This window comes from Homo sapiens, chromosome 5 (assembly GCF_000001405.40).
Source record: "Homo sapiens chromosome 5, GRCh38.p14 Primary Assembly".
NCBI classification, from domain to species: domain Eukaryota; kingdom Metazoa; phylum Chordata; class Mammalia; order Primates; family Hominidae; genus Homo; species Homo sapiens.
Genome location: NC_000005.10, coordinates 154,630,650 through 154,910,795, shown reverse-complemented (window position 1 = coordinate 154,910,795; position 280,146 = coordinate 154,630,650). Strand labels below are relative to the sequence as shown.

General features: G+C 45.9%; 4 protein-coding genes, 2 long non-coding RNA genes, 2 other non-coding genes and 2 pseudogenes across 57 annotated transcripts in view, besides 38 other annotated features; 4 read left to right on the top strand and 6 right to left on the bottom strand.

Moving 5' to 3' along the window:
* The window catches only part of GEMIN5 (gem nuclear organelle associated protein 5), a 50,801-nt gene extending 27,416 nt beyond the window's left edge, over nt 1–23,385 (top strand). For both annotated transcript variants that reach the window (NM_001252156.2, NM_015465.5), the window contains exons 16-28: nt 2,978–3,205; nt 5,320–5,433; nt 6,167–6,289; nt 7,621–7,716; nt 8,120–8,257; nt 9,310–9,457; nt 11,486–11,605; nt 12,146–12,356; nt 14,453–14,704; nt 18,247–18,409; nt 19,054–19,555; nt 21,379–21,475; nt 22,419–23,385. In NM_001252156.2, the coding sequence (NP_001239085.1) occupies nt 2,978–3,205; nt 5,320–5,433; nt 6,167–6,289; nt 7,621–7,716; nt 8,120–8,257; nt 9,310–9,457; nt 11,486–11,605; nt 12,146–12,356; nt 14,453–14,704; nt 18,247–18,409; nt 19,054–19,555; nt 21,379–21,475; nt 22,419–22,586 (2,360 nt within the window). In that variant the 3' untranslated portion in view covers nt 22,587–23,385. The remainder of the gene's footprint in view (nt 1–2,977; nt 3,206–5,319; nt 5,434–6,166; nt 6,290–7,620; nt 7,717–8,119; nt 8,258–9,309; nt 9,458–11,485; nt 11,606–12,145; nt 12,357–14,452; nt 14,705–18,246; nt 18,410–19,053; nt 19,556–21,378; nt 21,476–22,418) is intronic.
* Nucleotides 1,960–2,459: an enhancer, noted in NCBI's record as "NANOG-H3K4me1 hESC enhancer chr5:154287897-154288396 (GRCh37/hg19 assembly coordinates)". NCBI's record gives its function as "activates a minimal SCP1, AML or CMV promoter by ChIP-STARR-seq in naive and primed H9 embryonic stem cells {active_cell/tissue: H9 hESC(naive and primed)}" and the evidence as "EXISTENCE:reporter gene assay evidence [ECO:0000049][PMID:30033119]".
* LOC124901119 (uncharacterized) lies at nt 27,366–32,037 on the bottom strand. The gene is made up of 2 exons (XR_007059011.1): nt 31,704–32,037; nt 27,366–27,641 (listed from the first exon to the last, which is right to left on the bottom strand). It is a non-coding gene; the product is annotated as an uncharacterized LOC124901119 (long non-coding RNA).
* Nucleotides 32,038–34,003: 1,966 nt separating this feature from the next.
* CNOT8 (CCR4-NOT transcription complex subunit 8) lies at nt 34,004–52,547 on the bottom strand. 28 transcript variants are annotated; one of them, XM_047417891.1, is made up of 7 exons: nt 52,271–52,459; nt 52,028–52,157; nt 45,411–45,604; nt 39,974–40,135; nt 38,922–39,066; nt 38,145–38,255; nt 34,004–35,506 (listed from the first exon to the last, which is right to left on the bottom strand). In XM_047417891.1, the coding sequence occupies exons 4-7, from the start codon at nt 40,126–40,128 to the stop codon at nt 35,357–35,359; spliced, it is 561 nt and encodes a 186-aa protein (XP_047273847.1). In that variant the 5' UTR covers nt 40,129–40,135; nt 45,411–45,604; nt 52,028–52,157; nt 52,271–52,459; the 3' UTR covers nt 34,004–35,356. The 28 variants fall into 28 exon arrangements, with proteins under 28 accessions (XP_047273847.1, XP_047273846.1, XP_047273837.1 ...); XM_047417890.1 differs by having other exon boundaries at nt 52,253–52,279; XM_047417881.1 differs by lacking the exon at nt 52,271–52,459 and adding an exon at nt 47,401–47,589 and having other exon boundaries at nt 50,923–52,169.
* Nucleotides 50,861–51,363: an enhancer, noted in NCBI's record as "H3K27ac hESC enhancer chr5:154238993-154239495 (GRCh37/hg19 assembly coordinates)". NCBI's record gives its function as "activates a minimal SCP1, AML or CMV promoter by ChIP-STARR-seq in naive H9 embryonic stem cells {active_cell/tissue: H9 hESC(naive)}" and the evidence as "EXISTENCE:reporter gene assay evidence [ECO:0000049][PMID:30033119]".
* Nucleotides 51,867–52,369: an enhancer, noted in NCBI's record as "H3K27ac hESC enhancer chr5:154237987-154238489 (GRCh37/hg19 assembly coordinates)". NCBI's record gives its function as "activates a minimal SCP1, AML or CMV promoter by ChIP-STARR-seq in primed H9 embryonic stem cells {active_cell/tissue: H9 hESC(primed)}" and the evidence as "EXISTENCE:reporter gene assay evidence [ECO:0000049][PMID:30033119]".
* Nucleotides 51,905–51,964: a silencer, noted in NCBI's record as "silent region_16555". NCBI's record gives its function as "represses an Ori minimal core promoter by ATAC-STARR-seq in GM12878 lymphoblastoid cells {active_cell/tissue: GM12878}" and the evidence as "EXISTENCE:reporter gene assay evidence [ECO:0000049][PMID:35858748]".
* Nucleotides 52,025–52,124: a silencer, noted in NCBI's record as "silent region_16554". NCBI's record gives its function as "represses an Ori minimal core promoter by ATAC-STARR-seq in GM12878 lymphoblastoid cells {active_cell/tissue: GM12878}" and the evidence as "EXISTENCE:reporter gene assay evidence [ECO:0000049][PMID:35858748]".
* Nucleotides 52,325–52,494: an enhancer, noted in NCBI's record as "active region_23488". NCBI's record gives its function as "activates an Ori minimal core promoter by ATAC-STARR-seq in GM12878 lymphoblastoid cells {active_cell/tissue: GM12878}" and the evidence as "EXISTENCE:reporter gene assay evidence [ECO:0000049][PMID:35858748]".
* Nucleotides 52,325–52,873: a biological region, named in NCBI's record as "NANOG-H3K27ac-H3K4me1 hESC enhancer GRCh37_chr5:154237483-154237986".
* Nucleotides 52,370–52,873: an enhancer, noted in NCBI's record as "NANOG-H3K27ac-H3K4me1 hESC enhancer chr5:154237483-154237986 (GRCh37/hg19 assembly coordinates)". NCBI's record gives its function as "activates a minimal SCP1, AML or CMV promoter by ChIP-STARR-seq in naive and primed H9 embryonic stem cells {active_cell/tissue: H9 hESC(naive and primed)}" and the evidence as "EXISTENCE:reporter gene assay evidence [ECO:0000049][PMID:30033119]".
* Nucleotides 52,874–53,375: an enhancer, noted in NCBI's record as "NANOG-H3K27ac-H3K4me1 hESC enhancer chr5:154236981-154237482 (GRCh37/hg19 assembly coordinates)". NCBI's record gives its function as "activates a minimal SCP1, AML or CMV promoter by ChIP-STARR-seq in primed H9 embryonic stem cells {active_cell/tissue: H9 hESC(primed)}" and the evidence as "EXISTENCE:reporter gene assay evidence [ECO:0000049][PMID:30033119]".
* On the top strand, nt 60,193–92,304 carry FAXDC2 (fatty acid hydroxylase domain containing 2). Of its 4 annotated transcripts, XM_006714753.3 has the most exons (10): nt 60,193–60,313; nt 71,857–72,233; nt 72,618–72,665; nt 75,862–75,953; nt 76,068–76,171; nt 79,874–79,995; nt 87,204–87,409; nt 88,219–88,324; nt 89,370–89,536; nt 90,324–92,304. In XM_006714753.3, exons 3-10 carry the CDS (start codon nt 72,618–72,620, stop codon nt 90,478–90,480), a joined length of 1,002 nt encoding a protein of 333 aa, XP_006714816.1. In that variant the 5' UTR covers nt 60,193–60,313; nt 71,857–72,233; the 3' UTR covers nt 90,481–92,304. The 4 variants fall into 4 exon arrangements, with proteins under 4 accessions (XP_006714816.1, NP_115761.2, XP_047272608.1 ...); NM_032385.5 differs by lacking the exon at nt 71,857–72,233; XM_047416652.1 differs by lacking the exons at nt 60,193–60,313; nt 71,857–72,233; nt 72,618–72,665; nt 76,068–76,171 and having other exon boundaries at nt 75,738–75,953.
* Nucleotides 67,573–67,867: a silencer, noted in NCBI's record as "tiled region #2591; HepG2 Repressive DNase matched - State 5:Enh, and K562 Repressive non-DNase unmatched - State 6:EnhF". NCBI's record gives its function as "represses a minimal TATA promoter and a strong SV40 promoter by Sharpr-MPRA in HepG2 and K562 cells {active_cell/tissue: HepG2 | K562}" and the evidence as "EXISTENCE:reporter gene assay evidence [ECO:0000049][PMID:27701403]".
* MIR378H (microRNA 378h) lies at nt 81,256–81,338 on the bottom strand. Its single transcript, NR_039667.1, has one exon. It is a non-coding gene; the product is annotated as a microRNA 378h (primary transcript).
* Nucleotides 92,305–93,190: 886 nt separating the features above from the next.
* Nucleotides 93,191–227,817, bottom strand: LARP1 (La ribonucleoprotein 1, translational regulator). 19 transcript variants are annotated; one of them, XM_047417041.1, is made up of 21 exons: nt 227,759–227,817; nt 192,954–193,053; nt 169,427–170,281; nt 120,410–120,471; nt 120,086–120,151; nt 118,000–118,174; nt 117,073–117,201; nt 116,796–116,996; nt 116,534–116,696; nt 115,477–115,621; nt 111,037–111,205; nt 110,754–110,923; nt 108,397–108,789; nt 107,383–107,506; nt 107,051–107,256; nt 106,489–106,595; nt 104,764–104,915; nt 102,193–102,337; nt 99,440–99,549; nt 99,156–99,283; nt 93,191–96,909 (listed from the first exon to the last, which is right to left on the bottom strand). In XM_047417041.1, exons 3-21 carry the CDS (start codon nt 169,536–169,538, stop codon nt 96,700–96,702), a joined length of 2,967 nt encoding a protein of 988 aa, XP_047272997.1. In that variant the 5' UTR covers nt 169,539–170,281; nt 192,954–193,053; nt 227,759–227,817; the 3' UTR covers nt 93,191–96,699. The 19 variants fall into 19 exon arrangements, with proteins under 19 accessions (XP_047272997.1, XP_047272996.1, NP_001354643.1 ...); XM_047417040.1 differs by lacking the exon at nt 227,759–227,817 and adding an exon at nt 197,666–197,953; NM_001367714.1 differs by lacking the exons at nt 169,427–170,281; nt 192,954–193,053 and adding an exon at nt 156,038–156,154.
* Nucleotides 126,037–126,096: an enhancer, noted in NCBI's record as "active region_23487". NCBI's record gives its function as "activates an Ori minimal core promoter by ATAC-STARR-seq in GM12878 lymphoblastoid cells {active_cell/tissue: GM12878}" and the evidence as "EXISTENCE:reporter gene assay evidence [ECO:0000049][PMID:35858748]".
* Nucleotides 126,307–126,526: an enhancer, noted in NCBI's record as "active region_23486". NCBI's record gives its function as "activates an Ori minimal core promoter by ATAC-STARR-seq in GM12878 lymphoblastoid cells {active_cell/tissue: GM12878}" and the evidence as "EXISTENCE:reporter gene assay evidence [ECO:0000049][PMID:35858748]".
* Nucleotides 126,547–126,806: an enhancer, noted in NCBI's record as "active region_23485". NCBI's record gives its function as "activates an Ori minimal core promoter by ATAC-STARR-seq in GM12878 lymphoblastoid cells {active_cell/tissue: GM12878}" and the evidence as "EXISTENCE:reporter gene assay evidence [ECO:0000049][PMID:35858748]".
* Nucleotides 128,185–128,811: an enhancer, noted in NCBI's record as "H3K4me1 hESC enhancer chr5:154161545-154162171 (GRCh37/hg19 assembly coordinates)". NCBI's record gives its function as "activates a minimal SCP1, AML or CMV promoter by ChIP-STARR-seq in naive H9 embryonic stem cells {active_cell/tissue: H9 hESC(naive)}" and the evidence as "EXISTENCE:reporter gene assay evidence [ECO:0000049][PMID:30033119]".
* Nucleotides 128,408–128,507: an enhancer, noted in NCBI's record as "active region_23484". NCBI's record gives its function as "activates an Ori minimal core promoter by ATAC-STARR-seq in GM12878 lymphoblastoid cells {active_cell/tissue: GM12878}" and the evidence as "EXISTENCE:reporter gene assay evidence [ECO:0000049][PMID:35858748]".
* Nucleotides 134,603–135,181: an enhancer, noted in NCBI's record as "OCT4-NANOG-H3K27ac hESC enhancer chr5:154155175-154155753 (GRCh37/hg19 assembly coordinates)". NCBI's record gives its function as "activates a minimal SCP1, AML or CMV promoter by ChIP-STARR-seq in naive H9 embryonic stem cells {active_cell/tissue: H9 hESC(naive)}" and the evidence as "EXISTENCE:reporter gene assay evidence [ECO:0000049][PMID:30033119]".
* Nucleotides 140,449–140,508: a silencer, noted in NCBI's record as "silent region_16553". NCBI's record gives its function as "represses an Ori minimal core promoter by ATAC-STARR-seq in GM12878 lymphoblastoid cells {active_cell/tissue: GM12878}" and the evidence as "EXISTENCE:reporter gene assay evidence [ECO:0000049][PMID:35858748]".
* Nucleotides 149,594–149,703: an enhancer, noted in NCBI's record as "active region_23483". NCBI's record gives its function as "activates an Ori minimal core promoter by ATAC-STARR-seq in GM12878 lymphoblastoid cells {active_cell/tissue: GM12878}" and the evidence as "EXISTENCE:reporter gene assay evidence [ECO:0000049][PMID:35858748]".
* Nucleotides 152,540–152,729: a silencer, noted in NCBI's record as "silent region_16552". NCBI's record gives its function as "represses an Ori minimal core promoter by ATAC-STARR-seq in GM12878 lymphoblastoid cells {active_cell/tissue: GM12878}" and the evidence as "EXISTENCE:reporter gene assay evidence [ECO:0000049][PMID:35858748]".
* Nucleotides 153,362–153,421: an enhancer, noted in NCBI's record as "active region_23482". NCBI's record gives its function as "activates an Ori minimal core promoter by ATAC-STARR-seq in GM12878 lymphoblastoid cells {active_cell/tissue: GM12878}" and the evidence as "EXISTENCE:reporter gene assay evidence [ECO:0000049][PMID:35858748]".
* Nucleotides 154,342–154,451: a silencer, noted in NCBI's record as "silent region_16551". NCBI's record gives its function as "represses an Ori minimal core promoter by ATAC-STARR-seq in GM12878 lymphoblastoid cells {active_cell/tissue: GM12878}" and the evidence as "EXISTENCE:reporter gene assay evidence [ECO:0000049][PMID:35858748]".
* Nucleotides 154,732–154,811: a silencer, noted in NCBI's record as "silent region_16550". NCBI's record gives its function as "represses an Ori minimal core promoter by ATAC-STARR-seq in GM12878 lymphoblastoid cells {active_cell/tissue: GM12878}" and the evidence as "EXISTENCE:reporter gene assay evidence [ECO:0000049][PMID:35858748]".
* Nucleotides 154,852–155,261: a silencer, noted in NCBI's record as "silent region_16549". NCBI's record gives its function as "represses an Ori minimal core promoter by ATAC-STARR-seq in GM12878 lymphoblastoid cells {active_cell/tissue: GM12878}" and the evidence as "EXISTENCE:reporter gene assay evidence [ECO:0000049][PMID:35858748]".
* Nucleotides 155,302–155,641: a silencer, noted in NCBI's record as "silent region_16548". NCBI's record gives its function as "represses an Ori minimal core promoter by ATAC-STARR-seq in GM12878 lymphoblastoid cells {active_cell/tissue: GM12878}" and the evidence as "EXISTENCE:reporter gene assay evidence [ECO:0000049][PMID:35858748]".
* Nucleotides 155,776–159,122, top strand: LOC112267936 (uncharacterized). The gene is made up of 2 exons (XR_002956231.2): nt 155,776–157,017; nt 158,219–159,122. It is a non-coding gene; the product is annotated as an uncharacterized LOC112267936 (long non-coding RNA).
* Nucleotides 155,892–156,041: a silencer, noted in NCBI's record as "silent region_16547". NCBI's record gives its function as "represses an Ori minimal core promoter by ATAC-STARR-seq in GM12878 lymphoblastoid cells {active_cell/tissue: GM12878}" and the evidence as "EXISTENCE:reporter gene assay evidence [ECO:0000049][PMID:35858748]".
* Nucleotides 181,085–181,607, bottom strand: RPL21P57 (ribosomal protein L21 pseudogene 57; annotated as a pseudogene).
* RN7SL803P (RNA, 7SL, cytoplasmic 803, pseudogene) lies at nt 192,107–192,412 on the top strand (annotated as a pseudogene).
* Nucleotides 195,041–195,210: an enhancer, noted in NCBI's record as "experimental_83490 CRE fragment used in MPRA reporter constructs". NCBI's record gives its function as "activates a minimal promoter by MPRAs in K562 erythroleukemia cells, with activity observed for the introgressed 5:154095231 or rs17116390 variant allele {active_cell/tissue: K562}" and the evidence as "EXISTENCE:reporter gene assay evidence [ECO:0000049][PMID:34662402]".
* Nucleotide 195,125: a transcriptional cis regulatory region, noted in NCBI's record as "Neanderthal adaptively introgressed variant 5:154095231 (GRCh37/hg19 assembly coordinates) or rs17116390 in the experimental_83490 CRE". NCBI's record gives its function as "modulates activity of the experimental_83490 enhancer by MPRAs in K562 erythroleukemia cells {active_cell/tissue: K562}" and the evidence as "EXISTENCE:reporter gene assay evidence [ECO:0000049][PMID:34662402]".
* Nucleotides 197,862–198,408: an enhancer, noted in NCBI's record as "H3K27ac-H3K4me1 hESC enhancer chr5:154091948-154092494 (GRCh37/hg19 assembly coordinates)". NCBI's record gives its function as "activates a minimal SCP1, AML or CMV promoter by ChIP-STARR-seq in primed H9 embryonic stem cells {active_cell/tissue: H9 hESC(primed)}" and the evidence as "EXISTENCE:reporter gene assay evidence [ECO:0000049][PMID:30033119]".
* Nucleotides 213,498–214,009: an enhancer, noted in NCBI's record as "OCT4-NANOG hESC enhancer chr5:154076347-154076858 (GRCh37/hg19 assembly coordinates)". NCBI's record gives its function as "activates a minimal SCP1, AML or CMV promoter by ChIP-STARR-seq in naive H9 embryonic stem cells {active_cell/tissue: H9 hESC(naive)}" and the evidence as "EXISTENCE:reporter gene assay evidence [ECO:0000049][PMID:30033119]".
* Nucleotides 219,318–219,961: an enhancer, noted in NCBI's record as "H3K27ac-H3K4me1 hESC enhancer chr5:154070395-154071038 (GRCh37/hg19 assembly coordinates)". NCBI's record gives its function as "activates a minimal SCP1, AML or CMV promoter by ChIP-STARR-seq in primed H9 embryonic stem cells {active_cell/tissue: H9 hESC(primed)}" and the evidence as "EXISTENCE:reporter gene assay evidence [ECO:0000049][PMID:30033119]".
* MIR1303 (microRNA 1303) lies at nt 224,935–225,020 on the bottom strand. The gene has a single exon (NR_031638.1). It is a non-coding gene; the product is annotated as a microRNA 1303 (primary transcript).
* Nucleotides 227,528–228,007: a silencer, noted in NCBI's record as "silent region_16546". NCBI's record gives its function as "represses an Ori minimal core promoter by ATAC-STARR-seq in GM12878 lymphoblastoid cells {active_cell/tissue: GM12878}" and the evidence as "EXISTENCE:reporter gene assay evidence [ECO:0000049][PMID:35858748]".
* Nucleotides 228,048–228,247: a silencer, noted in NCBI's record as "silent region_16545". NCBI's record gives its function as "represses an Ori minimal core promoter by ATAC-STARR-seq in GM12878 lymphoblastoid cells {active_cell/tissue: GM12878}" and the evidence as "EXISTENCE:reporter gene assay evidence [ECO:0000049][PMID:35858748]".
* Nucleotides 256,375–257,171: a transcriptional cis regulatory region, noted in NCBI's record as "candidate enhancer chr5.4044 targeted for multiplex CRISPR interference". NCBI's record gives its function as "positively regulates LARP1 gene expression in K562 cells {active_cell/tissue: K562}" and the evidence as "EXISTENCE:mutant phenotype evidence [ECO:0000015][PMID:30612741]".
* Nucleotides 256,375–257,327: a biological region, named in NCBI's record as "CRISPRi-validated cis-regulatory element chr5.4044". NCBI's record gives its function as "regulatory_interactions: LARP1".
* Nucleotides 257,033–257,327: an enhancer, noted in NCBI's record as "tiled region #10572; HepG2 Activating DNase matched - State 5:Enh". NCBI's record gives its function as "activates a minimal TATA promoter and a strong SV40 promoter by Sharpr-MPRA in HepG2 cells {active_cell/tissue: HepG2}" and the evidence as "EXISTENCE:reporter gene assay evidence [ECO:0000049][PMID:27701403]".
* Nucleotides 257,033–257,327: a silencer, noted in NCBI's record as "tiled region #10572; K562 Repressive non-DNase unmatched - State 8:EnhW". NCBI's record gives its function as "represses a minimal TATA promoter and a strong SV40 promoter by Sharpr-MPRA in K562 cells {active_cell/tissue: K562}" and the evidence as "EXISTENCE:reporter gene assay evidence [ECO:0000049][PMID:27701403]".
* Nucleotides 262,929–263,591: an enhancer, noted in NCBI's record as "H3K4me1 hESC enhancer chr5:154026765-154027427 (GRCh37/hg19 assembly coordinates)". NCBI's record gives its function as "activates a minimal SCP1, AML or CMV promoter by ChIP-STARR-seq in primed H9 embryonic stem cells {active_cell/tissue: H9 hESC(primed)}" and the evidence as "EXISTENCE:reporter gene assay evidence [ECO:0000049][PMID:30033119]".
* Nucleotides 263,158–263,267: an enhancer, noted in NCBI's record as "active region_23481". NCBI's record gives its function as "activates an Ori minimal core promoter by ATAC-STARR-seq in GM12878 lymphoblastoid cells {active_cell/tissue: GM12878}" and the evidence as "EXISTENCE:reporter gene assay evidence [ECO:0000049][PMID:35858748]".

Here is a 280,146-nt window from a genome sequence, read left to right as displayed (position 1 = left end):
AGCCAGGAGGCGGAGCTTGCAGTGAGCCGAGATTGCGCCACTGTACTCCAGCCTGGGTGACACAGCGAGACTCCGTCTCAAAACAAAAAAAAGAGAAAGTAAGAGGAAAATTCCATTCCTGGCTAAGAAAGATTAATTGGTATCAGACTTGCCATAAGCAACTAGAAAGCTAGACAAAATATATTAAGCAACTGCTGGGCACAGTGGCTCATGTCTGTATTCCCAGCACTTTGGGAAGCCAAGGCTAGAGGATCACTTGAGGCCAGGAGTTTGAGACCAGCCTGGCAACAGAGCGAGATCCCATTTCTACCAAGAACTGCAAAATAAAAGCAAATAGGAAAAATTGGCCAAGCATGCTGGCTCACTCCTATAATCCCAACACTTTGGGATGCCGAGGCAGGAGGATGGCTTGAGCCCAGGAGTTCAGGACTAACCTGGACAACATAGGGGGACACTGTCTCTGTGAAATAAGTTTTTTTTTTATTTTAAATGAAAGAATATATTAAACAACTAGAAATTTACACCCAAAGAAATGAAATGATGTGTCCACATAAAGACTTGTAAAAGAATGCTCATAGTAGCTTTATCTGTGATCACCAAAAACTGGTAACAATCCAAATGTCCATCATCAGATAAATGAATTAATTGTGGTATATCCTTACAGTAGGCTTCTATTCCACAATAAAAAGAAGGTAACAACTGATAAAGAACAAAATGGATGAATCTAGAAAAACATTATGCCAAGCAGAAGCAGCCAGGCACAAAAGACTACATACTGTCTAATTCTGTTTATGTGAAATTCTTTTTTTTTTTTCTTGAAACGGAGTCTTACTCTGTCACCCAGGCCAGAGTGCAGTGGTGCACTCTCGGCTCACTACAACCTCTGCCCCACAGGTTCAAACAATTCTCCTGCCTCAGCCTTTTGAGTAGCTGTGACTATAGGTGCGTGCCTCACACCCAGCTAATTGTTTGTGTTTTTAGTAGAGACAGGGATTCACCATGTTGGCTAGGCTGGTATTGAACTCTTGACCTCAGATGATCTGCCCGCCTCAGCCTCCCAAAGTGCTGGGATTATAGGCATGAGCCACTGCGCCCGGTGTATGTGAAATTCTTCAACAGGCAAAACTAAACCACAGTGAGAGCAAATTAGTGATTGCCTAGGGCTCAAGCAGGGGGTATATCTTACTACAAAGAGGCTTGGTGGAAATATTAGATTAGTACAAAAGTAATTGTGGTGGTGGTAGGTACTTTGTACCAAAGTATTTAAAAATTGGTGTATTTTATTATATTACCCCTCAGTAAAGATGATTTTAAAGTAAGCAAAGGATAAAAACCTTAAAATGTAAATATAGAAACCTTAAAAATGTAAATGTAACAGTAATGGAAGAATTCATGAGTCCAGACCGATATAATAAATAAATGGGGAGAAGCACAAGCTCTTCCTTGTGGTAGGATGCCAACTAGATGCCAAGCTCTTCCTTGTGGTAGAATGTAGAGTGAAATCCTGGAATTAGAAGTTCACCTTGTGGGCCAGGCACAGTAGCTCACGCCTGTAATCCCAGTACTTTGGGAGGCGAGCTGATCACTTGAGCCCAGGTGTTTGATACCAGCCTGGCCAACATGACAAAACCCCATCTCTACAAAAAAAAAAAAAAAAAAAAATACAAAAATTACCCAGGCATGGTGTCGCACACCTGTAGTCCCAGCTATTCAAGAGGCTGAGGCAGGAGGATTGCTTGAGCCTGGAAGGTCAAGTAAGGCTGCCGTGAACGGAGATTCTGCCACCGCACTCCAGCCCAGACAACAGAGCAAGAACCTGTCTCAAAAAAGAGAAAAAAAGAAAAAACAAACTCACCATTTGGCAGTCATCATAGTAACAATTTTTAATCAAGAAACATCAGTGAATACAAAAACTAGTAGATGCAAATACTTAGTAGTTAAACAGGGGAAATACCCTTTTAGGGAGTAACTTGCAAGACACACCCTTAATCAGGTGATCAAAGTAAACCAAATGGGACGAATAAAAATTAGCTGCTACCTCATAGATTGCCCTGCATGAACACAGCAGCACTAATGTGCATTCCAGCTAAAGATGCATACCCTAAATCTAGTCATGAAAAACATCTGGCAGACCTAAATTGAGGGAAATTGGACAAAATAACTGTCTTGTAATCTTCAGAAGTTTCAGATTATGAAAGTCAAAGGAAAACCATGCAACTAACTGTTCCAGGCTGAAGGGAACCAGAAAGGCATGGCAACCAAATGTACCATGTGATCCTGGATTGATTCCTTTTGCTATAAAAGACATCTGGGTAGGCCGGGCGTGGTGGCTCATGCCTGTAATCCCAGCACTTTGGGAGGCCGAGGCAGGCAGATCACCTGAGGTCAGGAGTTTGAGACCAGCCTGACCAACATGGTGAAACCCCGTCTCTACTGAAAATACAAAAATTAGCTGGGCGTGGTTGTGCGTGCCTGTAATCCCAGCTACTCAGGAGGCTGAAGCAGGAGAATCGCTTGAACCTGGGAGGCAGAAGTTGCGGTGAGCTGAGATCTCGCCATTGCACTCCCGCCGGGGCAAGAAGAGCGAAACCATCTCCAAAAAAAAAAAAAAAAAAAAAAAAAAGGACATCTGGGTAAAATTGGCAGAACTTAAATAGAGAGTATGGAGTAGGTGGCAGTAGTGAATCGTGTTAATTTCCTGATTTCCATGGTTGTACTATGGTGACGTCGGAGCATGTCCTGTTCATAAGACACACACTAAAATATTTGGGTGTTATTGGGCATCATGTTTATGATTTAATGAAATTTCAAAAGGGTTTGGTTAATATTGTGATAATATAATTCTAAAAGTTCATTGAGAAGAAAGGGAATGGGTAAAAATGCTATTAAAGAGGAATGAGATATTGGAGTTTACCACCTAGAGTGCTTTTAACCAAGAATGTATACTTTAGTCAGTCCTTTATTGTGATTCTTGTAGGCAAAAAAAGTATTGAATTGGAGAAAAAACGGCTCTCTCAACCTAAGGCAAAGCCCAAAAAGAAGAAAAAGCCCACCTTGAGAACTCCTGTAAAGCTGGAATCGATTGATGGAAATGAAGAAGAAAGCATGAAGGAGAACTCAGGACCTGTTGAGAATGGTGTGTCAGACCAAGAAGGGGAGGAGCAAGCACGGGAGCCGGAATTACCCTGTGGCCTTGCTCCAGCGGGTATGTGGCAGAATCCTGTGTATCACTAGGATTTCATGGTCGTGTCTGGGAAACTAAGCTAGGTCCTTACTCAGTTTGAAACTTCGCTGTTCCCATTTTTCCAACTCTTGGAAACAGCATTAGTTTTTTTTGTTAAGCTTTATTCAAGTCTCTAAAATAAACATCTTTGAAGTTTTAAAGGGGTTCTAGTGGATGTTTGTGGTGGAAATAGTAAAGTTCTACAGAGAAAACTTCTTATTCAACTTGGGCAAGGTAAAACCGTGGGACGAAGCGAAGCTGGGTCAGTTGTGTACATAGGAACTTACATGGGAAAAGTTTTAACAGTATGACATCAGTAGCCACATTTGGTGAAAGAAACTACTGTCCCTTACAAATGTCTGACCTAGAAGCTACCACCACTGTGGGAACTTGCAAGCTCTCACCCCCTTACGTGGAGTTTGTACGCGGCTTTCTGTCTTCTCACAGAAAAAAAATGTGTGAATGGTTATTAGGTTTTTCTAGTGAGTTAAGCTGTAGTGATGGCTCTCAGATGTCTCACAAAACAGTGTTCTATCACTAACAAAAAAACTGTTAGGTAAAAATTTTAGCACTCTTTTTATTTTGTACATTTACTCGGGACCTGTTGAGAATGGTTTGTCAGACCAAGTGATAAATATCTGGTCCCTGGTAAAATAAACGATTAAATAGCAAACAGTGTAAGTAGAAGCAGTAACTCATACTTAATTCTAAAACAGAATCCATTGATGTGACAGTATTGAAATGGCTAGAATATAGGATACAAGGCATTCCTGATGCTCTCCATCCCAAGGGATAGCTGTTAGACACATAGTTGGGGTAAATAAAGAGCAAAAAGCCTAATGGATTTATTATTTTGGCTCATCAGAATGCTTTTCTAGTCGGGTACAGAGACACATACCTCTAGTCCCAGATCCTCAGGAGGCTGAGGCAGGAGAACCGCTTGAGGCCAGCCTGGGCAACACAGCAAGACCCCCCATCTCTTTATTTTTCTTTTTTTTAAAAAGTCTTTCTTTCACAAAATGGCTATACAAAACATGGATCAACAAGTTGTTTTTAAAAAGTTCCTGTGCTCAGGATTGTGACACCATATTGCATACACCTAGTATTCTCTATTATTAAAGTTACTCCTGTTAGTGTAATTAAATATGCAATTAGTACTTTATGACCTAGAAATGTAAAAAGTGCTTTGTCACCTGAGCAAAGTATAGGAACTCCTTGGCTTATGGTATAAAGTTGTGGAGGGCTGGAAGCTTTTTCCTTAGTCAAAGTTCAAAGTAAGGCGGGCATGGTGGTTCATGCCTGTAATCCCAGCACTATGGGAGGCCAAGGAAAGAGACTTGCTTCAACCCAGGAGCTTGAGACTAGCCTAAGCAACATAGGGAACCCCCATCTTTGCAAAAAATATAAAAATTACCAAGATAATGGCTTGTGCCTATAGTCCTAGCCACTCTGGGAGGCTGAGGAGGGGAGGATCACCTGAGCCCAGGAGGTTAAGGCCTCAGTGACTGTGATTGCACCCACTGCACTCCAGCCTGGGCAACAGTTATATCTTATCTCTAACCAAAAGAAAAAAAAAAAAGTAAGCCAGGAGCGGTGGCTCACGCCTGTAATCCCAGCAGTTTGGGAGGCTGAGGCAGGTGGATCACCTGAGGTCAGGAGTTTGAGATCACCCTGGCCAACATGGCGAAACCCTGTCTCTACTAAAAATACAAAAATTAGCCAGGCATGGTGGCTTGTGCCAGCTACTGGCGAGGCTCAGGCAGGAGAATTGCTTGGACCTAGGAGGCAGAGGTTGCAGTAAGCCAAGATTGCGCCACTGAATTTCCAGCCTGGGCGACAGAGTGAGACTTCGTCTCAAAAAAAAAAAAAAAACCAAAGTAATAGACTTACAGATTCCTGAAAACAGCTAGTTTGGGAGGTGGGAAAGGGGAAACTACTCCTACTTCTTTTCCAGTGCATTTTATCTCAAAAGTTTTGGTAATAGATGAATTGATTATATTGCTAAGCTTGGAATGGCTCTTAATTTTTACAAAGAACTGAAATTCTGTATTATTGTTATCCTTAACTTTTTTTTTCCTTTTTCCCCCATGATGTAGTTTCTAGAGAACCAGTTATCTGCACTCCAGTTTCCTCAGGCTTTGAAAAGTCAAAAGTCACCATTAATAACAAAGTCATTTTACTGAAAAAGGAGCCACCAAAAGAGAAGCCAGGTTGGTATCTAGTAATTAAAATACAGTATTTTGTTAAAGCAGCCTAAAATATTACATATATTACACGCAACTGTCAAAAAACAGTGTGGTTTCTTGTTTGTTTTTATAGGTTCAAAATATTTGTAGGTTTTCTGATTATGGGTTTTTTGTTTGTTTTTTGTTTGTTTTGAGACAGATTTTCACTCCAGTCACCCAGGCTGGAGTGCAGTGGCACACTCTTGGCTCACTACAAACTCCACTTCCCGGGCTCAAGCGATCCTCCTGCCTCAGCCTCCCGAGTAGCTGGGATTACAGGCGCCCGCCACCATGCCCAGCTAACTTTTGTTATTTTTAGTAGAGACGGGGATTCACCATGTTGGCCAGGCTGGTCTCGAACTGCTGGCCTCCAGTGATCCGCCCGCCTCAGCCTCCCAAAGTGCTGGGATTACAGGCGTGAGCCATTGTGCCCAGACTTCCACTTCCATTTTGGGTCATGCTTTTGAATTTTTTTTAGCACTTGATGAAATGTTTTGCAGTTGTTGACACTACATCATAAATGTTAGCAAGAGCGTTTTTGTGTGTATTGTGAACAATGCCCCCAGCAAATTTATTTTGAAAGCCTCTTTATTAGGAGGAGGAGCTTTCTCTGCCTGTGGTGTCGTCCTGCCAGTAGGTTACATTCACACAATAGGCATTCCGTTTTATGTTTCTGATCAGTTCTCCTTCAGATAGTATGTACTTTATTAAATTTCAGAAACCTTAATCAAGAAGAGAAAAGCTCGTTCCTTGCTTCCCCTGAGTACAAGCCTGGACCACAGATCCAAAGAGGAGCTTCATCAGGACTGTTTGGTACTAGCAACTGCAAAGCACTCCAGAGGTACAAAAATGTACTTCCTTGGCCCATCCATAGTCTTCCGGGACTGGTATATAAGGGATGTTTACTTATTTATTAAATGAATGCCCAAAGAAATGTCTAAATTGTTTTCTGTATTTTTATGTTCTCCAGCTCTCCCTTCCCTCCACATCCCTATACCCCTACACCTTGCTGCCAAACTCCCCATTGTGACCCACCGTCAGCACTGCCATGGCTTTGAAATGTAGCGCTCTGCTTTTATTCTAAATCTAATTCCTCCCAGCCATCTGTGTGCCAGAATTGGTATGTTGGCCTAAGTATCTCAGCATGAATAAACTCCTTCAACTCTTTTCCCCATTGAACAGTATCCTATGGAGAAAAAAATCTTTTTTTCTTATTGGAAATATGCTCATAATATGGCATTTTTTTAGAAAAAAATTTGATGGAAGCTTTTGCTTTGTAAGTTTTGTTTTGAAGGGTTGTTTTATTTTTGTTTTTCAAAGTCTTCATTTAATGTCCACTATTTTGATATTTTAATAACTTTATTTTTTAAATTTGAAGTTTACATGTGGAAAAGGGATGCACATAATAAATAAAATTGATGCTTAAGGGGCTGAAGCAGAAGGATCACTTGAGCTCACTTTAAGGCCAGCCTGGGCAACATAGTGAGACCCTCTCTCTATTTAAAAAAAAAAATTTTTTTTTAATTTTTTTTTCAAAGTAAATCTTCCTCCCAGTCCTCTGTTTCTCCTCCCCAGGAATGGAGGACCATCCTCCCTCCCGGTTACTGTCTCCCACTACCCTAACAAGGGTAGTCACTATCCTGGGCTTCCATTTGTTTCTTTCTTTTGAATTTTTGAACTGTTTTGTCTGTATTGCATAATCAAACTATTATCAGTTTCTTGTGTCTTGATGGAGATGTTTTATGCTTTTATTATATACATAGCCTTTTTGGAGCTTTGTGATGACTTCCTATAACTTACATAGTTAACCTAGTTTCACATTATTTTCCTTACTGGAAAATTACTCAGTTGACTTTTTTTTTGAAGCAAAGGATGAATATTGAATCCCCTTGTGGTAAGTCCCAGTGAATATTAAGGACTTTCTTTTGCTTATTAATATTGTTTTGCTTGTTTTTTACTGCACTTAAATATGTTCTGATTTGGGGTTCACTTTTAACATTTTAAGTGTTTTTGTGTTTTGCTCCCTTTGTAACTGCAGGAGTCTCTGTTAGAGCTCTGATTCTCTCAGTGTCTGAAGTGGGTGTTCCAAACATATATTCGGAAGTTATTGGAGAGAAAACTGTAATCAATGTAATGACTTCATCTGATTTTTTTGCCTTTTTAAATTAACAGAGCTGAATGAAGATGTGTCTGCTGATGTTGAGGAAAGATTTCATCTGGGGCTTTTCACAGACAGGGCTACCCTGTATAGAATGATTGATATTGAAGGTGAGACAAATCCAGTCAACATAATCTCATCCATCTTTATACTTTCCCAACATTTTGTGTGCACCTCTTTGATGGCTGTCATCCTGTGATATTATAATGGTTAGTTTTACGTGTCAGCTAACTAGGTTTTGAGCTCCCTGATTTACATATTGATACAACCCTTGCATCATCATAGGATCCTAAACATACAGCATTCACTCTGAGTACATGTGAAGGTGTGGGAGTGTACAGTGACCAAGTGGGCTTCAGATCTTACTGTAATCACTCTGGTAGGTGACACCCATCAGAGAATGACTGCATATTTTAGGAGCTCACTTTCTCTTCTATCTTGCCTTTCTTTTCCTACAAGTCAGTAACAGATGTTTCTGAAACACCTTCCAAACATTATCTCTCTTTCAAACAGGAAAAGGTCACTTAGAAAATGGCCACCCTGAGTTATTTCACCAGCTTATGCTTTGGAAAGGAGATCTCAAAGGTGTTCTCCAGACTGCAGCAGAAAGAGGGGAGCTGACAGACAACCTTGTGGCTATGGCACCAGCAGGTATGGTTTTTGTTTGTTTGTTCTTTTCAACAAAAGCTCTATCATCTCTAGGATACGTCCACTAAAGATGGCTCTTAGCACAGTCTTAAGCTTGAAATCACTTACAAATAGATACAAAGCAATAGACAGCAATAGACAAACTAATAAATCCAACCCAACCCCTTTGAAAAAAAGCAGGTCACTGACACTTTAATTGGCAAAAGCATAATTGGTGAGAACTTCTTGAAGGACAATTTGGCCATGTCTAGTAAATTTTAAAAGATATAATGGCACAAGTCTGTAGTCCCCAGCTGCTCAGGAGGCTGAGGCAGGAGGATTGCTTAAGGCTAGGCGTTCAGACCTATAGCGCTCTGTTAATTGTGCCTGTGAATAGCCAGTGTATTCTAGTCTGGGCAACATCATGAGACCTTGTCTCTTTAAAAAAAAAAAAGGCTGGGTGTGGTGATTCCTGATTCATGCCTGTAATACCAGCATTTCGGGAGGCCGAGGTGGGCAGGTCACTTGATCCCAGGAGTTTGAGACCAGCCTAGGCAACATGGCAAAAGCCCATCTCTACAAAAAAATTAAAAAATTATCTGGGCATGGTGACATGTACCTGTAGTCCCCGCTACTCGGGAGGCTGTGGTGGGAGGATCACCTGAGCCCGGGGAGGTTAAGGCTGCAGTGAGCCATTATTGTGCTACTGCGCTCCAGCCTGAGCCACAGAGTGAGACCCTGTCTCAAAAAACAATAAAAGGAAAGGGAAAAAAAAAAAGCACGTAGTCATGTTACCTTTGGCTCATCAGTTATGATTATAGGAATTTAACTGTGCTCACACATTCCTTTCTGTATCTTTTCAACTTTGTACTGTTTTGTTTGTGTTACATAATCAAACAATTGATGCTTCAGAATGTGTAGATGAAGCAGATGATCCATAATGGCAGCTGAATTGGTATCTAAATGTTCTGCTGAATGCATTGACGAAAACAAGGCTTTTTCAACCCAAATGTACTGGGTATTGTTTTTACTTTTTCTTCAACTGTTTTTTTAACCACCATCTTTTATTTTTTCAGCTGGCTACCATGTGTGGCTATGGGCTGTGGAAGCTTTTGCCAAACAGCTGTGTTTTCAGGATCAGTATGTCAAGGCTGCTTCTCACCTACTTTCCATCCACAAAGTGTATGAAGCGGTGGAGCTGCTCAAGTCAAACCATTTTTACAGGTCTGTGTGGTCCTAGAGTTGGGATAATACTTGGACATAATGTGAAAATAACCTAAACTTCTCTATTGTTAAAGTAACATAAATAGAAGAAACAGTCCTCCTGCTTCAGCCCCCTGAGTAACTGGGACTACTCAGGAGGTGCATGCCACCACATCCAACTAATTTTTTAGTTTTTTGTAGAGACGGAGTCTTGCTGTGTTGTCCAAGCTGATTGCCAACTCCTGGGCTCAAGCGATCCTCGTGCCTCAGCCTCCCAAAGTGCTGGGATTACAGGCATGAGCCACCATGCTTGGCCAAGATTTTCTTTTTGTTCTACCCTGCTTTGGTTTTGTTATCTTCCTTTAGAGAGTGTTAAACTTTGTTTTGGTAAGTAGTAAAGTTGTGTATCAGCTTGATCTTTTCATGGCTTGTTTTTAAACTTCGTTAGGGCAAGTTTATCATATTCTAGAATTACCTCCTACATTTTGATATCTTTCTTGAATGCCTTATGCATTCAACAAATCAAAACTCAGATGTCTCCAAGTCCTGAGTAAGCTCTGGGAATTGTTCAGCTTACAGTTACCTAGTCATTCTTTGTTTAGACTTAAGGAGTTTCCTTTACATACGTGGCTTTTAATTTAGCCAAAGACTCAATGGGATCTCCAGGCAGAGTTGTGGATGTCTTTCTCTGGACAGCTTCCTCCTTCCTAGTATCCTGCCCCTCAGATTTCCATTGTTTCCTCTTCTCAACTCAGAGACTGCTGAGGTTTTGCTCAGGTTTTCCTTAGGAAAATGGCTTTGGGCAGAAAGCCAGTGCCAAGATAGGGCTCCCATCATTTGTTTCTGTTCTCTTAGGGCTGACCATCCTATGCTGCCTGTTACCTGGTATCTAAAAACAGTTGTTTCAGCCATTTTGTCCAGTTTTTTAGTTTTATGGCAGAAAGGTAAGTCTGGTCCCAGTTACTCCATCATGGCTGGAAGTAGAAGTCCCAAAATACTTTCAAAATATTGCTCTCTCTAGATCACTTTAATCTAATAAAACACTTTTTTCCCAGCTACAACTTTATGTTGGCTACAACTCAGCAGTTGTATGTCATTTGAAAAATATTTGTTTACTGAGTTGTTCAGATCTTCCAAATGTTAACATATCTTATTATAAAATACCCAAAAATACCACATTCCTTACTATCACCATCAGTCTCATCAGAAAATTCTAACTTATGGGAAACTCAGGCACACAAGTGGTAGGTACAAGTTTTCTAAAATTCTAATTTTTGCTAGAAAACTCGCATTTTATCATTAGTAACAAATACTGTTGGTTGTTTTTAATGAAGTGATAGGCCTACTTTGTTCATTTTTGAGAAAAACATCTGCCAAATACCCAACACTGAATAACTGTTATTTATGTTAGTCATTTTTTTTTTTTTTAGAAGAAAGAAGGTTCTATGAAAAAGCAGCCAGTTTAGCTTGTAATTTGTTCATACAGGTGTTACCTAGAGACAACCATTCTACTTTGGAATGCAGCAGAGAACACAAAATGTTCTTCCCATTTGTCACACAGAATATTAAAGTGTTTTGGACTTGACGGATTTAGTAAAATTTGTAATTTTTACTGCTTCATTAAGGGCATTCTTCCTTTTTTTCCACTGTAAGAGCCACCGCCTTCCTTCTTAGATGCCAGGTTTCCCAATCACTGCTTTGGCACAATCAGTGCAAATGTCAACACATTTTTTTTTTTTTAATAAAAAAGCACATAACTGACTCTTAGCATTGTTACGAAAATAGTTTTAACCTCATGAACCCTCTGAAAGGTTCTTGAGGACCCCCTAGGAATCCACAGACCACAATTTAAGAACTGCTGATCTAAGTGAAGAAACGAATGCAGCATATGTTTCTAATTTGTCTATATAATGCAAGTGCAGTTTTTAAAGGAAGTTGGAACAATAAGACAACACAAAAGGGACAGTTTGTCCTGTCTTACAGCCCCTCCTAGGACCATACACAGAGGAGCCTTTTCAGATTGGCTAAAGGGTCTGTTCTTGCCTTTAGGGAAGCTATTGCGATTGCCAAGGCCCGGCTGCGCCCGGAGGACCCAGTCCTGAAGGACTTGTACCTCAGCTGGGGAACCGTCCTAGAAAGAGATGGCCACTATGCTGTAGCTGCCAAATGGTAAGCCTGAGGAGTGGAGGGATGCTTCCAACATAGGAGAGCTTCTGCCAGGAAGGGGAGGACAAGAATACAAGTAATAAGTTTAGAGGTGGAGGTAAAGCAGCAAGGAATTATTTAAAAGATATGTATATTCAACTTAGTTTCATAAGACTCATCAGGAACTACTTCCTGATTTATTTATATAAATCACTATAACTATTCAAGAAAAACCTCAGCAGCAGATTAAGAAATTATGCATTTTTCTAATGGTCTCTTATAACATCAAATAAAGGAACCTCAACCCATGCTGGATTGAACCCAACAGAGGAGTCATTCCCTCTCATTTTCCTTATGTCCTTAACCTATATGATATTGTTTCTCATACACTCTGCTGAGTTGTGTTGGCCTCAGCCTTCACAGGAACAACCGGGGCAGTGACATACCTGGGACCACAGGAAGGCACATGCAGCAAAGTAGATAGAAAGAAATGATTCCATCCTCTAGGAATGGGAATAAAAATCTGTTTGTGACATTTTCTTCACATTTTTATTCATATTATAGCTATTTAGGGGCCACTTGTGCTTATGATGCAGCCAAAGTTTTGGCCAAAAAGGGGGATGCGGCATCACTTAGAACGGCTGCAGAGTTGGCTGCCATCGTAGGAGAGGATGAGTTGTCTGCTTCCCTGGCTCTCAGATGTGCCCAAGAGCTGCTTCTGGCCAACAACTGGGTGGGAGCCCAGGAAGCCCTGCAGCTGCATGAAAGTCTACAGGTCAGTCTGTTATTTCATCTCCTAGTATACAAGAGGGAAGTGTCCCAAATCCTTTTCTAGTCAAATCCAAGTTAATAACCCAGTTGCACAAGCTGTGCCAATTTGGCAGGCCCAGCAAGCCCTGGCCATGCTATCCCACTGAAGTACTATGACTTGTTAGTTGCCGTATTCAGAGTAAGAGATAATATGGTCATTCACAGTAATTCCCATTGCTTATCTGTTTGTACAAAACACCTGTGAGCCGGGCACAGTGGCTCATGCCTGTAATCCCAGCACTTTGGGAGGCCGAGGCAGGCAGATCACTTGAGGTCAGGAGTTTGAGACAAGCCTGGACAACATGGTGAAACCCCGTTTCAACTAAAAATACAAAAATTAGCCGAGCGTGGTGGCACGCTTCTGTAATCCTAGCTTACTTGGGAGGCTGAGGCAGGAGAATCACTTGAACCCGGAAGGCGGAGGTTGCAGCGAGCCAAGATCCAGCCTGGGCAACATAGTGGGACTCTGTCTCAAAAAAAAAAAAAAAAACACAAAAAAAAACACCTTAGTCAGCCCAGGCCTTGGGTTGGCAGTCTAGGGTTTCTTCATTGATGTTATCAGCACTGTCTTCCTTGAAGAGAGAATGGTTGGCCTCTAACAGAAATCATGGAACTCTACCTGTAAATGCCCCTCTTAACTGTAAGCTATGGAAAAAAAACTGGGCCAGATGCAGCAGATCGCTTGAGATTAGGAGTTCAAGACCAGCCTGGCCAACATGGCGAAATCTTGTCTCTACTAAAAATAAAAAAATTAGCCAGGCATGGTGGCACACATCTGTAATTTGGCTACTTGAGAGGCTAAGGCAGGAGAATTGCTTGAACCCAGGAGGCAGAGGTTGCAATGAACCAAGATTGTGTCACTGCACTGCAGCCTACGTGACAGAGTGAGACTCTTCAGAAAAAAAAGAGAAAAGTGTGGGAAAATGGAAATCTCTTTATTTCTTAAATTTTTTTGTTCCCATCTGATTAAAAATCAGTAACATACCACTGCCTTTTTGACACATCAAAACAGATTAAAGCATTGGCACACTTACCTAGTTTCTGAAACATGTAAACATTTGATTCACTTTAGATAACTTTGTGAGATACTAACAAGAGGTTTTTTAAGTTCTTCATTCTCTAACAGAGTACAGGGCCTACAGATGGTTTTTAGCTGAATATTTAGAGCCCAAGGAACGTGGTACATGGGGAGGTAGCTTTCTAGGAACAGCAGAATAAAAATGGAGGTGAAAATAGGACACCCTAAAAGATAATGCCACTGGGCATTATTTATAAAATGACCAAGTCTAGAAAGATTTTAATTTATCCACCATCAAAAAAAGTTTCCAGAATGACTGTTTAGCATTTTATTTTTCTCTTAAACAGCATCCTTAACAAAGCAAAAAAACCTAATAAGCATATGCTAAATATTCTGATAAGGGCTATTTTGGTTTTGTGCAACAGAGACTCTTGCAAGCTTAACTGAGAAGATATTGTTATAGGAGTACACAAGGAATCTCATGGCAACTAAAAATCTAGTGAAAGTAGATTTTCTAGGCCTTCTCTGTGCTTCTGTTTTCTTCTCTCCCAGCCAGCTTCCTCTATTAAACCTATTTGGACATGGCTCCTAATGCCTGTCCCAGCTCTTGGATCTGCAAAGCTTGTCTATTCCAGCACCTTTGGCCCATTATGCTTTTATTCCTGAGTCCAAAGTTTGGTCAGGGAGAAAGAACCTGATGAGCCCAGCCCTTCTTTTCCTCAAACTAGGCTACAAGGCTTAAGTGGCTGGTCTGTGTGTGGCTTAAATCATTGTGGGTAGTGCTACAGTTGGGATTCTGTGTTATAAAAATGGTTTCTTGAGCTCTAAGGATAGATTTCCCCCAAAAGGGACCTGGGAAGTGTCTGTCAGATCGCCCCTTTTGTCTCTTTTCATGCATGACTCATATGGGGCAGGTAGCTCACTAATGTGCTTTGGTTGCTGCAGATACAAAGGGAAATACTTTGAAGGACACGGGAGAGCTCTCGAGATCATCCAGTGCTTTCCCTGTATAACAGTTCCTCTTCCTTGTTGTCGTGTTCCAGGGTCAGAGATTGGTGTTTTGCCTTCTGGAGCTACTGTCCAGGCATCTGGAGGAAAAGCAGCTTTCAGAGGGCAAAAGCTCCTCCTCTTACCACACTTGGAACACGGGCACCGAAGGGCCTTTCGTGGAGAGGGTGACTGCAGTGTGGAAGAGCATCTTCAGCCTTGACACCCCTGAGCAGTATCAGGAAGCCTTTCAGAAGCTGCAGAACATCAAGTACCCATCTGCTACAAATAACACACCTGCCAAACAGGTAAGCCATCTGTACCAGCATTTGACATTAATCACTCAGTGGTAAGACTTCCTTAATCCATGTCTATTGTAACGGGGAAACAAGCAGAATACTGGACTGTGTTTCAGAAAAGGCTAAGGCATGGCCACGCCACCTGGAAAGATCCCTTTAGACTAATCAAAGCCCTTTAACTTTAAAGTTAGTATTAGATCAGTATTCCCTTTTTTGTTTTGTTTTTTTTAGTTGTTTGAAGCTGGAGTGCAGTGGCATGATCTTGGCTCACTGCAGCCGCCACCTCCCAGATTCAAGTGATTCTCCCGCCTCAGACTCCTAAGAGCTGTGATTACAGGCGTGCGCCACCACGCCCAGCCACTATTTCCTTTTCTAAAAAAGTAAAATAAAAAGTCTAGAAAATATAGAAAAGCAGAATAATGTAATAACCCATCAACCAGAATTAACAGATGTTCACATTTTGTCATTTTTACTTTGTAGGGTTTTCTGGTTTCATTTTGTATTTTGATTTGAGGACTTTATAAAATAAAAACAGTAGGGCAAAGTTGAAGTCCTTCTTGTTCCTTTCCTCAGCCCTTCACTCCTTCCCTAGCTCGCCACAGGCACCTCCTGTGTCAGTGCCACATGTATTGTTTTGCTGTTTGCTTATTTCAGAGGCCATTGTTTGTAAAATCTATCCATGTTGATAAAAAGAGATCAGTTGATTTATTTTAACTGCTATGTCTGCCTTGTGAATATACCTACTTCTTTTTTTTTTTTTTTTTCCTTTCTGGAGACTGGGTCTCACTGTTACCCAGGCTGGTCTCGAATTCCTCAAGTGATCCTCCCGCCTCAGCCTCCCAAAGTACTGGGATTACAGGCATGAGCCACTGTGCCTGGCGTAGTTCTTTCCCTCATTTCAAAATGAGGGAACATTATGATATTTATGAGGAACAAGGCTTCTCAAATGGTATATACTTTGAAAAACAATTGGACAGTTTCTTTTTTTCTTTTCTTTTTTCCTTTTCTTTTCTTTCTTTTTGAGGCGGAATTTCACTCTTGTTGCTCAGGCTGGAGTACAGTGGCATGATATCTGCTCACTGCAACCTCCGCCTCCCAGGTTCAAGCAATTCTCCTGCCTCAGCCTTCCAAGTAGCTGGGATTACAGGCATGTGCCACCACGCCCAGCTAATATTTTTACTTTTTTTTTTTTTTTAGATGGAGTCTCACTCTGTCACCCGGGCTGGAGTACAGTGGCATGATCTTGGCTCACTGCAATCTCCGCCTCCCAGGTTCAAGCAATTCTCTTGCCTCAGCCTCCCGGGTAGCTGGGATTACAGGCACCTGCCACCATGCCCGGCTAATTTTTTGTATTTTTAGTAGAGACAGGGGTTTCACCATGTTGGCCAGGCTGGTCTCGAACTCCTGACCTCGTGATTTGCCCACTTCGGCCTCCCAAAGTGCTGGGATTATAGGCATGAGCCACTGCAGCCAGCCTATTTTTCAGATTTTTAGTAGAGACAGGGTTTCACCATGTTGGCCAGGCTGGTCTTGAACTTCTGACCTCATGTGATCCACCTGCCTCGGCCTCCCAAAGTGCTGTGATTACAAGTGTGAGCCATCACGCCTGGCCAGGCAGTTTCTTATAAAGTTAAACATGCACATGCCCCATGTCTCAGCAGTTCTGCTACCTAGATATTCCACTAAAACAATGAAATCAGATGGCCACACAAAGACTTGTACACAAATGTTTACAGCAGCTTAGTGCACAGTAGCCAAAAACTAGAAACAACCCAAATGTCCATCAACTGATGAATGGATATGCAAACTGTGTTGTGTCTATGCAGTGAAATACTATACTGTTTAACAATAAAAAGGGCCAGTCTTGGTGGCTCACACCTGTAATCCCAGCACTTTGGGAGGCCAACGCGGGTGGATCGCTTGAGCTCAGGAGTTTGAGACCAGCCTGGGCAACATGGCAAAAACCTGTCTCTAGTAAAAATACAAAAATTAGCCGGGTGTGGTAGCACAAGCCTGTAATCCCAGGTACTAGGGTGGCTAAGGCAGGAGAATCATTCAAATCTGGGAGACGGAGGCTGCAGTGAGCCAAGATGGAACCACTGCACTACAGCCTGGGTAAGAGAATGAGACCCTGTCTCAAAAAAAGAAAGTAAAAAGGAACAAATTACTGCCACACAAATAATATCGGTGTTAGCCGCGCGTGGTGGCGGGCTCCTGTAGTCCCAGCCACTCTGGAGGCTGAGGCAAGAGAATGGTGTGAACCCAGGAGGCCAAGCTTACAGTGAGCCGAGATCGTGCCACTGCACTCCAGCCTGGGCGACAGAGCAAGACTCCATCTCAAAAAAACAAAGAAGAAGAAGAAGAATATCGGTGAATCTCAAAAGCTTTAAAGACACAAAAGACTATATACTCTGTGGTTCCATTTATATGAATTCTAGAAAAGAAAAAATTAAAGTGACAACCAGTTCAGTGGTTGCCAGTGGGGTGGGGCCAGGAGATCGCCTGCAGAGGAGCCGGAGGGCATATCTTCAGTTGATGAAAATGTTCTGTCTTGATTTTGCTGGTAGTGTTGTAACTATATATGTTTCTCAAACTACATACTTAAAATTGAGCACATTTTTCTTAGTTGTACTCCAAGCTTTGTTTTGTTTTGTTTTTGGTGGGTTTTGATTTTTTTTTTTTGAGACAGCGTCTCACTCTGTCACCCAGGCTCGGGTGTAGTGGCTTACTGCAACCTCCGCCTCTCGGGTTCAAGCAATTCTTCCGCCTCAGCCTCCCAAGTAGCTGGGATTACAGGCGTGCACCACCAAGCCCGGCTAATTTTTTTTTTTTTTTTTTTTTTTTTAGAGACGGGCTTTCACCTCGGGTGATCCGCCCGCCTCAGCCTCCCAAAGTGATGGGGTTATAGGTGTGAGCAACTGCACCCAGCCTTTATTTTGTTTTTAATTACAGCTTTTAGTTCCAGAAACTCACTTTTTGTTTTTGTTGTTTGTTTGTTTGTTTTGAGAGGGAGTCTCACTCTCATGCTCAGACTGGAGTGCAGTGGCGCAATCTCAGCTCACCACAACCTCCACCTTCCGGGTTCAAGCAATTCTTCTGTCTCAGCCTCCCGAGTAGCTGGGACTACAGGCACGCGCCATCATGCCTGGCTAATTTTTGTGTTTTTAGTAGAGGCGGGGTTTCACCATGTTGGCCAGGCTGGTCTTGAACTCCTGACCTTGTGATCTGCCCACCTTGGCCTCCCAAAGTGCTGGGATTACAGGCATGAGCCACCGCGCCTGGCCCACTTTTTGTTTTAATTAAATGCAAATGTAAAGGTGTTTTCTCAGTGTGAACAGACTTTAACACCGGGACGTGTGTGTGCTGCTGTGCAACTAGACATGAGAGTTTCCGATGTGGGAAGCAAAAATGGGTGGCGGAGACAAGAGGAACTTTCAAAGTGTGAATTGTGTGTACTTGTTTCCAAATGCGGTTCACAGGAACAGTTTGGTGGCATCCTCTGCGCCTACCGTGGGAGGATGTTTAACTCAGACTCTGGCTTCTCTCTCCAGCTCCTGCTTCACATTTGCCATGACTTGACCCTGGCAGTGCTGAGCCAACAGATGGCCTCCTGGGACGAGGCTGTGCAGGCGCTCCTTCGGGCGGTGGTCCGGAGCTATGACTCAGGGAGCTTCACCATCATGCAGGAAGTGTACTCAGCCTTTCTCCCTGACGGTAAGTGACTTCCTGCTGCCTGAGGCACACCCTTTAATGGACAACATCACCACCATTAGTGGTGTGGCACTGGGAGTACCTAGATTCTTAAAAGATGGAGATTGGCCAGCTGTGTCATTTTAGTAGAAAGTTTGGATTCTCTTACCGAAGCTTTTAAGAACAACTATACTGTTTCCTTTACCTGGCCCTACCCTCTTACAGCCTCCTGTCCACTTTCCACAAAGTTTAAGGGAGAGAGAAATAGGAATGTAGTTACATGTTAGTAAGAACAGAAAAGAACAGCAAAAAAGATAGACATTCCTTGGGCTGCATAGTCAGTCACTGAACTAAATCATTGTGATTTTTCAGAGAGACAGTGTGATCTGTTGTCGTGGCCCCAGAGCCTTCAGTAGTACAAATGGAATACTCTATCATGCTTTGAATGACTCCTAGGATGTAGTAATGAGAACACTGTCGCAAGCCAGGAAATGTTTAGCCTCCAGTTGGCTCTTGGTGGAAAGGCATGTGGCCCGGTGGATCACACTGTTGTCCTTTTTCCTGGGGTCTGCTTCTTGGTTGATAAGAAATAGAACATAAGGGCAGGAAGCCACATTTCTGGCAACTAGAGAAATGCATGACCCAGTATCTTTTTCCTCTTTTCCTAGGCTGTGACCACCTAAGAGACAAGTTGGGGGACCATCAATCCCCTGCCACACCAGCTTTCAAAAGTTTGGAGGCCTTTTTTCTTTATGGGCGTCTGTATGAATTCTGGTGGTCTCTCTCCAGACCTTGCCCAAATTCCAGTGTCTGGGTAAGGGCTGGTCACAGAACACTCTCTGTTGAGCCAAGCCAGCAGTTAGACACTGCCAGCACTGAAGAAACGGACCCTGAAACTTCTCAGCCAGAGCCAAACAGGCCTTCAGAACTAGACTTGAGACTCACAGAAGAAGGTGAGCGAATGCTGAGTACTTTTAAGGAGCTCTTTTCAGAAAAGCATGCCAGTCTCCAAAACTCACAGAGAACTGTTGCTGAAGTCCAAGAGACCTTGGCAGAAATGATCCGACAACACCAAAAGAGTCAACTCTGTAAATCCACAGCAAATGGTCCTGATAAGAATGAACCGGAAGTAGAAGCAGAGCAGCCCCTCTGCAGTTCTCAGAGCCAGTGGTAAGTACTGAGGCAAGTACAAGACGGAATGAAAAATGACCCTGCTGGCTAGGAACAGTGGTTCATGCCTATAATCCCAGCACTTTGGGAGGCTGAAGCAGGAGGATCACTTGGCCCAGGAGTTCACCACCAGCCCGGGCAAAAAAGCGAGACCCTGTCTCTACAAAAAAAAAAAAAAAAAAAAAGCCCGGGCACAGTGGATCACGCTTGTAATCCCAGCACTTTGGGAGGCCGAGGTGGGCAGATCACTTGAAGTAAGGAGTTTGAGACCAGCCTGGCCAACATGGTGAAACCCCGTCTCTACTAAAAATTAGCTGGGTATGGTGGCACATGCCTGTAATTCCAGCTACTTGGGGGGCTGAGGCCAGAGAATCGTTTGAACCTGGGCAGCAGAGGTTGCAGTGAGTCAAAATCGCACCAGTGCACTCCAGCCTGGGCAACAGAGGGAGACTTCATCTCAAAAAATACAAATAAAGTAACCAGGTGTGGTGGCATGTACCCTGTAGCTACTTAGGAGGCTGAGGCAGGAGGATCACTTGAGGCCAGGAGCTCAAGTTCAGCCTGGGCTACATATTGAGACCCTGTCTCTAGAAAAATTAATTTTTTTAAATTAGCCAGTAGTGGTGGCATGCACTTGTAGTCCCAGCTACTCAGGAGGCTGAGGTGGGAGGATCACTTAAGCCCAGGAGTTCGAGGCTGTAGTGAGATACGATCATGCCACTCATACCAGCCTGGTTGACAGACCCTGTCTCTACAAAAAAAAAAAAAAAAAATTAAATTTTAAGAAGCCAGGTGACAAAGGAATTTTATTTATAAAATGAGATAAAAGTAACCCAGGCAGGGGCATATGCTCTCAGGGCCTCCTGAGGGCTGTGTCATAGGCAAAAGTTTAAATTTTTAAAAAATATTAAAAATAAAAGGTAAAAGCTACCCAGGCATAACAAAAGATAATCCAATTCAAGGATGGGCAAAGGACTTGAATAGACATTTCTCTAAAAAGCCAGTAAGCACAGGAAATGATGCTCAACATCTCATCATTGGGGAAATGCAAATCAAAACTACAGTGAAGCAGCACTTCATAGCCATTAGGCTACTATCAGAGAAACAGAACAAGTGTTGAGGAGGATGCAGAGACATTGGAACCCTTGTGCCTATTGGTGGGAATGTAAAATGATGCAGCCACTGTGGAAAACAGTACAGCAGCACTTCCTCCAGAAATGTAAAATAGAATGACCATAGGATCCAGCACTTCCACATCTGGGTATACACCCAAAAGAATTGAAAGCAGGGTCTGAAATATGTGCACACCTGTGTTCATGGCAGCATTATTCATAATACCCAAAACACGGGAGCAACCTAAGTATCCACTGACAGATGAATGGATAAGCAAAATGTGCCATATCCATACAATGGAATGTCATTCAGCCTTACGAAGGGAGGACATCATGCTGAGTGAAATAAGCCAGTCACAAAAAGACATATACTATATGACTCCACTTATATGAACTACTCAAAATAGTTAAATTTATAGAGACAGAAAGTAGAATAATGTTGACAGGGGCTAAGGGAAGCAGAATGAGAAGTTAATGTTTAATGGGTATAAGATTTCAGTTTTACAAAATGACAAGAGTTTTTGGAAATGGGTGGTGGGGATGTTTTTCACCACATTATGAATTTATTTAAAATCACTGAACTATGTATTTTTAAATGGCTAAGATGGTAAGCTTTATGTTATATACATTTTACCACAGTAAAATAACAATGGGAGAAAAATGTTACCCAGGGCAAGACATACAATTTACACCTTTTATTTTTTTCACTAGTAAAGAAGAAAAAAATGAGCCACTTTCTCTGCCTGAGTTAACCAAAAGGCTTACCGAGGCAAATCAGAGAATGGCGAAATTTCCTGAGAGCATTAAGGTAAGAGTTAAAGCAGTTCATTTGGTAAAGCATCACTTTTTGTGTTATCACTTGACTATACCACATTCTTATAAAGGTCAGCTACCTCTCTGTTCAGTTTCTAAAATCTCTACCCATTCATATGTGCTTAAGAATTTAGAATCCAGGCTGGGCGTGGTGGCTCACGCCTGTAATCCCAGCGCTTTGGGAGGCTGAGGCTGGCGGATCATGAGGTCAGGAGATCAAGACCATCCTGGCTAACATGGTGAAACCCCGTCTCTACTAAAAATACAAAATATTAGCCGGGCGTGGGGGCAGGTGCCTGTAGTCCCAGTTACTCGGGAGGCTGAGGCAGGAGAATAGCATGGAGGCAGGAGAATGGCGTGAACTCAGGAGGCGGAGCTTGCAGTGAGCCAAGATCACGCCACTGCACTCCAGCCTGGGCAACAGAGCGAGACTCTGTCTCAAAAAAAAAACAAAACAAAAAAAAAGAATTTAGAATCCAATTACTTTGGTTAGCTAGAATGTTTTGTGAGACTAGAATTATCGATCACACAAGTAATTTTATACCTCAATCTTCAGAGAAACCAAATAGATTTAATAGGTAAGAAGTAAAATTTAAATTGGTGCCATGTATTAGATAGCTTACAGATGGACAGGTCTTTTTGGCTGTGGGCCCAAATATTAATAGAAGCACCATTTTTAAGGGTGGATTTGCATAGGGCTGTAGAAAGAGATTGTGCCATTGAGAAGGACATCGCAGTAGCCATCCTAGTTTTGAGTGTCATTTCTCCTTGGAGTAACTGTTGAAGAGAAAGACAGGACATTGCCTTAGGAGACAGCTGGCTCAGCTGTGTCCAAGAAGTGTCTATAGATGAACCTGAGTGACTGGTGCCTTCTGTGCAGGTGTTTGTGGCTCTTCTGCAAATGCTTCCTTATTCATCCTCATGTCATCGTCTTTCAGGCCTGGCCCTTCCCAGATGTGCTGGAGTGCTGCCTCGTCCTGCTTCTCATCAGGTCCCACTTTCCTGGCTGTCTGGCCCAGGAAATGCAGCAGCAGGCCCAAGAGCTCCTTCAGAAATACGGCAACACGAAAACTTACAGAAGACACTGCCAGACCTTCTGTATGTGAATTTTCACACACCTTGAAGAAACTGCCAAATTGAAAATGTTTGACATCTTTCACCTCTGCAGTTATGCCTCACCAGACATTCACTCTGGTCCCTAGATGTTTTTGCAGTAATCCAAAAGAATACAAACAAGGATTAAGTTTGAATCAACCCTGCCTACCCATAGACAACGGTGGATCTGACTTTAGACTCAATTGTGGTCTCCTACTGGAGGGAAGATCATGAAAAGCCCACAGTAGTTATTCAGAACTAACACCTGCAGAGTGTTGGTCATCTCTACAGCCTTAGGCAGGTTTCACCCAAAGAGGAGAAACTTCTGTCGTCACCCAAAGTGTTACATGCTTAAAACACAAGCTACCTTTGTAAATACTTCATCTGATCAGAAGTGTGTCATGCTTGTTTGAGATGGAGTTGCTGCATTTTAGGACTATTGATACCTTTTTTTAATTGTTTTTATAATATTTAATTTGAAAGAGGAGACCCTTCTCTCTCTACTCTTTCATAGACTGAAGTTTGAATATGAAATAGGCCTTAACCATCATGTTGACTCTCCTGTCAGAATTTTAGGTTGGAAATTTGGTTTTATTCTTTCATGTAATTGCTTATTTGAACAGATCACTTACTAAAGCTTTAGAAGAAGTGATTCAAATGTGTGTTTTCCCTTCAGTTTTATAACAAATGGATTGATGGCAGTCAAATAGCTCAGGAATAAATTACTGTTTCAATGGTTCTTAAACTTTCTTGGATCATAGGATCCTTTTGAGAATCAGATTAAAGCCAAAGATACTCTTTGGAGAAAAATGCATATTCCTAATTTTGCATAGATGACCTTTGGATTATTGGACTCTGACTATTGGGACCCTAAATACTATTTAATTATAAATCTTTTTTTTCTCCTCCTTGGTTATTTAAACAGTTGAACAGTGTCAGGAACAGATGTTTCTGTAATGTCACAGTTGCTAGCATGGGAAAATCAGAGTCTGGCATGGGTGTAGGAAGGAACACTCCTTTCAGATAATTGAACTGTTTTCTCTAGGATTCATTGTGAAGGCTTTTCTGCTCACGTTTGTAGTTTATTTTTCAATTAATTCCTAGGATTGGAGCTGTTGGGACAGTGAGAATGAAATTCATTTACAGGAAGTCCCAGGAAGGAGAAAGTTTGAGGCAGTTTTCAAAGACGTGTATGTGCCTAGCATTAGAGTTTAATAAACTCACAAAGGGAAATACTGTAGAATTTAGATCCTCACAGTTCTTCATACAGTGAAGTGAACTTTAGGAAGACGATGCTTTGTTACCAGGGATGGAGAATCTTTCTTGATTGCAAAGACATAAATAGGCATGGCTAGGTAGAAAACCTAGCCTAGTTGGTAGGACACCAGTTCTACCAACTGCTAAAATGAACTTTACTTACAGAGGTGGAAAAAATATATACTCCCTTCCACTTGAGTAAAGAGTGATATTGTTAAACTAGAATTCTAAATTCCTTTGTGATCTGTCAGAAGCATCACCTGTGGGTGGAGGAGTCCTGCACACTCCTCAGTTACTGCTTTGGTAAGAACAAGATTATCTATTTGAGTCCAGGCATGGTAGCTCATGCTTGTAATCCCAACACTTTGGGAAACCAAGGCAAGTGAATCACTTGAGGACAGGAGTTTGAGACCAGCTGGGCAGTATATATGGAGGCAGTATATATTTGAGACCAACATTTGGCAGTATATATGGAGGGGCTGAATTGCACTCAGTTGCCTGGTGCTATGGTGCACGCCTGTACTCTGGATACTGTGGAGGTTGAGGTGGGAGGATTGCTTGAGGCCAGGAGTTCAGGGCCAGCCTGTGCAACATAGCAAGCTCCCATCTCTATAAGTAATGAATAAACTTTTTAAAATGAATTATGGCCAGGCACAGTGGCTCACACCTGTAATCCTAGCACTTTGGGAGGCCAAGGCAGGCGGATCACCTGAGGTCAGGAGTTCGAAACCAGCCTGGCCAATATGGAGAAAACCCATCTCTACTAAAAATACAAAAATTAGCTGGGCATGGTGGCACATGTCTGTAATCCCAGTGTTGGAAATAAGAGCTCAGAGTCACAAAGAAAATGAGCACTCAAACAAAAGACTTCTCAGCAAGGCAAATTTACGTCCGCAGAAGGGTGCTGCTGCCTGCACCAGTCACAATCACAAGAGCACACTGAACAAAGGAGAGAAAGGTTTTTATCCCTAATGCAGCTTCTGTTTCTGTATCCTTTTCCCATTGGCTGGAGTCGGACCACACAATTTAAGCTAACCTGATTGGCTAAAACTTGAAATTTTTCCAAATAGGGTAGACAGGGAAGAAGGGGTAGGAGTGGTAAAACTTTTCCAAATAGGGTAAACTGAAACCTTTAAACACGTAACTTGTAAAGAAAGGTTGGGAGGGAGGGATTGTCCATTAAGGCATATTTGGGCATGTTTAGGCACAGCAAAGATGGAAAGTCTTGTTTAGAGAACAAGAATTTATCCTTTCTAGCAATGTGAAAGGACATTAGTTGCTAAAAGGAACAAGGAAGTTTGAAGAGGAACTGATGGTTTGGCAAATTTCCCCCTCTTGACTTGGTAGTTCTTCCTCGTCAAGTCTCCTTAACATATCTTGACTTTATTGTTCCTCTTAGTCACTCAGGAATAGGAGCTTATCTGAGTAGGGTGGGGGAGAAGCAAGAGGGGTTTTGGTGAGAGCTTTTTCTATGAGTCTTTGCACTAATCCATGAATACAGGGTATAATGCAGCAACCTACAAGAATAAGTACACCTATAACAATTGCAAGGGGGGTAAAGATTGAGGTTATGAGTCCCTTCCATTTGCCAAACCATTTTTCCATGAGATTAGAGAAGGGGTCATTTACTCCAGAATTTTTGGCCAATTCATTTGCTAGGGCTTTTGTAATTGTTCCATCCGGGGCTGTGTTGTTGGGGATAAAAGTACACCATTAGACTCCAATCATGATATGGACCCCACCCTTCTCAGCTAATACCATGTCCAGGGCTATTCAATTTCCCAGGCCATTAGGCTGGTAGGGCCTAATTGTTCAGCTATTCCTTTAATGGAATCCCTAGTATAATTAGCAAACCATTGTTGATTATAGTTAATGTAATTTATCCAGTCTACATTTTTGTTTGCAGTTACCCATGAGAGCAATATAGATTCAAATCCTGCAGGTATTTGATTTTGGGTTTTAAACTCATTTGGCACCCCTCATGGAACTCCAATGGCATCTATATAAATGTGAGGGTCAAAGGACATGTAAGGGGGACTTCTCTTAACAATTGTTCTTTTTGTTTGGTTGGTGAAATGCCAGGGTGAAAGGGATGGCCAATTGGATTAGAGTGCAAGTGTCCCTCCAGTTACTTGGCAGAGTACCCAATAGTGGCCCACCACAATACCACCATAAATCCAGATGCTCAGGGATGAACAAGGGCAGACTTATTGGTTAGCTCCTGAAAAGGCTTGGACTCACTACATCCCATTAGGCTTCCAAGGAATGCCAAATTTTCCCCCTGTCGTGAGACACGTAAAATTTACATTGTTAATCGGAGGCCCTCGGGCTGACCTACAGGGCCTTTAACTTCCAGAAATAGCAGCGAGAGTTTAGCATGCCTTATTCCCCCGGGCTGTGGGGTTTTGGAAGAGAGCTACCATACAGCTCAAGCCCTGTTGGTTGGAGGTCCATCCGAGTGGAAAGGGAACAATTTGGGTTTCTGGCTTACCTGTTGCACAAGGGTAACAATCGCTTTTATTTAGGGTGTGAATGGAATATTTAATCCATTCCAGCCAGGCATTAACATCTTGATATCTGGTTTCTATGGCTAAGGTTTGCTTTAGGTCCATGACTTCTACTATGGCTATTTTTTTATTATTAGGTAAGAAACGAAAAATGGTTTGATTTGGTGGGCGTGGGGGAGGTGAGTTGGTAGGAGACGGAGAAGGGTTAACAAAACTTTTTTTGTTTTTATTTTTGTTTTGTTGTTGTTTGTTTGAGGCAGAGTCTCTGTCGCCATGCTGGAGTGCAGTGGCACGATCTCAGCTCACTGTAACCTCCGCCTCCCAAGTTCAAGTGATTCTCCTGCCTCAGCCTACCGAGTAGCTGGGACTACAGGCATGTGCCACCATGCCCAGCTAATTTTTGTATTTTTAGTAGAGATGGGGTTTCACCACGGTGGCCAGGTTGGTCTCAATCTCTTGACCTTGTGATCCGCCTGCCTCGGCCTCCCAAAGTGCTGGGATTACAGGTGTGAGCCGCCACGCCCAGCCAATGAAAGATATTTTAGAGGAGCCTATGGGGTCTTTTCCAGTGACATCCATTCCTAGGCCATAAAGACAAGTGGGGTTAGGGTCAGTGGAGGTGGGGATAAGAATAGAGAGAAGTACTGGGTTGCACTGGTGGATTTGGCAATTTGAGGGGGTGATTCCTATGGTGAAGTGGAGGTAGGATTTTAGGGTGGTGCAGCCTTCTGAGGAGGTCCAGCCCTGATATTTGGTAGTCCAGATAACAGCTCCCCAACTATATCATAACCCCTGGAAGGCTCATGGTTGTTGATTGCAAAGGTTATAGGTGGTGCTGGGTTTGGAAGGGGTGGATGGGCAGAGCTTTTCTAGGAGGCTAGCTGTCTCTGACTTTGGAGATTCCCTCGGGGCATGGCAAGACAAGCATTGAAAGTAATGCTTTGGATTTGGGGTGAGCTTGACCTAGTTAAGTTAATAATAAGACGAGAGGCAGCTAAGGGAAAGAGAAGAGGAAAAAAAGACAGATTAGGCTTTTCTCTTTAATGTTACTCTGGTGAGAGTTGGCCCTGGGACGACGGTCCATGGCTTTGGAGAGGGCAGTGCCTTTCTGACTTGGGTATAATGGATCCACCCCTTTTCAGCAGTTCGGACTGCTCAGTTGTTAGGAGCACTAGGTAAGGTTCTTCTCAGGTGGGCTCAAGCTTTCCCTCTTTCCAGATTTTGACAAGGATGTGATCTCTGGGTTGATGTTGGTGGACTGGGAATTTGAGAGGTGGTGTTTGCGCTAGGAGGCCTTGAATCCTGAGGGAGGAAAGGGTGGAAGACAGACCAAATACATAGATTTTGAGAAACTGATTTTTCATTTCAAATGTAGAAAGGTCAGTAGTGGAATTTAGGTAAGGCAACCCATAGAGCATTTCATAAGGGGACAGGCCAAGGTCCTTTCAAGGGGCAGTCCGGATTTTGAGTAAGGCAATGGGAAGACATTTTGTTCATGGTAACCGAGTTTCCAGGATTAACTTGGTTAGGTGATTTTTTAAAGTTTGATTCATTCTTTCTGCTTTCCCTGATGAGGACAGATGCCAGAGAATATGATATTCCCATTTTATTTCTAATGCCTAGGTTAGTCCTTTAATGATGTATGCAGTGAAGTGGGTCCCATTGTCTGAATCAATGTTTTCTATTAGTCCAAACCTGGGTATGATGTGTTCTAACAGGGCTTTGACCACATTACTGGCTGTTGTGCTTGGGAAGGGGATGGCATCTACCCAGTGGGTGAGGTATTTTACTATTACTAGCAAATACTTGAGGTGGTCTATTGGGGGCATTTCAGTATAGTCAGCCTGGACACTTCAGAATGGCCTTGACCGTGGGTTCCTTCCTCCAGGAGGTTGCCTCTTTAGGGTTTGCTTATTAGTCTTTCTGCACGCTATGCAACCATCCACTGCTTGCTTAGTGAGGGTGTATATTCCTGTGTATTCATAGACTCTAAGGACTGCATCACACGTAGCTTGAGGACCCCAATGAGATCCTTGATGAAGTTGTGACAGTATTTCCCTCATAAGAGGCTTGGATAACATTTCTCTTCCATCTGGTAATACCCATTTTCCTTCTGAGTTTTCCTCAGCTCCTAATTTCTTTAGTTTTTCCTGGTCTGCGTGGGGGAAGATGGGAAGTGCAGTGGAAGGGGGAAGATGAGGGGTTAAATGAAAAATGGGTGTAGCTTGGGAAGAGGCAGCCTGTTTGGCTATTTGGTTGGCTAGATTATTTCTCCGACTTTCAAAGGAGAGGGTTTTTTTTGGTGTCCTGGGACATGAACAATAGCTATTTCCTCAGGAAGCTGGAGATTATCTAATACTTGTATTATTAACTCTTTGTGAACTAGGTTTTTTTTTTTTTTTTTTTTAGAGACGGAGTCTCACTCTGTTGCCCAGGCTGGAGTACAGTGGTGTGATCTCGGCTAACTGCAAGCTCCACCTCCCGGGTTCACGCCATTCTCCTGCCTCAGCCTCCCGAGTAGCTGGGACTACAGGCACCCGCCACCACGCCTGGCTAATTTTTGTATTTTTAGTGGAGACGGGGTTTCACCGTGTTAGCCAGGATGGTCTTGATCTCCTGACCTTGTGATCCATCTGCCTCGGCCTCCCAAAGTGCTGGGATTACAGGCACAAGCCACCACACCCGGCCTTATGGACTAGGTTTTGACCTTTACTGTTAGTAAGGCCTCATTCAGTCCAGATTTTTCCAAAGGTATATACTACTCCAAAGGCATATTTGGAGTCAGTATAAATTGTTCCCTCCCGATTTTGTAAAAATTTTAAGGCTTGATTTAGAGCAATTAGCTCGCACGTCTGTGCGGACCAGTCATTGAGTAATCTTCCTGATTCTATTTCTGTGAGGGTATCTCTGTCAACTACAGAGTATCTGTAATCCCTTTTTCCTTCTATTACCTGGGAGGAACCATCTACAAAAAGATGTTTCCCTGTTTGAAAAGGAGTTTCACATAAGTCTAGTCTTAACTTTGGTTTGGTAACTAATTAGGTCTAAATATTTATGCTCAGGTTCCATTGGTTGTGGGTTCCCTGTTACCTTTTGGTTTGGATTCCTGGTTAGAAAAGCAGCTGGATTTAGAGAATTGTCAGTGGTTAGTGTCAGGTCATCTCTCTCTAGCAGGATAGCTTCATATTTTAAAATTCTTGAGTCAGCGAGCCACCTTTCTGCCTTTTGGTTGAGGATAGTTCTGACTTCGTGAGGTGTGCTAACAATGAGTTTTCCCCCAGAGGTTAATTTTCTGCTTTCCTCCCTGAGCAAGGCTGTTGCTGCCAGTGGCCCCCATGCTCTTGGGTGAGTACCCCTAAAGCCACTCCTTTGCTTAATACTGACAAAAAGATGGAATGGCTGTTCTAGGGAGGGTAAAGCTAGAACAGGGTCAGTCACTAGTAAATGTTTTAACTTTTCTACTTGTTTGATTTCTGCTAGAGTTCAGAGAAGGGGGTCTGGCTCTTCTTGGGTGAGTCTTTCATACAAAGGTTTTGTTTCTAAGGCATAAGAGTCAATTCATTGGCAACAGTATCCAACCAATCTCAAAAATTTTCTGAGCTCTTGTTTTGTTTCTGACACAGGTAGGGATATGATACCTTCAATCCATTCAAAGCCAATTCTCTGCCTTTTGCTTTTGCCTTTCCTCATCCCTCCGTACATATACATTTTCATTCTCTTTAAAAGCTCTTCTATGGGATGGTCTTTCCAATTTTCTATCTTTCGTAATTTCTTTGTAATATCTGGTGACAAAACGGAGCTCTAACATTCCTCATCCAAGGGGGTTTTCTAATTCTAGGCCAGCATATTTCCTCCTTTGCTCTTTAAGCCTCTCTAAGAATTCCGTAGGTCCTTTATCCTTTCCCTGTTGTATATTAAAAGCTTTGGTATATTTTGAGTTCGAGGAACTGATTCCCGAATCCCTTTAATTATCCTATCTCTAAGATCTCTCATATTCCCTCAATGGGCTACATTGTTATCTCATTGAGGATCTTGGGCTGGGAACTTTTGTTTAGCTGCAAGGACGTTATGACTGAGGGGGTGTTCACGTTCCCAAACCGTCATAGTGCAGATCATGCTTCTTTCCTCTCCCGAAAAGAGGATGCCTAGGATGGACATTAACTCAGTCCAAGTATACAACTGGGGTCCTAGAAATTGATCAATTTGATCTGCTACTCCATAGGGATTGTCTAAGAGTGGTTTGAGCCCTTTTTAGGCTTCGGACTTCTGAACTGGTTAACAGGGCGTTCACAAAACAAATGCCCCCTCCTCCTAGAAGCACTTCCCTTAAGGGAAAGATCGTTGGAGCAGATTCTCGAGGTAGTGGGGAAAGGAAAGTTTTGGATATCTTTTTTACACTGTTCTATCTCACGTTGAAGTCTTCCTGGGGAAGGGCATTCAGGCTAGGGAGACCCCAAGTCAGGATTATAAGGGGAAGAAACAAAGTGAGCTGGGGAAGGGTCTGGGGCAGTTGCAGCTACTGGAGGGGGAGGGAAGTTAGTGGTGTTTGGTGGGGGAAGGTGGTCTAAGGGGTCCCACGTGTTGGTTGACTTTTTGGGATGAGGGATATTAATTTCTTGAGAAGAAGTAGCTTCTGGCTTGTCCCCCGTATCCTTTAGGGAACAGAGGACAGGCCCCCACCACCAACACAGGGCATAGTCTATTTCCTCCTGGGAGACAGGACTTTTGTTATTGACATACCCTATTAAAAGCTGACAAATCCAATCCTCACTAGATCGAAACTTTTGGCCAAAAGACTGAAGGTTTGAGGATAGGTTTTTTGGTCCAAATAAAACAGCAATATTTTATCGTTTGTTGCTTTTTCTTGTGTTTGGTCCTTTCATTATCCTTCCAGTATGTTAACATGAGACCTAGAGGGCTATCAGAGGGAATTTTATTGTCTGTCTTATCCTTCTTATTTCCTGTCCTGCTTGAGGTATTTCCCATTCTGGAAGTTTTAGGTGTTTCCCTGAGTTTCCTGAGTCTGTGTGGCTCAACCTCTTTTATGAGAGATTTCTTGCCCCCTTTTCCCTGAAGGTTCAACCCCTCCCCTGCCACTGGAGGTTTCTTGCACTCCCCTACTTTTGTTTCATCCTTCTCCGGCCACTTCCCTTATGGGAATTTGGGTCCCTCTTAGCATTGGCGGGTCGGTATAAGCCTCATGACAGGAAAGCTGCCCTAAGCCATATGAGGTGACCGTGGAACCACAGATCCGGACTGCACACTTGCTTTGCACTCAACTGTGCATCTTATTCACACACTTTCAACCTCCAGGATGTCCTGACCACCAAAGAAGTACTTCACCGCCCCCGCAGCTTTTCTTACCTTGGTGTGTGCAGAGGAGTTACCTGGTCGCCACAGTATTTGTAGGACTTTTCTTCCTTCATTGCTGAGAGTCCAGGTTTATTCGTCACACCAGGTGGGTCTTGATTCCTTATTCCTGAGGCCATTGCAATGAGGCAGCAGGACGCATCTCCTCATGAGAGGTGATCAGAGACCCTTCCCTAGAGGAGAATGGGATGCCAGATGAGCCCCCAAATAGTTGGAAATAAGAGCTCGGAGTTGCAAAGAAAATGAGCTCTCAAAAGACTTCTCAGCAAGGCAAATTTACTTCTGAGAAGGGTGCTGCCTGCAACAGTCATGATCGCAAGAGCACACTGAACAAAGGAGAAAAGTTTTTATCCCTAATGCAGCTTCTGTTTCTGTGTCCTTTCCCCATTGGCTGTAGTCGGACCACACAATGTAAGCTAACCCGATTGGCTAAAACTTGAAATTTTTCCAAATAGGGTAGATGGGGAAGAAGGGGTAGGAGTGGTAAAACTTTTCCAAACAGAGTAAACTGAAACATTTAAATGCGTAACTTGTTGTTTTTTTTTTGTTTTGTTTTTTGTTTTTTTTGAGACTGTCTCTGTTGCCCAGGCTGGAGTGCAGTGGCGCGATCTTGGGTCACTGCAACCTCCACCTCCTGGGTTCACGCCATTCTCCTGCCTCAGCCTCCCAAGTAGCTGGGACTACAGGTGCCCACCACCATGCCCGGCTAATTTTTTGTGTTTTTAGTAGAGACAGGGTTTCACTGTGTTAGCCAGGATGGTCTCAATCTCCTGACCTCATGATCCACCCGCCTTGGCCTCCCAAAGTGCTGGGATTACAAGCGTGAGCCACTGTGCCCAGCCTAAATGCGTAACTTGTAAAGAAAAGAAAGGAGGGGAGGGAGGGATTGTCCGTTAAGGCATGTTTGGGCATGTTTAGGCATGGCAAAGATGGAAAGGCTTGTTTAGAGAACAAGAATGTATCTTCTAGCAATGTGAAATGACATTAGTCGCTAAAAGAAACAAAGAAGTTTGAAGAGGAACTGACTGTTTCTGGCACCAGCTATTTGGGAGGCTGAGGCAGGAGAATTGCTTGAACCTGGGAGGCGGAGGTTGCAGTGAGCCAAGATCATGCCACTGCACTCCAGCCTGGGCGACAGAACAAGACTCTGTCTCAAAAAAAAAAAAAAAAAAAAAAAAAAAAAGAATTACAAGCCAGCACGGTGGCTCATGACTGTAAGCACTTTGGGAGGCCAAGGCAGGCAAATCACTTGAGGTCAGGAGTTTGAGACCAGCTTGCCCAACATGGTGAAACCCCATCTCTACTAAAAAAATATAAACATTAGCTGGACATGGTAGCATGCACCTGTAGTCCCAGCTACTCAGGAGGGTGAGGGTGCAGTGAGCTAAGATCATGCCACTGCACTCCAGCCTGGATGACCGAGTGAGACCCTGTCTAAACCTCGAAAGAATTACACCTTAAGTGATTCTCTTGGTTACCCTACAGTGCCATCACTTTTTGAGGATGAGCATTCACATAGACCTATATGCACTCATACACACAAAGTTCTTGCCAGTTCCAAGACTTGTGCTCTTTCTTGCTAAAGCACTACTCTAAGCTCTTAACTCTCACATGCAATGATGACCAAACCCCACACTCAACACTGAGTTCCTCAACCCTTTGAGCATTTCTCCTGACATGTAAGTAAGTCCTTAATTGTAGAAAATATTAAATGTCCTGCTTTAATTCAAATTTGGAAGGGTATCTGCATAGCGCTCACAGTCACCAGCATGCCAGGGCACCCTGGTTGAGAACCACTGACTGCTGTTTCACCAGAAATTACAGTGATAAATCTCTTGTTTTGTCAACTTCCCAGTCACAATTCCATATCTGCCCCTGTACCAGACTTCTTAAAACCCCACATATTTTGTGTCAACAGAAATGGCTGGAAACAAAGTCTTGAGCCAACTCTAGGATATCTGAAGTTCAGGTTGTTTAAAAGAATCCCACTAATTAACAAGCTAATCCACCATATATAGTGGAGTGACCCCAGGAAATATTAGACTGGTTTAATTCTATAATATTAAGACCCAACAATCTTGAGTATGAAGAGACAATTCCATTTACACAGGTGCTCGTGAAAAGCTTCCTACCAAGTGATATGTATTTTTTTTATTCCCGAACCCACCCCCCAAGTGATATTTTGTATGTAAGCCAACTTGGGGACAATGGAGGCAAGATGCTCTTATTTCACTGATGGCAAATGACCATCTTCCAGAGCCAGCAATCCATAGCTATGAAAGACCAAACCTTAATGCCAGTGGTTAAAAAGAAATCTTTATTTTACAAAATTAAAAACATAAATAGTATTTACAAGCATCTTAAATACCAGCTTATAATACTTGACATTTTCTAATCATTTCAAATTGAGTTTCCCATAAGCTTTTAAAATGCAAGACCATTCATTCACTTGAGTGAGTTACCAGTTTTTACTTCCACCAATCCAAAGTGGGTTTTGGTTTTTGAAATTGTCCATACTGTAGTCATTCAAAAAAATACAATATGCTTTTGAAATGACTAGCTTTAAAGAAAAAAGTCCTGAGCTTCCTACCCCAGTTGTGGGATATTACTCCAAAACAACTCAAGAACCCAAATTATCTTACTGCCTGATTAAATGTAACCACTCTAGCTTTTTAAAGACACATTCCTGTTACTCACATTAATCCATCTCCCTCACGTTTCAGGTTTGCTGGAAGGAAAAGTAGAGAAATAATGGAGTAGAGAAGTGGGAGAATCCAGATGACCATCTGAAATCACATTACTGAAAATACAACAGACATGACCCAAAAATCTGATCTTACTAGTTTCCTTCAGGATCAAATCCAGGATATTTTATTGTACAAAAATTTCAAATGATTTCAGATGATGCATATGTGACAGCAAACCTGAATGGCACAATGGAACACAGACTTAAAAGATGCTTCAGTGGTCAACACTCATTCTGGAGTTCTCATGAATGAAGGGTAGACAGATTCAGTAAAATTGTTTGCTTTTCAGTTTCATTATCTGGTCTTCAAATTTCAGCACAGAGCAATTCATTTCCATATAGTAATATGTAAAGAGAGACTACAAAAGTGTGAGGAAAGCAAATGTCCTCGAGAAGGGTCAGAAAAGGAAAGGAAGACTCAGTATCTACAACCCATTACCTAAGAACACCATTTTGTTCCATTTTCCCTGGAAGCCCTCACAGCTCAGCTGAGAATCAGAGTAAGAATCTTCATTATCAGAGATTAGCAACAAATTTAAAAGAAAAAGAATGACAACAGGTAAGAGTTATATACATTTTACTACTTTGTTTCAGACTTGTCCTGATATTTAAAAAGGTGTCAAATGAGCCATGGATGCTGGTGGCAGGAGGCAACCAGAGAGGAGAGGCTCGAGTATGAGGAATGGGGAAGACTTATTTACAAATTCAGAGCAAACTCCTCTCTTCTGGGTCTAAAATAAAAACATCTTTTGTCTTCAGTAAAACAAAAGTCTTTCTGCTCAATGCAGATGGTAGGTACAGTGTGCTCAAAAGAAGCATTTTCTCTTGGGGAAGATAAGTACACAGTCAGCACAGTAAGCACCACTCTGGGATCAGGCCCACCCTGCAGAGCCTGGCGCCATCACTGCTGCATGTTGTTGATAATCGCCAGGATGCTCATCTTCTCCTGGGCAGAGTCCACATCCTCATTCTGCTTCTGGGCCACTCCTGTGCCTAAGCCATAGAGCCGCCCACAGTACTTGGCATCATCAATGCTGTCCTCAAAAAACAACTGCAGAATGGGACAGAGAACCATGGTGAGAGTTATGCTAGAAGTCATGACAAGTATAAATATTATCACATCTGGCCGGGTGCAATGGCTCACGTCTGGAATCCAAGCACTTTGTGAGGCTGAGGCGGGCAGATCACTTGGGGTCAGGAGGTCGAGACCAGCCTGGCCAACATGGCAAAACCCCATCTCTACTAAAAGTACAAAAATGAGCCGGGCATGGTGGCACATACCTGTAATCCCAGCTACTTGGGAGGCTGAGGCGGAAGAATCACTTGCGCCCAGGAGGCAGAGGGTGCAGTGGGCCAAGGCCGTACCACTGCACTCCAGCCTGGGCAACATAGCGAAGACTCCATCTCAAAAAAGAAAAAAACCACTACCACATCACCACCTCCCAGCCTTCCTAAAGCCCTGAAAATATACCAAACTAGAAAAAAAAACTAATAGTATAGAAAGGCTCGGCCAGGCACAGTGGCTCACGCCTGTAATCCCAGCACTTTGGGGCGCCAAGGCAGGTGGATTACGAGGTCAGGAGTTCAAGACCAGCCTGGCCAAGATGGTGAAACCCTGTCTCTACTAAAAATACAAAAAATTAGCCAGGCGTGGTGGCAGGCACCTGTAATCCCAGCTACTTGGGAGGCTGAGGCAGAGAATTGTTTGAACCCGAGAGGCAGAGGTTGCAGTGAACTGAGATCACACCACTGCACCCCAGCCTGGGTGACAATGCAAGACTCCGTCTCGAAAGAAAAAGAAAAAGAGACAGGGTTTCACTCACTGCAACCTCCGCCTCCCAGGCTCAAGTGATTCCCTTGCCTCAGCCTCCCGAGTAGCTGGGATTACAGGTGCATGTCATCACACCTGACTAATTTTTGTACTTTTAATAGAGGCAGGTTTCACCATGTTGGCCAGGCTGGTCTCGAACTCCTGACCTCAAGTGATCCACTTGCCTCGGCCTCCCAAAGTGCTGGGATTACAGGTGTGAGCCACCGCACCCGGCCTAAACCTTTCCTTTTAATGCAGTCTTTTCATGCTCCTTTCTCTATAGGAGAAAGGCTCTCCTATCTGAACATACTTTCCATGTATTCTTTTACTGCCAGTATCTCTGTGCTGCTGCTGTTTAACACAACTGCTCCCTTCTCTTTAACAGGCAGAGCAATGGGCTGGGCTTGGGCTGTGGATTCAGCCGGACTCACTTGACCTTGGCAAAGTCATTTAAACTCCTTTTAAGCCATAGTTCCCTATCTATAAAACAGGATAATAGGGTTATTATGAGGAATGAGATAACGAACAGTAAGCACTTAACGCAAGATCTCTCCACTGTGGCACTACTGGGGTAGGATAATTATTTGGGGGAACTTGTCCAGTGTATCACAGGATGTTTAGCAGCATCCTGACAGGTAGCACACCACTCTCCCCCACCAGATTGTGACAACCAAAATCATCTACAGATATTAACAAATGTACCCTCCAGGGCAAAATCATCCCCAGTTGAGAATCACTGACCTAGAACATTTACCAACACATGGTAACAGTTGTTTATAATTAAGAGTAACAAAGAGGAAATGTACTCTCCCTCTCTACAATCTTAGTTCTAAAAAGGAGATCCATGTCTACAGATCAATTAATCTGATCCGGTCCTCAAAAGTGTCAACAAAATCAATATTTCAATTTTTCAAAGCAGCGTCTTACTCCTTCTACATCTTTGAATATATTTTAAAACCTGAGTCAGTGAGTAAAGAAACTAAAAGAAGAAATTAAGAGTCTAATTTTTACTAAGGGGTTATAGTAAATTCAATATAGTATTTATTTAATAATAATTAACAGAACTTACCATAATGTCAGTAGGTGGCCTAACAAATATATTTCTATTACAGGAATCAGAAAAAAAGCAAATAACTGAAAGGATTAGAGCTGACAAGAACATGAAGTTCTGGACTTGGGTGTGCTCAAGAATACTTGGTTACTGGAAAGTGGCTTTCACGTCAGAATGCTGCTTTTGCCTCTCAAACATGTGACATGCAGAATACCATAACAAAAAACAACCACTTTCAAAGTGGACATCAACTTGCTAAAAAAACAGTCTATGTGGCTGGGCGTGGTGGCTCACGCCTGTAATCCCAGCACTTTGGGAGACCAAGCCAGGCGGATCACCTGAGGTCAGGAGTTCGAGACCAGCCTGGCCAGCATAGTGAAACCCCGTGTCTACTAAAAATACAAAAAATTCGGCCAGGCAGAGTGGCTCATGCCTGTAATCCCAGCACTTTGGGAGACCAAGGCAGGCAGATCACCTGAGGTCAAGAGTTTGAAACCAGCCTGGCCAACATGGCGAAACCCTGTCTCTACTAAAAATACAAAAATTAGTAGGGCATGGTGGCGGGCACCTATAATCCCAGCTACTCAGGAGGCTGAGGCAGAAGAAAAGCTTGAACCCGGGAGGCGGAGGTTGCAGTGAGCTGAGATCGCACCACTGCACTCCAGCCTGGGTGACAGAGCAAGGCTTCATCTCAAAAAAAATAAATAATAAATAAATAAAAAATAAATGTTCAACAAACCTCAGCCCACATAACAGACCATCCACTACCTCCTTAGCCTTCAGCAAGTTACTGCCGAGAGGCCTGTGATCACATTCAAGGAAGCTTACCTCTTTCATCCTAAAGAAAGCCATTCCTGTCAGCAGTGAGTCTGAGCCTGCCTGGTGCTGCCTTCCAATCCTCTGCAAATCCAACTGATCAGCAACTTCCTGAAGACCTCCCTGGAGATGTATGGAGAACAAAGATAATATTACAAACCCAACATGCCCCTACTGGAGCCAACTAAGTGCAGTTATGAGTTCACTGAATTCTAGCAAGAAGTGGGGACAGGCCATTTATTTAACAGGCCTTAGTAACCTCTTTTTAGCTCTTTTATTCCCTTTTTCCAGACGCTATATTGTGCTACATCCTACATTTTGCTCCTTTCCATGTTGTTAATTTTTCCAGAACTCTGCCATTAAAATCAGAATTGCAAGGCTGAGGAAATAGTAAATCCCACTCTAATTCTAGACAGCAAAGCTCTATGTCAACAATTTATTACGGTACCAAGTTCTAAAACTTTCTAGAGTTAAGAACTCCTCTAAGAATCTGTTATACCACAGACCCCATCCCTAACAAACAGCATTTATACCTTTTCATTAGGTTCATGGCCCTCGAGTGAAGAATGCCTGCCTTAAGATGACAGAAGCAGAGGGTTCCCTTCATGGCCAGGTTAAAGATCGTTACCACACAAATATCTGACCAAATCAGCTTTATATTATACCCTGTCTACCACCACACTAGCATCTAGTACTCAAAAATGCATGCTGAACACGTAACAATAAAGCAAAGTCAGCTTTTTTTCTGTCCTTCTTTTTGTTACTGGTATTAAGAAAAACATCATATACCTTAAGATTTTTGCAGCTCTTCATCAGGTATTTCACATCATAAATGGATGGGAAGAAAAGGTTCAGAATATGAAAGAATTCATGTTCCTCTTCTGGCAAACGAGAATCTGTAAGCAACTTTACCATATAGCCAAAATCATAGCCACTACAAGAGAATAAACCACAGAGGTTAAAAAAGCAGTGGTTATCAGGCCCCAGTGTTCAACCATTTTATTTCTCAAAGCTTGTAAATGCTACTTCATGTTAGGAACTTTCACTTTTTCTGAGTAGTTTATCGTACTATAATCTGAATCTTTTTTTTTTTTTTTTTTTTTTGAGACAGAGTCTTACTCTGTTGCCCAGGCTGGAGTGCAATGGCACGATCTCGGCTCACTGCAACCTTCACCTCCCAGGTTCAAGCAATTATCCCTGCCTCAGCCTCCCAAGTAGCTGGGATTACAGGCACCCGTCACCATGCCTGGCTAATTTTTGTATTTTTAGTAAAGACAGGGTTTTGCCATGGTGGCCAGGCTGGTCTCGAACTCCTGACCTCAGGTGATCCACCTTTCTCAGCCTCCCAAAGTGCTGGGATTATAGATGTGAGCCACTGCGCCCGGCCTATAATCTGAACTTTCTAATAACAACCTAACAGACTAATATGGGAGATATAAAAAAGTACCCAAGGGGTTTAATTGTAGATTCGATTCACCAAAAATCCAAAAGTACTGAGAAGTTAAAATAAGGAGAATCTGGCTTTCAAGTACCTAAGAAACTCCGAGACAGCCATTTAAAAGATAACCAAGTACTGTGACCCTCTACACCCACCATATTCCCACTTGGAATTAAACCCACTGATAGCCACATGATAGAGCCAAATACTGTGTGAAACAAACCAGTATATGAGCCCCAGTGTTTTGTGAAAAACTGAAACATGGGCAACAAGCACCAATTCAACTTCTGGCTGCTGCTGCTGAACAGAACAGTCACTAGGACTGCAAAAATGACTAAGAATTCAATTCCCTGCTTCAGTGTAGCCCAAAGTGAGAGAGAAATACACATTCCCTAGGACTGACCTATGAAATGAAAGCCATTTGACATTGTCACAGAGAACCACTCCTGATGTCATAAGCAGCTCTGCAAAGTGCAGTGTGTCAATCCCTTCCTCTTCATGCTTCTGAAACTGTAGTCCTGAGTTAGCAAGGAGATCTATGGAATCCTGGGAGTACATGTCCTCTCTAAAAAACAAGGTGTTTATTTATTAACTGGTGAATAATGAAACAGAAGTAGTGGCCACACTATTACCACCACCTTATAATTATAGTACAAGTATTTTTGAAATGCTTTTCCTAACTTAATAGATCAATTCACTCTTTCCAACATTCAAACAAGCATGCAAAGTAGATCATATTTCTGTGACAGATAGAAAAATGAGATTTTCCTCCATAAACTAAATTTCCTAATTATAATAGGTATACATTTGCTCATTATTTAAAAAAAAAAAAAAACCAATAACACCAGGCACAGTGGTGCACGCCTGTAATCCCAGCACTCTGGAAGGCCAAGGCAGGAAGATCACTTCAGACCAGGAGTTCCAGACCAGCCTGGGTGACAGAGTGAGACTCCGTCTCAAAAAAAACAAAACAAACAAAAAAAAAACAACACACACACACACACACAAACAAAGATTAGCCAGGCATGGTGGTATGCACCTGTAGTTCTAACTACTCCGGAGGCTGAGGTGAGAGGATTGTTTGAGGCCAAGAACTGGAGGGGACTCACACCACTGCACTCTAGTCTAGGTGACAGAGCAAGATCCTGTCTCAAAAATAAAATAAGTAGGCCGGGCATGGTGGCTCACACCTGTAATACCAGCACTTTGGGAGGCTGAGACAGGCAGATCACTTGAGGCCCAGAGTTCAAACCAGCCTGGCCAACATGGTGAAACCCTGTCTCTACCAAAAATACAAAAATTAGGCCAGGCGTGGTGGCTCATGCCTGTAATCCCAGAAATTTGGGAGGCCAAGGTGGGCGGATCACGAGGTCAAGAGATCAAGACCATCCTGGCCAACGTGGTGAAACCCTCTCTCTACTAAAAACACAAAAATTAGCTGGGCGTGGTGGCGCACGCCTGTAATCCCAGCTACTTGGGAGCCTGAGGCAGCAGACTCACTTGAATCTGGGAGGCAGAGGTTGTAGTGAGCCAAGCTCGCGCCACTGCGCTCCAGCCTGATGACAGAGCGAGACTCCCTCTCAAAAAAAAAAAAAAAAACACAAAAAAACAAAAATTAGCCGGACGTGGTGGCATGCCCCTGAATCCCAGCTACTCAGGAAGTTGAGGCATGAGAATCACTTGAACCCAGGAGGCAAAGGCTGCAGTGAGCCAAGATGGCGCCACTGTACTCCAGCCTAGGAGACAGAACAAGACTCTGTCTCAAAAAAATAAATAAACTTAAAAAAAAAAAAAAAAAAACCAACAAGGCCGGGTGGGGTGGCTCACGCCTGTAATCCCAGCACTTTGGGAGGCTGAGGTGGGTGGATCACCTGAGGTCGGGAGTTCGAGACCAGCCTGACCAACATGGAGAAACCCCATCTCTACTAAAAATACAAAATTAGCAGGGCGTGGTGGCACATGCCTGTAATCCCAGCTACTCAGGATGCTGAGGTTGGAGAATCGCTTGAACCTGGGAGGCAGAGGTTGCAGTGAGCTGAGAAAGCGCCATCACACTCCAGCCTGGGCAACAGGAGCGAAACTCTATCTCAAAAAAAAAAAATAAACCAACAAAAAAATATTGAGGCACAGATGGTGGGCAGCCAGCTAAGATGACCTGACGCGCCTTCCAGCTGATTCAGGCTGCTTGCCTCAGACTCAGACACCGCCACCATGGCCAGTGAGTCTCAGGGGATCCAGCAGCTGCTGCAGGCTGAGAAATGTGCCACTGAGAAGGTATCCAAGGCCCATGAGCAAAAGACCCAGAGGCTGAAGTAGATCAAAGGAGCAGCTAAGGATGAAACTTAACAGTACCACCTGCAGAGGGAGGAAGTGGTCCAGGCCAAGGAAGCCACAGCCCTGGAATCCCAGTAGCTGCAGCACTCAAGTGGCGTAGGAAGCCCAGAAGAGGACCAGCCTCCAGACCTACTTCTGGCAGAACAAGGCTTGGATAGCCTCTTGGCCACCGTCTGTGACACTGAGCAGAAATCCATGAAAACTACAGCATAAATGGAAAGGAGTGGGAGAAAGAAGTGCCTGTTCCATGAACTGGCGTTTTAGATGCCCTCAGGGAACATAAAGCTTTGGCAAAGCTCAAGTTATATTCTTATGAAGTAAATAGGTCGGGTGCGGTGGCTCACAACTGTATGTAATCCCAGCACTTTGGGAGACCAGAGTGGGTGGATCACGAGGGTCAGGAGTTAAAGACAAGCCTGGCCAAGATGGTGAAACCCCGTCTTTACTAAAAATACAAAAGTTAGCCAGGCATGGTGGGCACCTGTAATCCCAGCTACTTAGGAGGCTGAGGCAGAGAATTGCTTGAACCTGGGAGGTGGAGGTTGCAGTGAGCCGAGATTGCACCACTGCACTCCTGCCTGGGTGACAAAGCAAGACATTACCTCAAAAAAAAAAAAAAAAAAGAAAAGAAAAGAAAAAGAAAAGGCAGTAAATAGGTGGGGCATGGTGGCTCATGCCTGTAATCCCAGCACTCTGGGAGGCCAAGGCGGGCGGATCACAAGGTCAGGAGTTCGAGACCAGCCTGGCCAACATGGTGAAACCCCGTCTCTACTAGAAAAATACAAAAATTATCCAGGCATGGTGGTGGGCGCCTGTAATCCCAGCTACTCGGGAGGCTGAGGCAGGAGAACTGCTTAAACCCGGGAGGCAGACGTTGCAGTGAGCTGAGATTGTGCCACTGCACTCCAGCCTGGGTGACAGAGCAAGACTCTGTTTCAAAAAAAAAGAAAAGGAAAGGAAGTAAATGATTTCTGTATATTACATAGCAGGTCCCTTCACTTCTTGGAGAGTAGCAAATCTAGCTTCTTTGTACAGACTTACAACTTAACTAAAGCTTTTATATTTTAAAAAAGACATTAAAAATTTTTTTTCTCTTTACCTCGTATTTCCTAGAAATGTAATGGGTATGTGTTGTCTGTTCTCCTATGTCTTTTAGCTCAAGCAACACATGTATTATTGTTGACTTTTTCTTTCTTATATCTAGTGAAAGGAAAAAAGTTCTTTGAAGAAAGAAAGAAATTAAGTTTTCTTTTTCCCTAATGCTTCCATGAAGGTCAGGGGCTTTATCTATGAAAAAGTAGCAAATAGTTATTTGTAACCCACGTGAAGCAACAGCCAGCCTTAAAGTAGTCTATTCCTGCTAATGGTTCAAACAATGAATACTAGTGTAATTGTTTGAGCTACTTGTAGTTTCTCTTAATCAAAATTACTAGATGACAGAATTAAATAACTTGTAACATGTTATTACTTGGTATACAGATGATTATCTAAAAGACTCTGTCATGAAAAAAACTGAAAAAATTAATGGTCGTATAATGCTACCCCACAGATCCAATACCTTTGTTTACAGATCTTTCCAGACTATTTTCTCTATCTACACATACACACCTACATCCCTTACATCTCTACATCACAGACCATCTTTACAAATCAATACTCATCCATTGTAACACTGTCATAATATTCCACTCTAAAGATATATCCATTAATTCAACCACAGGAATTATTTATAATACCATGTAATACAAAAGTAAGGAAATAAGCTAAACGACTCCTGTTCCACTAGACTTTCACTTGCTTTTCATATAAACTTGGGTTAGACAATAAGAAAACCACTGCAATCTTGATTTTTTTCCACTAAATTAAAACCAATGATGAATCACAAGTTTCTTTTCCACTTAAATAAACATTTTTTTTTTGTTTTGCTTATTATAACTAGGCTTCAATCCCAAGTAAACATTATTTTTTTTCTTTTTCTTGAGGCAGAGTCTCATTCTGTCACCTAGGCTGGAGTGCAGTGGCACAATCTCGACTCACTGCAGCCTCCACCTCACAGGTTCAAGTGATCCTCCCACCTCAGCCTCCTGAGTAGCTGGGATTACAGGCACCTGCCAGCATACCCAGCTAATTTTTTTATTTTTAGTAGAGATGGGGTTTCACCACATTGGCCAGGCTGGTCTTGAACTCCTGGCCTCAAGTGATCCAGTGATCCACCCACCTCGGCCTCCCAGAGTGCTGGAGTTACAGGCGTGAGCCACCACGCCCGGCTGCAAGTAAACATTATTTTAAACCCAAACATACCCAAACCACTCAGTGAAATAACTCATTTTTCTTCCTTGTATTATATTATTTTTATGGTACAAACTACAGGCTTTGACAATAAACTAAAAAATGCAGTTAAAGGAAAGATCCAGATGATCTCCCAAAATTACTTGAACCTCAAGGAAATTTCCAAAACATACGAACAACAATAAAAAAAATTACTCCTTCCAGGAACAATGGCTCCACCTGTAATCCCAACACTCTGGGAGGCCAAAGCGGGCTGATCACTTTCTACAAAAAATCAGCTGGGCATGGTGGCGTGCACCTGTAGTCCCAGCTACTTAGGGGGCTGACGTGGGAGGATCAGATAAGCCTGGGAGATTGAGGCTGCAGTAAGCCATGTTAGCACCACTGCACTCTAGCCTGGGTGACAAAGCGAGACCCTGTATTGACAGGAAAAAAAGATTACTCCTAAATCATGAAACACTCCCGATGCCCAGTTAAACAAAGCAGGATACAATAGGAAGTACACTAACATCATTTTATGCAATCAGCAAAATGACAGTCTCCCCGAAATTTTCTTTGAAAATTCCTGGGCATACATCCAAAAGAACTGAAGGCAAGACCTTGAAGAAATATTTGCACACCCATGTTCATAGCAGCAATATTCACAACAGTCAAGAGGTAGAAAAAACCCACGTGTCTATCAACAGATGAATAAACAAAATGCGGTATATACATACCATGGAATTTTCCACTGCCTAGGAGTGGAATTGCTAGGTCATATGGCAACTCTATGTTTAACCTTTTCAGGAACTGCAAAACTATTTTCCAGAATTTCCCCCAAAATTCTATATTCCCAGCAGCAATGTATGAGGGTTCCAATTTTCTCCACACCCTCAACAACACTTATTATGTCTTTTTGACTATAGCCATTCTAGTGGGTGTGAAGTGGTATCCCAATGTGGGTTTAATTTGCATTTCCCTCATGACTAATGATGTTGAGCATCTTTTCATGTGCTTACTGGCCATCTGTACATTATCTTTCAAGAAAAGTCTATCTTTTGCACATTTTTAGTTGGGTTGTTTATCTTTTCATTGTTGAGCTGCTGCAGTTCTTTAAGCAGGACTTCACTTGCTGAGATTCCCTGTTCCGTCCTCTGCTTGACCGCTCTATCCAACACCCACCTGGATTCAGTGAAAACAAAACTTAAAATTAACGCATTTATTTAGAAATCACTTACGTAAGGTTAAATTTGAAATTGAACTGCCAAGTATTGATTCCAGAAGGATACTCTCCCTTCTCATTTGTGAATGTAAGGCCCAGCTGGATAATTTTTAAAAGGTCAACATTGCACCGCAGAAGCTGATATTGGTAATCTATGGAACTACGAAATTCACCAATTGGTCGCACCACAACACCTGGAAATTCTGTGTCCTGGAAAAGGAAAAAGTCTCTCATCACAAGGTTTCACAAAACAGTGGATGCTGAATTGGTAATTCATAAATAAAATTTTACCTCCATTTATAAAAGTTATGTGGCAAGCCCCAAACTTGGGCACAAAATTCTTTTTGTGTTTTTTTGAGATAGGGTTGGTCTGTCTCTGTCACCCAGGCTGGAGGGCAGTGGCACAATCACAGCTCACTACAGCCTCAACCTCACAGGTGCAATCAATCCTCCCACCTCAGCCTCCCTAAGTAGCTGGAACTACAGGTGCACACCACCACACCCAGTTAATTATTGTATTTTTTTGTAGAGATGGGGTTTCACCATGTTGCCCAGGCTGGTCTCAAGTGATCCACCTGCCTCGGCCTCCCAAAGTGCACAGATTACAGGCATCAGCCAACACACCCAGCCAAAATCCTATCTTAAAATACTGATCTTGTTGGTATCTACTGAAGAAGCACTAAAATCATGAAGCTTTGCACAACAACTTGATCCTAAATAAGCAGAATGTCAATAGAAAGAGTTGAGTAACTACAGGTAGATATGCAGTCAATTAAGAACATTCTAGGTAGAGAACAATATATGAATAAAAATACAAATACAGGGAAGTGAAACAGCCATTCAGAAAAAAATATAAAGAGACAGGCTTAGCTTGAGTGAAAAGACTGGAAGGAGCTCTGAATACCAAGCTAAAGACTTAACTCTGTAATTTCTTTTTTTTTTTTGGGACGGAGTCTCGCTCTGTCCCCCAAGCTGGAGTGCAGTGGCACGATCTCGGCTCACTGCAAGCTCTGCCTCCCGGGTTCACGCATTCTCTGCCTCAGCCTCCCGAGTAGCTGGGACTACAGGCGCCCACCACCATGCCCGGCTAATTTTTTGTATTTTTAGTAGAGGCAGGGTTTCACCGTGTTAGCCAGGATGGTCTCAATCTCCTGACCTCGTGATCCGCCCGTCTCGGCCTCCCAAAGTGCTGGGATTACAGGCGTGAGCCACCGCGCCCGGCCAACTCTATAATTTCTAAAGCAGGAGTCACAAACTCCAAGCAGCTAATGTAAAGGAGTAAAGTCAGCTAGGTATGAAAATAGTACAAGTAATCGGGACTGGAGTAAAACAGAGAGCACATGCCCGTCTACAGGAGGCCCTTAATATTACCACAATACTCATCTCTCTCTCCAGCCAGTGTCAGGCAGGAGTGGATAACAGATATTGCCAGATCTTCCTATTTTTTTTTTTCAGAGATGCCAGAAATCTGGAATTCAAGTGAGTTCTATTGACTTTTAAATGCTGGCAATAAATTTTTAAAATTCTTAACATCGTATAGTCAAATCCAACATATCTGTGGAACAGCTGGGCCCTAGGGGATGACGTAACTTCTGCTTTAAAGACTTTCAAACAGAATAATGTTATAAAAAATCTAAGATACTAGAGGTTACATCCTTCTCAGAGACACTGGCTACCTTGATATTTCATGAAGCAACACAACCTTCCATCCGGTTTAATTTACAATGGCTTTAGTGGAACATACCCATTCTTTTCAAAATCTCAAATTAAACATTCCCTAAACCCATCCATATAAGAAGGTGAGTCAAGCTGGGCATAGTGGTATGAGCCTGCAGTCCCAGCAACCTGGAAAGGTGAGGTGGGAGGACTGCTTGAGCCCAGGAGTTCAAGGCTGCAGTGAGCTATGATTGCATCTGTGAATAGCCACCGCACTCCAGCCTGGGCAACAGAGCAAGACCCCAACTTTAAAAGTGACAAAGAAGGTGAGTCAGAGTAGAGCTCCTTACCATGGCAATATAACTGTAACTGAGCACGATTTCTCGGATCTTCCTCATCTCTTCTTCTAGATTACTGGCCCACACTTCACAGATAACCTGGCTATTCTCCACAAGTGCTGCAGGCATCCTGAAGAAACCTGAGAAGTCGTCTTCAGCTAACTAGTTTTACAGTGCAAGCCAGACAATGTTTGGTCTGATCTAGATTGTAAAACATTTTAAAATCATGTAAGTTTACACACACATAAGATGTCAACACAACAAAGACATCAAAATAATATTTTACAATCACTTCATTAGTTTAAAACATTAAGATTATATTTATTCTCCATTTTATATGATGGAGAAACTTTGTCAACACACACACACACATGCACACACGCACACACACACAGTTCTTTCTTGAAGAAACTGAAGTTATTGAAACTTCTGCCCAGCAGTCCTCTGCCACAGAAGTGAAACCACTACCCTAGTTTTTCAGCTCTCTGTAGACTAGACCAAAATAATTCCGTTACCACAAATATGCCCTTATCCATGACTTTCACATCACTTTGCACAGAGACCAAATCATGGAAACAGTCCTACAGGAATCATCTTAGCCATTTTCAATGTACCTGAGATCTCTGAAAACCTGAAAGAATGTGGACCTAAACTCTCACACTCAAGCCTTTGTACCCATATGATGAATACTGGCATGGGATTCTTCCCCCATCCCACAAAAGGAAATTATTTTTCTCTACAATCCCAAAGTCAAATACAACTAGAGGTAATAAACAATACCAGTGCCTCTTTAGACATACCAGTGCCTCTTTAGATTTGTGCAAACAGAGCATGAAGTGAGGGATTTAAGTGCTAAAAAACAATCCCACTTGCTAATCTGAACCCTAAAAACCACAATGCAAATCAGAATTTTAGTTAGTATTTACTTTTTTTTTTTTGAGATGGAGTCTTGCTCTGTCGCCCAGGCTAGAGTGCAGTGGTGCACTCTTGGCTCACTGCAACCTTTGCCTCCTGGGTGCAAGCAATTCTCCTGCCTCAGCCACCCAAGTAGCTGGGACTATAGGTGCACGCCACCACGCCCAGCTATTTTTTGTATTTTAGTAGAGATGGGGTTTCACCATATTGGTCAGGCTAGTCTTGAACCCCTGACCTTGTGATCCACCGGCCAGTATTTACTTTTAAACACATAAATTAAAAAGAAACTATGCAGCAATTCAACAGTAGGACTAAAGATGGCTGGTGTAAATCATTCAACCAGAAACAGAATGATTCATGGTGTATTTTCCAGGAGAAAAATCAGGGAGGGGAAAGTATTCTGTGAGAAAAAAATTCAACATGATTGGGTCTCTGACGAATGCTGTTATTATTATGGCAAACAACGTACAAGGCCTGGTTATAAAAATACAAAAAAGCCGGGCATGGTGGCTCACGCCTATAATCTCAGCACTTTGGAAGGCCGAGGCGGGCGGATCACAAGGTCAGGAGATAGAGACCATCCTGGCTAACACGGTGAAACTCCGTCTCTACTAAAAATACAAAACGTTGGCTGGCTGTGGTGGCACGCGCCTGCAGTCCCAGCTACTCGGGAGGCTGAGGCAGCAGAATCGCTTGAACCCAGGAGGCAGAGGTTGCAGTGAGCCAAGATCGCGCCACCGCACTCCAGCCTGGGCGACAGAGCGAGACTCCGTCTCAAAAACAAACAAACAAACAAAAAAGAGCTTATCATAAAGGCACTTACTTCTAAGGCAAGCCCACTGCATGGATCCACAACACAATAGTGGGCTCTAATGTATATATTTAAAGAAAATTTCCTAGAAACAGTAAAACGAATGTAAGTGGTTCCCAAGGGACAGAGCAAGGAAAATCTTTGCTTCCTATTTTCAAGATTGGCAGATGCAACAATGAGAATCTGGAGCAAAACAAAACTGGCATCATTTCTCTAAGAAACTTCTGAGAAATCAAACTGTTGGTTTGCCAGCAAACCTTGAAGATTCCATTTATTCAAGGTATCCTATACTTCCACAGATTTTTCTCTGTAATTACAGTAATTAAACTTAAGTAGACTATGTGGCATCTCCCCCAAAAAACATAGTAGAAACTTCTTAAAGCCAGAATAAATTTCTTCTCTTGTTTTTGTTCTATTACAGGCTTGCAAAAGAACAATAAAGATCAGGAAAAGAGAGAAGTTCAGAATGAATGTGGAGTAAATTACACTATCTGACCATAATTCAGAAAATGTTTCGACTCAGAATTTTAGATTCCTAAACTTGCTTAAGATTTCTCCCCTGCAAAAGGCCTTAAAACCATTTTCTATACCCATATAATGTTAAATCGGTGGTACTTCCTTATTTCCCTAACTGAAATAATACCCTTCATTTTTGGTGTCATTTCAAACATAACCATAACTACTTTGGAGGAAGTGGGTGTATCACTCCTGAGTTTTTGAGAGATGTTTCCGTAAAAGCAAAAGCAACAACAACAAAAAACCCCACACAACCAAAAGACGCCTTTAACTTCCATTTAAAAGAGAATTGGTTTTTAAAAAGCTAACCACTGTTATACATATCTGGCATATATATGGGGACTGCCGAAGCCAGACAGTTGGCAAAAATATGTAAGCCATTTTTGCTCCAAAGTTAGCTAGGATCTGTGGGGAAGTAAACAATAGCTTGCAAGCCCCTGAATGTAGTGCCACTCAAAAATTAAAGAGGAATCGCACTATGCACATTTAATTTAGCAAGTCAAATTACTGCATATGCTGGCCAAAAAATAAAATAAAATAGCAACTTAAATACCAGCAGGATAAGGGCAGTGGCTCACACCTGTAATCCCAGCACTTTTGAGAGGCTGAGACTGCAGAATCACTTGAGCCAGGAGTTCGAGACCAGCCTGGGCAACAAAGTGAGACCCCGTCTCTACAAAAAGTACAAAAACTTAGCCAGGCATGGTAGTGTGTGCCTGCAGTCCCAGCTACTCAGGAGACTGAGCTGGGAGGATCACTTGAGCCCCAGGAAGTCAAGGCTGCAGCAGTGAGCTGTGATTACGCCACTGCATTCCAGCCTCAGCGACTGAGCAAGAGCACGTCTCAAAAAAATCATCATCATCATCATCATCATACCAGCAATTCTGCCTGCCACTTTCCACTTTGTAAGCACATGCTCCAAAATGAGCCTAAGATAGGGGTTTGTCTTCCTCCTTTTAAGCCTCCTCAGGGCAAGCATCTCACAGCGCATCACAACTCTATGGCTTTCAAATATGCTTATTTGCACAACACAGCCCCTAAAGGTAATCTAATTACTTATCTGGGTTACAACCAAAGCAACAGTAACAAGTTTCAAAACTGAAGGAAAAACCGTCCAGGATGTAGTCAGAAACAGGATGCTAATCTCAAGCGTTGCACCTTCCTAGGAATTTTTAAGGGTTAATTTTTATTACATACAATGTTTGCCTCACGGGCTGACTTAAAAACTTGACTCCCACATGAGCTACACAGAAAACTGTGCAAGAAGGAAAGGTTTTCACAAACACACTCACACCTATGAATTACTGAAGTCCCTGCTCTGTGTTGACCTGCAGTGCAGTATGTTCAGATCGCTCCCGTTCATCTACGGTGTAAACTTCTCCAAAACATAGCTTCTTATTTACACAGGAAAGCTCTGAAGGGCAACTAATGATAAAGCCACAGGAAAGTTTTCTCTGCAAGCAATCAAGGCCTTGCTCGGGAAAAGAAACGTTGAGTCTGATTTTGTTCGTTTAAGCCCAAGTGTACAAGGAAACAATAAACATCACTTCCTTATTCTAGAGGACTGAACAAAGGCTTTGCCGTGCATAGATATGATAGAAAAGGAAGTGGCACGTTTGAAGAAATAAATAGCAGCAGCGTTTAAGAGGATCCTCTGACCCTCCCTTACCTCCAAACAGTGTCTCAAGGCACTGCCCTGGATTGAACCGCAGTTCAAACTTCTTAAAACCACCCGAATGGCCCAGGTCTGTGAGTTGGCTCCTCCATTCATAAAGCCATAGAACACCAAGAAAAAGTTATGGGGCCGCAAGAACTAAGGAAGAGGCGGCGATTTAGAAGGGGGAGGCCCGCAAGATTCCAAATTCAGGTCCTCCTCCCCACTACTCCGTCTCCCATCATCATTCTCTTCTCGTTTATCATCATCCTTCCACTTCAAATCACACTCAGTCCTCCTCCTTCTGACACGCCATTCTTCTTCTGTTTTTGTTTGGTAAAGCAAAGTTAAAATTACGGGCCTTAGGACTAAGATAACTAAGTTCGAAGCCAGGCCAGGCCACGTAGTAGTCGTGTGTCCTTGCATAAGCCACTTAATCTATTTCGTGCCTCGGTTTTCCTATCTTGTAAAATGGGTTTGATAACAGTACGCACCTCGGAGGATTGGAGTAGAAGTTAAAATGAAGCATATGAGATGCTTTGTAAAGTCCCCGCACATATTACTCGAATATTATCGTGTGACGGTGGCCATTATTATTACTACTCTTTGCTGGGGTTCCTCTCCTCCTCACACACCCTGCCCCTTACACACGCCCCCACTCCCCTTCCCCCTACAGACCCCCAATGGTCTCTCACACTCTTTCATCTTACGCTCCTCTTTCCGGTAAGCGCAGGCCCGCTTACCGGGACCGACAGGGCCCGCGAAGCGCTGGCTGGCGGGCTGACGAGCTGGCGGGCTGGCGGGCTGACTCCCCGACGGCGGCGACGGCAGCCCCTGGCCCGGAGCTCTTTTCCCTCTACCCCGGATCTGCTCCTAGAACCGAACGAGCCAGTGAGGTGAGCGCCCCCGTGCCCAGAGCGGTCTTACGTGCCTCCCACCAAACAACCGGACGGCACCACTCTACCCACCCGATCCGCCCGACTCGCCTGCTCTCTAGAGTCACTCCAGACGCGCGCGCGCGCCTGGTCACGCCCGCTCCTCCCCCTTTGCGCGCCCCTGCGACTCCGTGCGTGTTCGCTCTGCCTGTGAGGTCGCGGGAAGCAGCGCGCAGGAGCAGAAGTAACAGGGTGCCGCCGAATAGGTGGGGAGTGGAGGCCTGGAAGCACGCTTGCGGAAGACGGCCCGCCTGCGGCCCTCTTCGCGTGATTAGTTGCGCTCGCTCAATTTAATCATGATTCTTACTCCTCCATTTTGGTCCTCTTTCCGAGCGAACAAGGAAGGGGCGTGGTCTAGAACTAGCGCCCCCCCCCACCCCCCCGCCGTGGGCGCGGCCTGGAAAAATCCAAAGGCCGAGGAAAGGGCGTGGCCCTTCGAACAAACCCCTCGAATTACCACGCCCCCTCCTCCTGGCTTTGAAGGACCGTTAAAATCGTTGGCACGAAGGGATTTGTGAAGAGGCTGACGGAGAAAGAGGCTGTCGCGACTTTCTGTTCTAACATGGCCCCGTAGATGTCTCACAAAGCATCTATCCTACGGTTCCTTTCTGGCAAACAATTAGTTGGGGGTGGGGCGGCTCCCCAAAGCCGAATGTGGGTGACGTCCGCCAAGGCCCGCCTACCTCCCGGCCTCACCGAGCAGAGCGAGGAACATTGCCATAGCAACTGGCCCGCCAGGGTCTGCTCGAGTTACAAAGAGGACGGCGCCTCCCGTGGGCACGGCGCCTGGCCAGCGCAGGCGTCGCCGGGCTCTTCAGAGCTCCAAAATCTTTGCGGACGCGCAGGGAGCTCGCCAGATTTTAGTGTCGAGACCCACGGGCTCAGGCCTCGCCCAGGAGCTTCTGAGGCCCCTCTGCCAGCCCCTTGGTTCCCTCTTAATCCTGCTTGAAGAGAGGGCTCTTGACCGACGCCGGCCCTGGGCAGCGTGTGGCCAGCTGGGGCGCGCCTCCGCCTCGTGTTCTCCGCGGTGGGAGAGCAGACAAAGCGCCCGCTTCCTGCACACAGTGTCGGCGGCGGGCCGCCCTCAGCCACTCCCGCCAGCGCTCCACCCCTGTTCCCGAGAGGACGTGGGGGCTGCCCCAAGCACGGTTCTAGTTCTTGTCCCAGATGCTTGTACTTGAGAGGCTGTTGATAAGAAAACGGCAAATGTACCCCTAGTGACGAGGAGAGGGGCTTCTACTATTCACTTTGCACTTTTAAACATTTCCCCCTAAGGGGATTCTCCAAAATCCTCCAATTCCTAGGCTGGATGCCGAGCTGGCCTTGAGCGGCAATTTCAAACGGGATTCCCAAAAGCTGTTCTCCAGGGAGGTGAACTAGCTCCAGCCTCCAGGATAAGAGCATCAAATGCACTTTCTGAACTCCAGTCCTCCTCTTCTCCCCCCCAAATGAGTGTCTAGCTCCTTATCTGCAAAATTAGGTTACGAATGGCTGTCGTGAGCTTGTGAAGATTAAATAGTTAATAATTGGAAAAACACCCCGCACCGAGGAAGATATAAAAGAGCGTTCAATAAATGGCATGTCTCAGTTTGCTCTCCCTAAAACAGTCGATTTGGGGCCGGGATTGGTGGCTCACTGAGCCTGTAATCCCAGCACTTGGGGAGGCCAAGGCAGGCGGATCACCTGAGGTCAGGAGTTCAACACCAGCCTGGCCAACATGGCAAAACCCTGTCTCTACTAAATAATACAAAAATTAGCTGGGCGTGGTGGAGGGCACCTGTAATCCCAGCTACTCCGGAGGCTGAGGCAGGGAGAATTGCTTGAATCCAGGAGGCGGAGGTTACAGTGAGCCTAGATCGTGCCACTGCACTCCAGCCTGGGCGACACAGCAAGACTCCCTCTCAAAAAATAAAAAAATAAACAGTGATTCCGTTGAGGGATACACTGATAAAGAAGGCAGGCAAGTGCCCCATCCCCCAGTCAGTTCTATGGGTTTCTTTTTTTTTTTTTTTTTTTTTTTTTTTTGAGACTGAGTCTCGCTCTGTCACCCAGCCTGGAGTGCAGTGGCGCGATCTCGGCTCACTGCAAGCTCCGCCTCCCGGGTTCACGCCATTCTCCTGCCTCAGCCTCCCGAGCAGCTGGGACTACAGGCGCCCGCCACCATGCCCGGCTAATTTTTTTCTCTTTTTTTAGTAGAGACGGGGTTTCACCCTGTTAGCCAGGATGGTCTCGATCTCCTGACCTCGTGGTCCGCCTGCCTCGGCCTCCCAAAGTGCTGGGATTACAGACCTGAACCACCGCGCCGGGCCAGTTCTGTGGGTTTCTAACGTGCTTTCTTCCACTTGTAATTTAGAGTCAGAAGAGGCTAGCGCTGACAGGCAGGCAGTAGTCACATGAAAAGCGGCCTCCCCAATCCTTTCTTGGAATTTTGTTTTTTCCTGTGGCACTGGGCCTGGTGTGTGCTAAAACAAACAGGAAACACCATGTCCAGCCTCACTACCACCCCTCACCCAGAATTGGGTGTTCGTTTCTCAAATTATTGAAAATAGATATAAAGCAAACAGATGGATTTTATTTTAGGAGAAGTTAGAGTGTTACTCTTTTTTTTTTTTTTTTTTTTGAGACAGAGTCTCGCTCTGTCGCCCAGGCTGGAGTGCAGTGGCGCAATCTTGGCTCACTGCAAGCTCCGGCTCCCGAGTTCACGCCTTTCTCCTGCCTCAGCCTCCCTAGTACCTGGGACTACAGGCGCCAGCCATCACGCCTGGCTAATTTTTTGTATTTTCTTTTAGTAGAGAAAGGGTTTCAATGTGTTGGCCAGGATGTTCTCGATCTCCTGACCTCGTCATCCTCCCGCCTTGGCATCCCAAAGTGCTGGGATTACAGGCCTGAGCCACCGCACCCGGCCTAGAGTGTTAACGTTTTGAACATTGGATATGATGCTGTACTCATGGATATCGCAAAATTAGAATAATTTTCCAGAAGTCACTGCTTCCCAGTCGGAAGGAAGCCCCTAATGAATGAGAGGGTAGTTGGAAAAGAATATATTCAGTTACATCATTTCATATTTGAGAAGAAAACTCTATTGCTTTTTGAGATGAGGGTCTTGCCACGTTATCCAGGCTGGTCTTGAATCCCTGGGCACCCAGCCTCAAGTAATCCTCCTCACTCAGCCTCCTGAGTGCCTGGGATTACAGGTGCATGCCGCTGCTCCTGGCCCCTATTGTTTTTGAGCTGCAAACTATAGAAAGTCAGGTTCGAACAAATCTCATTTGGGAGGGTATACGTTTTTGTTTTTTGTTGTTGTTGTTGTTGTTATTTTTCATTTTTTTTGAGACGGAGTATCGCTCTTGTTGCCCAGGCTGGAGTGCAATATCGCGATCTCGGCTCACCGCAACCTCTGCCTCCTGGGTTCAAGCGATTCTCCTGCCTCAGCCTCCGAGTAGCTGGGATTACGGGCATGCACCACCACACCCGACTGATTTTGTATTTTTAATAGAGACAGTTTCTCCATGTTGGTCAGGCTGGTCTCGAACTGCTGACCTCAGGTGATCTGCCCGCCTTGGCCTCCCAAAGTGCTGGGATTACAGGCCTGAGCCACCACGCCCAGCAGGAGAGTATAAGTTTAAGAAAATTGAGAAGGCCAGGCGCGGTGGCTCACGCCTGTAATCCCAGCACTTTGGGAGGCCAAGGCGGGCAGATCACGAGGTCAGAAGATCGAGACCATGCTGGCCAACATGGTGAAACCCCTGGATTAGCTGGGTGTGGTGGCACACGCCTGTAATCCCAGCTACTCGGGAGGCCGAGGCAGGAGAATTGCTTGAACCCGGGAGGTAGAGGTTGCAGTAAGCCAAGATCACGCCACCGCACTCCAACCTGGCGACAGAGAGAGACTCCATCTCAAAAAAATTAATAAATAAACAAAATTGAGAAACACTCGTTATAAAATGAATGGGACCCCTTAAGAACCACACAGCTGGCTGGGCGTGGTGGCTCACGCCTGTAATCCCAGCACTTTGGGAGGCCGAGGAAGGTGGATCACCTGAGGTCAGGAGTTCAAAACCACCCTGGCCAACAAGGTGAAACCCCGTCTTTACTAAAAATACAAAAATTAGCCGGGCATGATGGCAGGTGCCTGTAATCCTAGCTACTAAGGAGGCTGAGGCAAGACAGTCGCTTGAACCTGGGAGGTGGAGTTTGCAATGGACCAAGATCATGCCATTGCACTCCAGCCTGGGCAACAGAGCCAGACTCCATTTCAAACAAAAAAAAAGAAAAAAAGATAGGATGGAGAGAAAACCCAGGAAGGCTGGAGAGCTTCTCACTAGACAGATGCTCTTCTCTATAAGGCTTGCTCAGCAATCAACTATTTACTGAAGACCAGTGTTATTAGTGCCAGAGTTATTACTGCCATGGAAATACATAAAGACCCTATATGAAATGATTGTAGGAAAAAAAGTACCTGCTACTCCAGGGAGTGTTGACCACTTAAACTACAAAAGTTCAAGAAGAAAAGAATTAGGCCGGGCACAATGGCTCACACCTGTAATCTTAGCACTTTGGGAGGCTAAAGCACTTTGGGAGGCTGAGGCAGGAGGATCACTTGAGGCCAAGATTTTGGGACAAGGTTGGACAACATAGCAACACCCCATCTCTTAAAAAAAAAGAGAGAGAGAGAGAGAGAAAAGAACTGGAGGCACAATACTTGACAGGAACAGGAAGGAAATTCCAGGTGAGAGGATTAGCGTAAGCAAAGATATGGACATGGAGACAATAGGAAATAGGAAAAAAAGTTTCTGTACATCATAGTAAGTGAACAATAAATGTTTGCACATGACAGTGATGCTTGGCATTAGAAAGTAGGAAGGAGGCCAGGCACAGTGAATCATACCTGTAATCCAACAATTTGGGAGACTGAGGCAGGAGGATTGCTTGAGTCAGGAGTTCAAGACCAGCCTGGGCAACATAGCCAGACTCTGTCTCTCCAAAAATGTTTTTTTTTAATTAGTGGGGCATGGTGGTGTGTGCCTGTAGTCCAACTGCTTGGGAGGCTGAGGTGGGAGGATCACTTGAGGCCAGAAGGTTGAGACTGCAGTGAGCCATAGTTGAGCCACTGCACTCCAGCCTGGGTGACAGAGTGAAACCCTGTGTCTAAAGAAATTTTTTTTTTTTTTTTGAGGTGGAGTCTCGCCCTGTCGGTCGCCCAGGCTGGAGTGCAGTGGCGCAATCTCGGCTCACTGCAACCTCTGCCTCCTGGGTTCAAGCGATTCTCCTGCCTCAGCCTCCTGAGTAGCTGGGACTACAGGCGCCCGCCACCACGCCTGGCTAATTTTTGTACTTTTAGTAGAGACGGGTTTCACCGTGTTAGCCAGGATGGTCTCGATCTCCTGACCTCGTGATCCACCCGCCTCGGCCTCTCAAAGTGCTAGGATTACAGGCGTGAGCCACTGCGCCCGGCCAAGAAATTTTTAAAAATAGGCCAGGTGCAGTGGTTCATGCCTGTAACCTCAGAACTCTCACCTGAGGTCAGAGTTTGAGACCAGCCTGGCCAACATGGTGAAACCCTGAGTCTTCTAAAAATACAAAAAAAAAAAAAAAAAAAAAAAATTAGCCAGGCGTGGTAGCAGGCGCCTGTTGTAGTCCAAGCCACTCTGGAGGCTGAGGCAGGAGAATCGCTTAGAGGCAGGAGAATCGCTTAAACCCAGGAGGCGGAGGTTGCAGTGAGCCGAGATTGTGCTACTACACTCTAGCCTGGGCAACAGAATGAGACTCCATCTCAAAAATAAAAATAAAAAAATTAAAAAATAGAAAGTAGGAGGGAATAGGAAATAATATCATCTGAGAGGAGCCAAACTAAAGTGAGTCTTGGAAGTCTGGTAGCACAGGTTTGTTCAGTGCACAAGATAGACTTGGTCAGCTGGAAAATATAGACATTCTGCAATATCTGGAATATTGAAAAAAATTAGTATCTCTGAAAGGAGAGATGAGGAAAAACATGAACAAGTTGTACAAAATGTAATTAATTTGTGAGCAAGCATTGAATGTTTACTGAGCCCTTGCTTTGTGCAACGAATTAGGCAAGGAAAATGAGGAAGACATGGTCCTTTATTGGCCAAATAAAGTATGACACATCTATACAATGGGACGGGAGGCAGCCATTAAACAGAACATGGCAGCTCTTAAGGGTACTATATGGAGCAGTCTCCATGTTTTGTTGTTGACAGTTTTATTTATTTTAGAGACAGGGCCTCATTATGTTGCCCAGGCTGGTCTCTAACTCCTGGGCTTAAGAAATTCTCCTGCCAGGCCAGGCACGGTGGTGGCTCATGCCTGTAATCCCAGCACTTTGGGAGGCTGAGGTGGGCAGATTATGAGGTCAGGAGTTTAAGACCAGCCTGGCCAATATGGTGAAACCTCATCTCTACTAAAAAAAAAAAATACAAAAATTAGCCGGGCCTGGCAGCGCACACCTGTAGTCCCAGCTACTCGGGAGGCTGAGGCAGAAGAATCGCTTGAACCCAGGAGGCGGAGGTTGCAGTTAGCTGTGATCATGCCATTGCACTCCAGCCTGGGTGACAGAGCAAGACTCCATCTCAAAAAATAAAAAAAAGAAATCCTCCTGCCTCAGCCTTCCAAAGATTGCTGAGATTACAGGCATGAGCCACTGCACCCGGCATTTTTTATTTTGTTTTGTTTTTTAGAGACAGGGTCCCACTCTGTCACTCAGGTTGGAGTGCAGGGCACAATCATAGCTCACTGCAGCCTCCAACTCCTGGGCTCAAGCCATCCTCCCACCTCAGCCTCCCCAGTAGCTGGGATAACAGACATGTGCCAGTAAGCTCTACTAATTTTTTGTATATGTAGTAGAAATGGGGTTTTGCTACATTGCCCAGGCTGGTCTTGAACTCCTGGCCTCAAGTGATCCTCCCGTCTTGGTCTTCCAAAGTGCTGAGATTATACATGTGAGCCGCCGTGCCCAGCCAAGTTTCTGAGTTTTGTTTATTTTAGAAAGGAGTCTTCCTGTGCTGCCCAGGCTGGTCTCAAATACCTGGGCTCAAGTGATCCTCCAACCTCAGCCTCCCAAATAGTTGGGACTACAGGTGAGCACCACCATGCCTAGCCAATCTCCATGTTTGATTGTTAAGTGGAAAAAGCAAGGTGCACAACAAACATACTATGGTGCTGTTGCTAAAGGAGAAGCACAAGGCCTACACATGTTTCTATTTACAGAGGTAAGCTCTGGAAGGATATACAAAAATCTGGTCACAGAGGTTGTCTCTTGGGAGGAAAAAAAGGGGACTGAGGAGAAATTAAAAAAAGACTTTTCATTGTACATTCTTTTGACCCTATTGTATTTTATATCATTTGCACATTTGCTTATTTAAAAAGTTTTCAGAAATTTAAAAGCAGCTCTTTTTCCAAAGTGCTCCTCACTTCATGTCATGGGTCCTGTATCCTAAGTTCCCCTATTTCAATCACAGTGCAAATTTACCCTCCACAGGCATGCCTTTCCTGCATCTAGACTCACTAGAAATAGCTGATGCATCTCTCCTCCCTTGCCTGCCCTCCACAGGAAAAGAAGCAATGAAAAAAAAGAAAATGAGATCCTCTGGTCTCTGTCACCTTTTTATCAACTTGTACTACCTGCCATTATCTGACACCCACATCTTTTCTTGAATCTGCCTCCTCCTATGGGACAGCGACATTTTCTTAAGTTGCAGATGATGGAGAAAATTTTTTAAAAGAAAAAAAGGGGGCAGGGGGAGGGAAGCCCAGAGTTTGGCCAAATGCACGTTTTTCAAGTTCCTGCTTGAGCTTAGATTCCCTTTCCGCTTTAAGGACATGCCCTCTGGAAAGAAGGGTGTTTTGTTTCCAGCCCACACAGACCCAAACTTTTTTCATCACGTGCCTGGTCCGAGCCAGTACGCAGCTCTGTAATGAGATCACCATGGCCAGCCTCCCACCCGAGCAAAAACAAGGTTAGCCTGCAGCAGAGCCGCAGCAGCAACAGCCACCAAAGCGGGGGCTGAAAGGGAAGAGAACTTAGATTTGACCTGTGCAAGGACCTCAGCAGCTTGGACACAGCCCACTGCAGAGGTAAGTGGGAACTACGGGGGAGGGGTGGTGTTTGCAAAGGTCAGGACATGTCCAGGTTCACTTAAAGTAAGGGCAAAACAACACTCTTCCCACCTCTGCCACCACCCTGTCCTCTCTACTTATGGCAGGGTTAGATTTGCCTCTAAACAGGGTTAGATGGCAGGGTTAGAATTTGTCCTAGGACATTGCTGTAGTGCAGTCGCCTCCTTGTCTCTTACTAATGTCTGTATCCTCTGCCTGTGTTTGTACCATCTACCTCCTCAGTAGTCTAATTTTTCTAGCAATTGACAGGTGATTGTAATGGACAAGTAATTGTTTGACTTTAAAACCATTTGTAAAGGAGCAACTCCTAATTCAGAACTCAAATGAGAGGCAGAACAAACTGGAAGAGACTGTTGGGAAGCAACTGCTGCCTAATTGCTTCTCATCTCTACTCTGCCATCACCAGGAAGGTATGGGGCAAAATACAACAGTTTTAAAGTCTCTGGATAGATGTGTGGGCTATGAGCTAGACAAGTAGGTTGAAACTGTTTTGATGCAACATACTTGGATTTACCAACAGTGGCTCCAGTTGTGAAATCGTTAGTGGCTTGATAGTACCTATGGAAACACTCCACGAAGGTTATTGAGTAAAGGGCATACAGTAAAGTGTGTAGGTGGAGATGAACAATAGAACAGTGGCTTTCAGGACCTTCTGGGGCTTAAGGCAAGCAAGACAAGATGCTGATTTGTGGGTTGCTTCAGTTTCATGTGCAATTCCAATTAAATTTCTTTGAGTGGGATATACAGATTCAATTCAATTTGCTAAAACACAGATGCACTGAGCATCAGCTTCTAACTTTAGTTACGAAAGTAATTAGCACAAGGGAATGGTGCTAAAATGTTCCATAGCAAATGTTGAACACTTTTTGAGGGCAAAAAGCAATGCTTTTGATTCGTGTATCTCTTATTTATTCGGCAAATCTTTCTTGAGTATCTTCTACATGCCAGGCTTGGGCTTGATTCTGTGGATCTCGTGGTAAACAAGACAGGCAGATTCTCGGCCTCATGGACATGCAATCAAGCAGAACAGTAAGCTCAAAGGGTGCAAGTACCATGCAGCAAAAGGAGTGAAGAGAGTATTACTAAAACTGGCCCATGGGAATCATTTTTAACCTTTCCTTTCATGCATTTCATCTTCTGTTTTTGTTTTTTTTGTTTTTTGAGATGGAATCTCGTTCTGTCACCCAGGCTGGAGTACAGTGGCGCGATTTCAGCTCACTGCAACCTCCACCTCCTGGGTTCAAGAGATTCTCCTGCCTCAGCCCCCCAAGTAGCTGGGATTACAGGTGCCCGCCACCACACCCAGCTAATTTTCGTATTTTTAGTAGAGATGGGGTTTCACCATGTTGGCCAGGCTGGTCTCCAACTCCTGACCTCAGGTGATCTACCCACCTCGGCCTCCCAAAGTTATGAGATTACAGGCATAAGCCAACGTGCCCAGCCGCATTTCATCTTTGTTTTTTTTTGTTTTTTTGAGACAGACTCTTGCTCTGGCGCCCAGGCTGGAGTGCAGTGGCATGATCTTGGCTCACTGCAACCTCCGCCTCCCAGGTTCAAGCGATTCTCCTGTCTCAGCCTCCAGAGCAGCTGGGATTACAGGCGTGCACCACCACACCCGGCTAATTTTTATATTTTTAGTAGAGACGGAGTTTCGCCATGTTGGCCAGGCTGGTCTCAAACTCCTGACCTCAGGTGATCTGCCCACCTCGGCCTCCCAAAGTGCTGGGATTACAGATGCGAGCCACCGCTCCTGGCCGCATTTCATCTTCTTAAATGAATATCGGCCACTCTATCTTCTATATAAGCCTCAGATTAGTACAGATGTTGAGTCATAGCAGCTCCTCAAAACCCTCTTCACCAGAGGCTTTAAACTGTGTAATTACATTACAGGTCAGTCTCCTCAGCCCTGGAGGTCGACTGCTCAGCTTTTTCCTAGCATACAGTCTGAGAGCAGAGGCTGAAGTAAGGGGAGTTCTAATCTTTGGGTCAGTTGCCCTCTCCCTGTGTCATTTCTTATGAAATAGAAGTTATGCTATTCCCAAAATACATACAGCACTAGGCAAAGTGTTAAGAAGCCTAGATTTTGCCAGAAACCATGTGGAGTTTGGAGCAAGTCATTTCTACTAACTAGGGCTTCCTCCTTAGCTTATAAAATGGAAGGGGTAGACCAGATGAACATGAGGTCTTTTTTCTCCCCCCTCTAAGAGTAAATTGTCTCAACAATTTTACAAGTTGTTTACAAAACAATACACATTCACATAAAGGTGATGTATTTATATCTATAAAATAGGAACATTCAGTAGGCCGGGCATGGTGGCTCACGCCTGTAATCCCAGCACATTGGGAGGCCGAGGCGGGCGGATCACAAGGTCAGAAGATCAAGACCATCCTGGCTAACATGGTGAAACCCTGTCTCTACTAAAAATACAAAAAATTAGCCAGGCGTGGTGGCAGGCACCTGTGGTCCCAGCTACTCGGGAGGCTGAGGCAGGAGAATGGCATGAACCCGGGAGATGGAGCTTGCAGTGAGCCAAGATCGCGCCACTGCACTCCAGCCTGGGTGACAGAGCAAGACTCTGTCTCAAAAAAAAAAGGAACATTCATCAATCATGCAGAATATCCAGGAAACAAGAATATGAAAGAAAATCTGGGCCAGGCGCAGTGGCTCATGCCTGTAATTCCAGCACTTTGGGAGGCCAAGGTGGGTGTATCACCTGAGGTCAGGAGTTCAAGACCAGCCTGGCCAACATGGTGAAACCCCGTCTCTACTAAAAATAAAAAAATTAGCCAGGCATGGTGGGGGTGGGTGCCTGTAATCCCAGCTACTTAGGAGGCTGAGGCAGGAGAATCGCTTGAACCCGGGAGGCAGAGGCTGCAGTGAGCCAAGGTCATGCCATTGCACTCCAGCCTGCGCAACATGAGCGAGACTCCATCTCAAAAAAAAAAAAAAAAAGAAAGAAAGAAAGAAAAAAGAAAATCTGAAAGAGTTGGGCTGTAGACAAATAAAATTCAAGATTAAACCGTCTGTATTCCTTCCAGCCTCACCTTATTCCCATGTCCTTTACTCAGATTCTTGAAGTTGTAAACATTAGCTATAGCTTCACTGTGTCATTTATCTAGATTGGGGATTCTTTAATAAAAAGCCTGCATACTGAGAATCATCTGCTTTCAACAAAACCACATAGGCAGGGCAGAGTGGCTCATGCCTGGAATCCCAGCACTTTGGGAGACCAAGATCACTTAAGCCCAGGAGTCCAAGACCAGCTTGGGCAACATAGGGAGACCCCATGTTTACAAAAATTTTTTAAAAATTCGCCGGCATGGTGGCACAGACCTGTAGTCCCAGTTACTCAGGGGACTGAGGTGGGAGGATCACCTGAGCATAGAAGATTGAGGCTGCAGTGAGCTATGATTGAGCCATTGTACTTCAGTCTCGGCAACAGAGCAAGATGCTATCTCTAAAAAATAAAAATAAATAAAATCCTTGGTTCACACTAAAAAAAAAACAAACAAAAAACCAGAACCACACTAAAAAGTATCTAATTTGCTACTAGGGAGGCTGAGGCAGGAGGATCACCTGACCCCAGGAAGTCGAGGCTGCAGTGAATCATGATTGGGTCATTGCACTCCAGCCTGGACAGAGTGAAACTCTGTCTCAAAATAAATAAATAAATAAAATTTGGATAAACTCACAATAGAATATCAAATTCACTTTAAGGAAGTATCCATTCATTGTTGTAAAATATTAGAACCTTCGGCCAGGCATGGTGGCTCATGCCTGTAATCCTAACACTTTGGGAGGCTGAGGTGGGAACATCACTTGAGCCCAGGAGTTTGAGACCAGCCTGGGCAAAATAGTGAGACCCCATCTCTAAAAATTAAAAAAATAAATGTTTAAAAAATATTTACTTTTAGTACACTTCATTTCTTTCTGTCCTCTGAATGCATTCCATTCTAAAATAAGTATGCTATTATCCTCCTACTTTCTCTGGAAAATCAAAGTTATACGATGTTATAAAATAGGGCAAAAAGCATGTCTTATTCATCTTTCTATCCCATGTCTAGCATTGTCTCTGGCATCTGATAAATGTTTCTTGAAAGAATGATTAGTATTTTAGAGAAAACGTGTCCTTTGGTATTAACACACACACACACACACACACACACACACTATCTAGTTCACTATTCATGGCTAATATAGGCCAATCTCATGCTTTTGTGTCCCTTTCAATCCCTGACACTCACCCTGTGCTCTTCAACATCAATGTATTCTATACTTTTGTAGTCTCAGTTGGTATAATGAGCACTGAATTCAAGTTCTGCCACTAATATGTGTCCAGGCTGGGCGTGGTGGCTCACGCTTGTAATCCCAGCACTTTGGGAGGCCGAGGCAGGCAGATGATGAGGTCAGGAGATCGAGACCATCCTGGCCAACATGGTGAAACCCCGTCTCTACTAAAAAAAAATATATATATATATATACAAAAATTAGCTGGGTGTGGTGACGCATGCCTGTAATCCCAGCTACTCAGGAGGCTGAAGCAGGAGAATCGCTTGAACCCGGGAGGCAGAGGTTGCAGTGAGCCGAGATCACGCCACTGCACTCCAGCCTGGCAACAGAGTAAGATTCCATCTAAAAAAAAAAAAAAAATAGGTGTCCAACTTGAAGCCAAATACTAAATACCTCTGCACCTCTGTTTCTTCAGTTGGAAAATGGGGGCATCTGAATAGATGAGCTCTAATACAACTTCCAGTTTGTTTTTTTTTGTTTGCTTGTTTTTTGTTTTGTTTTTTGAGAGTCTTCCTCTGTGGCCCAGGCTGCAGCATGAGCCACCACACCTGGCTAATTTTTTTTATATTAATACTTTGTGGATATAGGGCCTGTGTTTCCCAGGCTGACTCAAGCAATCCTCCCGCTTCAGCCTCTCAAAGTGCTGGGATGATAGGCATGAGACACCATGCCCAGTCCAACTTCCAGTTCTTAAGACGGCACACTCCAAAAGGAAGAAAAAAAGAATTAGTCAAGTCACAGAAAGTAATGACTATGGTACTTCAGTGTATTAGTAAATGTTGTTGCTAGTTTTATTTGCCAAAATTTCTAACTTGAACACTATCATTAGCAAACAATGTTAAGGAGCTTCTTTGGGTGAAGACCCACTGCCTACCATGTTTGAGGTCTCCCCTAGAACCTTTCTGACTGACCATGTTCATGTAAAACTGAAAACATGTCTGCAGGCGGGCAGAGAGGCACAGAAAGCAAGCTGCTTTGGCATAACATATTCAGCAGAACAATACAATTGGAGGACTCAGTACCTAGATAAGTATCTCTGGAAATTGCATATGGCCATATTGGCGTAACTAAAGAATAAATGACATGTCAGGAAATGCTTTGTTTGTTCTAATGAAATGAGATGTCAACAGATAAATGCTGCTGCTCTTACAGCCGAGAAGCCTTCTCACCACCAGAAAGTAAGCAATCATTTTCCCTTTGGCCAGAAGGTGTACGTAGAGCAGAGGAGTCCAGTGTCAAACATACTTATCAGCCCCTAATCACTCAGTCTCAGCAATACGCAGTTTCCATAACATGGACACAGTGGGCATGATCAGCACTCTGCCCTGTAGAGTGAACCAGAGCTGTCTTCTTCCAGAGCCAAGATCTTATTGTACTGACAGTCATCCTAGTTCCTCTTGGTTTTTGTTTTTAATTTCAATATCTGATTCTGTTTATTTATACTTTATACCCAGCCTATATGTCAAAAGGGTTTGAGGTAGTTTCCAATAAAAGGATATATAGAACAGCTTCAAATAAATAAAAACTGATAAGAAACCATCAGACAATAACCTAAATCATTTTGGTGGGGAAGGTGTGATTTGTAGAGAAAATAAACAGGTGCTTTAAAAAGAGGGAAAAATGGATTGTCCAATTTTCTTTGCACACCATAAGAAAGCATACCACTTCTTCCAGAGAGGCAAAACTTCTGTGCACTTATTTCTGTTTTGGTCTTTATCTGACTCAGTCTCTATATGTACTTGTTTCTTTTTCTTTTTTTTTTTTTTTGGAGGCAGGGTCTTGCTCTGTCATCCAGGCAGGAGTGCAGTGGTGCAATCACAGCTCATTGCAACCTCCACCTCCCCAGCTCAAGTGATCGTCCCACCTAATCTTTTTAATTTTTTGTAGGGACAGGGTCTCACTATGTTTTCCAGGCTGGTCTTTTTTTTTTTTGAGACAGAGTCTCACTCTGTTGCCTAGGCTGGAGTGCAGTGGCGCAATCTCGACTCACTACAGACTCCACCTCCTGGGTTCAAGCAATTTTCCTGTCTCAGCCTCCTGGTAGCTGGGATTACAGGCACCCGCCACCATGCCCAGCTAATTTTTGTATTTTTAGTAGAGGTAGGGTTTTGCCATGTTGGCCAGGCTGGTCTTGAACTCCTGACCTCAAACGATCCACCCACCTCAGCCTCCCAAAGTGCTGGGATTACAGGCATGAGCCACTGCACCCGACCCAAGACTGGTCTTGAACTCCTGGGCTTAAGCAATCCTCCTGCCTCAGCCTCCCAAAGTGCTGGGATTATAGGCATGAGCCACTGTGCCTGGCCAAACTTATTTCTTTATTGGAATCATCATCTATATCCTCATAAAAAGTATACTGCTTCTTCTTAACTAAATAATGGAGTAAGGAATGTCTTCAATGGCTATTTTGGTATTCATGTGGCAGACTGTTAAATATTTTTTTCTCTTCTATCTATCTTGTTTAACTATGGTCTGACTAAAAACAGCATTCTTTGGATAAGCTAAAATGCAGTCTGGGAAGAAAGTTCAGTTTTGAAGTTGGAGACCATGTATCCAAGAGCATGAAGAAAGCCTGGACATTGTCTTCCTATAGAGATTTCTTGGTGTACCAGATCTCCTACCTGTCTAGTAGTTTCTTAGCTCTGGCATAGACCTCTAGCCCAGTACTTTGATATAAATTTCAGAATGATGAATATGTATCCAGACTGAGAGTTTCTCATTTTTGCATCTTCAGCACTTTCTACAGCTCCTTGCACATAGTAAGTTCGTAAATGTTTTTGGAAGGAATGGATGAGCTCCTAAAGATCAAAGGCCATGTCTCGTTTGCTTTGCAAGCTCTTAGCAAAGATAATGGAGTTGATAAGACAGGGAAAAGGCTAGGAGACTTGGACTTGTGAGTGAAGTTCCCTGTGGCATGGCATAGCAAAAAGAGCTCTGTAAGCTTGAAAAGCAAACAAACAAACCCCAAATCCTCTCTACTCCCTTCCCAAACAGGATGGTTATCTCAACAGGGTCAACAGAACCTTTTATCCTTCCTAACAAACACTGAAGAGGGAAATCCACACTAACGTGAAGGCTCTGCCTGTTTTCAAATGGTTTGCAGACATTTAGATCTCCCAAGTATTTCCCAAGTTGAGGTGTTTCTTTTGACAGTTGGTTCCTTGTCATTAAATATTTGAGCTGGGCCTGGTGGTTCATGCCTGTAATCCCAGTGCTTGGGAGGCTGAGGCAGGAGGATCTCTTAATAAGACCCAGGAGTTAGAGACCAGCCTCAGCAATATAGCAAGACCCTATATCTCTATTTTTTTTTAAAAAAAAAGGGCCGGGTGCAGTGGCTCACACCTGTAATTGCAGCACTTTGGGAAGCCGAGGCAGGCAGATCACGAGGTCAGGAGATTGAGACTATCCTGGCCAAAATGGTGAAACCCCATCTCTACTTAAAAAAAAAAAAATACAAAAATTAGCTGGGCATGGTGGTGCGTGCCTGTAATCCCAGCTACTCGGGAGGCTGAGGCAGGAGAATTGCCTGAACCTGGGAGGCAGAGGTTGCAGTGAGCCGAGATTGCACCATTGCACTCCAGCCTGGGTGACAGAGTGAGACTCTGTCTCAAAAAAAAAAAAAAAAAAAAAAAAAAAACACACAAAGGGCTGAGCGCAGTGGCTCACGCCTGTAATCCCAGCACTTTGGGAGGTCGAGGCGGGTGGATCACAAGGCCAGGAGTTAGAGACCAGCCTGGCCAATATGGTGAAACCCCATCTCTACTAAAAAAAAAAATACAAAAAAATTAGCCGGGCATGGTGGTGCATGCCTGTAATCTCAGCTACTAGGGAGGCTGAGGCAGGAGAATTGCTTGAACCCAGGAGGTGGAGGTTGCCGTGAGCTGAGATTGTGCCACTACGCTCCAGCCTAGGTGACAGAGTGAGACTCCATCTCAAAAAACAAAACAAAACAAAACAAAAAACACACAAACAAACAACAAGGGTGGGGGAAATGAAACATTTGATAGGTTTAGCCCTAAAAGTACCTAACACCACTACCTCCCTTGTGCTTAATGATCCATGCTTTTTGGGACTCCAGACAGCAAACAAAGTGCCAGGCTGAAAATGACACAAGCCAGGCACGGTGGCTCATGCCTGTAATCCCAGCACTTTGGAAGGCCGAGGCAGGTGGATCATCTGACATCAGGAGTTCGAGACTGGTCTGGCCAACATGGCAAAACCCCGACTCTACTAAAAATACAAAAAAATTAGCTGTGCATGGTGGCAGACCCCTGTAATCCCAGCTACTTGGGAGACCGAGGCAGGATAATCGCTTGAACCAGGGAGGCGGAGGTTGCAGTGAGCTGAGATCGTGCCACTGCACTCCAGCCTGGGCGACAGAGTGAGACTGCCTCAAAAAAAAAAAAAAAAGAATATGACTTTGCCTCATCCCAGAATCCTAGCACTGTGTGAAGGGCAGCTTCTCTGAAGGGACCCTTATCCACCTTGGAGATGTGAGCCAAACTCAGAATCAAGCCACAGGAACTGCTTAGGACAATGAGGGTGGAGAAAATCATTATTTAAAGAATAATTCTTTGGAATCTTCATAAGCCCAATTTATTAAATAATGTCTGTTGTCCTAGTTGTGGGGCAGGGGTGTTTACAATTGGTTTAGGCTGAGACTTACCATCCTGAAATGCTTGCTCAGCTGTCCTTCTGGAAGCTCAGGTGCTGCAGAATATGACTACAGAGCACCCTCTAACCCCCAAGTCCACAGAGGAATCCCAGCCACCCACTCAGTATCAGAACCTGGAGTGAAGGAATGCCTGCAGCTGCACTCTACTAACTTCTCTTTTTCTGGTTTTCCTAGAACTTGCATTGAGGCACAAACTGCACACTTACAAGCCTCAGTAGCTTCCCTTGCTGTCAGTCAAGCAATGTTTGGGAAGGGAGCAGGGGAAGGGAGCATGGGTAAAGCAGGCCTAGGAGTGTGGACAGGGCCCTGTTCTAGAGTGTCTGAAACCCATTCCCGTCTCTGGGTAGGGGTTAGGCCTACGCCACACCAAACATCCTGGTGCCTGCTCTCAAGTCAGACAGTGTCTCCCTGGCAGGATATCAGATGCCTCGGTATTTCTCCCTGAGAGGCTCTTCCTCTGAGCTAACTGTACCCCTCCTGCTGTAATGGGACTCACAGTGGTAATGATAAGCAGCTTGCTTATCACCTCCTTCTGGTGTCCTAACTCCTCAAACACTGAAAGACACTTTATAGGTCACCATTCTCTCTTCCTTTCTTCAGCCTAAGTAATCTGTAAAAAATGTGGGCTGGGCACAGTGGCTCATGCCTATAATCCTGGCACTTTGGGAGGCCGAGGCGGGAGGATCGCTTGAGCTCACAAGTTTGAGATCAGCCTGGGCAATGTAGTAAGACACTGTCTCTACAAAAAATACAAAAATTAGCTGGGTATGGTGGTATGTGCCTGTAGTCTGTATTCCCAGCTACTCAGAAAACTGAAGTGGGAGAATTGCATGAGTCTAGGAGGCTTGAGCCTGGGAGGCAGAGGTTGCAGTGAGCCATGATCATGCTGCTACACTCCAGCCTGGGCAACAGAGCAAGACCCTGTCTCAAAAAAAAAAGAAATGTGAATGAGGCTGGGCATGGTGGTGTACACCTGTAGTCCCAGCTACTCAGAAGGCTGAGGCAGGAGGATCCCTTGAGCCCAGGAGTTTGAGTCCAGCTTGGACACCATGGTGAGACCCCATCTCCTAAAAAAAATCAATTTAAAAAAAAGGGTTCATGGGTGTAATTTCAACACTTTGGAAGGCTGAGGCAAGAGGATTGCTTGAAGCCAGGCAAGAGGATTGCTTGAAGCCAGGAGTTCAAGACCCCCGTCTCCTCGTTATTAAAATAAAAATAATAATAAAAAAAATGGGTCAAAGGGGAGCAGTTATTTCCTAAAGTCATAGCTGGTAAACATGCATTTAGAATAATAAAACTAAGTACAATCATATACAAAAGAATAAAACATCCATAGAGATGGAAATAAGTGGCACGAAGTCCAGTCTGGAACCTGGGTCCTAAGCCTGGCTCTGCTACTTATCATCTATAGACTCTGGGAGGTCACCTGCCTCTTCTTGTCTAGGTTCTTTCATCCTTGTAACATGGTGGGACCAGATGATCTGTAGTGCTCCTCTCCAGCCAGGTTATGACACTATCTAATAGGGATGGCCAGTGGGATAACATGTGCTAGCTTCTCTGGACTGGTGTGCCTGCCTTGAGTGCTGTGGTTGGGTCTGTGAGTTTAGTTAGTCTCAGGTGAAAGATGTTGGGAATGACAGGTGCTGTCTACCAGGGATGACAGAGTGATGGAGGAGAATTTGTCATCTAAGTTTCAATTACTATTATTTAAATTTAAAATTTTTGAACAACTAGTACATTCATATGGTCCAAAATTTCAACCATATAAAAACATAAAATATTTATTGCCAGTATTGTTCTATTGTTCTTTTTTTTTTCTTTCTTTTTTTGAGACAAGGTCACACTCTGTCGTCCAGGCTGGATCAGTGGCATGATCATGGCTCATTGCAGCCTCCATCTCCCAAACTCAAGTTATCTTCCCAGTTCAGCCTCTCAGGTAGCTGGGACCACAGGCATGTGCTACCACACCTGGCTAATTTTTTTTTTTATTTTTTGTAGAGACAGGGTGTCTCTATGTTTGCCCAGGCTGGTCTCAAACTCCAGGACTCAAATGATCCTCCTGCCTTGGCCTCCCCAAGTGTTGGGACTACAGGTGTGGGCAACTGCACCCAGCCTCAGACGTATTTCTTTTCTTTTTTTTTTTTTTTTTGAGATGGAGTCTTGCTCTGTTGCCCAGGCTGGAGTGCAATGGTGCGATCTTGGCTCAGTGCAACCTCCGCCTCCCGGGTTCAAGCAATTCTCCTGCCGCAGCCTCCTGAGTAGCTGGGACAACAGGCATGCACCACCATGCCTGGCTAATTTTTGTGTTTTCAGTAGAGATGTGGTTTTGCGGTGTTGGCCAGGCTGGTCTTGAACTCCTGACCTTAGGTGATCCACCCACCTTGGCCTCCGAAAGTGCAGGGATTACAGATGTGAGCTGCCCGCACCCGGCCCTCAGACATATTTCTAATGATTGTCCTTCTAGCCAATTCTTGTTAGGCTGCATTTTTAAAGGAGGTTAATGCCTGATATTCATATCCTTTTTCTTTTCCATAGAACTGTTGATTGGTTTCAGAAAAATCTTGGTCCATGTTTTTAAACCAACCAACAAGTAATACTAAAGAACAAACCAGCACTTTGGGAGGCCGAGGCTGGCGGATCACAAGGCCAGGAGATCGAGACCATCCTGGCTAACACGGTGAAACCCTGTCTCTACTAAAAATACAAAAAATTAGCCGGGCGTGGTGGTGGAAGCCTGTAGTCCCAGCTACTCAGGAGGCTGAGCAGGAGAATGGCGTGAACCTGGGAGGCAGAGCTTGCAGTGAGCCAAGATTGTGCCACTGCACTCCAGCCTGGGCGACAGAGCGAGACTCTGTCTCAAAAAAAAAAGAACAAACCAAACCAACTTGCTAGAACTACTCTTTGAGTTCTGGGTAAGTTCATTTTTTTCTCTTACAGCAACAGCTCTCTAATAAAAGGGAGAAATGAAGACAGGAGTTTGAGACCAGCCTGGGCAACGTAGTGGGACCCTGTCTCTTAAAAAAGCATTATCATACATTTTTTGTAGTTGGTAGACCTAGTAGCCCCCTCCCTTCCACCACTCTTTTTCTTTTCTGGCATTTTTCTAGCTATTCTTGTACATTTATCTCTCCATTAAGTTTTCAAATCAATTTGTCTGGTTTCAGGAAGAACAACAAGCCAATTTTTTTTTTTTTCAAAAATCACTGCTAGCCATACACTTTGACTTTCTCCACTCCCTACTTCCTTAGATGTTTATGAAAATAACTCCCCGGCTCGCCTGTGCTTTCTCATTCCAGATGAAAGGAGAAGCTGGACATATGCTACACAATGAAAAGTCAAAGCAGGTAAATGCCAGCACCTTGCCCCCAAACTGGTGAGAATGTAGTCAGTGGCTCTTTGCCATAGCTGCACTTGCTATGCATCCAACATCTCCCCCAAGGTTTAGGGGTGGCTGACACATGGTAATGTCTTCATTTTCAGTAACTGAGCAGAGTTCACTTGACTGCCAACTGCCTTTTACCCACAACCCCTTTGCCTGAATGCAGACTGCGAATGTGCGTTATGGAATTGAAAAGCATTGTAACTGTCCTCCCTTCTCCTCTTGGCTCTCCTGCCTGTAGCCCTTGGCATGTCCTATGCCTCGGGCCTTTGGAAAACCCCTTTCTATAACTTTCCTGGGGACAACAGAGGCTTTCTGGAGGTAGCTGAGAACTGGCCCTTGACCCCAGCTAACTCCTGCACTGCGTTTTCCTGCACTTCACAGAGGACCTTTGTCCTGTTTATATTTCCTTCACCTGGGCTGCTAGAGAGATGAAAAAACCCAACATCCCCGAACAAATATCTAATCCTGTATGTGAAACTGAGGTTTTAATTTGACTTAATTTGGTTTGATCAAACTCAGAAGATTAAAACTTCCAATGAGTCTAGAAAAGTTCCTGAAAAGAGCCCTTAAATTCCAAACAAAGGAATAACTGGAAAAGCCCAAGGTCACCAGTCTAGCAAACACAGGGCGACCTTTGAATGGCCCATGTAAAAGAACAAGTTCTGGTGGGTTACAGTGGCTCACACCTGTAATCCCAGCACTTTGGGAGACTAAGGCTGGAAGATCACATGAGGCCAAGAGTTTTGGACCAACCTGGGTGACAGAGAATAACATTGGCTCAAAAACAAACAAACAAACAAACAAACAAAAAAACAAAAAAAAGAGCAAGTTCCTCCAATTGGTCTGGCCAATCCAGCCTGAGAGAGAGAGAGAGAGTGTGTGCACGTGAGAGAATGCGAGTCAGTGAGTGAGCATGCTCATTTCCAAAGCTCAGGACTAGCCCTTCAAAAAAACATCCCTGCCCATGAAAAATGACTTCTGCTTGGTCTTTTGATCAGAAGTGGGATAGGATAATGCTGAGAAGAAACAGTTCAGTGCAGATTCAGATTGCTTAGAAGGGGTGAATTAAAACAATGTTTCCTCAGATCTTGAAAGTCTGGATTAAAATGTAGTGTCCTGGCCAGGTGTAGTGGCACATGCTTGTAATCCCAGCATTTTGGGATGCTGAGACAGGCAGATCACCTGAGGTCAGGAGTTCAAGACCAGCCTTGCCAACATGGCGAAACCCCATCTCTACTAAAAATCCAAAATTTAGCCGGGCTTGGTGGCAGGCACCTGCAATCCCAGCTACTCCGGAGGCTAAGGCAGGAGAATTGCTTGAACTTGGGAGGCAAGAATCGCTTGAACTTGGAAGGTGGAGATTGCAGTGAGCCGAGACTGCACCACTGCACTCCAGCCTGGGCAACACAGTAAGACTGTCTCAATTAAAAAAAAAAGTAAAAAAGTAGTGTCCTATTAGATCAGCTCCTCCAACATCCCCTCTGACACCCTGTACATGGCCCCATTAGCTAATTGCAGATGAGCCCCAGGCACACACAGGGTAGGGACCACCACCTCCAGTTCTTTCCTATGAAAGAATATGAGCAGACCCCGTCTGAGTTTAGAAACGGGATATGAGTGGGTCATCTGTAATTCCTGTCTGTCGTACAACGGAAATTGGTGATACACCTGGCAGCTGGTGTTTTCCCTCTCTGAATCTGGGGCATTGTTTGGTCATCGAGCTCACAATGACTTCTGGTTTAGAGGAGAACCTTTTGGAGGAGAATATACAAGGACCTCTCAGTGATTTCCAGTGGTCTCTCCTTGACCCTCAGAATGGCTAGTCGTCTTGTCCAGCTGGGAGCCTGGGCTAATCTTGCTGGAAGGCAGAGAGGGGTTATTAAAAGTCAGAAAGTGGCCGGGCACAGTGGCTTGTGCCTGTAATCCCAGCACTTTGGGAGGATGGGGCAGGTGAATTGCTTGAGGTTTAGAGTTCTAGGCCAGCCTGGCCAACATGGCAAAACCCCAGCTAACTTCGCTACTAAAAATACAAACATTAGGTGGGCATGGTGGCAGGTGCCTGTAATCCCAGCTACTCAGGAAGCTGGGGCAGGAGAATCACTTGAACCCTGGAGGCGGAGGTTGCAGTGAGCCAAGATGGTGCTTCACTCCAGCCTGGGTGACAGAGCAACACTGCCTCAAAAAAAAAAAAAAAAAAAAAAAAAAAAAAGTCGGCCGGGCGCGGTGGCTCACTCCTGTAATCCCAGCACTTAGGGAGGCTGAGGCGGGCAGATCACAAGGTCAGGAGATGGAGACCATCCTGGCTAACACAGTGAAACCCCGTCTCTATTAAAAATACAAAAAAATTAGCCGGGTGTGGTGGCGGGCTCCTGTAGTCCCAGCTACTCCAGAGTCTGAGGCAGGAGAATGGCATGAACCCGGGAGGCGGAGCTGGCAGTGAGCCAAGATCGTGCCACTGCACTCCAGCCTGGGCGACAGAGCGAGACTCTGTCTCAAAAAACAAAAAAACAAAAAAAGTCAGAAAACGTGTACAATTCACTCTTTCCTTCTAAAATAAGAGGAGGGTAGGGATGGAAGAAATGGGCCTGGCCTATGCACACAGTGAAGCCTGTATGACTGGGAAAGGATTTCCTCATCATGGTTTTGGCAGATGCTGCTATGATGACTATCTCAACCTTGCCTGCCCATTGGAATTAACTGGGGAGCCCAGGTCCCACCCCCAGGGACTCTTTATGTAATTGGATTGGAGGGGACCCTGGGTATTGGGACTTTTTTTAAGCTCCCAGGTGATTTCAATGTGTAGATAATGGGTATCTCCATTTGCCAAGAGGACTGGTGATGAAATCCTATGGCTGATAGAGGCTCGCCTGTCCTCTGACTGACAGAATTGCCTGCTAGTTTCTCTGGAGTCAGGCTAATTCCCTTCCCTCCCCCAACTTGAGCTCTAATTTTCATAAACACACCCATGTACAGCCTGAGAGCTCCTGATAAGGAAGAGGCTCCCACAGAAGCTGGAAAAGGCCAGCTGGAAAACGCAGATGTGCCTTCCTGGTTGGTTGAGATGCTGATCCTACAGCACTCCCGCTGTGCCTCAGCAGTGAGCTGGGTGTAAAGGCAGGAGGCTTGCTGGGGTCTGACACTTCCCTGCCCTCCTCCAGGAGGGACACATCTGGGGCTCTATGAGGAGGACAGCTTTCATCCTGGGCTCTGGACTTCTCTCATTTGTGGCCTTCTGGAACTCAGTGACATGGTAAGTCGGCTCCACCCAGCTAGGGTGCAGTGTGGTGGTGGTCGGGGGCAGAGCATAGGGGAAGGAGCTGTCCACCCACTAGTCTTCACCCAGAAACCTGGTTTTTTTTCCAAGGCATCTTCAGAGATTTTGGGGTGCTTCTGGCTACTTTTGGCAAGCCCAGTGGGAGAGGCTGCTGACTACATTTGAAGGGAAGGAGTGGATCCTCTTCTTTATAGGTGAGGTTCCCAGACCACCAGCACCTAGCATGTGGGTGCATGATTATAACTTAATTCTTTTTGTTGTTTTGTTCTCTACTTTGGGACTTTTCAGTTTATTATTCCAAGGGATGAGGACTTGAACTTCAAAAAAGTGGTAGTCCCAAAGAATACTAAACTTGTGGGCAGTCTGAAAACAGGATGTCTAAAAAAAGAAGCTGAGAAGTTAAGACTCCTCCCAAAATATAGAAAAATAAGAAATATTTTATGTAAAAATGAATGCACATTTAGAGCAATAATCCTGTTTCTACACTTAATTCCACAAGCACAGAGAGCTGCCCTGTCTTGTCTGAGACTATGTACCCTGTACCTGGTACAGTCAGTGCTTGACAGCAAGTGGCCAGTCAATAAATATTTACTGACAGCTTCAATGGCTCCAAACAAGCCTAAGTAAATAGATGGAAGGAAAAGCCATGTAAACATAGATATTTATAACAGCATTATCTATAATAGTGAATGTCCTCGATCATACATTCACTCAAATAATAATTATATACAATTTATTTAATATATATTATATATAATATACATTTATTTATATTATTAATATGACATATAATATATAATGTTACTATGTGCTACACTTGTATCGAGGATATAGAAATATTTAAGATGGGAGGCCAGGCGTGGTGGCTGACGCCTGTAATCCTAGCACCTTGGGAGGCTGAGGCAGGTGGATCACGAGGTCAGGAGTTTGAGACCAACCTGGCCAACATAGTGAAGCCTCGTTTCTACTAAAAATACAAAAAAATTAGCTGGGCATGGTGGCAGGCTCCTGTAATCCCAGCTACTTGGGAGGCTGAGGCAGGGAGAATCACTTGAACCTGGGAGGCGGGTTGCAGTGAGCCAAGATCATGACACTGCACTCCAGCTGGGCGACAGTGTGAAACTTCGTCTCAAAAAAAAAAGAAAGAAAGAAATATTTAAGATGGGGCTGGGCACAGTGGCTCACGCCTGTAATCCCAACACTTTGGGAGGCCAAGGCAGGTGGATCACTTGAAGTCAGGGGTTCGAGACCAGCCTGGCCAATATGGCAAAATCCCTTTTTCACTAAAAACACACACACACACAAATTAGCTGGGTGTGGTGGTGCGTGCCTGTAATCTCAACTACTCAGGAGGCTGAGGCATGAGAATTGCTTGAACCTGGGAGGCAGAGGTTGCAGTGAGCCGAGATGGTGCCACTGCACTCCAGCCTGGGCAATAGGGCACGACTCTGTCTCAAAAAAAAAAAAACAAAAATTAAGATAGGCCAAGATTAGTGGCTCACACCTGTAATCCCAGCACTTTGGGAGGCTGAGGCAGGCAGATCACTTGAGGCCAGGAATTCAAGACCAGCCTGGCCAACATAGTGAAACCTGTCTCTACTAAAAGTACAAAAAATGAGCCAGGCGTGGTGGTGCGTGCCTGTAATCCCAGCTACTCAGGAGGCTGAGGCACAAGCATCGCTTGAACTCAGGAGGTGGAGGTTGCAGTGAGCTGAGATAGCACCACTGCACTCCAGCCTGGGTGACAGAGCAAGACCCTGTCTCAAAAAAAAAAAAAGAAGTATTTAAATGAAATGTTTCCCTCCCCCATTAAAAAATGATGTCATAGTCTAGAAGGGAAGATAAAAAGTGTCAGTTGCTATAAAGCAAAATGCACCTGAGGATTGTTTTCAACTAGAAGGAGGACTCTGACAATGGGCTGAACATTAAATATGACAGATTTAATGGGATCTTAAGCAGTCATTGAACAATGCAGATTACCTATGTATATGGAGAAGGTGGTAGAAAAACTTTATTAGCTTGAACCTGCAATCTAAAAAAACCTCAAATATTTTATATATGTTAGGTACAATCCTGTGAAAATTACCTATTACCTTGGTGATAAGCCAATATGAGAGAGAGAAAATATTTCCAATTTTAAGTGTTAGAGCTAGAAGAAGTTTAAGATCGTCTTACGGTGTGCTTTTCATCTGTATTCCTCAGGCAGCCTTTGAAGTTCCAAGTAGGTAGACACCTTGGATGGCCCACTGGGTAACCATCAGCCTTTTTTTTCCAAAGTAAAAAATAGTTTATTTTTTCTGGGTATAAAAGTAAATATGGGCCAGGCGCAGTGGCTCACGCCTGTAATCCCAGCACTTTGGGAGGCCGAGGCAGGCGGATCATGAGGTCAGGAGATCGAGACCATGGTGAAACCCCGTCTCTACTAAAAATACAAAAAATTAGTCGGGCGCGGTGGCGGGCGCCAGTAGTCCCAGCTACTCAGGAGGCTGAGGCAGGAGAATGGCGTGAACCCGGGAGGCAGATCTTGCAGCGAGCTGAGCTCACGCCACTGCACTCCAGCCTGGGTGACAGAGCAAGACTCTGTCTCAAAAAAAAAAAAAAACAAAAGTAAATATGTGCTCATTGTTAAAAATAAAAATCAGGCAATTCAAATAAGCATAGAAAGTGTGAAAATCACCCACTGTCTTACCTTCAAGAAATAACCACTGTTTATATATTAGTGTGCATCTTTTATATATTGGGTATATAGTTGTACTTATGAGATACCAACTATTTTTAAATCTTTTTTTCATTGAATAGATTGTAGGTATCTTTCCATGCCTATTAATGTAGCCTTACTTAATACTCTAAGCTTCCCATTCTATTCCATTATATGGAAATACTCTAATCTGTTTAGTCCCTTCCCTACTAATGGGTATTTAGGCTGCTTAAATTTTTTTTTTAATGCTGTGACGGACATTTATGCATACAAACAGACGTGTGTCCTTTTCTTCTTTCTCCCTTTCTGTCTTGGCTCTCTGACTCTCTCACTTTATTACTTCAGTTACTGCCAAATTGCCCTCTAGAAGGTTTGTACCAATCCTACTCCCCTACAGTGCTGGCAAGTATTTTCCAAGTCCCAGCCGCCACAGTTACTTCGGTTGATGGAGCATGAAGGGTGCTGGTGGAGGGGCACAGACATGGAATTAAGCAAAGCCGAGTCCTAGCTGGGCATGGTGGCAGGTGCCGGTAGCCCCAACTATTCAGGAGGCTGAAGCAAGAGGATCACTTCGGCTTGGCAGGTCGAGGCTACAGTGAGCCATGATCACACAACTGCACTTCCAGCCTGGATGACAGAGAGAGGCTTTGTCTCAAAAAAACAAACAAACAAACAACAAAAAAAAAACAACGATGAGTTTTCCACTTATACTGACTAGATGACACCTGAAGTTCTGCTGCTCAGTTAGTAGGATGACAGGGATTAAGTTTCCTGACTGACTCCTAGCCCAGGGCTCACTGTGACCCATACCATACAGAGTACTTCCTTTGCTTCTCCTTCCTTGGCAATTCATAAAGGGTTCAGTGGGCGCAGACTCCCAAATGTCAACCTGAATTCATTTCTATTTTAGAGGGTATTATATATCTTAACATACTTTCATATGTATTTATATGAAAACCACCAACCACCTTGAAGGTTGTCCCTATTTTATGGCTAAGAAAATGGAGACACTCCTTAAATGGCCTGTCCAAGTTCCTACCCAAGACTACAGGTAACCCCTTGGTCCCAAGCCCTAAGACCTCCCTGGCAAAGAAATGTCTAGGATGAAGCCTCAGTCACCACAAAAAAGTATGTTCTGTTAGTCTATGTGCTGTGAGAACCCAAAGTCGCCCTGACTGTTTCTGTTTCCCAATCTCAGGTGCCATCCAAGTGCCTTGTCTCTTCTTCTGGAGCTTCAATGGGCTTCTATTGGTGGTTGACACAACAGGAAAACCTAACTTCATCTCTCGCTACCGAATTCAGGTCGGCAAGAATGAACCTGTAAGTGTTGTTGCAACTTCTGGTCAAAGCACAGAAAGCAAGAGCCAAAGCCACACTCTCAGAATTCTCACCACTGGCCCAGGAGAGACCTGGCCAGTGTGAGCCAAGTTATTAGCAACAAGGCTCCCCCAGTTTAGAAGGTTAAAGAGAGGAAATAATTTGCCCACAACCTCAGAGTCACTCAGCTAGTGGCCAGTCAAGACCAGTGTTCTGGTCTCTTGATTCCTGGCCCAGGCTCTGGACCTGCCTGTGGTGCCCCATGGCACTGTGGTCAGCCTGGCACTGAGAAGGCAGGCAACTCCACTTTACCCATAGGAATGGAGACAGCAATGGGTGGATGCTAGAATATGGGTAACAGCTGTTGTTATGAGAGAGGGAGACAGCTGCGAAAACAATGGATAACTCCACTGTAATAGACGGATAGTATGGATTCTGAATGTGTGGGCGGTGGCTGTCTTTTAAACAAGTTCTCCTTCCGAAATACTCAATTCGACCAATAGTGAAAGGCACCAGGGCAAATCCATGATAAGTGAGGCCCAGACCCTGCTTACAAGGAACTCTGACTTGCACAGCGCCGGGAAGTGGGTCCCACTGTTCCCTGAGTCTGGCTCGCCTTTTCCTACACAACAAGGAAGAAGTTGATTCTGAAACCCAGGTTCTTTACCCAGCTCCACCCAAACCACATCCTGGCTTCTTTCCCAGACAAGACAATCATCTTTTAGTCATCTGCCCAGGTGTCTGGGTGAACCACCTCAGCTCTCAGGTCCTTTTGCCCCAGCCCAGCACTCCAGAAAGGCAAACAGTGCTCTTGACCCACTCCTTTGAAGTGGGCCCCTTCCTGAACTGGACTGCTGGCCTGGCTTACTGTCCCCCTCACTTGGGACAACAGCTGCCAGCCAGGCTTGGGGGCTTCCTCCAGGCCCAGCTTGGCAGGACATGAATCAGAGCCTAAAGTGTCAAACCCTGTGCTTGGTCCTTGAGAACACTTCATCTGTCAACCACGGCTGTTGTAGCACCACTGACTAAATGCTCACATCTTCAACTGAGGCCAAGAACCTTCACTGTTCAGATGAGGAAACAGAGGTGTTACACGGGTAAACTATGATTCAAATGCAGGCTTTGTGACTTCAGGGCTCACATTCTTAATTGGCTCTCCAGAATATTACCTGCCGTCTGTACAACCTTGTGGTCTACACAATGACTACAGAGCTACATTGGAAGATGTCATTGCATTCTGCAGAAGCTGAGGTTCAGAAATGTCCAGTGACTAGCTCAAGATCAGATTGCTGCTAGGAAACAGAGCCAGGGCTCATCCCATCTGACACCAAGTCCAGTGTTCCTGTACCACATGCACCCTCAAGTGGGCACACAAGCAGGAAAGAACCTCACGAGGCCATTTAATCTTTGGCTGTTTCAAGGAAGGACTGGCCCCTGAACTAACACATCAGAAACAGATCCTCAAGTGGGGAGCTGAATGCTACCTGGTGTTCCTATGATCCATTCCTGCTCTGTTTACTCTCCCACTGCCTGAATGGCTAGTTCACACCTCCTCCCCTAACTGCTGGCAGAGGGAGGGGCCTTGCTTCCCATTTCACTAAGAAAATTTAAGCCTGGGCGTGGTGGTTCATGCCTGTAATCCCAGCACTTTGGGAGGCCGAGATGGGCAAATCACTTGAGCTCCGGAGTTCAAGACCAGCCTGGGCAACATGGCAAAACCCTGCCTCTACTAAAAATACAAAAATTAGCTGGGCATGGTGGCGCATGCCTGGAGGAGAATTGCTTGAACCTGGGAGGCAGAGGTTACAGTGAGCCGAGATTGCACCACTGCACTCCAGCCTGGGCGACAGAGCAAGACTCTGCCTCAAAAAAAAAAAAAAAGAAAAAAAGAAAATTTACGCAGGCTGGGGCACAGTGGCTCAGGCTTGTAATCTCAGCACTTTGGGAGGCAGAGACAGGAGGATCGCTTGATGCTAGGAGTTCAAGACCAGCCTGGGCAACATAGTGAGATCCCTGTCTCTACAAAAAAAATTATTTTAATTAGCCGGGCACAGTGGCGTGTGTCTGTAGTCTCAGCTAGTCAGGAGGTCAAGGCAGGAGGATCACTTGAACCTAGGAGTTCAAGGCTGAAGCGAGCCATGGTTGTGCTATTGCACTCCAGCCTGGGAGACAGAGTGAGACACTGTCTCTAGGGGGAAAAAAAAAACAAAAAACTAAAGCAAGCAGAAGAGTTTTATAGATGCACACCACATTGGGCAGTGACCAGTACCTGCACCCACATGCTCTGCCTGCCCACCTGACACCACAGGTGAACTCTCCTTGCTCCTGTCTGTGGGTGATTCCTCCCCTATCCATGTACTACATCCAGGAAATGGCTGCTGCAATTCTCTCTTTGCTTTCTTGTATCTTCTTTTCCTTCTCTTTCTCTCATTATTCCTCTCTAGATTATTACAAACGTGGTAAATTTTTTCCATCTAAAAAACAAAACAAAACAAAACAAAACAAAAAAAACCCCACCAAGTGTGGTTGCTCACTACTGTAATCCCAAACTTTGGGAGGCTGAGCCAGAAGAATCGCTTGAGCCCAGGAGTTTGAGATCAGCCTGGGTGACAGAGTGAGATCCTGACTCAAAAAGAAAAATAAATAAATAAAACAGGCCAGGTGTGGTGGCTCACGCCTGTAATCCCAGACTTTGGCAGTCTGAGGCAGGAGGATCACTTGAGCCCAGGAGTTCGAGACCAGCCCAAGCGACAGAACGAGATCCCATCTCTACAAAAAATTTTTTAACTAGGCAAGTGAGGTGGCGTTTGCCTGTAGTCCCAGCTACTTGGGAAGCTGAGACGGGAGGATTGCTTGAGCCCAGGAGGTCGAGGTTACAGTGAGCTATGATCATACCACTACACTCTAGCCTGAGTGACAGAGTGAGACACTGACTCAAAAAGAAGGAAAAAAAACAGGCCAGGTGGAGTAGTTCACACCTGTAATCCTACCACTTTGTAAGGCCAAGGCAGGAGGAATGCCTAAGCTCAGGAGTTTGAGACCAGTCTGGGCAACATGACAAAACACCCCACCCAACACTGTCTCTACAAAAAATACAAAAATTAGCTGGGTGTGATGGTGCATGCCTGTAGTCCTAGCTACTTGGGAGGCTGAGGTGGGAGGACTGCTTGAGCCCAGGAGGTTGAGGCTGCAGTAAGCTACGGTTAGGTGTAATGGCCTCACCTAACATGTCCTCTCACAACAGGCTGGCGAAACCTGGCCTCGCGATGGGATGGAAGTAAACAAAGAGTGCACTCCAGCCTGGGTGACAGAGTGAGATCCTCTCTCACAAAAAAACAGACATACACACACACACACACACACACACACACACACACACACAAAATAACAGAAAAAACAACTCTTAACTAGCAAAGTTCTTTGAGAGAGTTATCTTTATAGTTTCCAATTCCTGTCTGTCCACTCTTATTTGGGTTTTGTTGGTTTTTTTTTTTTTTTGAGACAGTCTCCCTCTGTCACCCAGGCTGGAGTGCAGTGGCACTGCGATCTTGGCTCACCGTAACCTCCACTTCCTGGGTTCAAGCAATTCTCCTGCCTCAGCCTTCCAAGTAGCTGGGATTACAGGCGTGTGCCATCACGCCTGGGTAATTTTTGTATTTTCAGTAGAGATGGGGTTTCACCATGTTGGCCAGGCTGGTCTCGAACTCCTGGCCTCAGGTGATCCACTAGCCTCGGACTCCCCAAGTGCTGGGATAAAAGGCGTGAGACACCACGCCCGGCCATCTGTCTACTCTTTTCCCCAACATCCTGTAATTATGAAAAATGTTAAAAATACATACAGAAGGTTGAAAAATAATGTAAGAATTATGCATTTACATATCACTTAGATTCACCAATTTTAAATATTTTTGCTTTATATATAAAAATATAAATATATATGCATCTATACATTTTTCCTATTTGAAAGTGAGTTTGAAACATCATAAAACTTGACCCCTAAATCCTTTAGCCTGCATCTCTCCTAAAGTAATCACAAAAGCATTGTCTCATTTTCTCTATAAACCTCCTCCAAATTAGGTGTCACACCTAGAAAAAGGCTCTACCAACATTTCTTTTGGTAAGTTCACCAATGATATGGTTTCATTAGAGCACCAGAGACATTTCCACAGCTGCTGACTCCCTCAGCCTTGAAATATTTTTTTCACTTGGCTTCCAGGACACCCTGCTCTCTAGGTAGCCCCTCAATATTTTCTTTTCTTTTTTTTTTTTTTTTTTTAGAGACAGTCTTGCTCTGTTGCTCAGGCTGGAGTACAATGGCGCAATCTTGGCTCACTGCAACCTCTGTCTCCCGGGTTCAAGCGATTCTCCTGCCTCAGCCTCCCCAGTAGTTGGGATTACAGGCACCTGCCACCATGCCCAGCTAATTTTTTGTATTTTTAGTAGAGACGGGGTTTCACCAAGATGCCCAGGCTGGTCTTGAACTCCTGACCTCAGGTGATCCATCCACCTCGGCCTCACAAACTGCTGGGATTACAGGCATGAGCCACCGCGCCCGGCTCCCCATCACATCTGATTGTTCACTTTTTCACTGTCCCTTTCCTGATTCCTTCTCTTCTCCCCAACCTCTTCATGCTGAATGTCCCATGGGCTCTGGCCTTGGTCCTCTTCTCTATATTCATTCCCCCAGTTATCTCTTCAGTGCCATGACTTTAAATACCATCCATAGGCCGACAGCTCACACATTTATCTCTCTAGCCCAGAACTCTCTACTGAATTCCAAGCTGAAATATCCAACTCCCTCCTTGACATCTCCACGTGGATACTAATAGAAATTGCCAATTCATGATGTCCAAAAGAGCATTTCTGATCGTCCTGCCAAAGCCTTTACTTACTACCCACAACCTCCCCAATCTGAGTGGATGGCAATTCCAATCTTCCAGTTTCTCAGGCCAAAAACCTTGGAGTCATTCTTGACTACTCTCTTTCCTTCATACTCCACATCCAATCTATCCAGGAACCCTATTAACTCTATTTCTGAAATAAATTCAGAATCCAGTCACTTCTTACCACTTCTCACCACTTCCATCACTATTACCCTGGTCTAATTCACCATCTTCTCTTGTCTATATTACTGCTTTTTTTTTTTTTTTTTTGAGACGGAGTCTCACTCTGTCACCCAGGCTGGAGTGCAATGGAGCAATCTCGGCTCACTGCAACCTCCCGGGTTCAAGTGATTCTCCTGCCTCAGCCTCCTGAGTAGCTGGGATTACAGGCGCACACTACCATGCCTGGCTAATTTTTGTATTTTTAGTAGAGACAGGGTTTCACCGTATTGGTCAGGCTGGTCTCAAACTCCTGACCTCGTGATCTGCCTGCCTTGGCCTCCCAAAGTGCTGGGATTACAGGCATGAGCCACAGCACCGGCCTGCCTTTTTTTTTGATGGAGTCTTGCTCTGTCACCGAGGCTAGAGTGCAGTGGCATGATCTCGGTGGCTCACTACAACCTCCGCCTCCCGGATTCAAGTGATTCTCCTGCCTCAGCCTCCCGAGTAGCTGGGACTACAAGTGCATGCCACCACGCCTAGCTAAGTTTTTGTATTTTTCGTAGAGACGAGGTTTCACCATGTTAGCCAGGATGGTCTCAATCTCCTGACCTCATAACCTGCCCACCTTGGCTTCCCAAAGTGCTGGGATTACAGGCGTAAGCCACAGCGACTGGCCCTTTTTTTTTTTTTTTTTTTTTTTAACAAGATTGGGTCTCACTCTCTCACGCAGGCTGGTGTGCCTTAAACTCCTGGACTCACATGATCCTTCCACCCCAGGCTTCTGAATAGCTGGGACTACAGGTGCACACCACCACATCCAGCTTTTTAAAAAAAATTAGATGGGGTTTCGTGATGTTGCCAAGGCTGCTCTCAAATTCCTGGCCTCAAGTGATCCTCCCACCTCCACCTCCCAAAGTGCTGGGATTACAGGTGTGAGCCACCGTGCCCAGCCTGATATATATGTTTTTATATTTGTTGTGTCTAGTCTACCTTTCTCACTGGAACATAAATTCCATGGGGGCAGGAATCTTTGTTTTGCTCATGCTTTATTTTCAACACCCAGTACACTGAGTGCTACATAGTGGGTACTCAATAAATATCAGTTAAATAAATAAATGAATAGATAGATGTGATACCCCGCCTCTTGGTCAAGGTTTCCAGAAGGTGTAATGGCCTCACCTAACATGTCCTCTCACAACAGGCTGGCGAGACCTGGCCTCGCAATGGGATGGAAGTAAACAAAGAGTGAATTCTGAAATCAGTTAATGCATGCAGTGCCTGGAAAGGCTGGAGGAAGAGGCAGGCCTCAAGCTGGGGACCATTCTGAACCTGTCGCGCTTTGGGGCAGAAATCCCTCCAGCTCACAGAGGGAACTTGGAGAAATCCCTTCTAACCAAACAAGTTCATCAGGATCCAGGAAGTAATCTATGGTCACAGGACTGTTGCCTGGAGCCCCAGTGCTCTGACAAAGGGAAGGGTCAAAGGGTTGCTGATTCTGGGGGAAATATTGGCTGCAGTATTGAGGCCAAATGGACTTTGGACACTTGGGACCAGCTCTGTACAGTGGACCCTGGTGGAAATGCTTGGGCAGGCCCCCATCTTCACAGCATCACTGTGAAAACCAGCAAGTTGGTCAAGAAGCTGGATAAGCAGTTCCTTGGCTTACCTGCTTCTTTGCTCTGGGCCTACTGCAGGGAGGCTGGACCACTTGAGGAGGCAGATGATCTTGATCTCTGCATCCAATCATGAACAAGGTTCTCTGATGAAGAGGGGCTAAATGGCTGAAATGGGGTATCACTCAGAAAGTCACAGCCTTCTCCAAGCACCATGGAGGCTACCCAAGTTACCTGTAAATACATGGGGCCTGGCCAGAGAAATGGGGAGGGCAGTGGTGATAATGTGCAGAACCAGGAAGAAGGCAGGTTCCGACACAGACTGAAGGCTGCTGAAGTTTCCAAGGACAGGGGTATTACTCACCTGCCTAGCAGCCAGGGCCTTATTCTGCAACGTTTCCAGGCCCAGAGCTGGGTGGCAGTCAGGAGCTACTGGCTGTCCCCCGACATCTCTCCCAGAATCCAACCAGAGTGAGGGCCTCCTGTAAGCAGGTCACGGTGGAGCCTACTTCTCACACTCTTATCCATCTCCCTCCTCCCTTCCCTTGGGCAGGTGGATCCTGTGAAACTGCGCCAGTCTATCCGCACAGTTCTTTTCAACCAGTGCATGATATCTTTCCCCATGGTGGTCTTCCTCTATCCCTTCCTCAAATGGTGGAGAGACCCCTGCCGCCGTGAGCTACCCACCTTCCACTGGTTCCTCCTGGAGCTGGCCATCTTCACGCTGATCGAGGAAGTCTTGTTCTACTATTCACACCGGTGAGCAGGCCCTGCCTGAGGCACAGCTGGCTCCTCATCCTGTCTAGGGCTCACTGATCAACAAGGAAACTGAGGCCAGGTGCAGTGACTCACGCTTGTAATCCTGGCAATTTGGGAGGCTGAGGTGGGCGGATCACTTGAGCCCAGGAGTTTGAGACTAGCCTGGGGAATGTCAGGAGACCCCGTCTCTACAAAAAAATTTAAAAAATTAGCCAGGCATGGTGGTGTGTACTTGTAGTCCCAGCTACTTGGGAGATTGAGGTGGGAGGATCACATGAGCCCGGGAGGTCAAGGCTATAGTGAGCTGTGATCACACCACTGCACTCCAGCCTGGGCGAAAGAGCAAGACCTTGTCTCAAAGAAAAAAAATAAAAGGGAACAGGCTTCTGAATTGAGTGTAGGCCAGTAAAATACTCCCTGGCCTCAAGTGTCCCATTAAATAGTTAACAGGGAGACCACTAGTTGTCTCATAACTGACAACTTGGGACAACTGAGGAATGAATGTCCAAAAGAGAAAAGGCCTCTCTGATTGTGTGGGAGCCAGGGCAGTTTCCCATTCATTTCCTTATTCAGTCCTTTCTGGGCAGCATCCCATTTTACAGCGAATACAACTGGCATAGAGAAGCAAAGCAACCCACTCCCAAACTATGCAGTATAAGGGCTGGGGTTGAAATTTGAAGGCAGGTCTTGGTGTTGTTAACTTTGCTCCATGGATGTAACCCCTAGTTCCTATTTTTGGTTTCTCATGGTCTGGTCGGGGAGGGAGAAAGAGGAATCAGCAGGTTATTAACTATTAACTATTTCCCCAGGCTCCTTCACCACCCAACATTCTACAAGAAAATCCACAAGAAACACCATGAGTGGACAGCTCCCATTGGCGTGATCTCTCTCTATGCCCACCCTATAGAGCATGCAGTGAGTAGAGCTCTATGCTCCCCAGAGCAAAGGGCAGATGGCCCCAACCACCTTCCTGAAGGTCTCCTGCAGAGAACTTAGACCACACCGGCCCTTTTTCTTCCCATTTAAAAATAGCTACCATTTATTGTCAGCCTTCCATATGCCAGGCTATGTTAAGTGCTAACACAGTTGTCTCATTTAATCATCCCAACAACTTTCTTTTTTTCTTTTTGAGACAGGGTCTTGCTCTGTCACCCAGGTTGGAGTGCAGTGGTGTGATCATAGCTCACTGCAGCCTCCAACCCCTGGGCTCATGTGATCCTCTAGCTTCAGTCTTCCAAATAGCTGAGACCACACGTGTGCACTTCCAAATAGCTGAGACCACACGTGTGCACCACCAAATCTGGAGTCTCACTGTGTCATCTTGGCTGGAGTGCAATGGCATGATCTCGGCTCACTGCAATCTCCCGCCTCCCGGGTTCAAGCCATTCTCCTGTCTCAGCCTCCTGAGTAGCTGGGATTACAGGCGTGTGCCACCACGCCTGGCTGATTTTTGTATTTTTAGTAGGACAGGTTTTCACCATGTTGGTCAGGCTGGTCTCAAACTCCTGACCTCGTGATCTACCCGCCTTGGCCTCCCAAAGTGTTGGGATTATAGGAGTGAGCCATCGCACCTGGCCACATCTGGCTAATTTTTAAATTTTTTTGTAGAGTCGGGATCCTGCTATTTTGCCCAGACTGGCTGGAACCCCTGGCCTCAAGCAATCCTCCCACCTCTGTCTCCCAAATTGCTGGGATTACAGGCATGAATCACCACACCTGGCTCCTCCAACAACCTTTTTAATCTTAATTTTGCTAACAAGAAAGTTGAGGCTCAAACTGCGTAATTTGTCCCAAGTTACAAAGGTGAATGCCTTCAACAAATCAAAGTCCCGAAACTCTCACCTTCTCCAGATCTGGGTCAAGGAAGTTTGCCTCTGGTACCACCTTGGGACTAAGTGTATACCCAACTAAGTCCCTTCATCTCCCTGGACCCTGCCTTCAATCATCCCTCCTCTTGCAGGTCTCCAACATGCTACCGGTGATAGTGGGCCCATTAGTAATGGGCTCCCACTTGTCCTCCATCACCATGTGGTTTTCCTTGGCCCTCATCATCACCACCATCTCCCACTGTGGCTACCACCTTCCCTTCCTGCCTTCGCCTGAATTCCACGACTACCACCATCTCAAGTAAGGACCTTCTCCCCACAATGGGTCCCTAGGCAACAACCATCACCCTCCCTCCTTAAGCTTCTGATAGCAGGCACTGGTATCTCAGTTTACATGTGAGTGCTAGTTGGGGAAGAGGTCTGATGGCTGGGAAAATAACCACACTGGGATGACCTTACTCTTTTCCTTCTGAAATTGGGTCCTCCTCCAACTGGGGGTTTTAAACCTTTATTTGGACTCTGGGCCCTTTGAATAAGCTCTGGACATTCTCTTTAGAAAAGTACATATATGCATAAAACTCCTGCAGGCAATCACAAGGAAGTCATGTATCTCTGAAAGCCCCAGACTTTTTCAAGTGTAGTCTACAAACCTCCTATACCAGAATCACCTGAGATGCTTGTTTAAAATATAGGCTCTTGAATTCCACTCCAAATATGCTGAACTAAGGTATCTGGGGGAGCAGGGCCTGGAAACCTGCATTTTAGTTAAGTGTTCCAGGGGATTCTGATGCTGGTGATCTCATACCTGAAGAAGCCTAGTTCTGCTAGAGATTCTCAGACTGTGGGCATCAATCACACAGCAAGCTTTTCAAAGGAGGACTCCAGATACGGCAAATTGCAGGTTTGGAGTGGCCCCCGGGAGATGCATTGGTAGCAACTCCCCAGCTTATTCTGATGCAGATGGTCAGGATGGTGGTGACAGGTGTGGGGTAGGAGGGCTGAGAAATGTGTGAGGCTGGCACAAATGAAATGGGATCTGCACGGAAGCCTCCAGCATGGGCACTGCAGTGCCGTCCTCTCTCTTCTAGGTTCAACCAGTGCTATGGGGTGCTGGGTGTGCTGGACCACCTCCATGGGACTGACACCATGTTCAAGCAGACCAAGGCCTACGAGAGACATGTCCTCCTGCTGGGCTTCACCCCGCTCTCTGAGAGCATCCCAGACTCCCCAAAGAGGATGGAGTGAGAGACAGCCTAAGTGTCATCCTGGCTGTCCCTCAGCCATGGGATGCAGACACGGCTTCCTGATTGCACCTAACAATTTGCCTCCTTCGGCCACACGCCCTAATGATGGCACCACCAGGGTAGAGGGAAGGTCGGCTTCCCGGAAAAGCAGGGCCAAGGATGAGGCTTTCTTCAAACTACTGCCCTTGATGTCCCTCAATGGGATCAGGAGTTAGCTTAAGAAAAAGGAAAACACAGCTCCCCAGACTGGAGGCTGGTCAGAGGGAGGAGACCCCTGGTCCTCTGCTGTGGAAGGAGAGGGGTTCAGCCCCAGATAACTCCTTTGTGGCCTGGGCAGGATGCAGAGAATGACAAGGCTGAAAGGAGGGGGACTGGAGGCTGCCTGGCTCCAGCGAGAGCTCCTTCTGGGACCAGAGGGTGGGACGGCCAGGTATCACTTTGCCCCTTCCTGCCCCAAAAGGCTTTCACATACCCGACTCAGGCCAGAGCCAAGACACCCTGGCAAATCATTATAGGTCTCAATTCATGACATACCAGATGCCAGTCGCCACTTCACCCAACACACACACAAACATACACACACCAAACACTCTGAGTGAGTGGTAAAGGCCCCGTTTTAACTCTGGCCCACCGCAAACAAAAGGTTTCCCTCTGTGGGGGAGAAAAAGAAATCCAGGAGCTCCTCCCTGGATTAAAACCAACGAGGTGCAGACCAAACTTTAACACCTTTAGCCTTATGTGGAAACCAAAAACCAACTGCTGGGAAACTGTGAAAAGCCCTTTTACCCACAAGGGGAGGGGTCAAAGTTGCTGCCCTTTGGGGACACCCGAGACCCCTAATTAGCCTATCTGAATGAGGACCAAAGGTTAGAGCCCTCTTTCTCCCCGAAGAAAGAGCCCGGAAAAACATGGCAGAGCAAAGAGCAAAATCCTTTCTCCCCCGAATGCTTTACCAGTTTCTCAGCAACATTTATTCAAGATGATTTTTACCAGGAACCTTATCAAAGGCAAAACCACAGCTGCTTGGGTTGAAGTCCCCATCCTGGCCTCCTCTCAGCCGCCAGACATGGCCAGGAACCCTGTGGTTCCCAAGAACAATTTAAAGATCACTCTTTGATTTGAAAGACCACCATTATCATTTTACTAAATTCTTATATATACTTGTGCCTTTTCCAACTTTCAGTTCTCTTAAGAAAAACATCCACTGTAGCTTTATAAAATACCTTAGTATCAGCTAGGTCCAAGTCTCCAGGCAGGACTATCAAAATGGACTCCTTCTTCCTATCAGCTCTAGAACCCCAGAGGACTTGCCCAGTAGGCCAGCTGAGCACTTACCAGGCAGCATCTCCCTGGCCTTCCACAGTCTCGCCTGTCTGTCTCTGGCCTTGGTGGACCTGGCTCCCTCCCTAGGAGGCTTTTGCCCTCAGCTTGAATACAGTTCCTGGTGCATCAAAGCTGTAAGTTCTCAGCTGCTGGCCTGCACTCATCACCTCTTCCTACAAATAAACATTTGGAAAAAAGTCCATCTTCAATATGCTTAAAGAGAAGGGTAGGAGATAAGGAGAAAGAACAGATACGGTTTTTTTCCCCTTTAAGGCCTTTAGATTTTGAGGTACTGTAAGGGGCCTAGAAGGACAAAAGGCTTTCATTCCCTCTTCCTTTTGGCAGGCAGGTTATCAGTCCTTGGCAGAAGGGCCCAGCCCTATCCTTTTCTGTATCAAACAAAATCCTTGAGGTTGGTATACAAGTTAAGGCTGAAAAAAGGCCTTAAATTCCCAGTAAAGAATGTGAAAGCAAGCATGTAAAATAAACTGGTCTTCATGAATTCCAGTGGATAATTTTTTTTTGAAGGGAGGTGTCTACTACAAGACTTCTAATACTTCAGACATAGCATTTGGAAGCTCAGGCTGTGAAATTAAGCTGCTGTGAGCATTCCTAACGATAATTTGTGAAAGTAAGTTTCAATTAATTCATCTTTCTGTTTTCAAAGTACCAATCCGTCTGCATCAGCCCTGGACACTATCTCCTAAACTTTCCTTTGGCCTGTGGAGGTCACTGGTGGTACTGAAGTACCTGCCAACCTCAAGAACAGTGAAAAAGCACTCTCTGGAAAAACCATTTACCCAAGCCAGGTATGGGAGACAGTTGTCAGATGAACACGTAAATAAGGCCATGCCCCATTTTTAGTTTTGTAATTTATACGGGGAATGGGGGACTCTTTGTTCCATCCCTCCCCAGCATCACATCTCAGGGTTCGGGGCTGACCAGGATTCCGTAAGTCCACATGGTGCTGGATCATTCCTCCTTCACCCCCCTGTGGAAAAGTCTGTTCATAGAGGGGTTGTGGCAACCCTCCATAAGAAGCCTCATCGTTTTTCTTCTTGGCTGTCTCATAACACAATGCAGGCCACAGCCAGGGGATGGAAAACCTGGAAGCTGACAAGTGCGCTGAAATCCTGGCATTATGCTGGACTGCTGTTTTGTGGCACTGGCTATGACTGTCACGTCTCACTTAAGACACAGGGTGGACATGAACTCAAGGCTTGTAGAAGCCCCTGCCTTAGGCAGACTCCTCGAAGCCCAATGGCAGAACCCCTGCCGAGGTTTCATGTGCACATTGAGTGCAGGGTTCCTCCGGATCTGGGGGAACTCTACCAGAAACCCATCCTTCACACCCAATAGCAGTAACCTAGATGGAAGACCAGCCAGTATTTTGCCTTTTCAAGTGTTTATTTTTATACATTTTTTTGTATTAAAAAGAAAAGCATAATTACCACAAATTACAAAGGACTAAAGCAGGACTAGAATAATGAATGAATCACTTCAGCCTGGAAAGCAGATACTCTCAATAATATTAATGTTATAATACAAGCTCATTCAAGTATTTTACATTTTTTTGTCCTTTTAAATATGATATCCTAGCACATAGTAAAGATAATGTACTACGAGCGTAAGGTGGAACCTTCTCCGCAAAGCCAGATGACAAGTTTTCCTCTCCAGTGAGAAATGGGCTCCAAGTTCTTATCTTCTCTGCCATCAGCATGGCTGAAGGGGGAGAGGGTGGGTGTTAGGGAAAATCCAGGGACCCTTCCACACAGGAGGTACTCTGGGGTTCCATTCAGGAGGGTGCCAGATAATTCAGATCACTCTACCCAGGCTTTTTGGCAAAAAACAACCCTCACCCTCCGTAACTAGTCATCTTCCTTGTCCCTCCTCCTCACTTCCCTTCCAGGGCCTTCTAAGCAGCTTACTTTCTTTTGTAAAATCAATCACCAGGAAAGGGGAAAAAAAAAAAAAAAGAGCTACAATGGAACAAAACAAAAACATTTAACAACTTTGACACAGGGGCTCAGCACCTCTATCTGAGCCCCAGGGGTCCAGGCTGGGGCACGGCTGGATGGCCCTTCTCTACTGGTAGTGCCTTTGCTCCCAAGTGCAGGAAGAGGGCTAAAGAGAAACCTGCCCCTTAACAGGGCTGAGGCACACAGACCTGCTGATGTCTGATGCCCAGAGGTTATGTTGGCATGGACCAACCTTGGAAGGGATAGGATGAACAGAGGGATCTGGGCAGGCTGTTGCTTTATCTCAGGTCTTGGATCCCCATGGGACGATGGTAGGTGTGAAGTGGTTAGCCCTGATGGCCCCTGCCACTTCTGGCATGCTTGTCACAGATACATCGGTCCTAAATTCAAGTGTCTTCAGAAAGTGAAGATGTAAACTACTCTTTGCAACATTAACTCCTAACATGTTACCAAAAACAAAAACAAAAACAAAAACAAAAAAAAAGGAAAGAAAAGAAAAAGCTCCCCTACCAACCACCAGCCGATGTTGAGATGAAGTCCTCACCTCCCTGCCCCAAAGGGGCTTCCTTTCAGGGATGTCTGTGAAGAAGATGGCAGCCCCCTGGCCTGGGAGTAAACTCTAGGTAATAACAGCCTTTCCCCATACCCTAAGGCTTCCTTGTGCCCCAAACCAGCAGAGGAAAAACACTGAGGTTTCTGTGGTGCTGGATACAGTACAGGGCTGCGTGACCTGAAGGAAAGAAAGGAAAGGAGAAGGGGGTCCAGGAATCCAGTGTCCGGTACAATGTGGGGCAGGCACCAGACTGGGCAGGGAAAGGCCTCGGATACCACCATCATAGCAGAGACCAGACGCTCATCCTTGGTTTGAGACATGAAGTCACAGGAACTGAGATGGGCTTCCCACATACCAACCACTGGGAGGGCAAAGGTGGGGAAGGGCACAGGCTAAAAATTAACAAGGTGCCCAAGGTAAAGGGCAAGCCCTTGTCAGCCTGGGATACTGTCTCCTACTCCCAACCTTTGGGCCCAACAGAGGAACCAGTTGAAAAGGAGGGCCAAAGACATTGCAGTAAGTAAGCAACAGGACAATGAACTCCATGTTGCCCAGATCCCACTGAGAGTGAACGTGCAGTCATGCCCATAACCGACACACATCCCAGTCCATGTGGGTCAGTCCTTCATCACCCTCCCTGCCTTCTGACAACAGCAGACTCCAGCCATTCCATTATCATTCACAGCCCAACCCAAGCAGTCAGTGGCTGAAGAAAGAGAATCAGGTATACTCTATGTCCACATATACCTTCCTGCCACAGGGCTTCACCAACTGGCAGGATTCCCCCCAGCCCCCAACTCCTCCTCATCCCTTGTTCCCAGGCGGGTCAATTGGAGAGTGAGCAGAGATAGATGGCTTGCAGAAGGGTATGCAAGATGGGGAGACTCCACCAGACCTTAGGGAGAGAATGGCATCTTTCTCCACCTTTTAAGAGAGACAGAGCCTCCCTGAGGTCTCAAAGATTTTTCAGGGCAACACAAGAAACGTTTCCAAGCCTCAGCTGCAGGTGTTCACCTTTCCACTCTGGGGTGTGAGGAGATGGTAAGCTGAGGACAAGTGTGTTCCAGATGCAGGCCAACTCTGTTCTCCAACAGTTTGAACCAACTTGGCCTTGGGGTTCCAAGGGTAGGATGAAGGGTGTCACGGCAGGACGGGGCCTGGCGTGAGGCAACAGCAAGCAGAGCGAGGACACAACAGTGGCAGCAGTGTACAGACACAGGACGTCAGCTTCAAACGATGCAACAGCAGGGATATCTTGGGCACGGCTCTGATTCGAGCCACTCCCAACTCTCTTGCCTCCAGGATGGAGGCACTGTACATGCAACAGTCCAGAGAAAGATTCTAGCCAGTCCAAGCCCAGGCACATCCAGAGAAGGTGGGAGCTCTTCGGGTTGACTCCACCGAGGAAAACAGGCATTTGGGTATTTCAGATTCCCGCTCCACAATAAGGCAACTTTTAAAAAAATATTATTTCCAAAAACAAAACAAAAATTCCAAGGGGAGGGGAAAGACATTACTTTCTGTGGATTAGGTGGGGGTTTTCTGATTTTTTTTTTTTTTTTGGTCTTTTATGGTCGATTTTGTCTTTTTTCTTCTTTTTTCCCCATTTTTTCAAGGATGGAAAGGTCAGAGAAAAATAAAATAAAACATCTTTCAATAGTCTTTCCTGGTAAAAGCAGCGTCTCTCTGGGCTGGGGAGTAAAGGGTGTGGGGCAAGGGGAGTGGGGAGAGGCTGAAACCTTCCCCCAAACCCCAGTTTTAGATCCTTTGGTTTCCTTCTCCCAGAAGATGGCAGAAGGGCATGGTGGGAACAGCAGGGAGAAAATATGGTGATGACAAACCCCAGATGATCAAGGGGCTGATGCTCCTGGGGCCCAGAGGTACCACCAGAGCCTTCTATGAGACAGTGCTGGGCAATGGGGGGGCCCGCAGGGCCTTCTTGTGGGCTGCATAGTTGGCTTGAGGGGGAGCAGGAGGTTAGGGGTGGGGACCAGGGTTGCAGCCTACTAGCCTCGGGCAGGGCTGCAGAGTGATTTTGGTAATCCAGATGAACTATCAATAATTTAAAACTTGATATATATATATGTATATATATATAAAAATCTCCCCCCTTTCCCTCCCCCCTTAGAAGAAGCTAGGATGTCAAGAGTCATGGAGAGAGGAGGGGGAAGGGGATGTAGAGGCTCCTGCCCAGGGGTACCTCTGATAGCCCAAATGGTGTATACATTGCTACTCAGCACAAAGGCCTGTCCTAGTAACTCCAGGCCTGTCCCTTCATTGTCCCCTTTCCTGGGACTGGGCACCCCCATGGACTCTTACCCACCCTACCCCTTTCCCCCCTCAAGCCCCAGGGCTAAGGAGCTTTTCACTTTCCCAAAGTCTGTGTGTTCGAGTGCTGGCTTGTCCATTTGGCATCTTCCCGGACAGGCTGGCCGGTGGGTGGTGTAGGGGGTTGGCTGATCATGGCAGCAGGCCTGCTGGAAGACTGGGAGGGGCACCGCTTCCTGCCCTCACCGCCGCCACCTCCTGCTACCACTGAGTGTCGCTTGTGGTTGCCCTCCTCACCCATGGGGGGCTGCAACAGAGGAAGGAGTCACAGGTGATCAGAAGCACTATCTACGCCCTCTTCCTTGCCAGGCCCGTCTAGACACTTCCTACTTTCTACCTCCAAATATAGAAAATGAATGGGTTTAACCTTAAAAATAAATTATAAGTTATTAAGCGTTTCTTCATGCCAAGCCTTGTGCTGTTTTATGCACACTCTCTCATGGGGTCAGCATCACCCTTTGATGTGGACCCATGGACATCTGATTTTATAGATGAGGAAACTGAAGCACAAAAAAGTAACTTCCCCAGGGTCTCATAGCTGGTAACCGATAAAGACAAAATTTAGGTCTACCTGCCCCAAAAGGCCAGGCTTTTATCCAACCTCATTTCTGCTTCCCTTCCAAGAAGGGATCTCTTGCTCAGAAATGTGGAATGTGGCATGCAGTATGCTGCGACGTCTCAGCTCAGAAGGCCCAGATCCTTCTGGGGATCACCTCATTCTCTTCAAGGTCCAGAGGATCCTGAACTAAGACTCAGACCATGCTCCAGACTGGCCTTACCACTAACAAAGGTCTTATAACCCCGAAGACAGACGTTTCCTTCCCATTTTGGGAACCAAAACTGAGTCCTTGTTCCACCCTAATAGGTCTACTTATCACAAAGGTTCTCTGTGACTTGTACCCTGCTCCCCTCCCTTCTCCTCCTCAAGGGTGGAAATGCTTAAGAATAAAAGAAAACAGATTTGTGTTTATATTGAGAGACCTGAGTGGCTCTGCCATTATGTCACTGGATGGCCACGAACCTCAGTTAACCTAATAAGTCCTGTCTGCGTCACCACATAAGGGTTAAATAAGGTCAATGTAAAGTACCTGGCACATAATAAACACTTAATAAATGGCAGTTTTAAAATAATAAATGTGATGATTTGGCTGTGTCTCCACCCAAATCTCGATCTTGAATTGTAGTTCCCATAATCCCCACATGTCGCGGGAGGGACCAGGTGGAGATAATTGCATCATGGGGGCAGTTTCCCCCATCTTGTTCTCGTGATAGTGAGTGAGTTCTCACAAGATCTGACGGTCTTATAAGGGGCTTTTGGGCCGGGCGCGGTGGCTCATGCCTGTACTCCCAGCACTTTGGGAGGCCAAGCAGGTGGATCACAAGGTCAGGAGTTTGAGACCTGCCTGGCCAACATGGTGAAACCCCATCTCTACTAAAAATACAAAAATTAGCCAGGCGTGGTGGTGCGCACCTATAATCTCAGCTACTCAGGAGGCTAATGCAGGAGAATCACTTAAACCCGGGAGGCGGAGGTTGCAGTGAGCCAAGATCGTGCCACTGCACTCTAGCCTGGGTGACAGAGCAAGACTCTGTCTCCAAAAAAAAAAAGGGGGGGTGGGGGGGGGGGGCTTTTACTTCCCTTCACTCTGCACTTCTCCTTGCTGCCACCATGTGAAGAAGGATGTATTTGCTTCCCCTTCTGCCAAGATTTTAAGTTTCCTGAGGCCTCCCTGGCCATGCAGAACTGTGAGTCAATTAAACCTCTTTCCTTTATAAATTACCCAGTCTCAGGTATGTCTTTATTAGCAGAGTGAGAAGAGACTAATACAAAATGTTAAGGGCTAGTCTAATTGTCATTTACTTGCATTTGCCTTTTTGCTAAAAGGTTTGAAGGGAATAAGACAAAGAGACATCTCTACTACATTATAAACTCTCAGAAGGAAAAACTGAGCCTCTTTCCCTTATCTCTAAAGCACCGAGCACAGAGACATCCAATCAGTATCTGCTGAATCAATTAAATCACTCCAACTTCCCTTGATATACCCAGCAGTAATAACCCAGCCCTGCCACTGGATGTCACCGTTGAGGCGCTGCTCCAAGAACATAAGAGACCTGGGCATTAATTTATAAACTGGGGTTGGAATTGGCTTTTTCCAGAAAGAACAAATGTGTGTATCTTGGATACCCATCCTGATCAACTAGTAGTGGCTAACTTGGGCACAGTAGCAAGGAGGATGGTGAGATAGGAGAGAAAGAGCATTATGATGGTACCACAGAAAGGGTAAGCAGGAGCAACCATACAACTATCTCCAACTAGCCTTCATTGGCCACTCACTCTCCATTTTAAAGGTGAAAAAGCAAAGCCCAAATTGTGGGGAGCAGGGAGAGGGGTTCCTGGGCTAGGGGCACAGCTGGACCAGAATCCAAGTATCCTGATTCCTGGTCCAGTTTTCTTTCCAGGACAAGCAGAGTTAGAGAAAGAGTTTCACTTACATCTACTCGGAAGTCTTCAAGACGTCGGAATTTGCCGAGGTATTCTTGCAGTTTGGGGTCAATGTCCAAATTTTTGGCTTTGGAATATTTCAAGAAGGCCCAGAACTTCTCCAGCCCATACAGTTGGCCTGTAGGGAGAGGTACAGAAAAGCTGAGCTGGTGAGGATAAAGAAGCTCAGAGGAGAGAGGGAGGTGTTGTGTAATACACAGAAAGACCCAGGTCCAACTGGGGAAGAGGAGGCCTACATGACCAGGCCTCACTCAGATCCAACTCTGGCTCTTACCAGCTTCATAGTCCTTCACCGTTTCCTCCTGAAAATCCTTGAATATGTCCAGCCGGAACTTCTTTTCCAGGCCATAACTGTAGTATCGAAAAAGGCACTCCAAACCATATCTGTAGAACACAAGTCAGTGAAATCAGGGCAGTTTCTTCATCTGTAAAACGGGAAATGTGCCTGCATAACAGAGGAACTATGAAACAGTTTAAACTACATGTTATTTCTGTATTGAAAAAACAGCATACACGCTTTTAGAATGCTAGTCTAAGTGGGTCCAGCATAAAATGTTCAGAGATTTCCTGCAGTCAAGGAACTCTGTCCCCCTGCCACAGACATTTGTTTACTCCTATTCTTTTATGAAGTATCTATGGTTGCTTTCTGCTACAATAACAGAGTGAACGGAGTTGAGTAATTACGACAAACACCTTATGGCCAACAAAGCCTAAAGTATTTACTGACTCTTTCTAGAAAAAGTTGGCCAATCCCTGGTATAACTCTGCAAAGCCATTTGACCATGCCAATTAGTAGGTTTGTTCATTTATCTGACTCAGAAATTTCACTTCAAGGAACACATGCGGCCAGGCGCTGTGGCTCATGTCTATAATGCAAGCACTTTGGGAGGCCAAGGCACGCAGATCACTTGAGGTCCGGAGTTCAAGACCAGCCTGGCCAACATGGTGAAACCCCATCTCTACCAAAATACAAAAATTAGCCAGGTGTGGTGGTGGGTGCCTGTAATCTCAGCTACTCGGGAGGCTGAGGCAGAAGAATCGCTTGAACCTGGGAGGTGGAGGTTGCAGTGAGCCGAGATTGCGCCACTGCACTCCAGCCTAGGTGACACAGTGAGACTCGTCTCCAAAATAAAATAAAACAAAACAAAAACAAACACATGCCAATAGATTTAGATCTTTTTTTTTTCTTTTTTTTGAGACAGAGTCTCGCTCAGTCACCCAGGCTGGAGTGCAGTGGCACGATCTTGGCTCACTGCAACCTCTGCCTCCTGGGTTCAAGCCATTCTCCTAGCTCAGCCTCCCGTGTAGCTGGAACTACAGGCATGTGCCACCACACCCAGCTAATTTGTGTATTTTTAGTAGAGACGGGGCTTCACCATGTTGGCCAGGCTGGTCCCAAACTCCTGACCTCAAGTGATCTGCCTGCCTCGCACTCCCAAAGTGCTGGGATTACAGGTGTGAGCCACAGCACCCAGTCCAGATTTAGATCTTAACAGATGTACCAAACTGTTTACAGCAGCATTAATTAAGCAAAATACAAATGTCAACGAATAGAGATGCAATTAAGAAAAATCATGGCAAATCTATACAATGGAGTAATATAAGCTATTAGAAATTAATAGTAAGGCAGGGCGCGGTGGCTCACAAAGTAATCCCAGCACTTTGGGAGGCTGAGACAGGCGGATCACAAGGTCAGGAGATCGAGACCATCCTGGCTAACACAGCGAAACCTCGTCTCTACTAAAAATACAAAAAAAATTAGCCAGGCGTGGTGGCAGGCGCCTGTGGTCCCAGCTACTCGGTAGGCTGAGGCAGGAGAATGGCGTGAACCCGGGAGGTGGAGGTGGAGGTTGCAGTGAGGCAAGATCGCACCACTGCACTCCAGCCTGGGCGACAGAGCGAGACTCCACCTCAAAAAAAAAAAAAAAAAAGAAATAGTATAAATGTATACTTAAGGATACTGAAGAATGCTTACAATAATACATTATCAAATGGAAAAGACATGTTCAAACATGTTAGACGTAGAATGAGCCCATGAGTCCATTTTTGTAAACAAGTATGTAAATTTTACAACTACACATGCATACAAAGTCTGGAAGAGCACAAACTTCATAGGATGAGCTAAATACATTAAATATGCCAAGAAGAAACTAGGAAGCTTGATGGCAGAAGAACACTTGCTGTCTCTGGAATGATGGATGTTTTCATCAGCTTTTCCAAACTTGTCTTTTTTCATGTAGTTTACAGAGAGCACATTTTACATTGAAAATTGGGGAGGGGGTGGGGGTGTGGGGAGGTCTTTTTTTTTTTTTTAATAGAAACAGGGTCTTACTATGGCAGAACGATCGCTTGAGCCCAGGCTGGTCTCGAACTCCTGGGCTCAAGTGATCCTTCTGCCTTGACCTCCCGAAGCGCTGGGATTATAGGCGTGAGCCACCCAGCCAGGAAAAAAGGACTCAAGGTTTTTTTAATAGCAAAATATTGGAAACAACCTAAGTATCCACTAATAGGAGATGGACTAAATAAATCATGGTACATCCATATAAGACCATGTTACAGCCCATAAAAAAAGAACAACAAAGTTAATTATGTACAGATATAGAATGATCTCCAAAATATAGTATTAAACAAAAACAAATGCAAGGTGCAAAAAATATTATAACGTAGGCCAGCTTTTGCGTAAACAAAAGGAGTGGTAGTGGCATGGAAGACTACACAGATGTCTACTTACTTACATAGGGTCCTTTATAAAGGACCCACAAGATTCTAATACTGGTTGCCTGTGGGGAAAGACACCAGATGGGTGGGGGACAGGGATAAGACAACTCTTCATTATACAACCTTTTAAAATGTTTGAAATTTGAACCATGTGAATATACTGCTCATTTAAAAACAAATTTTTCATCAAGTATATGAATGAACATACACATGCAAGGAATTTCCAACTACAGTTCTGGAAGCAGACCAACTAGGGATCCCACATCATCCCTAAGCACCAGCCAAAGTCCCCCACCCAAACCTGCTCACCTGTAGCCTTCTTTGGCGTCCTCCAGAGCCAGCTGCTTGAACTCCTCATACATCTTTTTGTTGAAGTGATCTCGGAGGAAGAAGGACCAGAAGCGGAAGAGTGTGTTCATCTCCTGAGACTGGCCAATGCCCAAGCGTTTCCGCTCTGATGGGAAAGAAAGGAGGAAAGGCATGTCTCAGGTTCAGGCTGCCCTTGCTTCAGGGAGAAAGGATCCTGGAACTTAAGACTTGGTCCTTTCTCATGTACTTCCAAATCCCCTCACTCATCATCTGCCACTCAGTCATTCAGCAGATATCTATTGAGCACTAACCACTCTGCCCCAGGCCCTGATGCTGGGAGCTGGGCCTGTACTTTTCCAGGAGCAGGTGGCAGCAGCTTCTGAACCAGGCTGGCAGTCTAGCTCTTCACCTCAACTGGTACTACTTTCAAGTGCCGTCGAGACAAGACAAGGCATGAACAAATTGTTTGTAAATTCTAACAAACTGTATTTAGCTCATTACCAATATTTACCTCAAGAGTCCTACAATAGTCACAAGTACAAAACAGTAATATCAAAAAATGCACAACACCAAAAGCACAAGCAACAAAACAAGAGAAAATGAATATCATTAAAACAAAAAAATTTTGTGCATCAAAAAAGTGAAAAGATAACCCATAGAATCAGAGAAAATATTTGCAAATCACGTATTTGATAAAGGAATTCCTACAACTTAATAACTAGAAAAACAATCCAGTTAAAAAAGCATCTTGGCTGGGCAAGGTTGCTCACGTCTGTAATTCCAGCACTTTGTGAGGCTGAGGAGGGAGGACTGCTTAAGGCCAGGAGTTCAAGACCACCATGGTCAACATAGTGAGACCCCTGTCTCTACAGAAAACTTTTAGTAATTAGATTGGTATGGTGGAGCATGCCTGTAGTCCCAGCTACTCAGGAGGCTGAGGCAGGAGGATTGCTTGAGCCCAATAGTTCGAGACTGCAGTGGGCTATAATTAAGTCACTGCATTCCTGCCTGGGTGACAGAGTAAAACGCTGTCTCAAAAATAAATGTTAAATAATAAAAATAAAGAAAAATAGACAAACAATAACAAGTGTTGGAAGGATGTGAAAAACCAGAAGACTCACATATTGCTTTTAGAAATATAAAACGAAAATTTTATATTTCAATATAAAATTCCAAAATTTCCACTTTGGAAAACAGAGTTTAATTTTGTCAAAGGGTTAAACATGGTTACCCCATGACCCAGCAATACTACTCTTCTAACCAAAATAAAGGAGAAACTACGTCTACAGGAAACCTGTATGTGAATATGCCCAGTAGCATCATTCACAATAGACAAAAAGTAGAAACAACCCAAATGCCAATCAACTGATGAATGGATACACAAAATGTGATACATCCATACGATGGAATATGATTTGGCAATAAAAAGAATAAAGTACTGATGCATGCTATGACATGAACCTTGCTGTGTATTTGTTAGTATACCAAATATACTAAGGGGAAGAGGCCAGTAACAAAGGACCACATACAGTATAATTTATGTGAAATGTCCAGAATAGGCAAAATCCTTAGAGGCAGAAAGTAGGTTAGTAGTTTCATAGGGCTGGGAGGATTCTGGGGGTGGGGAGTAGTTTGCATGTATAATGAGTATGACTGGTAAGGGGCATAGCATTTTGGGGGTAATGAAAATGTTCTAAAATTGATTCTGGTGATGGGCACACAACTATATGAGTACACTTAGAGCTATTACATTGTATTCTTTAGGTATGTTCCATCATATGTAGATTATATCCCAATAAAGCTGTTATTACACATAGAGTAAGAAAGAGAGAAGTGAAGTGGATGAATCAAGAATTTAGCAACCACGTTTTGTTGAATGAAAGAGGATGAATGAGTTAATAACTACAGGTGACTAGATTGGTTTTGCGCGTCTTTACAGCCAACCTATCAGAATACTAAAAGAGCAGGGACAGACAAGAGCATCTAGACAGGCTCGTTCCTTACACTATCATCTAGAGAGGGGATCAGCAAACTACTTTTGTAAAGGGACAGAGAACAAATATTTCAGGCTTTACAGAAGACATATAGTCTCTGTCACAAATCTTTTTTTCTTACAACCCCTTAAAAATGTAAAAACTGTCCTTAGCTCCAAAGCCATACGAAAACAGAATACTGGCTGGATTTGACTCACAGGCCAGTTTGGCAACCTTTGTTCTAGAGAGCATATGTCACCTCTTACATACCCTTTTGTGATGGACAGTGGACTAGACCTGACAATGGCTGAGTCAGTAATCTTGCCAGAGATATGGAAATACTTAATTGACAGCTTTAATAATCAATAGAGGAAGATCAAAGAACACGAACGTTGTGAGTGCCATATCCCCCTAGCTTCCTACAGTTTAAAACTACCTGGCCCGAGTCTAACTTCAGTCTTTCTTGCTATAATGTCATGTCTTTTTTTTGCTCTGAAGTCAGAGAAAAGAGTCACCTATCCCCGTATCCCCCAACTCTTATACTCTGGGTCTAAATAACGGGCCCAGAGGCTCATCTCCTGCCCCCCACACTTCTTACCATTAAGGCAGCGCCTACGATACTTATGGTAGACGTGTTGTGTGAAGCCATTTTCCTTGAGCAGTTCATGGGAAGGATGCTGGAACTTGGGCAATGACTGAGGGGTACAGCCATAGCTGCCAACTGTAGGCGTCCCTTCTGAGGGGCTGGAGCTACAGAAACCACAAAAAATACTGTCACCAGGTTCCCCACAGCAGCCCCACCATGTCAGGAGGGGTCCCTCTGATCCGTTCTGTCAGCCAAGATCCATCCTCTCACAGGGTATCAAACAAGGAGGCCCAGTTACGGACCTTTAACTTATATCCATGGGTCTGATTAACTCTGCATCAACTCTCAGAGAGTTTTACAGAGGATACTGAGGCTTACAGAGATTAGGAGACTCATCCAGGGTCATAAGACTATTTAATGGCAGAAACGTGTCCAATGATAAAACTTGAGCTTTTAACCATTTATTAACTTTAAGCATTTAACCTTTTAATGAGCCATCATGGGTCAATCCATCTACAGTGAACCCTTGAACAACATGGGTTTGAAATGCATGGATCCACGCGTGGGTCCACTTATACGCAGATTTCTTCCACCTTTGCCACTCTTGAGACAGCAAGACCAACCCCTCCTTCTCAGCCTGCTCAATGTGAAGACCATGAGGATGAGGACCTTTATGATGATTCCCCTTTGCCACTCGAGAGAGCAAGACCAACCCCTCCTTCTCAGCCTGCTAAACATGAAGACCACGACGATGAAGACCTTTATGATGATTCTACTTCCACTTACTGAACAGTAAATATTTTCTCTTATGATTTTAACTTTTATTTTAGGTTCAGAGGTATGTGTACAGGTTTGTTAAGTAGGTAAACTGTACCTCACTCTCCTCCCTCTCCCCACCAAGTAGGCCCCAGTGTTTGTTGTTCCCTTCTTTGTGATTTTCTTAGTAATATTTTTTATTTAGCTTATTGTAAGAATACAGTATGTAATACATATAATATGCAAAACATGTGCTAATTGACTATATGTTATTGGTAAGGCTTCTGGTTAACAGTAGGCTTTTGGAGAGTCAAAAGTTATACACGGATTTTCAACTGTGTGCAGCTGGGCACCCCACGCCCTTCGTTGTTCAAAGATCAATTGTATATTTTCTTCAAAAGCATGCCTATTTGCAGTCTGTGCCATCTCTGCAGGGAGTAGAGAGCATTGGTCATAGGTAGGTGGCTCTCAAAGCTTGCTTTGGGAAACAGGAAACACACACTGGGGCCATCTTACTGAAATAAATAAAAAAGAGTGTGGGCCCTACCCCAAGAAGCAGGGTCAGCAGATACAGGTTGGGGCCAATAAATATGTATTTTTTTAATTTTTAAAACTTTTCAAGTAGCCTCCCAAGACATAGTAGGCTCAGAGAGACTGCCAGAAATCTGTTTATTCAACTACCTGGCTATTCTTCCTCAGACAGAAAGTAGATAGCCAGGCTTGGAAACCAATTCAGAGATTTTCTCTCTGCATGTATGAAAATCTGGTCTCACGTGACTGCCACACCACTTCTTTAGGAAAAAAGCCTACCCGTCATTCCCAGGTCCTGGGCTGAGCTTTCCACACCACTGGTTTTTTGAAAACCTCTTAGATGAGGGTCCCTTTAATTTTCAGACCAATCTTCTTGGTCCAGTCAATTTCATGGCTCGCCCACCCATCCCATAGGCAGCCTGATCACTCTTCCCCCACTGCCCCAGGTACCTGATGGAAGCAGTACGGGGCCTGTGCTCACGGGAATCCATCACCCAGCCCACATGGCTCTCCAAGGGTGGGTTTGAACTGTGTCTTGTCTTTCTTTTTCGAGGCATCTGCAAAGGTTAGCCCAGGGTTTGTTACTGTTTGTACTCCTACAACTCTGAGGAGCATCAAGCACTTGTAGGACTAAGATGGGCATGATCTCTCACATTTTACAACAGCATTTTCATATTCATTCTCGTATAAAGTTCACAGTGGTGAGCTAGGAACTGGTATGCCTATTTCAAACAGGTGAAGAAATCAAGGTTTGGGAATGCAGTGATTTGCCCAAGGACTCATACCTGGTCAATCCTCCTTAGGCCTTTCAACATGGGGTTACCACTCCCACACCCAGTATATTTTGCAGATGTGGCTACCTAATCCTAGGTAAGCCCACCAGCCTCAGAACACAGAGCAGGTGAAGGATTTAGCACTTCCTTAGCTCAGACAAGGCAAGGGAGAGAAGCAAAGCACTGGAATGCAATGAAGTAGACCCAAGACTCTGAGCAGCCCGACAGGAATGCCTCACCTTGGCATCCAGTGTCCGTCCTTCTTTCACCACTGGGTAAAACCGTGATGTCTGGCTTGAGTCTTTGAGCTGTGGTGTCCGGGGAGTGCGAGGGGTCCTGGTGTTGCGGTAGTTTGGTGACTCTGGGACAGTGGTTGGTAGAGAGCGGGCGATGGTGGAGGGCTCAGGAGCACCAAACAACTTGTTGGCCAGGGCATCCGTAGGAACTGCAGAGGCAGAGAGAGGAGTCAGGAAGCAGGGAAAGGCCTGTGGCATCCACCCCAGGATAGCCCCCAGTCCAAGGGCCCTAGATCCTCTCACCCATGTCAGGATCTCAGGTGTCTGCTTCTCACCTTGCTGGAACCGAGGTGGCCCAGGAGGAACTTCCTGGTTGGGATCCACAGGGGGCTCAGGGGTCAGTGTGTCAAACTGCTCCCGGCTGATCATATTGACCTTTTTGAAGTTCTCGACTTCTTGCTGCAGAGGTCATGAGATGAGTGGGGAAAGATGTAAGTAAGCAGGCTGCTCTAGCCTGTTTAAGGAATCAAGACTGGCAGGAAGTTGGAGAGGGCAGCTCCCACGTCGACATACGTGGAATTCTGGTCCCCAGGCTCTCAGCTGCCCAGTCACCATTCCTCACCCCAGTTACCTTGGCACAAGTGTGCTAGCCCAGAAGAAGACAGTGCTTGCCCTGCCCTCCCTGTAGTAAGACTGAGATCAGGCTGACAGTAGCTCCTCAGGAACTCACTACACACTCCCCCCTGAAAGCTCCAGTGTTTCCCCATCTCTCTTTCTGCTACTGCCTTATCACACAGTGGCTGGGCAACTCTCCTTCCTCCTTACTTCCAGGAAACACACTGCTACTTATTACAAAGGCTCACCCTAGGACAACCTACCACCAAACATACCCACTCTAAAATCCCACAACAGAGATGTTTTGACTATTTCCAGGCAGCAGCAATTTTTCAAAAGACTTATCTTTTCTCCATTTTCCATACTCAACACAAGCTTCTTAAAAGGCTTCTAAATTTTTAGATGCCTAAATATTTAAGACTAGAAATAACAATCTAACCCTTTTTCTGTTCCCCACAAAAGTGTCTAGCCAACTGTCAGAATATTAACTATGGATCCGCAGATAGGATAATAATCACCACCGCCTCACCTGAAGAGTTTGCAGTGTTTACACATCACCCCTCACTCCTAATGCCCAAGCTAGATGTCAGTCATCATCCCCTTCCCATATATAAAAATCCTGAGACTCTGAATTATAAGGACCTGCCTAAAATTGCACAGCTAATCAGGCTTCCTCTTCTCCGTACAATACAGGCACACCAGGCTCCACACTCACTGCTATGTCCAAGCCTCACCTTGATCTGGGAATACTCAGGTTCAAACTTTTCAGCCCACAGGTCCTGCTCATAGTAGAAGAGGCCATCATTAATGACCTTGGCCAGTTCGGCGCTCATCTTGGCACGCGAGGTGTGGTTGCCTGTGCGGTCCCCCCCTGGGTGCCGGCGCATGTAATGTGGTGTCTGGGTGACAATGAGGATCTTGTTGACATCCCTGTCATCAATCTCATAGTCAGATTCCTCATCAGACCAGGCAGTGAAGGTGTTCTTCCGCCCATCCATCTGCTCCATCTCCTCGTCAAACAGAAAATCCAGTTCCTCTTGCTCATCCTGATCCTTGGACATCAGCTGCTGGGAAGGCAGCTGCTGAGGCAGAGAGGTCAGGTGGGAAAATCTGGACTCCTCTGACTTCTAAAATAGGACAGACGAAGGGGAAAAGGAATCACCAGAGATCCTTGGCCCAGATTCTGTAGCTATACCATGAGAGGGAAGCTCCAGCCTCTCAACATAAGACTGTTCAACTATGACCCTGGTAACACCAGCAGGTCACAAGCGTCATCCTGGGAGTCAGCTTTATGACTATGAGAAAGGATGTTTCATAGAAGTCCAGGTTCCTCCACTCACAGCTCATATCACAGTCATGCACAAACAACTGATGATGACTTCTCTATAGGCAGGAACTGTGCTCTCATTTACCTTTATATCCTACATAGCACCTAGCTTAGGAGTGGACACACAGAAGTTCAGCAGGTTGATTCATCCACTTATCCATCTATTCAACATCTCCCAATAAACTGGAAGCTCCATGATCCACAGCTGCCTTGCTTTCCATTATATACTCAGTACCTAGACGGGGATCTGGTAATACCAGATGTTCAATTATATAATAAATGAGGGAGTACCCATTAGTCCTAAGCTCTGTATGAAAAACCTAAAAGCAGAATAAGACAAGGTCCCTGTTACTTAGGGAGCTCAATGGGAGAAAGTCAACCAAACAGCCAACTGCATTGTGGTATGGTAAAGGCTATAAGCAGGTTTGTGGATGCACACAGTTAAAGGAGCTTAGTCAACTGTGACTAAGAATGGTTACGGAAGGCCTCCTTCAAGAAGTGACTACCACAGGATGAACATAAGTAAGCCAGATGAAGATAGGGACAGACTAGGCAGAAAGAATACCATTGTTCCAAAGGCAAGAGAAAACACGGTGCCTTCAGCAAAGAAAAACTATTTGTTTTGATAGACTGAATATGAGACGCTGAGAGAGAAGCATTTGTCTAAACCCACAGTATTTATTCAAAAGTAGATTCCCTGCTGTGCCAAGAGCACATAAACTCTAAACCTATCTTTTTTTAAGGTTTAAGATAGACCAGGTCAGAGTAGGGGCTCTAATTCTGGAATGGGAGCTAAGTCTGACCCCTGTTTCAAACAAAACTTTGTAGGCCTGGACTTTGTAAAACCCTCATCTACTTACTACCTTTCTCCTCATGTCTCTGGCTGGATCTCCAACACTTTTTGAGGGCTGAAGCCACAACTGTGGGGAATTCTGTGTATGAACAGGCAGGCAAGAGAAAGGAGATGAGAGGTAATCACTGTGGGAAAATAGATAAGGGAGTATAGAATTCCATAGACCCAAAGTTCAAGGTCAATTCTGCAGTCTCCTCACAAGCCCCAGGCCAGAGGTCTCCAAAGTGGGTGACAGTGAGCAGGTATGTGGAGAAAAATTCAGCACTTAAAAAGGAAGTAGTAATTTTAGTTAGAGATTGCAATACTTCTTTAACAGTGAACTTCATCTGTTTATATATATAAACTATTTCTAGAATATTCTAATGTCTCCTTCCTTTCATCTGCAGATGGAGAAACTGAAGCCTTGAGGTATGAACAGGCTTCCCAAGGTCACCTTGCCATTAGTGCAGCAGACTTGTGTAGACTAACTCCATATTTGGGCCATGCATCTGCTCCCTCTCCCTTCCTTCTTCTGAGGACCTAAGGGGCTTACATACATGATAGTGGGGACATACTCAGGGAAAAGACACCAAAAACGCAGCCCCAGAAATTTAGATGGAGCAAAAAGAAGAGCCAAGAATCAAGAAGCCAGAAACATCGCTGCCAGATGCTGCATGATCCCTTAAGAAAAATGTCACCGAGGAACTCACACAGTAGGGCGCCCTAAAGGGTGGTTCCCCACAGGAAATGGAAACAAGCCAAATCAACCTTTCTGTAGCCACTACTGGTAACTTCAACTCACACTATGATCCTGAACTACCCAGATTTCCTGCTGGCCCCTCAGAGCTAGAGTGCTGTGCCCATGTGTTATCCCCTTCAAGCACCCTAGCTCAGAGTGCTAGAACCAAGGCAAGGGACAAGGCCTCACCCACCTTGGGCCGTGCTGGGGATGGCCGAGGCCTCTTCTTCACTTCAATCCAGTTCTCAGAATCCAGGTCAGGCAGGCTGGCAGACAGGCCCTTGGGTAGTGTCTTTAGGTTGCTGACCTCCTCTGTTTTGGTTGGCACTGGGGTGACTGCACGAGGAGAGCCAGGTGCCGACTCTAAAGGGTGGAAAGGGGAAGTCCTCATCCCTCCAGTCCTCCTCCTGATGCCAGCCCTGAGGAGGACTGTTGCCCAGAGGACAAGGGCAATCTTCATGCCAGCAGGTACCTACCTGTCTCCTTTTGGTAGTGCTGACGGGGAACAAATTCAGGGCAGTTGAGAAGCTGGGAGAAATCAGTCTGTGAATAATCCACTATTGGGGGAAGAGGCCACTTTTCTGGTTCCTCCCTCCTACGAACTTTCTCATCAACGATCTCCACCACCTTGCTGTCCTTTAGGGCCTGAAGGGGAGGAGAAGGAAGAGGGGATTAAGAAGAAAATCTTGGACAGAAAGATCTTGGAAATGGTAGACAACTGGGTTCCCCTGAGCTTGGTATGAGTCCAATGCTACCAGTAATATAAGAAAATTGACACCATCTTCCACGACTGGTAGATAATGTGAGATGTTCAAACTTGTAGGAGGTACCAGCATAATAAATACACCTACCCTTTTACTCTTTGAGCCTGCAATCCTACTTCCAGTAATCTGCTCTAGAGAACACTTGCACAAACAGGGAGCAGTATGTATAATATCTGGACAAAAAGCCATTCACAGTAAAACTAGAGTAGAAAAAGAACTATAAAATACCTAACTTGCCATCGCATAGGCAATTTAAATATTTACAGCATATGCATGATGGAACACTACTCAGACATTAAAAAACTTTACAGGTCGGGCCTGGTGGCTCACGTCTATAATCCTAGCACTTTGGGAGCCCCAGGCAGGCAGATCACAAGGTCAAGAGATTGAGACCATCCTGGCCAACATGGTGAAACCCCATCTCTACTAAAAATACAAAAATTAGCTGGTTGTGGTGGCACACGCCTATAGTCCCAGCTATTCGAGAGGTTAAGCAGGAGAATCGCTTGAACCCAGGAGGTGGAGGTTGTGGTGAGCCGAGATGGTGCCACTGCACTCCAGCCTGGGCGACAGGGCGAGACTCCGTCTCAAACAAACAAACAAACAAACAAACAAAAAAACAACCAACTTTACATGTGCTGAGGTGGATAAACCCACAAAATATTAATCAAAAAAGCAGGCTGGGTACAGTGGCTCACACCTGTAATCCCAACATTTTGGGAGGTCAAGGTGGGTAGATCGCTTGAGCAAAGGAGTTCAAGACCAGCCTGAGCAAAATAGCGAGACTCTATCACTACAAATCGTAAAAAGGTGGCGCTGGCATACATCTGTGGTCCCAGCTACTTGGGAGCCTAGATGGTTGAGGTTGCAGTGAGCTTTGATAACACCACTGTACTAACTCCAGCCTGGGCAAAAGAGCAAGACCTAGTCTCAAAAAAACAACCAAAACATCCATCTATAGGAGCAGCAGTTGAAAAAACATGGAGCATTCCACACAATGGTGAACTATGCAACTGTACACAGGAATGAGGAATATCTTTCTATTATATACTGCTACTTTGCAGTTAGCTCCCAGATATATTAAGTTAAAACAAAAAAGAATTGAAGAAATGCCATGTGTTGTATATTTCCATTTACCAAGGATACAAATACATGTAGAGGCATTTGCTTTTTTCTTAAATGGAAAGGTTCTAAAAAGTTTGCCTGTAAGAGAAGAAAGGGTGTAAGTGACAGAATTTAAGTCAGACTTCTATGACTATACCATGCTGAGACTCTAGAACCACGTAAATGTTTTACACAAATGTAAAACAACTTAGAAAATTATAGGGGTAGGGAGAAAGCAATCTCTAAAACTTGGAAGCAAAATAAAACTAATATATATATCAATTTAAATGTGAAACCACACAAAGATTCTTTCAAATGACTTGAAGATACTGTATAAGTGGAAAAACTGTTTTCAGTGGTAGTGGAGGTATTGTAAGAATGTAGAGCTTGGCACAATGGCTCACGCCTGTAATCCCAACACTTTGGAAGCCGAAGTGAGAGGATGGCTCAAGCCCAGGAATTTCAGACCAGCCTGGGCAACACTGCAAGACCTCATCTCTACAAAAAATTTAAAAATTAGCCACACGTGGTGTGCACCTGTAATCCTGCTACTCAGGAGGCTGAGGCAAGAGGATTGCCTGATTTCAGGCGGTTGAGGCTGCAGTAAGCCATGATCACACCACTGCAATCTAGCCTGTGAGAGCAAGACCCTCTCTCTTTAAAAAATGTTTAAAAAAAAAAAAAAAAGACGGTAGACATACTGTGAAATAAAACAAAATGAGTAATTATGTTGGTATCATTAGGAATTAAGATTATGGGCATGGAAGAAAGCAGTAGGTAAAATAAAAGATCCACAAGTCTACGTAAAGACCCTTTAATAGAAAATACCAGAACAGGCCGGGCGCGGTAGCTCATGCCTGTAATCCCACCACTTTGGGAGGCCGAGGTGGGTGGATCACCTGAGGTCAGGAGTTCGAGACCAACCTGGCCAACATGGTGAAACCCCATCTCTACTAGAAATACAAAATTAGCTGGGTGTGGTGGTGCATGCCTGTAATACCAGCTACTTGGAAGGCTGAGGCAGGAGAATTGCTTAAACCTGGGAGGTGGAGGTTGCAGTGAGCTGAGACCATGCCACTGCACTCCAGCCTGGGCAACAAGAGTGAAACTCTGTCTCAAAAAAAAAAAAAAAAAAAAAAAAAAAAACAACAACAACAAAACAGAATAACTCCATGATGTATTTTATCTCACCAAAAAACAAAAAAATCATCTAGAAAGAATGACCAACCAAGTAGCAATAAAGCACCCCTATAACTCAGACTGGTATCTAAATACCATTTCCCAAAAGAAAGGAACTAGAATTCCTTTTAAAAGTGGCCAATTCCAGATCTGGGGCAGGAAATGTATAGGGTCCCACTGACCAAAGGTGGGACAATTTGATCCAATCCATTAACTGCAATGGACCAAAATAAATACGTTTGAGCCCATAAGCTTATAATAACAAATGATACGAAAACAAACCACCAAATCTCACTGGTCACCTATGAAACCTATTAGAGATCAACTCATAATTATGCAAACTGGCTAACAAAGGGAGGAAGATCAAACATTAATCTGCCCTTCCTGAACAAACTATACCTCTTGGTAACTGAACAGTTGATGAGGCAAAGTTACTTCTTGAAGAGGTATTCCACCTAATAAATGAAGACCGACTGACAGAATTAGTATATTGTCATTTTGCAATCCTAACGAACACTGCTGGCAGCTTATAGCACAAGAGAGACAATCAAATGAAATGTTATGTGCCACCTGAGAGAAAATACATCATTATGATAAAGTATTCTTGACAAGGAGGGGAAAAAACTTCAAAACCTGAATCTGATCAGGCCTCTAGATCACAATTTACAAAAAACTTGGAGTACAGATGAACATGTTAAAATGACATCCCTGTGCCCTGTGGAAAATCCTACAGGATGTACAACTTAGTCTATTCAAATAATAAACGGCAAAGAAAAAGAAAAATAGAGGCAAGAGGAGACTTAATAAGACAATACACAGGTCTTGTTAGTTTTTTGTAGAGACAGGGTCCTGCTATGTTACCCAGGCTAATCTTGAACTCCTGGGCTCACATGACCCTCCCCTTGGCCTCCCAAAGTGCAGGGATTATAGGTGTGAGCCACTGCACCCAGCCTATAGGTATTATTTGGATTCTGATTCTCACAAACTATATATATATATAAAATATATATATAATATATAAATACATAAAATATATATATAATATATAAATATATAAAATATATATAATATATATACTATATATAAATATATAAAATATATATATAATATATATACTATATATAAATATATAATATATAAATATATAATATATATAAAAATATATATAATATATAAATATATAATATATATAAAAATATATAATATATAAATATATAATATGTATAAAAATATATATAATATATAAATATATAATATATAAATATAAATATATAATAAATATATAATATATAAATATATATAAATGTATATTTTATATATAAATGTATATAAAATATATATAAATATATATAAAATATATATATAAATATATATATGGCGCCAATTGGGATGAATCTGAACTAAATATTTGATGATATTAAGGAACTGTTAATATGTTAAACTGTTAATTTAGGTATGATAATGATACTGTGGCTATTTTCTTTTAACAAGTCTATCTTTTAGAAATCTATACTGAAATATTTGTGAACAAAATGCTAGGTTTTCTAGGATTTTCTTCAATGTAGTATGTGAGAATAAACAGATGAGGGTACAGATGGAATAAGATTAGCCATAAACTGATACCTGCCGAAGCTGATGATGGGCTCATTATACTACTCTACTTTTGTTAAGTGTCTGACATTTTCCATAATGAGCAAGAGAGGGAGAGAAAGGAAGGAAGGAGGGAGAGGAGGAGACTAGCCAAGCCTTGAGACTTCAGCAGAAGTCATCAGATGATGACTCTTCCAGGGCTTTCTGCCTTGGCCCAAACTCCAGCTCCCTAAGGACCTTTCTTTCCCCTGCATCCCAGCTCCAGGGAGGAAGACATACCGCAAAGATGAGTGAAATGTCAGTGGTAAGGGCCTGCACTCGGTGGAAGGAAGCAATAAGGGTGATGGGTAGGAAACCATCAGCATCCATTTTCCTTCGCAGGAAGAAGTCTCGCTCTAAATTGTCCACGCTGAAGTAGTATTCACTAAGTGGAGGGAAGAAGTAGTTATCACCGAGGGATTGGTGCATCAGTTTTATGAGTATGCCTTCCTTGTTCTGCTACACACCCCAGCAATCTCACACAGCCTCTGACCTACCCCATCCTTATCCTATATACCAACAGTGTTGAGGGCTGAAAAGAAATGATGTGATCCCTTCATGACACCCTACCTTGCTTGGGTCAAATCACTCCCTCTGCCCTAAGCCCCTCGACATGCCTGTCAAACTCCTCATCCTCCTTTAAATTCCAGTCCAAATATTGTTGGTCACTTTCTCTTCTGCTCCTAAAACACTTATAAACACTCTATTGCAACCATTTATTTTCTTGTATGACTTCCTTACTGGACTGAGAGACAATATATCAGAGTGGTTAAGAACAAAGGTTCTATAATAGGACAGAAAAGGATTTAAATCTGTGCTTTGTTACTTACTAGCTGTGAGATTCTGTGCAAATTACTGGGCCGGTTTGCTTGTCTATAAACTGGGGCTAAAAGACTCAGCTCATAGGAATTCAACAGATAAGAACTGCAGGACTAAGATAATGCCTCTACAACAATAAACACTGAGCCTGGCCGATACTAAGGATTCAATAAATGTTAGTATTCTGTCAATGTTGTCATTACAAATGGAAGAACAGAAGGGGGTAGATTCTAAATATTTTCCTTCCTTTTTGTAATGGTATAGTTTCTAACTTTCTTAAGGTAAATGTTGTACCACTTCTGTAATAAACAATGAGAATGTGGTATCACTTCTTTAATAAACAATGAGAAAAGCTATCTTTTCAGCCTGAGGCTGAAACTGCTGCTAAGCACCAGAAGGGCCTGCCCAGCTATGACACTCTAGCAACCCCTAACCTCTCACTCATTTCTCCAGGGTAAGAAGGCTTCCGCACACTCACATCTGGCGCTTGATGTAGTCTTTGAGCAGTTCCTGATCCACACTGTAAAGCTCGGTGCTGCTGACATTGTCAAAGTAGTAGGTGATGTTGTTCATGTACTTGGGCGTACGAGGCCCCTCCACACCATCAAACTTTCGGTAGCCAAACTGGTAGTCAAAATGGGCTATGGGGGAAACGGGTGCCATGAGGGAGAGGAGATTCCTGCCCACCACCCCTGCTGCACACCCTTGGACATCCCGGAGCCCAAAGGGGCCTCACGTACTTCGAGTGCCACCCCGGCCGCGTCCCCGGCCGCGACCACGCCCCCGTCCACGGCCACGGAAGGAAGCCCGCGCCCCACCAGCCCCATCACTCTTCACACTCGATGTCTCATCCTGGTCGTGCCAGGCAGGCTCCGGTTTGATCTCTGGTTGCCAGGCTGGGGTGGGGGGGGCCACGGGCACGTAGGTGGCAGACTCAGACCCTATGGGGAGAGGGGTACCAGGTCAGGCCTGAGGGTGTCTCCCAAGTCCAGGCCCTCCATAGTGGGTAGTGCATACCTTTGATCTCTCCGCGATTGGCAGGTATGTGTCTAGGCTCCGGTGGGCGAGTGGGGCGTGAAGCCAGTTTCTCTCTGGGCACTTCAGGCTTCATGTCTATTTGTAATGGAACCCACTTGTGTTTGTTTCCTGGGAGACAGCATGGGTACATGAGAAAGGCTTGAGGGAGAGGCCACTCCTAGCCAGCTCTACCCAACTCCTCTTCTTCTGCCCTGGACTTGGGCCCAAATCACAATCTGGTTACCTTGGGCAGATCCCTTTCCCACACATTAGCCCTCTTTTTCATCTCTAAAATAAGCTGGTCAGTGGCCGTCAGTGTGTTAGAGACTCCTCGTTAACTCCCAAGATCAGTGTCTCCATGGCCACAGAATCCCCTTCTGGAGTCAGACACATGGCAGCCCAGGATGAAGACCATGCTTTCCAGAGTCCCTATAGACAGGTGCCAAAACACTGCCTACGAGAGCTAAGCTGAAGTAACCAACTCCAGGTTGAGTCCCTAAAAGGAAAGGGGCCACCCTTCCCTCTTCCTTTCCTCCTAGCTAGAAGAAGAAGGAAATAGGAAGCCATCAGTGATGATATGAAGAACCGGTGTACCACAGCAAGCTGAAGGGATTCAGGAGTTGCCATACCAGGCCTGGTGTATTTACACCAAGCTGTTACATCAAAGAAAGAAAGTTTTATCTTGTTTAAACCATGGTTACTCTAGATCAGCATTAGAGAAGCCAAAATTTCAGCAGGTTTTTTGAAAGGAGGGACTGATTAATGACAGATGGTTGAAGACTGCTATCTCACCAGCCTACATCCATCAGTTTCCCCATTGACTTTTCAGAGGTGGCACCTAAAGCTCCTCCAGCAGTCCCCTGGAGTCCTGACATTTCACAGTTCTACCCTGCCACCTTCTCCCAAGTCCTGCTCCCAGTCACTCACCTTTCTTCTTCTGCCCGCCTCGCTGGCAATCCTCATCTCCATTCTTTTCCTCCCCTGATTCATCTGATTTGGTTTTTGGACTCTCCTTACTATCACTCCCTTCTCCTTTCTCCTGTTCCTTCATGTCCTTCTTGGGTGGCAGTTTACGGGTAGGCTGAGGCTTGTGGGACTGTGGCTATAGCAGGAAGTAAAGTAACAGTGAGGTGAGTGTGAGTGCCTCATGGTATAGGAGGGAAGGCACTCCCTGTCACTAGAAGGGCAGGCAGGAGCCACAGCATGCAATGGCAGGCTGGATGGGATGTATTCTAAGGTCATTTTCACACCTGAGATGGTTTCAGTGGGAAGCATGGTCAAATAGGCCAGAAGGTGGGAAGGCAACTTATCTCTCCAGCTTCCAAGTCTAAGTGACAGAGACAACCTTCAGGACAGCGGTGCTGAGGCTCACAGGGGCAAAATTATTCCCTGCAACAGGGCCATGTTGTCTAGGTAGTCTGTGGGAAGGAAGAGATGCCCCCTGGCCTATCAACAACAACTCTGTCTGTGAAGTAAAAGCGGCCACAGCCAGTGAGTAAAGACTCTAAGCCACTGGCCAGAACAAAAGTGCTGGGAAGAAGAGAACTGACTAGGAGTCCTCTCTTTGCTAGGCCCCAAGAGAATTTTATAAGCTTCCCCAAGACATGTGGTCTGGAGGTCGGTGCTTGGCCTAATGACCACTCTCCTACTTCACTCAGAAAACCCAAGCGTAGTGATGGAGAACACAGGCTGGGGAATAATACAACACACCTGACTTCCAATCCCCACTTGGCCATCAAGGGCTAGTAATTAACCTCTGCAAGTCTCAGCAGCTTCATCTGTAAAATGGGGATTATAAAAGGACCTATCTCAGAGTCACTGTGAGGGTTAGATGAGATGATGAACAGGCAATTCAGCTGACCCTTGAATAAAATGGCTTTGAACTGTGTGGGTCCACTTATACACAGGACTTTAAAAAACCGAATGCAGAACAAAAATACAGTATTAGCAGGATGTGAAACCTGCATACACGGAAGGCCAACTTTTCATATATGTAGGTCCTGCAGGGCCAACTACAGGACTTGAGTATGCAAAGATTCTGGTATGCACAGAGGTCCCAGAACCAACACCTGCCACCAGCCCCGCCATGTATAACACAGGAAAACTGTACTTGGCAGTCTCTAACAAAGCAAAGGTTTAAATGATGACAGTTCTTAGCTATTTCAATGTTGCTCAGATTCTATTAACCACTAAGTTTAGAAAACAGAGGCTAGGGGGCTGGGGACAGTGGCTCACACCTATAATCCCAGCACTTTGGGAGGCCGAGGCGGGCAGATCACCTGAGGTCAGTTCAAGCCCAGCCTGGCCAACATGGTAAAACCTCGTCTCTAAAATATACAAAAATTAGCCAGGCATGATGGTGGGTGCCTGTAATCCCAGCTACTCAGGAGGCTGAGGCGGGAGAATCACTTGAACCTGGGAGGTGGAGGTTGCAGTAAGCTGAGATTACACCATTGCACTCCAGCCTGGGTGACAGAGTGAGAATTGCTTGAACCTGGGAGGCGGAGGTTGCAGTGAGCCGAGATCACACCATTGCACTCCAGCCTGGGTGACTGAGCGAGACTCCATCTCAAAAAAAAAAAAAAAAAACAACAAAAAACACTGAGAGGCCGGGCACGGTGGCTCATGCCTGTAATCCCAGCACTTTGGGAGGCTGAGGCAGGCAGATCACTTGAGGTCAGGAGTTCGAGACCAGCCTGGCCAACATGGTGAAACCTTGTCTCTACTAAAAATACACAATTAGCCGGTCATGGTGGTGAGCGCCTGTAATCACAGCTACTCGGGAGGCTGGGGGAGGAGAATCACTTGAACCCAGGAGGTGGAGGTTGCAGTGAGCTGAGATTGTACCATGGCACTCCAACCTGGGCAAAAAGAGTGAAACTCTGTTGGGGGGAAAAAAAAGAAAGAATGAAAACTGAGAAAGGTAAGAGCTGAGGCTCTCTGGAAGCTTGAGGAGCTAAATGTGTGTATGTCAAGAGACTTCAAACCTGCCTATTCTTCCACACAGACTCACCTGAACACTCTTGTGGGCTATCTCTCCAGGTGTGGGCCAATTGATTGCATCTCCAAAGTCACCAACCTGCAGGGAACATACACTATGAGGGCCCCAGGAGTGACCCTGTCTTTGCTATTCAGCCCCCGACCCAAGCTTCACCAAGAGATCAGAGGCCAAATCAGTCTGTTCACCAGGACCATTCACACTGGATACCTAGAAGGGGCTCCCCTGCAATTCACAGACAATCCAGAACTAGTTGGCAGTCCAGGAGCATTCACTAAAACAGGAAAGAGGCCACCAACTCCAGAAAGTCCCCTTGGGTTGCCCACTGTTATTCTTTACCTTGCTGCCTTTGCGCTGTTTAGGAACAGCTGCCCTCACCACCTTGGCTGGAGCAGAGTGTTCTGTGGGAACAAGAAGGGAGAGTTAGTAATGCAAAGCCCATGTGAGGGGGCTACTGCCAGCTCCTCACCCTCATCACCGTCCCCACTCCACCTAGCAACCTGCAAGTTCCCAAAGGAGAAAGACACAGTAGAGAGGGGAAAGACACGTGCTCAAACACCAATAACAATTTTACCAGCCCACTCCTGAAGAAGTCACAGAAAGCGCGATCATGCAAAGAGCCAGGAGCCAGCAGCCAGCAGCCAAAACCCAAGAAGTCCAGACTCAGGTGGGAGGCCCTCAGAGAGTACAGTTCCGTAACAGAGACTGAGGCCTGGAGAAAGAAGTCCATGCCACCAGAGTCAGGACTATAGCTCAGGGCTCCTGAATCATGGCAGATGTCTGATAGATCATTTCTGGCCCTAACATTCTAGAAGTTTGATGTGAGCAGACCAGGACTAGTGATCATTGGGAAGGCAAAGTAAAAACTCTAAGTGAGCCATCAAAAAATCTAGGGACCACACCAGGGCCAGCTGCTCAGGAAACATTTTTGTCTGCCTTCTCAGCTTCCAAAGAAAAAGTGGGCTCCCACTTGACTCAACAGTCCTACCTCTAAGAATTTATCCTAATGATACAAATTAGACAAGAGTTATGTACAGAGATGTCCTACTAAAATATTATTTATAACTTCAAAAAATGGAAAACAAACTATATACCCCAAAATAGGGGACTGACTAAAGTTCATCCATTTTTAGAAAAGTTATGAAAAAGATAATGATCTCTACTAATATAAAATGACGGACACAATAAATGAAAACTTTGTTTGTGGCCAGGCGCAGTGGCTCACGCCTGTAATCCCAGCACTTTGGGGGGCCAAGGCAGGTGGATCACCCGAGGTCAGGAGTTTGAGACCAGCCTGGCCAACATGGCGAAACCCTGTCTCTATTAAAAATACAACAAATTAGCTGGGCGTGGTGGTGGGCGCCCGTAATCCCAGCTACTTGGGAGGCTGAGGCAGGAGAATCACTTGAACCCGGGAGGCGGGGGTTGCAGTGAGCCGAGATAACGTCATTGCACTCCAGCCTGGGCGACGGAGCAAGACTGTCTCAAAAAAAAAAAAAAAAAAAAGTTTGTTTTGAGACAGAGTCTCGCTCTGTCACCCAGGCTGGAGTGCAGTGGCGCCATCTCGGCTCACTGCAACACCTGCCTCCCGGGTTCAAGTGATTCTCCTGCCTCAGCCTCCCAAGTAGCTGGGACTGCAAGTGCGCGCCACCATGCCCAGCTCATTTTTGTATTTTTAGTAGAGATGGGTTTCACCATGTTGGCCAGGCTGGTGTCAAATGCCTGACCTCAAGTAACCTACCTGCCTCAGCCTCCCAAAGTGCTGGGATTACAGGCGTCAGCCACTACGCCTGGCTAAAGTTTTTTAAAAATCCTTCTTGTAAAACAAAAATGTGCACATGCACACACATACAGTACAAACTCTAGAACGACATGTAAGAACTATCAGAAATTAAACATAACATTTACAGGGACTTCAGTTTTTCAACAAAGACAGACATGGGCTTTTATCAAAAACAAATGTCTTAATTTTTTTTTTTTTTAAGGAAGTTGTTCTAGTAGGTCCAGTCCCTTCTACATCCACACTTCTTTTCCCAACACCATTCTGAAAAACAAGAATTTCTGTGCCCCTTCCTCCCCCAGAAACCCACAGGAAAAGATACATCCTGTGGCTCTGCTCACCGACTTCTCCCCTATCACTTTGCCTGTACTGTTGGCCAGCCATGCCAGGGCGAGAGCTGCCCCCAAACCCCGAGCAGCAGAGAAATTTGCCCGGCTGGCTTGGAAAGGAATGTTCTAACTCCTTGATCAGACCCATGTTCCCTTAATGAGTAGAGAGTGTCCTTGCCTGACTCCTCACTGTGAGGCCACTGCTCTCCTGGCTTCCACCCCCTACCGGAGCCACTACCCCCTCAAGATACCCCACATGCCTTTGAGAGCTGGAGCTGTGGAACCCAGCCAACAGCATCCCACACCCCCAGTGCAGGGCAATGGTGAACCAGAAAATCTCAATCCCAAGAGGATAGAGTTCTTAGGCCCAAGGGGCCATTCTGCACCCATACTCCTGGGACTCCTGGGTTAGCCTGGATGAGCCTAATACCATCTAGTCCCCTGACAAAATCTTCTTCTGTGTCAAACCAGGACCAGGTTCATATATACCTACACTATGGCTGGTAATCACTTCTCCCAGTACCCAGCAACACTGTGTGCAAGCTACCAGGAGAGCAGGCCAAAGGGCCTGTGTACCACCAACGCCAACTTCACTAACAGGATGTTATAAAGAGAAATCAGGTAGAGGGCAAGGTATTCCTGAAGACTTTTCCTTAAAAAGGTGAGGCAAAGTCAGATCATTGTTTGATCACAAAAGGAGATGGTAAAGTATTGAAAGCTCAGTCTCCAATCAAAGTGCCATGAAAAGACCTCACTGATTCCCTAGTCTGCCACCAATCCCAAGCTGATGAGAATACAAACAGTCTGAGCATACACATGAATATTCTTAAATTAGTCCTGTGTGAGTTTGTTGAAAAAGGTCCATCCCCAGGTTCCTCTGTCCTGAAAACCCACGGTGCCCTGCTCTTTCTCTGCTCCCAGGTAGGGCTTCAGGTTGCCCCTGACAAGGAGAAAAAAACCCCCAGAAAGGCAGAAAAAGCCAATGGGGAGCAAGAGCCACTTCTGCCTTTAAAATCTAAAATTCATAGATTTGTTAAAATACTACTGGGCTTCAAGGAAACCCAGAATGGCTCAGATGAGCTGCTGTCAGGCCCTGCAAGAGACCAGAAAGACGACTAGGCTTTCTGATGAATTCAATTATCCATCTCAGCCACCAACCCTCACCAGGTAACCACTGGAGCACGTGTGCACACGTGCACACAGGTACACACAAGCACACACAGAATATACAGGTTCAGCTGGGCCTGGCATCTGTAATGGCCGCCAATGCAAACCAATCCTTTGCACAGGCACCAATCCCCATGTCCAGCACCATCCCAGCCAAATCAGGGGATAATTCTCCTCCTTCTACCCCTGCATTCTGAAACCTGCATGCCTGCTGCCACTGACCCAACGCCCAGTCAGGAAACACCATTCACTTGGTCAAGAAAACAGTTATAGCCAGACACGGTGGCTCACGCCTGTAATCCCAGCACTTTGGGAGGCCGAGGTGGGTGGATCACCTGAGGTTCGGAGTTTGAGACCAGCCTGAGCAACATGGAGAAACCCCATCTCTACTAAAATTACAAAATTAGCTAGGTGTGGTGGCACATGCCTGTAATTCCAGCTACTTGGGAGGCTGAGGTGGGAGAATCACTTGAACCCAGGAGGCAGGAGGTTGTGGTGAGCAGAGATTGCACCATTGTGCTCCAGCCTGGGCAACAAGAGCAAAATTCCATCCCAAAAAAAAAAAAAAGAAAACAATCATAGAATGAAGGGACCATAGTTCTAATCCACTCAACTTGTAGACAGGGAACTGAGGCCAGAAAAAGGGAAGGGGCTTCCTCAAGACTAGCTGCAGAGCCAGGATGAAAGCTGTAGGTCTTGACTCCCTTGCCAGAGCTCCTCAACAGCTCACCAGAAATTCCATGGAGCCCAATGGTTTCCATGTGTCTACTGGCGAGGAATGGGTCAAAAGCCTTCTTAGTGTAATCTTAGAGCACTTCCCTTGTTTTTCTGAGTAAACAGTTACTGATGACTGGGCCCAGCAGCTTATCTGTCCACAGGTCTCCGAGGCCCAGACTGTAGCAGGGTGGATGGCAGACAGAGTCCCTAGGAGGGTCTTCTTCCTCAACTAAGGCAAACCAGCCCTAAAGGGTATCTGGAAGAGAAGGAAAACCACCTTCTGTCCCAGAGGACCATAGCCAGGAGCCAGTACTAATTCTGGTAATTCTAGTTCCAGGGGGTCCGGGGGCTTCTTAAATACACACAAGCCTTTGTTAAAAATGAAGCATACCAGCCGGGTGCAGTGGCTCATGCCTGTAATCCCAGCATTTTGGGAGGCCGAGGCGGGCAGATTACCTGAGGTCAGGAGTTAGAGACCAGCCTGGCCAACATGGTGAAACTCTGTCTATACTAAAAATACAAAAAATTAGCCGGGTGTGGTGGGCGCCTGTATTCCCAGCTACTCAGGAGGCTGAGGCAGGACAGTCGCTTGAACCCGGGAGGCGGAGGTTGCAGTGAGCTGAGATCGCGCCACTGCACTCCAGCTTGGGTGACAAGAGTGAAACTCCATCTCAAAAAAAAAAGTGAAGCATACCAAAATTGCTATGTGCAAGAAGCAATCTGAATATGGTGGTGTTGAGAACACTAGAGGACTTTTCTGGCAACTATCTGCATGGCAAACCCACTATTTTCACTTGGATTACTTAAGGTTATTTTGAGTGTCAAGGAGCAGGGAGCTGATGCTACTACTGCTAATGAAGGATGAAGAGAAATGAGGGGTAGAAGGTGGGTGCTGAGGAATGGCAGGGCAGAGAGGAATTACTAACTGGGATGGTTGGAATAGGGATGGCGGCTCCTCTGTAAAGTGGAGTGGTTAATGACCACACGACCTCGAATGTCTAACCCCGAGATTCTTTAAGCCTCTATTTTCAAGTGTGTCTAACACCCCCTCATTCAAAGACCACCTAGGAAAGTCAGAGGGCCCCATTAAGCACATGGACTTTGCTATGGGATGGACTTAGGGTGGAGTCCCTACCTACTCTGCTCCTCACAGGGTCCCTCTGAACTTCACCTTCCTCTGTAAAATTGAAGTCATAGTTACATGGCTGCTGGAACAGTTAAACAAACAGAGCATACTAAGAGTACCTAGCACACAATAAATGCCCAACAAATGCTAATATTACAATTCACAAAGGAAGCTTACTATTTCCAAGCAATCGCCACCCTCACTCTGAGATAGAGATGGGGATGGGGGGAGATACACCAAATCATCTCTCAAAATGAAAGAATCAGAATGTACGGGAAAAACTCTTGGGGTGATTAATTGGTTCAATTCATACAGTCCAGACTGCAAATGAGGCCACCCACCTCACCTGGCTCTTCTGAGCGGTAATCCATGCCCACTGGATGGGGATACCACACCACCACATTGCCCTTCAGAGACAGGAGGCACCTGGGCCCCAGGGCAAGTTTCCCCAGGAAAGAGGAAGGCTTCCAAACTTTGTAGTTTAAAATGAGGAAAGACAGATGGGGGAATTTATCACAGGTCCCCCAGGGGTGCTTTGACATAAAGCCCTGCTTTGTTAGGGAGGAAGGAAGAACATGGCGAAGGCTGACAAGAGTTCCCTTTCAGTTGAAATTCAGTCATTCCACTTTTTACTCAGAACAGAAAAGGAAAACAGGCCAGGCTCAAGGAGTCTCTCTCAGCCTACTAAACCCATAACCCTGGCCAGTACACAGCCAGATAAAAAGATTTAAAAGTGTTTTCACTATTGTCTTCTTCTCAAAAGATCCTAAGGCTGCCGACCTTTGAAACAAAAACTACCCAGAGGTTCCAGATGTGAAGGTCTGAGGAGCAAGAACTTGGTTCAACCAACAGGTAGAAAGCACATGGGTGATTCAAACTCATCAGGTCACAGTAAAAAGATCTGGTAAGAGGCAGAGAGAAGCTAGAATTAAAACTGAGGGACCTGTGCATGAAAGGTGAGAAAAGGCTGAGCTATTCAAAGAAAGCCTTCAGGACCCAGAGTGGGTGACTAGAAGGACTACCAGATTTCAGGCCTGAACACTGCCAGGAAAATTAGGAAGACCAAATGCTTATTTGGGGACTGGTATCATCTCCTGGAGATTGGCATCTGAAAAGGCTGTTTACCAGAGAGCTAAGAACTACTACCTTGAGAACAAGGTAATCTGTTGGGTTTAGGGGCTGTATTACATTCACACTCACCCATCTGCTACCATACACTTGGCCGTTAGGTCGACCTCCTTCGGGTAGACCTCCCAGACCTCAAGTGTGGTGAAGCACCCTGCTATGTGCTCCCACGGTATTGTAAATGTTAAATGGGCTGGTTACTTATCTGCCCCTCCCCTGGGGGCAGGGACCACAGGGCTGCTTTCACAGCAGTACCCCAGTGTCTAGCTCAGGGCCTGGCAACACAGCAGACACTTGTTTAATGAATAGCGACTTCACACCAGAAGAGGCTTTGCTTGTCAAGTGCTAATTCCTGAGGTTATAGCCTCAACCCTTAGCCTTCAGCTGGGGCCCTCCCAAATACAGAGAAATTGCTAGTGTCCTAGAAACTGCTGGCTCCCAGAGGAACGCAGGCCCTAGCCCAGCTTTGACTCACAGGCAACCCAACTGCCTGATATCAGTGCTGCGCCTCAGTCCAGAATGCAACACTCACCAGTTGTATAACCCTTGGGAGCATTACCTACCATTCTACCCCAGCGTCACCCTCCTTACTAATATTGGGTCTACAGGTGTGAGAACAGAAAGACAGATCTCAACCACTGAGATTTCTCACCAAAGCACAAGAAATGCTAGCAGCAAATCGCAGATGCACGAATTACACGTGTAAATAATATGTAGTGAGCATTTACTAGATACCACACACTGTTCTAAACTCTGGGCATGGATTCTCTTAATCTTGATCGTGTTGAATTAGTTTCTTTCATTGGTCCCATTTTAAAACGAGGAACCCAAGACACATGGTGGAAAGGTTATTTGCCAAGATAACAGCCAGCAAAGAGAGGAACAGGATTTGGAGCCAAGCAGTCTGACTCTAAAACCTGTGCTCTTAACCACTAAAAGGAGGTGGAAGAGAAGCTAAGGGGTATAAGTTACAACCTTATTGTAGCCAACAGGACAGTTTCTCAATAGCAGGGATGCCTGGGCATCATTCTACATACTGGGGAAAACCAAAGCCTGTTGCAGGGAAGCCTAAGCTAACAGCTGGACAAGTGGCACCTCGGTGGTTGGAAGTGCCTAGTTTCCCTACCCAGAGAGGCAAGGGAAACTACCACCAAGCACACCCAGTTTGAGTCTAACTCCAGCACTCTGGCACTGGCAGCACTATGAAGAAAGAGACATTCCTTCCAGACCCACCTCCCAGTTCCTCTCAGTTCTCCCAGAGGCTGCTCAGGGGGATCCAGCTGACATGGATTGTGCCCCACCCTCAGCCCCCAGATATAAGGAAGGCCACCACTATCTCCCTAAGCCTGTGTCCAGGGACCCTGACTGTGGAAGGCAGCAATACCATCTGAAGGGAGGGTGAGGCAGGCAGGAAAGAGTGCCTGGGTTATACTACCCACCTGTGCCTGTCCCTCCCAGGCCAGCCTGGGGACAGATTAACTGAAAAGCCTGGCTACTTTCAGCTGTCATTCATCCTGGGGATGGGGTGGAGTCATAGAGGGGAGCCTGGAGACCCACAGGCCTTTCCTCCCATACTGACTGACCCCAGGACCCCCTAAGCAGGAACATTCTTCTATGGAGTAAAGAGAATGCCATGTTAGCCCTCCTCACCTTGGTCACCAGCTGCTGCTGTCGGTACCATCTCTCAGAGGCCTCTCTGCCCAGTCCTCCCACCCAAATTTCCCTAGACCTGCGGATGAAATGCAGGAGGGGCTGGAAGGGCATTCTTAGGGAGAGGAGTGGGCAGAGAAAGGGAAGGAGAGAAATGTTCAGGTCAGATCATCTTGAGTTCCCACTGAAAGGAAGCTGCAGACCACCAGTCAGCTCAGGAATGCAGAGTCTGCATCCCCTTGGCCCGGGAGGAGGAGCAAGGGTGGGCCAGGCTCCAGTCACATGATGCTGGCCAGCCTGGCCCAGCCCAGGCCCAGCCCCAGCTGACTATCTTTAGCCTGTGGTGACCCAGGTGGCCCAGTGCTCCCACTCTCCCCGCCCAGATGTGGACCCAGCCACCCTCGGGTGGCTGTGGCCACTCCCACTGCTGGTACCAGTCCCTGAAATCTTGCTTCAAAGCTGATCAATAATCAACACAGCTGAAATATATCAGCGGCCACTAAAGCTCCTGGCCTCCAAGTGCCAGCTCCCTAACCCAGCCTTTTCTAAAGAGCACATTTGGTTCTAGTTAGAACAGTAATAATAATCACCTTTTACTGCATAAAGACTAGGTACCAAAAACTGACCTAAGTTGCTGTGTATGATTTTACTTAATTATCTCAAAAAGACACAATTATTCCAGTTGTCCAGAAAATGAAACTGAAGGAAGGGACTCGCCCAAGGTCACAATGTTGAAGAGCAAGATGACTGACTCCTCAGATCTAGTCATAGATCTCAATATAAATTCTCCTCAGGAGGCTTCCTGACTGCCCAATGTAAAGTGCCACAAAACCAGCAACTCTGGATCAAGTTCTAACTCAGTCTACAATTTAAGATCTTCAGGGTACTCACTACCGCCTGAAATGGTTGCATCTGTGTGTATCTCAACTCCACTAGACTGCAATCAATTACTGAGAGCTTACTACAGAGGTGTCCAATCTTTTGCCTTCCCTGAGCCACAATGGAAGAATTAATGTCTTGGGCCACACGTAAAACACACTAACACTAATGATAGCTGATGAACCTAAAAAACAAAAATTGCAAGAAAATCTCAATGTTTTAAGAAAGTACAAATTTGTGTCAGGACGCATTCAAAGCCGTCCTTTGGACAAGCTTGCCTTACAATGTCTTTGCATGATGCCAAAGTTTTTTACATGTAGTAGCTCATTTATTTTTCCGTTTTTTTTTTCCTTTTTTTTGAGACGGAGTCTCACTCTTGTCACCCAGGCTGGAGTGCAATGGCGCCATCTCGGCTCACTGCAAGCTCCGCCTCCCAGGATCACGCCATTCTCCTGCCTCAGCCTCCCGAGTAGCTGGGATTACAGGTGTGTGTCACCATGCCCAGCTAATTTTTTTGTATTTTTAGTAGAGACAGGGTTTCACCATATTAGCCAGGATGGTCTCGATCTCCTGACTCGTGATCCGCCCGCCTCGGCCTCCCAAAGTGCTGGGATTACAGGCGTGAGCCCAGAAGGTAGGTATGATGATGATTCCCAGTTAAACAAATGAGCTATGCACAATCAGCTTGCGGGGCTCCCTTGGGCTTTCCTAGGCCCTGGACTTCAGAAGCCAATCGTCTCAGACAGGTTGCTAGGCACACACAACTACACGCACACCTGACTCCATTACCCTGATGTGGGAGGCTGCCAAGCTCAGAGGTTTTCTTCCTGTCCTTGGTGGTCAGCCACCACCTCAGGTAACACAAACTCATTTTTTTATTTTTTGAGACGGAGTCTCACTCTGTCACCTAGGCTGGAGTGCAGTGGGTGTGGCACAATCTAGGCTCACTGCCACCTCCACCTCCCAAGTTCAAGCAATTCTCCTGCCTCAGCCTCCCGAGTAGCTGGGACTACAGGCGCGAGCCACCAAGCCTGTCTAATTTTTTGTATTTTCAGTAGAGATGGGGTTTCACCATGTTGGCCAGGCTGGTCTTGAACTCCTGACCTCAAGTGATCCACCCGCCTCAGCCTCCCAAGGTACTGGGATTACAGGTATGGGCCACCGTGGCCGGCCCACAAACTCATTTTTATTGTCCTTCCAATCTTAGGGCATCCTTTGTTGGAAGAGGCTTCTGAATCCCCAAAAAATTACTTTGGATTATTCCCATTATTGGAGTGGAGAGGGTGATCCCAGACCAAGTCAGGGCTGGAAAGACTTGAGAATCTCATTGTACATACAGAAAAACTGAGGACCAGGAGAGGCCAAAGTCACCAGTGATTTGCTGTAGAGCTGGCACTGGAACATCAAGTTCTTGTCTCCCAATCTAGAGCTCTTTGGCAAACCAGGAAGCCAATATCTGCTCCTCAACAAAATACACTCTGTGCCCAACTATATCCACTCACAGGGTCAGGGCAGGGCCTTAGGGACCCAAAGTGTCACAGGAACTGTTCCCCAAAATTACCGATACTGTCAAGAAAAACTACTCACATGGAACTGAAACACATGACCACAGGGGAGGGTGCTTTGAAGTGGCTCTGAGAGGGGCCCCATTTCCAATCCCTTTTTTCCTCTTTGAGCCCTGCCAGGGAAGGCTGAATGTCTCAGCTCCCTCTGGAAGACTTAGTGGGCCCTGGAGATCTTTTTCTCACTGTCTGTCTGTCCTGAGAGGCAGGCTGGGCACATTTGGTAGCCTGAAAATTCCACAGCAGTGGGAGGGACTTTCCAGGGAGGGTCATCCCAAAAGCAGATAGGAAGCTGGAGTTCTCGAGTAGCAACTAGTTCCCCCAATCCAGGCCAGCCTGGCCAGGCAGCCTTGCTTCCCAGGAGCTGCTAATTTGCCTCTCTCGGTGAGTTCAGGATGGCCTACAGGCTCCTTCAGTGTCATATGCTACAACCCAACTGGGAAAGAGTTAAGCCCTGGGATGCTATGAACATGGAGACAGGACAGGCTCAGCAGCCAGGGTGCTGCCCCACCTGCAGACTCCCCACCCCTGCACACGGATGCTCTCAAGGCACCAGCACACCCCTTTAGAGAATGTAGAGGGGGGCTGGGCACAGTGGCTCATGCCTGTAATCTCAGCACTTTGGGAGGCCGAGGCAGGCGGATCACCTGAGGTCAGGAGTCCGAGACCAGACTGACCAACATGGAGAAACCCCGTCTCTACTAAAAATACAAAATTAGCCAGGTGTGGTGGCGCATGCCTGTAATCCCAGTTACTCGGGAGGCTTAGGCAGGAGAATCGCTTGAATCCGGGAGGTGGAGGTTGCGGTGAGCCGAGATTGCGCCACTGCACTCCAGTCTGGGCAACAACAGCAAAACTCTATCTCAAAAAAAAAAAAAAAAAAAAGAGAGAATGTAGAGGGGGTCCGACCCCTACCCCAAAGCCACCCTACCAACAATTTACTATGCCACGGAGTTAAGAGACAGGTTAGAGCAGCAGTTAACAGCGTGGACTTTGGAGTCCATTCTTGGATGTACTAACCAAGAGCCATCATCAATTAAGTAACTCACAAGGCCAGGGGCAGATGAGTCAAAACTGAGCAATCTCTCATGTAGCTTGTAACTTGATAGGCATTAACTGGGCCACACATCAATGAGAGCCAAGCAACTAGGTTCATGAGGAGGCAAAATGACAGCTTACCGAGATGATCCCAGGAGTCAGACTTAACCTCTCACTTTCCTGAACTATTAATGGGGTCCATGACAGCTAGCTCACAGGATTAACAGATTAAATGAAGTAATAGTACCATAAATGCATGGTAATTATTTTTCATTTCTTTGGGGCAATTCTTGAACCTGACTGGTGCCCAAAAAAAGGTGGGGTAAGCGGGGAGAGAATATGGTTGCCAGATTTAGCAAATAGCAATTCAGGACACTCTGTTAAATCTAAATTTCAGATAAACAGTAATTTTATAGACTAAATATGTCCCATGCAATACTGGGACATACTTATACTAAATATTTGATTTATCTAAAATTCAAATTTAACTGGGTGTCCCCTGTATTTTTAGTTTGTTAGAACTGGACACCATAGTTAGGAAAGACTATTGCCCCATGTTCCAAACTGAAAGTGGAAGAGTGACCAGAGCCCTGGGCTAGAAGTCAAGAGACTGGTTGACAGTCCTGGCGCAGACACCAGAGCTCTTGCTATGGATGCTTGGCAAGAACTACCCTCCAGTGTCTTCAGTCTCTCTATTCAGAGGCCTGTGGTAGGGGTGGGCAGAATCCTATCATCCACAGTCCTTCCAGTTCTAACATCTTGTGATTTTGTCCTTATACCCATTGATCTCCATAAATGCAGCCGGCTTTCCAGGATAAGCTATTAAGATTTTTGGCATGCATTCGAATTATCATGTGAGGAGCTTGTCAAAACGTAGATTCCTGGGTCCCATCCTTCAGAGATTTTTTGCTCAGCAATGGTGGAGTCAGGAATCTGCTAGGTAATTCTAAGGTAGGTTTTCTCTGTACATACTTAACAGTTATTTTGATGTAACCTAATGAGTTTCAACTGTTAAACTGACAGGGGTACCCAAAACCACAATACCATATTTAATATTTTTAAATCAGAGCTGCACTTTTTTTTTTTTTTTTTTTAGACGGAGTCTCGCTCTGTGGCCCAGGCTAGAGTGCAGCAGCGCGATCTCGGCTCACTGCAAGCTCTAACTCCTGGGTTCACGCCATTCTCCTGCCTCAGCCTCCCGAGTAGCTGGGACTACAGGCGCCCACCACCACGCCCAGCTAATTTTTGTATTTTTAATAGAGACGGGGTTTCACCGTGTTAGCCAGGATGGTCTCGATCTCCTGAACTTGTGATCCGCCTGCCTCGGCCTCCCAAAGTGCTGGGATTACAGGCGTGAGTCACCGCACCCATCCTGCACTTCTTAAACCAGCAGTAAGTATAGTCATGAGCCAAATAATGACATCTCCATCCACAAATATGACAGTTGGTCCCGTAAGATTATAATAGAGCTGCCCTATACCAGTGTGCCACTTTATTATATATATTTTTTTAATTTTTAATTTGTGTAGGTACATAGTAGGTTTACATATTTATGGGGTAGTTGAGATACTTTGATACGGTATAATAATCACATCAGGGTAAATGGGGTATCCATCATCTCCAGCATTTATCCTTTCTTTGTGTTACAAACAATTCAGTTACACTTTGTTATTTTTAAATGTACAATAAATTATTGCTGACTATAGTCAGTGTGCCATTTTAAAAAATCTTTAAAAATATTTTAAGGCTAGTAAAGTGAAGCAGGGGGTATGAAGAAGGAACACTTTTTATTCCATATTTTATACCATATTTTTACAGTACTTTTTCTTTTTGATACAGAGTCTCGCTCTGTCACCCAGGCTGGAGTGCAGTGGCGTGATCTCTGCTCACTGCAACCTCTGTCTCCTGGATTCAGTTGATTCTCCCACCTCAGCCTCCCCAGTAGCTGGGATTACAGGTGTCCGTCACCATGCCCAGCTAATTTTTGCATTTTTTTTTTTTTTTAGCAGAGATGGGGTTTCACCACGTTGGCCAGGCTGCTCTTGAACTCCTGACCTCAGGCGATCTACCCGCCTCAACCTCCCAAAGTGCTGGGAAGTGCTGGGATTACAGGCATGAGCCACCGCGGCCGACCTACAATACTTTTTCTATGTTTAGATACACAAATACTTACCATTGTATTACAACTCCTACAGTATTCAGTATAGGAACATGCTACACAGGTTTGTAGCCCAGGAGCAACAGGCTATACTATACAACCTAAGTCCATAGTACGTTGTGCCATTTGTTTGTGTACGTACACTCTAGGTTCATACGATGACAAAATCAACTAATGACACATTTCTCGGAATGTATCCCTGTTAAGTGACACGAGACTGTACTTGGGTTGTTTTGATATTTATTTTAGATTTATATTCCTTAGTATGTATTAAACACTTAAATTACTTGAAAAGAAAAATAGCAGAGCTGTTCCAAAAGAAATGTTACTAAACTGAGTGACTCCCATTCAGCAGGAGTTCCTGAGCAGAAGGTAGTTTGAAAAACACTCACTTCACATTTGTAGAAACTGTAGATCAGTGAGCTAGCAGGCTTGCAATACCACTTCTGTGGTCTACAGAGCATCTGGGAAGAGGGGCTGGCTTGGGAGAAATGCAGATTCTTGACTCCCTCTATAAACTCCAGAAATTAATTTAAGAAGGTGGGCATAAATTGAACACCTGCAGTTGTATGCTTCCTGTGCAATTGCTCATGGCAGATTAATGTTTAAGAACTGAGCTGCCAATGAGTGAGACTGCCAGGAAGGAACCCAGGTCTCCAAACCCCAGTGCAGGGTCTCACTTGTATAGACAGGACTTAATTGGTTTACAAGAGCAGGTAGTTTCAATTACACACACAAACAGCAGCCAGAAGAGAGGTGCAGGAGGTACTCTCCCTTTACCCACCAGTCTAATCTCCAGCACCAGGAACCAACAGTGATCCAAGAAGCCACATGATGAGTGTCCTGACAGATATGAGGTCACAAGGGATCAGTCTGGGCTGGGGTTTAAGTTTTGTAACAAGCTCCAAAACTTGGCTTTGCCAGAAGAATGAAGGTTCTGAAGGGAATTGTCCACCTGCTTTTGCCTCACAGCCGAACAGCTTCTCTTACCCTAAAAATCTTACTGTTTGCTCACCCAATGCTCTGTCTCTATACAAAATAAAATAAAATAGATACTGGGTCTTGCTATGCCGCCTAGGCTGGTCTTGAATTCCTGGGCTCAAGGGATACTCTCACCTTAACCTCCCAAAGTGCTGGGGTTACAGGAGTTAAGCCACCAAGCCCGGCCATATTTACTTTAAAATACTAATAATAGTAATAATGGCCACCACTTACTAGGCATTTACCTCAGGAAGCCAGGCCTCCTGCCGTGCCCCTTTTGTGCATTTAAGTTTTTTAGTCCTCACAATGGAGGGACTATTATCCCAGTTTTAGAAGACTCAAGGCAGCTAAGTGGTTAGCCGAAGGTTATCCAGTGAGAAGGTATCTGACTCCAAGGATATGAAATCCCAGGCTACCCCAAACCCCTCTCAGCACTGCAGGAAACAAACATTAGGTTCTTGTCCCCAAAAGGCTCCAGATCAAGCCTGTAGGCCCTACAGGGGACTGAGGCCACCAGAATCCACTCCTCTTGAGCCCGTTAGTTCACCTGCCAGGTGGGGATAATGCAACTCAGAAAAGGGAATGATGTGAGTAAAAACAGTCAAGAATCAAAAACACTGTTTATTGCAAAGGCAATGCTCTAGAACCATCTGCAACCTGAAGGCCTGGGCTCCAGCAAGCACCAAAGCCGCAGGGGAGTCGCCTTTTTTTTTTTTTTTTGAGGGAGGGTCTCACTTTGTTACCCAGACTGGAATGCAGTGGCATGATCACAGTTCACTGCAGCTTCGACCTCCCCGGGTTCAGGTGATCCTCCCACCTTAGTCCCCTGAGTAGCTGGGACTATAGGTGCTTGCCACCACACCCAACTAATTTTTGTATTTGAAGTTCTTGTTTTTATTCACTTACGTTTTTTAGATACGAGGTCTCACTCTGTTACCCAGGCTGGAGTGCAGTGGCACAATCCTAGCTCACCGCAGCCTCAAGCTCCTGAACTCACACGATCTTCCTGGATCAGCCACCCAAGTAGCTGTGACTAAATTAGCTGGGACACCCAGCTAATTTTAATTTTTGTAGAGACAGTCTTGCCATCTTGTCCAAGCTAGACTGAAACTCCTAGGCTCAAGTGATCCTCTTGCCCTGGCTTCCCAAAGCGCTGGGATTACAGGTGTGAGCCACTATATCCAGCCCTAGTCCTCTTCTGATCTCCCCCTGGCAGCACCGACCATTCAAAGGGCCTCCTGTTTTTCTTTTTTTCCCTGAAATTACTGAGTTTCAACTGTTTCTTTCCTCAAGGAAACAAAGCCTACAAATCCTAATGCAGGCACTGTGATCCCCCCTGGTGCCACCTGAGAGACTTTGGTCAAAATACAGACTTGGTTTTCTGTAAAAGAAGTGACCAGACGGCTTCTTAGTGACCAAAGCCCTTTTAGATTCTGACCTGCTTCAAGTCTAGGATCTCCAAAGAGCTGGCACCTCAGAGGGGCAATGGCAGTGATGATATGTGGGCAGAAAAGGCCTGGGGCAGGGACAGCAGAGAACATCCCAGAGCAACTACAAGCCCAGCAACAGCCAATAGGGACCTTTACTGCCTCTCCAATCCCACCTCAGAGGAAATGCAAGAGATTAAGTCTTCCCAAAGGTAGTACCAACCCGTTATATCCAAGGGTTTGAGTAATAAGACTAGACCCCAGGAGAAATGAAAAGATGGTGCCTTAGACTCCTCAGCTCTGGCAAATGCCATCTTGAGCAATATCCTACCTCGAGGGAATTTGGCTCCCAGAGTGCAAACCAAGGCACCCCCTCACTCCCTGGAGCAGACCCTCCCCAGCCTGGAGACTTGGCACAGGGCTGCTGGGTGCCATAGCTGCTACTCCCTGCAGTGCAAACAAGCATGGGGCAGGGATGCAGTGATGCAGAGAAAGGCTGGCTTCCCTGGATCCATCCAGTATTTAAACTCCATCCAGTCTTTAAACCCCCAATCATCAGTACTCTGGTCCCTTTCATCTGAGGGCTAACCCAAGTCAGCTGCTCATCCTCAGCCCTCCTCCAAAGGGACGGAGGAGGCCAGCAGCAAGCCAATGGCATATCTAAGAAGCAGCCCAATTTTACAGGCTGAAAAACTGAGGCACCGGTTTAGGTGTGGAGAAACAAAAAAAAAAAAAAATGAAGCCAGGCTTCTACAAATCTCAAACCTGCATGACGTTCTTGTCACAAAGTGGCCTAGTGTGAGGCACTTGTGCCCACACTAGGGGTGCAGGATTGTTGGACAAACCAATTATTTAGAGATTTCTATGTCCCAACCTGACTCAGGCCAACCCATGTCCCCTTCTGCAACTACTCTGGCCCAACTGGTCTTTTTCCCACTGCCTATCCACATTTGTTCTCCCCAAGAGACAGGCCAGTGCTGGCCTGCTTCCATCAGCGGGGTAGGCTGTAGACTTGAGGGTACTCCCAGACAAACCAAGTGGAAGGCCTTTGCCCACCCTCCATTAGTTTCCTCTTTGTACTTCAAGTAGTTCCAAAACCAGGCAGGAAGCTCTCAGAATCTGGCAGATGAGTGGAAAGAACACTGGACTGGGAGTTCAGGGTGCTTGTGTTTTAAATATCCTATCCCTGCGTGGCAGCTCGGTTAAGTATCTTCCCCTATCTGTGCCTGCTTCCCCCAGCACAGTGCTGTGGGGGAACATGCACTTACACATGTGTGCATGTGATTTGTGGCCCAGGCTCAGAGGCCTCAACCCCAGCGTGCCTGCAGAGGGCAGGGAAAGAGTGGAGGGCTCACAGGTAGCAGCTGGGTATGTGCCTTCACAGCCACAGTTCCTTAACCTTTCTCTCAACAGCAAACTGTTACCTTCCTTCCTAAGGTGGCTTTGAGGGTTACAAAAAGATTAAGTCCCCTTGAAAGCCTATGTTTCTAAATGGAAAAAATATATAGCTTACAATACAGTGGATCCCTGCCCCCCTAGCCATAGTTTGTAACCCATGGTCAACTGAGACCCCAAAATACGTGAGTACAGTATAAGATATTCTGAGGTGACAGAAGCCCCCATTCGTACGTTTTCTTAATGAAATCAGCAATAAGCCCTTCCAGTACAAAAACTGGGCGGACTAAACTTCCAGTCATGGAGCCTTCCTTGTTCTTTATCGCAACTCTTCCCTCTTCCCAGTTGTCCCAACAGTAACTCAAAGGATAGAACAGCAAGGTCTTTTAAAAAAAAAAAAAAAAAAAAAAAGGCCAGGTGCGGTGGCTCATGCCTGTAATCCCAGCACTTTGGGAGGCAGGTGGATCACCTGAGGTCAGGAGTTCGAGACCAGACTGACCGACACGGAAAAACCCCGTCTCTACTAAAAATACAAAATTAGCAGGGTGTGGCAGCACATGCCTATAATCCCAGCTACTCCAGAGGCTGAGGCAGGAGAATTGTTTGAACCTGGGAGGCGGAGGTTGTGGTGAGCTGAGATCATGCCATTGCACTCCAGCCCGGGCAACAAGAGCAAAACTCCATCTCAAAAAACAAAACAAAACAAAAGATATTTTGAGAAGGAGACCACATTCACATAACTTTTATTACAATATATTGTTATAATTGTTGTATTTTGTTGTTGTTAATCTCTTACTGCGCCTAATTTACAAATTAACCTTTATCACAGTTACATATGTATAGGAAAAAACATATAGAGGGTTTAGTACTAGCTGAAGTTTCAAGCATCTACTGGAGGGTCTTGAAATGTATCCCCCATAGACAACGGGAAGGCTACTATACTATGACCCCATTTTGTCTTTTTATTAAAAAGGTGTATATATATGTATACTCTTACACACACTTGAAATACGCTATCCAATGCCATAGTCACGAGCCACAATATGTGGATACTGAGCACTTGAAATGTTCCTAGCCCAAATCAAGAAGTGTGAAAGACATCAAATTTCAAAAACTTAGTAAGAAGAATGTACATTTCATTATTTTTACATTATGTTAAAACAGCATTTTGAATATATTAGATTATTAAAACTGATTTCCCCTGTTTTGGCTACTAGAAAATTTTAATTTACGTGGCTAGCACTGGTCTAGAAAGATACACAATCTCATCAATGCTTATTATATTTATATGTGTATTTATGTTCATGTGCGTTGTATATTTGCTGGTTAGTGGGACAGATTACCAAGGGGTTGTTTTTCTTTTTGCTAAAATATATTTGGACATTTTTCTACAATGAATTGGTGTTGCCTGAGCAACCTGAAGATTTCCCCTTCGAAAGAAGTTAAAAGGCCCAACACATAGGGTATTTTCCGTCCTCTTTGGTAACACAAAGCCAGACAGCCTTCCAAAGCCTGTAGAGAACCCCACCCCCAACCTTTCCTACTGACCCTAAGGCCATTCGTGAAAAACTACAAGGTCTTTCCAGCAGGCCTGCATGTGGCCCGGCAGAGCTGAAGAGGAACATCTCTAGGGGAATAAGAGCCAGAGCTCCCCAGCAGGATCAGTGCCTGGCTTATACCCACTTGGCTTATGTCCCCAGAGCCCACCCTGCCAGCGGAGGCAGAGTTGAGGCGTCTAGGCTGGGCCGTAACAGCCCTATACAGATATCAGCAGCTCAAGATCTGTGCGAGTCCTCTCTCCCCGCCAACAGTTTTCCTGGCAGGATATGTACAATTCTGTGGTCTGGGAGAATGCAAAGCCAGATGATGTGTACGGCATGAACTCTGGAGTCAGTCTGCCATGGGCTCAAACCCCAGCTACTTACTAACTACTGTGAAGCCTTCAGCAAATTAGTGAACCTCTACGAGCACCTGTTTTGTCATCCGTAAAATGAGGATTGTCACTGTAGCTAGATCCCACAGGGTTACTGTGAAAATGAATGGTGACAGTGAATAGGAGTGTGTGGTAGCTTGAAAGTTCAATAATCATGAGATTAGCAGAGGGTCTCCAGGAACTCCGGCCTGGGTTCCTGGGGCATCTGTCCTCACCAAGGCAAGCTACCCATGAGGCAGATTTTAGGACACCTGGCCAAGCCCAAGGACATGATAAAGGCTATTACTCACTGATAAGCACTGCACTTGACAGCACAGGATCCAATCCTTTTTTTTTTTTTTTCTTTTGAGACACAGTCTCGCTCTGCTGCCCAGGCTGGAGGGCAGTGGCGCGATCTTGGCTCACAGCAACCTCCACCTCCTGCGTTCAAGCGACTCTCTCACCTCAGCCACCCGAGTAGCTGGGATTACGGGCGCCTGCTGCCACGCCTGGCTAATTTTTGTATTTTTGTAGAGACGGGGTTTCACCACATTGGGCAGGCTGGTCTTGAACTCCTCACCTCAGGTGATCCACCTGCCTCGGCCTCCCAAAGCGCTGGGATTACAGGCATGAGCCACCGTGCCCGGCCAGGATCCAATCCCTTTATAAAAGTTGTGAGAAATGAAGTTCTAGCCAGGAGAAACTAGAGAGTGGGACTAAAATCAGAACTCCAGTCTGGATTCCCAGACTGTGCTCCAGCAGCTTGCTCTGACTCTGCCCTAAGGATCTTACCTGAAATCAAAAACCCACAGCAGTTCCTGACAAGAAGTCAGGAAGAAAAAACCATGACATACAGACTCAGGGTCAAGATCAGTCCCAACCTCCTGGACTGCCCTCCCAACCATGCCCTTGCCTGTGTCTCAGGCTATTCTCTCATACCCTCATTCCACCTCTACCCTGGGGCAGGGAGAGAGCCAGGGATGGGCAGGGAGGGAGCCAGGGACAGGCCGGGAGAGGTAGCCTAGGCAGGGAAGCACCTGTCCTCAGCATGGCTTTGGGGCCAAGAGATCCAAAACCAGGGGGAAAATGCCTGCCTAAACTACCCTTCTGATCAGGGGATAGTGCAACTAATTCAGCTTCTAGACAGTGTGAGAAGTGAGGAGGAAATACGAAATAGCAATCAGAAAGCTTCCTCTTTAAGTGGTCTAGTCTCAGGACAAAACAGCTAGTTAAAAAAAAAAAAAAAATCAGGCCCAAGTCACTATGCCATCATCCCCCTCCTCTCCATCTTTTTCCTGGACTACTACAGAAGTAGTCTCCTAAGCAGTCTCCTTGCTTCCACCTTGCCTCCTCCCCCTACCTCCTCTGTCCATTTTCCACAGAACTGGGTAATCCTAAAGCAGAAATCAGGTGATATCACCTCTTCCAATGCTTTCAGAACAGGATCCAGACTCCCTAAGCTGGCCTCCAAAGGCCTCCTGTTTCTGATTCTTTGTGTCTCTCTCCCCTCATTCATACAGGCCTTGTCTCTGCTCCTTGGAGAACTCTAAACTCATTACCACCTGGTACTTGTTATTCCTCCAGGTTAGAAGGTTCACCACCAGTCTCCTTATCAATCCTATCTTGGCTCACCGTGAGAGGCACTCCCCAACACTTTGACTGAAGCTGCCCCCAGCTACTGCCACAAGGCCTCTAGCCACATCTTTCTCCTTTATACTCTGAGACTGATCACACAGGGTGTTTGTGCTTAACAGAGCCTTAGAGATTGACATCCAAGATGCTATATCCATTTCGCAGATGAGGGGAGGGAAGCAAAGTCTCACTGGGGCCTAACATAACTCAGTTTCACCTGGCAAGCCCATCCCTTAACTCTCAGAGAGCTTTCTATTGCTGCTCCAGGGCCTCTGGCCACAAAGCTAGGTGAGTCCTATCTCTCCATCACACTCACTCCCCCTACCTCACCTCTATTGAGTGCAACTCCTACCCTAAGACCTTAAAGTCGTCCCCACGTCCCCCACCGCCTCCTCTCATTCTTCTCCCATGAGGATGTTCCTCTGTGAGCTAGGCAGTCTGCTGTCCTTTCTCATTTTTATGATGAAATACACAAAGTCTGGGCCCATAGACCTCATGTTGGAAGGAAGCCTGGATAAAAGATGGCAAACTCAAGGGCCTACAAGAGCCAAGCTGTGGCACTCTTCACCTAAAGGGAGGCTGGGCCCTGCCATCAGACAGCAGTCATGAGAGGTCCAGAGCGGCTAGGCCTTCTCATTTTTACCCCTATAACAGCTTTATTCACATAATTTACATACCATGCAACCCATCCATTTAAAGTACACAATTTGGCCAGGGGCAGTGGCTCATACCTTTAACTCCTGCACTTTGAGAGGCCGAGGTGGGCGAATCACCTGAGGTCAGGAGTTCAAGACCAGCCTGGCCAGTGTGGCAAAACCCAGTCTCTACTAAAAATACAAAAAATTAGCCAGGCGTGATAGGCACCTGTAATCCCACTACTTGGGAGGCTGACACAGGAGAATTGCTTGAACTCAGCAGGCGGAGGTTGCAGTGAGCTGAGATCACGCAAAAAAATAAAGTAAAATACAGCTGGGCAAGGTGGTTCATGCCTGTAATCACAGCACTTTGGGAGGCCAAGGCGGGTGGATCACGAAGTCAGAAGTTCCAAGACCAGCCTGGCCAACATAGTGAAACCCCATCTCTACTAAAAATACAAAAATTAGCCGGGCATGGTGGCGCGTGCCTGTAGTCCCAGCTACTCAGGAGGCTGAGGCAGGAGAATCACTTGAACCCAGGAGGTGGAGGTTGCAGTGAGCCAAGATCGCGCCACTGCACTCCAGCTTGGGCAACAGAGTGAGACTTCGTCTCAAATAAATAAATAAATAAATAAAAATAAATAAATAAAAAATAGGGTACATAATTCAGTGGTTGCTTATTGACTCTGATTTCTTTTTAAAGCTAGAATTCCCTAGGTTTCCAGATAATTTTCTTGATTTTTAAATACAGATGATTAAAGTGTTTTTACATGCAAGTCAATCAAAACTTGTCAGTGGGCTGGACTGACAGGTGACTTCTGCCTTTCAGAATATAAGCCCCACCATGGCCGCAATGTGTCTTGTTTACAACTCTGAATCTCAGGGCCTGACACCTAACAGATACAGTATTCACAACTTTCTGAATGAATGAATCTGAAAAGTATTTTGCCAACTTGTAGCTGCAGAACCCTACAACAAATCATGCTCTAAACTACTGTCCCAAATATTACCATGTCAAGGAACTCAGTATCCCCTGTGACAACTGAATCCATTTAGGGGCACTGTTAAAAGTTACTACTTGACTACAGGCAAAACCTACTAACCCTTCATCTCTCACCTGCCATCAGAGCTTTAGGCCAAGTGGAAAAGATCTATCAAAATTCTGTATTTCAAGACAAGCAGCATTTCCCACCGCACCCCCAAGCTTTGATTCCCTGGGCAAAATAACCCTAGTTCTTCAACCATTCCTTCTTCATAGAAGGATGCATGCAGCCCAGTGAGCCAATTCTTCCAGGTGTTCCTGATTTCCTGTCTCCCACATTTCCTAGAAGCAGCATCCAGCCTCCCATACCCAACCTTGCACTCACCATTTCCAAACCCCACCCCTACACTGGGCTCCAAAACTAGGCTATTCCATCCATGTAATTGGTGTCTCTTCCTCCTACCACTGTTAATACACACGCAGAACAGGAAATACATATACAGAACAGAAAAATCAGAGAGAGCTCTGCTTCTTCAAACAACCTCAAAGCTGCAGAAAGCCATGAAAGAGAGTGGGAGAGTTTTACTGCAAAACGCCTGAACTCATCTCTGACATTCTAACACTAGGGCATTCTCAAGCACCACAATTTGAGCTTCTCACTGTCAAGATTATGGTCCCCAGTGAGTCCTTAAATTCCACTTCAATATGGAGTTGCTTGAGCCAGCCTAGGGCAAGGTCAGAAAAACTGGCTCTGAGAGTTCACGTAGGCTACCTTCCTGTGTATACTCAGGACCAAACTGCAGCAATCAAGGGGAAGAGGACCCAGGACAACAGAGGAAGGCCAGCTATAGCACCTGACTTCTGTTAAGCAAATTGAAGACCTGGGCCAAAGTCAGGGCCTCAAAAGAAGAACATTCAACATTCTTACCATTACCACGTATTACTATGTGCCAGGCTCCAGTTGAGTATTTTTATATATTCACCTAGCTCACATTCATCAATGATCCTAGTACGTGGGCACTCCAGCTATAGCCCCATTTACTGAAGCCCAGAAGTTAGCAACCTATCCAAGGGCACTCAGTGGGTAAATGGCTGCGCTAACTGTGACTGACTGTCCCAAGTTCATGCTCAACTACCCCATTTTACTTCTTCCTCCAGAGGTAGAGTTAAAACAGAACTGTAGTGGGAGCAGTTTCAAGTCTCAGCCTCACTTTGAATTGACTGGAATCCTGAACAACTCCTATTTCCTTTCTGGGCTTGAAGTTCCTAACCTGTAAATGAGAGGTTTAGATTGAATGACCTCTGAGTCCCTTCCAGTTCCAAATATTCCCTCTTCTCTGAAAGGAGGAAGGGAAAACCAAGGCCCTGAGGGCACAGCAATGGAGACAGTGCTGACAACTAGGAAACTGGGCTGGGTAAGCCTAACTATAGCCCAATGTTCTCAAGAACTCAGGGTAGCAGCCTATCTGTAGGCAAATGCAAACCCACTGTTCTCAGCATAGCTGTAAAACCAGCTGATGGTTAGAAGCCTAGCCATGTGGACCACCCCAGGAGAAGGGGGCCGACTGCCACCTGGAAGCCTGCCCCACTGCCCCTTCTACAACTTTCAGGGCCTCTTGTTGTTCCCACCCAGCCAGCTGCAGCAGGGGCAAGCAGGCAAGCATGAGCTCAACCAGTTCATCAGCAACTGTGCCTCTTCCAGCAAATGAGATGCATTCTGGATAATGTAGCCTTCTGAAGGGTCTGAGATATCCCATAAACCTCGGCCACTCTCTACCCCTAAGTGATGACAGTTAATAATTGCCCAAGATCCACATTTCAGGAGTGACTTGGAAATTTGCTCCATTTTGTAATCTGGGAACCTTGCCCTAAAGGATCAAATGGGAAACCCCAAATCACCTATTCTTAACCCAAGACGTTCTGCCATGTGGCCAGAGTCATCTTTCAAAAGGAAAAATCTGACCATGCTACTCCCCTCACATACAATCTTCGATGTCTCTCCACTCCTTCCAGCTAAAATCAGAATTCAGCACAGATTACAAGGCAGGACTGCTTACCTTACTTTCTAATCATCCATACTAAAACCACAAGGAACTCAGTTCCCTGAACACCAGGGCCTTTCCTCAACCAAAACTGAGTTCTCTTTCCAGGCTTCTTCTCAGGTGACTGCTACTCATCCTTCCCATTTCTAGAAGACTTCTCTGACCTATACTGAATTGGGTGCCCCTGCTACACTGCCAAAGAATTCCATACTTTGGGATTCCCTACACAACATATTCCATACTGAATTTTGAGTGCATGTGTTTCTTGCAGAGACTTTTTATTATGCACTGCAGTATCCCCTATGTCTGACACATGGTAAGCACTCAAAATGTAATGAATGAATGCCATTAAAAATACGCAATTCATTCTTTCACTAAATGTTCACCAAGCTGCCTATTACATTGTGCCAGGCACTGCTGCAGGTACTGGGAATACAAACGTAATCAGGTATCGAAGTCCCTGACCCAGTGGTGATAAGAGCTAAGAAGAAAAATAGCCAGGTGCCGTGGCTCATGCTTGTAATCCTGGCACTTTGGGAAACCGAGGTGGGAGGACTGCTTGAGCCTAGGAGTTTAAGACCAGCCTGGGCAACATAGTGAGACCCCATTCCTACAAAAAATTAAAAAACTGGCCAGGCGTGGTGACGTGTGCCTGTAGTCTCAGCTACTACTCTGGAGGCTGAGGTGGAAGGATCACTTGAGCCTGGGAGGTTGAGTCTGCAGTGAGCCGTGATTGCACTGCTGCACTGCAGGCTGGATGACAGACTCAGACCCTGCCTTGGGGCGGCGGGGGGCAGTGGGGAGAACTAAGAAGAAAAATGAAGCAGGGTAAGAGGGATGGAGAGAGGGAATCCAAGGTCAGGACTTGCTAGTCTATATAGGGTGGTCTGGGAAGGCATTTCCACCACAGTGATCTGCGGGAAGAGCACTACAGAACATAAGACCCAAAGCAAAGAGTACATGACATGTTTCAGGAAGTGAGGACTGATGCTGGAAGGGAATGAGTGAAGAAGGGGCAAGTGATGAAAGATGAGGTCAGAGGTTAGGTGGACAGAGACCAGATCAAGTGCGGTCTTAGAGAACACTCTAAGGACTCTGAATTTTACTCTGCTAAGAAGTTACCAGAGGGCTTTAAGTAGGAGTGATAGGAGACCAGTTAAGAGGCTGCTGCAAAAATCTACATGAGAAATGATGATGTATGGTCCAGGCCAGCAAGAGACGAGGCGGTACAAGCATTTAGATCTGGACATAGGTTTTTTTTGTTGTTTCTTTTTTTTTTTTTTTGTGATGGAGTCTTGCTCTGTTGCCCAGGCTGGAGAGCAGTGGCATGATCTCGGCTCACTGCAACCTCTGCCTCCCAGGTTCAAGCGATTCTTGTGCCTCAGCTTCCCAAGTAGCTGGGATTACAGGTGTGCACGATGACGCCCAGCTACTTTTTGTATTTTTGGTAGAGACTGGGTTTCACCATGTTGGCTAGGCTGGTCTCAAACTCCTGACTTCAACTGACCCTCCCGCCTCGGCCTCCCAAAGTGCTGGGATTACAGGTGTGAGCCACTACGCCCAGCCAGTTTTTTTTTTTTTTTTTTTTTTTTTGAGACATGGTCTCACTGCATTGCCTAGGCTGGAGTGCAGTGGCTCTTGCTCAATATAGCCTCGACCTCCTGGGCTCAAGCAATCCTTCCACCTCAGCCTCCAGAGTAGCTCAGACCACAGGAATGCACCACCACACCCAGTTAATTTTTTTTTAAAGAGATGGGGTCTCTCACTATGTTGCCCAGGCTGGTCTTGAACTCCTGCGCTCAAGTGATCCTCCCAAAGTGCTGGGATGACTGGTATAAGCCCCCACACCCAACCTGGATGCAGCTTTTTTTTTTTTTTTGAGATGAAGTCTTGCTCTGTCACCCAGGCTGGAGTGCAATGGTGCAATCTCAGCTCACTGCAACCTCTGCCTCCCAGGTTCAAGCGATTCTCCTGCCTCAGCCTCCCGAGTAGCTGGGGATTACAGGCGCATGCCACCACGCCCAGCTAATTTTTGTATGTTTAGTAGAGGCAGGGTTTCACTGTGTTGGCCAGGCTGGTCTTGAACTCCTGACCTCAGGTGATCCACCTGCCTCGGCCTCCCAAAGTGCTGGGATTACAGGCGTGAACCACCGCACCCAGGCAGCTTTTTCTTTTTGAGACAGTCCTGCTCTGTTGCCCAGGCTGGAGTGCAGTGACACACTCATCTTTCACTGCAGCCTTTACCTCCCAAGGCTCAAGTGATCCTCCCACCTCAGCCTCCCCAGGAGCTGGGATTACAGGCACGCACCACCATGCTCGACTAATTTTTGTACTTTTTTTTTTTTGTAAGAGATGGGGTATCCCTATGTTACCCAGACTGGTCTCAAACTTCCAGGCTCAAGCAATCTGCCCACCTTGGCCTCCCACCCAAAGTGCTGGGGTTACAGGCATGAGGCACTGTGCCCGGCCAGGACACAGTGTTTAATTGTCAAAGGATGTACTAGTACATTACATGTGGGGTCACAAAAAGACATTTACTTTTTAGAGACAGGGTCTCACTCTGTCGCCCAGGCTGGAGTACTGTGGCACAATCACAGCTCACTTGCAGCCTTGAACTCCTGGGCTCACATGATCCTACCATCTCGGTCTCCCAAAGTGCTGGGATTACAGGTGTGAGCCACTGCAACCAGCCAGAAAAAAAAAAACAGAGGTGGCAAGGATGATCTTAAGGTCTTTAGTCTGAGCAATTAGAAGGACAGAGTTGCTAAACGTCTCCTGAGTCTCACTTTCCTCATCTGTGAAGTGGGAATAAAAAGAGCATCTGCTGGGCCAGGCGCGGTGGCTAACATCTGTAATCCCAGCACTTTGGGAGGCCGAAGTGGGCAGATCACCTGAGGTCAGGAGTTCGAGACCAACCCGACCAACATGAAGAAACCCCATCTCTAGTAAAAATACAAAAAATTAGCCAGGCGTGGTGGTGCATGGCTGTAATCCCAGCTACTTGGGAGGCTGAGGCAGGAGAATCGCTTGAACCCAGGAGGCATAGGTTGCGGTGAGCTGAGATCGTGCACTGCACTCCAGCCTGGGCAACGAGAGAAACTCTTTCTCAAAAAAAGAAAAAAAAAAAAAAAAAAGCATCTGCTCAGCAGATCACTTGGGCTAGAACAGGTGAGACACTCAGTAAATGCAGTAAATGGTGACTATTCCAGTACTATTACTTATCTCTGAATTATCAAGAGCCTAAATAAATTAGTTTAAGTGAAAAGCAGAGCAAAAACCATACAGAGCCCTATCTCTATCAGATCATTTATCTAGATGGCTCCTGGCTACTGTGGGACTTAATTTCCTCTGAGAAGCTTGCAACTCCATTCTAAGGCAAAGAAAAAGGCAACTTTGAGTGGCTGGAATGTATGTCTTGAGAGTAAGGTGGTTACCACTAGTTTGGAGAATAATTACAAAGTGGCCTGTAAACAAGGCCTGTCATGGAGGAATCATCTAGGTTTACTAACAGCACATCAAACTGAGATGGAGAAGTCCCATGCCATATATGACAGATCTACCAAGCTGGCTTTACAAAATTCATCTATGAAGACCCACAATCCTCCCCTCCCCACACCTAGGGCTTTGCCAGTCTAAAGGTTCAGCCAAGAAAAAAAAGGTGCCACACTAGGACTGTCCTTGATTCTGGGAACATCCTTCAGGAAGACATCCCAGGCTATTAGCCATGTGAAGTTGGCCACTTGCCCCTGGTAACTACCACAAATAGCCCTTGTTGAAAATTCAGCTAACTCCTGATTATCCACTCAGTTCCGGAAAGGCACAGATAAACCCTCAGAGTGAGTAATTACCAATATCTGGCTTTGGAATGCAATCTTCTGAAATAAAAAAAAAAACTTACATCTTACCTCTGTGTAGGAGGTTTTTTTGGTTTTTTTGTTTTGTTTTGAGATGGAGTCTTGCTCTTGTCACCCAGGCTGGAGTGCAGTGGCACGATCTCAGCTCACTGCAACCTCCGCCTCCCCGGTTCGAGCAATTCTCCTGCCTCAGCCTCCTGAGTAGCTGGGACTACAGGCACACGCCACCATGCCTGGCTAATTTTTTTGTATTTTTAGTAGAGACGAGGTTTCACTATGCTGGCCAGATTGGTCTTAAAACTCCTGACCTCATGATCCGCCCGCCTCGGCCTTCCAAAGTGCTAGGATTACAGGTGTGAACCCCCGCGCCCAGCAGGACTTTTTCAATTCATGAACTGTACTGCCCCATACTCAACAGCAATTTGACGCTCTAAACAACCTCAGCACCGGGATTAGCCCCATTCTGTGAATAAGGAAAACAGGTTAGACAAACAATCTAAGGTCACAAAGTGAGAGCAGAGAGAAGTACCCTGCCCATGTTCTAATTTAAATCCCATCACCTTCTCCCTTCACATTGATGTGCTGTTTCCCATGTTTTCACCAGCGAGGTACCAAAACTTACTTCCTTTCTTGAATCCCAGGCAAGGTAAGGCCATCCTCTCTCCTGGCCACTCCCTTAGATCACTCTGGACCAGCCAGGGAGGTTTTTGAGTCTGGACTGAGGCACCTGCTGAACCTCCAGTGGCCCCAACACCCTAATTACTCCCTTTGAGCTGTCTTGGGTTTTGCAAACAGGGGAACTCCCATCTGCCAAGCTCTCCATCTTAAAGAGGTTTTGTAGTTTCAGGCCGGCTGCTCCTCCTCCTCCTCCCACCCTGCCCACCTCCCAGAAAAGAGAATGGGTGCTCAGTAACAGCTATTAAGATTGCTTACTCCAGTTCAGGTCCCACTATAGACAGTGGGTGGGTCAGCAGAAAGACCCCGACCCTCAGGAGGTTCAGAGTTCAAGAAAGCTTGTGACTACCCTCTACCTCCCAAAGGGCCAAAAACCACTTCCTAAAAACCTTCCCCTACCTGGCAGGCACTCACTTCCGGGTTAGTATGAAACTCAAACTACCTGTGCAAAAGGAAAGGGGCCAGGCCAGCTGAAGGCTCCCGATGAAAGCTGCCTCCCACTCTCCCCTTCAAAGGGTGTCCTAATTGTGACCTTTCCTTAGAAGAAGAGAAAGTGATTCACACTATATTGCTTCTTGGCCTTTTGGCTAAGATCAAGTGCACAATAGGAAAAAGCCTTAAGTCTTATGTAATAGACTAACCTAACAGTTCTTAGGTGGGGGTGCACAATATATCCAGTTACACAGTTAAAAACAATCATAATACCATTATCACCCCTGACAAAATAAGATAATTTCTTAACTTAGTCAATTTCCTCAGTTGTCATCAAAATGTCTTTGGACATTTGGTCAAGAATCAAGATCCAAACAAGATCCACAACAATGCACGACTGATGTCTCAACTTTCTTCATCTGTAACAGTTCTTCCCTTTAAAAAATGCCATTTATTTATTGGAAATAGTGTGTCTTGTAGAATTTCTCACATTTAGAAACTGAATAACTGCCTACCTCATGGCTAATTAGTCTGTTCCTGTAGCCCCATTTCCCTATAAACTGGCAGTTGGATCTATGGTTCTGTTAGATTTAGGTTCAGTTTTTATTTGGTGGAGGAAATTTTCAGGCAGTGCTGTGTGCTTTCAGACACTGTAAGGCACATAATGTCTGGCTGCTCCATTATACACCCCCAAGCCATCGACTTAGGCTCCTGAAGCCAGAAGAGTTTCTCCAGCCTCCAGAGAGCTTGGATTCCTAATCACAACGCAAATACAAAGCTACACATATATAAAGCTCTACTTTGGTTTCTTTCTTTTGTGGGGAGGGAGTTTTAGAAAAAAATTTTTGATACTAGAAAAATTTTAAGACATTTAGACCTAGTCTAATACCCTGATTTTACAGACGAAGAAACAGGCACAGAGAAAGCAAAGCGTTTGCCGGTGTCCACATTGCTGGTCATGAGCAGGATCAGAAGTAGCTCCTAGGGCCGGGCGCGGTGGCTCACGCCTGTAATCCCAACCCAAAACTTTGGGAGGCCAAGGCAGGTGGATCACCTGAGGTCGGGAGTTTGAGACCAGCCTGACCAACATGGAGAAACCCCGTTCTACTAAAAATACAAAATTAGCCGGGCATGGTGGCACATGCCTGTAATCCCAGCTACTCTCAAGGCTGAGGCAGGAGAATCGCTTGAACCCGGGAGGTGGAGGTTGCAGTGGGCCGAGATCACACCACTGCACTCCAATCTGGGCGACAGAGCCAGACTGTCTCCAAAAAAACAAACAAACAAACAAACAAACAAACAAACAAACTTAGCCCAGCCTATCTTAAATGCACTCAGAACACTTATATTAGCCTACGGATGGCCATAGCATCTAACATAAAGCCTATTTTAAGCGTTTAATGTCTCATGTAATTAATTTATTGAATACTGTACTGAAAGTGAAAAACCATGGTTGTATGGGTACCTGAAGTACAGTTTCCAATAAATGTGTATCACTTTCCCAACAACATAAAGTCAAAAAATCATAAATTGAACCATCATAAGTTGGGGACTATCTGTACTCTCAAGTCTCACGGCACTACATGTGCACCAGCCACAGCAAACTTTCAGTCCAGTTAGGCTGGCTTTTCCTCATATCCCTGAGAGCACACGTGCAACTCCCCCCAAAGAAAATCTTTACAAAAGGCAAACTAAAAAGTTAAAACTTATTTTTTTAAAATTCATCTCACCACATTCCAAAGCAAAAAATAGCTAATTCTTAAGAGTCAGCAACCTTTAAATTATCCATCCATGCCCTTCATGTCTGTGGATAAGCAAAAGTCAAGTTTTAAGGAGACAGATCCCATACATTTCACGGAGTACTTATATAACACAAGAAAAGGAAAGATCTGCATTCACCAACCCCATCATATTACAGGTAGAGAAAACCAGAGACCCAGGGAAAAGTCCCACCAAGACCCAGAGTAAGTAACAATGTCTACCTGCCAGGCACTGGGCTAAATACACTTATCATAACAATGAATGCTGGTAATACCCCCATGAGGCAGGTGAATCATAAATACCTATTACACAAATTAAGAAGGTGAGGCATAGAATGGTTAAATAACTTGCCCAAGGAAGCACAGCTAACAAGTGGTACAGTGGCATTTGAACCCACTCAGTTTGACCCCAGAATATTCGCTATGTATCATCTCTTAACTTAGACGTCTTGGATCTTATACTTAAAAGGGGTATGGCTAGGATAAGACAAAAATTTTAAACATTTAAAAATACTCTGGGGAGGGAGGGAGATCTAAAAAACCAAAATGCAAATCCCAAGACTTAAAACTACAAATGTAAGACTTGGACGCTTAAACCAGAATACAGAACCCCACAAGAAAGTAGAGATATCACGAAACATATTTTATTACTAGTTACTGCATGTGTCCCTTAAAGAACTAAAACACCAACATTTGAGCCAAAAGTAAGGCTAAAAATAGGCATTTACAGCAAGCTTTGGAAAGCTTTTAGTTTGCTTATGAGGTACTCATTTCTGTAGACTCCCAAAAACATGTGCATCACAGAACACAAAAATTCCCAAGACCACACAGCCACTCCACTAGTGTCACGTTTAAATTTGTCGAAGCTGTAAATAAAACCAGGGCTGGAAAAGCACTTCAGAGATCCACGTAGGCTCCAGAGAAAGGGTCATCATCTAGCCTTACCAGACTGACAACCCAATCATAGAATTCTCTCTCAAAATGCACACAAACCCTAACAACAGGCTTAGAGAGAGAAGCTACTGGATTAACTTGAGTTAGGCTGTCAAAACCTATTCCAAAGGTTCTAAACCAACAAGTAGACACTCTCTTGCCTTAAGATTCCAAAAAACAATAACAGAGCAAATCTACCCTTACTCAGAATTTTGCTTTGGGCACTTAAAGCAAGTCAGCTTCTCCACTCAGAGGAAAAGGTGAGATGCCAGCCAAGCTGTCTTCTTCCCACGATCAATAACCCCAGTGACGCACACTATCAAGGGCTCCTGGACTTACACAAAATGCCAGCTCAGGCACCCAATACCACCTGATGTCACGGTTGATTTAAAACCCACAAGGTAGGTTCACCATTAGCCAAGCCAGGATGAGTAGCCCCATTTAAAAGGAGTGCTCTCTCCCGGGGATGATTATACCCTTTTGAGTTTAAAGAGGGGAGAAGGACCAAAGAGTGTTTTAAAGTTGTTTTCCTTCACTCTGTGGGTGGATAGGAGGGACTGAAAGAAAACGGAGGTTTCAGCACTGTCTTTTGCATAAAAGGGCTCTGGAAGGGAAAGGGGGGAAGGGGAGGAGGGGGGAAGGGGAGGAAGGGGGAAGGGGAGGAGGGGGGAAGGGGAGCAGGGGGGAAGGGGAGCAGGGGGGAAGGGGAGCAGGGGGGAAGGGGAGCAGGGGGGAAGGGGAGCAGGGGGGAAGGAAGAGAACACAGTATGAAGGACTGTTAGTAAACCCCAAATGTCCCCTCCTCCAAATGAAGCAACCTGAAAAGAAATAAAAATTGCAACATGCTGTTTTCAGGACTGGCTATTCTGGCTTCCCTAGGACTAGCAGTGCTTCTACTCCTTTGACGGTGAAGACATTAAGCTCCCCCTTTATTTTTGATGGTTTAAACCAGTTAGCCTCAACCAGCTACGGCAGGTGAGTTTTTTAAAAGCACCAGGGCTACGACCAGAGGCCATCATTCCAACTGCAAGACAATTTTAAAACCGACCCACCACAAACGGACCCAAAACCAAAGAATGGAGACCCGCCCTATACGCCGGCCGAGAGAGGAGAGTGGGCGCGCCCCCCCCACCCAAGCCGACGATCTATTCTCGGCAAAGGCAATGCAAGAGCAGACTCCATATTCTGCACCGCCTCTCCCCCCACGCTGACACGGCTCTGCTGGGATTTCCTGCACCCCTTACCTCCCCCCGGAAAGGGGCACGGTCCAAAAGGACCAAAACGCGGAGGAGGGAGAGGGAGGACTCGCGGAGCGCCGGTCGGCAGTCACATGCCGCTCCCCGCGCGGGGAGGCACCACGTTGTCCCGGCTGCAGAGGAATGCTGGGAAGGGGGGACGCGCACACACCCGCGCCGCGCACACGCACACTCGGGCCGCGCCGCGGGCCCGCACCCTCCTGCCACCCCCAGCGCCGCGGCCCGCACCGAACGCCGAGGCCGAGCGGCCCGCGGGCCGCCGGCGCGGCGCATGGCGCCCAACTGTCACCCGCCCGCCCAGGCCGGCCACTCCCTCCCCCGCCGCCACACGCCCCTCAAGTCGCCGCAGGCCCCTCACCCGCCTCACATTTTCCGCCAACCTCCTAACTGGCTCCCCCAGCACACTCGCCATCGGGCTCCTTCTTAAGGCGGAAGGTGCCCGGGATCGGGGAGGGAAACCACCGAATTCGATGACACGATGGGTTTCTTCTCCCCACAACTGACCCCTCAACCCGTCTCCAAATGGCGATTCTAAAGCCCAATTTCATCTCCCCGAGAACAAAACTTGTTAACTTTTAATCCCCGCATCCGTGCGGCCAGCATGTACTCCGCGCCGGGCACTGGGTTGCCCGTGACATATGCTCATTAAACATTTACAACATGGGGACGCTCGCAACGCTACCAAAACGGGGAGCGCCGGGCGGGGTGGGAAGAGGGGCTTCCAGAGGAAGGTTCAAACCAGAAACCGTCTCTTACACCAGCATGCGGTGGGGATCGTTTCACTGAAACCAGCGCCCACCCTCTGCCGACGAGGTAGGCCCGAACCACACCGTTGCCCACTAACCGCTGCGGCCCAGGCGGTGGCCGTAGCCTCCCGGAGGCCGGGCCCTCGGGCAGGGGCAGGTCCCTGAGTGTACGGTGGGGGGGAGGGCGCGGCGACCAGGATCAACCAGGAGGCAATTTTAAAAAGTCCCGAGTCACCATGACCGGTAGCAGACCCCGGGGCCCTGGAGGTGCTGGGGGAGGGGACTCCCATGTCCCCGGAAGAGGCCCCCGGACCCAGGAGGGCAAGGAGGGAGACCCACCTGGGGGGGACTGTCCGTTCACGGTGGTCAGGACCGGCGGCAATGCGTTCTTAGTCCACGGGTTCACCTTGGGCGGGGGGGCTTCCACGAAGTCCCGGCGCCCCGCGCCCGCGGCTCCGGCAGCTCCTCCGCCAGCGCCTGGCTCGCCGCCGCCCTCCTCCCCGTCGCTGATGGCCGGGCCTTCGGCGCCGGGCAGCTGCAGCGGCCGCGGGCTCTCGCGCTCCTGCTGCCCGGTGCCCTCCTTGTGCGGCTTGGCGCAGGGCGGCCGGGGTCTCCGAGCGCTGCCGTCCGGCTCCCCCCCGCGGACGTCGTTTGGCCCGGGCTCGCCCTTGCCCTCGGGCGCCGGCGGCGGCTTCTTCCTCACCAGCCCCCCGTGCTCTTCGGCCTGCAAGAGCGTGGCGCCCCCAGGCAGCAGCGGCTCCACCTGAGTGGCCATCTGCGCGCCCGCCCCCCCGGAGAAGCCGGGCGCGCCCGAGGCTGCCTCCCCCGCCTCGAACTTGGCTAGCAGAGCGCCCGCGACGCCTTCCTCCGGGGCGCTGGGCCCCAGTCCCTGCAGAGAAGGGTCGGGGTTCACGCGAGGTGCGGCCCCCTCCCAGTTAGATGCAGCCGCCGTAAATCCGAGGCCCACTAGCGGGGCGGGGGGGGAGGAAGGCCCCCCACTCTGCAGTCCAGGCCTCCTAGGCGTGCGTCCCCCCCCGCCCGTTCCTCGCAAGACGCCCCCACCCCGAGCCCGGCAGGCTTCTAGTCCCGTCCCTCCCTCCCCCCCGCCCCCGGGGCGGCCCGGGCTTCCCGGCTCGGGGGCTGCAGCAATATGGACGGACGGGGGAGAGGCGCGGCGAGCCAAGCAGACCACGCGATCCGCGGCAGGCGGCGGGCGGGCGCGCGCCTCACGACGCGGCGGGCGAGGGGAGGGGACGGCGCAGCGGGGGCGCGCCGCTGGCCGGGCCCTGGGCGACGGGCGGGCAGGAGGCGGCGGGACGGCGCGCGCACGGCTACGCGGTCCTGCCCCTCGCCCCGCCCCTCGTCTCCGATTCCTCAGAGCACCTCCCGGGCTGGGGGTAGGGACGCTCAGACCGGACGGGGGCGAGCACGTGCCTGATGCAATTCGGGAGTTGTCGGTGGGGGCGCTGACGGGGATAGGAGAGAAGGCTGGGCGAGGAGGGGAGGTATCTTAAAGGGCCAGCGCGTGAGAGCGGCCTCAGGTGGAGCACATGGGACCCGGCCACGCGGCCTGCCGGGCCTGCTCGTGCTCTTTAGGCTGGGTGTCAGATTCAGGGGAAGGAGCCATTAGTGTCATTCCTGACTTCTAGGAGGCCGAAGGGAGGACCCTCATCCGCCCCGAGGACGCGCCAACGCCGCCCCCTCCCCTGTGCCCGGCGGGCCTGGCCCCTTCGGTCCCCGCCCGGGTGACCTTGGTTGGGTGAGCCGTCCGCACCTCAGTGGGTTGTGCTCCGCGCCTCGCCGCCGCTGGGCCTGGCCTCGACACTACCCGGAGATGGGTTCAACTCCGGGCCTGGAAAGCGAGTCTTTAGCCCTTGCGGGCAGCCGGCGCCTAGGAAGTGGGAACGGAATTACTAAAGCCCTCACCCAGGCCAGGCCCTTCTCCCCGCCGCGAAACCTTGTATTTATGGGCAGGAAATGTCTTTTCTTTCAAGTGGATGTCGTTTTTTTTCTAAAGAATTGCTTTGGGCGGAGTTGAACCGTCCCTGGATTGGGACTTCTGAGATCTGAGATTTTATCCTGGCCCTGCCCCCTTACCATCTCTGCAGCAGTGACTTCCAGCTTCGTGGGCCTCAGTTTCTCTATTGTAAAATGAAGGAGCAGTGTATGACAGCAGTTTCAAACTTCAGTGTACATTCGATTCAATACTTACTGACCTCGTACTGTGGGGGCCTTGCAGGGTTCTAGGAAACGGGTTTGGTATAAACTAGGCTAACAAAGTCCCTATCCTCATGGAATTTATTCTAAGGTGGGGAAAGAGACAATAAACAAGTAATAAATTATTGTCTAGTATCTATGAAGACAATAGTTAAACTGTGGTAATCAGTTAGACTAGATGGGCTACTTTTGTTTGGGTGATAAGGGAAGACTTCTTTGAACGCAGATGCCAAAGTATTAGGAATCAGGCTCGGTCTGGGACTGGACCCAGAAATCTGCGTGTCTAGCAAGATCCCTTTGGTGCTTATGACTTCACTTGGAGAAGTCCTGGCTTCTGACTGGCTGTGATCCCACGTGCTCACATAACATAACAGCCTGGAATGTTGGCCATCTCCAAAACAAGAATTAGAGCACACGACCTGCTGGATCTAGGAGAAGACTGAATGAAAAGCCTCTTGGAACTGCCCCAGCCAGCAAAGCTGAGCTGTAGGATTGTTGTAACCAGTATGGGGGAGAAGTACTGGTAGGGATAGCCAGGTAATGCCATGTCTACTTCCAACTCTTGGGTTATTCAGCCTCCAAGCCTTGGCCAGCTAGCCGCACTTCCCTGGACCCCTCTCCTGGTGGAAAAATGGGGGTAAATAATGCCTGACTTGCTTCCACCCTCTGAGCTCATGTGAAGGTCAAGTGAGACAATGTTAGTCAAGGTGCTGTGTAAATTTTATAGACAAGCCAGTACGTCAAAAGAGCTACCAAGGAAGGTAATGTTACTCAATGAATTAAACCAGGAATCTACTAAGTTCATTACATGTACTCTTAATCAGAAGGTAAATTATTGCACATTGCCACTGAAATGCACTATTTATTTATTTGAAGAGATGAGGTCTGTCACCCAGGCTGGAGTGCAGTCATTGTGATCATGGCTCACTGCAGCTTCAAACTCCTGGGCTCAAGCCATCCTCCTACCTCAGCCTTCGAAGTAGCTAGGACCACTGGCACGTGCCACCATGCACAGCTTTATTTTTACAAATTTATTGATAAGTAATCCCTGAAGAGATTATTCACTCTAGACCCTCTCTAAACTTTGTTAATAGGGGACATAATTATTATTGTTAGTTGTTCTTTTTGTAATTGGAGGTAGAGAAGTACCCTCCCCTGACCCCTGAGAACTCGTGAGGGTACGAGGGCACTGTGTGGACAAGAAACTCGTTCATGCTACTCAGCAGTCAGAAACAGGGTTGAACAAGCATGGCCAGGCCCTGCTGTGTAGAGGGTGGAGGGGTACTGAGATCTGCCTACCCTGGGCCTGCTCTGCCCCAGAGAGAGACAAACTAGGGCCAGAGAAAGTAAGAGACCTGTGTGAAACAACATCTTTTTTTTTTTGACTCTTACTCTGTCGCCCAGGCTGGAGTGCAGTGGTGGGATCTCAGCTCACTGCAACCTCCGCCTCCCGGGTTCAAGCAATTCTTCTGCCTCAGCCTCCTGAGTAGCTGGAATTACAGGCGCCCGCCACCATGCCCAGCTAATTTTTGTATTTTTAGTAGTGATGGGGTTTCACCATAATGGCCAGGCTAGTCTCAAACTCCTGACCTCAGGTGATCTGCCCACCTCAGCTTCCCAAAGTGCTGGGATTACAAGTGTTAGCCACCATGCCCGGCCGAGACAACATCTTAGGCTTAGAAGCTGTTAGAACTGGAAAAAGGAATCATAATGATTACTCATTCTCCTTGTTTTGCAGATGAAGAAACCAAAGTTCAGAAAAGTGAAGTCCAAGGCCGGGCACAGTGGCTCAAACCTGTAATCCCGGCACTTTGGGAGGCTGAGGCAGGCAGATCACCTGAGGTCATGAGTTCAAGACCAGCCTGGCCAACATGGCGAAACACTGTCTGTACTAAAAATACAAAAATTAGCTGGGCATGGTGGCGCACACCTGTAATCCAAGCTACTCAGGAGGCTGAGGCATGAAAATTGCTTGAACCCAGGTGGCGGAGGTTGCAGTAAGCCGAGATCACCCCACTGCACTCCATCCTAGGTGACAGAGCAAAACTCCATCTCAAAAAAAGAAAAGAAAAGAAAAAGGAAGAAAAAGAAAAGTAAAGTTCCTTATCCAAAGTCACACAGCAGAGCCAGACAGAGCTAGGTCTCATACCTGAATCTCTTTATCCTAAATCCAGTAGTTTTTTCTACATTAAAATAATGAAACTGGGGCTGGGCATAGTGACTCACACCTGTAATCCTAACACTTTGAAAGGCCAAAGCAGGAGGATCACTTGAACCTAGGAGTTAGAGATCAGCCTGGACAACACAGTGAGACCCTGTCTCTATTTTTTTTAAGTTTTAATAAAAAAATGATGGAATTGGGATTTGAATTCAGGTTTTTTTGATTCCTAACCAACTATGGTATTTTATATGCATATATTTCTAAATACAGTCATCCTCCCTTATCCCAGTGCATGCCTGAAACCCCAAATAGTACCAAACTCTATATATACTATGTTTTTCCTATATATACTTACCTATAATAAAGTTTAATATATAAATTAGGCACAGTAAGAGATAAACAACAATAAATAATAAAATAGAACAATTATAACCATAGACAGTAATAAAATTTATGTGACTGTGCTCTTTCTCTCTCAAAACATCTTATTGTATGTAATATTTTCTGACCACAGTTGGCCACAGGTAACTGAAACATCAGGAAGCAAAACCACAGATAAGAGGGGACTAGTAATGACCAAATAGTCAGTAATGACCATTTAGTAATGACCAAATAGTCAGGAGTAATGACCAAATAGTCAGGAGTAGCTACTTTTATTGGGTAACTAGTGTACGCTAGGTTCTATGGGAAATACTTGATATTCATTATCTCATTTAATCTTCATAATAACCCAGTGGGATAGTTATTATTTCCTTAAATGTCTACTGAGCCCCTACTATGTGCCAGGCACTACAGGCTAGGTCCTGGAATGGTTATTGTCTTCAAATTACAAAGGAAGGCAATTGAAATTCAGAAAAGAAAGTAAGGTGGGTACTCAGCATCATAGGCAGCAGCTAACTATCAGAGTGGGGTTTTTCAGGGTGTTCTATATCGCCAGGCCTTATTCTTACTCACTGCACCACTCTGTACAGCCTACTTCTCTTCCCTCCATTGCCATATCCATAAGTATTTATGGAGAATCCCTCAAATACTTAGGCCTCAGGAAGATACCAAACAAGTTGAATCCTATCTTTCTAAAGGGTAAACTCTAATTAGAGGAACCAAATAATTGAGCAATATTTAACCTGTGGCCAAAAAAAAAGAGAGGCCAAAAAAAGAGACAAAATATGCTTTAGGCAGAAAGTGACAAGGATCAGGCTAACTTGTGCCTAGAGTTTAAACACATCATGTGCTTAAACACTAGGCCAGGTGCTATGGCTCACACCTGTAATCCCGGCACTTTGGGAGGCCAAGGTGGGAGAATTGCTTGAGCCCGGGAATTTGAGACCCACCTGGGCAACACAGTGAGACCCTGTCTCTACAAATAAATAAATAAATAAATTAGCCAGGTGTGGTGGCACATTCCTGTAGTCCCAGCTACTCAGGAGGCTGAGGTGGAAGGATTGCTTGAGCCTGGGAGGTGGAGGCTGCAGTGAGCTGTGATTGCATCACTGCACCCTAGCCTGGGCAACAAAGTGAGACGAGACCTTGTCTCAAAAAATAAAACTCACCAAATTAATAAAATGGGTCCAAATACCTATTTGGGCTGGGCATGGTGGCTCACACCTGTAATCCCAACACTTTGGGAGGCCGAGGCATGTGGACCTCTTGAGCCCAGGAGTTCAAGATCAGTCTGGGCAACATGACAAAACACCATCTCTACAAAATAATACAAAGCATTATCCGGGCATGGTGGCACACACCTGTAGTCCCAGCTGCTGGGGAGGTTGAGGTGGGAAGATCACCTGAGAGTGGGAAGTTGAGACTGCAGTGAGCCATGATTGCACCACTGCACCCCAGCCTGGGGAACAGAGTGAGACCCTCACCTGAGAGTGGGAAGTTGAGACTGCAGTGAGCCATGATTGCACCACTGCACCCCAGCCTGGGGAATAGAGTGAGACCCCGTCTCAAAAACAAAACAAAACAAAACAAAAACCTATTTGTAATTAATTATGTGCTTGTTTGCTCCTTGTGCTGACAACTTCCTAAAGAGAGACACAGCAGGCTGCATGAGAGACTAGAGAGCTGGGAGAATTGGTTTATAACCTGGGTCCCATCTCCGAGTTTGCTGAATGACTTTGGGCAGCCTCCTGAGCCTTCCATCCATGAAACAGGAAGCATACCTGCCCATCTGGCTTACAGGCAGGAAGAAAATACAAAGTTTACATGAAATTTTATTCTATTGGAGGGGGAGCAGTGAATAGGTAAAGGAAGGAGGAATGGTTCCTTGAGTTATCTGTGCTTATTATGAAGGAAAATTTAATATGCCTGGATATGTGCTAGTTTTATTCCTCCTTGGATTGGGTTTTCCAAAGAGCCTTGTGTTCCTGGAAGAGCTTGCACTAATCACTTACTTCTGCTATGGGGCCCCTTGGGTATGAAGACTCTTATACTGACACAAAGTGAGTGGGGTTAGCAAAGGGAGGGGCCTTGGCCAAAAAAAACAGTGCCAGCTGAGGAGTGTTTTTCAAGACCCTGAAGACTCTTGGGCCTTCTGGCACATGTCACGTAATTATTTCAGTTCTTGGGAAGAGGCTCAGCCAGGATCTCCTCCTGTGAAGGAGATGTAAATGGCAATAGCTAACATACAAGGAGGAGGTGGGGTGGGGACTGACTGTTTCCACAATTCCTCGTTTAACCCCCAGGCCGATCCTTTTCCATGACTATCCCCACTTTACAGATGAGAAAGGAGGCTCAGAGGAAGAGGGGTGGTCAAGGAGGAGGACGGTTTGCAGTGAAGAAGGTCTGATAAATAACTTTTAACACACTCACCCCTCTGAGTCGGAAACAAGCACCATCCCAGCCTCTTCTCATCAGTTCTACCTATGCAGCCTCTTCTCCCATCCCCACTACCCTCCCTGGAGTTTTGTACTTCCCAAGTTGTCCCGTGATGGGCTTCCTCACTAACTGTACTCCCACTGTGATCCAGTCTACCACACTTGCCTGTGTCAGCTCTCTGGCTCTATGATGGACTCAGGCCCTGCCTCTACTTTGAATCTCCACATTCACACCCAGCACAGCCTGACCCTAACTAACCTTCCTGTCTTACTGCCTTCCAGCACAGACCCTACACTCCAGCAACAGTGGACCAATCACTTCTTTAACTCAGTAAATATGTATTGAGCATCTGCAATGCACCAGATACTGCTAGGCCCTAGACATAGAAAAGTGAGCAAAACAGACATGTTCCCTACTTCCCAGAAGTTTCCCATGTAAACCCCTGTGGGCCCCATGTTTTCCTGCCTCCATTCATATAACATAGCTATTAATAGTGAGGTCATGACTGTGAATCCTGGCTCAACTATCTTGTGACTTTAGGAAAATATTTAACTTCTCTCTAAGCCTCAGTTTCCCCATCTGTAAATTGGAGATGATAATTCTACTTATCTCATAGAGCTTCAGTGAGCCTTAAGTGAGATGTATATAATAGCACAATGACATGTATAGCAGAGTATATGCTAAGTAATATTCCCTTTCATTACTTTTATTATTACCGATAATGCCTTTCCACTTCCACTTGTCCTGAATTCTACTTGTCCTTCAAGGCTCAGCACCAAATGTCAACTTCTTCACAAAATCTTATTTAATCTCCATAGTTAAAGTAGATTTCTCTGAACTCTTATCTCCTAGTGGCAGTTTTCCTAAAACATATATTTTTCATTTTCTCTACTCAGTTATGGTTACTTATGAGAATGCCTTATTCATAAGTAACCATAAGGCAGGGATTATACCTTATTCATCTTAGTGTTCCTTGGAGTACTTATCAATGGTGACTTAAACAGAACAAGCCCTCAGTCTTTTCTGAACAAAGGAATAAATGAGTGAATACAGGATCACTTCTGATTGCAGCAATGTTGTGGCAACCAGAGCAACACTGTCAAAGGCCAAGTGCTAAATTATATTTATATATACATCTTTTGAAAATGATAAAATAGGCTAACTTTAGCAAACTGGAAAATTTTTTTAGGCTGAGCACAGTGGCTCACAACTATAATCACAGCACTTTGGGAGGCCAAGGAAGGAGAATCCCTTGAGGCCAGGAGTTCAGGACAAGCGTGGCCAATATACTAAGACCCCGTCTGTAAGAAAAATAAAAAAGAAATTAGCTGGGTGTGGTGCCGCATACCTGTAGGGCAAGACTGAGACAGAAGGATGGCTTGAGCCCAGGAGTTTGAAGTTGCAGTGAGCTATTGATCATGCCATTGCACTCCAACCTGGGTGACAAAGGGAGACACTGTGTCTTTTTTTTTTTGAGATGGAGTCTCACTCTGTCGCCCAGGCTGGAGTGCAGTGGCACAATCTTGGCTCACTGCAGTCTCCGCCTCCCTGGTTCAAGCGATTCTCCTGCCTCAGCCTCCCAAGTAGCTGGGATTACAGGCATGCGTAACCATGCCTGGCTAATTTTTGCTTTTTTTGAGACGGATTTTCGCTTTTGTTGCCCAGGCTGGAGTGCAATGGCACAATCTCGGCTCACTGCCGCAACCTCCGCCTCCCAGGTTCAAGCGATTCTCCTGCCTCAGCCTCCCAAATTACAGGTGCCCGCCACCACATCCGGCTAATTTTATATTTTTAGTAGAGATGGGGTTTAGCCATGTTGGTCAGGCTGGTCTCCAACTCCCGACCTCAGGTGATCCACCCGCCTCAGCCTCCCAAAGTGCTGGGATTACTACAGGCATGAGCCACCGCACCTGGCCTAATTTTTGTATTTTTAGTAGAGACGAGGTTTCGCCATGTTGGCCAGGCTGGTCTCGAACTCCTGACCTCAGGTGATCCACAGCAGCCTTTTTTCTTTTTCTTTTTTTTTTTTTTTGGGACAGAGTCTTGCTCTGTCACCCAGGCTAGAGTGCAATGGCACCATGTCAACTCACTGCAACCTCCGTCTCCCGTGTTCAAATGATTCTCCTGCTTTAGCCTCCCAAGTAGCTGGGATTACAGGTGCCCGCCACCTCACCCGGCTAATGTTTGGTTTTTCTGTTTGCTTGTTTTGAGACAGAGTCTCGCCCTGTCGCCCAGGCTGGAGTGCAGTGGCACGATCTCGGCTCACTGCACCCTCCGCCTCCCGGGTTCAAGCAATTCTCTGCCTCAGCCTCCCGAGCCGCTGAGATTACAGGTGCCCAAATGCCTGGCTAATTTTTGTATTTTTAGTAGAGACGGAGTTTCACCATGTTGGTCAGGCTGGTCTCAACCTCCTGACCTCAAGTGGTCTGCCCACCACAGCTTCCCAAAGTGCTGGGATTACAGGTATGAGCCACCGCATCTGGCCCATTTTTTAATTTCAGTTTTTTAGTAGAGACACTCTATTTTGTCCAGGCTGGACTTGAACTCCTGGCCTTGAGTAATTCTCATACCTTGGCTTCCCAAAGTGCTGGGCTTACAGGCATGAGCCACAGTGCCCAGCCAGTGACCCACTTTCTATTTGGATCACCCTGCATTTTCCAAAGGGCTTTCATGGAGAGAGGATAGACATGATTGTCTTTGGTTGGCAGCTGAAGAACTGAGGCCTATAGAAGTTAAGTGACTTGCTCCAGGGTGCCAGGGCAGCAGAATCAAGATCAGAACCCAGGTCTCACTCCTCCCATTCTAGATCGTGACACCACATCACAAGAGACACAGATAGTATTCATAGAAAATGCAAAAACCACACAGTTGGACAAACTCAGGTAACCATGTTTAAGCATTCCATGGTCAAGAAACATCCAAATTCATGGAGACGAGTGGAAATCAGAAGGCAAAATTGGGGCAAAAGGAAATTTCTTGGCAACATGACCATAACTAGTCACACGGTGAGACTGGCCAAAAGAACCGTCGCTCAGTCAAACACAGGAGCCAAGCTCCAAGACAGAAGGGCCCAGCCCTAGAGACTAGTGTGGAAACAATAAGGGACAAGACATGGTCCCTCCCGCTGGGAACAAAACTCCCTACACTAGCACATTGTTCTCTTCTCAGACCATTTGCCTGTCCTTCACACATGGCACAGAAAAAAGGGGAAAGGGTTTGATGTCAAAAGAGTTGGGTTTAGGCCAGGTGCGGTGGCTCACGCCTGTAATCCAGGCACTCTGGGAGTCCAAGGCGGGTAGATCACGAGGTCAGGAGATTGAGACTATCCTGGCCGGCCAACATGGTGAAACCCTGTCTCTACTAAAAATACAAAAGTTAACTGGGCGTGGTGGCGCGTACCTGTAATCCCAGGTACTCGGAAGGCTAAGGCAAGAGAATCGCTTGAACCAGGGATTCGGAGGTTGCAGTGATCTGAAATCGCACCATTGCACTCCAGCCTGGCAACAGAGTGAGACTTCGTCTCAAGAAAAAAAAAAAAAAAAACAGTTGGGTTTAGGCCCAGCTTTGCCCACTTCCTAGCTGCGTGACCTCAGGCAAGTCACTTTCTTTCTCTGAGTTTCAGTGTCTCCATCTGTAAAATGTCAGAAAGGGAATGGCTGGGTAAAATTCATTATGTCTTTGAGAGGATTAAATGAGCCAATATTTGTGAAAGTGTTCGATAGTCTCAGCTCTGCCACCTACCAGCTCTGTAACCTTGGGCAAATTCCTCTGTGTCTCTCTGCCTCAGTTTTCTTGTGTGTAAAATGGGGATGATAATAGCACCTACCCCTGAGGATTATTGTAGGGATTGAATTAATACACCCAAAGTACTTAGAACAGTGCTTGATATACAGTGAGTACTGAATAAATGTTTGCTATTATCATAAAGGGGGTAGTGGTCACTGGCATAGAGTTAGGAGAAGCATTCTTCAAATCCCACAAAGAAGGTGGAACAAGTGTCACCTCATTTTAAAGATGAGGACACTGAGGCTCAGAAAGATGAGGTGTTTTATCTGAAGTCACACTGCTAGTTGGTGGAAACTCCAGGGCTTCTAAAGATTGCATATCCAAAAGGCCAGGCGCGGTGGCTCACATCTGTAATCCCAGCACTTTGGGAGGCCGAGGCGGGCGGATCACGAGGTCAAGAGATCGAGACCATCCTGGCTAACATGGTGAAACCATGTCTCCATTAAAAATACAGAAATTAGCTGGGTGTGGTGGCATGCCACCTGTAGTCCCAGCTATGCGGGAGGCTGAGGCAGGAAGATCGCTTCAACCCGGGAGGTGGAAGTTGCAGTGAGCAGAGATGGTGCCACTGGACTCCAGTCTGGTGACAGAGCGAGACTCCATCTCAAAAAAAGCGGCCGGGCGCGGTGGCTCACGCCTGTAATCCCAGCACTTTGGGAGGCCGAGGCGGGCGGATCACGAGGTCAGGAGATCGAGACCATCCCGGCTAAAACGGTGAAACCCCGTCTCTACTAAAAATACAAAAAATTAGCCGGGCGTAGTGGCGGGCGCCTGTAGTCCCAGCTACTTGGGAGGCTGAGGCAGGAGAATGGCGTGAACCCGGGAGGCGGAGCTTGCAGTGAGCCGAGATCCCGCCACTGCACTCCAGCCTGGGCGACAGAGCGAGACTCCGTCTCAAAAAAAAAAAAAAAAAAAAAAAAAAAAAAAAAAAAAAATTGCATATCCAATGCCCTTTCCCCTGCAGATAATATTCCAGCTGTTGCAACCTGTCAGTCCTCTGGCCAATTTCAGCCCACAGACACATTTTGTTTGGTCCACACAGTATTTTTTAAATTGAATTTAAATGTGATTAGATGAGCCCAGCAAATACTAGTGAGCCTCAGGCCCCATCCCTCCCCTGGTGTTACTCCCAGCACACTACTCTCATTTAGATACCTGCACAAACTAATGCCATACCAGTCATTAATATATGGTACAGACAAGTTCAGGAGACTAAAGGAGAGGCAGAGAGTGTCATAGGTGAGAGTGGGAGGAATGAGGTAGTCAGGGAAGCCTTCCTGGAGGTACCTGGACTTCAATTAGGACTTAAAACTGGGAAGTAGGATTTGCTGAGATTAAAAAGGAGGGCAGGAGATAGGGCAGATTGTTTTAGCATTTGGTGACCTTCGCATATGTTTATGATCCTCCCCTGCCAAGGCTTCCCCCAGGCCTTTCCTTTGGTAGAGGACAGAAAATGAATGAGCTGCCCTTTATCTCGGTTGCGGTCATGTGACCCAGGAGATCCAGAGTCAATACAAACTGTCATAGTTTGTTGATTAATTGGTCTGTGCCATCATCTCTGAGGACTCAGCACTGTGCAAGGCACTTGGAGAAAGCGGAAATCACTTGAGCCAAAGTATACACTATAGCCCTGGCCGGGTGTGGTGGCCCACGCTTGTAATCCCAGCACTTTGGGAGGCCAAGGCAGGCGATTCACTTGAGGTGGGGAGTTGGAGACCAGCCTGGCCAACATGGTGAAACCCCATCTCTATTAAAAATACAAATATTAACTGAGTGTCATGGCGGGTGCCTGTAATCCCAACTACTTGAAAGGCTGAGGCAGGAGAATCGCTTGAACTCGGGAGGCAGAGGTTGCAGTAAGTCCAGATCGTGCCACTATACTCCAGCCTGGGCAACAGAGCGAGACTCTGTCTCTAAACAAACAAACAAACAAACAAACTATAGGCCAGAAGCAGTGGCTCACTCTTGTAATCCCAGCACTTTGGGAGGCCAAGGCGGGTGGATCACCTGAGGTCAGGAGTTCGAGACCAGCCTGGACAATCTGGTGAAACCCCATCTCTACTAAAAATACAAAAATTAGCTGGGCATGGTGGCGGGCACCTGTAATCCCAGCTACTCGGGAGGCTGAGGCAGGAGAATCGCTTGAACCCGGGAGACAGAGGTTGCAGTGAGCCGAGATCACGACACTGCACTCCAGCCTGGGCAACAAGAGCGAAATTCCATTTCAAAAAAAAATAAATAAATAAGAATAATAAACTATAGCCCTTGCGGTTAATAATAAAAGTAATAATGATAATGACAATAGCTAGCATTTATTACACCATTATGAACCAGGGGCTGTGGATAGCGGATTTTTTTGCTAAGGGTGGGACTTCTCAAGGAGTGTTTCCCAGAATATGAATTAATATACACCAAGATGTAGTCCATCATCAAATCATTTTGGGAAATATTGGGTTAAGCAATGTTAAATGAGTGTTTGGCTGTAGGTCATCTCCAAGACTTTAACATTCATAGTCAATCTCTAAGAAAGGTGTAATGATTTGCAGCATTCCCCAAACTCATGTGACGTGGAACAAGAAACATTGGCTCAGGTTTGTCACACTGCTTCCCTTTCTGCTGGGGCAGTAGCAGGCTGTGAGATGTAGGAAAAGGGCTGCTTTCCAGTTCTGGCTCTATTGCTACTTCCTAGGAGACCAAGAAAAGTTCCTTTTCTTGTTGGGACCTCAATTTTCCTATTTCTGAAAAAGCCTAATATTCTGGAAGTTTCTTCCCATCCTAGAAACTATTTTTTTCTTTTTTCTTTTTTCTTTTTTTTTTTTTTTGAGACAGGGTCTGACTCTGTTGCCCAGGCTGGAGTACAGTGGCATGATCATGGCTCACTGTAGCCTCAACTTCCTTGACTCAAGCAATTATCTCACCTCAGACTCCCGAATAGCTGGAACTACAGGTGCAAGGCACCTCACCCAGCTAATTTTTTGTATATATACATTTTTTTTGAGACAGGGTCTTCCTCTGTTCCAACAACAGTGCAGTGGCATGATCATGGCTCACTGCAACCTCCGCCTCCCAGGTTCAAGAGATTTTCATGCCTCAGCCTCCTGAATACCTGGGATTACAGGCATGTGCCACCATGCCTGACTAATTTTATTTTTAATAGAGATGGGGTTTCGCCATGTTGGCCAGGCTGGTCTCGAACCCCTGGCCTCAAGTGATCCACCTGCCTTGGCCTCCCAATGTGCTGGGATTACAGGTGTGAGCCACCATGCCCAGCCACTTTTTTGTATTTTTTGTAGAGAAAGGGTTTCGTCATGTTGCCCAGCCTTGTCTTGTGCCCAGGCCCCAATTCTAGCAATCTTGATAGTTTCTAACGTTTCCTACCTCTATGGAAAAAAGGATGATCACAGGAGTGAAGTGCAGAAAAGCTGTGGCAAGTTGATGGGGCTGCCTAACTGCCTGTCCCAACAACAGGCATGGATCAGAGAGGTTGGCCAATTTCCACAGTACTTGGATCTTTAGGTCTATTTGAGACATATCTCTAGGTTCATTAGAAGGAACATGAATGGCCTAATTACCTAATGTGAATAAAATACACAGAGACTCCAGATAAAGACAAGGAAAAGCTGGGCTGGGCTCATTTTGCATAGGTATCATTGCCTGGTGTGTTTTTTGTAAACCTCCCAGGAGTCCCTCATTTAGGAAAAGCAGGAAATGTTACAGTATGTCTGCCACTCTCTTAAAAACAAACAAACAAACAACCCTCCATAACTGCCTATTACAAGAATAAACTCTAGACCTCTCACTTTGGCCCACATACCCTCTATGCTCCAGAACCCATTTACCTCCAGATTTTCCCCCCGTTTCTTGCACCTGGCCTTGCTCTGTGCCAGCCCCAGAAACACACGGAAACTCATCCCAGCCTGCGGGCCCCTAGGGCATGGTGTTCCCACTGCATTCCCACTCCCCCCACCCACACACAAACACCCGATACTTTGCATCCTTCAAGCCTCAGCTTAAATGGCCCCTTCTCAGAGGGACCACCCTTGATCAGCCTGGTTGAAATACTCCATGTTCTCCATAGCACAGATCACAACCTCTGATTTTGTGTGTTTATCTGCTTTTTGCCCATTGCCTCCACTAACGTGCAAGCTCCATGACCCTGGAGCACGTGGCTATTTTATTCACCTTTAGTATCCCTCAGTAGGCACTCAGTATGTGTTGAAAGAATGCTGCGTGGCCTCTGACAAGCTGCTTCCCCTCTCTGGGCTTCTGTAGGCCTATGAGTGAAATGAAGCATTTAAAAGAGGTGTTACTGAGAGCCCTTGGCGTTCTGACTGCAGCTCTATGATTAACATCTGGGCCTCAAGCCCAGGAGTGAGCCTGGCGTGTTGCATCTCCACCGCGCTGCACTGAGTGCACTGATTTAATCAAGCAACAAACACCCTGTAATTTAGTGTTCTGCTGTTCCTCTTCCCCAGTCCCTGGACTGGGGACCATGCTGTCAGATTTCCAGGATGATCCATGCACAGCCACCTGTTCTCCCAGCTCACTTGATCCCAGTGCCCCTGAGGAGAGGATGGTGGGCAGGCTGGGAAAACATTTTCAATCTGGAAGCCCAGGGGCAAGGAGGACTTGTCACTGTCCTGACCTGAAAGGCTAGAATCTGCAAGAGATTTCATCAAATCCCCTCATTTCTGGATTAAAAGGGATGCTTGGCCCAGTCCTTTGCCTTAAACCTAACTGTCTTCCAAAGATGCCTCCACCATGATTCCACTTGAAGTGCTCAGAATAGGGGCCCTCAGTGCCTTTCAGAGCTGCTCATCTCACCAATGAATGGCTTTGTTTAGAAAGTTCTTTAATCAGCAGTATGGTGTAACACAAGGCAGTGTAGCATAGGGGTGAAAGGCCTGGGCTTCCGGCCAGGCTGCCTGGGTGGAATTCCAGCTCTGCAGCGGACTTGCTGTGTGAGCTTGAGCAAGCCATAAAACCTCTCTGTGTCTCTGCTTCCTCTAGTGTAAAACAGGGAGAATCCTCATTAGGCTGTTGGGAGAATTACAAACTGTTAATTGATAATGGGAGAGCAATAAATGTAGATTACTGTTAACTGCCACCTACTGAGTGTTGGTGGTGGTAATTTAATCTTTTTTTTTTTTTTTTTTTTGAGACAGAGTTTCACTCTTGTTGCCCAGGCTGGAGTGCAATGGCACGATTTCGGCTCATCGCAACCTCCGCCTCCCAGATTCAAGCGATTCTCCTGCCTCAGCCTCCCCAGTAGCTGGGATTACACGCATGTGCCACCACGCCTGGCTAATTTTGTATTTTTTTAGTAGAGATGGGGTTCCTCTGTGTTGGTCAGGCTGGTCTCGAACCCCTGACCTCAGGTGATCCACCCGCCTCGGCCTCCCAAGGTGCTGGGATTACAGGCATGAGCCACCGCGCCCAGCTATTTTTTTTTTTTTTTTTTTAATGTTTGTGTGTGTGGTGTGTTTTTTCTTGGGACCAGGGCGGGCTTGGCATTTTTAGAGACAAGGTCTCACTATGTTGCCTGGTCTGGTCTCCAACTCCTGGCCTCAGGCTATCCTCCTGCCTCAGCCTCCTGAAGTGCTGGGATTACAGGCATGAGCCACCACACCTTGCTTGCTAGTGGTTTTAAAACCTCTTAGACTCAGGTTCTCTGGAATGGTTTGTTTGCGAAGGAGACAGTGGATCCCAGCCCAAACTCAGGGCTGGAAATTCAGAGGGGTGGCTCACTGTTGACTGTGAGAACATTCACTTTGTCTTTCCGAGTCTTAGAATCCTCATCTGAATAAAGAGAAAGAATATTTCCTGTCCTGCTTCCTGTCATTCAGCCAACGTAGCTGGGTATGGTGGCTCACGCCTGTAATTCCAGCATTTTGAGAGGCTGAGGTAGGAGGATTACTTGAGGCCAGGAGTGTGAGATCAGCCTGGTCAACATAGCAAGACCCTGTGTCTACAAAAAAAAATTTAATGTCTTCATAGAACCAATGAGTAGATCAAATGAGTGATGGACAAGAAAAGAAGGCTTTGAAAAGTGAAAAATACTACATAAATGTGAGGAATTAATCTCATTTTGTTGGAGAAGCCCTTACCGCTTTTAGCAAGGCAAGTCAGCTTCCACACAACAAAAATAGCTAAACTCAACCTACTTGGCAGATCATGTGCTTTTGGTACTTGCTGTGAATTTGAAGCAAATCCCTTTAGAATCTTCTTTTAGGGCCGGGTGAGGTGGCTCACGCCTGTAATCCCAGCACTTTGGGAGGCCGAGGTGGGCGGATCACGAGGTCAGGAGATCGAGACCATCCTGGCTAACACGGTGAAACCCCGTCTCTACTAAAAAAAAAATACAAAAAATTAGCTGGGCGTGTTGGCGGGTGCCTGTAGTCCCAGCTACTTGGGAGGTTGAGGCAGAAGAATTGCTTGAACCCGGGAGGCAGAGGTTGCAGTGAACACAGATTGCACCACTGCACTCCAGCCTGGGTGACAGAGCAAGACTCTGTCTCAAACAAACAAACAAACAAACAAAAACTGTCCAGTATATTGTTGTAAATTTAGCTCAATTTTTTATTTTAAATTTTTTATTTATTTTTGTTTTGTTTTATGTTTCTGTTTTCTAAGATAGAGTCTTTCTTTCTTGTCCAGGCTGGAGTGCAGTGGCACGATCATAGCTTATTGTATCCTTGACCTCCTGGGCTCAAGAAATCCTCCCACCTCAGCGTCCCAAAGTGCTGGGATTACAGGCATGAGCCACTATGCCTGGCTAACTCCATTTTTTTAAATGGTAAAATGGTACATCTGTGTCCTATCTCATAAGGGGGTCAGCATTTTGGATCAAAAATAATGTATGGTCTAAAGCCTCAAGAAAAGCCCTCAGAAAGTCATCATATTGGAGCCAGCAGTCTATGGGCATTGCTGTAACAGCTGCTGTTTCTTCTTTTTTTTTTTGAGACGGAGTCTCGCTCTGTCCCCCAGTCTGGAGTGCGGTGGCCCGATCTCGGCTCACTGCAACATCCGCCTCTCAGGTTCAAGCGATTCTCCTGCCTCAGCCTCCAGAGTAGCTGGGATTACAGGCATGTGCTGCCAAACCTGGCTAATTTTTGTGTTTTTAGTAGAGACAAGGTTTCGCCATGTTGGCCAGGCTGGTCTCGAACTCCTGACCTCAGGCGATCCACCCACCTCTCAGCCTCCCAAAGTTACAGGCATGAGCCACCGCACCTGGCTTTGCTGTTTCTTCTGAGGGTCCAGATTAAGATGTTGGCTGGCATGTAGGGCTCAGGTTGTGAGAAAAGGAATGTACAGCTAGCTCTACAATAAGGTGATATTCAGTGTGGTGAGATGCACCTCTGGGATCCAAGACTGCTTAGGGAATGGCAGCAAACAGTATCCCACACACGCATGGTTTACCTACTGTGTCTGTGTCCATCAGATCGTGGAGCTGAGGGCGTGTGACTTAGATGTGTCTGTGCTGTGCTTCTGACCCATTCTGTTTGTCTTAGGGAGGCCCACAGAACCTAAGGGGCCTCCCATTGTCCCTTAGGTTCCTGGAGGAGGTTAACTGAGGGCCCGGAGATGAAGACAAGATCTGAGAGTTCTCCAGACCCAGCAGTGTGAGTGAAGCAAGGGGAATGTTCAGGGACTATGAAGGGGAGGGCTGAGGAGGGGTGGTTAGAGCAGAGCTGGAAAGCTGGAACAATGAGGATAGCTCATTCACAAGGAGGGGCAGGGGCGGGGAACCGGGAATATCAGAGGAGATCAAAGAGAGAGAGAGACTTGGCAGAAGCTTGGGGAAGAGAGTTTTGAGGAGAAAACAAGTACCAAGGGTTGACCTGCTGCAGCATTACAGAACTAATCACTGTCTTTCAAATTAGGAGTTCGAGACCAGTCGGACCAACAAGGTGAAATCCCGTCTCTACTAAAAATACAAAAAAATTAGCCGGCGTGGTGGCATGTGCCTGTAGTCCCAGCTACTCGGGAGACTGAGACAGGAGAATTGCTTGAACCCGGGAGGCGGAGGTTGCAGTGAGCTGAGATCTCACCGCTGCACTCCAGCCTGGGTGACGAAGCAAGACTCCATCTCAAAAAAAAAAAAAAAAAAAAAAAGAGAAAAATTCCATGCTTCTAGATTACCAAAAAGGAAGTTTAGTTCCTTTGAGTACTTTAAACATTCCCCCTAGAATTGCATTAAAACAACACATTGGCCAGGCACGGTGGCTCACACCTGTAATCCCAGCACTTTGGGAGGCCAAGGCAAGCAGATCACTTGAGGTCAGGAGTTTGAGACCATCCTGGCCAACATGGTGAAACCCCGTCTCTACTAAAAATACAAAAATTAGCACGGTGTGGTGGTGCACGCCTGTAATCCCAGCTACTTGGGAAGCTGAGGGAGGAAAATCACTTGAACCTGGGAGGCAGAGGTTGCAGTGAGCTGAGATTGTGCCATTGCACTCCAGCCTGGGTGATAGAGGGAGACTCTGTCTTGAAAAACCAAAAAAACAACACATTTATTCACCTCACACACATTAGGATGGCTACTATCAAAACAAACCAGAAAATAACAAGAGTTAGCAAGGATGTGTAGAAACTGGAAGCTTTGTGTACTGTTGGTGGAAATGTAAAATGGTGCAGCCACCATGGAAAACCATATGGAAGTTCCTCAGAAAATTAAAAATAGGGCCAGGGATGGTGGCTCACATCTGTAATCCCAGCACTTTGGGAGGCTGAGGCGGGCTGATCACATGAGGACAGGAGTTTGAAACCAGCCTGGCCAACATGGTAAAACCCTGTCTCTACTAAAAATACAAAAATTAGCCAGACGTGATGGCACATACCTGTAATCCCAGCTACTCAGCAGTCTAAGGGAGAAAAATCACTTGAACCCAGGAGGCAGAGGTTGCAGTGAGGCAAGATCATGCTACTGCACTCCAGCTTGGGCAACAGAGTGAGACTCTGTCTAAAATAAATAAATAAATAAATAAATAAATAAATAAATAAATAAATAAAAATAGGCCAGGCAGGGTGTGGCTCAAGCTTGTAATCTAAGCACTTTGGGAGGCCAAAGTAGGAGGATCCCTTGAGGCCAGGAGTTGGAGACCAGCCTCAGCAACATAGTGAGACCCCATTTCTACAAAAAATTTAAAAACTTGCTGGGCACAGTGGCTCATGCCTGTAATCCCAGCACTTTGGGAGGCTGAGGGAGGTGGATTACCTGATATCAGGCACTCGAGACCAGCCTGGCCAACATAGTGAAACCCCGTGTCCACTAAAACTACAAAAATTAGCCAGGTGTGGTGGCACACGCCTGTAATCCCAGCTACTCGGGAGGCTGAAGCAGGAGAATCACTTGAACTGGGAGGTAGAGGTTACAGTGAGCCGAGATCACGCCATTGCACTCCAGCTTGGGCAACAAAAGCAAGACTCCATCTCAAAAAAAAAAAAAGAAAATTAAAAAACTTAGCTGGGTATGGTGGCGAACACCTGTAGTCCCAGCTACTTGAGAGGCTGAGGCAGAAGGATCACTTAAGCCCAAGAATTAAAGGCTGCAGTGAGCTAAGATGGTGCCACTGCACTCTTGCCTGGGTAGACAGAGTGATGACTCCCATTTCTAGAAATAATAATAAAGTCAAAAAATGTAAAACTTTTTAAAATAATTAAAAATGGAACTACCTTGGCCAGGTGCAGTGCCTCATGCCTGTAATCCCAGCACTTTAGGAGGCCAAGGCGGGCAGATCACCTGAGGTCAGGAGTTTGAGACCAGCCTGGCCAACATGGCGAAACCTGTCTCTACTAAAAATACAAAAAAAATTAGCTGGGCATGGTGGCACGTGCCTGTAATCCCAGCTACTCAGGAGGCTGAGGCAGGAGAATTGCTTGAACCTTGGAGGTGGAGGTTTCAATGAGCCGAGATCACGCCACTACAATCCAGCCTGGACAACAAGAGCGAAACTCCATCTCAGAAAAAATAAATAAATAAATAAATAAATAAATAAATAAAAATAAAAATAAAAATGGAACTACCATATGATCCAGCAATCCCACTTCTGTGTGTATATCCAAAAGATTTGAAAGCAGGGTCTCTTTTTTTTTTGAGACAGAGTCTCGCTCTGTCACCCAGGCTTGGAGGAGAGTGGTGCGATCTCAGCTCACTGCAACCTCCGCCTCCCAGGTTCAAGCAGTTCTACTGCCTTAGTCTCCCGAGTAGCTGGGATTACAGGCACCCATCACGCCTGGCTAATGTTTGTATTTTTAGTAGAGACGGGGTTTCACCATGTTGGCCAGGCTGGTCTTGAACTCCTGACCTCAGGTGACCTGCCCGCCTTGGCCTCCCAAAGTGCTGGGATAACAGGCATGAGCCACCACGTTTGACCTGAAAGCAGGGTCCTAAAGAGCCACTTGTACACCTATGTTCATAGCAGTACTATTCACAATAGCTAAGAGATGGAAACAACCCAAATGTCTATTGATGGATACACGGACAAGCAAAATGTGGTATATATTATATATACCATGGAATATTATTCAGCTTTAAAAAGGAAGGAAATCATGTTATATGTTGCAACATGAATGAAACTTGAAGACATTATGCTAAATGAAATAAGCCAGTCACAAAACAACAAATACTGTATGATGCCACTTATATGAGATATCTAAAGTCAGCAAATTCATAGAAACAGAAAGTGGAATGCTGGTTACCAGGGCCTGGAGGGAGCGGGAAAAGGGAAGTTGTTTTTTAATGGGTGCAGAGTTTCAGTTTAGCAAGATAAAAAAGTTCTGGAAATCTGTTTCCAACAACGTGAATATACTTAACGCTACTGAATGTACACTTAAAGATGGTTAACATGGTAAATTTTATGTATCTCTTACCAGAAAAGGAATTTTTTTAATTAAAAAAACCCAAAACCAAAACAATACATTTGCCTGTATACGCCCCCTTTACTCACTGAAAAACAGCTGGTTTCAAAACAGCCTGTTCAGTGTGATACTATTTTTGTCAAATGTCCTTTTCTATTCTAATATATGTAAATTATTATCATTAGGACATAAACCAAAAGATTACCAGTGGTTATTTCTGAGTGCTGATTTTGTCCCTTTTGCTAATCTGTACTCTGTAACTTTTTTTAGGGAACATTTTGTTACTTATTAAAACAATTAAAATTCATCCTATTTCAGCCTCTGTCTTGATGTCCACAAAACTGACATAAGTTGACTTCATGTTTTTGAAGCTTTATTTTGTATATAATTTGAAATCAATGCTAATAATTAATCTCAATATAATAATAGTAATACTTCCTATGTAGTGCAAGATACTTGTGCTCGTCATGAATTATCTCACATATTAACCTTTTGAGGTAGGTACTATTTTTTTTTTTTTTGAGAGGGAGTTTCACTTTTGTTGCCCAGGCTGGAGTACAATAGCGTGATCTCGGCTCACTGCAACCTCTGCCTCCCAGGTTCAAGTGATTCTCCTGCCTCAGCCTCCCAAGAAGCTGGGATTACAGGCATGTGCCACCATGCCTGGCTAATTTTTTATATTTTTAGTAGAGACAGGGTTTCACCATGTTAGCCAGGATGGTCTCGATCTCCCGAACTCAGGTGATCCACCCGCCTCCGCCTCCCAAAGTGCTGAGTTAGGTACTATTATTAAAACTCTTTCTACAGACAAAAAAATAGAGGTTATGGCCAGGCACGGTGGCTCACATCTGTAATCCCACCACTTTAAGAGGCCGAGGTGGGCGAATCATCTGAGGTCAAGAGTTCCTCACCAGCCTGGCCAACGTGGCAAAATCTCGTCTCTACTAAAAATACAAAAATTAGCCAGGCATTGTGGCAGGCACCTGTAATCCCAGCTACGCAGGAGGCTAAGGCAGGAGAATAGCTTGAACCTGGAAGGCAGAGGTTGCAGTAAGCCAAGATGGCACCACTGCACTCCAGCCTGGGCAACAGAGTGAGACTCCGTCTCCAAAAAAAAAAAAGAAAGAAAGAAAAGATAAAAGAAAAAACAGAGGTTATATAGCTTGTGCAAACTCATTTGGAAATGTCAAAGCTGGCCAGGCATAGTGGCTCATAGCTGTAATCCCAGCATTTTGGTAGGCTGAGGCAGGAAGATCACTTAAAGCCAGGAGTTTGAGACCACCTTGGGCAACATAGCCAGACCCCCATTTCTACACAAAAATAAAAAATAGAAATGTCAGAGCTATGTCCGATTTCAGAGCAGTCTGATGCCAAAGCCTGTGTTATTGACAGCCTGGCTATGCTGCTAGACCAACACGGTGTCGTAACTTGTCAACCAGTTCATGGCTTCCTTCAATAGCCACGAATTTATAATGTATGTGTTACTTAAATTGGTCAAACAATACCCCTACCACTCTCCTGGTGGCTATAGTATATTTGTTTCAAAGATAAGACAAGGGTCAACCTTAGTCCAGAAATCCCAAGCCACATAACATTCCAGGTGGGTCCAGACGGAGCCAATGAATGAGACAATCCTGGGGACCCTGAGACTGGGATTTTATGAGACACTCACCTTTTTCGCCTTACTTACTAACTCCACCACCCATTACAGCCAACCAGGACACATACCCTCCTCCCAGGACCAACTTCAATCTGAGGGTAGGGCAATGTGCAGACAGGGAAGGATGTCAAACATGGTAATTTTAATGATATAATTTATCTCAAAAGAATGATTATGGTGGTATAATTAACACTTCATATGCAGACATTTCCATCTCCAAGGAGCTCTGAGAGCCTTAAGGATGATTATTTAAATATATATCACATCCATTGCTGGAGACAAGGTCTATTGTTTTAAAAGATAATTAAAATTCCTTCCCCTTTGGAATTAAGAAGATTTCCTATAGGATGAATATTTTGCCCACCAGACACATGAATAGATCTAAATCTGGGAATTCCAAACACAGGGCTGGAAAAGATCTTGAAGAGCAATCTGTCCAGGAAAGACCAATATCTAACAAATATAACATCAATTTCAGATTCCCTGCTCATGGCAGAAATTATTAATCACAGCAATTTTTCCCATGAAGGCTGCATGTGTCTTCAGAATCTTTCCCCCTGTAGTACTCAAGGTAGCCACCATTAGTTCATCAGAGTTGGATCCTATTTGCTATTCTGGTTATTAGTTCACTGTTATCCCTTCAATGAGTCAGATAGAAGACTGAAGTTCAGAAAGGTAAATAAGCTCACTCAAAATTACAGAGCTGGTAATACAAAGGCCACGTTACCAAATTTTTGCTTTTTCCTTAATCTCCATCCCTGCCTCTTTGCTCTGTTCAGACTATAATTGGTAAATTATATGGTTTGCACCAGATTCACCTTTCTTTTTTTTTTTTTTTTGTTTTGTTTTGTTTTGTTTTGTTTTAGCTAGAGTCTTGCTCTGTCGCCCAGGCTTGAGTGCAGTGGCACCATCTCGGCTCACTGCAACCTCCGCCTCCCGGGTTCAGGTGATCCTCCTGCCTCAGCCTCCCAAGTACCACCACATCTGGCTAATTTTTTTTTTTTTTTTCAGACGGAGTCTCACTCTGTTACCAGGCTGCAGTGCAGTGGCGTGATCTCGGCTCACTGCAACCTCTGCCTGCTGGGTTCAAGCAATTCTCCTGCCTCAGCCTCCCGAGTAGCTGGGACTACAGGCGCGGGCCATCACACCCAGCTAATTTTTGTATTTTCAGTAGCGTTTCACCATGTTGGCCAGGATGGTCTCAAGCTCTTGACCTCGTGATCTGCCCGCCTCAGCCTCCCAAAGTGCTGGGATTACAGACGTGAGCCACCCCGCTGGCTCATCTTTCTTGAATGAGCTATTTTAAATGCCTCTACCAATGATTTGCCGAATGACAGTGGGACTATTACTTAACCTCTTTCAGCATCAGGTGTTTTCAAGTAGAAAATGGAGACAGCAATCCAGCTTCAGATTCCTGCCTGTCTTAGTGGCATGTTGGGGTGCTCTTTTGAGAAATGTGAGCTGCTAATGAAATGTCTATGGTTGCAGGGAAAGGATCAGACATTTTGAGAGCACCTTCTCTAAGAAAGGTACTGTGCTCCTTCTGGAATGTGTTTTTGCTCTAGGGGGTGTATAAATAGAGGAAGGCATTGGCTGGCTACAGCAATACGGTTATGCTAAGGCTCTTGGAGGAAGTGACATTTGAACAGGACTTTAAAGATCAATAGGATTAAATGTTTCTTTTGATTATAAAAGTTACACATGGTCATTACATAATTATTGGGAGAGACAGATTGTCAAGAAGAAAAATCATTTTTATTTCCTTTACCCATCAACCATATCAACTCTTTTTTTTCTTCTAGTATCTTTTTACTCTATGCATGGGTGTGTTTTTTTTCTCCTTTCACACGGTTATGATTGATAGGCATATCATTTTATATTTTGATGTTTAAAAACCTTTAATAGGCCAGGCACAGTGGCTCACGCCTGTAACCCCAACATTGTGGGAGGCCAAGGCAGGCGGATCACCTGAGGTCAGGAGTTGAAGACCAGCCTGGCCAACATGGTGAAACCCCGTCTCCACTAAAAATACAAAAATTAGCCAGGTGTGGTGGTATGCTTGAAACCAGGGAGGTGGAGGTTGCAGTAAGCTGAGATCACGCCACTGCACTCCAGCTTGGGCAACAGAACGCGACTCTGTCTCAAAAAAAAAAAAAAAAAAAAAAGTCAGAATGGTGCTTACCCGTAGGGGCATGGTTAGTGACTAGATGGGAGTATGAGAGGCACCCAGCTATAGACTACGAGAATATAATCACTTGGCTGGGCATGGTGGCTCACACCTGTAATCCCAGCACTTTGGGAGGCCGAGGCAGGCAGATCACAAGGTCAGGAGTTTGAGACCGGCCTGGCCAACATGGTGAAACCTTGTCTCTACTAAAGATACAAAAAACTAGCCAGGCATGGTGGCATGCACCTGTAATTCCAGCTACTCGGGAGGCTGAGGCAGGAGAATGACTTGAACCCGGGAGGCAGAGGTTGCAGTGAGCCGAGATTGCGCCATTGCACCCCAGCCTGGGCGACCACGGCAAGACAACGTCTCGAAAAAAAAAAAAGAATATAAGCACTTGGTGAAAATCTATCAAGCTATACATTTAAGATTTGTGCACTTTTCTACATGTGTGCTATAGGTCAAAAAAAGTTAATTAATCAGTTGCAGGAAAATACATCCATCTGGTAGAGATAATCAAGACTGTTTCCCTGTAATCGCAGCTACTCGGGAGGCTGAGGTGGGAGAATCGTTTGAACCCAGAAGGCAGAGGTTGCAGTGAGCCGAGATCGCACCACTGCACTCCAGCCTGGGCGACAGAGCAAGACTCCACCTCAAAAAAAAATAATAATAATAATGTTTCTTTGGACAGAAGGAACAGCACAAAGAAAGTCATAAAAGTAGGAAACGGACAACAGTCCAGGTTGCTTGCAATATTGGTGTTATAATATTTTGTGTAAGCAAACTACCCCAAAATTTAGGGCTTAAAATTTATGAGCAATTTTATTTGCTCATAATTCTGATCTGTGGCAATTTCGGCTGGGTTCAGCTACACGGTTCTTTCTGCCAGTATCTTACTAAAGTCACTCATGCAGTTGTAGTCATGCAGATTGACTTGGACTAGAGGTCCAAGATGGCCTGTCCTGGTTATTGATTTACTGCCTTAGTTGCAAATTTACTTTTTTGCCTGCTCTATTAAAATGGATCTGGGCCCCTGAAATGCCTTTTTCCTTTGACAGCTGGCAGGATGCCCAGCTTTGTCAGTATAGTGTGCTGGGAATACATTGAAGTTTTTTCTTTGTTTGTCTATTTGCTTTTTACAGTCTAGAGGTATTTTTTAAATACCTATTATGCCACGAATTCATAGGGATAGATTCCAGCAGCTCAGGCTCCTATTCATTGGTTCTCACAAAGTGTGTTTGGGTGGAGTGGCTGGTGCTTCATCTGAACCCAGGTACCTTTCTCTTTGGCTTTCTTCTTTTTCTGATCATTTTCCTTCACACTTTTCAGGAAGCTATGTCAGCTCTTAGAATGCTTAATGTGCTCAATAGGCAGATTAATTCTCTTGGCAAGAATCTTGCTCTTGTTTGTTTACAACAAGGCCAATAGCATGCTAGGTAACACTGTAGACTCTTCAGTTTTGCCATGGTAACATTTGTGGGGTATTCCTTTTTGAACAGTATCCATTCTCTCAATGTCTACAATATCATCTTACAGCTTTGCATGTATGTGGCCAAAGGAACAACTCCAGGTTTCCTAAAAGACCTAGAGAACATGTATTAGGTGCTTCTCTTTCCCTTTGTGTTAGTCATTTTGGTGAATTATTGGAAGGTGGCAGTTTCGGCTGAAAGGAAGAAAAGAGTTTTGTTTCCTGGTTACTGTGTGCTGGCTCGCCAGGCTCCTGCAGTGTTGTGCTTCCCCCATGCCCAACTCTTGCAGCACAAATGGCTTCTTGAGCTTCAGGCTCCTGCAGGGCACCATGGCCAGCAGCATCTGGTAGCTAGCAGCTTCCCCAAGAATCCCTCTCAAGTGCTTATGTAGCAAATGTCGATAAAGAGACATTTCCCTATGAACAACTTTCCCTGGCACCTGAGAGGGCCCATTTCCAGTAAGTTTCATAGGATGATTTCTACCAGATCCACTGACCTGGCAGGGCACCACAGTGACTTCTCTGCCATTTAGTGGGCCCTTTCCAAAAAGATCTAGATCTCAGCCCTGAACGAGCTCTTCCTTGGGTGTTCTATGTCAACCCTAAAGATAGTGGCTGTTCCTCATATCTGCTATTCCTATAGTCTTCAGTGTTCTCTTTCCTTCTTATTAGTCAATCCCGTTACTCTAATCCTCTATTATAATTAATAATTCTTCATACTCAACTTTCCATATTCAAAGTACTGTGTGCTTTCTCTCTCCTGGTTGGACCCAAACAGATCCATGCCTCACTCATATACTGTGTCTGGTGGTTGGTGTTGGCTGTCGGCTCTGCCTCTCTCTCCATTTTCCCAGAAGGATAGGCTCAACTTAATTACATGGCAGCTGAGTTCCAAAAGGGTGAATACCGAAAACGCAAGTCCTCTTGAAGACCAAGGCTCAGATGCCCCATAATATCATGTCAACTGATCTCTATTGGTCAAAGTAAGCCAAAGGATAAGCCGAGATTCAAAAGGAGGAAAAATGGACTCTATCTCTTGATTGAAAGAGTGGCAAAGTCACACTACAAAGGAGTGTGGGTACACGAATGGGAAGAATTGTTGCAACCATCATGGCAGACAATCTACTGTAGACTCATTGCATCGGAATCCGCAGGCTGCTTGTTAAAAGAAGGTTCCTTGGCCCTACACCAGAGGGGCTAAATCTACAGAGTGGGATCTGGGAATCCAAAATTTTAACACCCCCTGCCAAGTGATTCATACTTATATTACAACTTGAGAGCCATTAGCCTATGCTCACACAAGATTTATTTTCTCTTCTTTCTTTTGAGACACAGTTTCACTCTGTTGTCTAGGCTGGAGTGCAGTGGCGTGATCTCAGCTCACTGCAACCTCCACCACCGGGGTTTGAGCGATTCTCCTGCCTCAGCCTGCTGAGTAGCTGGGGTTACAGGCACACACCACCATGCCCGGCTAATTTTTCTATTATTAGTAGAGACAGGGTTTTGCCATGTTGGTCAGGCTGGTCTCAAACTCCTGACCTCAAGTGATCTGCCCACCTTGGCCTCCTAAAGTGCTGGGATTACAGGCAAGATTTCTTTTATTTATTATCATTTTAAAAATTTTACAGATAAAGTTGTATGTATTTATCATGTACAGCATGATGTTTTAAAATATATATACATTGTGGAATAATTAAATCTTGCTAATTAACATTAGCTCACATAGTCATTATTTTTGTGAGAACACAACATTCACTCTCTTAGCATTTTTCTAGGATACAATATGTTGTTGCTAACTTTAGTCACCACATTGTGTAATAGATTCCTTAAACTGAATCCTCCCATCTAACTGAAATTTTGTAGCCTTTGACCAATACCACCCCAATTCTCCCTTCCCCCACAACTACCCTACACCTTGGTAACCACCATTCTACTCTCTAGTTCTAATGGGATATGATTTATTTTCATTTATGACTTTAAACATATCGTTCCCTTGTCTTCTGGCTTTCATTATTTCTGTGGAGACACTATCCGTTTTATTATTGCTCCCTTCAAAAATTTCCCCTTATCTTTTACTATCAGCAGTTATATCATAATAGGCCCTAGTTACGTAGTTCTGTTTTATTTACTTATTCTGTTTAGGGTTTTAAGTGATTCTTAATTATTGACCAACATCAAATATTGCTTCTGGCTTCATTTCTCTTTGCATTGTGTCTCTTCTGTCATCTCTTCTCCCCTCCCCTCCCTCTCTTTCTATGGGACTTCAATTATACATATGTGGAAATTTTAACCACATTTCATATAAAATATGTATTATATGTGCTGAATACTTTTGATATGGTTTGGCTCTGTTTCCCCACCCACATCTCACCTTGAATTATAATGATCCCCACATGTCAAGGGCACGACCAGGTAGAGGTAAGTGAATCATGGAAGCGGTTTCCCCCATGCTGTTCTCGTGATAACGAGTGAGTCTCACAAGATCTGATGATTTTAAAAGTATCTGGCATTTCCCCTGCTGGTTCTCATTCTCTCTCCTGCTGCCCTGTACGGAGGTGACTTCTGCCATGATTGCAAGTTTCCTGAGGCCTCCCCAGCCATGTGGATCTGTGAGTCAATTAAATCTCTTTTCTTTATAAATTACCCAGTCTCAGGTCTTTCTTCATAGCAGCATGAGAACAGACTAATACAACTTTCTACTGGCTTTCTGGTTTACTAATTTTTATTTTCAGCTGTGTTAATATGCTGTTATATCCATCTATTGAGTTCTTAATTTCGGATGCTGTATTTGAGGCTTAAATTTTCATTTGATACTCCGTGATAGATTGTACTTATATGCAGAAATTCTCCATCTTGTCATGTAATTTCTTGACTATATTAATCACATATCTTTTAAAGTCCATGCCTCAAAATGCCAAAATCTGGATCTCCTATGGGCCTATTGCTATTATCTACTTTTTTCTCTTGGTTTTCAGCCATGTGGTTTTGTCTACTGAAATGTCAGGTAAATTTTGATCGAATAGCAGGTATTGTATATGAAAAAATTATAGGAAAACCTGAGGCCCTGGATGGTATTATCTTCCTTCAGAAATATTTTAACTTTTGCTTCTACTAGGCATTTACACCTAAGTACTACAAGGGATTGAATTGATGGGGTGCTGGACTTCAGTTTTGTCAGGGCTGGTCTAATTCTAATTCACCTCTACTCCTAGGGTGTTGCCCTTTGGTAGCTCCAGCTGAAGACTTGAAATGTTGGCCAGGTGCGGTGGCTCACACCTGTAATCCCAGCACTGTGGAAGGCCAAGGTGGGCGGATCACTTGAGGTCAGGAGTTTGAGACCAGCCTGGGCAACATGGAGATAACCCGTCTCTACTAAAAATACAAAAATTAGCTGGTGTGGTGGCGGGAGCCTGTAATCCCAGCTACTCAAGAGGCCGAGGCAGGACAATCACTTGAACCTGGGAGGCAGAGGTTGCAGTGAGCCGAGATTGTACCACTGTACTCCAGCCTGGGTGACAGAGCGAGACTTCAACTCAAAAAAAAAGAAGAAGAAGAAGACCTGAAATATTTATTAGGGACACTCCTTCTTGGTAGATCCTGAAATCCAATTTTTATTCTATTCCCCAGCCTCATAACACTACCAGACTCTCTGCTCAGTTTCTTAGCCTTTTCTTGAGAAAGAGCATATCCCTTGCGCAGGAAAATAGTAAGTAAATATGGGGCTTCTTATCCCTCTGGAATCGTGACCCCTTAGGTCCTTGTTGCTTTGGTAGTTCTCTAATGCCTTCAAATACACAAATGCACACACACATTTATTTTGTTTAGCTTTTTTTTTTCTTCTTTTGAGACATAGTCTCACTCTGTCACCCAGGCTAGAGTGCAGTGGCATAATCATAGCTCACTGCAGCCTCAACCTTCTGAACTCAAGCAACCCTTCTACCTCAGCCTCCCAAGTAGCTGGAACTACAGATGCATGCCATCACACCTTTTTTTTTTTTTTTTTTTGAGACAGAGTCCCACTCTGTCACCCAGGCTGGAGTACAGGGGCACGATTTCAGCTTACTGCAACCTCCGCCTTCTAGGTTCAAGCAATTCTCTGCCTCAGCCTCCCAGGTAGCTGGGATTACAGGCGCCCGCCACCACACCAGGCTAATTTTTGTATTTTTAGTAGAGACGGGGTTTTACCATCTTGGCTAGGCTTGTCTTGAACTCCTGACCTCATGATCCACCCACCTCAGCCTCCCAAAGTGCTGGGATTACAGGTGTGAGCCACCGCATCCAGCCCACACCTGGCTAATTTTAAAGTTTTTTTGTAGAGACAAGGTCTCACTATATTGCCCAGGCTGGCCTCAGCCTCCCAAAGTATTGGGATTACAGGTGTGAGGCAACAGGGCTGGCTGTTTAGCTCTTTTAATAATTCCCAGTGGTGGCCAGGCGAGATGGCTCATGCCTGTAATCCCAGCCTTTGGGAGGCCAAGGTGGGCAGATCACTTGAGCTCAGGAGTTTGAGACCAGCTTGGGCAACATGACGAAACCCCATCTATACACAAAATGCAAAAATTAGCTGGGTATGGTGGCGTGCACCTGTAGTCTCAGCTACTTGGCAGGCTGAGGTGGGAGCATCACCTGAGCCTGGGAAGCTCAAGGCTGCAGTGAGCTATGATTGTGCCACTGCACTCCAGCCTGGGTGAGAGAGTGAGACCTTGTCCTAAAAAAAAAAAAAAAAATTCCCAGTGAAGTTGGGGAGCAGTCTTCTAGTCCATAATTACTGGAAATGGAAAGCCTTGTTTACCTAACATTTATCTTGCATTTTTCCATGGGCAGGATTACGCTTTATTTTTCTCTGTAGTGCCAGGGCCTCTTCCTTGCTTTAAGTTCTCAATAGACACCATTTAAACAAATGGATAACAGCTTGTAAATTGTTTTCACTTTTATAATCCAATGCTCTAGGCAGGGAAGGAATTACTTCTGTAGTCCTAGATATTGGACCCAGAGAAGACTTGCCTAAAAGTCCCTTGACTAAGGTCCACTGAAAAGTCAGCAGTCTAGCTGAGTCAGAGCTTTAGATTCCTCCTCCAGTAAAGAACAGATGATAATAACAGCAGCTACTCAAGATAGGGCTGCTGTAAAAATTCAATGAGGCAATGTGAATAAAGTGCTTGGCAGAGTAACTGGATCTGTAAATAGGAGTTATGGTTTAAGGAAGGATTAGTATAGTAAACAAGGTGCCTTATTCCAGCTTTCTTTCTACCAGTTTTAGGGTATCACAACAACCAGTGAAATCTCACCACCTTTCCCGTTCTGAGGGCTGGACACTCCACTCCTGGAAGATCATGGTTGCCTCTGGCAGGATTCAAAATACTCACTACAGTCTGAGAATGATCTTATACCCATGAAGGCAGGGTTGGGGGATAGCCCTCACTGCTTAGGGGTCCTCTGGACCCTACTGCCCCCTGCTGAAGGCCTCCCTAAAGCCTGGCAATCCAGAGTAGAGGGAGAATCAGTAGCCCTCATGCCAGGGGAGTGGGGCTGAAGGGCCCCATCTCTCTCCCCACTTGTTCCGCAACAAGTCCATATGGCAGAGTAATTAAGAGCACAGAATCCAAATAAAGACAGACCTGGGTTTCAATTCTGGCATACTACTTCCTGGTTGTGGGCTCTTGGCTAAGTCTCTTAATTTCCCTGACTCAGTTTCCTCATCTGTATAATGCAGTTGATAACAGCACCTACTTTTATAGAACTGTTTGAAAGATTAAATGAGACAAAATGGTACCTTTTATTTTTTCTCATTATTTTCCCCCCTAGAATATATGTCAGAAGGAAGTGGTACAGCCAGAACTAGAACCTGTATCTTCAAACTCTCCCTTTCTCCACCTTTGCCTATACCACCCCTAAAATAACTCATGTTTTAGGGTTTACACAGTGCTTCCCAACTTTCCCCATCCCAGTCCATGGTAATACTTGGATACCCGTGGGGCTAAACTTATGTGGAAGCTGTTTGAGGCCTGAAGGTGACTATCCCAGCAGGACCGTGGGCTCTGGCTGCCCCAGTCTCCACCTGGCCACTTATGGCCCAAGGGTTCTATATCTCAGCACACTTGTAACCCATCACTGTTCCCCAGCTGAAAACCTTAGGGTTAAGGCATTGACAACCCCTGTTAGAGCTGGCACTTGCAAATCCCAGCAGTGACACATTAACCCATTGTTGGTAAATCAGTCCTGGATCAGTTACTCAGACTCCTGGTGAGAGTCCAGAGGCCAGAGCCCAGAACATGAAAGTTGGGAAGAAAATCAGATGTTGGCTTTCGTTCAGGCTCTACCTCAACTCACTGTATGACCTTGGCCAAGTCACTTCCCTTCTCTGGACTTTACTTTTTTGTCTGAAGCAGAGAAGAGTTAAAACCTAGGAAAGAGGCTGGGTGTGCTGGCTCACGCCTGTAATCCCAGCACTCTGGGAGGCCGAGGTGGGTGGATCACCTGAGGTCAGGAGTTTGAGACCAGGCTGGCCAACATGATAAAACCCCATCCCTACTAAAAATACAAAAATTAGCTGGGCATGGTGGTACGCACCTGTAGTTCCAGCTACTCAGGAGACTGAGGCAGGAGAATCGCTTGAATCTGGGAGGCAGATGTTGCAGTGAGCTGAGATAGCGCCACTGCACTCCAGCCTGGGCGATAGAGTGAGACTCCGTCTCAAAAAAAAAAAAAAAAAAAACCTAGGAAAGATGCATGAGGTCCCTTTCACCTCTAACATTCTAAGAATGAGGGATTCTATGAATTCTCCACTGCCTGGCTATATCCTGTTCCTGGTGATCTGGTTCCTGTAAGTATAGAAATGGTAGACTCTTCCTGACTGTGCAGGTGACCTCTCCATGTGCTACCGGCTGGTCTCTGAAAATAACCCCTGTCTGGCCCAGAATGAGGGCAGGGTCACACCTGTTCTCTAACCTATCAACAGAACTCCTGAGTCCTGTGTGTGTTCAGTTTCCTCCTGCCCACCCACCAGCCTGGGGAGAGCAATATTCCCAGGCTCCTGAATCTCCTCTTCTCATAGCTCCCTGGTGTTGCACTATTGTCTAGGTAATGAAAAAGGCAGGGAGGGAAGACAGCAAAAGGAGTCCAGCAGCCTCCCTGCAGGAGGAGGTAGGGATGCTGGAAAAAGGGAGAGGGCGGGGAAGCTGAAGGCAGATCATGCGGAGTCTAGGTTGCCATATTCTGCAGGGGCTAGACTTGGCCTTGCACACAGTGAGGGGTCACTAAGGACTTTACAGTAGAAGAAAGACGTGGTCAGAACGTGTTTTGGCTCCATGGAAGGCAGCCTGAGGCACAGAGAGAAATTGGGGGCTGTTAGAGAAATGAAGGCCAAAGATAATGCCATAGCAGTGGAAACAGTGAAGAGGAGATATTTAGGAGGTAAGCTGGTAGACTGAGTGACTGGACGTTCAACCATAAATCTGACTGTGTCATTGTGCTGGGTGAATGGGATGATACTGTCATAGGATACAGGGAATATCTGGTTTGTCAGTATGGAGAGAAAGCATTCCAGGAGCATGGAGAAAAGAGTGCCAGGCCGTGGAGACAAATACATTACAACCCCTTTAACCGCAGCCTTATGTTCCTTACAGCCTTCTCTGGATTGGTTCTCTCAACACTTGTGCATTATCATCTCTGTCTTGCAAATGAGAAACTTGAGATGAGAAACTTTGCAAATGAGAAACCTTAGCAGCAGAACTAGGATGTTGAATTCCAGTTTCCTGACTCTTGGCCCAGCACTCAGCCACACAAGGTGCTTCCCTGCAGTGGCTGGCAGGAAGAGGTACAAGGAAGTTCACCTGTGCCCAGCTGCTTCCCAGCTCCTTTCCCTGGCCTCCCCTACACCCCCAAACCTGCCACCAAATGGTAACGGTAACGTAGGACCCCTTCACTTCTTTCAGCCTCGGCTTTCCTTTATGTCATATGAAGCTGTGGGTGGGGCCACATGAACGTTTTCAACATTCAAACAAACAGAGGAATCCCTGACACTTTTTTTTTTTTTTTTTTTTTTTTTGAGACGGAGTCTCGCTCTGTTGCCCAGGCTGGAGTGTAATGGTGCTATCATAGCTCACTGCAACCTCGACCTCCTAGGCTTAAGGGATCTTCCCACCTCAGCCTCTGGAGTAGCTGGGACTATAGACGTGCACCACCATGCCGGGCTAATCTATAAAATATATATTTTTAGAGACGAGGTTGCACTATGTTGCCCAGGCAAGTCTCCAACCCCTGGGATCTAGTGATCCTCCCACCTCAGCTTCCCAAAGAGCTGGGATTACAAGTGTGAACCACCGTGCCCAGCACCCCTCTTTTTTTTTTCTTTAAGACAATGGAATCATATGAATCACTGAAATGAACTCAAATAGAAAAGAACCTTCTCAAGCTGAAGCAGAGATTATGGATGCAGACTCAGAGGCTCTCTGATTGGATGGTTTTCCTGCTTGCTACCTCAACTCATCCACTGTTTGACAGCTTCCTTGACACTTCCAGAATCTTCAGGGTTCCGTAGCCCGCAGTTTGCAAACCACTGGCCCAGCAGACTCCTGCATGAACCTCCCAAAACAAAGGTTCTCAGCCTGGGTCCACAAATAGAATTCAGGGTATCTCTGAACTTGGAAGGAAAGAATTTTTTCTTCTCTTTTCTTTTTTCCCAAGACACGGTCTCTCTCTGTTGCCCAGGCTGGAGTGCAGTGGCACGATCTCAGCTCACTGCAGCCTCAAGCTCCTGGGCTCAAGTGATTCTCCCACCTCAGCTTCCTGAGCAGCTGGGACTGCAGACATGTGCCACCACACCTGGCTAATTTTTAAATTTTTAGAGATAGAGTTTCCCTATGTTGCTCAGGCTTGTCTCAAACTCTCAGGCTCAAGTGATCCTCCTACCTCAGCCTCCCAAGATGTTGGAATTACAGGTGTGAGCCACTACACCTAGCCTCTGTTTTCCAGTTATGAACCATTACAAACCACTCTATTTTCCCTAACCTGTAACTCAAGTCAGCATTTTGTTTAGTTATAAATGTAGGCAATGACCCACAGCAGTATTGGCAGTTCCTGTGACTGTGTCACCAAAAGAAATCACAGATATTTTAATATCACATTATGGTTGTTGCAGATCTTTCAAAAATACCATCTATGGTTAGTATTATTATTATTATTACTATTATTATTATTATTTTGAGACAGAGTCTCGCTCTGTTGCCCAGGCTGGAATGCAGTGGTGCGATCTCAGCTCACTGCAACCTCCGCCTTCCAGGTTCAAGCAATTCTCCTGCTTCAGTCTCCCAAGTAGCTGGGACTACAGGCACATGCCATCACGCCTGGCTAATTTTTGTATTTTAGTAGAGACGGGGTTTCACCTTGTTGCCCAGGCTGGTCGCAAACTCCTGAGGTCAGGCAATCCACCTGCCTCAGCCTCCCAAAGTGCTGGGATTATAGGCATAAGCCACCATGCCCGGCCAGTGTTACTTTAAAATTACCATAGTTATATCTTTTTTTTTTTTTTTTTGAGACAGAGTCTCACTTTGTCACCCAGGCTGGAGTGCAGTGGCACAATTTCGGCTCACTGCAACCTCTGCCTCCTGGCCTCAAGTGATTCTCATGCCTCAGGCTCCTGTGTAGCTGGGATTACAGGCATGTGCCACCGTGTCCAGCTAATTTTTATATTTTTAGTAGAGATGGGGTTTCACCATGTTGGTCAGGCTGGTCTCAAACTCCTGGCCTCATGTGATCCACCTACCTCGGCCTCCCAAAGTGCTGGAGTTACAGGCGTGAGCCACCACGCCTGGCTACAATAGTTATATCTGCCACTAGACTTCATTTTTAATGTACTAATAAAGAATCATATATTGCTATTGCAATTTCTTTTATTTTGATAGTTGTATTTCAGGATGATTGGTTTCCTTTGTCATCCTATGTATTTTAGGTATTTAAAAATATTCTGAGAAGGAGCCCATAGGTTTCGCAGATTGTCAAGGGATCCATGACATCAATAAGGTTAAAAACCCTTGTCCTAGGACTTCTCTTCCAGAAGAGAGGGAGCTGGGAGCTTGCTGAAGGCTGCCAAAAGAGGGTATGTAGGGCCTAGGATCCCCAGAGGCCCCTCTGCTTCGATGTGCACTCTCTGAACCTGAGGAAAATGAGACAGGAAACTGGGACAGGAGTAAAGGGACTCTGAGAAGTGGAGCAGAGGCCAATAGGCCAGGCTGGCAGGGCTCAGGCTAGGGGCACCGAACTGAATTTCTTAGCCCCTATCCCAGCCAGGCTTCCCAGGACTCCTAGGTCCTAATCTTGCTTCAGTCATTGCCCTTCCCAGCCTCAGTTTTCTTCTCTGAGCTAATACAGTGGGAGCAATCATGGCTTCAAGGTCAAGAGAGACCCTGCTTCTGGATCTACTTCTGCCTTGCCTTGCCACATGACTTTGGGCAAGTCATCACCCCTTCCCACACCAGCTTTCATATCTGTGTAAGAAGGAGATTGGCTGGCTCAAGGATAGCAAATTTCTAATATAGATACTGCCATTCCCCCTTGCCATGCCCACAACAGACATTGTTGAGAGATCTCAGAGTCTGATCATTCCATGCCCGTAGGTAGCTTCCAAGCCTTTTCAACACTCTACTTGTTGACTGGAATTGGCAAATGAAGTGGAGCCTATTTGCTATTACTGTACTAGATGATCTAGCTGGGCACAATGGCCTATGCCTCTGGTCCCAGCTACCTAGGAGGCTTAGGCAGGAGGATCACTTGAGTCCAAGAGTTCTGGGGTATAGCACAATATGCTAATCAGGTGTCTGTATTAAGTTTGGCATCAATGTGGTGACCTCCCTGGAGTGGGGGGCCACCAGGTTGCCTAAGGAGGGGTGAACTGGCCCAGGTTGGAAATGGAGCAGGTCAAAACTCCAGTGCTCCCATGCTGATCAGTAGTGGGATCATACCTGTGAATCGCCACTGCACTCCAGCCTGGGCAAAATAACAAGACCCCATCTCAAACAAATCAATGAACAAAAAAGAAAAGAGAGAAAGACAAAAGAATAGATGATAAGGCACCACCCACATTTCCATCTCTGATATTCTATGGCTTTAAAGATCTGATCTCAGAAACCCAAGTAAGATACTAGTTAGATGCAGAGACCTGTAAAGGTGTCTATTTCTGCTGGTGAGGTGGCTCTGCCTATAATCCCAGCAACTCAGGAGGCTGAGGCAAGAGGTTCATTTGACACGAGGAATTTGAGACCAGGCTGGGCAACAAAGTGAGACCCCGTTTCTACAAAAAAAAAAATTTTAAGTTAGCTGGGCATGGTGGCCTACACCTGTAGTCCCAGCTACTAGGGAGGCTGAGGTGGGAGGATTCCTTGAGCCCAGGATTTTGAGACTGCAGTGAGCTAAGAAGGTGCCACTGCACTGCAGCCTGGGTGACAGAGTGAAACACTGACTCTTAAAAAGAAAAAAGAAAATGAAAGGCTATTTCTAACCCATAGGTGTGTGTGTGTGTGTGTATATGTGTCAGAGAAAGAGAGAACATTCTCACCTGGGCTACACATTTTCTCTCATGTAGCAAAAATGGGGTCAGAATAGGACACCCAGATGCTGAAATCTCAGTAGAGCTCCTCAGGGTTCAATTAGGCCTCCTGGAACAGATGAGTGGAGGCACGTGGAAGTCAGACTTTTTGATCAAAGTATTGGGAATTGGCATCCTACCAGTACTGATATCACCAGGCCTTACCTGTCCCTAAATGTCCTGTGTTACAAAGAATAGCAGTGAAGTGATGGTGACAGAGAGTGAATAACACCAGTCACTTCTGGTATAATTTACATGGACTCAGATTAGCTAGGTAGCCAAGATGTGTTGGAGACTTGTGGTTTCTTGCAAAGCAATGCAGAAAGCCACTTAGGAAGTTATTTCAGAGTATGGCTAGCCCAGGTTACAGCAGAAACCCAAACAGGTGCCATAACTTACCTAATGTCACAGCCAGTTCAAGCCAGCACTAGGACCAGGGCCCAGCTATGTAAGTAAGGAGTAGAGTGCAATGCAGAGGTTGAATAACCACAGGCTTGTGGGGCCAGGCTGGCATCACAAATGAGAAAGTAGGCTGGGTAGAATAGTAGGGAATGGTAGGGACTGTAGCAAACTAGATGTCACAAGCCCTGTTTAAAAGCAGCAGCTCAAGTTGGTTGTTGGCATATGAGAATGTGGACATATAGTGCCAGATCTTTCTTCTGGTTTTTAAAGACATGTTAGACTCTAGATTTTTATATTAAATAGTCTGTCTCTCTCTCTCTCCTTTTTTTTCTTTTTCTTTTTTTTTTTTTGGAGACAGGGTCTCATTCTCTTACCCAGGCTGGAGTACAGCAGCTTGATCTTGGCTATCTGCAACCTCTACCTCCCTGGCTCAAGGAAATCCTCCTGCCTCAGCTCCTGAGTAGCTGGGACAACAGATGCACTCAATGACGCCCGGCTAATTTTTGAATTTTTTGTAGAGATCGGAGTTTGCCATGTCGCCCAGGTCAGTCTCAAACTCCTGGATTCAAGCAAGTTGCCTGCCTTAGCCCCGCAAAGTGCTGGGATTACAGGTGTGAGCTGCTGTGCCTGGCCAAATGATCTCATTTTAAAATGTTGCCATCAGCTGGGTGCAGTGGCTCACACCTGTAATCCCAACACTTTGGGAGGCCAAGGCAGGTGGATCACTTGAGGTCAAAAGTTGGAGACCAGCCTGGGCAACATGGTGAAACCCCATCTCTACTAAAAATACAAAAATTAGCCAGGTGTGGTGGTGCATGCTTGTAATCCCAGTTACTTGGGAGGCTGAGGCAGGAGGATCGCTTGAACCCTGGATGTGGAGGTTGCAGTGAGCCGAGATGGCTCCACTGCACTCCAGCCTGGGTGACAGAGTGATACTCTCTGTCTCAAAACAAAATAAAATGTTGGCATCTAACTTTTTAAACAGTAAAAGGCTGGGCATGGTGGCTTATGCCTGTAATCCTAGCACTTTGGGAGGCTGAGGCGGGCAGATCACCTGAGGTCAGGAATTCGAGACCAGCCTGGCCAACACGGCAAAACCCCATCTCTACTAAAAATACAAAAAAATAGCTGGGCGTGGTGGCGGGCGCCTGTAATCCCAGCTGCTACAGATGTTAAGGCACAAGAATCGCTTGAGCCCGGGAGGCAGAGGGTGCAGGGGGCTGAGATTGCACCATTCCACTTCAACCTGGGCAACAGAGCAAGACTCCATCTCAAAAAGAAACAAAAAATAGTAAAACACCACTGTGTAGGCCAAACAAAACACAACCGAGAACTGCAGTCTAGCCTGATTTGTAACTTCTGGTGGAAGGGGTAAGGGCCCCAGGCTCCAGATTTAGACATATAAAGACCTGATTCGGAGTTCTGCCACTGCTTGTCTGAGTAATTTTATTTAAGATTTGTAGCCTCCCTGAGCTTCAATACTCTCTCCTGTAAAATGGGAATAGTAAAATGGGCTACTGTGAGGATAAATAAGGTAATGACTTCAAAACATCTAGTAAAATTGTTAGCTCATCGTAGGTACGCAATAACTATAGCTACTCCACTAAAGTTCCTAATTGGAGGAATTCCCAATCCCTTCTGCTCCCTAGTCCATTCACTTCAAATCTATTTTTTCCCCAAGGTTTGGTCATTCGGTGTCCCTGGAACTCTAACTCAGATACCCAAGGCACTCAAAAAATATTCGCACACACCCCGCATTCACTCTTGGGAGGATTTTGAGATGCCAAGGCTGGTTACCAAGGAAAACGTTTAGGAGTCTTCCCTGGTGTTCAGCAGCAACGTTTCAGTGTTGGTTAAAAGACAGGCTTGGTCGGGCACGGTGGCTCATGCCTGTAATCCCAGCACTTTGAGAAGCCGAGGCGGGCAGATCACCTGAGGTCGGGAGTTCAAGAGCAGCCTGACCTACTAAAAATACAAAATGAGCTGAGCGTGGTGGCACATGCCTGTAATCCCAGCTACTCAGGAGGCTGAGGCAGGAGAATCGCTTGAACCCGGGAGGCGGAGGTTGCGGTGAGCCGAGATCAAGCCATTGCACTCCAGCCTGGGCAATAAGTGAAACTGACTCAAAAAAAAAAAAAAAAAAAAAGAGAGGCTTGCCCCAGAGCAGGGGACTGGCTAACATGACCCTTCAGGGGCCTTAAAATCTTCAACTTTAATTTCTTCTTTTTTTTGAGACAGAGTCTCGCTCTGTCGCCCAGGCTGGAGTGCAGTGTCGTGATCTCGGCTCACTGCAACCTCTGCCTCCCGGGTTCAAGCGATTCTCCTGCCTCAGCCTCCTGAGTAGCTGGGATTACAGGTGCCCACCACTCCGCCCAGCTAATTTTTTTGTATTTTTAGTAGAGACGGAGTTTCACCATGTTGGCCAAGCTGGTCTCAAACTCCTGACCTCATGATTTGCCTGCCTCAGCCTCCCAAAGTGCTAGGATTATAGGCGTGAGCCACCGCACCCGGCTTCATTTTTAATTTCATTAGCTCCTGTGCACATGCACACATGCGTATACGCACACAACGCTCACACACATTGTTACTCAAATACCTGCCTGAGTTCCCTATTCCTAGAAACTGTTTTGGCTTTCACTTTCACTCCACTCCTTCTACCATAGGCTCTACCCCGAGAGAGGGTGCTGCCACAACCCTTGAAACCAACATTCTCTGAGATTTATTTACTCAGCAGGGAGCTGCAGGAAAGGAGAGAACAGGGTGGCTGAAGCTCAAGTGACTGCACAGAAGGGGCTTTGAAAAGAAAAGTGACTTACACCCAGGGTCATCAGTAGGTCTTACAGTATATATTTGAGCCCAAGATCCTCTACTCCAACATGCCTGTTCTAACCATTGTATTATCCTGCTGCTTCCAATGGGGCCACATTCCAGGACTGGGTTCCCATCCCACGAGTCGTTAGAAAATACCATGACTCAGTGAGCTATTTCCCCTTTCTTTTTGTTTATATGATTGTACATTTCAAAAAGTCCCAGTAAATGGTATTTTTTTAAAGTAAAAGGATTTAAACAAGCAGCCACGATTCCATCATAATCAGTAATTCTTTTATCACATTAATTATTATCACACAGTGATTGGAGAAAATAATTACTACAGAGGCCGCATTTTACAAAACATTCATTACCTTACCTCATCAATCCCAAAATGTATTTTTAAATCTGAATTTATCTTAAAATCTGTGGAATCTAAGCTTCCATGGAACAGACTTTGTTTGGTCATAAGAACAATCCTGGTAGGCAAGCATTGCCCAGATTACAATCCCCATTTTGCAGCTGGGAAAACTGAGTTCAAAGAGGTAAACAATTTGCCTGAGGTCACAGAGCTAGTCAGTGCAGAACCAGAACTGCAGGCCTAGCTCCTGATTTTCAGCACAAGCGGTATCTACCATATATTCCTGGCCTCCAGGCCCTGTGTTCATACCTACCTGTTCCCATCACTCTCCTGGCCACACCCTAACAGAGGGCTGAGGGAGACCTCAGCTCCCCCAACCAGGCTTCCCTAGCCTCAGCCAGCTAGAGGTGGGGTAAACTCACTGTGGGGACTCCTGGGAGCAGTCTCTCCACATAGGAAATTTTTAAGTCCAAAGCTTTCACTTTCAAGAATGAACCCTGTGTGTGAGGCAGCACTGCAGAGACCAAAGCTCAGCTTGGGCGTGAAGGCAGGATTTTGCTGGTGTCCTTATAAACCCCATGCAAACTAGATCTAGGAGTTCCCCACCTGGGGACCCCATTCCCTGGAAATTACTCACAAATGCTCTATTTCTCATATTTCAAAAGGTCAAATGAAAATCAAATATCGACTCTAGATAAGATCTCACAGACAGAATAAAATACTACACTGCTTTTGGCTAAACCTGCATCAATTTAGTGGTTTGTGTCTGCTAACCAAAAAACACTGATTGGCTATTACAGGGCCACAATTCACATAGAAGAGGAAAACCAATTAACAAATTATTATGTAACAGGTGCAGCTGACAGACTTAAATCTTTCAGAACAAGGGGTGTGACAAGGGAAAACAATAGAAGAGGAAAGCTGAGAGTGGAATTTGAGCTCCTCATTTTCCCAGATGGGGAATGTGAGGTTCAGAGAGCTGGAGTGACTCGCTCAGGGTCACACAGCAGGGCTGGAACCAGCACCCAAGGTTTCTGCCCCTAGGGAGAAGGATCTTCCTACCACACCCTGCTGTCCTGAGGTTCAAGAAACGCAGAGTGCTAGGACTCACCAGGGTTGCTGAAGGGGGCCAGGACAGGGAATGGCAATGGCTTCTCCCTGTCACCTGTGGGCTCCTTCCTCGGGGCAGCTGCCAAGGCCACGCTGTTTTTCCTCCCTGGGAGTCTGCCAGGGCAGCTAGGTATGGGAGCCTCTTGGAAATCCAGCTCTGGGTGAGGGAAAGGAGGCCTCTTTGACAAAAGCACCCTCCAAAGCATGGAGTGACCAGGGCCTGGGGTCACTATGTGGCCCTGGAGGGTTTAGGTACATCCAGATCGCACAGCTGCCTCCTGGCTCTGGCCCGGGAGCTCTCCAGGTTGCCAGGCTAGTTTTCCTTCCAGACGCTGGGTGCCTTTAAGAGAGCGACGGCAGCTCATTGGCCGAGCAAGGCTACCCCACCTCTTTACCTTAGCGGGGAGCACAGCTAGGCTAGAGGCAGAGAGACTCAGGTGAGTAAACAAATGGTGGCAACCCGCTGAGTCTCCCCTCCTCCACAGCCCTGGTCCTGGGCTTCCTTCCTCACCTCCACTCTCCACCCTGGAAAACAAGCTGGGGCTAAAGGAAGAGCAAAACACTCTGCAAAGTGCTTAGTGCGGTTCAGACTACATGATCTCACAGTGACCCTGGGGCAGAGTTATTAGTACATCTTCTCTTTTCAGTGGAACAACTGAGTCCTTGGAGGGGTGAAGTGGCTTGTCCAGTTCACACAGCCCTTGCAAGGAAGGTCGACAGAGAGGGATGGTGTGAGGATCCAAACCCGAGTCTCCTGCTTTTGACTTCCCATACGGTTCTGTTGGACCACACCACTTTCCTGTTTGCAAAGCCTTTGGCAAGTCACTCACTGCCTCAGTTTCCACATCTGTAGCATGGTATAGTCATGCTAGTGATCCTCTACTCACTATAATGAGTATATAATCTTGGGTTTAAAGCTGAAAGAGACTTTGGAGATTATATAGCTCATCCAGTCATTTATCAGGCATTCATTATTCAAAAGGCATTATTATTCAGCAGCTATTATGTGTCAGGCTCTGTTTTAGTTCCTAGGGACATATCAATGAACAAGAAAGTCAAGAACCTTACTTTTATTGAGTTTACATTCTGGAGAGAGGGGATCTAGATATAAACAAGCCAATTAGATAAGTAATAGTTCCACAAAAATGAAATAGGTTGATATGATAAAGTAATGGAGGATGGATATTTTCAATGATGTGGTCAGGAGGCCCTCCCTAGGGAGGTGATATTAAAGCTGAGACATGAATGATGACAAGGAACGAGACATTGGAAGAGCTGGAGCAAGAGTGTTCAATGCACAGAGAACCAACCCCAAGTATAAGGTCCCCGAAGCAGGTACGTTTGGAGAACAGAAAGAAAGCTGCTGTCACTACAATATAGTCCAATCCCTGTACCCCCTCTTAATAGATAAGGAATTTTATCTATTCCTTATTTATTCCTGGAAGGTAATTCAAGAATTCAGAAAGATGATTCAACTTGCCCAAGATTCCCTCTTGTAAATTCCTCCTTCCTTTCTTTATCCTCATGTAGAAGACAAGGAAACTGAAGCTTTGGGGTGACCAGCATACTTGGGTTACCAACCCAACAATCATTCTGGTAGCCTACACTGCTATAATCTCATGCTTCTTCCACTCTGTAGACATATGTAAACTCCCAGACAGCAGGAACTATGATTTTAAGAGTGTACCACACTACCGGGTGCGGTGGCTCACGCCTGTAATCCCAACACTTTGGGAGGCTGAGGTGGGCGGATCACGAGGTCAGGAGTTCAAGAACAGCCTGACCAACATAGTGAAACCCCGTCTCTACTAAAAATACAAAAATAAGCCAGGTGTGGTGGCGCATGCCTGTAATCCCAGCTACTCAGGAGGCTGAGGCAGGAGAATCGCTTGAACCCGGGAGCTGGAGGTTGCAGTGAGCCAAGATCACACCACTGCACTCCAACCCAGGCGACAGAGTGAGACTCCATCTTAAAAAAAAAAAAAAAAAAGTACCACACTGAAGAACAAAATCCTGACACTGACGGAATATGTAGTAGTCTTCAAAATTCCAGCAGTAATGCAAACGGCCACACTGTCACATGGGGTCAGCACAGACCCTTCCTGTGGGGTTCCTTTCCACTTTCATTTTCAGAATTTTTTACTCTGATTTTTAAAAAGGGCTGCCTGTTTTCAGTCTCACATTGTTAGTAGTAGCTTTGGTATTATTCTGAGACTGTTGGATATACAGTATGTAATAAAGCAAGTGAGTTTGTTGGTATTGCTGAGAACCAGGACTTTTGGTGTGGGAGAAAAATACAAGTGAAAGACGAAAGGGGTTAAGTAAAAAATGCATAATCCTGTGTTTGTATTAGAGGTTTCAGTATGATTTTTTTTTTTTTTTTTTTTTTGAGATGGAGTCTCACTCTGTCGCCCAGGCTGGAGTGCTGTGCCGCGATCTTGGCTCACTGCAACTTCCACCTCCTGAGTTCAAGCGATTCTCCTGCCTCAGCCTCCTGAGTAGCTGGGATTATAGGTGCACGCCACCATGCCCGGCTAATTTTTTGAATTTTTAGTAGAGACAGGGTTTCACCATGTCGGTCAGGCTGGTCTCGAACTCCTGACCTCATGATCTGCCCACATTGGCCTCCCAAAGTGCTGGGATTACAGGTGTGAGCCACCGTGTCTGGCCTAAATTTTTTTTTTAACAGATAGGGTCTCACTATATTGACCAAGCTGGTTTTCAACTCCTGGGCTTAATCAATCCTCCCACCTCGGCCTTCCAAAGTACTGGGATTACAGGCATAAGCCACTGTGCCTGGCCTCTCAGTATGAATTTTTTATTTAGCCGATCTGAAAACAAATAAACTAAGTGAATTCCCTAGCTCTGTTTACTGTTTTCAGGTCTAGAAACAATGACCAATCCTTTAGTGCAGAGGTCCCCAACTCGCAGGCCATGGACTGGTACCAGTCTGTGGCCTGTTAGAAACTGGGCCCCACAGCAGGAGGTGAGCGGCGGGCAGCCACCAAAGCCTTGTCTGTATTTACAGCGGCTCCCCATCACTTGCATTACCCCCTGAGCTCCACCTCCTGTCAGATCAACGGCAGCATTAGATTCTCATAGAAGCCTGAACCCTATTGTGAACTGCATATGGCAGGGATCTAGGTTGTGCACTCCTTATGAGAACCTAATGCCTGATGATCTGGGGTAGAATTGAGGTGACGATGCTAGCACTGGGGAGCGGCTGCAAATACAGATTAACATTAGCAGAGAGGTTTGATTGCACAGAGACCATAATAAATCAGTTGCTTGCAGACTCATATCAAAACCCTATCAGTGAGTAGCAAGTGACAATTAAGCTGCATCTGGTGGCAGGCTTTAGGTCAGCATCTGACACTTATTTTAGTCCATACGTGGCCCGCTCATTATTTTATTTACTGCTTCCATCTGCGCCTCTTTCCCACACTGCACACTCGCCTTGGTCACAGTTTTGGTGAGCCCACAAGCTAACTCTAGCCAAAATGAGTAAAAAAAAAAAAAAAAAAAAAAAAAAATCTCACTGGAGAGCTTCTTTGAAAAGCCGGAAAGAACCAATGATGACAGAGCAGAAGACTCAGACTGCCACAAAAAGAAAGCTGCACTTAAAAGAAAATACCAAGAGTCCTACTTAAATTATGGGTTCATTGCAACACGTGATTCACATTCTCCAAGCCTGCTTTGTATAATATGTGGCGACTGGCTATCCAATGAAGCCATGAAACCTTCAAAACTGCTTCACCACATGGAGGCCAAGCACCCTGCATCAAAAGACAAGCTTTTGGAGTTTTCAAAAGAAAAGAATGTGAACATGAAGAGCAGAAGCAATTATTGAAGGCCACCACTTCATCAAATGTGTCTGCACTGAGAGCATCATTCTTAGTGGCTAACTGCATTGCTAAAGCTAAGAAGCCTTTACTATTGGTGAAGAGTTGATTCTGCCTGCTGCTAAGGACATTTGTCATGAACTTTTGGGAGAGGCTGCAGTTCAAAAGGTGACACGTGTTCCTCTTTTGGCTAGCACCACAACTGGACAAATTGATGAACTGGCAGAGGATATTGAGACACAATTGTTACAGAGGATTAATGAGTCACCGTGGTACGCAATCCAGGTTGACGAGTCTACCAATGTTGACAACAAGGCAACAATGCTTGTTTTATCCATAGAGAAATGCTGAAATGTCACCTGAACTTAACAACATTGTAGGCCAGGCGCAGTGGTTCACACCTGTAATCACAGCACTTTGGGAGGCTGAGGTGGGTGGATCTCCAGAGGTCGGAAGTTCGAGACCAGCCTGGCCAACATGGGGAAGCCCCGTCTCTATTAAAAATACAAAATTAGCTGGGTGTGGTGGTGCATGCCTATAATCCCAGCTACTCAGGAGGCTGAGGCAGGAGAATCGCTTGAACCCAGGAGGTGGAAGTTGTGGTGAGCCGAGATCACCATTGCACTCCAGCCTGGGCAACAAGAATGAAACTCTGTCTCAAAACAACAACAACAAAAAAAAACATTTTGCAGAACGTAATTAAAATGATCAGCCACATTATAGTACATGCCCTTAACTCACATCTGTTTGTGCAGCTCTGTGAGGAAATGGACACAGAGCACACATGTCTTCTCTTATACACAGATGTGAAATGGCTTTCTAAAGGTAGATCACTGGCCAGAGTTTCTGAGTTACAAGAGATTTCTTTTAGAAAAATAGTCACCACTGGCAGCATATGTCAGTGACACAGAATGGGTTGCAAAACTCGTGTGACATATTCAACCTGCTCAATGAACTCAATCTGTCACTTCAGGGGACAACGACCACTATGTTCAAGTTGGCAGATAAAGTGGCTGCATTCAAAGCCGAACTGGAATTATGGGGGCGACGAGTGAGCATTGGGATTTCTGATAGGTTTCAAGCATTAGCAGAGATTTTTGAAAGAAAGAGACTGAGCCAGTGCCTTCTTTCTCTCAGCTGGTGCATGATCACCTATCTCAGCTTTCAAAAGAGTTTGAGCATTACTTTTCAACCACAAAAGACCCCCGAACTGGGAAGGAATGGATCCGCGACCCATTTGTGAATAAGCCAAGTGACTTGACATTGTCCATGCTAGAAGCGGATCAACTGCTTGAGAGGGCAAATGACGGTGGCCTTAAAAGTATGTTTGGGACTTCAAATCTCCATACGTTCTGGATTAAAGTCAAGGCAGAATATCCTGAGACTGCCACAAAAGCACTGAAAAGCCTGCTTCCTTCTGTTTCCAACAGCATATCCTTGTGAAGCAGGGTTTTCTGCAGTGTCAGCAACCAAAACAAGATTACGGAGTAGACTGGACATAAGCAACCCACTTTGGGTGTCACTATCTCCCATCACCCCCAAATGGGACCGTCTAGTTGCAGAAAATTGAACATATTACAATATAATAATAATAGAAATAAAGTGCACAATAAATGTAATGTGCTTGAATCATCCTGAAACCATGCCCCCCCACCCCAGCTGTGGAAAAATTGTCTTCCACAAAACTGGTCCCTGGTGCCAAAAAGGTTAAGGACTGCTGCTTTAGCAAATAGTGAGCACTTATAGTGCCCAGACTGTGGTCTCTAAATACTATTTTCCACTAAAAGGAACCAAGGTGTCTTTGAAAAAATAAGTAGCCAATTCCAGCTTTGAGGCAGAAAATGTACAATATGTACTTAGACTATTTTCTAGTGTCACAAATCAATGAAGATAGAGTTGTGTCAAAGAGACTCCCATTGGTCACAGTCAGGACTCCTTGAGTATCAGTAAAGAAAATAACTGCAAGGGGTTGAAAAATATCAAACGTATTTAAATCCATGAGTTCTTAATGATATTTTATTTATTTTACATTAAAACATTTTTTTTTAGAGATAGGGTCTGGCTGTATTGCCAAGGCTATTCTCAAACTCCTGGCCTCCCACCTCAGCCTCCCAAAGTGCTGGGATTGCAGGCTCGAGTCACTGCTCCCAGGCCCTACAACTTTTGAGAGCAATTTGGGAATACTCCATGATCCAAAAACTCTATGACTGGATATATACACAAGAGAAACTCTAGCCATTAAGAGACAGACAAAAGCATTTTTTTAAGTTGGAAGAACTGAAAACAACCAAAATGAATAAATTATGGTACTTTTGATTTTGGGACCATAAATGTGGGGGGATGGTGTGAAATAGAGAGATTTATTTCTTTTTTTCAATGACAAAGTGTCAGAGGCAAGTATTTACTGGGAAAATGCAGGAGCAAAATTTAAAAATTATCTGGTTTGTCGCAGTTATAAAATTGCCTCTTTTTTTGTTTGTTTACCTTATAGACAAGTCCCTACTTTATTGGCTACTTCTGTTTCTGATTACTTTAGGTTAAGTTTTTTGTTTTTTTTTTTTCCAACTTTCCAACTTTTATTTTAGGTTCAGGGGATGTGTGTGTGGGTTTGTTATATACGTAAATTGTGAGTCAGAGGGATTTGGTGTACAGATTATTTAATCACCCATGTAACAAGCATAGTACAGGATAGGTAGTTTTTCAATCCTCACCCTCCTCCCACCCTCCACTCTCAAGTAAATCCTCAGTGTCTACCATTTCCATCTTTGAGGCCCTATGTACTCAAAGTTTAGCTCCCACTTACAAGTGAGAACATGTGGTTATTTGGTTTTCTGTTTCTGTATTAACTTGCTTAGGATAATGACCTCCAGCTCCATCCATGTTGCTGCAAAGGACATGATTTCATTCTTTTTGTATGGCTGTGTAGTATTCCATGGTGTATATGTACCACATTTTATTATTATTATTATTATTATTATTATTATTATTATTATTTTGAGACAAAGTCGCACTCTGTCTCCCAGGCTGCAGTGCAGTGGTGCCATCTTGGCTCACTGCAACCTCTGCCTCTCAGGTTCAAGTGATTCTCCTGCCTCAGCCTCCAAGTAGCTGGGATTATAGGTCCCTGCCACCATGCCCAGCTAATTTTTGATTTTTAGTAGAGATGGGGTTTCGCCGTGTTGGCCAGGCTGGTCTGGAACTCCTGACCTCAGGTGATCTGCTCACCTCAGCCTCCCAAAGTGCTGGGATTACAGGCGTGAGCCACCGCGCCCGGCCATATGTACCACATTTTCTTTATCCAGTCCACCGTTGGTGGGCATCTAGGTTGATTCCACGTCTTTGCTATTGTGAATAGTGCTGTGATTAACATGTGAGTGTATATGTCTTTTTGATAAAATGATTTATTTTGTTTTTGATATATAGTTCTGTTTTAAGTTCTTTAAGAAATCCCCAAACTGCTTTCCACAGCGACTGAATTAATTTACATTCCTACCAACAGTGTATAAGCTTTCCCTTTTCTCTGCAACCTCACTAGCATCTGTTATTTTTTTGCCTTTTTTTTTAAAGACAGTCAAGTGCAGTAGTGAGAAGGGGGAAAGAGTAGAACAAGGAGTTTGGCCGGGCGCTGTGGCTTATGGCTGTAATCCCAGCACTTTGGGAGGCCAAGGCAGCCAGATCACCTGAGGTCAGGAGTTCGAGACCAGCCTGACCAACATGGTGAAACCTGGTCTTTATTAGAAAAATACAAACTTTACCCGGTGTGGTGGCAGGTGCCTGTAATCCCACCTACTCGGGAGGCTGAGGCAGGAGAATCCCTTGAACCTGGGAGGCAGAGGTTGCAGTGAGCTGATACTGCACCACTTGCACTCCAGCCTGGGTGACAGAGCGAGACTCCATCTCAAAAAAATAAATAAATAAATAAAAAGAACAAGGAGTTTGATCTGTAACTGGCTGTGAACAATCGAGATAACTCACTATCTTCAGACTAGCCTATTTTTTAACTTTTTAATAACAGCCATTCTGACTGGTGTAAGTTGGTATCTCATCATGGTTTTGATTTGCGTTTCTCTGATTAGTGATGTTGAGCATTTTTTCATATGCTAGTTGGCTGTGTGTATGTTTTCTTTTGAGAAGTGTCTTTTCATGTCCTTTGCCTTTTTTTTTTTTTTTTTGAGACGGAGTCTTGATCTGTCGCCCAGGCTGGAGTGCAGTGGCGTAATCTCAGCTCACTGCAACCTCCGCCTCCTAGGTTCACATAATTCTCCTTCCTCAGCCTCCTGAGTAGCTGGGATTACAGGCGCATGCCACCAGGCCCAGCTAATTTTTGTATTTTTAGTAGAGACAGGGTTTCTCCATGTTGGCCAGGCTGGTCTCAAACTCCTGACCTCAGGTGATTCACCAGCCTCAGCCTCTCAAAGAGCTAGAATTACAGGCGTGAGCCACTATGCCCGGCCCTGTCCTTTGTCCATTTTTTAATGGAGTTGTTTTTTGCTTGTTAATTTATTAAGTCCCCTTATAGATTGTGGATAGTAGCTCTTTTTTCGAATGCATAGTTTACAAATAGTTTCTCCTGTTCTGTAGGTTGTCTATTTATTCTGTTATAGTTTCTGCTGTGCAGAAGCTTTTTTTTTTTTTTTTTTTTGAGACAGGGTTTCATTCCTGTCGCCCAAGCTGGAGTGCAATGGCACGATCTCGGCTTACTGCAGCCTCTGCCTCCCAGGTTCAAGAAATTCTCATGCCTCAGCCTCCCAAGTAGCTGGGATTACAGGCGTGAGCCACCACACCTAGCTAATTTTTGTATTTTTAGTAGGGGCCAGGTTTCACAATGTTGGCCAGGCTGATCTCGAACTCCTGACCTCCAGTGGTCCACCCACCTTGGCCTCCCAAAGTGCTGGGATTACAGGCATGAGCCACCACGCCCAGCCTGTTCCCTATTCTTTGACCAGCACTCACCACCTAACACTGTCCCTAGCCCTGTCAATCAAACATACCTGCCAAATGAAGAAAATTGCTTAGTCTCACAGTCAACGGACTTAGGATACCCATTTGCACACTCCCATTAACACCACGAACTTTTCCTTCTCAGTGCTTATCGTACTTGTAATTAACCCATTTCTCATTTAGAAAAAAAGTGCAGCTTGTTGCCAGTGTTCATTTCTGGGGGTAAATGGGAAATGGGTTAAATAATTGCACATGCAACCATTTGCTTAATGTGTGCCTCTCTGACAAGACCACCAGCTCCCTGGGGGTATACATTGCCCCTAGTGTTGTTCACTGTTGTATCCCCAGTGCTTGAAATGGTACCTAGCATATAGCTGGCACTCAATCAATGCTTGTTGAATGAATATTTATTTATTTAAAAAAATTTTGGCTGGGCGCGGTGGCTCATGCCTGTATTCCCAGCACTTTGGCAGGCTGAGGAGGGCGGATCACCTGAGGTCAGGAGTTCGAGACCAGCCTGGCCAACATAGTGAAACCCCATTTCTACTAAAAATACAAAAATTAGCTGGGCATGGTGGTGGGCGCCTGTAATCCCAGCTACTCCGGAGGCTAAGGCAGGAGAATTGCTTGAGCCCAGGTCACGGAGGTTGCAGTGAGCAGAGATGGTGCCATTGTACTCCAGCCTGGGAGACAGAGCAAGATTCCATCTGAAAATAAACAAAAAAATGTTTTTTAGAGACAAGGTCTCACTTTGTCTCCCAGGTTGGAATGCAGTGGTACAATCATAGCTCACTGCAGCCTTGAACTCCTGGGCTCAAGTGAGTCTCCTGCCTCATTCTCCCAAAGTGCTGGGATTAGAGAGGCCCCCATGCCCAGCCTGTTGAATGAATAAATGAGCATAGATTACAAAAATGGCCACAGTCAAAATGAGTGCAGATGGCAAAGGGGCCCCAGTCAGTTGGTCAGTCCACCTGCCAATCATGAAGGCCTGAGCTACCCTAGGTGCTGACCCATTCCCAGGCCAAAGGCAACTGGCATAAGGTCCTTTATTTCAAGATGCTGAAAGTGTATAGATAGGAGTTTGCTAACGCCCAGCGCAGCTGTTCTTAGAAAGAGTCTGCCTCCTAGAAAAACTATCCGTTTACAAAAGAGACAAAATGAGGGAAAGCAGGCTCATCTGCTGGTTAACCAGTGTCCTCTCTTTTTTTTTTTTTTTTTTTTTTTTTTTGAGACAGCGTCTCACTCTGTTGCCCCGGCTAGAGTGCAGTGGTGCGATCTTGGCTCACTGCAACCTCCACCTCCCGGGTTCAAGCGATTCTCCTGCCTCAGCCTCCTGAGTAGCTGGGACTGCAGGCACGCGCCACCACGCCCGGCTAATTTTTTTTGTATTTATAGTAGAGATGGGGTTTCTCCATGTTGGCCAGGCTGGTCTTGAACTCCTGACCTCGTGATCCGCCCACCTCGGCCTCCCAAAGTGCTGGGATTACAGGCGTGAGCCATCTCGCCCAGCACAACCAGTGTCCTCTCTTTGCCTCTGGTTGGTGATTTGGGACAGTTAGCTTGGGGGTAGATAAACTGTATTTCAGCCTACAAGTAATAGTGTAACCTACTTCACAGAGTTGTTAGAGGACAAATAAGTGGATGTGTAAATATGTATTACAGGACCTGACAATGGCACCAATGCTCAGTCATGCTTTCTAGAGTTGTTGCTATCAATGCCTTTTGCCTTGTAAGGCTGCCCTTGAATGAAGGGTAATTTAAATGCCACCACTTGAAGTTTTTTTTTTTTTTGGAGATGGAGTTTCGTTCGTGTTGCCCAGGCTGGAGTGCAATGGCATGGTCTTGGCTCACTGCAACCTCCGCCTCCTGGGTTCAAGAAATTCCCCTGCCTCAGCATCCCTAGTAGCTGTGATTACAGGTGCCCACCACCACGCCCGGGAAATTTTTGTATTTTTAGTAGAGATGGGGTTTCACCATGTTGGCCAGGCTGGTTTCAAACTCCTGACCTCAGGTGATTCGCCCACCTTGGCCTCCCAAAGCACTGGGATTACAGGCATGAGCCACCGCACCTGGCCACTTGAAGATACTTAGGGCAGAACTCTAGTGATAGGTGCTGGGCTCCACTAAACATCTCCTGGGGCCAACCTGGCCAGAATGCAGGTGAGAGGGAATGAACCATCTAAGTGACAGAGGCGTAACTCAAACCATTTAGGCAAGAGTTGGCCCATGCACCCATTAAGTCCAGAGGGTAGACTTCTTTGTACACAGTAGACCCAGTGGCTCAAGCAGTATCATCAGGATGTCTCCTCCCTGTCTCCATCACTCAATCCTGCTGTGTCTGTGGGAGCTCCTGTCACAAAAAGGCTCAGGTCCACAATGGTGGCTTATATCCTAACTTCTCAGCTACTACAGATAAAAGAGAAAGTTTGGCCGGGTGCAGTGACTCACACCTGTAATCTCAGCACTTTGGAAGGCCGACAGGGGTGGATCACGAGGTCAGGCATTCCAGACCAGCCTGGCCAACATAGTGAAACCCCATCTCTACTAAAAATATAAAAAATTAGCTGGTCATGGTGGCAGGCGCCTATAATCCCAGCTACTCAGGAGGCTGAGGCAGTAGAATAGCTTCAACCTGGGAGGCGGAGGTTGCAGTGAGCTGAGATCACACCACTGCACTCCAGCCCAGGCAACAGTGCGAGACTCTGTCTCAAAAAAAAAAAAAAAAAGAAAGTTTCCCTCCCCAAAGTTCGGACCATATCCCCAGAATTGAGTCTCATTGGCTGTAACTGAGTCACATATCTATTCCTGGCCCATCACTGTGACCAGGGGGTCTGACTGGCAGAGCTGAGTCATGGGCCCACCTTTCCCTATGGGCTGGAGTCAGCTCTGAACATGGGGAGGGGAGGCTTCCCAAGCAACATATGGTTGCTGTTGCCAGAAGGGAGACTTTCGCTGGGTCAGCAAAACAAATATCCACTGTAAAATGCAAACCTCTCTGCAGGTCAGGTGACAAAAGCAATGTCACATTGAGACCAAGTAAACATCAATTCTGTCAGACAAACGAAGTGATAGGATCTGGAGGGATTCCCAGAGGGCAATGGGGCGTTACTTAGCTGTCTGCCAAAAGACCTGTTTTATAGGGCCCAGGTAAGGGTAAGGCAAGTGAGGCACTTGCCATTGGCACTAAATTAAGACAAAAAACAAACAAACAAACAAAAAACAAAAGAAAACACCAACTCAGAGCGAGCACAGTGGCTCACAACTGTAATCCCAACACTTTGGGAGATTGAGGAGGAAGAATATCTTGAGCCCAGGAGTTCAAAACCAATCTAGACAACATAGCGAGATGCTATCTCTACAAATATTTTTTTCTTTTTTTTTTTGAGATGGAGTCTCTCTCTGACACCCAGGCTGGAGTGTGGAGTGCAGTGGCGTGATTTCGGCTCCCACTGCAGTTTCTGCCTCCTGGGTTCAAGCGATTCTCCTGCCTCAGCCTCCCCAGTAGCTGGGATTACAGGCACGTGCCACCACCCCCGGCTAAACAAAAAATCTTAAAAATTAGCCAGGCATTGTGGCATGTACCTGTAATCCCGGCTATTTGGGAGCCTGAGGTGGGAGGATCGCTTGAGCCTGGGAGGTCAAGGCTGCAGTGAGCCAAGATTGCAACACTGCACTCCAGCCTGGGTGATAGAGCGAGACCCTGTCTCAAACAACAACAACAAAGGTGATAGAGCAAGACCCTGTCTCAAACCACAACAACAACATCATCTCAGTAATCTAGATAAATAATACTTTAATGCAATATTTTATTTCATTTGAGACAGGGTCTCACTCTGTTGCCCAGGCTGGAGTGCAGTAGCACGATCATGGCTCACTGCAGCCTCAACCTCCTGGACTCAAGTGATCCTCCCACCTCAGCCTCTCAAAGTGCCAGGATTACAGGTGTGAGCCATTGCGACCAGCCACAATATTTTATAAGATGAAAATTAATATGAAAAAACACACAATGACTCAAATACCCAAATTTTAAATAAAGGCAGGGTGAATAATAGTGCAGAATATAGCCATCTTGGAGCTCAGGGCAAAAGGAAAAATTAGAACTACTGATCCTGCTTTTATTTAAAATTTGGGCATTTTGTTCATCATACCTTTTTGCATTAATTTTGATTTTTAAAATATTGTATTAAAATATTATTTGATTACTGCATTTTTTTGCACCTGTCAAAATTTTGTGCCTGAGGCAGTTACCTCATTCCCCTCACCCTAGTCCAGGCCCTGCTGTCTTATGTGAGATTTGCTGGAGGCAGAGAGGAAAAGCCACCCAAAAATGAATGGATGTATCAAAAACTGGAATTCCCTAATGGGAAGGGTTCTGGATGGGAATAAGAGTCCTGGAATCAGTTCTGGTTCTGCCATCGCCTTGGGAAAACCTGTTTTCCTCTCCGGGCCTCAGTTTCTCCACTTGCATAGGAGGGACAGGGCAGGCTTAGTGGTTTTTAAGCAATAGAACTCAATCTCCAGTATAGAAAATGGATTAAAATGGAGCTGTTGAAGGGGCATGTGCTGGGGTAGACCCATTTGTACCTCGGTCCCTCCACCACTCAACAGTCCCCTCCAGGTGTTCCATGGAGCCCTAAGGAGTTCCTGTGGACACAGTACGAAAACTACTCAATTCAATGGTCTCTAAGATCCCTAAGCAAACCCATTTTTATGCCTGAGATAATGTACATGTTCAATTTCCCCTGTCTATTCTTTAGTTAGGTCGGTGTCTCTCACATGGCCAGTAGTCCCGTTTCAGGAACACTTCAGGTGCTTTATTTATTTATGTTTTAATTATTTAAATTTTTTTTTTTTTTGTAGAAAGAGGGGTCTTGCTATGTTGCCCATGCTGGTCTTGAACTGCTGGCTTCAAGCCATCCTCTCAAAGTGCTGGAATTACAGGCATGAGCCACCACACCTGGCCTAATGCTTTATTTAAAATGCAGAGCCCATGGCCTTATCCTAGTCTTACAAAATTTGAATCTCCAGGAATGGGGCCCAAGAATCTTTATTTTAAACAAGCACTCCTTCCCTGACATGTGATTGACATCCATTGAAGTGTTTGTGTCCTTCACAGTGAAATTATTCCCACAGAACCTCAGGAGTTACTTTATTCTGGAGCTTTAACTACAACAGTCCTTCTGAATGTCCAGGGTGAGGGGAAAAACAGGAATAGTCAGATAAGCCCACATAAATGACTCAAGATTAGCCAAGTGGGAACAGACCACAGTGAGATCTCCAGGGGCCCTTTTCCAGGCAGAACATCCTGGCGGCCCCTCGCTCTGCAATCCCACAGCTTGTATCGAAAGAAATAGTCTGTGCATTTCTCTCTTCTTCCGGAGTGGCACTGACAACCTCAGGAATTATTGACTGAATTATCAGGTTTCTTATTAGTACACTAATGGGTTCCCGAGAGCTAGGCGCAAGCATGCCCCTGAGACAGTCAAGGGAATTCATTTTAGACTTTGGAACTAGGGCATATTTTTGTCAACTGCAAGGGAAACAGCTATTCATTCACTAGTTTTATTTATTTAACTAGCTTGGCAGATTCATTGGTGAATTAGATATTTCCTTTTCTTCAGCTTTACCGAGATATAATCACACACAATATAATTTGCCCATCTAAAATGTAAGTTCAATTGTTTTTAGTATATTAACAGAGTTGTGCAACTGTCACTACAATCAATTTTTATTTATTTATTTATTTATTTTGAGACACAGCCTCGCTCTTGTCGCCCAGGCTGGAGTGCAGTGGTGTGATCTCAGCTCAATGCAACCTCCGCCTCCTGGATTTAAGCAATTCTCCTGCCTCAGCCTCCCTAGTAGCTGGGATTACAGGCGCCTGCCACCACATCCGGCTAATTTTTACATTTTTAGTAGAGACAGTGTTTCACCATGTTGGCCAGGCTGGTCTCGAACTCCTGACCTCAGGTGATCCACCCTCCTCGGCCTCCCAAAGTGCTGGGATTACAGGCGTGAGCCACAGTGCCCCGCCATACAATAGATTTTAGAATATTTTCATCACCTCAAAAAGAATCCCTGTCCCAACACAAAGAAATGATAAATATTTGAAGTGACAGATATGCTAATTACCCTGATTTGATGATTACACATTGTATATATGTATTGAAATATCACGCTGTTTACCATAAAAATGTACAATTATTATGTGTCCATGAAAAATTATAATAAAAGCAAAAATACAAAGTGTACGACTTGCTAAAGGCTCAGATGATTGTTAGCATTTTTGGCAATAAAGTATTTTGTAATTTAAAAAAAAAAACCACCCAACCTCATTTCAACTGAAAATTAAAAAATTAGCCTGGTATAGTGGTACATGACTGCAGTCTCAGCTACTTGGGAGACTGAGGCGAGAGGATCACTTGAGCCCAGGAGTCCGAGGCTGCAGTGAGCCATGATGGCACCACTGCACTCCAGCCTGGAGGATAGAGTGAGAGACTCTGTTTTAAAAACAACAACAACAACAAACAAAAAACAAATCCTTGCGCCTTTTAGCTATTATCCCTTAGTCTTTCTATCCCCCCTGCACCAGCCCCAAGTCCTAAGTAAACACGAATCTAATTTCTGTCTCTATGAATTTGCCTATTCTGGACATTCATATAAATGGAATCATAATATGTGGTCATTTGAGACTGGCTTCTTTCACATAGCATAATGTTTTCAAGGTTCATCGACGTTATAGCATATATCAGAACTTCATTCCCTGTTATGGCTGAATAACATTCCAATGTATGAATCTACCACATTTTGTCTATCCAGTCACCAAGTATGGTTGTTTGGGTTGCTGACACATTTTCGCTATTATGAATAATGCTGCTACAAACATTTGTGCACAAGGTTTTGTGTGGATGTGCTTTCTTCCTTTCACTTTTGAAGGGCTCCTAGTCTAGTAGACACAGGTGCTAAGACAGGTACACGCACATAATTCCTTATGCTGACAGGATGTGTGAAAGGAAAATAAATCTTGGAATCCCAAACTCTCTAAGCCAAAGGGAAAAGTCAAGCTAGGAACTGGGTCATGCAAACCTGCCTCCCCATTTGGTTCATAAATAAGATGGCTACAAAGAGAAGAAAAAAAAAAAAAAAGATAAAAAGCTACATACCTCCCTCACAGTCTGCCCACAAGGAAATTCCTGGCGGGCCCCAAGATCTTTACCCTAAAACAATTCTGTTGAATTTCACCCTGGCAATGTAAATTGACAGCTTATCATCACAGGTGCATGACATAGGACAGAACTCAAAGTCAACTCTCTGCTCCTCTGAAACAAATGCGTATCAGATTGCTTCCTTTGCCCTATTGTTTACATTATCTTATGTAAAAATGCAGATTCACTGATCCAGTCAAGGAATGAAGGACGATTTCCTCTACACCCCTCTCACATGAAAATTGTGCATTCCCCCAATATCCACACTTTCTCTTTTTAAATATTGAAGCCCTCAAAATCATCTTTGGAGAAAGGCATAGATCCTTCTCTCAGGCTTGCGTCCTTAACTTTGGCAAGTAAACCTCTTCCTAAAATGATTGATACCTGCCTTGGTCATTTTCTTTGATTTACAGATGATACAAGAAAGGTACAAGCCAATGGAGTGTGAGGGTGAGAACCAACTGCTTCTTCTGCCATTACTAATGGAATAATGCAGGGGCAAGCTCCTTCACCTCTCTGTGTACCTGTTTTCTCAGGGGTAAAATGAGACTAGTATTTTCTTTACCTTATAGGATCACTGTAAGGATTACATGAGACAATGCATATGAAGGGCTTTGCACCAAGCTTGGGACACAGTAAGGGCTGGAAAAACATTTCCCATTATCATTTTGCATTCAGAGATTCCTAAGAATAAGTTTACTAATGAACCATGCACTCTAGCAATGCAGTCTTCATTCTTTCAATGAGCATTTGCTTTGGTTTTGTTGTTGTTGCTGTTGTTGTTTTTGAGACAGGGTCTCTGTCTGTCACTGAGGCTAGAGAGTAGTGGCACAATATCGGCTCACTGCAGCCTCAACCTCCCAGGCTCAAGCAATTCTCCCACCTCAGCCTCCCAAGTAGCTGGGACTACAGGCACATGCCACCATGCCTGGCTAATTTTTTAATTTTTTGTAGAAAAAGTGTTTCTCCGTGTTACCCTGGCTGGTCTCAAACTCCTGGTCTCAAGCAATCTCCCTGCCTTGGCCTCCCAAAGTGCTAGGATTATAGGAGTGAGCCACCGTGCCCAGCCTCAATGAGTATTTGTTGAATATTTATTATGTACTGGACACTCTGAGATAAATATAGTTGATCTAAACCTAGCTGCTATCCCCAGGAGCCCATAATCTGTCATCTGAATGGCAAGACCTACTAGCGTACATCACCTCCATATATTGTGATTCCGTGTATGGAGGTGATGTATGCCAGCAATATATTGTAATTTTTTTTTTTTCGAGATAGAGTCTTGCTCTGTCGCCCAGGCTGGAGTGCAGCGGCACGATCTTGGCTCACTGTGACCTTTGCCTCCCGGGTTCAAGGGATTCTCCTGCCTCAGCCGCCCAAGTAGCTGGGATTACAGGTATGCGTCACCACGCCTGGCTACTTTTTGTATTTTTAATAGAGACAGGGTTTCACCATGTTGGCCAGGGTAGTCTATAACTCTTTTTTTTGAGACGGAGCCTTGCTCTGTCTTCCAGGCCGGAATGCAGTGGCACGATCTTGGCTCGCTACAACCTCCGCCTCCCAGGTTCAAGTGATTCTCCTGCCTCAGCCTCCTGAGTAGCTGGGTTTACAGGCGCGCGCCACCATGCCCAGCTGATTTTTGTATTTTTAGTAGAGACGGGGTTTCACCATGTTGGTCAGGCTGGTCTCGAGCTCCTGACCTCGTGATCTGCCCGCCTCGGCCTCCCAAAGTACTGGGATTTACATGCATAAGCCATATTGTGATATTAATGAGGGCCCCAAATTTGCTATTAGAGCACTGAAGAAGTGCTTTTTCTTTTTTTTCTTTTTTTGAGACGGAGTCTCACTCTGTCCCCCAGGCTGGAGTGCAGTGAGGCGATCTCTGCTTACTGCAAGCTCCGCCTCCCAGGTTCACGCCATTCTGCCTCAGCCTCCCGAGTAGCTGGGACTACAGGCACCCACCAACACGCCTGGCTAATTTTTTGTATTTTTAGTAGAGACGGGGTTTCACCATGTTAGCCAGATTGGTCTCGATCTGCTGACCTCGTAATCCGCCCATCTCGGCCTCCAAAAGTGCCGGGATTACAGGCGTGAGCCACCGTGCCCAGCCTAGAAGTGTTTTTTAAAAAACTTTTTATTTTGGGCCAGGTGCAGTGGCTCACGCCTGTAATCCCAACACTTTGGGAGGCTGAGGCAGGAAGATTGCTTGAGTCCAGGAGTTGAAACCCTGTCTCAACAACAATAACAAAAAAAAGGGAAAGAAAATTTTTCTTTTGAAAATATCAGAAAAATAAAAAAAAACAATAAACCAAATACCTATACATCAATCACATAGCAACAATTGTCAACATTTTACTGTTTTCTCCATCTCACTATATATAAAATCTGTGGCTAAAGCATTTTAAAGCTAATTACAGATATTCTAACACTTCAACCCTAAACACTTCAGCATGTATTTCCAAAAATTAGATCATTCTCTTCCATAACAATACACTTAACACGTCTCACAAAATTAGCAATAATTTTCTTATATCATCTAATACCAAGTTCATAGTGAAATTTCCCCATTGTCTAAAGCATGGTGGGCCAGGTATAGTCGCTTACACCTGTAATCTCAGTGCTTTGGGAAGTCAAGGTGGGAAGGTGGCTTGAAGCTAGGAGTTCCAGGCCAGCCTGGGCAATGTAGTGAGATGTCATCTCTACTAAAATAAAAAAAAAAAAATGGCCAGGTATGATGTCTTGCACCTATAGTCCCAGCTGTGGGGAGGCTGAAGAGGGAGGATGGCTTGAGTCTAGGAATTTGAGCTTGCAGTGAGCTAGGATCACACCACTGCACTTCGGCCTGGGCAACAGAGTGAGACCCTGTCTCAAAATAAATAAATAAATATGATAAAAATAAAAACGTGGTCCTTATTTTTTTATAGTAATAAATCAAGATATAATCAAGAATCACATCTTATATTTGGCTTGTTAGACTATTAGGTCTCTTTAAATCTAGAACCTCCTCCCCATTACTTTTTTTTGTTTTTACAACATTGGCTTTTAAGAGATTATGGCAGTTGTCTTATAAACTGTTTCACATTCTGGCTTTGTCTGATTGCTTCTTTGTGTGTTGTTTAACGTGTTCCTCTATCCCCTGAACTTTTCGTAACTGAAGCTAGTTCTTATAGGCCTCATTAGATTCAGGCTCAATATTTTTCACAGGAGCCAAAATAGGTGGAGCTATGTAGTCTACTCCATCCTATTAGGGGTGAGAAAAGAACTTTCTTTCTTTTTTTTTTTTTTTTTTAGACGGAGTCTTGCTCTGTCGCCCAGGCTGGAGTGCAGTGGCGCGATCTCGGCTCACTGCAAGCTCCGCCTCTCCAGTTCACGCCGTTCTCCTGCCTCAGCCTCCCGCGTAGCTGGGACTACAGGAGCCCGCCACCACGCCCGGCTAATTTTTTGTATTTTTTAGTAGAGACGGGGTTTCATTGTGTTAGCCAGGATGGTCTTGATCTCCTGACCTCGTGATCCGCCCGCCTCGGCCTCCCAAAGTGCTGGGATTACAGGTGTGAGCCACCGCGCCCAGTCGAGAAAAGAACTTTCATCTGGGCAATTCAAGTCCTTTTAAATTAATAAATGAGACAGTAATCAGTCCTACATCCCACTTTAAGCTATGTATTCATCTCTTAAAACTGCTTGCCAGGCCAATCACGAACCAATGTTATTTCTGTAAACCAATGAGAATTCCTGACACACAACTCTGTAATAGCCCTCTCCCTATTCTTTTTTTGTCTTTAGAAACCTGCTTGTGAGCCTGGGCAACATGGCAAAATCCGTCTCTACAACGAAATAAAAAATTAGCAGGGCGTGGTGGCTCATGCCTGTGGTCCCAGCTACTTAGGAGGCTGAGGTGGGAGGATTGCTTGAGCCCAACAGTTTGAGGCTGCAGTGAGCCGAGATCATGCCACTGCACTCCAGCCTGGGCAACAGAGTGAGACCCCGTCTCAAAACAAAATGAAACAAAGAAACCTGCTTGTGACCAGTCACAGTGGCTCACACCTGTAATCCCAGCACTTTGGGAGGCTGAGGCAGGAGGATCCCTTGAGCCCAGGAGTTCGAGAACAGCCGGGGCAACATAATGAGACTTTGTCTCTACAAAAAAAAAAAAAATAATTAAAAATTAAAATTAGCTGGGTATGGTGGTGCGTGTCTGTAGTCCCTAGCTACTAGGGAGGCTGAGGTGGGAGGAAATATACATATACACACACATATATATGTTTAAACACCTGCTTGTATGTAACAAAGGCCAAATGGAGCTCATATCTGAGGTTACTTGATTCTGAGTCTTCTCAGCAGCTGTCCTCACTTTGACTCAAGTAAACTCTTCAAATTATATTTCGTGCCCCAGCCTCTTCCTTTGAGGTTGGCAGGAGGCACTTAAGGCCAGCTGTCCACCATGTGTGATGCTGAGTGTGGTCCCTAGGTGATGATGAGCAGATAGAGGACGAAGAACTCTTTACCCTGTTGGCAGGAAGGGTAGAAGTCTTCACAGGCAATGGCCTTTGATTTGGGCTTTAAAGGGTGTGTAAGAACCTACAGGGTGGGGAAGAGAAGAGGAAGGGCTTTCCAGGTATGCATGGAGGCACAATGTAGGGAAAGACAATGACAAGCTTGAGGAAGTAGGAGGTGGTAGCCAAATGTGGGCTGAGAATTATAATAACAAGCACTTAGGGTGAGTTGAGTGTGTTCCAGGAACTATGCTAAGTGACTCACTTAATCCTCAGCCTGTCCTGCGGAATGTGTGCTGCCACCCCCATTTTAAGGATGTGGAAATCAAGGTTTAGCAATAAGCAGCAACTGGCCTAAAGTCACATAGCTAGGAACTGGTAGACTCCTGAACCTCTGCTTTAAACATCTCTAAGCACTTCCTTAAGGTGAGGGAAGAACGCGAAACTGGGGAATGATGTTGGGGCAGATGGAGATAGGCCTTCTCCACCGTTCTAAGGGGTTTCAGTGTTATTCCAGGGCACTAGGGAGCCAGCGAAGGTTTCCTTCGAAAGGGACCAGCAGGGCTGGGAGCGGTGGCTCATGCCTGTATTCCCAGCACTTTGGGCGGCGGAGGCGGGTGGATCGCCTGAGGTCAGATGTTCAAGACCAGCCTGGCCAACAAATGGTGAAACCCCGTCTCTGCTAAAAATACAAAAATTAGCCGGGCGTGGTGGCGCAGGCCTGTAGTCCCAGCTACTCAGGTGGCTAAGGCACGAGAATCGCCTAAGCCCCGGAGGGGGAGGTTGCAGTGAGCCGAGATCGCGCCACTTTTTTGAGGCAGAGCCTCAAAAAAGAAAAAGAAAAAAAAAAAAGAACGAAAAGGGTGAGCAGGGCTGTGCCTGACAACGCTCACCCGCGGCCCTATGGGGGATGAACCGAGGGCTGCCGAGGAGCGCTATCAGGTTGGAGGATGGGTGCCCATTCACGTGAGCTGCCCCAGGGAACAGGGACGGAGGGAGGAATGCAAGATCCTCCCTGACCTTGTGCAGACCTTCATGCCGAAGGGCAGTGGGGCGGGGCTGAGTCTCCGCAGGATCCCGGAGCCTTTTCAACGAACGGCACCCCAAGCTGGGCGTCGGGCAGGAGCAGAGTGGGCCGCCACCCGCGGACCCCGCGACCTGCGCGCAGCTCGTGCTTCCCGGCACCCCGAAAGCTCGGCGGCCAGGCGGCCACGTCGCAGGGGGATGTGAGCTGCAGAGACGGGGGAAAGGGCCAGTTTTAACCTCCGCGGCCCAGAGAGGGGAAGCGACTGGCCCAAGGTCACACAGTCAGATAGTGGCAGGGGTAGGACTAGAACTCGGGCTGTATCTCTTGATTGCAAGTCTGATACTTTCTTTCTTTTTTTTTTTTTTGAGACGGAGTCTCCCTCTGTCGCCCAGGCTGGAGGGCAGTGGCGCGATCTCGGCTCACTGCAAGCTCCGCCTCCCGGGTTCACGCCATTCTCCTGCCTCAGCCTCCCGAGTAGCTGGGACTACAGGCGCCCGCCACCACGCCCGGCTAATTTTTTTTTCTTTTTTTAGTAGAGACGCGGTTTCACCGTGTTAGCCAGGATGGTCTCGATCTCCTGACCTCGTGATCCGCCCTCCTCGGCCTCCCAAAGTGCTGGGATTACAGGCATGAGCCACCGTGCCCAGCCCTGATACTCTTTCTTGATGCAATTTATTTCAGAATCAAAGAAGAATCAATATACTGTGGCTGAGGACCGGCGGCTGGGATGCCGAATACTCCGGGGAATCCGGGGTTTTTTTTATATCTATTTTACCTCTTCGGGAATCCTGAGGACTGTGCGGCGGTGGAAACGGGCTCCAGGCGCCCTGTCCCGCCAGGCCGTTGTCGCACAGCCCCCCCGCCCGGGTCATCCCAGCGAGACCTGCGCGTCCTCCGCACACCACCAGTGCGGGCGGGGCCCATCGTGCCTGGGAGTCCCTGCTCTCCGCAGCTGGGGGTACAAAGCCTCCGCCTGCTGCTCAGCCATATCACCCAGGCAGGGAGGGTGCGTGGAGGTAGTGGCGGGTCTCGCTCTGGGGCCGGGCGGACCGAGTTCAAGTCTCTGCCCTGGTACTCACTAGCTGTGCGACCCTGAGATGGTCACTTTCCCTCTCTGTACTTCTGTTTCTTCATTTTAAATCGGTGAAAATAACCGTGCTTCATACAGTTGGGTGTGAGGATTAACTAACATAAGGAGTATTCAAAGCCTTAGTAAGGGGCTTGCCGCACGACAAAGGCCAGTTATTATTATTAGCCCGGGAGTCAGTAGGGTTGGGTGCCTAATGTACCTATGAATTTGACAAACCTTTTCTCGATCCTACATGAAACCTGCTGCTTCCATGAAGTCCACCCAAATTAACTTCATTCAGTTTAAATCCATCTTGATTCTCAGAACTTAAACCACAGCTGGCATTGTCTAACTGCAATGGGGTAGGGGCAGCAGGCTTGTGTGTGTGCCCTCCCCCGCACCACTAACCTAGATTCACAAGGCCTGAGGTGTGTAGTCCTGCCTTCCGAGGGCTGCTAGCTACTTGATTTTGAGTAAATCACTTCATTTTTTTTTAATTTAAATTTTAATTTTTTTGGAGACAGAGTCTGGCTCTGTCACCCAGCCTGGAGTGCAACGGCGCGATCTCTGCTCAGTGCAACCTCCACCTCCCAGGTTCAAGCAGGCGCGTGCCACCACGCCCAGCTAATTTTTTTGTATTTTTAGTGGAGACAGCATTTCACCATGATGGCCAGGCTGGTCTCGAACTCCCGACCTCAGGTGATCCGCCCGCCTTGGCCTCCCAAAGTGCTGGGATTACAGGCGTGAGCCACCACGCCAGGCCCAATCACTCCATTTTTGAGTCTCAACTTCCTCTGTAAAATGGAGGTGATAATATTAATTTTATCCATTTAGGCAAGATGAACAGAATTAGATCTCTGATTATACTTTGAGAATGGAAGGAAACAAACAGGCAAAATGTTTTTTCTTTTCTTTTCTTTCTTTTTTTTTTTTTTTTTTAAACGGAGTCATGGTCTGTAGTCCAGGCTGGAGTAAAATGGCACGATCTCAGCTCACTGCAACCTCTGCCTCCTGGGTTCAAGTGAGTCTCCTGCCTCAGCCTCCAGAGTAGCTGGGATTACAGGTGCCTGCCACCTCGCCAGATTATTTTTTATTTTTTATTTTTTTGAGACAGAGTTTCACACTGTCGTTTGGGCTGGAGTGCAATGGCACGATCTTGGCTCACTGCAACCTCTGCTCCTGGGTTCAAGCAATTCTCCTGCCTCAGCCTCCCAAGTAGCTGGGATTACAAGTGCCGCCACCACGCCTGGCTAATTTTTTGTATTTTTGGTAGAGACGGGGTTTCACTATATTGGCCAGGCTGGTCTCAAACTCCTGACCTCATGATCCACCCGCCTAGGCCTCCCAGAGTGCTGGGATTACAGGCGTGAGCCACCGCACCCAGCCAATTTTTGTATTTTTAGTAGACATGGGGTTTTGCCATGTTGGCGAGGCTGGTCTCGAACTCCTGACCTCAGGTGATCCACCCACCTCGGCCTCCCAAAGCGCTAGGATTACAGATGTGAGCCACTGCGCCCGGCGCAAAATGTTTTCTCAAAACATATTTAATAACTTGGAAAAATGGTGTCAATATATAGTATTTTTCTTTTCTGAATTTAATTTTTTATGTAAAAATTTTATAAAAGGAATGCATTAATACATTCTCACAAAGATTCACCATATAATGTTAAGTGAAAAAGGGCAAATCAAGGGCAAAAGAAATATGCTTCCAATGTTGTTTTATTTCACTTTTGAACCAGGGTCTCATTCTGTCACCCAGGCTGGAATGAAGTGATGCATTCATGGCTCACTGCAGCCTCAACCTTCCAGACTCAAGAGATCCTCCTACCTCAGCCTTCCAAGTAGCTAGGACTACAGGCATGTGCCACTAGCCCTAGCTAATTTTTTTTTTTTTTTTTTTTTTTGAGATGGAGTCTTCCTCTGCCGCCCAGGCTGGAGTGCAGGGGTGTGATCTTGGCTCACTGCAACCTCTGCCTCCTGGGTTCAAGTGATTCTCCTCCTCAGCCTCCCAAGTAGCTAGGATGACCGGCATCCACCACCACACCTGGATAATTTTTGTATTTTTAGCCAGAAAGAGACAGGGTTTCACCATGTTGGCCAGACTGGTTTCAAACTCTTGGCCTCACGTGATCTGCCCACTCAGCCTCCCCAAGTGCAGGCTTGACCCACCTCGCCTGGCCTGCCCAGCTAATTTTTTTTTTAAGATGTGAACTTTTTCATTCTTCAAAAAGAGAATGTATTTTTACATAAATCTATAACAGAATTCAAATGTAGAAAAAATAAACTATATTCAGGGATAGAGTGCTCAGCACAGCACACCCCCTCCCCGGATGAGACTGCAGGAGCCTCGCCACCCCCAGGACACCCAACATCAGGGCAGCCACAGGCTGGCACATAGAGCTCCCTGTGTCTGTCACAACAGGCTGCAAATGCAAGGGGCCCAGACCCGAAGCATCAAAGACAAAAACCAACCCATTTCACTGTGGCAACTCACTTCTTGGCCTAGGTCACTCATTTGTACACCTACTCAGAAAGGGAGGCACAGGGAAACTGAGGGACATGCATCTCCAGATGCCTCGGATAATCCCCTACTCACTTCTGCCACTAGAGGACCCCCAGGAGAGCCCACCTGACAAACCCCAACTTCTTCCCTGGGCCAGTGCAACCAAAAACCTGCAGGATTCACCCAGGACTCCAGGCCCTGACAAGAGGCAGAGCTGGCTGCAGCTCGACTAATTAAAAAATTTTTTTTGTTGAGACAGGTTCTCTCGTGTTATCCTGGCTGGTCTTGAACTCCTAGCCTCAAACTTTCCTGCCACCTTCGCCTTCCAAAGCTCTGGCATGAGTGCCCAGCCTCCCAACTTATATATAAATACAGGCCGGGCGCAGTGGCTCACGCCTGTAATCCCAGCACTTTGGGAGGCCGATGCAGGCAGATCACGAGTTCAGGAGATTGAGATCATCCCGGCTAACACGGTGAAACCCCGTCTCCACTAAAAATACAAAAAATTAGCCGAGTGTGGTGGTGGGTGCCTGTAGTCCCAGCTACTAGGGAGGCTGAGGCAGGAGAATGGTGTGAACCCAGGAGGCGGAGCTTGCAGTGAGCCGAGATCACGCCACTGCACTCCGGCCTAGGTGACAGAGTGAGACTCCGTCTCACAAACACACACACACAACACACAAAAGTATAAATACACTGAAAAAAATAAACATAAGGAAATCCACCAACATGTTAACATGTTACATCTGGGTGGGAAGATTACTACAGATTATTATCTTCATCTTTATTTTTCTATGTTCTCCAATTTTTTTTCAAATGCTGCATTATTTTTATAAACAGAAGCAAGCTACAATATTGTAACAGAAATATTGAAGATTATATTTGAAAATATTCAAGGCTAAACAAAAGCAAGTTAGATATCACCTATGTGTCCGCAATCAGAAACCTTTGAGACTAAAATTTAGCCTTTTGGAAGCACCGTCCATCTTCCCCCAGACCCACCCCTGCCTCTTGGCAAAATCACAGCACCATGCTGTGACTGAGGGGTCGGTCTAAGAGAGACAGAGACTGATTTCTCTCTAGGAAAGGCTCATGCAGAGCTCTCTGCTTCCTTGGTTTCCAGAACTTCACCAGCCTTCTTGGCCTGAAGTTCCTTCTTCTGAAGTCAGGCATGGCTCTGCCAAGGGATACTTGGACAGTGATCCATGGGACTGGAGAAGACCCCTGCAATCCCTGCAGTTACCAGGTTACTTAATTAGCTGGCATTTAAGGGTCTGTAGGATCTGAACCAATCTTCCTTACAACTCCCATGTGTGCCAATCAAACAGTCTGTCGGCCATCTCCAAAGCCAGAAAGGGACAGTAATGAGTGAAGAGAGCTGGGTGTGATGCAATTGGGAAAGGTAAGGACTGTGGCAAACTGGAGTAAGCCCACACCTTCAAAACGAACGGCCACTTCTCAGTGCCAGTCTATTGCTACCTGGTGGGACCTTTCGATTTTTCAAGAGAATTGGAAAATCTGGATCTTTATGTGAAATCTCCTGATTTTAAAATAAATATTGGCAGGTAATTCACAAAACATATTTGGCCACTCTGCTGATCACAATTTGTGACTTGTCTTAGGAACACATTGAACTTTTTTCCCTCTGCACCTTTGCTTTTGCTATTCCCAATGCCAAGAACACTCCCCCACCCATCTAAGTCTAATGAACTCCATCTGTTCCGTCAGACCCAGCCAAAACACCACCTCTTCCGGAGCATCCCCGCAGCCAGAAGTGACATCTCCCTCACTGGGGCTGCACCACACATTTAGCTCTGTGCCTGTCTCATCCTATGCCCACAGTTGTTTCAGTAAGAGTCTTAGCTTTCCTGGTACAGAATGAGCTCCTGAAATATCCAGAAAACATTTGTGGAGCACCTGCTATGGTGCAGGAACCGTACTAAGCACTAGTGATACAGCCTAGAACAAGATGGATATGTCTTTGCCTTGATGCAGTACAGTCTAGTGTAGGGGGCAGATTTTAAATAAATAACTCCCTAGATACCTAATCCCAATTGTGATGAGTTTTATGGGGTTAAGAAAGTTTATAAAAGAGACTTAATCCAGGCAAAGGAGGATTAACCGAATCACGAGGTAGCTTGGGGAAGCATTAGCAGTAGGGCTCCCACTTAGGGCTGTACAGTTTACATGCTGCACAAAGCCTGGCAACAGAGCAAGACCCCGTCTCTAAAATTTAAAAAAAAAAAAATTGTAGAGTTGAGGTCTCGCTATGTTGCCCAGCCTGATCTCAAACTCCCGGCCTCAAGTGTTTCTCCCACTTGGCCTCCCAAAGTGTTGGAATTACAGGTGCGAGCCACTGTGCCCGACCCCTTTTTCTAATCTGCACAAAGGCATCGTATAGACTAGCAGAGGCAGCGTTTAGTTCACCCCTATCCAAAGCTGCTTTAAATAAACTTAGAATCTAAGTAGATACGGTGACTTCCCTATGTACATGCAGCCCAAAGAGATGTTCCCTGCTCCCCACTTTCTACGCTAAACCCTTAGACTTCTGAGATCAGGGAAGGCACCCCAAGGAAGTAACATAGGAGCTGAGACTGAAGGATAAGAAGGGGCCAGCCAGCTTGGAATATGAGGAACAGCATGTGCAAGGCCTCTGAGGGGAGAAGGTACCATGGCCAAAGGACCTAATAGGTGGCCGTTGTGGTGGAAGCATGGACAGAGGTAGGAGAGCATTAAGGGGTAGGCTGGGCAGTGACCACCCTGCATGGCTCAGAAGGCCACATTAAGGAGTGCAATTCTTTTTTTTTTTTTTCTGAGATGTTGTCTCACTCTGTCACCCAGGCTGGAGTGCAGTGGCGCGATCTCAGCTCACTGCAACCTCCACCCTCCGGGTTCAAGTGATTCTCCTGCCTCAGCCTCCTTAGTAGCTGGGATTACAGGTGCGCGTCACCATGCCCAGCTAATTTCTGTATTTTCAGTAGAGACGAAGTTTCACCATGTTGGTCAGGCTGGTGTCGAACTGCTGACCTTGTGATCTGCCCACCTCCACCTCACAAAGTGCTGAGATTACAGGCATGAGCCACCGCGCCCAGCCAAGGGGTACAATTCTTATCCTGAAATACCTTCCATATCCCTTCCATATCCCACTCCCTAACCACGTCATTTCTGGGTTTCACTGCCCATGAGAGAGTGCACAATGGTAGAAACTATCTTTACAGAGGGCCTGCCATGAGGCACAGACTGTGCTGGGGTCATACATTCATTCTGCCTTTTTTATGCTCCTAAGGAAGTATTATTTGATTTCAATGGAACAGATGAAAAAATGGAGGCACAGAGAGGATGAGCAGCTGGCCTAAGGTTAGCTGACTGTTAAGGGGTAGGCTGGGATCCACTGTGAAGTCCACTGTGGGACTTCAAACCCCTTCTCTTGGCCGTCATGCAGCAATGGTACCCATGAATAGACCGGAAGCGCAAGGAGTGCACACCCTTGCTACTCAAAGGCAGGAGGGTCTAGGGGCCTGCAACACTGGCATCACCTGGAAGTTTGTCAGAAATGCAGGATCTTGGGTTCGTTCCATCCAGCCCTACTGAATCAGAATCTACAATTTTTTTGTGTGTGTGTGTGAAAGGGTCTCACTGTGTTGCCCAGGCTAGAGTATAGGGGCACAAACACAGCTTACTATAGTCCCCACCTCCTGAGTTCAAGGGATCCTCCTGCCTAAGCCTCCCAAGTAGCTGGCACAGGCCACCACGCCCAACTAATTTTTAATTTTTTTGTAGAGATAGGGATCTCACCATGTTGCCCAGGCTGGTCTCAAATTTCCTGGGCTCAAGCAATTATCCTGCCTTGGCCTCCCAAAGTGCTGGGATTACAGGTGTGAGCCATCGTGCCACGTCAGAATCTACACTTTACAGGAATCATGTACACATTAGGAGCTGAGAAGCACTAGACTAGAGAATAATCCAAGCAAAGTGGCATATTGCCTTTGTAGCCCTTATGCAACAGTGTCTCATAAGCCAGGTTTCCAATGACCCGAAAACAACTTCTTATAACCAAATATACCAGATTGGCCAACTGTTCCATTCATCTATCCACCCTAGTTTTGTCATCTATTTCCACTCCAAGGGAAAGACTGTGAGAAGCTACCATCAACTCCAAAGACGAGGTGCTGTATGCTCCAAATCATCTCCCATTTGAGGTCTACTCTGATCCCCAGATAATTTTCTGGAACACACTTTTCACAAAAGAATTCCCTATGTTAGCCTGCATACCAAAGGAGTCAGAATGGTTTGGTAGAAAAGATTAGTGGGTGAGGAAAAGCAGGGTTCCCCTTCAGCTTTAAGGCCACATGTGACTTTGGGAAATGCCCTACCCTCACTTCCTAATCCCCATGTAAAATATGAATGGGGTGGACTAGACTAGGAATCATTCCATATGAGGCCTGGCAGGAAACACAAAGGAAGTTCAGTGGCCTAGGTGAAACAGTAGGGAGTAGCGGAGACTGTGGCAAACTAGAGGGCGAGCAGGTAGGGAGGGTGCAATGCCCTGACTACACAAAGGTATCCCCACTCAGAAATAGGCTAGAGTTATCATGGGAAATACGTTGACATATATTCTAATTTTTTGAGTTGGGAATCTGATTTTCCAAGAAATGAGTGATGTTTAAGTATTGGCAACTATTAATAGTTAAAACTTCAGAACAAACAAACACAACACTGTGTGAGCCAAATAAATATCAGGTGCCGGCCAGATCTGTCCGTGGGCCGTCAGTTTGACTTGCCTGGCCCAGATGCCACCCTAATGTTAGGTATTAATTTGCATGTGCGGCTGAGAATGCTGCAAAGCGGCTCCTGTAAGGATGGGGGTTGAGGGGTAAGATCTGTGCCTTTCCGGGGCCCGTCGCCCGTCCCCCACCGCGGCCCGGGCCCCTTTCGGTGCCCCCTCCCCAGGCCTCTCCGGGAAAGGGCCCAGACGGTGGTGCCGGGTCGCACGGCGTCGCTTGCTTCACACCCTCCCTACCTGCTCGCCTGCTCTCCCAGCACGGCCGGCAGCGCCGCAGCAGCGATGACTCAGCCTCTGGCGGCGGAGCTGGAGGGAGGCGGAGGGGGCGAGGGGGAGGACGACTGGCAGGGCGGGGTAAAAGGAGGCGGGTGGAATGGAGGGAGGAGGGGAGAAAGAAAGAGGAAAAGGAGAGAGAAGTGGGATGGGGGAGGAGAAAGAGGAAAGGGGGAGAGGAGACGGGGGAGAGGCGGAGGTGGGAGGGGGCAGTTCGAAGCCCCAGCTCCCGCCTCCTCCCGCGGCCGGCTGAGGTTGGGCTGGGCTGGGGGAGGACAGTGGGGGAACAGCGGAGAGGGTAGGGCAGGGGCGGAGAAAGGAGGGTGGCGTGCTGCGCCCCTTCCCCTCCCCCACTTCGAGAGTCCCGTGGGTACACGTGGTTCATTGCCACACCCACGGACCCACCCCTGCCTCTGTGGGATGGGAGGGGCCGGGGAGGGTGCCCGGGAATGCGGCTTCGGACTCTGAACCTTTAGTGAGCGCCTTCCAGCGGAGGCCTGGGGGACTGGGCAGTCAAAAAGGGACAGAGGGGCCGGGCGCGGTGGCTCACGCCTGCAATCCCAGCACTTTGGGAGGCCGAGGCGGCCGGATCACCTGAGGTCAGGAGTTCAAGACCAGCCTGGCCAACATGGCGAAACCCCGTCTCTACTAAAAATACAAAAATTAGCTGGGCGTGGTGGCGCGCGCCTGAAGTCCCAGCTACTTGGGAGGCTGAGGCAGGAGAATCACTTGAACCTGGGAGGCGGAGGCTACAGTGAGGCAAGATCGTGCCACTGCATTCCAGCCTGGGCAACCCTGTCTCAAAAAAAAAAAGGGGGACAGAGAGAGGTGAGGGCTTGCAGGGGAGAAAGCAAATCCACAAGGCGTATCCGCAAGTGGAAATTTAAAGGGAGAAATGAGCCTACTCGATGCATTTTTGCTAGTCTACACAAGTAGCTATAACACAAGGTTGAATTTGGAAGTCACACCAAGGAAGTTTCCTTAGCAATGTTTTGTAATATAAATGATGAATGAATAAAATGTACTATGGGAGTACATCTGTGTGTATAGAAGAGGACAAATGGAATTTTTTTAAATGTCTTTTTGTATGTCTGTTACATATGTGTGTTTGGGTGAATATATAGGAGTGTATGTGTCATTGAATAATGTGTATATATGTATGCCTTATGTATGTAAGCACATTAATAGCTGTATATGAGGTCGTGTGCCAAGAATACATTTCTGTGTATATGGACAGGTGTGTATCTTTATATGCCTAGGTGTTAACTGTATAAGACCTATGGGCTTTCCTGAGTTTGTTTTAAATATGCATATTTATGTGAATTTATGAGTTTGTGAATGTGACAGCATATCCTTGGGGGGTATGTGTGGGGGTTTTTTGTGTGTGCCAGTATTGTATAAATGTGTATGTGTATACGGGACTCCTGTCTGAGATCGTGTTATGCTTGGATATTTGTGTGTGTGCATGTGTATGGTAATACATTTGTGATCAGTCTGTGACCAGGGCTACAGGGCATCTTGAGGTTGCATGTGTGTGTCTGTGTGTATAATTGAGAATGTATGTCTGTTTTTCAGAGTCTTTATGGATATGATTGTGTCTAGCATCTCTGTAGCCACCCTGTCGATCCATTTGTGATAAGGGCTATGTGATTCTTAAGGGTTGGGCTGGTCAAGGCGGCTCCTTGGAGGAAGAGGTTCTTGTGAGGTGGGGACGGTAGACACAGGAAGAAGTTGCATGTGTGCTGGCCCACTGAATAGACCACCCAGAGCAGCCGGAGGCCAGGCAAGCAAAGTAGGCTGAAACAAGACCAGGGAAAGCGCTGAATGCCAGAATGGGTAATCACGGCCTCTTCTGGCATCTTCCGCCCTCTCAAGCGTTGGATCAGTTTCTCTCATGGCCCTTCTCTGGGTCTACCTGGTCAGTGCTCTTCTGCAGAGTGCACATCCTTGGTAATGAACATGGCAACAATGGTGGAGCATTACTATGAGCCTGCCTGCAGAAAGCACTTAACAGGCAATAGGTCAGCTCTGTGAGGCAGAAATTTGGTATCCCCAGTTTTACAGAGGGGGAGCAGGAGATTAAGCCCTGTTGGTGATGCCCCTGTTGGATTCTGAGGCCCCATGCCCTCTCAACCACTATTGACGTTTTGGGCCAGATAATTCAGCGTTGCGGGTGGCTGTCCTGTGCATTGTAGCATAATTAGCAGCATCCCTCGTGTTTACCCAGTAGATGCCAATAGCACCTCCCTCTCCAGATATGCAAACCAAAATGTCTCTAAACATTTCCAGAAGTCCACTGGGGACAAAATCGTCTGAGATTGAGAGCCACAGCACTACACTGTCCTGCCTCCCCTCATGTAAGTGTTTTCTGAGGGGCTGCAACAACTCCACCTTGTCCAGTGTCTTCAGCTGTCCCTCTTCTTTCACGGTGATCTTCATGACCGTGCAGGTAGCCCCTTGTCTTTGCCACAGTCAACAGAAGGCTTACTAGCCGGGCCACCTTTCCTAGCAACTCAACCTCTCTGTCTCCCAGGCACAGAAGGCACAGGGCTTGGGGCCTGATAGACACCTCTATAGCTCTTATTATTATTTGAATCACAGGAGTTCCCTGGGGTCAGAGCCTGGAGGAGAAGTGCCCCGAACCTGCTGACCCTCTCTGGCCCAGAGCTGTGGACACTGCTGGTTCTGTGAGTTTGTTTTCCTGGTTGAGCAAGAACACCACACGATGGTGTTGGGCCAAAACTGGTCCCATTTTATGCTACTATATCTCCACTGCCCAGGCTGGAGTGCACTGGCATGATCACGGCTCATGGCAGCCTTGACTTTCCGGGCTCAAGGGATCCTCCCACCTCAGCCTCCTGAGTAGCTGCTTACTAGGCACATGCCACCATTCCTGGCTAACTTTTGTATTTTTGGTAGAGATGGGGTTTCACCATGTTGCCCAGGCTGGTCTTGAACTCCTGGGCTCAATCTATCTGCCCTCCTCCACCCCACAAAGTGCGAAGGGATTACAGATGTGAGCCACCGTGTCCAGCCATCTTATGCTGTTGCATCTTGGCAAATGAAATGGCCTGGCTTTCCCCTCTGGCAGACCCTGATTTTAATGAGCCAGTGCTGTGTTGTGACCACGGCAGGAATTCAGGAAGGGCAAGGCAGAGCTGTCAGCAGGGCTCTTGGCATGTCCAAACCCAGGCCTCAGCAGGGCGTCCATGCTGCTGCGGGACCCTGCCACTGTAGCAGCTCAGGGTCCTGGGGAGCAGGTGCTAGAGAGTGTGGTGGCTCTACCACACACACAAGAGGTCCAACACTCCCACTACAGAGAAGACAGACAGATGGTGGTGCTCACAGAGGACTCCATGCCACCGCTGTGTCTGCCACTTGGGAAAGTCTCTCCTCTGGACTGTTCCTTTACTGCATGACCTCACTCTGCCCCTTCTGTTCTCCTCAATCCCTGCAGTGTTCCTAGTGTTTACAGGGCCCTTTGCTCCATTCCTCCTGGGATGCTGCAGAGCAAGGTGGTTAAGGGTGAGGGCTCCTATACCTGATTACGTGAGTCTGTGTAATCTTGGGCAAAGCACCTCACCTCTCTGTGCCTCAGCTTCCTCATTTCTAAAATGGGGAAAAGTAAGAGGCCCTGTCTCTCAAGATTAAATGAGATAGTGCATGTAAAGGATGCTAGCCATGTGGTAAGCGCTTACTAAATAGCAGCCATTATTATTATTATTATTATTAGAGACAGAGTCCCACTCTGTTGCCCAGGCTGGAGTGCAGTGGTGTGATATTGGCTCACTGCAACCTCCACTTCCTGGGTTCAAGCGATTCTCCTGCCCCAGCCTCCCAAGTAGCTGGGATTACAGGCGTATGCCACCACACCTGGCTAATTTTTGTTTGTTTGTTTGTTTAGTAGAGACGGGGTTTCACCATGTTGGCTAGGCTGGTCTTGAACTCCTGACCTCAGGTGTTCCGTCCGCCTGGGCCTCCCAGGGTGCTGGGATTACGCATGTGAGCCACCACACACAGCCTAGTAGCTATCATCATTGCTATTCTTTTTTTTTTTTTTGAGACAGGGACTTGCTGTGTCGCTTAGGCTGGAGTGTAGTGGTGTGATCACTGCTCACTGCAGCCTCAACACTCTGGGCTCAAGGGATCCTCCTGCCTCAGCCTCCCAAGTAGCTGGGACTAGAGGCATGTGCCACCATGCCCAGCTAATTTTTTTTTTTTTTAAAGACAGAGTTTCACTCTTGTCGCCCAGGCTGGAGTGCAATGGCACGATCTCAGCTCACCACCACAACCTCTGCCTCCCAGGTTCAAGGGATTCTCCCACCTCAGCCTCCTGAGTAGCTGGGATTACAGGTATGTGCTACCACGCCCAGCTAATTTTGTATTTTTAGTAGAGACGGGGTTTCTCCATGTTGGTCAGGCTGGTCTTGAACTCCTGACCTCAGATGATCCGCCCGCCTCGGCCTCCCAAAGTGCTGGGATTACAGGCATGAGCCACTGCGCCTGGCCAATTTTTTTTTTTTTTTTTTAATTGTTAGTAGAGATGAGGTCTTGCTCTATTGCCCAGGCTGATCTTGAACTCCTGGGCTCAAGTGATCCTCCTGCCTTGATCTCCCAAAGTGCTGGGATTACAGGCATGAGCCACCACGCCTGTCTATTGCTATTATTCTTGAATAACAATAAAAGGAGAATGAGCTCTTACTAATTGCCAAGCAATGTGCTAAACTCTGGACGATCCTTTTCTTGTTTTGTCTCTTCAACAACTCTATGAGGAAAGTGCTATTATTAGCTCCGTAGCTGGGAAGAGGAAGCTCAGGTACAATGGTGTTAAGTAACTTACCCAGGGTGACAGAGCTAAGAAGCAGCAACTCTGAATCTGAACCAGAGTACTGCCACTGTGAAGTCTCACTATCTGCTCCTCTCCACTGAAAGCAGATTTCACCATAGGAAGGAGGAGCTTCTCTTTAGCTGGTTGTCCTGAATAGATGTCAGAGGCCTAGAAGAAGATTGTGTTGAGAGGACAGAACCCCCACATCCCTGACTAGAGCAGAAGGAGGGGTTTGGGCTCAAGGAAGTGAAGTATTTTTTTCTTTTACAGCTATTGATGAAACCACTTAGCACGGTAGGCTGTGGTCTCATGGACGGACTCCAAAAGGTATCACCAAGCGTTTTTGTTTTTTTTTTTTTGAGACGGAGTCTCGCTTTATCACCCAGGCTGGAGTGCAGTGGCTTGATCTCGGCTCCCTGCAGCCTCCTCCTCCCAGGTTCAAGCGATTCTTCTGCCTCAGCCTCCCTAATAGCTGAGATGATAGGCACGCACCACCACGCTCAGCTAATTTTTTGTATTTTTAGCAGAGACAGTGTTTCACCATGTTGCCAGGCTGGTCTCAAACTCCTGACTTCAAGTGATCCACCACCTCGGCCTCCCAAAGTGTTGGGATTAAAGGCATGAGCCACCACGCCTGGCCTTTTTTTGGTTTTGTTGTTGAGACAGGATCTCATTCTGTCACCCAGGCTGGAGTGCAGTGACATGATCTCAGCTCACTGCAGCCTTGACTTCCTAGGCTCAAGCCATCCTCCCACCTCAGCTCCCAAGTAGCTGGGACTACAGGGCGTGTGCCACCACATCTAGCTACTTTTTGTATTTTGGGTTTTTTTTGTTTTTTTTTTTTTCTGAGACGGAGTTCACTCTTGTTGCCTGGGCTGGAGTGCAATGGCGCGATCTCGGCTCACCACAACCTCTGCCTCCCGCGTTCAAGGGATTCTCCTGCCTCAGCCTCCCTGAGTAGCTGGGATTACAGGCATGTGCCACCACGCCCAGCTAATTTTGTATTTTTAGTAGAGACGGGGTTTCACCATGTTGGTCAGGCTGGTCTCAAACTCCCAACCTCAGGTGATCCACCCACCTCGGCCTCCCAAAGTGCTGGGATTACAGGCGTGAGCCACTGCACCCGGCCTAATTTTTGTATTTTTTGTAGAGATGAAGTTTTGCCACATTGCCCAGGTTGGTCTTGAACTCCTATGCTCAAGCAATCTGCCTGCCTCAGCCTCTGAAAGTGCTGGGATTACAGGTGTGCACCACCACCCCTGGCCTTGCCAAGTTTTTACTAGCACATAAAATTTATTTTTGCTACAATCCAGGCTATATATTGTTCTAGTGCTTTTTGTTGGAATTGGACTGTCAGAATGGTACAAAAAGGCATTCACTTGCTACAAGTCAGAGGATAGATGGGAGGCCTATTCTGGAGTTGATGCAGAAGAAAGGTGGTGTGTTTATCAAGAGCTGTGAGAAATTGTCCAGGTGAGTACATATGAGAGGATGGTTTGTAAGGAAGGGTTAGTTCTTCCAACCCATGTGCCAAAGGGGACAAAGGAGACCATGTGATAATTCATTTTTTAAAAAAATATATTCGAGGCAGTTTTTTTCCTTGTACTGTCATAATATAGTTATTAGTTATCTATTGCTGTGTAGCAAATACCCCAAACTTAATGGCTTAAAACAATACATATGTATTACCTCACAGTTTCAGTGGATCTGGATTTCAGGAGTGATTTAGCTGGGTGCTACTGGCACAGGGTCACTCACGAAGTTGTAACCAAGATGTCAGCCAGGTCTGCAGTCATCTGAAGGCTCGAGTAGGGCTGGAGGATCTGCTTCCAAGATGGTGCACCAACATGACTGTTGGCAGCAGGCCTCAGTTCTGTACCACGTGGACCTTTCTGTTGGACTTCTTTAATGTCCTTATATCATGGAGGTGAGCTTCCTCCAGAGCCAGGGAGAACAAGGTGGAGGCCACATTGTCTTTTATGCCTAGCTTTAGAAGCTACGCACTATTGTTCCTGAATATCCTGTTGGTAACACAGGTCAGCCCTGCTCATTGTGGGGAAGGACCATAGAAGTATGTGAGTACCAGGAGGTGAAGATCATGAGGCCATCTTGGGGGCTGGCTATCACAGGGCTCATCATTGCTGACTTGTTTACTATCATGAAAGTAAGTGGGCTGCAAGTACTGAAAAGTGGGCTGTAAGCACTCAAAAGTTGAGAGCTGCTCACTAAACAATTTTATTTACCTGGATTTGTCTGTGGTGTTCCCTTGGAGGCATGACTTTACAAGTCATGTAACCCAGGATGGGTTGAGTGTGGTGGTTCACGCCTGTAATCCCAACGCTTTGGGAGGTGAAGACAGCTGGATCACTTGAGCTCAGGAGTTCGAGACCAGCCTGGGCAGCATGGTGAAACCCCATCTCTACAAAAAAATACAAAAATTAGCTGGCGCAGTGGTGTGTGCCTGTAGTTCCAGCTACTTGGAGGCTGAGGCAGGAGAATCGCTTGAGCCTGGGAGGCAGAGGTTGCAGTGAGCTGAGATGGTGCCACCGCATTCCAGCCTAGGGAATGGTAGTGAAACCCTGTCTCAAAGTCACCCTGACTCCATCAGAAACAAAGCCCTGCAATCCTATGACAATGAAAGTGTATTACCTGTGCCAGGTGCCAGCAGGGAACAATGGTTAAGAGAGTGAATTTTGCAACCAGACAAAACTGGATTCAAATCTTAACTCTCCTATTCTTGACTTGAGGACTTTGGGCAACTGGCTTAACCTTTCTGAGCCTCAGTATTCTTGTGTGTAAAATGGATTAAGATCAACTTCACAAGGTCATGGGGGAGATGGATTAGAGGATCGCAGAGCTATGATAATGGAAGTCAGGTGCCCAGCCAACGTTGACCTATAGATTTATTATTAATAATGACAACAATAAAGTAATAGCTCACATTTATTGAGCTTCTGTTTTTGCCAGTCTGTGAAGTTTGGAGCAGTTAAGAGCCTTGCTCGCCAGGTATGGTGGCTCACACCTGTAATCCCAGCACTTTGGGGGGCCGAGGCAGGCAGGTCATCTAAGGTTGGGAGTTTAAGACCAGCCTGACCAACGTGGTGAAACCCTGTCTCTACTAAAAATACAAAATTATCCGGGGGTGGTGGTGGGTGCATGCCTGTAATCCCAGCTACTCAGGAGGCTGAGGCAGGAGAATCGCTTGAACCAGAAGATGGAGGTTGCGGTGAGCCAAGATCGCACCATTGCACTCCAGCCTGGGCAACAAGAGCAAAACTCCATCTCAGAAAAAAAAAAAAAAAAAAAAAAAAAAAAAGAGCCTTGCCCAAGACACACAGCTAGGAGAGCTGGGACTCAATTCTGGGTCTGTTTCCAAAGCTAACCTGTTTGATAACTTGCTCTTTTCACTTAACAATGGTCTATCATAACCTACATATTACATTGCCCCACCTTCTTCCTTTCTTCCCCCTTCTTTTAGCTATGTAGCAGTACATGAACGTACCATAATTAGTTAACTGTTCCTCTACTGTTGGATTATTGGTTTCTAATTAACGACAAGGTTTCCGTGAGTATCTTTGTGTCCAGAGCTCACAGTGTGCTATGCTAGGCACTTGATGCGTGTACTTCATTTAATCTTCCACCAGCCCAAGGATGTTCAGCTGGGAAATAACTCACTCAGCCTCTAACTTGTCTAACATAGAATGCCTTTTCAGGACTAAGAATCCCCTGCCTTCTCAATCCTGAAATTTTTCATTCCAATTGGGCCACCAAGGAATATCTTTCTTTCCTCTGCAGCAGGTTTATCTGAGAGACCAGGGAAGTGGGCTTGGAGTCTCCAAACTCAGGTTTAACAAAAGGATGGGCCTTGATAGGTTTTCACCAGGCTCATGGCAGCTTTGACTAACCAGACATGAACCTGTATCAGTCAGGATGGGCTGGGTTGTGCTGCAGTAACAACCCTCAAGTGAGTGGCTTCAAACACGCATTGTGGGACTGTTGTGTGCTCTGTTTTGTGCTGTCTTTACTCCAGGTCCAAGTTGATAGAGCAGCCACCAACTTGAACATTGCCAGTTGTCATTCCTGGAGCCAAGAGAAAATGTAGTAAATTGCACGTTGCTCTTAAAACATCCACCTGGAAGTGACACATGTTATTTCCTCTGATTTTTTTTTTTTTTTTTTTTTTTTTTTTGACAAAGCACATCACAGAGCTACACTTAACTCTGAAGAGACAGGGAAGTTCATCCTACCATGTACCCAGAATGTGGAGAACTGGAATATTTGATAAACAATACTAATGACCACCAAAAGCCTTGTCCTTTGCTAATCATTAAAAAAAAAATTGTCCACCAATTCTAACGACATCTTGGAACAATTAAGTCCAGGCGTGGCTTAACATTCTGTCCTGGAGGAAAGACCCTTCCATCTAAAACCCCTCTTGCCCACATCCTGAAGCCAGCTCGCCCTGAATCATGGGACCCTGGAGATGAGGAGAACAGAGGAGAGCAAGGTCAGGGAGATGGCTGGTGGATTCCACCGGTGACCATGGGCAGAGCTCTGAATTCTGAATTGTATTAGCCCACAGAGTAACTATGCATCTGTGTTGTGGGGTAGTGGAAAGGCCATCTGACTCCTGTGTGACCTTGGACAAGTCATCTGGAAAGATCCTAAATGCATCTCAAAGGGGAATGCAGGCTGGGCGCAATGGCTCACGCCTGTAATCCCAGCACTTTGGGAGGCTGAGGTGGGCAGATCACAAGGTCAAGAGATCGAGACCATCCTGGCCAACATATTGAAACCCCGTCTCTACTAAAAATATAAAAATTAGGTGGACATGGTGGCAAGCGCCTGTAGTCCCAGCTACTCAGGGTGCTGAGGCAGGAGAATCGCTTGAACCCGGGAGGCGGAGATTGCAGTGAGCTGAGATCACGCCACTGCACTGCAGCCTGGCGACACAGCGAGACTCCATCTCAAAAAAAGAAAAAATAATAATAATAATAAATAAGACTGAGGTGGGCGGATCACGAAGTCAGGAGTTCGAGACCAGCCTAGCCAAGACCCATCTCTACTAAAAATACAAAAAAATTAGCCGGGAGTGGTAGTACATGCCTGTAGTCCCAGGTACTCAGGAGGCTGAGGCAGGAGAATCGTTTGAACCTGGGAGGCGGAGGTTGCAGTGAGCTGAAATCATGCCACTGCACTCCAGCCTGGGTGACAGAGTGAGACTTCATCTCAAAAAATAAATAAATAAAAATAAATAAATAAATATAATAAATAGGCCAGGCATAGTGGCTGATGCCTGTAATCCCAGCATTTTAGGAGGCTAAGGTGGGCAGATCGCCTGAGGGCAGGAGTTCAAGACCAGCCTCGCCAAAAAGGTGAAACCCCATCTCCACTAAAAATACAAAAATTAGCCAGGCGTGGGATCACGTACCTGTAATTCCAGCTACTCGGGAGGCTGAGGCAGGAGAATTGCTTGATCCTGGGAGGCAGAGGTTGCAGTGAGCTGAGATCGTACCACTGCACTCCAGCCTAGGCAACAGAGTGAGACTCTGTCTCAAAAATAATAAATAAATAAATAAATAAATAAATAAAGCAAGCAAGCAGGCGTGGTGGCTCACACCTATAATCCTAGCTCTTTGGGAGGCTGAGGTGGGCAGATCACTTGATGTCAGGAGTTTGAGACCAGCCTGGCCAACATGGTGAAACCCCATCTCTACTAAAAATACAAAAAATTTAGCCAGGGTTGGTGGTGTATGCCTGTAATCCCAGCTACTTGGGAGGCTGAGGCATGAGAATCACTTGAATCCGGGAGGCAGAGGTTGTGGTGAGCTGAGATGGTGCCACTGCACACCAGCCTGGGCGACAGAGCAAGACCCTGACTCATAATAATAATAATAATAATATAAATAAAATGAGGTGGTTGGACAAGAATGGTAGATTGTTATTGGACAACAAGACTTCAGAGACCAATGAAATGTCAGGGAAAAAGAAATTGGGAACTGACATAAGGGAAGTCCATTTTATTTATTTAATTTAACTTAATTTAATTTAATTTAATTTTATTTTATTTTTTGAGACGGAGTCTCACTCCATTGCCCAGGCTGGAGTGCAGTGGCACAACCTCAGCTCACTGCAACCTCTGCCTTCCAGGTTCAAGTAATTCTCCCACCTTAGCCTCCCCAGTAGCTGGGACTACAGGTGTGCACCACCATGCCTGGCTCATTTTTGTATTTTTTGGTAGAGACGGAGTTTCACCATGTTGGCCAGGCTGGTCTCGAATTCCTGACCTCAGGTGATCTGTCTGCCTCGGCCTCCCAAAGTTCTGGGATTACAGGGGTGAGCCACCAAACCCAGCCAATTGTGCCTGGTCTTTTTTTTTTTTTTTTTTTGAGACAGAGTCTTGCTCTGTCGCCCAGGCTGGAGTGCAGTGGCGCAATTTTGGCTCACTGCAAGCTCCGCCTCCCAGGTTCACGCCATTCTCCTGCCTCAGCCTCCCAAGTAGCTGGGACTACAGGTGCGCCCACTACCACAGCCGGCTAATTTTTGTATTTTTAGTAGAGACGGGGTTTCACCGTGTTAGCCAGGATGGTCTCGATCTCCTGACCTCGTGATCCACCCACCTCGGCCTCCCAAAGTGCTGGGATTACAGGCGTGAGCCACCGCGCCTGGCCTTGTGCCCGGTCTTAATAATCAATACTTATCAGGCACTTACTATGTGCCAAGCCTTTTGCTAACTGCTTTACCGGTCTCTTTCCACTTAATTCTCATCACAACCTTGTGAAGCAGAAACTTTTATTGCTCCATTTCACAGATGTGGAAGCCGAGGTTCAGAAAGGTAAAGCAATTTGCCTAAAGTTACACATATCCCGGAATCTGACACCCAGAAAGTTGTGTAAACTGTGTCTCCTCCCACTTCACTTGCTGAGTGCTTTGCTCTCTGTCCATCCTGTACCCCTGAGAACCAAAGGGTGGCCTACCAGGATTTGAGGTTCAGCTGAAGGTCAGGGGATAGAGGAAACCCTTGCTTAGGTCCCACTGACATGTGGTCAGGAACCCTTACCAGAAAAATCTCTGAGAGGTGATTCTGTGGCTTAGTGATGAGGGAAGCACACGTTCTCCTGCTCATCAGCCAAGGCTGTCTTATCTTGTCCTCCCTCCCTCACTCCCTCATCAGCCCCTGGGGCATTGGTCTAGGGTCAGCCCCATACAGGAACTCCTGAGACAGCTCAGGTCAGCCAACTCATGTGCCGTAGTGCCTTTAAGTGTGTTCCCCAACTCCCGACTCCCAGAAACCAAGCAGCAGCCTTCATTTGTACATCGCAAGTTCATTCACTTACCATCTTTGGACTGAAGGCCTGCCATATGCCAGGTGCTGTGATGAGTGCCTAGAAAAGGACAAGAAGAAGTTCCTGCGCTCATGGAGCTCAGTGTGGGAGTGGGAAGAGAAAGGGTTCCCGATACCTTCTGGTTGTGTTCACGCACTGGCTCCAGACTAGGCAAGGCTGCTAGCAACACGCTCTTCTCAGTCCTTCATTGGGCAAATTAAAATAGTTAATGCTACTGGGCTAACAGGTGTTGGTTTGGTGAGGCCTAAAGTTCACACAAGCTCAGGAGCCTTCTTTAAGAAAAGAAAGTAAGGCCAGGCACGGTGGCTCACACTTGTCATCCCAGCACTTTGGGAGGCCGAGGTGGGTGGATCATGAGGTCAAGAGATCGAGACCATCCTGGCCAACATGGTGAAACCCCGTCTCTACTAAAAATACAAAAATTAGCCGGGCGTGGCAGCGTGCACCTGTAGTCCCAGCTACTTGGGAGGCTGAGGCAGGAGACACTTGAAACCGGGAGGCGGAGGTTGCAGTGAGCTGAGATTGTGCCACTGCACTCCAGCCTGGCAACAGAGCGAGACTCCTCAAAAAAACAAAAAAAAGAAAAAGAAAAAGAAAGTAAAATGCAAAATTATAAATACAAAACTAGGCCGGATGTGGTGGCTCATGTCTGTAATCCCAGCACTTTGGGAGGCCAAGGCAGCTGGATCACGTGAAGTCAGGTATTTGAGAGCAGCCTGACCAACATGGTGAAACACCATCTCTACTAAAAATACAAAAAATTAGCCAGGTGTGGTGGCAGGCGCCTGTAATCCCAGCTACTCAGGAGGCTGAGGCAAGAGAACCGCTTAACCTGGGAGGTGGAGGTTGCTGTGAGCCGAGATCCTGCGGTTGCACTCCAGCCTGGGCAACAAGAGTGAAACTCCGTCTCAAACAAACAAACAAATATATGAGACCATGTTGTCCTCCCCTATGCCAGAACCTTCAGTGGCTCTTTTACCCAAGCTGGAGTGTAGTGGTGTGATCATAGCTCACTGCAGCCTTGAACTCCTAGGCTCAAGCCATCCTCCTGCCTCAGCCTCCCGAGAGTAGCTGGGATTATAGGCATGCACCATCATGCCCAACTAATAAAAAAATTTTTTTTTGTGGATGGGGTCTCACTATGTTGCCCAGGCTGGTCTTGAACTGTTTCATCCTGGGCTCAAGTGATGCTCTCACCTCGGCCTCCCGAGGGGCTGGGATTATGGGCATGAGCCACCGTGTCTGACTCTGGTGGCTCTTATTTACTTATTATTTGGCTCTAACTTCTCTTTTTTTTTTTTTTTTTTGAGATGGAGTCTTGATCTGTCGCCCAGGCTGGAGCGCAATGGCTCAGCCCCCCGAGTAGCTGGGATTACAGGCATGTACCACCATGCCCCACTAATTTTTGTATTTTTAGTAGAGCAGGGGTTAAGCCATGTTGGCCAGGCTGGTCTCAAACGCCTGACCTCAGGTGCTCCGCCCGCCTTGGCCTCCCACAGTGCTGGGATTATAGGTGTGAGCCACCGTGCCCAGCCTTTAACTTATTCTTAAAGACAAAAGTCCCTAATGTGGCTTCCTGGTTCTCAGGTCCCAGCTCATCTTTCTCTGTTGATCCCATTGCTGGCCCTCCTGGCCACATGGCAGGCTTTCTCACCTTGGGCTTTACACACACCATTCCCTCTCTCTAGCACACTCTTCCCCAGTCTTCCCCAGGCGAACTCCTAGTCATCCTTTCCATCTCGTGGACAGCATCTCTTTTTTGGAGAGGCCTTCTCTGACCATCCCCAGTTTAAATGAAGCTCCCCCAAACAGACACTGAGGTAACCTACTGTAGTAGGCTGAGAAATAGCCCCATATAGATATCAGGCCCTAATTCCTGGAACTTAAGAATGTTACATTCTTTGGATAAAGGGTAACATTTGTGGATGTGAGGAAGGACCTTGAGATGGGGAGGTTATCCTGGGTTATCAGGGTGGGCCCTAAATGCATTCACATGTAACCTTCTAAGCAGGAGGCAGAGAGAGATGTGACACTCACAGAAGAGAAGACAATGTGAACACAAAGCAGACAGATTTGAAGATGTGCTAGCTTTGAAGAATGCAGCGATGTGACCACAAGCCAAGGAATGCCAGCAGCCACCAGAAGCTGAAGAGGCAAGGAACAGATTCTCCTCTAGAGCCTCCGGAGGGAGGGAAGCTCTGCTACCACCTTAATTTTGGCCCAGTGGCCAGTTGCAGTGGCTCATGCCTGTAATCCCAGCACTTTGGGAGGTCAAGGCAGGCAGATCACCTGAGGTCAGGCGTTTAAGACCAGCCTGGCCAACATGGTGAAAGCCCATCTCTACTAAAAATATAAAAATTAGCCGAGCGTGATGGTGGGTGCCTACAATCCCAGCTGCTTGAGAGGCTGAGGTGGGAGAATCACTTGAACCTGGGAAGCAGAGGTTGCAGTAAGTCAAGATTGTGCCACTGCACGCCAGCCTGGGCCACAGAGTGAGACTCCTTCTCAAAACAAAAAAAAAAATTGGCTGGGTGTGGTGGCTCATGCCTGTAATCCCAGCACTTTGGAAGGCAGAGGCAGGCGGATCACCTGAGGTCAGGAGTTCGAGACCAACCTGACCAACATGGAGAAACCCTGTCTCTGTTAATAAAATACAACATTAGCTGGGCATGGTGGCACATGCCTGTAATCGCAGCTACTTGGTAGGCTGAGGCAGGAGAATCATTGAACCTGGGAGGCGGAGGTTGCGGTGAGCCAAGATCGTGCCATTGCACTCCAGCCTGGGCAACAAGAGCAAAACTCCGTCTCAAAAAAAAAAAAAGCAACAACTAATTTTTTTGGCCCAGTGATACGGATTTTGACTTCAGGCCTCCAGAATTGTAAGAAAATAAATTTCTCTGGCTGGGCACAGTGGCTCACGTCTGTAATCCCAGAGCTTTGGGAGGCCAAAGCGGGAGGATAGCTTGAGGCTAAGGGTGGGAGACCAGCTTTGGCAACACAGAGAGACCCCATATCTATAAAAAAATTACAAAATTAGCCAGGCATAGTGGCCCATGCCTGTAATCCCAGCACTTTGGGAGGCCGAGGTGGGCAGATCACCTGAGGTAGGGAGTTCAAGACCAGCCTGAGCAATATGGAGAAACCCTGTCTCTACTAAAAATACAAAATCAGCTGGGCGTGGTGGCCCATGCCTGTAATCCCAATCGCTCGGGAGGTTGAGGCGGGAGAATCACTTGAACCCAGGAAGCAGAGGTTGTGGTAAGCCGAGATTGTACCATTGCACTCCAGTCTGAGTGACAAGTGTGAAACTCTGTCTCAAAAAAAAAAAAAAAAAATTACAAAATTATCCAGGTGTCATGGCACACATCTGTAGTTCCAGCTACTCTGGAGGTTGAGGTGGGAGGATTGCTTGAGCCCAGGAGGTCAAGGCTGCAGGAGGCCATGATGGTGTTACTACACTCCAGCCTGGGGAACAGAGTGAGACCTTGTGTTTATTTTTTTTTCTTCACAAAGACAGGGTTTCACAATGTTGGCCAGGCTGGTCTTGAACTCCTGACCTCAAGGAATCCACCCTCCTTGGCTTCCCAAAGTTCTGGGATTACAGGTGTGAGCCACTCTTCCCGGTCTCAGCTAATTTTTGTTTTTTCTACAGACAGGGTCTCGTCATGTTGCCCAAGCTGTTCTCAAACTCCTGGGCTCAAGTGATCCACCTGCCTCGGCCTCCCAAAGTGCTGGGATTACAGGCATGAGCCACTGTGCCCAGCCTCTCATACCATTTTTAAAATGTAAGCCATCACAATGTGTAATAATATTTGTAATGGTGTGTTTATCTCTTTCAGGTCTGCTTCTTCCACTAGACTGAAATTTCTTTTTTTTGAGACAGAGTTTCATTCTTGTTGCCCAGGCCGGAGTACAGTGGCACGATCTCTGCTCACTGCAACCTCTGCCTTCCAGGTTCAAGCGATTCTCTTGCCTCAGCCTCCTGAGTAGCTGGGATTGCAGGTGTGCGCCACCACAACTGGCTAATTTTTTGTATTTTTAGTAGAGACCGGGTTTCACCATGTTGGCCAGGCTGGTCTCGAACTCCTGAACTCAGGTGATCCACCTGCCTCAGCTTCCCAAAGTCCTGGGATTACAGGCATGAGCCACCGTGCCGGGCCTAGACTGAATTTTCTTTGAGAACAGAGCCTGTGTCTGTTTTGTACAAATCACAGGGCCGAGTACAGAGTAAGTGCTCAATAAGTATTTGTTCAATGAATGAAAGAGTGAGTGAGTGAATGAATGAACAAATGCCTTCTCTTCTTGAGGTCTCAAGCTCCTCTTAGGAAAAAGTCTACACTTGACTCCTTTCTTTTCCACAGCTTAGCTCTGAACTCCAAGTGAATATTTATGGAATCCTGATTAAGTGGCATGGAATATAGATAATTGAGAATACCTGTTTTTTCTCTCTTCTGGGCTCCAGTCTGCCCTGTGGCCTGGAAATAGGAGGTACTGAATAAAGATTTGTTGAGTGAATAGTGTACAGTCTGGCCCTCTGACAAGGAACAAGGAGGTATGGGGATAGCATTTCAGCCTAGCACATGAGGCCCTGAGAATCCAATGAATACTGAATCCCTGACCAGCCATCAGATTTTAAGGGCAGGCAGAAGCCAGCTCTGAGCTCGACCAGGCTGTGCATGTTTCAAATTCCTGGGAGCCAAGGCTCAGAGAGAAAGAGGAACTTGCTTGAGGTCACCCAGGATGTTGGCAGAGCCAGAATGAGGCTGCACAGCTCCCAGTTTAGTCCTTTCCCCTGTTTAGTGTTCTCCCCACCACCTCTTGCTGCCTTCCAGGTAAGAAGAGAAAGGAAAAGGAGGCCTGGATGCCTAGAGATTTTCCACTTCTAGCAAGAACACCGTCAAGCAAGAGTTCAACCCACCCATTTCACAGATGTGATAACTGAGGTGCTGTGAGGCTGCAGGCCTTGCCTCACAGAGAGTTTGCAGGGGCTAGAAGCCCAGCCCAGGTGACCCCAATGTGAAGCTTTTTCTATATGTATGTACTATTTCTCTACTATTTCTTGACCAGCCTAGAGTGAATCTCACCTCCCCAAATGATATGGTATGAACGTTTGTCCCTGCCAAATCTCATATTGAAATATAATTCCCAATGTTGGATGTGGGGCCTCATGAAAAGTGATTGGATCATGGAGGCAGATGCCTCATGAATGGATTAGCACCATCCTCTTAGTTCATGTAAGATCTGGTTGTTTCAAAGAGTCTGGGACCTCCCCCTTCTCTCTCATGCTCCCACTCTTGCCCTGTGATGTACCTGCTCCCCCTTTGCCTTCCACCATGATTGTAAGCTTCCTGAGGCCTCACCAGAAGGAGTTGCTGGCATTATGCTTCTTGTACAGCCTGCAGAATTGTGAGCCAATTAATACTCTTTTCTTTATAAATTACTCAGCCTCAGGTATTTATTTATAGCAATATGACAATGGCTTAACACAGAAAATTGATACCAGAGGCCAGGCGTGGGGGCTCACACCTGTAATCCCAGCTACTCGGGAGGCTGAGGCAGGAGAATCACTTGAACCCAGAAGGTGGAGGGTGCAGAGAGCCAAGATCATGCCATTGCACTCCAGCCTGGGCAACAAGAGTGAAACTCCATGTCAAAAAAAAAAAAACAAAAAAACAAAAAACAAAAAACAAAAAACAAACAAACAAAAAAAACCCCAGAAAATTGGTACCAGGAGTAGGGTGTTACTATAAAGATATCTGAAAATGTGGAAGTGACTTTGGAATTGGGTAACAGGCTGAAGTTGAAAGAATTTGGAGGGCTCAGAAGAAGACAAGAAGATGAGAAGACAAATGATTTTGACCAAAATGCTGATAGTAACATGGACAGTGAAGGCCAGGCTGACAAGGTCTAAGATAGAAATGAGGAAGTTAGGCAGGGCACAGTGGCTCATGCCTGTAATCCCAGCACTTTGGGAGGCTGAGGTGGGCAGATCACCTGAGGTCAGGAGTTTGAGACCAGGCTGGCCAACATGGTGAAACCCCCATCTCTACTAAAAATACAAAAATTAGCCGGGCATGGTAGTGCGTGCCTGTAATCCTAGCTACTAGGGAGGCTGAGGCATGAGAATCACTTGAACCTGGGAGGTGGAGGCTGCAGTGAGCCGAGATCGTGCCACTGCACTCCAGCCTGGGCGACAACAGCAAAACTAAAAAAAAAAAAAAAAAAAAAGCAAAGAAATGAGGAGGTTATTAGGAACTGGAGTAAAGGACACCCGTTTTATGACCTAACAAAGAACTTGGAGCATTGTGTCCATGTCTGAGGGCTCTTTGGAAGTTTGAACTTAAGGGTGACGACCTCTGGTATCTGGTGGAAGAAATTGCTAAGCAGCAAAGCATTCAAGATGTGGTCTGGCCACTTCTAATAATCTAAATGAGATATGGGAACAAAGAAATAACAAAGTTGGAATTTATTTTTAAAAGAAGAGTAGAGCATAAAAGTTCGAAAAATTTGCAGCCTGGCCCAGTGGTGGAGAAAGAATCCAAGTAGGCTGTGGAGTAACCACTTGCTACAGAGATCAACATGACTAAAAGGCAGCCAGGTGTTAATATCCAAGACAATGGGAAAGAGGCCTCAAAGCCATTTCAGAAGGTTTTTGGAAAGCCCCTTCCATCACAGGTCCATAGGCCTAGAAGGAGGAGGAAAGAATGGTTTTCTGGGCCAGGCTCAGGGCACCAATGCCCTGCACCACCTCCAGAGGCTGCTCCCCTCATGCCCACTGCTTCAGCTCCAGCCATGACTCAAAGGGCCCCAGGTACAGCTTGGGCTGCCACTTCAGAAGGCACAAGCCATAAGCCTTGGTGGCTTCTACATGCTGTTAAGCCTGCAGATGCACAGAATGCAAGAGTGAAGGAGGCTTGGCAGCTTCCTCCTAGATTTCAGAGGATGTATAGAAAAGCCAGGGTACCCAGGCAGAAGCCTGCTGCAGGGGTGGAGCCCCCACAGAGAAACTCTACTTGGGCAATGCTGAGTGGAAATGTGGGGTTGGAGCCCCCATACAGAGTCCCCAACAGGGCACTGCCTACTGGAGCTGCAGGAAGGGGGCCACCGCCCTCCAGACCCCAGAATTGTAGACCCACTTCAGCATGGAAAAGCCACAGGCATTCAACTTCAACCCACAAGAGCAACCACATGGGCTATGCCCAGGAAAGCCACGGGGTGGGGCTGCCCAAGGCTTTAGAAACCAATCCCTCACACCAGGATCTGGGACATGGAGTCAAGGATTATTTTGGAGCTTTAAGATTTAATGCCCACCGTGCTGGGTTTCAGACTTGTGTGGGGACTATTACCTCTTTCTTTTGGCCAATTTCTCCCTCTTGTAACAAGAAGGATTACCCAATGCCTGTACCGTCTCATAGGTGGAAGGAACTTGACTTTGAGTCTCAAATGAGACTTTGGATTTTGGAGTTTGGGACTTTTGAGTTAAGGCTGGAACAAGTTTTGAGTTAAGGCTGGAACAACTTTGGGGTACTATTGCAAAGGCATGATTGTATTTTGAAATGTGAGAAGGGCATGAGATTTGGGAGGCCAGCAGTGGAATGATATAGATATTTATCCCTTCCAAATCTCATGTTGAAATGTGATTCCCAATGTTGGAGGTGGGGCCTGGTGGGAAGTAATTAGATCATGGGGGTAGATTTCTCATGAATGGCTTAGCATCATCCTTTTGGTAAGGAGTGAATTCTCACTCAGTTCATGCAAGATCTGTTTGTTTAAAACAGTCTGGGGCTGGGGGCGGTGGCTCACGCCTATAATCTCAGCACTATGGGAGGCCAAGGCAGGCAAATCACTTGAGGTCAGGAGTTCGAGACCAGCCTGGCCAACATGGTAGAACCCCGTCTCTACTAAAAAAAACACAAAAATTAGCCAGGCATGGTGGTGTGTGCCTGCAGTCCCAGCTACTTGGGAGGCCGAGGCACAAGAATCGCTTGAACCCAGGAGATGGAGGTTGCAGTGAGCTGAGATCGTGCCAGTGCACTTCAGCCTGGGTGACAGAGTGAGACTCTGTCTAAATAAATAAATAAATAAGGGCCGGGTGTGGTGGCTCACGCCTATAATCCCAGCACTTTGGGAGGCCGAGGCAGGTGGATTACCTGAGGTCAGGAGCTCGAGACTGGCCTGGCCAATATGGTGAAACTCCATCTCCAGTAAAAATACAAAAAAAAAAAAAAAAAAAAAAAAGCTGGGCATGGTGGCGGGTGCCTGTAATCCTGGCTACTCGGGAGGCTGAGGCAGGAGAATCCCTTGAACTTGGGAGGCAGAGGCTGCAGTGAGCTGATATTGCACCACTGCACTCCAGCCTGCATGACAGAGTGAGACTCCATCTCAAAAATAAAATAAAATAAAATACAATAAAAATAGATAAATAAATACGTAAATAAAAGAGTCTGGGACCTTCCCTTTTTCTGTCTCTCTCATACTCTTACCATGTGAGGCACCTGCTTCCCCTTCCCCTTCCACCATGACTGTAAGTTTCCTGAGGCTTCACAGAAGCAAATGCCGGCACTATGTTTCTTGTACAGCCCACAGAACTGTGGGCAATTAAACCTGATTTTTTTTTTTTTTTTTTTTTTGAGACAGAGTCTTGCTCTGTCGCCCAGGCTGGAGTGCAGTAGCGTGATCTTGGCTCACTGCAACCTCTGCCTCCTGGGCACAAGCAATTCTCTAGCTTTAGCCTCCTGAGTAGCTGGGACCACAGGTGCATGCCACCATGCCTGGCTGATTTTCATGTGTTTAGTAGAGGTGGAGTTTCACCGTGTTGGCTAGTCTGATCTCAAACTCCTGGCCTCAAGTGATCCGCCTGCCTCTGCCTCCCAAAGTCCTGGGATTACAGGTCTGATCCACCATGCCTGGCCTATTTTTAAAATAAATTAGCCAACCTCAGGTCTTTCTTTCCTTCTTTTCTTTTCTTCTTTCTTTCTTTCTTCTCTCCCTCTTTTTTTTTTTTTTTTTTTTTTTTTTTTTTTTTTTTACAGTTTCACTCTTGTTGCCCATGCTTGAGTGCAATGGCACGATCTTGGCTCATCGCAACCTCTGCCTCCTGGGTTCAAGCAATTCTCCTGCCTCAGTCTCCCAAGTAGCTGGGATTACAGGCATGTGCCACGATGTCCGGCTAATTTTGTATTTTTGGTAAAGACGAGGTTTCTTCATGTTGGTCAGGCTGGTCTCGAACTCCCAACCTCAGGTGATCTGCCCGCATCAGCCTCCCAAAGTGCTAGGATTACAGGCATGAGGCACCGCGCCCGGCTAGGTATTTCTTTATAGCGATGCAAAAACAGCCTAACACACCAGATTTAGGATTTATTGTTCGCATTTTCTCCACATGTCGACAGTTCAAGGTGGCTGAGAAATCTGCTTGGCTGATCATGCTGGTCCTTCAGGTGAACAAACAGGAAGCTCAGAGCATCCCAGTGTCTAGTCCAGGGTCACTGAACAGCCACCATCGTGGCCATTGTGCAGCCACCTGCGGTTTAGCAACTTCCTCCAGCAGGGCAGGCAGAGGAGGGGAGACACAGCCAGGGAATAAGGGATTGATGCATTTTAGGGAGCCCAAGATCAGGGGTGCTTTCTTCCACATGTGTAGCCAGAACCTTGCACTCATTTAGCAGTTCTCAAACTTTTCAGTCTTGGAACCTCTTTATACTCTTCAAAATTATTGAGGACCCCAAAGAGTTTTTGTTCATGTGGGTTATATCTATCAGTACTGACTGTATTAGAAATTAAAGCTGAGGGCTGGGCACAGTGGCTCATGCCTGTAATCCCAGCACTTTGGGAGGCCGAGGAGGGTGGAACACTTGAGGTCAGGAGTTCAAGACCAGTCTGGCCAACAATGTGAAACCCTGTGTCGACTGAAAATATAAAAGTTAGCTGGGAGTGGTGGCATATGCAACTGTAATCCCAGATACTCGGGAGGCTGAGGCAGGAGAATTACTTGAATCCGGGAGGTGGAGGTTGCAGTAAGCCAAGATGGCACCACTGCACTCCCGCCTGGGCTACAGTGAGGCTGTGTCTCAAGAAAAAAAAAAATTTGAGAAAATTGTATAAATATTAATTAATGTAAAAGTAACAGCAGACACTACACATTAACATAAACCATCTATTTTATGAAAAATAACCACATTTTCAAAAACAAAAAAAATAGTGTGAAGGTAGCTTTTTTTAACATTATTCCAGATTTCTTTAATGTCTGGCTGCGTAGCAGGCAGCTGGATTCTCCTATCTGCCTCTGTTTTCAGTCTGTTGTGATATCACATGACATGTAGCCTCCAGAAAACACCATACGCTCAAGAGAAAATGAGAGTGAAAAAGGCAAATAACATCTTAGTCTTATTATGAAAATAATTTTGACTTCATGGATCCCCTGAAAGAGTCTTGGGGATCCTCAGAGGTCTCCTGACTGTTCTTTGAGAGCCAGTGGTCTACACTACTGATTTAATCTTCACAATAAACCTGTGGGGTGGATCCTGTTGTTCCCATTTTTTATAGAAGAGCAAACAGGCTCTGAGGCTTGCTCAAAGACACACAGCCAGTGAGTGGCAGTTAGGACTTGAACCTGACTGTCAACTCTGGCTCCTGTGCTCTTAATATTAACAGTAACACTGAGCCAGGCGCTGTGGCTCACGCCTATAATCCCAGCACTTTGGGAGGCTGAGGCAGGCAGATCACCTGAGGTCGGGAGTTTGAGACCAGCCTGACTAACATGGAGAAATCCTCATCTCTACTAAAAATAGAAAATTAGCCAGGCATGGTGGTGCATGCCTATAATCCCAGCTACTTGGGAGGCTGAGGCAGGAGAATTGCTTGAACCCGGGAGGCGGAGGTTACGGTGAACCGAGATTGTGCCATTGCACTCCAGCCTGGGCAACAAGAGCGAAACTCTGTCTCAAAAAAAAAAAGAAAAAAAAAAAACCAGCATCACTATACTCCAGCCTCTAGCAGATGGAGAGGGGCTGACACTGTAGGAAGGACAGAATTGGGAAGGAGTCAGGGGCTCTGGGGTGCCATAAGTGGGAAGGAAATATAGTGTGTTGGTTAAGAGTATGGGCTGGGGAATAGTCTGCCTGGACCCACATCCTGGCTTTGTCCCATAGATGCTGTGTGACCTGGTGCAAAGTGCTCAACCTTTTTGGGCCTCAAATATCTCATCTGGAAAATGTGTAATAGGATATTTACATTATAGGGTCCTTAGGAGAATTGAATATTAACTCATATAAATTCTTTTTTCTGTTTGTTTCTGTTTTTTGAATCAGGGTCTCGCTCTGTCGCCCAGGCTGGAGTGCAGTGGTGTGATCTTGGCTCACTGCAACCTCTGCCTCCCAAGCTCAAGTGATTCTTTCACCTCAGCCCCCTGAGTAGCTGGGACTATAGGCACACACCACCATACCCAGCTAATTTTTGTACGTGTGCATTTTTTATAGAAATGGGGTCTCACCATGTTACCCAGGCTGATCTTGAACTCCTGAGCTCAAGATCTGTCCACCTTGGCTTCCCAAAATGTTGAGATTATGGGCGTTACCCACCATGCCCAGCCTAATTCATGTAAATTCTAACAGTGCTCCATACATGTTGTATCCAGTATATGTCTTTTTTTTTTTTTGATACAGAGTCTGTCTCTGATGTGCAGGCTGGAGTGCAGTGGTGTGATCTCGGCTCACTGTAACCTCCGCCTCCCGGGTTCAAGTGATTCTCCTGCCTCAGCCTCTGGAGTAACTGGGATTACAGGTGTGTGCCACCATGCCCAGCTAACTTTTGTATGTTTAGTAGAGATGGGGTTTCACCATGTTGGCCAGGCTGGTCTCAAACTCCTGACCTCATGTGATCCTCCTGCCTTGGCCTCCCAAAGTATTGGGATTACAGGCGTGAGCCTGTATATGTGAGCACCCAGCTGTGTATGTCTTTTAGTTGGTATAAATTTGAGAACAGGGCCATGGACTTGGTTTCCCTGAAGTTGGAGAGAGGCGGGGCACTTTCGGCATGGGTCCAGAATGCAGGGCCCAGGGGAAGGAGAAGATGGGTGACCTGGAGAAGGAGGGGCTGCGAGGCTGAGAACACGTTGCCCTCAGGTGGAGGGCACAGGCTGTCACTCTACTCCATGGACCAGGCATCCAAGCCATCAGTGAAAAACAGTATGACAAGAGAGCCAGTCCCAGGGGACAGAGGCCACATCCCTTGCCCACTGAGGATGAGTCCAGGCCTCCCATGTCCATCCCAGAAAAGCCACCAGACCACTCGTCTCTCCTGACCCAGTTCAGGAGTAAAGCCACAAACTCTAGCTCTCTTTTTCTCCTGTCAGCTCAGCTCTACAAAAATACATCTAGCTTTGTTCACAAAGGGCAAGAAAAAAAGGAAAAAAAAAGGAAAGAAAATACATGTAGAACCACATTGCCAGGCCGGGCACAGTGGCTCATGCCTGTAATCCCAGCAATTTAGGAGGCCGAGGTGGGCAGATCACTTGAGGTCAGGAGTTCGAGACCAGCCTAGCCAACATGGTGAAACCCTGTCTCTGCTAAAAATACAAAAAATTAGCCGGGCATGGTCGCGGGCACCTGTAATCCCAGCTACTGGTAAGGGAGGCTGAGGCAGGAGAATCACTTGAACCCGGGAGGCGGAGGTTGCAGTGAGCTGAGATCATGCCATTGTGCTCCATCCTGGGCGACAAAACGAGACTGTCTCAAAAAACAAAACAAAACAAAACACCACATTGCCAAAGGATCCTAAGAGCCTCTTGCTAAACTGCCTCTTTTCCCTTTTGGTAGGTAAAGGGAGTCCCAGGGTGGGAACTGACCACATTACCCAGCAAGGTGGGGACAGACTCCCTGGCCACCTGGCATCTGATTCAGGTTGCATCCACCATGCCATGTCACTTTCCTTACTCAGCAGGGACTCACAGACTCTTCCTTACTCTGCAGCACTGGAGCCTGACTACCCTGTATGAGTCTCAGCTCTGCTTCTTCTTCGCTGTGTGATTTTAGGTGAGATGCTTAAACTCTCTGTGCCTCAGTTTCTTTATCTATAGAATGGGAATAGTAATTTTACCTCCTTCATTGGGATATGTGTGGATTAAAGTGAGTGGATCCAGGCAAAGAACTTAGAACACTGCCGAGCATAGGGTAAGCATTTAATACCAGTAGCGAACACTGTCACCCTCATCATCATCAAGGTCTTGAGCATCATTTGGGGATACTCTTTGTGGAGAACCCACCCTGCTTTGTGCAAGGGCTTGGGGAGGCATGGGTAAAGGCTGAGCTGAGTTCTGGCCTCTGCATGGAAACTCACTCATTGCTTGATCTTAGGCACATTGCTTCCCTTCTCTGGGCCTTTGGGTCTCCAGCTGGAACAAGGAGAATTTTTTTCTTTTTTTGAGACAGGGTCTCGCTCTGTCACCCAGGCTGGAGTGCCATGGTGTGATCTCTGCTCTCTGCAACTTCCGCCTCCTGGGCTCAAGCAATCCTCCCACCTCAGCCTCCTGAGCAGCTAGGACTACAGGTGTGCGCCATCACACCCAGCTAATTTTTTTTTTTTTTTTGAGACGAAGTCTTGCTCTTGTTCCCCAGGCTGGAGTGTGATGGCGCTATCTCGGCTCACTGCAACCTCCGCCTCCTGGGTTCAAGCGGTTCTCCTGCCTCAGCTCCCCCAAGTAGCTGGGATTACAGGCGCCTGCCACCACTCCTGGCTAATTTTTGTATTTTTAGTAGAGACAGGGTTTCACCATGTTGGCCAGGCTGGTCTAGAACTCCTGACCTCAGGTGATCCACCCACCTCAGCTTCCCAAAGTGCTGGGATTACAGGTGTGAGCCACCGTGCCTGGCCACACCCAGCTAATTTTTTTTGGTATTTTTTGTAGAAATGGATTTTTGTGGCTAGCCATGGTGGCTCACACTTGTAACCCCAGCACTGTGGGGGGCCGAGGCGGGTGGATCACCTGAGGTCAGGAGTTTGAGACCAACCTGGCCAACATGCTGAAACCCCCTCTCTAGTAAAAATACAAAAATAAACTGGGTGTAATGACAGGCACCTGTAATCCCAGCTGCTTGGGAGGCTGAGACGGGAGAATCACCTGAACCCAGGAGGCAGAGGTTGCAGTGAGCCGAGATCATGCCACCACACTCCAGCTTGAGTGACAGAGCAAGACTCCATCTAAAAAACAAAACAAAACAAAACAAAACAAAAAAGGGCCGGGCGCGGTGGCTCATGCCTGTTATCCCAGCACTTTGGGAGGCCAAGGTGGGCAGATCACCTAAGGTCAGGAGTTCAAGACCAGCCTGACCAACATGGAGAAACTCTGTCTCTACTAAAAATACAAAATTAGCCGGGTGGAGGCAGGAGAATCGCTTGAACCCGGGAGGCGGATGTTGTAGTGAGCCGAGATTGCACCACTGCACCTCAGTCTGGGCAAGGAGAGCGAAACGCTGTCTCAAAAAAAAAAAAAAAAAAAGAGAAAAAAGAAGTGGATTTTCACTTTGTTGCCCAGGCTGGTCTCGAACTCCTACACTCAAGTGATCCACCCACCTCAGCCTCCCAAAGTGCTGGGATTACAGGAGTGAGCCACCATGCCAGGCTGGCCAAGGAGAATCTTTTTTTTTTTTTTTTTTTTTTTAAGATGGAGTCTCACTCTGTCACCAAGGCTGGAGTACAGTGGCACTGTGTCAGCTCACTGCAACCTCCGTCTCCTGGGTTCAAGCAATTCTCCTGCCTCAGCCTCTCGAGTAGCTGGGATTAGAGGTGCCCACCACCACGCCTGGCTAGTTTTTATATTTTTCGTAGAGACGGGGTTTCACCATGTTGGCCAGGCTGGTCTCGAACTCCTGACCTCACGTGATCCACCCACCTTGGCCTCCCAAAGTGCTGGGATTACAGGCGTGAGCCACCGTGCCCGGCGGAGAATCTTTAAAAAATTGTTTCTTCAGAAAGAATTGGATCTGCCAAAAAAAAAAAAATTTTTTTTTCTGTTGTACCTCTAGTGTCATGACACTCCTCCCACAAAATGTCCATGCAAATTTGCATAGCCAGTGATTGCAGTATTTTTTTTATAAGCTAACAATAAACATTTAGAAACAGTCTGTTTTTCTTTTTTTAATTTATTTTCTTTTTTATGATGGAACCTTGCTCTGTCGCTCAGGCTGGAGTACGGTGGCGCGATCTCGGCTCACTGCAACCTCTGCCTCCCAGGTTCAAGCGATTCTCCTGCCTCAGCCTCTTGAGTAGCTGGGATGACAGGTGCCCACCACACCTGGCTAATTTTTTTGTATTTTTAGTAGAGACAGGGTTTCACCATGTTGGCTATGCTGGTCTCGACCTCCTCACCTCAGGCGAGCCGCCCACCTTGGCCTCCCAAAGTGCTGGGATCATAGGTGTGAGCCACCGCACCCGGCCTAGAAACAGTCTTGATGTCCTTCCTCATTGGGGTTCTAAAAATAGGAGATTTGTAGCCCTACACTGGAAACCATCCAAATGTCCCCCAGCAGGTGAAGGGATACAGATCGCATGTCCTGCAATGGGGCACTCTTTAGCACAGCAAAGCCATGAGCTACTGGTGACCCGACAGCAACAACATGGAGAAATCTCAAAAGCATTATGCCAAGTGGACGAAGCCTTCCCCGAGAGGGCACATGCTGTGTGATTTCATTTACGATATTCTACAAAAGGGAAATCTACACTACAGGGACAGGAAACAGTTCAGTGGTTGCCTGGGTCTGGGTGTGGGGGCAGGAGATTAATTGCAAAGGGGAATGAAGGAATCTTCCGGACAACGGAAATGTTCCAGACTTCACTGTAGCAGTGGTTACATGGCCAAATAATTTTCCAAAGCTCATTCAACTGTGCTATTTTCTGGGTGCATTTGATTGTATGTAAAGTATACTGCAATAGAGTTGATTTTTTAAAAAATGATGATTCACCCATACAAGGAAAGTTCTGAATTTGTCAAAAGGAGTTTACTACATCTCTAGGCACTAATATAGAAAGATGTCCTTGTTTTTTTGTTTTTTTTTTTGTTTTTTTTTTTTGTAATTAAAAGAAAAACACACATTAGGTTGTTAAGTGAAAAATAAAGGCAGGTTGTGTGATGACACTGGTGACGTTGCCATTTATCAAGAGCTCACTGAGCTGGGTGTAGGTCCATGAAGTGCCCGGCATGTGTAATTTTCTTTACTCTCGACAATATCCGTGCGAGGTTTTATAGACGAGAAAACTGAGGCTCAGAGAGATTAAGTAATGTGTCTGGGTTTGAAGCTGAGGAGCCACATGACTGGGACCTGGGACACACTAGGAGCCACCACACTGTGCTCTATATGATTCCAATTCATTAATTAATTGACCATGTTTATGTGTAGAAAGAAATCTGGAGAAATGACCCCAAACCAGGCCTGGGGATTATGTCTGAAGGCAGATTTACAGGCACTTTCACTTTCCATACTGTCTATTTTTGTTATGTTCTAATTAATTGTAACATGCCTGAATTGCCTTTGTAATCAGAGAAAGCAATACAGATTAAAAAACAAAAAGAAAAGTATTTTAAAAAGTCTCTGTCCTTTATCTCTTTTGCTCAGGGGCTGGGCACCCTCTCTTCACAGCTTCCTCTCCCAAACGGGGACACATGCCTGTCGGGAGCCCCAAGTCCCACTGATAAAGGCCTGAGCCAAGTCCCTTATCAGGCCTGAGCAGGCCCTGCAGTCCCGTCCATCTGGTCCCCCCAGGGAGGGTGGGCCCTGTCCCAGGAATCAGCAGGCTCCAGGGCCCCAGAGATAAGAGGAGCTGCAGGTGGTGGGTGGGAGGCAGTAGGACCAGCAGGGTCAGGGTCTGCAGCAGAGCGATTTATGGACCTGGCTCTGTCTGCTGTGTGGTCCTAGGCACATGTCAGCCCCTCTCTGGTCCTCAGGTTCTTCTGGGATTTCTTGGTTCCAGCCTGGTCCTCTTTTAGGAAGTAACCTGGGGATTCCCCAGGGTATGGGGAGGTAGCAAGATGAATGAGATGTCCTTGGCCCCCAGATCCAATCCCAAGTGGATGTGTGGAGACCCAAACACACCCTTATGGCCCTAAACATATTCACACACACCTGCCTGGGCATGCACAGGTCTGCAGGCCCCAAGGCCAAGCTGGGCCACCCCTGGTCAGGCCAAGGCTGTTTACATGTCCAAAGGTTGGACGCCACCTGCCAGGAAGGCCTCAGCTGGTGAGAATCTGCAGCTTTGTCCCCAGGACACAGATAACATGTTCCTGGGGGCAGGACCGGCAGCCCCAGGAGAGGTGGGGCAAGAACACCCAGGTTGCCCTCTCTGGGAAAACCCTTGCCAGCCTCACTGCTGTGGGTCCTACCTGGCGCCTCTGGGCCCTGCCTGGGGTGCTTCTGCATCCCTTGTGGGTCTAGGAGTGCCTCCAACCCCCCCATGCCAGTTAGTTTGGTTTTTCTGACCTTATCCTGGGTCTGCACTGCCCACTATGCCATGCTTTTTATGCCAATGGGTGCTTCCACGTCCCTAAGCCTCAGTTTCCTCATCTGTAAAATGGGGAAAATCATAGCTCTTACCTGATAGGGACAGTGAGGAATCAATGAGCTAAGGTGTGGCATGGTGTCAGGGGAGTAGAAGTGACCCTCCCCACCCCCTGGCAGTGGGCCAGTCCTTCCCCATCCACGCTGCCCTACAGGATGAATCATGCACAATTCTCATGTCAGTGAAAGCACAGTAGTAACTTAGGGGGCTTCTAGTCAGATTGTGATGATGGGGCTTGCACAGTAAAACCTTAAAAGTGGCAATGTGTGTGTGCCCCAGGCACAGACAGAGGGGGGTACACTCAGCTGGGATCTCTGCCGGGAAAGGACCTGAGACATTTTCTTCACTCCTCTCTCCCCCTAGAGACTGTCTTGGCCATGCAGACTCTTTTTTTTTTTTTTTTTTTTTTTTTTTCCTGAGATGGAGTAACATTTTGTTACCCAGGCTGGAGTAAAGTGGCCAGATCTCAGCTCACTGCAACCTCCACCTCCTGGGTTCAAGCGATTCTCTTGCCTCAGCCTCCCGAGTAGCTGGGATTGCAGGTGTGTGCCACCATGTCCAGCTAATTTTTGTATTTTTAGTAGAGAGGGGGTTTCAGCATGTTGCCCAGGCTGGTCTTGAACTCCTGACTTCAGGTTATCTACCCGCCTCGGCCTCCCAGAGTGCTGGGATTACAGGCATGAGCCATGGCACCCAGCCTGGCCATGCAAACTCTTTTTTTTTTTTTTTTTTTTTTTGGAGACAGAGTCTCACTCTGTTGCCCAGGCTGGAGTGCGATGGCATGATCTCGGCTCACTTGCAATCTCCACCTCCCGGGCTCAAGTGATTCTCCTGCCTCAGCCTCCTGGGTAACTGGGATTACAGGTACGTGCCACCATGCCTGGCTAATTTTCATATTTTTAGTAGAGACAGGGTTTCACCATGTTGGTCAGGCTAGTCTCAAACTCCTGACCTCGTGATCCTCCTGCCTTGGCCTCCCAAAGTGCTGGGATTATAGGCGTGAGCCACCTCACCTGGACTTTTCTTTTTGAGATGGAGTCTTGTCCTGTCACCCAGGCTGCAGTGCAATGGCACGATCTCAGCTCACTGCAACCTCTCCCTGCTGGGTTCAAGCAATTCTCCTACCTCAGCCTCCTAAGTAGCTGGAACTATAGGCACGTGCCACCATGCCCAGCTAATTTTTTGTATTTTTAGTAGAGATGGGGTTTCACCATGCTGGCCAGGCTGGTCTCGAACTCCTGACCTTGTGATCTGCCTGCCTTGGCCTCCGAGAGTTCTGGGATTACAGGTGTGAGCCACCGTGCCCGGCCCCATGCAAACTCATGACTGATCACCTGCAAGGAAGAGTGAAGCTCATTTTGTTTTAAGGTAGCTTAGTCTATTACTAAATTGTTTACTAAAACTTTTTTCATATTATTAATAAATTAGCAAAAAAAAAAAAATAATAAACATTGATAACCTCCAGGGTTGGCCAAGCCATGAGGAAACAGGCTCTGTCCGGCACCATGGGTGGGATGAAAATGGGCACAACCCACCTGTGAGTGACCAGCATCTTTACCAACCCCAGCTACACACACCCCACAACCCAGGGGTCACACGCCTGGGAGTCTACTGACAGAAACACCATCACAGTGACATCTGTTTGTGGATATTTCTGGAACATTTTTCTTTGTTTTTTGGTAAAAGCAAAAAATTAGAAGTAATTCAGATGACTAGCCACAGAGGGTTTATTACCTAGACATTTTGTGATCCACCCACACTATAGAATACTGTACAGATGCCAAAAAGAATGGATTCCTTGGAAATGTTTCTAAGATTCACTGGCAGGTGAAAGAAGAAAATTAAAGAATAAAATGGGCCAGGCGCGGTGGCTCACGCCTGTAATCCCAGCACTTCGGGAGGCCGAGGCAGGTGGATCACTTGAGGTCAGGAGTTTGAGACCAGCCTGGCCAACATGGTGAAGCCCCGTCTCTACGAAAAAATACAAAAATTAGCTGGGTGTGGTAGCTCGCCTGTAATTCCAGCTACTCGGGAGGCTGAGGCGCGAGAATCGCCGCTTGAACCTGGGAGATGGAGGTTGCAGAGATGGCGCCATTGCACTCCAGCCTGGGCAACAGAGTGAGACTCTGTCTCAAAAAAAAAAAAAAAAAAAAAAAAAAGAATAATATGTATGATCAGAATTCTAAAAACACACACAAACAAAATTACTCCCATTACTCCCCTTTTCTCTAAAAATATCTATACAGCAACTCAGGTATATTGGCATAGAAAACTTTTAGAAGTATTCATACCACACGTTTAACTTAATTCATGTCATTTTCTAGCTGTGTGGCCCTTAGGAAGTCATACCTCTCAGCCCCAGTCTCCGCCTTTGTAAACTGGTAATAGCAAATCTCACATATGGTTGTGACGAGAATATAACTAGTTCTTGTAAATCACTTGGCACATAAATACTTAGTAAAAGAACGCAGGAGGCCGGGTGTGGTGGCTCACGCCTGTAATCCCAGCACTTTGGGAGGCCGAGGCAGGCGGATCACCTGAGGTCGGAGGTTTGAGTTCAAGACCAACCTGGCCAACATGGAGGAACACTGTCTCCACTAAAACTACAAAAAAAAAAAAAAAAAAAAAAATTAGCCGGGCTTGGTGGCGCATGCCTGTAATCCCAGCTTTTCGGGAGGCTGAGGCAGGAGAATCGCTTGAACCCGGGGGGCGTTAAGTTGTGGTGAGACGAGATGGCGCCATTGCACTCCAGCCTGGGCAACAAGAGTGAAATTTCGTCTCAAAAATAAAAAGTAAAAATAAAAAATAATGCAGGAATACAATTTCATCTAAATAAGCAAATTAATTTTTAGGAATACATTTTCAGCTAAGCGCAAAGGCTGGCTCGTCTGCCTGTCTTTGCTGCCACCTAGTGGTAACAGGTAGGAAAGCGCATATTGGAAGGCTTGCTTTTTTTTCTTTATTTATGACACAATTTATTCAAGGCCTACAATGTATCCGGCACACACCACGCCTGTACCTTCTCAGTTTTCTTATCTGAAGAATGGGGGTAATAAATGAACTGACCCCATAAGTTTGTGAGGATAAAATGCAATAATGCATGTAAAGCATTTAACATTGGCTGTAACACAAAAGAATGCTCTAGAAATGGTAATTATTGGTGTTTACACATGCATAATTTAATTTAGGAAATCAGTATTATACCCATTTTTCTGTGTGAGAAATTTGAGGCTCAGAGAAATCAAAGTAACTTGCCTAAGGCTACTGAGCTAACTAGAGGAGGGTCTGAGATTAGAATCTAGGTCTGGGCAACACAGCCAGAGAAAAAGAAAAAAGAAAAAAATACAAAAAAGAAAAAAATAGCCGTGTGTGGTGGTGCACATCTGTAGTCCCAGCTACTTGGGAGGCTGAGGTGGGAGGACCGCTCGAGCCCAGGAGGTTGAGGCTGCTCTAAGCCGAGATTTTGTCACTGCACTTCAACCTAGGCGCAGAGCAAGATCTCATCTCAAAACAAACAAACAAAAAGGAATCTAGGTCTGTCCTGGGGCTGCCTCATCACCCTTAAGATACCATCTCACATGACCTCCTGAAAAGGAGTTGGTTTTTGGATTCCACAGACCAAGAGCATTTAAAAATACCCAGATGTATTGGTTATCTATTGCTGCATAATGAATTACCCTAAAACCCAGTGGGCACAGATTCACTGGCTCCTCCACTGCAGGTATCTCACAGGTGCTATTCAGGGTGTTGGCCACACAGGGTGGGGTCAGGGCACACTTGTTACATGTGAGTGCCTCCTGAAATTTTACATGCTGCGCCTTAAGGTTCCTTAAGTAGCCTTAAGGTTCAACTGGGGAACCACCTGCTTCCAGCTTACCTGGCTGTTGGCAGGACTCAGTTCCTCCAGGGCTGTTGGATTGAGGCCCTCAGTACCCCTAGCTGTTGGTCAGAGACCACCAGCTCCTTACTACATCATTGGCTGACCTTTTTTTTTTTTTTTTTTGAGACGGAGTTTTGCTCTGTTGCCCAGGCTGGAGTGCAATGGCTCGATCTCAGCTCACTGCAACCTCTGCCACCTGGGTTCAAGCGATTCTCCTGCCTCAGCCTCCCGAATAGCTGGGATTACAGGTGCCAGGCACCATGCCCGGGTAATTTTTGTATTTTCAGTAGAGATGGGGTTTCACTATGTTGGCCAGGCTGGTCTCGAACCCCTGACCTCATGATCCGCCCGCTTCGGCCTCCCAAAGTGCTGAGATTACAGGCGTGGGCCACCGCGCCCAGCCTGGCTGCTTTTTCAGTGTGGCAGTTTGTTTCATCAAAGTGTGCAAGCCAAGAAGAGCAAAAGTCAGCTGGCAAGATGGAAGTCACAGTCATTGCTAATCTAATCACAGAAGTCATTATTGCGACATTCTGTTTCTTAGAAGCAAGTCACCAGCCCCAGCCACTCTGGAGGGGAGGGGATCATACAAAGGCTTGAATATCAGGAGGAGGGGACTGCGGAAGGCCATTCTAGAGCCTTCCTGTCACACTGGAGTTGCCTGTCAACTTTTAATTTTGCTAAATAACATTTATTTACTTATCTATTTATTTTTTTTTTTTGAAACAGAGTCAAACTCCGTAACCCAGCCTTGAGTGCAGTGGTGCGATCTCATCTCGGCTCACTGCAACCTCTGTCTCCCGGGTTCAAGCAATTCTCCTGCCTCGGGTTCCCGAGTAGCTGGGGCTACAGGTGAGCACCGGCCCGCCCGCCTAATTTTTGTATTTTTTAATAGAGACGGGGTTTCACTATGTTGGCCAGTCTGGTCTCCTGGCCGCAGGTGATCCGCCCGCCTCCCAAAGTGCTAGGATTACCTGGGGCGTGAGCCACTGAGCCAGGCTGATCCACTGCACCCGGTAACCCAAGAACATTTAGAAAATCAACTCCCGGCCAGGCACAGTGGCCCAGGGCTGTAATCCCAGCACTTTGGGAGGCTGAGGCTGGGGGATTGCTTGAGCCCAGGAGTTCGAGACCAGTCTGGGCAATATAGAGAAACCTCGTCTCAATTCAAAATAAATAAATAAGAAAAAAGAAAACTCCCAGCCCTGGTTACCATCATTTCATAAAAGAAATGGACATTTTAACAACTAGATACAAACAGGAAATTTCAGAATAAAGGCTAGTCCCTTGTGGTTGAGTAAATACAGCTCTATTAGAAGCTTCCACATTGCTCTGAGATTTCTCACCGAGCAGCATTCTGGTGCCTAGACTAGCCCTGGGAACCTCCAGGGGCCTGCACACCCGCCAGGGGAAAGAGAGAGGAGGACATGGGTAGGGCCTGCCTGAGACCACACTGTGCCCAGCACTTCAAAAAAAAAAAACGGCTGGCTGAATGAATAGTAAATGTACAACCTCATGTGGAAGTGTCTCACTTATCTTCAGCTTCTAGAGGAGGAAACCGGGCCCCGTAAGGCTAAATGGCGGGTCTCAAAGTTTTAGGGATGGAAAGGGGATTAATATTTGCAGGGTGCTTTGCCAGCCACCACAGCCCCAGTGCCATTTTAGCACCCTGCAAACAAGTCCTGAGAGGGCAAGCAAGCTGCTGACGGGGACTCGAGCGGCTGTGGGAAAAGGGACCTGCGGTGGTTCAGGAAAGCAGCCTTAAGTGACCGAGCCTGGACGCGCCAGGCACAGTGTGGGAAGAGTGCCATTCAATCCTCCGCGTAACCCTGGCGGGGCCGGGCTAAGAAGCGCTTACCCAAGCGCAGGAGACAGGAGCTGAGCACAGCGTCGGGAGCTTGCGAGATCACCTGGCTGGGATGAGGTCATCTAAGGTTTAAGAGCGCGGTCGTCTGAGTCTAAAGTCCAGCTCTTTATCTCTGCCGCCGGGGATCCTGGGGCGTAGTGTAAAGGAGGCGGGTGGCTAGGGTCACGTGGCTGATCACCCCAAGAGAAGTCAACCCCAGGCGGGCGGTTACGACGCTCATGCTCCTTAGTGGTCTTCATTTCCGTAATGAGGGGCCGGAGGTGACGGTGCAGCAGGCGGGAGCCAGGGTAAACTTCACCCAGGTGGCCCCAGTGCGAAGGCAGCGAGGCCCTACAGCAAATGGCCAAGGCCGCCTCAGAGGCAAAGCTGCTCTCCCTTTCTCTTTGCTGCCCCATTCTCCCAGTTCCTCCTCAGCCCGGGCCTCCGGGAGCCTTCTGCTGGAAGAGATGTGCTTTCTTTTTTTAGTTTCTTGAGTTTTTTTAGAGACGAGGTCTCGCTCTTCTGCCGCCCAGGTTGGAGTGCAGTGGGGCGAACACGGCTCACTGCAGCCTCCAGCTCCTGGGCTCCAGCAAGCCTCCCGCCTGGGACCAAAGGAGCGCTCCACGGGGCGGGGGCCGCTGTGCGCTTTCTTACTTTGCCCTTTTCATCGCATATTCGGTTGTTCACCCGCGACTTCCTTTCCCGAGGAGCGACGGCGGCGGGGGCTTCTCTCTGCAACCACCACCGGCCCAGAGGAGAGCCCTTGACCAAGGACATCACGAGTACGAAATGACCAAATTTGTTCAGTATTGACTGTATCTAGGAGTATCCTACTCTCAAATAACCCACATGCAAAATCCTGAGGCGGAAGCTACCTTCATCCCTGTTTACAAAACAAACAAACAAAAAACAAAAAAACCCAGGAACCAAAAGATTGAGCAAGGTGTCCAAACCACACAGTTGGTATTTGGTGTCACGTTGGAAGGAGGAAAGGCCACAATTAAAAATTGTTATTCCCGCCGGGTGTGGTGGCTTACACCTGTAATCCCAGCACTTTGGCAGGCTCAGGCAGGTAGATCATCTAAGATCGGGAGTTTGAGACCAGCCTGACCAACATGGTGAAACCCCGTTTCTACTAAAAATACAAAAATTAGCTGGGTGTGGTGGCGCATGCCTGTAATCCCAGCTACTTGGGAGGCTGAGGCAGGAGAATCGCTACAACCCAGGAGGCGGAGGTTCTGGTGAACCGAGATCGTGCCATTGCACTCCAGCCTGGGAAACAAGAGCGAAACTCCATCTCAAAAAAAAAAAAAAAAAAAACCCAAAATTTGTTATTCTTGCGTTCAAGGCATTGTGCTAACACTTTTCTTTTTTTTTTGGAACGAAGTTTCGCTCTTGTTGCCCAGTCTGGAGTGCAGTGGCACGATCTCTGCTCACTGCAACCTCTGCCTCCTAGGTTCAAGTGATTCTCCTGCCTCAGCCTCCTGAGTAGCTGGGATTACAGGTGCCGGCCACCATGCCCGGCTAATTTTTGTGTATTTAGTAGAGACGGGGTTTCACCATGTTGACCAGGCTGGTCTTGAACTTCTGACCTCAGTTGATCCACCTGCCTCGGCCTCCCAAAGTGCTGGGATTACAGGCGTGAGCCACCATGCCCGGTTTGTGCTAACACTTTTCTAGGCATTATCTCATTTAATTACCAGCAGAGGGTGAGTGCTTTAACTCTTTAGAGGAAGCTTAGAGAGGTTGACAGGCCTGCCCAGGCTTATTAGCTGGAGTGTGGATGGACCCACAGCTGACCCTCCTCAGCAGAGCACTCCAGTACCTGCAAAACTGTGGGCAGATGTCTGTGATTCTGAGATCGATTGGGAGTTGGGGTCCGGCTTTTCTTTTCTTTCTTTTTTTTTTGAGTTGTAGTTTCACTCTTGTTGCCCAGGCTGGAGTGCAGTGACAGTGATCTCAGCTCACTGCAGCCTCCACCTCCCCAGCTCAAGTGATTCTCCTGCCTCAACCTCCTGAGTATCTGGGACTACAGGTGACCACCACCATGCCTGGCTAATTTTTTGTATTTTTAGTAGAGACGGGGTTTCACCATGTTGTCCAGGCTGGTCTCGAACTCCCAACCTCAGGTGATCCGCCCGCCTTGGCCTCCCAAAGTTCTAGGATTACAGGCATGAGCCACTGCGGCCTGCCTGGGGTTTGGCTTTTCAAATCTCAGTAGGTAGGTTGGTTTTTGTTTTTTTTTTTCCCTTTGGTGTGCTGTGGGTTGAGGATGTGGGCACTCGACTCAGTCAGCCTGATTTGGGATCCTGGCAGTGCCACATTCTGGCTGTGGGCCAAGGGGCAGGTCACTCAGCCTCTTTCAGACTCAGTTTCCTCATGTGCAAAATGGGAGTAGTACTGGTACCTGCCTCATAGGGCCTGTGAGAGAAATGCGTGGAGTCACTTAGCACTGAGCCTGGCTCCTAGCAAAAGCTAAAAATACGCAATTGTTGCTCTTAATTATTCTTACAGCCTATAAAACAGCTTTGTGTGCATTATTTGATTTGATTCTCACAATAGCACTGAGAGGATGTACAGGGGCAGATTTATCTCTGTTTTTTTTTTTTTTTTTTTTTTTTTTTAACACAAAGCGACCAAAGTTCAGAGAGGATGAGAGGCCTGGTCTAAGTCACAGGGCCATGACCTCAAGTTCAGGGAGGCTGGTTCCTCTCACCACTGCATTCTCTAAAATACTGTCCAAGGGAAATATAAAGGCAATCACAAATGTAATTTTAAATATTCTAATAACCACATTAGGAATCATAAAAGCAAACAAGTGAAAGTAATTTTAATAAGATATTTCATCTACTATATAAAAATATTACATTTTAACATGTAATCAATATAAAATCATTACTTTTAGGGAAAAGAAAGAGAGATCAGACTGTTGCTGTATCTATGTAGAAAAGGAAAACATAAGAGATTCTATTTTGACCTGTACCTTAAACAATTGCTTTGCTGAGATGTTGTTAATTTGTAACATTGCCCCAGCCACTTTGCCCCAACCTTGAGCTCACAAAAACATGTGTTGTATGGAATCAAGGTTTAAGGGATCTAGGGCTGTGCAGGATGTGCCTTGTTAACAAAATGTTTACAGGCACTATGCTTGGTAAAAGTCATCGCCATTCTCTAGTCTCAATAAACCAGGGGCACAATGCACTGTGAAAAGCCACAGGGACCTCTGTCCTGAAAAGCTGGGTATGGTCCAACGTTTCTCCCCATGTGATAGTCTGAAATATGGCCTCGTGGGATGAGAAAGACCTGACCGTCCCCCAGCCCGACACCTGTAAAAAGTCTGTGCTGAGGTGGATTAGTAAAAGAGGAAAGCCTCTTGCACTTGAGATAGAGGAAGGCCACTGTCTCCTGCCTGCCCCTGGGAACCGAATGTCTCGGTATAAAACCTGATTGTACATTTGTTCAATTCTGAGATGGGAGAAAAACCACCCTATGGTGGGAGACGAGACATGTTGGCAGCAATGCTGCCTTGTTATTCTTTACTCCACTGAGATGTTTGGGCAGAGAGAAACATAAATCTGGCCTATGTGCACATCCAGGCATAGTACCTCTCCTTGAACTTAATTATGACATAGATTCTTTTGCTCACATGTTTTTTTGCTGACCTTCTCCTTATTATCACCCTGCTCTCCTACCACATTCCTTTGGCTAAAATAATGAAAATAATAATCAATAAAAACTGAGGGAACTCAAAGACCAGTGCTGGTGCAGGCCCTCCGTATGCTGAGTGTCGGTCTCCTGGGCCCACTGTTGTTTCTCTATACTTTGCCTCTGTGTCTTATTTCTTTTCTCAGTCTCTTGTCCCACCTGGTGAGATATACCCACAGGTGTGGAGGGGCGGGCCACCCCTTCATCTGGCGCCCAATCTGGGGCCTTTCTCTAGGGTGAAGGTATGCTAAGAACGTGAACATTGAGAACAGCTGATGAGAGATTCCCAAGTATGTCCACGGTCAACCTTGCGGTAAGCTTGTGTGCTCGGAGGAATCCAGGGTAACAATGGGGCAAGCTGAAAGTAAATATGCCTCTTATCTCAGCTTCATTAAAATTATCTTAAGAAGAGGGGGAGTTAAAGCTTCTACAGAAAATCTAATTATGCTATTTCAAACAATAGAACAATTCTGCCCATGGTTTCCAGAACAGGGAACTTTATATTTAAAAGATTGGGAAAAAATTGGCAAAGAATTAAAACAAGCAAGTAGGGAAGGTAAAATCATCCCACTTACAGTATGGAATGACTGGGCCATTATTAAAGCAACTTTAGAACCGTTTCAAATAGAAGAAGATAGTGTTTCAGTTTCTGATGCCCCTGAGAGCTGTGTAATAGATTGTGAAGAAGAGGCAGGAACAGAGTTCAAGAAAGGAATGGAAAGTTCACATTGTAAAAATGTAGCAGAGTCTGTAATGGCTCGGTCAATGCAAAATTGTTGACTATAATCAATTACAGGAGGTAATATATCCTGAATCATCAAAATTGGCAGAAGGAGGTCCAGAATTATTTGGGTCATCAGAGTTTAAACCACGACGGCCATCAACTCCTCCTCCTGCGGTTCAGATGCCTGTGACATTACAACCTCAAATGCAGGTTAGACAAGTACAAACTGCAAGAGAATATCAAGTAGAAAAGGATAGAGTCTCTATCCCGGCAATGCCAATCCAGACACAGTATCCACAATATCAGCTGGTAGAAAATAAAACCCAACCACTGGTAGTTTATCAATACTGGCCGCCAGTCAAATTTCAGTATCAGCTGCTTCCAGAGGTTCAGTATAGATCTCAGGCGGGGTGTCCTGTCCCAAATAGCAGGGCACTATATCAGCAACCCACAGCGATGGCGTTTGATCCTACAGCACCAGCTAGTGTACAAGATAGTACACTGCATAAAACCATTAGCCAGAAAACAGGGAGATCTTGAGGCATGGCAGTACCCGGTAATTTTACAACCGATACTGGCTGGGAAAGGGAGTCAAGCAGGAGCCTCTGTCCAAACTGAGATTAGATATGAATCTTTCACCCTGAAAATGTTAAAAGATATGAAGGAAGGAGTTAAACAATATGGACCCAACTCTCCTTATATGAGAACATTATTAGATTCCATTGCTCATGGAAATAGACTTATTCCTTATGATTGGGAAATTTTGGCTAAGTCTTCCCTTTCACCCTCTCAGTTTCTACAGTTTAAAACCTGGTGGATTGATGGAGTACAAGAACAGGTAAGGAAAAATCAGGCTACTTATCCTGCTGTTAATATAGATGCAGACCAATTGCTAGGAACAGGTCCAAATTGGAGCACTATTAACCAACAATCAGTAATGCAGAATGAGGCTATTGAACAACTAAGGACTATTTGCCTCAGGGCTTGGGAAAAAAATTCAGGACCCAGGAACCTCCTGCCATTCTTTTAGTTCAATCAGACAAGGCTCTAAGAGCCATATCCAGACTTCGTGGCAAGGTTGCAAGATGCCGCTCAAAAATCTATTGCAGATGATAACGCCTGAAAAGTTGTTGTAGAAATAATGGCTTATCAAAATACAAATCCAGAATGTCAATCAGCCATAAAGCCATTAAGAGAAAATGTTCCAGCAGGAGTTGATGTAATTACAGAATATGTGAAGGCTTGTGATGGGATTGGAGGAGCTATGCATAAGGCAATGCTATTGGCTCAAGCAATTACGGGGGTTGCTTTAGGAGGACAAGTTAGAACATTTGGGGGGAAATGTTATAATTGTGGTCAAATTGGTCATCTAAAAAAGAATTGCCCAGTCTTAAATAAACAGAGTAAAAATAAAGAGCCACCTGGCCTGTGTCCATAATGTGAAAGAGGAAAACACTGGGCTAAGGAATGTCATTCTAAATTTGATAAAAATGGGCAACCATTATCGGGAAATGGGAAGAGGGGCCAGCCTCAGGCCCCGCGACAAAGTGGGGCGTTCCCGATTCAGCCATTTGTTCCTCAGGGTTTTCAGGGACAACAACCCCCACAGCAAATACCACCATTTCAGGGAATCAGCCAATTACAACAATACAACAGTTCTCCCCCACCACAGCGGGCAGCACAGCAGCAGATTTATGTTCTACTCAAAGGGTTTCTTTACTCCCTGGATAGCCCCCGCAAAAGATTCCTACAGGGGTATATGGTACACTGCCAGAAGGGATGGTAGGCCTTATTTTAGGAAGATCAAGTCTAAATTTGAAGGGAGTCCAAATTCATACTGGGGTAATTGATTCAGATTATAAAGGGGTAATTCAGTTAGTGATTAACTCCACTGTTCCCTGGAGTGCCAATCCAGGTGATAGAATTGCTCAATTATTGCTTTGCCTTATATTAAAATTGGGGATAGCAAAACAGAAAGAACAAGAGGGTTTGGAAGTACCAACCCTGCTGGAAAATCTGTTTATTGGAGTAGTCAGTTCTCAGAGAATAGATCTGTGTGTACAGTCACTATTCAGGGAAAGCAGTTTGAAAGATTAGTGGATACTGGGGCTGATGTTTCTATCATTACCTTAAATCAGTGGCCAAAAAATTGGCCTAAACAAAAGTCTGTTACAGGACTTGTTGGTGTGGGCGCCACCTCAGAAGTGTATCAAAGTGCCATGATTTTACATTGTCTAGGACCTAATAATCAAGAGAGTACAGTTCAGCCTATGATTACTTCTATTCCAATTAATTTATGGGGCCGAGACTTGTTACAAGAGTGGCATGCAGAGATTACTATTCCAGTCTCCCTATACAGCCCCACAAGTCAAAAAATCATGACTAAAATGGGATATCTCCCTGGCAAAGGACTAGGAAAGAATGGAGAAGGCATTAAAGTCCCAATTAAGGCTAAGGAAAATCCAGAAAGAAAAGGAATAGAGTATCCTTTTTAGGAGTGGCCACTGTAGAGCCTCCAAAACCCATTCCATTAACTTGGAAAACAGAAAAGCCTGTATGGGTAAATCAGTGGCCACTACCAAAACAAAAGCTGGAGGCTTTACACTTATTGACAAAGGAACAATTAGAAAAGGGACATAATGAGCCTTCATTTTCGCCTTGGAATTCTCCTGTGTTTGTAATTCAGAAAAAATCAGGCAGATGGCGCATGCTAACTGACTTAAGAGCTGTTAATGCAGTAATTCAACCCATGGGGCCTCTCCAACCCGGGCTGCCCTCTCTAGCCATGATTCCCAAAGATTGGCCTTTAATTATAATTGATCTAAAGGATTGCCTTTTTTACCATTCCTCTGGCAAAACAGGATTTTGAAAAATTTGCTTTTACTATACCAGCCATAAATAGTAAAGAACAAGCCACCAGGTTTCAGTGGAAAGTGTTGCCTCAGGGAATGCTTAATAGTCCAACTATTTGTCAGACTTTTGTAGCTCAGGTTCTTCAACCAGTTAGAAACAAGTTTTCAGACTGTTATATCATTCATTATGTTGATGATATTTTGTGTGCTACACAAATGAGACAAATTAATTGACTGTTACACATATGTAGTACAGGCTACAAAGGATGTTGAGACAGCCCTAATCAAATATAGTATGGATGATCAGTTAAATCAGCTGTTTAATTTGTTACAACAAACTGTAAGAAAAAGAAATTTCCCATTTTATATTACTCATATTCAAGCACACACTAATTTACCAGGGCCTTTAACTAAAGCAAATGAACAAGCTGACTTGCTACTATCATCTGCGTTTATGGAAGCACAAGAACTTCATGCCCTGACTCATGTAAATGCAACAGGATTAAAAAATAAATTTGATATCACATGGAAACAGTCAGTGTCGAGTCCTACACCTACCCACTCAGGAGGCGGGAATTAATCCCAGAGATTTATGTCCTAATGCATTATGGCAAATGGATGTCACACATGTACCTTCACTTGGAAAATTGTCATTTGTCCATGTGACAGTTGATACTTATTCACATTTCATATGGGCAACCTGCCAGACAGGAGAAAGTACTCCTCATGTTAAAAGACATTTACTATCTTGTTTTGCTGCCATGGGAGTTCCAGAAAAAAATTAAAACAGATAACGGGCCAGGATACTGTAGTAAAGCATTTCAAAAATTCTTAAATAAGTGGAAAATTACACATACAACAGGAATCCCTTATAATTCCCAAGGACAGGCCATAATAGAAAGAACTAATAGAACACTTAAAGCTCAATTGGTTAAACAAAAAAAAAAAAAAAAAAAAAGAAAGTAAGGAGCATAACACTCCCCAGATGCAACTTAATCTAGCACTCTTTAAATTTTTTAGACATTTATAAAAATAAGACCACTACTTCTGCAGAGCAACATTTTACTGGTAAAAAAAACAGCCCATATGAGGGAAAACTGATTTGGTGGAAAGACATTAAAAATAAGACATGGGAAATAGGTAAGGTGATAACATGGGGGACAGGTTTTGCTTGTGTTTCACAAGGAGAAAATCAGCTTCCTGTTTGGATACCCACTAAACATTTAAAGTTCTACAATGAACCCATCTGAGATGCAAAGAAAAGTGCCTCCACAGAGACAGAAAACCTGCAATCGAGCATCATTGACTCGCCAGGTGAACAAAATGGTGATATCGGAAGAACAGATGAAGTTGCCATCCACCAAGAAAGCGGAGCAGCCGACCTGGGCCCAACAAAAGAAGCTGACACAGTTAACTGAAAAAAGCCTGAAAAACACAAGGGTAACAAAAACTCCAGAGAATATGCTGCTTCCAGCTTTAATGATTGTATCAACAGTGGTAAGTCTCCCTATGTCTGCAGGAGCAGCTGCAGCTAATTATACTTACTGGGCCTATGTGCCTTTCCCACCCTTAATTCCGGCAGTCACTTGGATAGATAATCCTATTGAAGTATATGTTAATAATAGTGCATGAGTACCAGGCCCCACAGATGACCATGGCCCTGTCCAACCTAAAGAAGAAGAAATGATGATAAACATTTCCATTGGGTATCATTATCCTCCTATTTGCCTGGGGAAAGCACCAGGATGCTTAAGGCCTACAACCCAAAAATTGGTTGGTAGAAGTACCTACTGTCAGTGCCACCAGTAAATTTACTTATTACATGGTAAGTGGAATGTCGCTCGGGTCACAAATGAATAATTTACAGGACTCTTCTTATCAAAGATCATTAAAATTTAAGCCTAAAGAAAAAACTTGCCCCAAGGAAATTCCCAAAGAATCAAAAGACCCAAAAGTCTTAGTTTGGGAAGAATGTGTGGCTGATACTGCGGTGGTATTACAAAACAATAAATTTGGAACTATTATAGACTGGGCCCCTTGAGGACAATTATAGTATGATTGTATGGGCTAGACTCACTCATATTCACAGGCTCCATCTGTCTGGCCCACTAATCCGGCCTATGATAGTGATTTGACTGAAAGGCTAGACCAGGTTTATATAAGGTTAGAATCACCCTATCCATGGAAATGGGGTGAAAAGGGAATTTCATCACCCCAACCAAAGTTAGTTAGTCTTGTTACTGGTCCTGAACACTCAAAATTATGGAAGCTCACTGTGGCCTCGCACCGCATTAGAATTTGGTCTGGAAATCAAGTTATGGAAACAAGAAATTGTAAGCCATATTATACTATCGACCTAAATTCCAATCTGACAATTCCTTTGCAAAGTTGTGTAAAACCCCCTTATATGCTAGTTGTGGGAAACATAGTTATTAAACCAGATTCCAAAACTATAACCTGTGAAAATTGTAGATTGTTTACTTGTATTGATTCAACTTTTGATTGGCAGCACCATATTCTGCTAGTGAGGGCAAAAGAGGGTGTGTGGATCCCTGTGTCCACGGACCGACCATGGGAGGCTTCCCCATCTGTCCATATTTTAATAGAAGTATTAAAAGGAGTTCTAACTAGATCCAAAAGATTCATTTTTACTTCAATTGCAGTGATTATGGATCTTATTGCAATCACAGCTACTGCTGTGGCTGCTGGAATTGCTTTACACTGCTCTGTTCAAGCTGCAAAATATGTAAATAATTGGCAAAAGAATTCCTCAAAATTGTGAAATTCTCAGACTCAAATAGATCAAAAATTGGCAAGCCAAATTAATGATCTTAGACAACTGTCATTTGGATGGGAGATAGGCTCATGAGCCTGAAATATCTTTTTCAGTTACAGTGTGACTGGAATACATCAGATTTTTGTATTACACCTCGAGCCTATAATAAATCTGAACATCACTGGGACACGGTTAGATGCCATTTACAAAAAAGAGAAGATAATCTTACTTTAAATATTTCAAAATTAAAAGAACAAATTTTTGAGGCATCAAAAGCCCAGTTAAATCTGGTGCCAGAAACTGAGGCAATGGTAAAAGCTGTTGATAGCCTCACAAATCTTAACCCTGTCACTTGGGTTAAAACCACTGAAAATTCCACTATTGCAAATTTTGTATTAATCCTTGTATGTCTGTTCTCTCTGTTGTTAGTCTACAGGTGTATCCAGCAGCTTCGGAGACACAGCGACCGGCGAGAACGGGACATGATGATGATGGCGGTTTTGTCAAAAAGAAAAGGGGGATATGTAGGGAAAAGAAAGTGAGATCAGACTGTTACTGTATCTATGTAGAAAGGGAAGACGTAAGAGATTCCATTTTGACCTACACCTTAAACAATTGCTTTGCTGAGATGTTGTTAATTTGTAACATTGCCCCAGCCACTTTGCCCCAGCCATTTTGCCCCAACCTTGAGCTCACAAAAACATGTCTTGCATGAAATCAAGGTTTAAGGGATCTAGGGCTGTGCAGGATGTGCCTTGTTAACAAAATGTTTACAGGCAGTATGCTTGGTAAAAGTCATCGCCATTCTCTAGTCTCAATAAACCAGGGGCACAATGCACTGTGAAAAGCCACAGGGACCTCTGCCCTGAAAAGCTGGGTATGGTCCAATGTTTCTCCCCATGTGATAGTCTGAAATATAGCCTCGTGGGATGAGAAAGACCTGACCGTCCCCCAGCCCGACACCCGTAAAAGGTCTGTGCTGAGGTGGATTAGTAAAAGAGGAAAGCCTCTTGCACTTGAGATGGACGAAGGCCACTGTCTCCTGCCTGCCCCTGCGAACCGAATGTCTCGGTATAAAACCCGATTGTACATTTGTTCAATTCTGAGATGGGAGAAAAACCACCCTATGGCGGGAGGCGAGACATGTTGGCAGCAATGCTGCCTTGTTATTCTTTACTCCACTGAGATGTTTGGGCAGAGAGAAACATAAATCTGGCCTACGTGCACATCCAGGCATAGTACCTCCCCTTAAATTTAATTATGACATAGATTCTTTTGCTCACATGTTTTTTTTGCTGACGTTCTCCTTATTATCACCCTGCTCTCCTACCGCATTCCTTTGACTAAAATAATAAAAATAATAATCAATAAAAACTGAGGGAACTCAGAGACCGGTGCCGGTGCAGGTCCCCCGTATGCTGAGTGCCGGTTTCCTGGGCCCACTGTTGTTTCTCTATACTTTGCCTCTGTGTCTTATTTCTTTTCTCAGTCTCTTGTCCCACCTGGTGCGATATACCCGCATGTGTGGAGGGGCAGGCCACCCCTTCAATTACTGAGCTATTTTACCTCCTTTTTTTGGAACCAAATCTTTGAAATCTGGTTTGTATTTTGTACTTACAACACACCTCAATTGGACACTAAATTTTCACTAGAAACACTTGATCAGTATTTATATGATAAAAGTTACATTTGAAAAATAGCTTACATACCCTAGTTGTTCCAAGCATACTTAAAAGTTTTCCAATAACTGAATCAAATATAAGTTTGTAAATTTAAATTTAAATTAAATAAAGTTTAACATTCAGTTCCTTGGTTGTACTGCCACATTTCAAATGCTCAATAGCCACATGTGGCTATGATATTGGACAGCACACACGTAGAATATTTCTATTATTGCAGAAGTTTCTATTTGTTTTAGCATACTCCCTCATTTCCATCATTCCCTGTGTAAATTAGTATCAAGAGAGAATTATTGGATAAAAAAAGGAAGGTGGTTTTCAGAATACTGAAAGTTGATTTTAAAGAGTAAGATAAAAGTGAGAATAGTGTATTTACAATCATATTTCATAACTTATAAGGATACCCATGCATGTCAGGAAAAAACAGGATTCTCACTATTATTGCTTCTACCCAACATTATATTGGAGGTCTTAGCTAATGTAATAAAACAAGAAAAAGAAAAAAAGTGTAAATCTTTGAAAGGAAGATAGAAAACTCTATTTGTCAATGATAGGATCAGAGGTCTTAAAAACAGAAGAGAATTAATGACACAAACCTTTAAAACCAATTAGAGATTTCAGCAAGAGCTAAGCTATGAGCTCAACATGGAAAAAACCAATAGCTTTGTTGAAATCCAGCAATAATAATTAATCATAGCCCAGGTACAGTGGTTCATGCCTATAATCCCAACATTTTGGGAAGCCAAGGCAAGAGGATCACTTGAGGCCAGGAGTTTGAGACCAGCCTTGGCAACATAGCAAGACCTTGTCTCTAATTAAAAAAAAAAAAAATCAATCATAAACATATAGTAGGGGGAAAAAATATTGGCAAAAGCAAAGCAAAACCAAACATACAACATCTAGAAATACTCCAACCAAAAAACATCTTTCTGAAGGCATTTATGAAACTTTACTGAAAAAGTTAATTAAAGATCTGAATAGGCCAGGTATGGTGGCTCACATCTGTAATCCCAGCACTTTGGGAGGCCGAGGCAGGCAGATCACCTGACGTTGGGAGTTTGAGACCAGCCTGACCAACATGGAGAAACCCCGTCTCTGCTAAAAATACAAAAAAATTACGTGGTGTGGTGGTGCATGCCTGTAATCCCAGCTACTCCGGAGGCTGAGGCAGGAGAATTACTTGAATCTGGGAGGCAGAGGTTGCGGCGAGCCGAGATCGAGCCATTACACTCTAGCCTGGGCAACAAGAGTGAAACTCCATCTCAAAAAAGAAAAAAAAAAAAGATCTGAGGCTGGGTGTGGTAGCTCACACCTATAATCCCAGCACTTTGGGAGGCCGAGGCAGGCAGATCAAGAGGTTAGGAGTTCGAGACCAGCCTGACCAACATGGGGAAACTCCATCTCTACTAAATACAAAAAAAAAAAAAAAAAAATAGCCGGGCATGGTGGCACACGCCTATAATCCCAGCTACTTAGGAGGCTGAGGCAGGCGAATGATTTGAACCCATAGGCAGAGGCTGCAGTGAGCCAAGGTTGCACCACTGCACTCCAACCTGGGCGACAGAGCGAGACTGTCTCAAAAAAAAAAAAAAGATCCTAATCATGGCAAGATATATCATGATCATGAGCAAAAGATGTCAGTTCTTGGCTGGGCGTGGTGGCTTACGCCTATAATCCCAACACTTTGGGAAGCTGAGGTGGATGGATCACCTCAGGTCAGGAGTTTGAAACCAGAGCAGCCAACATGGTGAAACTCTACCTCTAATAAAAATAAAAAAATTAGCCAGGTGTGGTGGCACACACCTGTAATCCCAGCTACTCAGGAGGCTGAGGCAGGAGAATCACTTGAGCCTGGGAGGCGGAGGTTGCAGTGAGCTGAGATTGCGTCATTGCACTCCAGCCTGGGCGACAAGATGCAAACTCCGTCTCAAAAAGAAAAAAAAAAGATGTCAGTTCTCCTCAGTTTAATCTGTAAGTACAAAGCAATCCAATCAAACATCACCAAAATCTTTTGCAAAATTTAATACACTTATTCTAGAGTCACATGGGAGAGCAAAGGATAGGAAATTTATGAAACTAGAAGACCTAGGAGGAGCACTTCTATCAAATAACAAGACTTAGTATAAAGGCTTATTTTATATAATTAAGAGAATATTGTGTCAGAAATACATATTAGGAAAGAGCAAGGCGGGCCAGGTGTGGTGGCTCATGCCTGTAATCCCAGCACTTTGGGAGGCGAGGTAGGAGGATCACTTGAGGCCAGGAGATCCAGACCAGCCTGGCCAACATAGTGAAGCCCCGTCTCTACTAAAAATACATCAATTAGCTGGGCATGGTGGTTCACACCTGCAATCTCAGCTACTTGGGTAGCTGAGGCATGAGAATCACTTAACTTGAACCTGGGAGATGGAGGTTGCAGTGAGCCGAGGTCACGCCACTGTGCATCAGCCTGGGAGACAGATCAAGACCCCGTCTCAAAACAAACAAACAAACAAAAAACAAGAAACAAAAAACAAACAAACAAAAAGAAGGCATAAAGAAAACCTATGTTTCTATTTCACCACTTAGGTTATAGAAGAAACACAAACTAAAATGAGATAGCTGGCCGGGCGTGGTGGCTCACGCCTGTAATTCCAGCACTCTGAGAGGCCAAGGCAGGCAGATCACCTGAGGTTGGCAGTTCAAGACCAGCCCGACCAACATGGTGAAACCCTGTCTCTACTAAAAATACAAAATTAGCCGGGTATGGTGGCACATGCCTGTAATCCCAGCTACTTGGGAGGCTGAGGCAGGAGAATCACTTGAACCTGGGATGTGGAGGTTGCGGTGAGCTGAGATCATGCCGTTGCTCTCCAGCCTGGGCAATAAAAGGGAAACTCCATCTCAAAAAAAAAAAAAAAGATAACTTTTTATACCTAGCAGACTGGCAGAAATTAAAAACGACCATTCTGGCTGGACATGGTAGACCACACATGTAATCCTAGCACTTTGGGAGGCCAAGGTAGGAGGACTGTTTGAGCTCAGGAGTGAGACCAGCTTGGGCAACATAGTGAGACCCCATCTCTATTCTTAAAAAAAAAAAAAAAAGAAGAAGAAAAATGACAATTCCAAGTGTTTGTGAGTGAGTGGAAAAATAGATGCTCCATACATTGCTTGGAGGGAGGTGTAGGGAGTGGGAATGAGTAAAACTTGCCTGGGCAGCAATTTAGCAATATGTATCAAAATTTAATGTGCTATGGCACCTGGAGGTTGTCACCTCTTCAACCTAAAGGTTGCCCTTTGAGAACTTATCCTTGTGTAATGAAAGATGCTCATTACAATATTGTTTATAAGAAAATATTGGAAGCTGCTTAAACATCCATCAATAAAAGATTGGTTAGCCAGGTGTGGTGGCTCATGCCTGTAATCCCAGCACTTTGGGAGGCTAGGAGGGAAAGAGGGAGGGAGAAGGGAAAGAAGGAAGGAGGGAGGGAGGAGGGAAGGAAGAAGGAGGGAGGGAGGGAGGAGAAAGAAGGAAGGAAGGAAGAAAGGAAGGAAGGAGGGAAGGGAGGGAGGGAGGAAGGATGGAGGGAAGGGAGGGAGGGAGGAAGGATGGAGGGAGGGAGAGAAGAGAGGGAAGGAAGAAAGGAAGGAAGGGAGGGAGGGAAGGAGAAAAAGAAAGACAAGTAATAAAGCAAGGTTTAAGAAAGGGAGGGAGGAAGAGCGGGAGGGAGGGAGGGAAAAGGAAAATAAAGGTATCTTAACTTCCTCCTTTAAAATGTTTTAAAGCTCCCTCGATGTCCACTAGGAGGAGACAAAGAAACGAGACTAGAAGAGTCAAAATGCGCTTTATTCTTTATTGCTGGGTGGCTCATCAATGACGCCATGGCCTTCCTGAAGTCCCATCACCTTCTCCTCCTCCTCCCGCCACGTCAGCATTTTTTTTTTTTATTTTTTTGAGACGGAGTCTCTCTCTGTCACCCAGACTGGAGTGCAGTGGCATGATCTCAGCTCACTGCAACCTCCGCCTCCCGGGTTCAAGCGATTCTCCTGCCTCAGCCTCCGGAGTAGCTGGGATCACAGGCACCCACCACCACACCCGGCTGATTTTGTATTTTTAAAGTAGAAATAGGGTTTCACCATGTTGGCCAGGCTGGTCTCGAACTCCCAACCTCAGGTTATCCACCCTACTCGGCCTCCCAAAGTTCTGGGATTATAGGCGTGAGCAACCGCGCCTGGCCCACGCCAGCTTTTAACACGCGCGTCTGTTTCGCAAGGGGCCGCGAGCCTTCCAGGGGCGCTCTCCTGCAATGCCCAGACTCCAGGCGCCGGGAACGGCCGCAGGACCTTGGCAGCTGCGTGGTCCAAGGCGGCTCGTGGTGGTGCTAGGGCTCCTACAGGTGCCCAACCTCCAGGAGCGCGACCTCTGTCTCCGCGGCACTTGGTTCCTGCCTCGGTGTCCACCGCCCCAACCTGATGGGAGCTGTCAGCGCCCAGCTCACGCCTGCCTGCGCAGGTGGCGCCAGCCGGAGGCAGCTATGAGGTCGCTGGTGGTCTTGATGTCTCAAACACACCGGCTGGGAGAAATCCCCCCACTCTCCCGGGTTCCCCAAAGTGGATCTGCTGGGACAGGGGAGATACTGACTTCCACCCACCAAGCATGGCTGAGCACTCCATAGGTGAAGTCTGTGAAGTCCGGTCAAGACAACAAGTTTGTCAGTCAACACGCATTTAACCTCTACATGTCTCACCTGTCCAGCCCCAAGTGAGTTCTGTGCGTGTCTGTTGGGCAAAGGGGAATACAAAGCAAGCTCAGACTCCACCTCGGTCCTCTAGTGGCTTCTGGTCCTTGACAGTTATTTTGTTGTTGCTTGTTTTTTTTTTTTGAGACAGGGTCTTGGTCTGTTATCCAGGTTGGAATGCAGTGGCATGATTACAGGTCACCGCAGCTAATTTAAAAAAAAATTTTTTTTTTTTTTTGTAGAGATGGTGTCTCCCTATGTTCACCAGGCTGGTCTTGAACTCCTGGGCTCCTTTGATCCTCCTGCCTCAGTCTCCCAAATTGCTGGGATGATGGGTGTGAGCCACTGTGCCTGTCCTCTCAACAGCTTTTTATATTATGACCATTTGTCCCCTGCACTCTGACCACCCTCCATGCTAGAACATCTGCTCTTCTCAGAAATGGAGCTGGTA

Coding starts and splice junctions, on each gene's coding strand:
- FAXDC2 (NM_032385.5), top strand. CDS start 72,618: ATGAAAGGAGAAGCTGGACATATGCTACACAATGAAAAGTCAAAGCAG. Junction 75,954..76,067: donor TTCTGGAACTCAGTGACATG/GTAAGTCGGCTC, acceptor TTTTTTTCCAAG/GCATCTTCAGAGATTTTGGG. Junction 88,325..89,369: donor CCCACCCTATAGAGCATGCA/GTGAGTAGAGCT, acceptor CTCCTCTTGCAG/GTCTCCAACATGCTACCGGT.
- CNOT8 (XM_047417881.1), bottom strand. CDS start 47,517: ATGCCTGCAGCACTTGTGGAGAATAGCCAGGTTATCTGTGAAGTGTGG. Junction 45,605..47,400: donor GTTACAGTTATATTGCCATG/GTAAGGAGCTCT, acceptor TTCCTTTTCCAG/GACACAGAATTTCCAGGTGT. Junction 35,507..38,144: donor CTTTCTTTAGGATGAAAGAG/GTAAGCTTCCTT, acceptor CCCATTCTGCAG/TTGTTTTTTGAGGACAGCAT.
- LARP1 (NM_033551.3), bottom strand. CDS start 155,038: ATGGCCACTCAGGTGGAGCCGCTGCTGCCTGGGGGCGCCACGCTCTTG. Junction 118,175..120,085: donor TAGCCCACAAGAGTGTTCAG/GTGAGTCTGTGT, acceptor TTCCTGCTATAG/CCACAGTCCCACAAGCCTCA. Junction 116,697..116,795: donor CGGCCGGGGTGGCACTCGAA/GTACGTGAGGCC, acceptor TTTCCCCCATAG/CCCATTTTGACTACCAGTTT.